At 47.0% G+C, this 288,358-nt stretch overlaps 4 protein-coding genes across 7 annotated transcripts in view; 2 read left to right on the forward strand and 2 right to left on the reverse strand.

Moving 5' to 3' along the window:
• Positions 1–25,678: 25,678 nt before the first annotated feature.
• Suds3 (SDS3 homolog, SIN3A corepressor complex component) lies at positions 25,679–52,699 on the reverse strand. 2 transcript variants are annotated; one of them, XM_041648531.1, is made up of 13 exons: positions 52,411–52,699; positions 50,281–50,350; positions 47,669–47,724; positions 45,837–45,908; positions 44,234–44,253; positions 42,822–42,978; positions 37,503–37,598; positions 36,324–36,385; positions 36,150–36,171; positions 35,323–35,428; positions 29,286–29,370; positions 27,157–27,242; positions 25,679–27,068 (listed from the first exon to the last, which is right to left on the reverse strand). In XM_041648531.1, the coding sequence occupies exons 1-13, from the start codon at positions 52,550–52,552 to the stop codon at positions 27,044–27,046; spliced, it is 999 nt and encodes a 332-aa protein (XP_041504465.1). In that variant the 5' UTR covers positions 52,553–52,699; the 3' UTR covers positions 25,679–27,043. The 2 variants fall into 2 exon arrangements, with proteins under 2 accessions (XP_041504465.1, XP_041504466.1); XM_041648532.1 differs by lacking the exon at positions 45,837–45,908.
• Positions 52,700–56,816: 4,117 nt separating this feature from the next.
• Taok3 (TAO kinase 3) lies at positions 56,817–241,279 on the forward strand. Of its 2 annotated transcripts, XM_041647302.1 has the most exons (22): positions 56,817–56,999; positions 66,349–66,448; positions 131,224–131,311; positions 146,890–147,103; positions 155,136–155,207; positions 156,480–156,581; positions 163,160–163,205; positions 164,263–164,359; positions 166,644–166,757; positions 169,481–169,572; positions 175,877–175,970; positions 177,521–177,602; positions 186,486–186,653; positions 193,002–193,208; positions 202,524–202,658; positions 213,182–213,418; positions 215,430–215,558; positions 218,593–218,796; positions 228,255–228,494; positions 231,089–231,301; positions 238,284–238,466; positions 239,868–241,279. In XM_041647302.1, exons 4-22 carry the CDS (start codon positions 146,984–146,986, stop codon positions 240,027–240,029), a joined length of 2,697 nt encoding a protein of 898 aa, XP_041503236.1. In that variant the 5' UTR covers positions 56,817–56,999; positions 66,349–66,448; positions 131,224–131,311; positions 146,890–146,983; the 3' UTR covers positions 240,030–241,279. The 2 variants fall into 2 exon arrangements, with proteins under 2 accessions (XP_041503236.1, XP_041503242.1); XM_041647308.1 differs by lacking the exon at positions 66,349–66,448.
• Positions 241,280–248,628: 7,349 nt separating this feature from the next.
• Positions 248,629–253,674, reverse strand: Pebp1 (phosphatidylethanolamine binding protein 1). The gene is made up of 4 exons (XM_041645737.1): positions 253,479–253,674; positions 252,098–252,207; positions 251,701–251,801; positions 248,629–249,455 (listed from the first exon to the last, which is right to left on the reverse strand). Exons 1-4 carry the CDS (start codon positions 253,611–253,613, stop codon positions 249,238–249,240), a joined length of 564 nt encoding a protein of 187 aa, XP_041501671.1. The 5' UTR covers positions 253,614–253,674; the 3' UTR covers positions 248,629–249,237.
• A 25,550-nt stretch (positions 253,675–279,224) lies between these two features.
• Vsig10 (V-set and immunoglobulin domain containing 10) overlaps positions 279,225–288,358 on the forward strand; it is a 30,357-nt gene continuing 21,223 nt past the window's right edge. Inside the window, exons 1-2 of one of the 2 annotated variants that reach the window (XR_005973785.1) lie at positions 279,225–279,542; positions 285,702–285,983. Coding sequence is in view for 1 of the 2 variants with exons in the window: in XM_041646258.1 (XP_041502192.1) it covers positions 279,482–279,542; positions 285,702–285,983 (343 nt within the window). In the remaining variant the exon portion in view is untranslated. The remainder of the gene's footprint in view (positions 279,543–285,701; positions 285,984–288,358) is intronic. The other variant, XM_041646258.1, reaches the window with a different exon arrangement.

Consider the following 288,358-nt stretch of genomic DNA (forward strand, 5'->3'; position numbering starts at 1 on the left):
GTTGGGGACAGCAGCAGGAGGAGTCTGGGGGCTTACTGGCCCGCCAGGCAAGCAACAGTAAGAGACCCTGTCTCAGAAACTAAGCTGGAGAGCCAATGTCAACCTCTGGCCTTCACATGTACACACGTGGGTGTGCACACACGTGCACATGGCATGCACAAACGTGAAAATAAGGAGGGGCTGTTAGGAAGAGGAGGGTGATCAGCCCGCATGGGAGGAGACAAGGAAAGAAAAGACGCCGAAAACACAGATGAAATGTCATCGCGGAGCCTCTATTATTTACGGTTAATAAGTGCTAATAAAAACTTTTTAAGGGCTGGAGAGATGGCTCAGTGGTTAAGAGCACTGACTGCTCTTCCAGAGGTCCTGAGTTCAATTCTCAGCAACCACATGGTGGCTCACAACCATCTGTAATGAGATCTGGTGCCCTCTTCTGGCTTGCAGGCACACATGGAAGGAATGCTGTACACATAATAAATAAATAAATAAATAAATATTTAAAAAAAAAACTTTTTAAAAACTGCATCCATTCATCTGTTTGTACGTTAATCTCCTGCCAGGCTCAGTGTATCAGAGATGTCCTAAGACAGAGCCGCTGCCCCCAGAGGATGCTGGGCCTCAGTTGCTACCCCTTCATATTACCTTGAATGAGCCCAGCAACCTCCCAGGTCCAGCTTGCCGTCTGCAACAGCAAACTGCTAGGATGCTTGATTGACGGTGACTCTTCCAGGCTGTAATTGATCCAGTGACTTCCTTCCTGCAGACTGCTACATATATATTTTTTGGAGGTTCTACCAATCAGAATGAGGAGACTCCATCTGCACGGCTTGTCACTCACTGAGGAAAACCTAATGAAAGATGAGAGAAATCAACTCTGAGCCCCTCCACCTTTGGGGGCTCAGGCACCCAACGATGCTGACTGCCACAGCCCAGACACCCTCTGTGTGGGGAGGGGAGCGGGATGAGTGCAGCGGGGAAGCCTGCGTGGAGGGAGTGTGGGCGGGGGGGGGGGGGGGGGGGGGGGGGGGGGGGGGGGGGGGGGGGGGAACGGCTCCTGCTTCCAGTTCGACAAGAGCCTCTCTGTAAGTCTGGTACAAAGACGCACGGATTGCTAGCTAAATCAGCAGTGGGTGGGAAAGCTGACTAACTCAGGGCTGGGGAGTGGGGGCACTGGCTACTGCTTACTCAGGACATGGGCTCTGGAAAACTTGTCAGGAGCTTAACATGTTTAGTGACCCTTACAAGACAATGTTGTAGCTCAGCCCAAGTGAATACGTCTTCTCTGACAACCCCTTCCCCTTTTCCCAAGTGATGAATGCAGTCAGGGCTAAGAGGTTGACAGCCCTTGCACAGGGCGTTGGGCAGGTTGGCTACTGAAGGAGTCGCCATGTACGCTGGGTCTCTGGAGAAAGACTAGGTGAGTGGCGCCCCCTAGAGTTACTCAGTGCTCGGCGCAGACAGCCATGCCTTGAAATCCATCATTTCCCAGAACAAAACCTAAAGTAAAAAGGCCTCCTATGTCACAAGCCACACAGCCAGCACAGGATTATTTCAGGTAACAGTGGAAATGACAGGTGCTATGTGTGTCCAAAAGGGTCACCTAGTCAGTTCCTGGTTTCCAATTGTCTGGCTTAGTTTTTTCTTTCTTTTTTTTTTTTTTTTTTTGTCAATTTGGCACAAGCTAAAGTTGTCAAGGAAGAAGAATCTCAATTGAGAAAATGCCTCAGTCAGATTGGTCTGTAGGCAGGCCCGTGGGTGTTTTCTTAATTAATTGATGTGGGAGGGGCCAGCCCATGGTGGGCGGTCCCACCTCTGACCAGGAAATCCTGGGATCTATAAGAATGCAGGCTAGCAAGCTAAGGAAAGCAAGCCAGCTAGCAGTGTTCCTCCATGGCCTCTGCTTTGACTCCTGTCTTCTTTCACTTTGGATTACCTCAGTGGACGGTGACCCAGGTTATGTAAGCCAAATAAACCCTTTCCTCCCCAGGTTGCTTTTGGTCATGGTGTTTTATCATAGCAACAGAAGCCCTAACTAAGACACAAATTCATGAGTCTCATAATCTGGAAGTATCCTCAAACAGTAGGATGGGCTAGAAGTACCCAGAAGGTCAGAGTCCTAAGAATGACTCTCTACCAGTTCTCAACAGGAGTTGGTCAATACACACACACACACACACACACACTACACAATGGAGACAAGAACCTAAAATATTCCAGTTGCTTTGAGAAAAGGAAAATAATAGATTGTTGTAAGAGGCTGCTTGTATGCTCCCGGCCGCTTAGACCCGAAATAACCATACAGAAACTGTATTAATTAAATCACTGCTTGACCTATTAGCTCTAGCTTCTTACATCTTAATTTAACCAATTTCAATTAATCTGTGTATCACCAAGTGACTGTGGCTTACCAACAAGGTTCCGTCTGGTGTCTGTCTCTGGTGGGGATACATGGCTTCTCCTAACTCCACCTTCTTTCTACCAGCATTCAGTTTAGTTTCCCCCCACCTAGTTCTACTCTGCCCTATCAATTCTTTATTAATCAATGGTTTTCACAGCATACAGAAGGAAATTCCACATCACCTCCCCTTTTCTGCTTAAATAAAAAGGAAGGTTTTATCTTTAACATAATAAAATTACATATAAAAAAACAGGTATCAAGCAAGAATTATAGTTACAATATTTGTATCTACTTTATCTTTTATCATAACTAAGGAAAATTGTAATTATAGTTATCCATTCTTCAACTCCATCAAAGACCCCAGAAGGATATAATATTACCTAAGTAAACAGGAAGTTCATTGTAAGCAACTTCCAAAACTCTAGAATTGACAGATATCTCACTGCCTAGACAGTCACCCAAGTTCTTCTGTATTGTTGGAGCACCCATTTTCAGCCTGCAGGCACATAGTATCTGGTGGACTTTTCCGTGAAGCATGAAATTTCAAAGACAGTTCTCCCTATATTGGCAGTTTGTCAGTCACTTTCTTCTGTGTCCTGCAGAATGTCTTGCAGACTCTTTCATGAAGTAGGAACTCTGAAGGACCATCTCACCTTTAGACGAGGCCAGCAGTCATCTCTCTGTGGATCCTGTTTGTCAAGTTCATATAGCATAACATCAAGCAATCCAGGCAAGAGCAGTTTCTTGTCCAAATGGCTAACAAACTCCATGAGGAGCCTTTTCAATGATCATTATCCTCTTGAAGTAATTAGTGCTGCCAGGAGCAGATGTGTTTCATTGTCATGAAAAGTCCTAAGTTTTAAAACATCTTAAATGCCTTATTCAGAAGGTCTTTGAAAGATTTGAAGAATTACTATCCATCTGAAATATATCTCTGTACATCTAGAAAACCTAACTAACATGACTACAAGCTTGACTATTATAGATGACTATCTATTAACCTATATTTCTTAATTATACATTACATTTTTAAATGAACCACACAAACACAATACCTTAATCAAGAGCAGAAATAAACATATAACAAAATTGACCTTAAATTTGTATCAGTAAACCAAGATCCATACCAATTCAAATTATTCATATCTATATCATATTCCCCTTTAAATGTAAGCAAACATTCATAAACAATACTTGGGAATTTGGGCATAGTTCTCTCCAAAATGCTTCCTGGTGTTAGTTGAGCAAAGTAATTTGGGGAGGGGGGAATTCATGGAGACTTTTCAGGTGGTCTGGGTCCATCAAACCACTTTAGTCTGGAAGGATTTCACAGGATCTCATCCTCTGGGGAAACAAAAGAAGAACCTCTTTTCCAAAGTAACAAATCCTTAGACACAAATTCTGAATACATGATACTTTTAAAATATCTATTCTGGTTTGACTTAGCAGACCATACAGTGAAATGTCTCTCTGTACTTAGCTCCTTCATAGTCAAAGAATTCAAAGAAAACACAATAATTTACATAATTCAAACTCTCTGTGTATGTTCCATCTTTATGTGCCTTATTTTTCTTACTCTATTACTTTTTCTACAAGTTTAATATTTATTTTATCTTTACTCCTTTAATCTATGACTGTCTGTACTTTTATATTACATTTACTGTCTCTTTACTCTTTTTCTCCTCTCTCCCAAGCCTACGTACACTTTTTAAACACACTGTATCTTATTTAGAGGTCTTTTATGTCTGAATCTGTTATATTGTGTATCTGTAATCCTTTTCTGTCCTGGAGAGTTTTTAAAATGGTAAGCAGCTTGGTCACTGTGGCCCTAGGTGCTGGCTCCTCCTCTCTCCTCCAAAATGATGGAGGTGCCATTACCACCAGCTCTGGGACCACCAGGTAGGAGCTGCCCTCACCATTTTAACTCTGAGAAGGAGCATGCAGCACATAAACCCTTTTAATCTGAGTAATAGCTAAATCTGCCATGCAAAGCACTGTGCGGCCTGGAAATATCTCTGTATATGGTGGTGGAAATCTACCATGCTCTCCTGCCTGTGCACTCCTAGCAGACCTGATTCCATTGCCTGCCCAGTGGTGCACAGGGGAGGGGGAGCAGGGGAAGGAGCTGAACTGCAGGCATGGTCTCAGCTACTTTCCTCCTAACCTCAAGCAGGCAAACAAGCACTGGGCCACAAACTCCATTCAAGTGCTCCTTAGCCAAACCTCCCAAAAAAAAATCCCAAAAAAAAAAAAAAAAAAAAAGAATCAGAGCCATTTGTGCTGGCAAACCAAGAAGCCACCGTTCTGAAACTGTGCAGTTTTTGTCTTGGTTTTTTGGTTTTCCGTTTGTTTTTTGTTGTTGTTGTTTTGTTTTGTTGTTTGTTTGTTGCTACTACTAATTCAGAAAAACCTCTCTTAAAGGAGTTGCAGCATGCTGAAGGCAAAGGCGTAAGTCAAAAACAATCCCACACCAGTTTAGAATTATGATTAATAGAATGGTTATTTATTTAAAGGGGGAAAAACTTACAGATCACCATCTCAGACAACAGCCCTCTGCACAACCAGGAAGGAAGTCTAGTCGCCGGAAGCAGAGCAGGAAGTAAGAGAGAGAGAGAGGAGGGAAGTGGTCGCTTTTTTAAAGGGAGAGAGACCACACCCCACTGGGCTGGTATCTCAGAGGCTATTGGCTGGAGGAGCAGAAGGACCTCCCGCAACAGCATGCCACCAGCAAGCAGAGGCCATCCAGAAAAAAAAAAATGCAGCTAAACTACAATAGACCTTATGCTTAATTTTTTCATTGATTATATTTCATTATTTGGGTTACATGCAATGCATTATTTAAGTTGATCTCACCTGGAAAGCATAAAGAAATGTGAAGTGTGTACATAATCCAATTTGCTTGGCTATAAAGAAAAATGCAACTGTACCATTTGCAGGAAACTTGATGAAACTGGACGTCACTGTGTTGAGCAAAATTAACTTAGGAAAGACAAATATCATGTTTTCTTTCATATGCAAAAACTAGACAGGTCTATGCACATGCGTGTGTGTGCATGTGTGTGCACGTGACATAAGAACAGAGGGGGAACAGTTTGCTAGACTAGCAAAGTGTAGTTGGGTGAGTGGGATCAGGAGACAGAAATTATATGTATGAAAATGGCATCATGGGTCACACTGCTTTAAAAAAGAACACAAGTAACTGGGTGGTGGTGGCGCACCCCTTTAATCCCAGCACTCTGGAGCCAGAGGCACGTGGATCTCTTTGAGTTTGAGGCCAGCTTGGTCTACAAGAGCTAGTTCCAGGACAGGCAAAGCTACAGAGAAACCCTGTCTCAAAAAACCAAACAAACAAAAAAAACCCACAAGTATTCAAGAAATGAAGAAAAGTATACCTCACCTGATTCTTTTATTGTTTTAATGTGGCTACTCTAAAGCCTGAATTGCACACAAGGCCTGCATCATCTCTCTTAGACAGAGCAATGTCAGAGGGTTCCTGGAGGGCTGGGCCCAGTGCCCAGGGTGGTCATTCACTATCATGCCTGTATTCCCCTCCTTCCATCATGGGTCTTTCTATGATTCCCGTATCATGTTACAGAGATCACCTCCAAGATCAGTTAGCTGGACCCCACCTTGAGCTAAAGCATGCTTTGGGGTAACCTAAACTAAGACAAAAACCTTCTATGTACAGGGTCATGTGTTGACACGTACCTGTCCTCAGACTCCATTTGCACAGGATTCAGGGGGAAGATAAATAAAAGCACTGGAGGTTAAAGGTCAGGCTTAAATCATAGAGCAGGCAGTGTGGATGATTACCTGCAGAGAACCTGGCACAGACAGATAGTATTAGCAGAAAGGTATGGGCCCAGAATGGGTTTCTGCTCAGTCTCATGATCCCTCAGTGTTGTCCACTTTGGTGCCAAGAGACAAGTGAGAAAAGTGTGCCTGGAGCAAGGGCCAAGACCCTGGCACTGACCCAGATGTGAAGCTCAGCCCTGTGTCTTAAGTTTGTTGTGAGTACTCTAGGAATAGCAGTGTGTGTGTGTGTGTGTGTGTGTGTGTGTGTGTGTACGTGCACATGTGCATGTGCAGAGTGAGTAGAGGCTAGACCCAATTCCCTCCTGCCACTCATCCTCCTGGTGAACCAAGCTGGCTGCAGGTAGCAGTTGGAGCCTGTTTCAGGGAACCCAAACAAAGCATGCTCCCCACAATGGGATCATATACCCTATGTGCTCCAGGTTGGCACTGTGCTTTCTGTGCAGTGGTGAGAGATTGTGCCATGAACACAGGACACATATGCATTCCAGGAACACAGCTAACTGTTTGTTAGGTCCCTAGAACTGCTGATGCTGTAGTGTGAGGGACCAATAAAAAATGATCAAGTGCTCTCAGGAAAAGCACACAAACACGGCCACCGGCCAGTCCAGGGGTCTCAGTTTGCCACCTGTCAGTTGAAGATTTATTGCTTGTAATATTTGCTTTTAGATTCTAGAATTTTTTCTCCTTTCCAGTCCCCCTCTATTCTAGTGAGATCTCTTTTTATTACTTTATATTTATTTTAATGAGATTTCATGAAAAAGAAACAAGAAAAACAGATATATGTATTTAACTAATGCCCTACCTCAACCTTTAATTCCTTAACTACCTGTCCTCCTCCAGACCTCTTGTGGCTCATTCAACCTCTTGCTCATCAAGATAGCCAAGAGGGACATTGGCTGTTCTCAGTCACATGGTCCTGAGGTCGTGGCCTATGAATTGCAGCAAACAAAACATGAGTAGCTCATTCCCAAGCATTCAATACACCAACTTATTTCAAAGCTGCTGATTTGGACCCAGAAGTCACGCCAGTGGCCTTCATCTGGTGACTTTGACCTCAGAGCTGAGAGTCAGGAGCTGAAGGAAGGCATTTACATGCATGTAACCTGAAGGTCTAGATGTGTGTATCTCACACAATTCCTGAGGGTTTGGATGAATATATATGTTCTCCACACATCTCAAAAATGAGCTTTGTACAATCAAAAACCACCTTTGGTCTGTGGGAAAATTGAGAATTGCGAAAAATGCTTAGCCTAAAGTCTATTTAAATATTCATGGCATCTTCAAAGCAAAGCTGTTGGGAAAGGTTGAGTCACCAGGAACACAGTGGGGACAGTGTAATGCCCTGGAAGTCAAGAGGAATGCAGGGATAAGAGGAACTCAGGAGTGGCCTAGTTCTGTCCCCACTGCGACCATAACCAAAGATATTTTAGATATGTGTCTATTTTTAAAGAGACTAAACTCCTATTGAAAATATGCACCTAATCTTCACATATGGAAGATAATGTTAGAATAATAATTATATTTTAGAATAGTATTTAAAATAATAAATATATTTTAGAAAATTATGCTATAGAACTTAGAGTAGTGAATTATTTCATTTGTTTTCTTCCTAACTTTCCTCATGTGATAAGGCTTTTAGGGATACTTACCATGAGGCTTGCTCATTACTTTCTCCTTGCTCCGCCCATGGCAGACATTACTAATCAATCATGTCACTCATTCTCGTTCTTTTTTTAAAAATTAAAATACTGCTTGGCCCACTAGTTAGCCACTTCTTATTGGCTAACTCTTATATGAATTTAACACATTTCTATTAATCTGTGTATTGCTGTGTAGCTGTGGCTTACCAGGTAAAATTCTCAGCATCTGTCTCTGGCAGCAGATCCAAGGTGTCTCCCTGACTCTGCCTTCTTCCTCCCAGCATTCAGTTCCATCTTCTCCACCTACCTAAATTTTGCCCTATCAACAGGCCAACACAGTTTCTCTATTCGCTAATGGAAATCACAGCACACAGAGGGGACTCCCACATCATCTCCTCCCCTTTTCTGCTTAAATAAAAAAGGCTTTAACTTTAACATAGTAAAATTACATATAACAAGAGTTATCAAGCAAGAATTATAGTTACAATATTTATTTATATCTACTTTATCTTTTATCATAACTAAGGCAAACTATATCTATTCTTTAACTCCATCAAAGACTCCAGATAGATATAATATTACCTAAGTAAACAGGAAGTGCATTATAAGCAACTTCCAAAACTGTAGAATTGATTGAGACTTCTCACTGCCTGGACAGTCACCAAAAGTTCTTCTGTACCATTGGGACATCCATCCTCAGCCTACAGGCCCATAGTATCCAGCAGACATTTCCATGAAGCAGGAAATTTCAAAGACAGTTCTACCTATATTGATAGTTTGTCGGTCACTTTCTTCTGTATCCTGCAGAATGTCTGGCAGACTCTTTCATGAAGCAGAAACCCCGAAGGATCATCTCACCTTTAGGCAAGTTCAGCAGTCATTTCTCTGCAGGTATTGCATGTCCAGTTAAGCAGTCCATGCAAGAGCAGTTTTTTGCCCAAATGGCTAACCAACTCCATAAGGAGCCTCTTCAATGCCCATTACCCTCTTGAAGTAGCTTAGTGCTGCCAGAAGCACATGTGTCTCACTATCATGAAAAATCTTAAGTCCTTAAACATTTTAAATGCCATATTCTGAAGATCTCTGAAAGATTTGAAGAATACCCATCTTACTGAAATATATCTCTATACATCTTGAAAATCTAACTAAAATGACTATAAGCTTGACTATTACAGATGATTATCTATTTACCTATATTTCTTAATTATACATTACATTTTTAAATGAACTACACAATCATAATATCTTAATCAAGAGAAGAAATATACATATAACAAGATTGACCTTAAATTTGTATCAATAAATCATCATCCATACCAATGCAAATCTCTATAGCATATTCCTGTTTAAATGTAAACGAACAATTATAAACAATATTTGGGAATATGGTCATAGTTATTTCTCTCCCAACTGCTTTCTGCTGTTTATTGGGTGAAGTACTTTCTTTGTAGGGTGTTCACAGCAATTTTTCAGGGGGTCTCGGTCCATTAAACCATATTAGTCTGGAAGCAATCCACAGGTTCTCATCTTCTATGAAAACAAAAGAAGAACCTCTTTTCCAAAGCAACATATACTTAGACTCAAATTTTGGAATCAAGATACCTTTATGTTGGTTTAACTTAGCAGTCCATACAATGAAATGTCTCTCTGTACTTAGCTCCTTCACAGTCAAAAAATTCAAAGAAAATACAATAATATACATAATGCAGACTCTCTGTGTAAAGTCCATCTTTACGTGGCGTATTTTTCTTTACTCCTTTTATTTTATGACTGTCTGTAATCTGTCTCTTTAAAGACTTTTTAAAAATGATTTACTTCTTTTTCAACTCTCTATACTCTTTTTCTTCTCTCTCCCAAGCCTGCATACATTTATGCAACACTGTGACTCATTTATAGGTCTTTTTAAATCTGGATTTGTCTTTATTGCATATCTGTAATTATTTACTGTCCAGGGGTGCTTTTTTAAAATGCTAAGTGCTTCTTAAAACTTAAGTTGTGCCATTATTATGATATATATGATACTTCCTGTTTGCCTGCCCAGACTCAAACTTAAGCAGCACCATTACTATGATATATACAGTACTGCCTGCCCCCTCAGCACAGTCTAGCATGGCAGAGCATCTCACCACCTCTGAGAGACATGCACAGTGCCCCATCTCTAGGCACACAGCCAGTCCATGCCACCATTAAGCAAGCTGCAGCAGTCTGTTTACAAACCCCTCTCAAATGCTCCATCTCCCGAAAGAGCCAGAGATCACATGGCAGCATAGCCCAGAAAGCCAGTATTTTAAAACAGCCGTGGCTTTCTTCCTGCTATGGCTGAATCAGGAAAATCTCTTTTAAAGGAGATGCGGCATGCCACCAGCAGAAACAAAAAAAAAATGCAGCTAAACTTTTGGGAAGTTTTTTGTATATAGAATTTCTTTTTAAGCATTCTCAGCTTTTACATGGATTTAGTCCCCACGTTGGTGCACCAATCTGTTGCAAGGGGCCACTTGTTTGTCCCAGCCACCCAGAACCAAAATAATCACACAGAAACTGTATTAATTAAAACACTGCTTGGCCCATTAGCGCTAGCTTCTTATTGGCTAACTCTTACATTATTTAACCCACTTCTATTAATCTGTGTATCACCACATAGCTGTGGCTTACCAGGTAAAATTCCCAGCATCTATCTCAGGCAGCGGACCCATGGCGTCTTCGCCACTCATTCTCTCTAAGTTCAGATGTGAGATCTCAGAATTATTTTCAGGCTGGCCTAGAATTCACTTTATGGTAAAGGTTGACCTTGAACTTTTGAGATTACAGCAATGTACTCAGCTCAGCTCATCCTTTCCCACAGCCACTAGCAACTGACTGTAACACAGAAACACAACTGTGACTTCTGGTTGGGTAATCCGTCACTAATCTCACATCCACGTTATAGCTAATGCTAGTTGCCTAGAACAGATAGAAAATGGACTTTTCAAAAGAAACTAAACTAGAATTGGGTGTTTTTCCCCCTCTTGTTTTGTGTGTTTGGAGCCTGCAACCTCCATAACAGCTGTGTTTTGTTTTGGCTTTTCATCTTTTGGCTCTTGACTGTTACCCAATATTTTCTTCATGTAGACTGAAGTCTCTGATTAACCCACTTAGTTAGACCTTCACCCCACCATTTCCTCCATTCGAGTGACATTCATAGCAGTGCTCTCTACTGTTTGCTGAGCAGAGGCTATCATCGTCCATTCAGTGCTGAGCCTGCTGCATACATCAAACAAGCAACAGTGTGAGTGCCTTGCAACAGTACCTGGCATATGGTGATGCTCAATTAGTATATTTAGTTTGTAAAACTGTTCATAAAGGCATAGGTATTATTGATCAAAGAGTTGAAATTGTCACTGGGTCGCTAGCTGCTAAGTGGCAGAACTAGATTCCAGTTCAATCTGGATAGCTACCTGAACTTGTGCCTCTTTGGTTCAACCTTGCCTGGTTCCCTTATAGTCTCCTGTCTTCCCAGTGTAATCATTGTCATGTAACGATAATAATGGACATTATATAAATGTGAGTGCAACTGTCTCTCAGCCTCTGCAGGTGACTGGTTCTAGGTGTCCCTCACCCAGGGGTACCTGAAGTAATAAGGGCGGCGGGGCCGCTTCCCCAGCACCCCAGCCGCCCGCTCACATCCCGATCAACCCATCTCTAATCATCTGTGTATGGCACCCCAAGGTGCGCTTACCTGGGAGATTGTAGCCTATGTCCATCCTGGGTCGGAGCTTCATCCCGGGAGCGGGGCATGGCATCTCTCTGAGGCATCTGCTCCCGAGAGGAGAGCTGTTGAGACTCTGCGCTCACTTCCTCTTCCTCCCAGCGTCCTGTTCTGTTTACTCCTCCCACCTATCCTCTAACCAATAAAATGGGCCAGGGCAGTGCCTTTATTAGCCAATGACCTTCCTCCATCAGGTACCCAACTCTACAGATGATCAGATCTCATCCTCAAAAGACATAGCACCTGCACACATCTTACTGTAGACTTTCACTCTTCCCTGGTTACTTAGGTACTCAACACAAGGTCAATGATGAGTAATGTCGTAGTGTGTTGTAATGTCTTGCTTAGGGAGCAGTGACAAGAAATAAGTCTGCTCATGAGTGTGTGTACACACTACAGATGTGACTAATATAGGCTTAATGATGAATCATGCAATTTGTGGTTACATGATCCACAGAAATAGATACAGAGGCTTGGCTGCATGTATTTATATCTTCTATATCGGCTGATGATATTGATACATATATTTATTAATGTGTGTGTGTGTGTGTGTATAGGAATTTGGTACAGTATGTTAGTTCAGATCCCCCTAGCAAGTGTTGTTACATTATTTTTGTTGTTATTTTTGTTTTTTCTTTTTACAGATAATTAAACTGTGGCTGAGAACACTGTATGACCAGCAAGCTGCTTGTTAGTACATTCAAAGGTGATTTGATTAAAGTCATTCTATCCCATTGCTTTCATAACGAGCCATGAAACACACTGACCCACGTCTACTCAACATCTGTTACGATGTATGCTTACAGAGTGCCCATGCCCATCAGGAACTTTTCTCAGTCCGTGAAACATTTCTTTTCTAGACTTGAGTTTCCTTTCCATGCATTCGCAAGACATCAGAATGCCAAACAGGTATCTACTTGGCGACAGATAATCAGAGCCCCATTGCAAACTCCTCCAGATAGTTTGAAATCTTTAAAACATTACATTCACTTCTTTATTGTGTGTGTATAATGTTTGTGTAGGGGCATGTATATGCCTCTGGTTACACATCAAGGCCAGAGGCCAACTTACGGGAATCAGTTCTCTCCTTCCACCATGTGGGTCCAGAGGACCCAACTCAGTTTACCTGCAAGCTCTTTTTATCTGCTGAGCCATCTCAATGGCCCAAGCATTAGAAATATTGTTTTGTACCCCAGTTTCCCCATCAGAAGTGGGAAGAATACCTACTTTACATTGTTCAGTTATCAGAGTATCTGAGATCCCAAGCGTGGGTCTTCATGCAGGTTGCCAAGTGGTGGGAAACTCACTTTAGCGTACACTGTGAGCTGTAAAAGCTTGAATTAACTTTTAAAAGTTTGACAATAAGATTTTTATTTTAGTTTCTATTGAGTTATTAAAATACTTTGTAGGAATCTGGCTGTCTTACTGGGCACCGGGGTGGGCACAGGGGCAGTTTCCCCTCTTGACTGAGCTCACTACGCTGTTAGTGTGTCCCCAAAATAGAATCTGTGTCCTCTTGCCACACCACAGCCACCCACTTTCCCGCGGGTCCTCCTAGACCTCTGACTCTGAACTTCCACACTGAAGCAGGAGAGTTTCCTGGAGTATCAGAAAGAACATCAGTGGGACCAAGTGTGTCTGACAGCTGTTTGAGCTGTGTTGATGGGGGATCTTTATTCTTCAATTCTAGATGTTTAAAAACGTATCTTTCAACCAGAACAGGGCAAGTGAAAGAACAAATGAAAGAAATGTTATTTTTAGCATACATATTTTCCCAGTATGTACTGTGACCATCGCCTGCCTATATAGGGCAAAACATTGGATCTGTGTAAAACGGCCAGACTGCCCTTGGTACCTCGGACAGCACCACAGAGGCTTTCTTGATCTTCTACAGGGGATCTTCGCCCATCACACAAGGTGTTTTATCTGCTGTTATGCACTGTACAGGATCCTGTGTTCTGAATGTTTCCGTAACACAGCTCTGACATGAACCATGAGTAACGCCATGTTACAATGCCCCTAGATGATAGGATTATGTTTATTTTAATTTCTAAAATTTATTCCTTGAGCCGGGAGGTAGTAGTGCGCGCCTTTAATCCCAGCACTTGGGAGGCAGAGGCAGGTGGATCTCTGTGAGTTCGAGGCCAACCTGCTCTACAAGAGCTAGTTCTAGGACAGGCTCCAAAGCTACAGAGAAACCCTGTCTCGAAAGAAACAAAACAAAATTTATTCCTTGAGAATTTCATGTCTATATACAATATATTCTGATCATATTCATCTCTACTCTCTCCTTCCAATTTCTCCCAGATCTCTTCAACATCTCCTTTCCAACTTCATGTTCTCTTATTTTTTTTATAGCCTACTGGGTTTAATTAGTGAGCTCATAGGCACACCAACGTAGGGCCATCCTCCCTGGTGTGGTCAGCTTAGCAGGGGCCACACTCCTAAAGAAAACTGACTCTCCTTCCCTTAGCATCCTGCCAACAGCTGCTCGGGTATGGCGGGGTTGTGTGCCCCCACAGACTGGGACGTTTTCTGTTACATTAGCACCCTAGGAGACCACGATTTTATTTATGGTCCATCACGGGGCCCATCATCACATGGCACATGACACACTGTTTCAAAGTCTAGCTGACCCTTCCTGGGTTTGAGCCTCCATCAGATCAGGAGAAGGTTCTCTGTAGCTCTTTGAACTTGAGTCCTGCACGCCACCTGACTGTGAACACTATTATAACTAAAGATCACCTCCAGAAGCAGCAAGGGATCCCTTCTAAAAGTCGCCTTCCCAGTTATGTGGACACGGTCCTAAAGAAAAGGATTTTAAATTTCCCCACAGAAAGAGGGCGGATATCCAGGGAGGCTCCCTGAGGCCAGGATGCTAAATCAGCTTGTGAGCCAAATGACCTGGGGGTCCCCCCTCAACATTGTTGCTCTTTTAAACAAATTGAATTCTTTTTTTTCAAGGCTTAAATTTTTTTCATAACCCTCTGGGAGAAGTAATAGTAGCAGTCTTAAATTGACTGGTGGAGAGAAAAGTGTGTCTTTCTTAGTCCTAAGGTAATCCTTTCAGAAGACGGCTTGCCTTTGTGTCCCTCTGAAGACGGTCCCCACCTTGTACTAGCTCCATTTATTTTCTGAGCCTTCCCCACTCTGGGTTCAGAAGCTGTTAAGCTGAGAAAGCCAAGCTGTGTGTTCCTGCCATCAGCTTTTCCCTGGTGACACAAACTTTACTCAGGTGGGCTGTTGTTGGCACCCCTTCCCTGAATCCACTGCTGCCCCCCAGCTGGTACCCCAAGCACAGCCCCGGGCACACCGCACTTACCGGGAGGCAGGCTGTGCACAGAACCCTCTGCGGTGGCGGCCAGAGATTGCCACCAGGCCCGCTCCCCACTGAGCCACTTAAGATGAGCCCCTCGTTTGCATGCGCACGGTGGCCACATGAGCTTCCACTTACCTGACAGCAGCTATTCTGGGCCCTCAACACCTTAGCTTATCTCAGCCCAACCTGGGCTGCCTGGGCAAGCTCTCTTAGCACATTCTTGTCCCTGTGCTTGGGAAAGCAGTCAGTGGGAGGGCCACATGATCAGGTGGGGCTGCCCTTTGCTGCTGTGAACCCCTATAGTACACCTGACTTGGAAGACCCTCTGAGTTCAAGGCTAAGCGTGCAGTGCTGAGTTGGGGCAGTAGCTGCTCAGGACTTCCACCATCATTGCAGAGTCCCTTTCACTAAATACGGGACATGCTCCCGTATGGCCTGGTCCCCCCAGTCAGGTAGAGCCAGGGGACCAGCTGGCAGGGGCCCTGGGGAGTACAGAGCATCCTGCCCTGGCACTTCTTTTGTTTGTGCTCTTGAAACAAACTCAGAAATGGCTCCTCCCATATCGACTGAAAAGCTTGTTTCTGGGGTCTCCTTCAAGGATTCATATGGTACCTTCCTTCTTAACTTGAGGAAGGCATTTGTCTTCCAGCTGCTCAGGGTTCTCACGCCCAGACCCTGCTTTAAGAGTCCTGGAGTTGACCACAGCCCTGCCCCTTCCCTGAGGTACAAGAGCCTGTTTACCTCATAGAGCGTTTGGGCTCGGAAGTGAAAGTGAAATTATTTTGAAGAAAAACAACTTGTTTCCCTGGACGGCTTGATGACATGCCTTTTCATTTTACATCCTCTGTCCCCTAGGGAAAGGTTTTCAGCATTAAAGAAAACATTTCAAATATACTGAAAAAAGAAATCTAGCTGACTCAGGACCTTTATCTGTTTGTTTGTTTTTGTTTGTTTGCTGAAACAGGGTCTCACTATACAGCTCTCACTGTCTTGGAACTTGTTCTTTAGATCAGCCTGGCCTAGAACTCACAGAGATCTGCCTTGTTTTGCCTCCTGAGTGTTGGAATCAAAGGCATGTGCCACCACACCTGTCCTAATTTCTACTGTTAAACTACTATTATTTCTAGAAAGGGGATTAAGAAATAAAGGGGGGGGGGGCTGAAAACCAGGCGGTGGTGGTGCACACCTTTAATCTCAGCACTCGGGTGTAGTAATAGGAGTGGCGGGGCTGCGTCCCCAGCACCCCGGCCGCCTGCTAGCTTATGCCCCAAAATAACAACACATAAATTGTATTCATTTAAACACTGCTTGGCCCATTATATCTAGCCTCTTCTTGGCTAACTCTCGCACCTGGACTAGCCCATTTCTAATAATGTGTGTAGCATCCCAAGGTGCGCTTACCGGGAAGATTCTAGCCTATGTCCATCCTGGGTCGGAGCTTCATCGTGTGTGCCCCAGAGAGCAGAGCTATCGCGTCTGCCCGGGAGAGGGGAGCATAGCGTCTCTGAGCTCACTTCCTCTTCCTCCCAGCATTCTGTTCTGTTTACTCCACCCACCTATGTTCTAACCTATCAGGGCAAGCAGTTTCTTTATTTAATTAACCAATGACCTTCCTCTATCACTTGGGAGGCAGAGGCAGGAGAATCTCTGTAAATGTGAGGCCAACATGGTCTACAGAGTGAGTTCCAGGACAGGGGCCCCAAAGCTATAGAGAAATCTTGTCTCAGAAAAAAAAAAAAGGAGAAAAGAAAAGAAAAGAAATGACTCAGCAGCTCAGCAGATCACTTGTTGCTCTTGCAGAGAAACCTGGTTTGATTCCCAGTATCCACATAGCTACAACTCTGGTTTCAGAGAAGATGGAAGACTTCTGACCTCCCTGGGCATCAGACACACATGTGGTACACACATATACATGAGAGCAAAACACTCAGGAATAAAATAATAAATAAAATAATCTTAAAAGGGGCTGGTGAGATGGCTCAGCGGTTAAGAGCATTGCCTGCTCTTCCAAAGGTCCTGAGTTCAATTCCCAGCAACCACATGGTGGCTCACAACCATCTGTAATGAGGTCTGGTGTCCTCTTCTGGCCTTCAGGCATACATGCAGAAAGAATATTGTATACATAAAAATAAATAAATATTTTAAATAAATAAATAAAATAAAATAATCTTAAAAGTGAAAGGGAGAAGGGGCCATTCTGCTAAAATGTTGCTTCTTCAGAACATATGCAGCTTTCCTTGGTGTCCCTGCCTGTCCTGCAACTCACTCTGTGGACAGATCTGGTCTCATACTCAGAGATCTGCCTGCTCTGCCCCCCCAGGTGCTGGAATTAAAGGCTGTGCCACCACTGCCTGACTGAAAATAAAGTAAATCTTTAAACAAAAGAAAGGGCTGGGCATGGTGGTGAAAAGCTTTGATTCCAGCTCTCGGGAGGCAGAGGCAGGCGGATCTCTGTGAGTCTGAGGTCAGTCTAGTCTACAGAGCGAGTTCCAGGACAACCAGACCCGATACATAGAGAAACCTTGTCTCAAAAAGAAGGAGAGAAGAGGAGGAAGAGTTTAAAACTTGGTTTCTAGAAACTGTTTCAATGAAAATAACCAACCCAGAAGAAGAGTTAGAAAATAAACTTGAGGAGCTCTCCCAGAACATAGGAAAAAAGTCAAAGGGATAGAAACGGTAAATGACATGAACTGTAGAGACCGACACAAGTGTTCCATCAGGGAAGAGAGTCTCACTGAGGGATTCCCTAGAGACCGACACAAGTGTTCCATCAGGGAAGAGAGTCTCACTGAGGGATTCCCTAGAGACCGACACAAGTGTTCCATCCGGGAAGAGAGTCTAGTGAGGGATTCCCTAGAGACCGACACAATTGTTCCATCTGGGAAGAGAGTCTCACTGAGGGATTCCCTAGAGACCGACACAAGTGTTCCATCCGGGAAGAGAGTCTCACTGAGGGATTCCCTAGAGACCGACACAAGTGTTCCATCTGGGAAGAGAGTCTAGTGAGGGATTCCCTAGAGACCGACACAAGTGTTCCATCCGGGAAGAGAGTCTCACTGAGGGATTCCCTAGAGACCGACACAAGTGTTCCATCTGGAAAGACAGTCTAGTGAGGGATTCCCTAGAGTAGGTTGGCCTGTAAGCGTGTCTGTGGGGATTGTCTTGATTACATCCATGGGTCTGGAAAGACTTGCCCACCACAGTAGCAGCACCATTCTCTGGGTTTGGGACCCAGACTGAGTAAGAATGGAGAAACTGAGCTGAGCAGTGAGCTTGTATTCATCTCTCTCTGCTCTTGACTGTGGATGTCATGTGAGTGGGTGTTTCACACTCCTATGGCCTTGATATCCCTGCAATGGTGAATTGTAAATGACCTAGAATTTTGGGCTAAAATAATTCTTTTCTTGTGTTGCTTTGTGTCAGGATATCTTACTTATCACAGCAACAGAAACAAAACTGGGACACTCATGCTGGCCTGGAACACACGATTCTCCATCCTTGGCTCTGGGGGACAGCACAGCAGCTGTAGCGCCACCACAAGAGGGTCCAGAGCATTTGAGACCAGTGTAGTTCTGTGACTACGTCTCAGGGTCACTCAGCTGGCAGGGGCCAGCTGCCATGCACATGAAGGAGTGACAGGAGCTGCAGGATTTATCTCCAAAGCAACTGACAGGGACCTGTGCTGTTAACAAGGAGCCTCAGCTGCAAGCTGAATACTGACAGGTGTTGGAGGAGGGGCCACTTGTTTGTCCGGCCGCCCAGAACTGAAATAATCACACAGAAACTGTATTAATTAAATCATTGCTTGGCCTATTAGCTCTAACTTCTTATTGCCTAACTCTTACATCTAAGTTTAACCCATTCCTAGTAATCTGTATCACCACAAGGTCGTGGCCTACCAGCAAAGATTCAGCACATCTATCTCTGGCAGCAGATCCACGGTGTCTCCCCTCCACCTTCCTTCTCCCAGCATTCAGTTCTGTCCTCCCCACCTACCTGAATTCTGCCCTATCAACAGGCCAAGGCAGTTTCTTTATTCATTAATGGTAATCACAGCACACAGAGGAGACTTCCACAGACAGGAGGCCTTGGTTCCTTAACACGTGTGCCTCAGAGGCCTACTTAACCTGGGGGCACTGACTCCCAGAGCAAGTGACCCAAGGAAAAAGGAGACTAGCCAAGACAGAGAGCCGTTATACCTCAACCTCAGAAATAAACACAATTCCATCATTTCCAGGCTACCAGGAGAGACAATGACACAAGGGTGTAGCTACCAGAGGCCATGTTGAAAGTTGGCCCCACATGCAGACACTGAGTTGCCCTTCAGTGTTATGGAAACACCAGCTCTACAACATCCCCCACCTCTACTAGATGCCAGAATCTGTGGTGACCCAAGACCCTGGTGTAATTAGTATAATTAGCACTGCATTTGTATATAACCTCCACACACCCTCCAGTATATTCTAAATCATTTCAGTTGCTTTGAATACTAGAAATAGGAACATGCTAGGTAAATACTTGTTATATTGTTTGAGGAACAGGAGAAAAAGATTGTACAAAGCCTAACTACCTTTTCCCATTGCAGTTCACAGTTGACTGACTGTACATTCCATGGACACATAGGCTACTGTATTCCCAGAACATAAAGGAAATACATAAAAACATGAGTTCCCAGAACTTGGAAATTTCTAATTGCTCAGTGTCATGGATACACATCAAAGTCCATTGTCATCAGGTTTTGTAGGCGGAGACTGCTCGTTCACTTCTTGGCTGCCCAGACCCAAATAATCACACAGAAACTATATTAATTACAATGCTGCTTGGTCAATAGCTTAGGTATATTCATACCTGGCTCTTATATCTTAAATTAACTTATTTCTATTAATCTGTGTATTGCCACAAGGTTGGGGCCTACTGGTAAGGGTCCGTCCAGTGTCTGTCTCCTTCAGCAGCTACATAGCACCTCTCGACCCTGCCTATTCTCTCTCATTCTATCTCTTCCAGTCTGGCTATATTCTGCCCTGCCATAGGTTGAAGTAGCTTTATTCATTAGCCAATAAAAGCAACACATATACAGAAGGACTTCCCACATCAAGGTTTCAAGATACCGGGTCTCTTAAGCTCCTGGAGATATCACAAAGTCAGACCAAAACAATTGATAATCAGGATGGATTCTGACTTCTTAAGGAAATGCTGGGAGCAATGAGCATTGCCTTAAAATCTTAAAGGTAAATGGTTCCCAGGCTCAAATTAAACCAGCCAGAATGGATGGCATTGGAGAGGGACGGGCCCAATTTTAAAAGCTGAAGATGGATTCAAAATACACCCGCCCCCCAATGAGCCAAAATCACAGAGGACTGCTAGAAACGGAAGAGGGGAACGGAGCGCAATGAAATACACTGGAGCATTGTTAAGCTTGTGAGTCTTCTCAGTTCTTGAAACATAAGAATGTCTTCCCACTAGCCAAACTTTCACTAAAGTAGAAACAGAATAGCGGTATCTGCAATCAAACTATGAAAGACACAAGAAAGTATGTCCTATAAAAATGGAGGCGTGCAGACACAGGGAGACAGACAAACAGGAAATGGAAGCTCCAGATGCAAGGAAGGCTGGAAGGGCTGCAGGCTGACGGCTGTGTGCCAGGTCAGGAGAACAGAGCCTGCAGGGAAGAGGGATTCCAAGGCTCAGAGGAGGCCTTGTGCGGCGCGTGTCTTCTGAAGGAATTTAGACAGCTGGTAACGAGTCTGAAGTCGAATTAACCCCACGTACATAGACAGCCAAGCAAATGACAAGATGAAAATGATGATAATACAAGGCAGCTATTAACTCCAGGGTGTGGGGGAGCTGTCAAGGAGAGAACAGTAATTCTAGTTTATAGTACGCACAAGCCATGACTAGAGTTTACAGTCACGGTAAACAGTGTTGACCTAAGTGACGGGTGACTATGAGAGTGGGGGCTTCCACAGTGGAAGAAGTAATCCCCAAAACCCCCGCTTTCATAGCAGACAACCAAGTGGAAGACGTGAAACACCACAGTGACCAGCTCAACAGTGCAGTGACCTCCAGCAGGGGAAGGGGGAAAACCCAGTCCCTAGATCCGGTGGCCAAGGGTCTGGAAGCTTCTGAGTGCACTTGCTTCATTTGTCTTGAAAGAGATGCAGGGCTTGGGATGTAGCTTATGATAGAGTGCTTGCGCAACACACATGAAGCCCTGAGTTCGAACCCTGGCACTGCATAAAACCAGGTGTGCTGGTGCACCCCTGTAACCGCAATACTCAGAAGTGGAGGCAGGAGGATCAGAAGTTCAAGGTTATTCTTGGCTGCATCGTGAGTTTGAGGCTAGCCTCAGCTACATGAGACCCCAATAGAGGGAGAGGGAGATGAGAGAAAGGGAAGGAGAGAGGAGGAGGGGAGAGGACAGGGAGAGAGAGAAAGAGTCGCCTTGATAAATGACAAGGCTGTGACTGAACACCTAGGTCATCTGCCAGCATCTGATGGGCACCTGCAGAATACTAGAGAAAGAAAAATGGTTCACTTTACAGGATGCTAGGGAAAAATAAGAAATGCCTGTGCCCTCCCTGGAACATGGTAAAGCAGTTTTCTCAACCACCCAGGGACACAGCAGTTAAAAATAAGATATGAGATTAACAGGAGCTTGCCTTGAGTAACTTGAGACTTGTGACTGGTGGCTCCCACTGGTCCTTCCTGGATAAACTGGCTAGGGCTTAGCCTCAAGGTATGATGGAACTTGAGCAGGTGACCTGAGTCTTCTGGGAGGGCTGCCCAGCTCAGGGTGGGCACTTGGGTGATCTACGTCTTGTCTTACGCTCAGTGGTCATGATGCTGTTTGGGGGCACAGTCTCCCTTCGTCCCCGAGAGAAACTTGATGTGGCATCTTTTACTGTTGACAAATACCTGACAGAGACAACTTAAGGGAGAGGGGTTTGCTTGGCTCACGGCTTCAGAAGGTTTAGTCCATCATCACTTGGCCCTAGTTGCTTGGGCAGAATATCGTGGTGGTAGTCACGTGGTAGGGGTGCGTATTACCTCATAGTGGATAGGAAGAACAGGAGAATACACGGAAGAGGCCAGAATGAGACCTGGGCCCAAAGTCACTACACCCAAGGGCCTGCTTCTTGCTACTGTCTTTGTCTCTACAAAACCAGCATCCAGTTGACTCCTGAGCAGACCCAGAGGTGGGTGCTGTGTGATACTCTTGCTAGACAAACACCCATTTACCCCAGATAGAGAGACGATGATACTTAAGTACAGATAGCTCCAAAGTTAAACTTGATGAGCCAGATGGTTTTATTGGGGTTACTTACAGAAGTACGGTGAAGGGGTACTTTATAGAAGCAGAAATGACAGCTGCATCACCAAAGCCCACCCCCAGCATGAGTGACAGCTCATGGAGCTGGGAACCTGCAGCTCACTGCACACTCTTGCTCGGAGGTCAGCCGACCTGACTACTTCTCGGCAGCCCTCACTGCTTATACATCTTTGGGAGGGGCCTTGTGGATCTGGTCCACCTCAAGAGTTTCCAGGAACCTCTAAGTTGTGATTTCCTGAGCTTAGCAAGTTTCCCTGCAGGATGGATGTCTCGCCTCCCTTTAGAATATCCCGAGTCTGAAGGAGTTTCTCGTCCTCCAAGGAAACAAATTGCTCCATAGCAATGGCTCCACTAATGACCTCATCATCTCCCCAGGCAAGGTGACAACCAAGCCTGGCTCTCACAGGTGTGCGTGTGTGTGTGTGTCCTGTAAGTCAGAGGACAACTTGTAAGATTCTTCCCTCCTTCCCACCATGTGGGCCCCGGGGATTGAACTCAGGTCATCAGGTTTGGCAGCCAGTGCCTCTACCTGCTGAGTCATCTCACGAGAGAATTTTATTGTTCACAATGCTTTTCAAGAAATACTTCGTTTAATCTCTGAGAATTTTATATACACATATAGAATGTAATTTGATCATATCCATCCCCCACTAACCTCTTCCACTCCCCTGGGTCCTCCCAATTCTAACCCATCCTTCCTTCCATCTTTTTGTTGTTGTTGGTTTGAAACAGGGTTTCTCTGTGCAGCTTTGGTGCCTGTCCTTGAACTCTCTGTTGACCAGGCTGGCCTCAAACTCACAGAGATCCGCTGGCCTCTGCCTGTGCCCCCGAGTGCTGGGATTAAAGGTGTGTGCCACCACCGCCCAGTGATGCGCCTGGATTAGGGCTCTCCACTGGAGCATTTGCAACCTACCAATGGCCACCCCCCCCAAAAAAATTCCCCTCCCCCAGCAGTCATCCAGGTAACTGTGGGTGCTGTGGGTTCAGGAATGAATTCACTGGTCTCCTCCCCTTCCTCAGAGACAGCCACTCCCTGAACCCTGGGTGGGGGCTGGGAGTGCTGGCCCTAGACGTCCCAGTAAGGGCTGATCACTCGCTCACTCCTATCTGATCTGTCTCTGTATTAACTGATTATGCCCACGATAGAAAGATGCTCCTGCCTGAGGCTGAGAGCTGCTCTGAGCCACGCAGCCCACTATCACTCTTTAGAGAGGTCCTGTGACTTTTCCAGAATCAACAGCTTCCAGGCTAAAATTCAAGCCCAGCTTTTAAGGCTCTTTGTAGACCAGGCTGGCCTCGAACTCACAGAGATCGCCTGCCTCTGCCTCCCAAGTGCTGGGATTAAAGGCATGCACCACCACCGCCCGGCCCCTCCCCTCTTCTTTTGTTCCCTTTCCCCTAATAAAAGCCCTCCACGTGAACTCTGCTGCAGGGTATTTCTCTAGTGCGCGGCCTTTTCTAAATTACAACAAAGGGTACTCAGGTAACAAACAGGGAGGTAAGTGATGGTGGACTGTCCTTTCCTGCCAGCTCTGGCATTTCTGCTGTCTTTGCCCCATACTGGGTATCTGGCTATAGCTATGGAAGGACGTATGTTAGTCAACTCATCACTATGGTAACAGAACATCTAAGATAAGCAACTTAACAAGAAGCAAGGTTTATTTGGGCTCACAGTTTGGGGGTTTCAGTCTATGGCCAAATGCCTGTGGTGATGGTGGGAAAGATACTAGCCTAGCATCCCACAATTTCTCTTTTTTTTTCTTTTTTAAAGATGTATTTATTTATTATGTACATAGTGCCTGCATGCCAAGAGACCGCACCAGACCTTATCACGGATGGTTGTGGACCCACCATGCGGTTGCTGGGAATTGAGCTCAGGACCTTTGGAAGAGCAGGCAATGCTTTTAACCTCTTTTCGAGACAGGGTTTCTCTGTGTAGCCCTGACCATCCTGGAAGTCACTCGGTAGACCAGGCCGGCCTTGAACTCAGAGATCCACCTGCCTCAGGCTCTTGAGTGCTGGGATTAAGGTGTGTGCTACCACCGCCCAGCTCCAAAAATCTTAAATAAGGAAATTATCTACTAAAATTCAAGAAAAAAAACCATAGAAATTAAAAGAGAAATAAGAAACAGAAAATACGATGAAAAGGATCCAACCCTCTCCAGTTCGCTTTCCAAATGAAGTCAACCTAACCTACGATCCCCAACCCCCATTTCACTTAGAGGCCACCCAGTCCTGCACAGGAGCTTCAGAATCAGCAGCTCAACCCAGAGATAAGGATCCAGGCTCTCCCGTAGCCCTAGTTCCAAGTTTAAAGAGAATGACCACAACGGTAGACAGACGACCATTAATCCTAGTGCTCAGTGGGAAACACACACCCTGGCTTTGACTGTGGCTGCGGAAATCTAGACAGACACCCCGCAGCAGAGGCTGGCACTGTCGACTCTGGCCAGCTAACAGTGGAATGAAACTGTCTGGGGACAGCTGCATATGAAGTCACCTGGGTGGGGTCTAAGGGTCGCCAGGCTGACAGCCAGCCTCCACTCCTCCAGCTCCATCTGCTTCCCCTTCAAGCTGCTGTTCCTACTGAAGGATCTCTGTTTACCAACAGAGCCCTTCGGGAACAACTGCTGGTCTTTCACCTCAAGGGTGCTCTGGGATGTGGAATACTAATTTTTCGAGGCTTCGTGGTGCCCAGTGACGGTCAAGATCATGTCCAAGAATGGCCCAGGTGACCTCTGAAGGCAAAGGTGCTTGCATCCTGGTCTTATCATTAATTCACAAAAGTACAACGTGGCCACTAGGCAAGGTGGAGGAAACATAGCTTGCTACTACCCCACCGAAGCCCTCCCCCTCTCTGCACCCACAGGCACAGCCCCTCCTGATGAAAACACACTTCCAAATCCAAAGGAGGCCACAGCTAAGAAAGTGTCCAGGTGGTGGCTCACGCCTTTAATCCCAGCACTTAGGAGATAGAGATGGGTGGATCCCCTGAGTTCAAGGCCAGCCTGGTCTACAGGGCAAGTTCCAGAACAGGCTCCAAAGCTACAGAGGAGGAAAAAACAAAACAAAAAGCGAAAACACCAAATACGTCTAAATGATTTCCATCATGGGACTGAGCTTCCCAGTAGGGTATTTCCCCAAAGCCATGAGAACTCAGACGACTGAGTACACCCACGGAAGCCTCTGCTTACCCTGGGCCTGGGTCACTGAGGTGAACTGTAACAAGGTGGGGTTTGTTGAATATGTAACACAAAGTGGGGTTCACTGCAGTGAGCAGGTAATAAAGTGGAGCTCACTGTGGTGAACGTGGCAGCAAAGTTTGGTTCACTCTGAAGAATCTTACAATGTGGGGATCACTGTAGTACCTGTGGTGATGGTGGGGCAGGCAGAAGGTAGAGAGCAGAGAAGAAACAGACCACATGGCAACTTTTAATTAATAAACATCATCATTTATCATGGTTTCTTAAAAATTCCAATGAGAGACAATGGATACAAATGAAAACAATACGTCTGTTTGTACAGTCTTTCCTCCGAGTCAGAGCCACCACTGTGGCCATCCACATCAAGAGGCAACATGAATGGAATCCAAGGGGCTAAGAACAAAACAAATTATTTGTAAAAATTTCTAAAAGCCAGGCAGTGGTGGCGCATGCCTTTAATCCCAGAATTCAAGAGGCAGAGGCAGGCAGATTTGAGGCCAGCCTGGTCTCCGGAGTTGTTCCCAGGACAGTCAAGGCTACACAGAGAAACCCCATCTCCGGGGTTGGGGGAGGGAGGGATTCTGAAATGTGGACAGCCGACTGGAGTCCACAGAGATGGGAACAGTTGCTCGAACCCACTTCTTTACATGGGAACGGTGGCAGTTAGAGCACAAAGAACCCACTGCCCTGCTAGTCATTTTTCCAACGGAAGGGCCAGGGAGGCCAGGGAGGAAAAGAGGCCATGACGGGAGCCTTCATTGGGAGTGCTCAAGAAAAAGCACACAGATTTGGTGGCTGCAGCACGACAGAGCTCTCCTTGTTACCAACATGGGCAAAATCTCAGGAGAGGTTGGGGTTTTGGGGCAGATCCAGCAAAAACAGACTGGGTACTGCAATACCCACCTTGTCACCCCAACTAGCAGAGAAGACCCAGACCACAGCAGGGCACATGATCTTCTAGCCACTGGGAGAGAGGAATTACAAATGGAAATTTCTGAAATGACCACTTCTTCCACCCTGAGCAAGGACAGGCATGTCTAAATAAATCATGTGCATTCAAGAACATCCAGACTCCAGCGTGCTAGGAACATGCAATGGCCCCTCTCCTAGCCCCGCCCACTGGATGCAGTCTCCAGCGTGAAGACGGAAGCTCCAGCCGCTAGGCCAGTGAGAAGCACAAGGCAAATGAGATGCTACACTCATTTATTTCTCGGAGACGGCAGAGCCGAGAGAACTCTCCTATCCCACACTTCCGGGCCTAACAAGGGAAGCAGGCACACAATCCACCAATCAGATCACACAGGAAAACACATTCGCTGCTCTTCATGGGAGAAAGACCTCAAGATACTTATTAAAAAGAGCTCCCCTTCAAACTCAAAAGAGGGTTAAAAAAAAAAAGGATCAAGTATAAACAAAAAAAATAAAATAAAAATAAAAGAAAGTGGGTGAAACCCCCATACTCCTGAGAGTAAGTCTCTGGTGACTGATCTGGAAGAAGCCGAGGCAGGAAAGAACGGTACAGAGATGGAAGTGGCCGGCCATGTGAGTGCCTTGAAGATCCCACAGCGCTCTCCATGTTCCAGGCCAAGCAGCTAGTCCCGGTAAGTTAAGAGTTTTCTATTAGAAGAAAACAAAACAAAAATAAAAACCACTCCAGAAAAAGGGTCAGGGGAGAGGAAGTGTGTAGAAAGGTCAAGCCGCTGACCGCCGGCGGATCACGAAGAGCCCACGCTGCAGCTGGCCCAGATAGATCCTCATCTTGGTACTGTCACTGGTCTTCCTCACCCAGATCTGTGGGGACACGAGAGGGAATGGGCGAGTGAGACAGGGACTTCTGAGGGCCTGGTGTGGGCAGGGAACATCTGCTGAAGGGCCCTCTAAGCAGCAGGGCTTCCGGGCAGCTCCTGGAGCCTGACCGCTGTGCAGGCACAGCCAGCACCCACACGGCTCTGACAGTTTGCTCCATGTCTGCCTTACTCACCAGGACTCGGACTTGGTGATCGTGGTTTTCAACATCCAAAAGACATGCACTCAGGAGTACAGCTTTTCAAACCAATTTAAAAATATTTCCCCTGGTCCAACAACACCCCCCCCACACACACACACACTTTGCTAGAGCTGAGAAAGGACCTCCTACCTCACCAGCTCCTTGGCCACCCTCGTAGGGTGTATTATGGGGTGCTTCACTCACAGCCCTGTGGGGTGTATTACGGGATGCCTCACTCACAGCCCTGTGGGGTGTATTATGGGGTGCTTTGCCTCCCAATACCTCTTTCCCCTCACTGGCTCTCCGTCACTTTGATAATTAAATGGCCTGAAGAAGGTCTGACCCAAAGTCCCCCCCGCCAGACTCTGCAGAGTTCTCTGCAAACCAGGCTCAGGCTGTAGGTTTCCTCTCAGTCCTGCTTCATGTCTAGTGTGATTACTGAGTGACAGAAAGATGTAAGATCATACAGCTTAAAACTGTATGTTGTAACACACCACAAAGACCCTGCACGAAGCTGAGCCTCCTGCACAACCATTGTAAACAGAAAACCAACCCCAAGCGTGCTGAGCCAGGCATCACCCACCCTCCGGCTTAGCAGCCTAACGTGCCTATGAAGGCCAAGCAGCTCTAGAGTTACAGGATGATGCATCGGAAAACCCAGCGGACTCCCAAGGACTGAGGGCTGCCCCTCCGTCACCAGGCAGAATTCTGATGCCCTGAGGCTTCAGCCCTTTGAGAGACACCTCATTTGCTCACCAGCCCTCACTGGCACATTCTGAGAGAATGTGATGGTCGTCACTAAGTCCTGGAGAGTCCTGTGTGCTCTGCAGAGCAGCCCACCATACAGTCACAGGGCCTTTTGGCTGGGGATCGCCATGTCTTTCCGGTTGACCCCCACTCTGGTTCTCCGCCTAGGGAAGAATGGGGCTGTCCCCAACTTCCAAGCAAACTATCATTTTGCAAACTGGTCACGTATGTGGGCATTTTCGATTCAGAGGGCTGAGAGAACCAGGGGCTGAAGTTATTTCCTAATCCAGTCTCAATAGATATCCCGGGCACTGGCACAAATCATTACAGAGGGAGACACAGAGAAATCGACTGCTCTGCAGACATTTGCGGGCTGAGAAAAGATCAGGCCAATGCAGTTACAAGTTCCGGACTTTTTAAAACTTCTAATGGCGTAAGTGAGACACTGCTGACACCTTCCTAATGAAGGGCCAGAGGGAGCCCCAGGGCAAGCCCAGCATCCTGGGGCAGCACACTGAGCAGACCTAATCCTGCAGGAAATGCTCCGAGAGGCAGGCCTGGCAGCTTGCGCTCCAGAGGCACAGCAGAGCATGTCAGACTGAAAACAGTCGGGAGATACAGCGGGCAATATGAGCACCCACTCACTGAGCGCTTCTTGGGTGCTGGGCCTGTGTCCAGTGCCGCACTAAGCCTCAGAGAAGAAACAAGTCTCTGGTATGCAGGAGAGGAAGTTCTAAATAAACAATGAAACACGCTTGAGTCCTCCCCAGAGACCACGCCTTGGTCAGCACACAGCCACGCCAGGGCACCAGGTGCCAGTGCCCCTGCCTTCTGCTCTCCCCTGGGGCTGTCAGCTCAATGGCTCCCAAACCATAGCTGCCCAGGAACACATCGTAGCCACCACAGCACGTGGAGCTGCAGGACTGGCTCAGGCAGGCACAAGGGATCGGGGCGACTCTGTGTGTGGGTAGTTTCCCCTGACACCACTGACCCAACCCACACGAGACAGGACTCCACAGGGCTTTCGGGTGGGGCTTTGTGTTGGGTCTTTCAAATTTTCCACACTTCCTCAGAGCAGGGGGAAGAAATCTGATCCCTACCTCATTGGCTCCCACTGAACTGATCACACAGCTCAGTTTCTGGTTGTCCTTTGACTCTAGGTAGATGGCTTGGCTCTTGTGGTACCTGTCAAAAACAGGACACAAAAAAGAAAAAAATCAGGAAGGGGTAGAAAAACCAAACAGCACAGTGACAGAAACCCTCGCTCCAGCAGGCAGACAAACTTCCTTTCCACCTTAGACTAGAAGCCTCCACTCTTGTGGAGCCAACACTTACCTTAGCCCCCTGTGAAGGGAAACAAAAGGTTTGGTCAGGGAAGGTTGGAGAGCCTTGTAATCTGCTTTCCCTCAGTGGAAGGCTGAATCCGGGACCTACTGAAACCTAGGCAAGTGCTCCACCACGAATCTGAATCCCAAGGCAAATCCTCCACCATGGAGCTGACTCCCTAGGCAAGTGCTCCACCATGGAGCTGACTCCCTAGGCAAATCCTCCACCATGGAGCTGACTTCCTAGGCAAGTGCTCCACCATGGAGCTGACTCCCTAGGCAAATCCTCCACCATGGAGCTGACTCCCTAGGCAAATCCTCCACCATGGAGCTGACTCCCTAGGCAAATCCTCCACCATGGAGCTGACTCCCTAGGCAAGTGCTCCACCATGGAGCTGACTCCCTAGGCAAGTGCTTCACTCAGGCTCCCATAGTAGCTGGATTACAGGCTTAAGTAAAGCCAGCATGCCCAGCTATAATTTCCTTCTTTATTAGGAGTATATGCCAATTTTGTTGCACTTTCTGGCCTCACACCCTAACTGGCTGCTCCAAACACACACAAGGGTCTGGTGACTGACTTTTGTCCAATTACGTCATCGGCAAGAAGAAACTTTGCATTCTGTCCTTATTTTAGCCATGCACTAAAAAAGGACTCATGAGACACCTGCAGTGTTTACCATTGACCACGCGTGGAGTTGGTGGACAAGTTACAAGGTCGCTGCTCTCTCAGTGCTACCCTATGGTGCAAACACTGAGCAGGCAGCGCTCACGGTCCCCACGCGAGCAGCAGCAAAGGGCTTCCGCCTTGGCCCACTCTGGCTGGAACGGCCAGGAAGGTTGTGAGGGGGAGCAGCAGGTGGCACTAGGATGAAGAGGGAGCCAGGCCAAAGCCCAAGTGGCACAGCAGGAAGAAAGTACAACTGGCTCACTCTGGCTACACAAATCTGGCAGAGAAGCCCTCAGGCTCCTATGAACTGCTGCAAAGCATGAGCCCCAGGCTGGGCACCACACCTTGCTGGTGTATCTTTGGGGAAAGAAGCAGACCATTTCATGGGAACAATGGCAGAATTACTGCCCAAATACAGGCTCCACCCGGAGCTGGCTCCAGCCACGCTCTAAGCACTCTCTGCCCTACTTGAGAGCTGAGCTCTGAGGCTTCCAAGTCAATGCACTCCCTGAGAAGAACACTGGAAGGGTGCAGATCAGAAGTGACCGCGGCAGGAGACCGGCTGAGAGCCAAGTGTTCATGCTGCTGTCACTGGCCAGAGATGCCTCATTATGCTACACGGGGCTGTCACCAGGTCCACAGCGTGCACCGCACAGCAGGAGGAGGGAGGCCAACTATCCATGGCAACACACATTTGCCTTGGTTTCTCTGCAGCCCCAGAGTCAGCATTCCCAGTCATTGACAGCCTTCAAAAGAGGGAAAGTGGGACTCAAGGAGCTTCTAAGGGGACCGAGTCACTATGGAGCTAGAGACACGAATGAACACCGCTGGCCAGTCATCAACAAAGATCTAAGGGAATGCACAGGTGACACCAGCCTGGAAGAGCACAGTATGGAGCTGAGCGGAAACATGATATCCACGATGGTACAGCATTGGTAATAAAACATGTCCTTACATGTGTATTAGACACACAAAGAAAAGCTGGGTAAACTTCCATTAAATAAAATCTATAAAATATAAATTATGTTATTATTTTTATTGCACAGCTTTTACTTCTCTACAATAAACAAGTGTGTGTGTGTGTGTGTGTGCGCGCGCGCGCACTTGCATGTCTGGCCAGAGGTCAACACTGGTGTCCTCAATCATTTTTTATTTGAGACAAGATGGAACTAACCCTGGAACTCTCTAATTCTGCTAGACTGGCCGTCACATGAACTCCATGGGTCCTTCTGTTGCTGCCTCCCCAGCACCACAATGACAGGGCCGCGCCACCATGCCCAGCCTTTACATGGGTGCTGGGATCCAGACGCAGGTCCTCGTGGTCACACTGCACTGACTATGATCTCCCCGCTGCAAGAAGCGCATGTCTTTATGCAAGAAAGTGGGTGACATGCCCTATGAGCCATGGTACCTGGGAAACAAGGACAGAGACAACAGACCACGGCGGTCTGTTAAAATGGCTGGCTCTGGAAGACATCCCAACAGTCCTCATGAACTTTGCTCCTCACATCAGGAAAAGCCAGCCACCTGACCAGCACCTGATCTCCTACCACATGGGAGGTCACAGTGTCCACCTCAACCCTTGGCTGTTCCACAGCACAGCTGGCCAGCTTGCTTCCCCAAGTGGCAGGTTCTTAAAACAACTGTCCCTCAATCTCACACACCCCATAGCAGCCTTAGGGAATGTGGATATCAAATTGATTAAATTCTTTGAATTCTATTAAAGTCTTCAAAAAGTCCTTAGAAATTAGTGTTCAAATAAGTTTTCTTTTTAAAGAAAAAAAGCAACAAATAAGGGCAACCTTAATACAAATTTATCTTTTAATTCTAAGAATTCAAAGTATATTCAGAAAAAAAAATGTTAAAGCTACACCAGTACAAGAAAATTAGTAAAAATGTGCTTCTCCTCTCATTAACCCATTGGGTAAGCTGCAGTTCAGCTGCCAGACAAAACACTTTAAGCCCTGAAACTGAGGCCTGCATGCCAGCCTGACTTATCACTAATGGGAATTCTGACATGGGACCCTAGGTAAGACCTTAGCTCTGGGTCTTTCAGTGCTGCCCCAGCAAACCTGGATGGTTACTTTTTGGTTGGTCCAAAGGAGGTATATGGAGTGGGGAGAAGCAACTGAATTCTATGTACTATAGGGACTCCTAATATCAACATAATAAAATTAACTTCATTTGATAAAACCTGACCCACATCACAGCTCCAGAGGCTCAAGGGGCTGGGAGCAGGCCCTGTAGGCCCTGGGGTCAGCTCACAGCCAGGGGGTCCAATCTCTCGGCAAGGAGTGAGGCCATCTCTGGTCACATTAGCGGCTCTACATGGCGGTGTAGAAGGGAGTAGAGGGCGAGGGGGAAAGGAGAGAGGGAAGGAGAGATGGGAGAGGGAGAGAGAAAAAGCGCACATACCCTGCAGCGCCTTCAGCTAGCTATTTTAAAATCTCGGCTCTTTTCAGAGTGTCTTCTGTGAGGGGCCATTAGTCTAAATCAAAACATAAGGCAAACTGATAGCACAAGCTAAATGACATAAAAGCAGGGGACCAAGGCGAAGTCAGGGATGCAGCCGGACCATGCCAAGATGGCGCCCTGCCCAACTCTATACTGCTGATGTCACTACAGCCCCCAGGAAACACCCCACCTCTGGAAGGGATGCCCAGCACTGAGAAACTCTCTTAGCCAAGGGCCGTGTCTGCAGGAGAAGGAAGAACAACAAAGGAAGCTTTCAGAGACAAAGGAACAGAACACCTGGGGCCTGGTGGAGTGACAGGCTGGTTCTGGGCAGGCGAGACCTCAGGTGGGACTCCCAAGACTTGTAATAAGGTCAGGGCAGGGCAGAACCAGTCACCAGTGCCTCAAAAGAAGCTCTGACTTCAGAAACTAAAGAGGAACAGCGCTAAACCCAGAAAGGAAATGCCATTTCTGAAATGTGTTTAACAGCACAATAAACAACTTCGAAATTCATCAAAAAGGTGAGTGTGTTCAGAAGACACTGTTTCTGGACTTGTTTCGCTGACATGAGGAAGATGGTGAGAAGTTCTGACACCTCAGACCCCTGTGCTAAGAGTACCAGACACCAGCCGCTATGGGCCCCTCTTTTTACTACATTTTCCTCCTCGAGACATGCCTCATAGTCACAGAACCAAATTCAGAAAGGTAGAGGAGGCCTCAGTTACCAAATGAGCACACTCTGAAATATCCCACTGCCTGGAAGACTCCAGATCCGGAGAATCATAAAGCCTGCCACTCCCAGGAGGCGCTCTTCTTGTGGCCTGAGCTTTAAAGGTTATTTTTTTTGTTTGTTTTTTTTTTTTCTTTGGTTTTTCGAGACAGGGTTTTTTGGTTGTCATTATTACAAACATTTTTTACCTCACTTTGCCCCTAGTGCTGAGCAGCTAGGGCCTGCCACATAGTGGCAGCACACTGTACTACACTGTCTGGAAGAAGGCCAGAGAAGAGCCGCCTGTGAGGGCAGCAGTCACTGCTACAGCTGACAGGCACTAAAGCAGGTGGAGACAACCTGCAGGCTGACTTGACTTTTTTGACAGAACAGTCTGCATGGAAGGCTCCACTGTCTGGATTTAGCAAACTGCACAAACAAAGTATTTGGGGGGCAAGCAGGGGGATATATCCGTATTAACATGAGCCTTGGTAAGTAAGTCCCACATGTCACAGTGACATTAACGCTGGGATCTGACGATTAAACAACACGGCACATCTATACAACATTTGTATTACAGTTGATACAGCCAAGGTTCATATGAGGAGGTCAGAGGACAACTTTAGAAGTTGATTCTCATCTTCCAGTGCGGGTGTCAGGGACGAAACTAGGCCACTCGGCTTGAATGGGCACTCTGACCTGCTTAGCCCATTGCCAGGCCCAGGATTAGTTTTTGTCTGCACACTACAGCTTTGTGCAGAGAACTGAGCATCACGATTTTGGCATCTGGGGTCCTAGGACCACTGCAGACAGTGAGGTAATGGCCTGAATGTGACCAACGCTAAATCACAAGAGCACACCAGCATTCTCATTTGCCAACTTTTGGCTAAATAAAAACACTGAACGAAACGAGTTATCACAAGGCCATTATAAATGGTAACGACAGAAGCCCTCTAGTGGCCCATGCCTCCTCCATACAGCCAATAGAAAGTCAGGGTATAGCCATGTCTACCTATGGTGCCTGTCTGCACAGAAACACTGAAGATCTTTGAAAAGATGGCAGAATTAATGGCAAGTTAATACCTAGGAGGTCTAAACAGTGTTTGTTGGATGAATAATGTATGAGCTTCCCCAGTTCACTTCAACTGTTTCCAATGAAAGTCACAGGCAATCTGAATGCTTCAAATAGCCTTCCATCTAAATGAGCTATGTTTTAGGATGTCATTTCCCAACTACACTTCCTGGAACACCCTGAAAGCTGGAATAATGTCCAAGAAAAGAGCACAGCTACCAAATAAAAAGCATCTAACTTGAGAAACCTGGAGCTTTGAGAAGGGAGCCTACTTAAATTAGATAGCAAGACCTTTCCCTGACCTGGTGAGACCACAAAATCCTTTCTCCTGCAACCTGGAGCACAGAGAAGAGGGGCAGAGCAGACACACACTGTCATAGCTAGACAGGGACAGTCAGCACACAGAAGAGCAGACACACACTGTCAGGGCTCTGCAGGGACAGTCAGCACACAGAAGAGGGCAGAGCAGACACACACTGTCAGGGCTCTGCAGGGACAGTCAGCACACAGAAGAGGAACAGAACAGACACACCCATCAGGGCTGGGCAGGGACACAGCCGGCAAACTCTAGCATGGAGACAATGTGGTTGTTTGTTTGGTTTTGGGGGAGGAGGCCAGAATCCACAGGACACACTTGGGGAAAATACTGCTCTCAGTGACCTCCCCTGGAGGGATCCACCAGCTGGTCACTCACAGTCCTCAAATGGAATCTCACTGAATACTCGGAATCTGGGCCAGAGTCCCAGCACGTTGGTTTGAGCCCCAACACCACCAAAGAATTAACCAAATACATGAAAACGTAAGTTGAGAAACTACTGGGACAATGTAGCAGCTAGCACAACCGACGCCTCTGAAGAGCTCTTCTGAGACTACTCTGAGTAGTCCACATTCCACGCTCCTCACAACTCACCATCTTTTATCATAGTACAGTTTGCCGTCTTCTATCCGAGCCTCAAATCTCTGGGCTGGAGACTCTGCAGGTGTGGCAGGCAAGTGTTCAGGAGAGGATGGGGAAGCTGCAGGAACCAGAGACACCAAGATGATGAGCCCAACAATGGCAGGCAGTAACTGACACCACCAGAGTGGGGCAAAGCGGGGCAACAATACTGACCAGCAAGCCCTAAAACTGTATTTAGAGGCAGTTGCTGTGCTGGGTTGGGTACAGTGGCCATTGAGGTCACTGACCATTCACAGGGACCCCTGGTGTTGATTGCATAAGCACCTGCAATCTGGTAGTCTCTCATTGCCAGAAGGTCACCACACTGATCTAGACTTAGTGTGGACAACAAATCAGCACAGCTCACTCAAAAACTCTTGAACGTCTCAAGGGCCTCTGCCCAGTCTACTAATGAGTGCTAGGAGCAGCCTGGGGGCCTCACCAGGACCAGATCATCGCTGGGCTGGTAATGCTGGAGACTGAGCTCCAGAAAGTGCGAGACACTGAATATTCCTATGGTTTCACGTTCAGAACTGAGCGTGGGCCTGAACTTAATGCCTGATGCTTACAAAGAGAACCTTCAACAGCCAATTAGATGCCTCCTTTATAATAAACACTAAGGAAAAGACGAACTAATACAGTGGGCTTTTAAAAGAAGAACATGGGAGAGGCATGTTTATGATTCCTGTTGCTTTTCATGATTTCTCGCAGGCAAACAATGAGCAATTTTCTCCTGAGAATCCCACATCCACTCTTCCAGCGACAGGACACAAAGACCGGCGATGTCATCAAGCACTCACCTGGTCTCTTGGGTGACTTAAGCTGTAGGAAGAACAACAAAAAAGTCTCAGAGGAAATCATTTTAGAAGCAACTTAAAGTGTCAGAGATGTCATGGTGACTTTAACAAGTGACAGGGGAACAAAGTGACACAGGAAGTGTGAGCTTTTCAATACATCAAATCAGCCAACTGTACCTTGTTCAATGTCCTTAGATCCTCCATGATCTGCTCATCTGTTAACAGATAGTTTAGCTGAGGTGCGAAGAGTTAAAGGAACATGATGGAAAGGCATGGCTTCCAAGGAGACAGAGGCACACATGCTCCTGACACTTTGGGACTATGCTGTTTTTAAGGTAAGAACTTGCCTTTAAAGAGTTAACTCTCATGCTAAATGTCATGGTCACTGGGCGTAGAACTCAATGCCCCCACCACATAAACTGCTCTGAAGGGAAGGGAAGTTGTCCATTAGAGAACCAGGGCAGTAAGGTGACAATTTCACCTCAGTTTAGAAAACACTTCTGCCCCAGATTTGAAGGCTTCCAGACATACAGGGAAAGTCTAGCCTCATAGTGATTTAAATCATGCTGTGAAGGTAAAGGGACCCAGAGGGTGCCCTCTGCTGGTGGCGCATGAATTACAGACCCACTCTGGACAAACAGCTACATTTAATTTCAACAGGGACAGAACAGCTGCCACTGGTTATATCTATGGCTATACAGTTTCTTTCCAAAAATATCTTACCTACTTTTGGTACAGCCCACAGCCCACTAGTGTGGAGGCAGGTGACTGGTAGACCACGGCATTCCACAGCCCACTAGTGTAGAGGAAGGTAACTGATAGATCACGGCAGCCCACAGCCCACTAGTGTGGAGGCAGGTGACTGGTAGACCACGGCAGCCCACAGCCCACTAGTGTGGAGGCAGGTGACTGGTAGACCACGGCAGCCCACAGCCCACTAGTGTGGAGGCAGGTGACTGGTAGACCACGGCAGCCCACAGCCCACTAGTGTGGAGGCAGGTGACTGGTGGACCACGGCAGTCTGCAATCCTCTAATGCAGAGGTAGTATCTAGGACCATGGCAGGCAGTCTGTCCTTAATTTACACATCTCATTGTAAGTTGCCCCTACCTGGAAAGGAATGCTAAAACCAAGTTATTTCCAACAGAGTATCTTTCCACATAACCATTTTCTGGAAATCTCTCCCACAAAAAGCAATAGTTGAAGACTCTTGTGCAAAATGGCTAACCCAACCTGTGGGTAAATATCTCACATGTGCTTTCCCATCCAGTATCACTACTTGTGGGATGACGGCCCTACAGACACTAGCAAACAAATAAAGGATCTGCTATGATTCAAGCTCGGCACGAATGGATATCGGGAGCCGGTTTTCTCCTCTTGTCTGGAATGGGGACAGGATCATTTGGTCGCCTCCGCAGTTTTCTGGTCATGATGGGTTTCACCTCCATAGAATCTGTGGCAAGAACGGAAATGGGTGAATCTATCCAACTGCCCCGAAGCCAGCTGGAGTCCCTGTAGGGCAAGAGTGTCAGTCCCCACGCCACCCCATCACAGCCATGTGACTGGGCCTGCTTTGTCTACACACAACCCAGCCAGCCAGACGCCAGCTCAGACTGCAGGCTCTATGCTTACGTGCTTAGGCTAGCTAAGTTAGGTACACCCTAGGCCAAGACCCCAACATTATGGCTGATGCAGCCTTCTTCCGGCTCCCTCAAAACCTAAGGGGCTCTTCCTCTTTTCCCTCAAGCTGAGAACCCAGTCATAGGCTACGAGACTGGCAGGACGCTCAGGATCCCAGAGGCTGGGTGCTGCTCGTGGGCACAGAAGGCCCTTTTAAAGGCCACTGACCCCACAAGGTCTCTTCCCAGCTTTCTTTCGTCTTAGCCTTTCTAGCCTGCTAAGGTCATGACCCACACAGTGAACCCACTCCACATGAGGCAATCTCTCCTCCCCCAGCGCAGTCACACTGATCTGCTCTCCCACAGGGATGGGCTAGCCTGGCCACCTAAGTCTAAGGCTGCCTCAGTTCTGTTTCTCGCGCCAGCAGGAGCTGCTACACACGCGCATCACAGATCAGCTCCTGCGAGTTTGGCCAACGAGCCCGAGAGCTCAATATGGGCACCAATAAATAAATAAACAAATAAATAAATAAATAATTCAAACTCCCAGGGCTGGAGAGATGGCTGAGCACTGGCTGTTCTTCCAAAGGACCAAAGTTCAATTCCCAGCACCCATATGGCAAATCACAACTGTCTATAACTCCAGTTCCAGGGCATCTGACACCCTTACACAGATATGCATGTAGGCAAGACACCAATATATGTAAAATAAAAATAAACAAATCATTAAAAATGTTTTAAAAATCTCAAACTCCCAGAGGTGAATATCTGGAGTGTGACAACACTGGAGAAGACACCTGAGCAGGTCAACATGTTTCAGTCATGTGTGGACCTCCAAATACCCAATCCAACTGCCTTGTGTTGGAAGGCTCCCTAGCTTCCATGGGGGAGAGGGACTACCTAGCATCCCACTGGACAAGCCACAGGCCTCTCCAAACCGTCTCCTACCTGCCTTCAACAGTCTAGTTCCTTCCCCATCCACTTGCTAGGAACCCTGCTGGACACGGGAAGCCCAGGCAGTGCTGGGCCTGCCTCAGAGGGAAGGCAGAAGACAGAGCGGGTGCTAGGAGGAGTCTAGAGCCCCTGAGGGACTCCTGACATAAGGATGACTACAACAGGCACTGCCTTTTGTTCTGCGCTCCCTAGGCTGCCTCACCTCCTGTCCCACCTCCATTAGCATACTTCACCTGTCTTCCTCCTAAGTGGAGTCTAAGGGAGCAAGCTGACCCCAAAGAAGCAGAAGCAGAAAGAGTGGGCTGACAGGGGAGGGGGGAGAGGAAGGAGGAGGGAGACAGGCATGTCACTATGAAGTCCAGCAGTGAGTTCTGGGTCCTACTGCACGGCATTGACTGGAATTAACTATAGAATACCGAGTGTTTCAAAACAGCCACTGGAACCTAAGATTGTTCTAACGTTTTCACCATAGGAAAATGGTAAATAAGGCCGGTGAGATGGCTCAGTTGGTGAGGGATGTAACCCAGTGGCAGAGCACTCGCCTCGCGTGAGTAAGGCCCTGGGTTTGACCCCAATTCTTGAGGTGAAAATAATTATAATTTGTTTAGCTATTGGAAAAAACTGAGCTGCAGTGATCTGAAACATACACTTCACTCGAGGCTTGCAGCAGCCAGGGAGGCCCCACTAAAGCACAGTCATTGCCATCTCCAGAGGTTGGCAGGCTTGCCCTTGCTGTCACAAGCCATTGCTGCAGAGGTGACCACAATGGAGGGAAGCAGGGAATGCGGATCAACATTAGGTGTTTGGAAGCCAAACCACGGTGGGAATGAAGAGGCCAATGTTGCCCATGATAGATGCAGCCCACCCACCAGGTCAGGTGCCCTCGTCGTCGTCCCCCCCGCCCCCTGCAGCTATCTTTCTGCACAGCTTTGCCCTGGCTTCCAAAGCCCCTTTCATGGCAACATTAGGTGCTGCCTCGCACAACCATTAAACGAGCCTGTTACATCTTTACCTCACCTTAAACCTGGGAGGTGTGGCAACTCAGTCACCTGGGAACTATCCAAATACAAACGCCACCAGGGCAGATCAGCCAGCAGTCTCTCTGCCCTGACTTGACGGTATGGAAAGAGCCAGGCTAATGAAATTAGGAGAACATGGCTTGAGTTTACCAGCTCCTCTGGGGAGTTGGGGCTGGTGAGGCACTTCTGAGTCAGTGCTGCCACTTACAAACAACATCTAAAGCAAGCAGGTGTCTGCCCTGGGCCAGTGAACCCTCCAGACAGTGCATCCTCCTCACCAGGCAAGACAGTCCCCACAGGAAGAGGCCTGTGACAGAGCAGGGCTCTCCTCAGCATGAGAGCCTGCAGAGAGACCATCCAGGCCTCACAGGAGGCAACAGATCTCTACCTTGACGTGATGATTACTCACAGCACCAACTACAAAGCCAGTATTCCTCATCAAATCCACAGCTTTTCCTGAGATCATGAATGAGTGGCTGCCAACAAGGGCTTGAGGGTTAGAAGGAACACGAGAAAGTGCCCAAGAACAAAAAGCCAAGCGGCAACAGGGTAGCTGACTAATGAGAAGAAAGGCAGATTAAAAATGTTTAAGCCTGGGCTAGAGGTGGCCCAGTGGTTAAGAGTGCCTGCTCCTGCAGAGGACCCGACTTCTAGCCCCATGTCCGACAATCACAACGGCCCACAGTTCCAGCTCCAAAGCATCTGGTGCCCTCCTCCAGGCTCTGGGGGCAACTGCAAACATGTGGCGTGAGCATGTGCACATACAAGTACACATACACACATGCACAAATAAGTCTTAAAAAAAGGAAAAAGAGGGGGCAGGAGAGATGGCTCAGAGGTTAAGAGCACTGACTGCTCTTCCAGAGATCCTGAGTTCACTTCCCAGCAACCACATGGTGGCTCACAACCATCTGTAATGAGGTCTGGTGCCCTCTTCTGGCTTGCAGGCATACACACAGACAGAATATTGTATACATAATAAATAAACACATATTTTAAAAAAAAGGAAAAAGATAAGGCACCTGATGCTCACGTACGGCCTGGCCTTAGCTCAAAGGGTCACATCCAGTGCGCTCTGCCTACAAGCTCCCTACCACCAAAGGGCCCAGCAGGGCATGGGCAGGCCCTGGGAGTGGGACCCCCAGCAGCCCTTTAGGTGACTGCACCTACAGCAGGCGGCTGGCCAGGTGCAGCTTCACCTCCACAGCACAGCACCGCAAGTCCACAGCACTGCAAATACAGTCAGAGCCTGGTGTCCCGGAAGGCTGAGGATGCGGAGTGCCTTCTGCACTCCCAGATCCCAGTCCCTAGGCGACCATGCTCAGACAGAGCAGTTGGCCTGAGACACCTGCTTCTTATGGTCTTTCTCAGCAACTTCTCATTTACTTTTTAAGAGAAATATCCAGGTTGAAGCAGAAAAGGCAATTTGCAGACACCTCCTCTCTGGACGGAGCTGGAGGCGGTGTATCTTGGCATCAATCCTCAGAGGCGAAGCAAGTCAGTCAGTTAGAAGGAAATCAGGCCTTCATCTAACACCAGGGCAGCACCATCTGGGGAAGGCCCATTATCCTTCTAGCTTGGGTGCCTTTCCTCCGCCCTCCATCATTACCTTGGCAACGCTCTCCACACCAAGGTCCTGAATGGCTTAAGGAAGGACGTCAGTACCTTTATGTCCACAGGCGGCTTTAAATGCTTCTGCTATCTGCTTTATTGCATTACAAATGATTTCCTAGCCTTTATTTGTCTTTTCTGCTTCTGTCTCAGTTCAGAGGCTGGCTATAAAACTACCTGAGCAGAGCCCACTGCTTGTCAGTAACTAGGACACCAAAGCATAGGTAAGGTGAGCACGCCCTTACCTGCCGGGAGCGGGAGCAGTTATACAGGGACAGGATGTCCCACTAGGCCAATGGAGCCTCGGGAACAGCGGGGCCTCCAGCAGAGAGCCATGAAGCATCAAAGCAGTCACAACCACCATCAAGAAAACGGCATGCGGGTCAAAAACAGGTGGGGAGGTTGGTACCCGAGAGGGTGGCACCATGTGCAGCCCAAGAGAAAGAGCACTGAACAGGGTAAGCAGCACAGCCCCAGGCACTACTCCAGCACCCACTTGGGGACCTGTGGAGGGGGTCACTGTGTGTGGACAGGGTGCTACTCCAGCACCCACTGGGGGACCTGTGGAGGAGTCACTGTGTGTGGACAGGGTGCTAAGCTGGTTCAGAGCACAGAACAGAGGGGCACACCAGCTCTAACTGCCTGCTTTCTGATCCAAAGTCGGCCAAGGATTTCCACAAAACTCGCAAGTCCTACAGAGCCCTGTTAAATCTGGCTCTCCCAGAGCCCCAGAACCTTCTGGACAGTGTGAAGATTAAGTTTCAGGGTATGCAGAAGAGCACGCCACCTATGTAGCCAGGTGACAAACTCAGCGCTGACTTGTAACAAAGTCCTTGCCAAGCTCTAAAGTGGCTGGCTCCTGTGATTCACCAGTCTGCAGACGGGAACGGGTGTTACCACAGTTCCCCCGAGACCTGTCTGTAACCTGCTAAATTCCCATCTGCAGACGGGAACGGGTGTCACCACAGTTCCCCCGAGACCTGTCTGTAACCTGCTAAATTCCCCGGTGACAACTAAACCCCAGGTGACTAAGAAGGAAACTAGTCTTGAAGTCTGCTCTAGACACTTAGGAGATTCCTGAAGGAATCACACGCAGGCTGAGCTCACAGGACAGACACACAAAGCCACCTTCCTGTAGTAACCAGGGCGATCTCCAGGTGGTTCTGGTGAGAAACTGGAAATGAGAGACACAAATGGCAGCTGACAAGGCACAGCCTGCAACTGCTACTCAACAGCCTGCACGTGGCCTGCCTGTCATGCGCAGACACCCAAAGGCAGTCGTGAGATGAGGTGGCACCTGACCCTCTACAGGGGGAAGCTAAGCAGCTTGACCGACCAAGTCCCCATCTGGTTCAGGGTGGAGGTGAAATGCTGACTGGGTCAGGAACCCTGCTCTCCAACAGTAGACCTGCCGTGGAGGCGGGGCCGTGAGGCGGGGAAGGACTGAGGCAGCCCAGGCCCAGGGCTCCTTACCTCCTGTCAGCTCCATCGTGAGCTTCTCGTTCTCGATCATCTTCTTCTTCTCCTCGAGCTCGGCGATCAGGTTCTCCTTCAGCTCCACCTTCTTGTCTTCAAACTCCTTCACAGCCGCCTTCTTCTCTTTGATATAATTCCTTTCCACCTGTTCGGTCTGACCAGAGGAAAATGGGGCTGGGGTGGCTGACCAAGCCTGAGACCTCAGTCACCCACACTGACCTGTGGAACCAGGGGTCTCGGGGACAATTCCAAAAGGTGCCCCAAACCCAGCCATGTAGCAGTGCTCACTCCAAGGTACTGCACTGCCACCCGGGTCCCCCTTCTCCCCGCTTTAGCATCAAAACAGAACTTGAGTCTCTACAAGCTAGCAAGGGGGTCCCTCTAGGAAGGACACAATTTCAAGTGAAAACAGCCCACTCCAGATGAAGTTTCTGCATTTAGAATTATATAATATTAAAGCCAGACAGCGTGCTATTATGTTTGATCCCTAAGAACAAAAGCAACTACAGACCATTCATTAGGCGCATGACCCTTCAAGTACTCAAGCATCAAAATTAAGCTATTAATAAAATAAAAAACAAAACTGCCTAAAAGCCTACTTGTGAAATCTCACCAGTGTCCTGGGTGATGACTGTAGGCTGGAGAACACGCTATGCCTGGCTGCAACTGTGTGCGCCGAACTAATTTTAGTGAAAATGTCTTCCAAGTAATGTGAACCTGACAAACCGAAAAGCACCCCTTACACCCTCTAGGCCCTTCTAACCCTCTAGGCCCTCGTCTCAGCACCACGGCACGCAGCTGCCTGTGACATGAAAGGAAACGTTAACTCCATCTTGCTCCAGGCCCAGTGAAGTCCCAGGCCCAGTGAAGTCCCAGCGTAGGACGGATCTGTGGGGCCAACTCAGCGACTGGGCTGGGGGCGGGGGTGCTAGCAAATCACCAGGCAACATGGCCCTGAGACACCTCAATGGTCACAGTGTGAGACAGAGGCCTGCAGACAGGCTGTGGGCTGGAGAGACGGTTGGAGAGAGGATGCTTGCTGCTCTTCCAAAGGACTTGAGTTTGGTTCTCAGCACCCATGTTGGGTGGCTCACAACTGCCTGTGACCCCAGCACCCCCTTCTGGCTCCAGAGGCACCCACATACATGGTATTCACTCACTGATGCGCACGTATACAAGTTAGATTTTAAATAAGAAAACAACAAACAGTGAGGGGTGACATCCCAACCCCGTGTGGTCAGGAGGGAGCGCACAATACTCATGAGCAGACCAGCATCCCTTCCTCAAGCAGACACTGGTGAGGTGTTCCAAACCCAATACTTGTTGACAGAAGGAGAGGCTGGCAGATCAAGAGTCAAACCATAGCCTCAGAAGGAGCCTGCAGACCCAAACGCTCCCGGGGTACTTACTTCCAGCTGGAGGAAGAGCTCTGCAAGAGAGGAAAGGGCAGTTAGAGTCGCCCAGCCACCATCCCTCTAGATAAGGCTATCAGGATTCACTGAGTCTCAAGCGCTTCTACCGACAAAATGCAAAGCTGTCCTCCTTCAGGCCCAACCAGCAGGACAGTCCAGTGAGATAAAACACGGCCACCTCAGAGACAGAGACCTTATGGAAGCTTTCAGGGTGGACAGCATGCCTCCAGAGGACAAGGGGCTGGGCTCAGTTGGGGCTTAATTTTGAGGCCTTCCCTGACAGACCCAAATTCATCAAGCCCTACTCTCTGCTTCCTTAGTCCTACTGTGCATCAGACAGTTATTAACTGTTTACCTATGGAATGGCTATTCTTGGTTGTCAGCTTGACTATATCCAGAATTAAATAAAACCTAAGTGACTGGGTATACCTGTGAGAAAATTTTCTTTTAAATCATTTGAAGTGAGAAGATCCACCTTTAATCTGGGCCACACCTTTTGGTGGCAGCCTGTACAAAGGACATGGAAGAAGGAAGCTTGCTCTCTTTGCCTGCCTGCCCTCCAGGTCTCTGGCAGTCCATGCCCTCACTGCATACACTGAACCGGCTGAGACAACCAGCTCCAACAGTGCCGGATTCTCAGACCTTCCACAGGGAGACAGGCACTGTTAGACTAGCTGGATCACAGCCCTAAGCCACTGTAATAAATCCCCCTCTGTGTAGAGACTCTGTTCCTCTAGAGACCCTCATACGGCCCGGCAGCCTCCACCAGGAGGTGGTATGCTTTGATAAAGCCAGCATCTGAAACAAAAGGTATCTGTGACTCCCATCTTTTCTGGGTCAGTATGGGCTATGAATAGACCATGGATAGACCAGAAACTTCTGGGTATCGCAAGTTCCGTGTTCTCCTTGGCAGGCCTCAAATCCTGAAGACCCATTTCCCTGTGGAAAGCACATTCACTCATACCCCCTGGAGCTTCAGACTTCCAGAACTCAGACGATGAGCCCAGGCATTGTGTCTGACAAAAAGCACTCAAGGCAAAGAAACCACTCATCCCGGAAGTCACTCCAGCCCAGGGAGCCGTGGGCACAGGAACTACCGTATGGTTCTTTAACTTCTACTGTTCACTGATTTTCTGTAGATGGGGCTCCTTGGCCAATGACATGGAGAGTTTCCTAAAGCCATGGACACTATGCTCCAAGTACCAGTGTGCACAGATGTCAAACACCCGAGCAAACACGATGTGGAGCGGACTGAGGGCATACATTCCATGCCAGCAAGTGCTTGAAACACATGGAGGCCATGACAAGATGGCAGTCCCCTTCTCAGGCACAGAAGAAACCACAGGCACAATGAACTACAACCTCTTCCACACCAGCAACTCAGGTTGCCCAATATGCCACCAAGTGCACCAAGCAAGGAGCAGCCCCGGCACCTAGATTCCTAGAGGATAGGTAGGTAAACAACTCTGGCACACTCGTCCATCCCCTCTCCTCTGCCCCAGTGAAGACTTGGGTGTGTTCTATCTAGAGAACAGCTCTGCGCTCTATGAGCATGAGCGAGCAGAAGGCAGGCGGTACTGTGTACACACTGGAGGCCTACCTGCGTTTCGGATCCTCTCTCTATACTGCTGATCCAGCTTCTTCATCCTCTTCTGATATTCCTGTAATGTACCTGATGGGGCAGTCACAAGGCACAGAGTGACTCAGAAAATCAGCCCGCTATGCCCACACCTAAGTCACTCTTTAGCATCCGGAGCAGGCCTAGAGAGCCGTACCAGAGAAGAGACGCACAGCAGACAAGACCAGAGACCACATGGAGCCCCATCAGACCAGCCGGGGTGGGGGAGTGAGGCCAGGAGAAGGGCACAGACACCCAGATGGCACTGATCACGGGGTTCTACAGTCTAAGACAATGGGCCTCCCTCTCCTGGAGAAGGGCCATTCCCTTACAGTGAAGTCTATGTCAAGGCTATCCTGCTATGGGACCCTGTAAAGACAGTCACTTGTATTGCTTTAATAAAATACTGATTGGCCAGAAGCCAGGTAGGAAGTATAGGCGGAGAAACCAGAACAGGAGAATTCTGGGAAGAGGAAAGGCTCAGTCTGCTGTCATCACCAGACACAGAGGAAGCAAGATGAGAAGGCCTCACTGATAAAAGGTACCAAGCCACATGGCTAACACAGGTAACACAGATTATGGTTAATGTAAGTTATAAGGGTTAATAAGAAGCCTGAGCTAATAGGCCAACCAGTTTATAATTAATGTAGACCTCTGTGTGTTTCTTTGGGACTGACCGGGGGCTGAACCAGGTGGGACAGAAATCTCTGGTCATCACTATCCGGGAAGCCTTTCTGTAATGGCGAAAAACCCTGCCTTTGCAATGTCCAATACAGTGGCCAGTAGCTATGTGGGGGCTACTTCAGCACTCAAACTCAATCAATACAACTGAGGAAGCAGATTGTTAATTTTAATCAGTTCTATGAGACTTAGTCATGTGGCCCGTGGCAGTCAGTCGGTGCAGGTACAAACCCTGAAACCTCTGCTTGTTCATTTCTCCCCAAGGCAGCTGTCATGAGCTCCCATCTGTAGGAAGCACTTGTTGGCATGGTACCCGGCACAGGAAGGAGCACGGCTCCTGGCAGGAAGAGCAGTTGCGCTGACAGGGACCCTACAGTGTGCTGCAGAGACGACAACTAACCTGTTTGGATTCACACTACGGCCAATGCTCTGTTCCGGGCCCTTCTTTCCTCACTTGGTAGATGAAACAAGAGATGGGACATGCCCCAAAGTCACATTCCTTTGAGAGCAGTGACACTGGGTTGCAAGCTTGTCATAGAACTTGAGGAGCCGGTTCTCAGTCTCAGGCTGCTAAGCCTTTCTTTAACCGTCACTGTACTTCCAAGACATGGCCACTTATAATTTACCAAGAGAAGAGAACAGCATGGTGAAGCGTGGATTGGCTTAGGAAGGAGGAAAACTTGGCTCCTTTCATAATGAGGTCCTTATTGCTTAAAAATGTTTTTCCGTGAACGTGCACGTCTGCGTGTGTACCTGGAGGTCAGGACACCTTCCGGCATTCTCTCCTCCCACCGTGTGAACTGTGGACACCATCATCATGCCATGAGGCTTGATGGCAGCTCCTTTGCTCACTGAACCATCCTGTTGGTCCACAACCTCCTCTTAAAAATACAAAGTCTATCTTAGACATGGTGCCGAGGACCCAAGGGAAACTTCAGCTCAAGAATTTGTTCCATACTAAAAATGGTGAAATATAAAAGTAAAAACTCACGTTTGTGACAAGAGACAGCAGAACACATACCAGAGGGCTAACACAAGCCAGACTCCACCATCACTCATGCTCCCAGACAGACATAAACTCCAAGGACTTGTGCCCAGGGCACTGTGGAGGAGCAGGGCAGCCCCACACCTACCTTCCTGTAGCTGCTGCAGCTGCCTCTTCAAAGACGCCAGTTTGTCCTGATACATCCTGGAAGAGAGGAAGAATTCAGCTCTGGCTCAGTACTGGCAGACCAGGCTGCCCTGGGTGTACCCCAAGTGCTCTTCAGGCAGAGAAGGGGAGTCACAAAGAGACACGCCCCTGGACACCTGCAGGGTGTACAATCCCAAGAAGCAGTTCGAACCATGCAAAAGTGAGAGTGCTGGCATTAACACGTGTCTACATGAAGGGTTAATCAAGAGAACAAAAAGATCGGAAGACATTCTACTCTCTGGAACTTAAGATGCAGAAAATGAGGTTAAACACAACTTCAGTATCAACCATACCTACACAACCCTACAATAAATTATAAATGAAAAAAAAAAGGGACTGAGGAGATGGCTCAGAGGCTAAGAGCACTTGCCACCAGACCTGAGTTCTAGTCCTGGGACCAACACAGTGGAAGGAGAGAACCAACTCCTGCAAGTTGTCCTCCGACTGCCACAGTACAGCGCGGCATAACCCTCTCAAGGCACAAAACACACACACATGAAAATGTAATTTTTGAAAGGCTCGTGGATGTTAGAACAAGGAGCCGCCCTCAGTGCACCTCCCCTGCAAACAGCACAATGTATAACCACCAACCCTTGGGTCGCCGTAAACCCACTGCATTTCCAGGATCAGAAACACAAAGCTAACTCAGGCTCAGTGCAGGAAGCTCTTCAGCCCTGGCTGGGCAAGAGCACAAGACACACTGAGCAATGGCCGTCTTCTCATTGCTCACGCCGAGGGACTATGGGTGACTATACACATGAGCTGTGAATTCCAGGTGTATCCACCTGGGGGCAATAATTTTGCTTCTACATGGAAAACACCCCCAGTTTCTCAGTGACAATAGCAATAACAAAGGCCTCAAAGAATGTCCTTCACCAAGACCTTTCCACTCCTCAAAAAGGCTGACGATGAAACACCTCTTTTCAGAACAGAGAGAGGCTCAGGAGCCCCCTCTCAGGCCCCTCTTTTCAGAACAGAGAGAGGCTCAGGAGCCCCCTCCCAGGCCCCTCTTTTCAGAACAGGGAGAGGCTCAGGAGCCCCCTCTCAGGCCCCTCTTTTCAGAACAGGGAGAGGCTCAGGAGCCCCCTCCCAGGCCCCTCTTTCTGACAACACTTCTGTGCAGCTCCTGTTCACCGTGACGGAAAGCACCCAGTTCTCATCACAATGGCTCAGAGGTTAAGAGAACTGGCTGCTCTGCCAGAGGACCCAGGTTCAGTTCTTGCCCCAACATGGCAGCTAACAATAGTCTGAAACTCCAGCTCCAGGGATCCAACACCCTCTTCTGAGGGTATTGCAAATGTGGTACACAGAACGTGCAGACAAAACACCAATACTAAATAAATAAATAAATAAATAAATAAATAAATGGATCTTTTTTTTGGGTGGGGGGAGCTGTTTCTGAAACCTGACCAGGACTAGAGAGGAGCAGACGCCCAGATGGGGTCTGAGAAGTCTGTGGGACCCAGGGCATCAAGTCCCGCCACATAGAGGTAGTAGCCAATTCCTGCCACTGAGTCCTCTAAACAGAAGGCTTGCAGAATGCAGAAAGGGGAAGGGAGGACACCAGATCCGTCGTGATCCCGTCCCAGGAAGAGTCTGAGACAATGCATTTCAAACAGGCAGACTCCCCATGAAAAGTGGGCACAAGAGAAAAGCCAGGGAGAGTTCCCGGGTGCAACTGAGAACACGCGTGTGAATCACTTATGTAACCTGTGTGCTGCCTCAGAAGCTGCAACCCAGCACTCAGGAGTGTGTAGCAGGAGGACTGTAAGGAGTTGCCGGCACCCTCGGTGACAATGATTCCCAGAGAATCCTGAACTGCCGAGTGAGACCCTACATCGTCTGACACGTCCTATCCTCCCGCCCACCTGACACAGACAAAGGCTGGAGCAGTACAGGGGACGCAGCTGCAGTCCCAGCTACACTGGAACCCAAGTTTGGGACCAGTATGGCAACATGGCAAGACTCTGGGTTTTGTTTCTTGTTGGTGGTTGGTGATATGTTTTCCTTGTCCAAAAAAAAAAAGTAAATAAATAAATAAATAAATAAAAAGCAAGGCCAGGCGTAGTGGTGCACAATGTTAGTCCCAGCACCCTGTGAGCCGGGGGCTAGGCTGGTCCTAAAATCATTCCCCCACTCCATCAAAAAACAAGCAGGACTTTGGTTTCTCTGGGTACATGTGACTGTGGCTGAAGACAAAGGAAGGCTTGGGTGAGGCTGTGAGAGCAAATAGCAGACAGCAGGAAGGGGTCAGCAGGCTGCTCCGATCCCAGCTTCCCTGAATCTCAGGACACTCAGAATACCTAGCATTTCCTACAGTGTGCAACGGGACTAGGGACCTGCAAGATGCCCATGTCTCTGGGCACCCGTTTCCACATCAGCCTGCAATGGCCTCACTGCCCTCACTCCACCCTCTCCAGCACAGCTCTTGCTGGCCTCACAACAGGAGACTCCCAGACGCGGTCAGAGGGGAAACTGCAGGAAAATGAGAGCTTTGCGAGCACTAGGGTCAGAATCGGAGACTCCAGAGAAAAGGCACAAAGCCAGACTCACTGTTCCTTCATCTCCACGTAGTCTTCCTCATCGTGCTTTGCCAGGTCTGTCTCACTAGCGTCCTCGGTGTCTGTACGAAATAAGGGAAGAAGCGACAGCTGAGATCACAAGTCACACAACTGGTATCACGACAGCGTAATTAGTGGGCACCTGGGAGAATAACAAACTTCTACCCAGCGTGGGTCTGCATGAACCTACTAGCAAAAACAAATATATTAAATATGCTTAAAGCAAAAAAGAAGAGGTCTTTTCTATCTTGGATTTATGCTGAGAATCTGCTTTTATATGCCATACAGTCAGTAAAGAGGAGAGGCGCACGGGATCGGCAGTCCTGATGAAGGCCACAGAGCGGCAGAGTGCGTAGTTCAGTGAGAGAGGATGGGGCATGCACGTGCTCACCCGCCACACATTAGAGACACACAATAAAAAGGAGGCCGTACCCACAACACATCCAGTTCTAAACCTGAAATGCTTTCAGAGTTAACAGATGAAAAAAAAAAAAACGGGAGAGGTGCAAGATAATTTTTAAAAAAATTGTTCCAAAACCTTGCATGGCCAAAAATAGATTTTTTAAAAACAGGGGCTGGAAGCTGTTCTTTGCAGAGGATATGGGATTGGTTCCCAACACCCACACCAGATGGTCTATAATGTCTGGTAACTTCAGGTTCAGGGGATCTGGTGCCCTCTTCTGGTTTCAAAGGGCACCTGTACATACGTGGTGCACATAAACTCAGGCACACAGACATACACATAAACAAAAATTAATGAAAAAACATTTTCAATTATATTCACTTCGTTTTATATGTCTGGGTGCTTTGTCTGCATGTGGGTACACTGCCTGCATGCCTGGAACCCACAAAGATCAGAGGTCAGGAGGGACTAGATCTCCTTCCTGGAGCTGGAGTTATAGACAGTTATGAACCATCAAAACCTGGATCCTCTGAAGAATCAGCAAGCGCTCTAAACGGCTGAGCCATTTCTCTTGGTCCATATATATAATATTATATATACTAATAAATAATAATAATTTAAACTGGTCTTAGGCAAATAGCTGAATCCAATAACTCCTACATCGAAGAAGGAAGTCAATTTTGTCTTCACTGCACCCCCTTGTGGTCATTAAAAGCAATGCAGCGTCTCACATTGCAAAATCCCCGGTTAAGCCTTGCCTTTTAACGGAGTTAAACCAAATGCAATCAGTTCCTTCAACATTCTGTTCTGTAAAAAGGGCGGTGGTGGCACACGCCTTTAATCCCAGCAGAGGCAGGCGGATCTCTGTGAGTTCGAGGCCAGCCTGGTCTACAAGAGCTAGTTCCAGGACAGGAACCAAAAGCTACGGAGAAACCCTGTCTCGAAAATAAAAAAAAAAAAAAAAAATCTGCTCTGTAAACGTTGCTTTTTTTTTTGAGAGGTACTTTCACAGAGGTCCTGTCAAGAGGTAGTCAGCTATATCCCTAGGCACTAGAGAGACTAGAATGAGTAGGACAATCCTCCTTGAGAACAGCTGAAGTAGCTTTTTTTCTTTTTACGGCCCGACTTTGTGCCGGAATACTATACTCCACTCATACAGAGGCCGCCCCGCCTCCCCCTCCGCACCTCTCCACCTATTAGCCTCTCCTCCACTTAGCCAGCTCCTTCCTCAATCTCTTTGGGTGTCCCTCACACTAGCCACTAGAGCACACAAAGTCCAGATTGAGAAGTGGAGCTCTGGGAAGCAAGAAGGCAAACGCAAAATACTCGGGACTGAAAACAACTCCCGACCTCCCCTGCGTCTGCTTCACAGCGGCAAAGCGGATTTAACCCTTACACCCACCCAGGAAGTGAGGACTCCATACGACTCCGCATCAGGTGGGCAAACAAGAGGCTGGGCACCTTGAGGTCACAAAGCTGGTGTAGTTGCCAGACAAATCAATACTTACACCTGGCTAGTTCCAGGTCCCCAAGTGGAGGCAGGGCGTTAAGCGTTTTGAGAAGAGAAGCTGGGCATCACTCCGACCCAAGTGCACTCCGAGGGATGACATCCCGAGAAGATCTGAGACACCGAGCAGGAAGCCCTGGCTCTGGAGAGCTCTGGCGACATCTGACCCCTACCCCATAGCCCCCGGGCCCCGATCGCAGCCCGGACCTCACCTTCGTCGGACTCGCGGCCCCGGCAGCTGCGCTCGTCGTCCTCGGCGCTCTCCAGCTCCTCGTCGTCCTCGGGGTAGTACTCCGGGGCGGGCGGCGCTGCAGCAGGGGCGGGCGCGGGAGCCAGCAGCCCCGCGGCACTCATGTCGCCGCCTCGGGCCGCGGCGGAACGTGTCCCGCGGAGATCGCGGCCGCCTGGCTGCGCCCCGGACTGCCCCCACCTCGCGGAGCCGGAGTCGCCGCCACCCGGTCTCCCTCGGTGCCGAGCTCCGCCCCCGGCGCCCGCGCTGGGCAACGGGGACCTAGCGCGGCCGGCCACTTCCGGGTCGGAGGCTGCCCGGTGACAGCCTGATGCCGCCATCCTCGAGGCGATGGGTGAGACGCAGGGCTCCACGTTCTCTCACACAGCAGCGCCTTCATCGCTTTCTTAAGAATGCTCGATCGAACGGCCACGGGGAGGGGCGAAGGCAGCTGTCGCTGGAGTCAGGCATATCCTTGGGCAGCGCTGGCTGCGGACAGGACCCCGAAGCTGGGAGGACACTTCCGGAAACGGCCGCCAGGCGGCGCCCGGAGTCAAAACTAAAGTGTGGACGGGCGCGACCTGGGCGGAGGCTTGGCAAAGCCCTGGAGAGGTGAATGACAAGAACCGATCCCGTGGTGGGTGTGGAAACCTGGACAGCTAGAGTGTGTGCGATACAGAAAATGGGGAGTCTGCTTCCGCCCCTGCCATAATGGGGGCTTAAGAATTAAAATAAAGGCAAGCTGCTGCCATTCCGTCCCCGAGTGAACGTATGTACCCAGGCCTTTCTAGTGCTTTCGTTTGAATAGGTTTACTGGGTGAGCTGTTTTTCCTGATTTGACAAATGATCAAAGAGCTATCATTCTCCATTCAAAAAAAGAAAGAAAAGAGAGAAGGAAGGGAGAGAGAGAGAGAGAGAGAGGTGGCATCAGTTTAGAAACCCAGATCCAGGCTGTTCATGGAACAGCTGCCTTGTGTTTCCTCAAATGTACTTTTAAGGTACTTTTGCCTAATCCAGTAACTAGTTAGCCTGCTAATTTTTAGGTGAGCAAATAATACGTTGGCTGAAATTGAAAAGCCAACGCCGGTGTAGTGGCACACTCCTGTAATCCCAGCACAGGGCAGGCGGATCTCAATGGGACCAGTCTGGTCTACAGAGCGAGTTCCAGCCGGGCGGTGGGGGCGCACGCCTTTAATCCCAGCGCTCGGGAGGCAGAGACAGGCGGATCTCTGTGAGTTCGAGACCAGCCTGGTCTACAAGAGCTAATTCCAGGACAGGCTCCAAAACCACAGAGAAACCCTGTCTTGAAAAACCAAATAAATAAATAAATAAATAAATAAGCGCGTTCAAATAAGTAAGTAAAAGAGCGAGTTCCAAGACCTGCTCCAAAGCTACACAAAGAAACATGTCTCTAAAAACCTAAGAAAGAAAGAAAGAAAGAAAGAAAGAAAGAAAGAAAAGTGAGCCCAGTGTGTCAAGACTATAATCCCAGTTACTCAGGAAGATAAAGTAGGAGGGAAGGTAAGATCGAGGTCATCCATCTTAATGAGACCCTGCCTGAAAACAAAAAGAGGGCTGTGGATGCAGCTGGGTGGAGCACTTGCCTGGCATGCTGGAGACCCTAGCTAACTTCAATTCCTAATGCTGGGAGGTGGGGACAAAGTGGCGACAGCAACATCCTTCAGTAGTCAAATCTGCACAGGAAAAGGAAGAAGTAACGAAAACGGGGCAGATGTGTGTCAAAGGCAGGGTGGAACCCAATACAGTGTTTGATTCTCACATCCTCTATGATCAAATGTATTTCCAAATTGGCCCAGAGATACTTCTAAAAAAGAGAACATTTGTGTTTGGTCCCATTCATTCTGACATTGCCTATTTTACTACCTTATTTTCATTAAACCTTGGCTCTCTTTGTAAGGGATAGGGCCTCTGTGTGAAATGCGAGAATTCCCAGAATGCAATGCTGAGATGAGCTTCTCAGAAGTCCTGGGATCTGAAATCCCTTCTCAACAAGTCTTTCTTCAAGCTCAGTCTCAGTAGAAATTTGCAGAGAGGTCTCTCCTGCAAAGGATGACGTCGGCTTCGTGTGTGTGTGTGTGTGTGTGTGTGTGTGTGTTCAGGCGCACACGCACCCACCCCCTGTTGGATCACATATAAACTGAAATCCACACTGTGGGACTAGCGTTCATTAATAATGCTATTCACAAAACAGAAAAAAAAATGAAGGGCAACATTTTTGAAATCAGAATTCATTGATACAATGAATCAAAAAGTAGTTGGTTTTGTTACTAAAAGTTACAAGAAACTGGGCCCTTCTTTGTAATCCTGCTTTCCTTTAACTTTTATTTCTGTCTCCCAGACTGCAGACAGCCTGTTAGTAGCCATGCCTTTTTTTTAATTATTTATTTATTTATTATGTATACAATATTCTGTCTACATGTATGCCTGCAGGCCAGAAGAGGGCACCAGACCTCATTACAGATGGTTGTGAGCCGCCATGTGGTAGCTGGGAATTGAACTCAGGACCTTTGGAAGAGTAGGCAATGCTCTTAACCGCTGAGCCATCTTTCCAGCCCTAGCCATGCCTTTTTGTTTTATGTGTTTGACAGCGACACAAACAGTTGGATGACCACAGTTTACCCCTTATCTTCCCTGGAGACTGCAGAGCTGGAAGACAGAAACGACTTTTTAAAAATCTCTTATTTTAGGCTTGGTCAACTTCTGTTCCATTTTTTTTTATTCTATTCCATTCTATAGCCAACTTTGCCTATAAAACCTAAGTTTCCTTTAGAATCATTTCATTCCTTAAAGTCCTCCACTGCTTCTTGCCCAAAGACGGTATTCAGACTACTCAGGAAAACACACACCTCCGAATCGAACCTAAAACTCAAACCCTGGAGCCCAGTGTTCACAACTTCAGGCCTTCCCAGCCAGCCTCTGGGTTCCCACCAAGAAGATTTTAAGGGGGCCCAGAGGTTGGGATGAACTTTGATTTGCAAACAGATGTTTAGGATGCAAATGTGGACTGGGGGAGGGACGGGCTAGAGCTCGAGTTAAAATGAGCAACTTTCCGACGTGTTTGAGTAGCTTGGTTAAACCTCCAGTAGAACAAAACACGAAAACGGGGCAGGTGTGGTGGCCACGCCTTGAGTTCCAGCTGAGGCGCTGGCAAGTTCAAGGCCAAGCTGTCTACTTGTCTACTAGAGCAGAGTTCTAGGCCAAGGCTGCGCCAGAGCCAATCGCAGATAAGATAAACAAATAAGAATTTAAAAACTTTACAGTAGAGCATTTACTAAGAGATAAGGTGTGTCCACGTCTGACGTGGCTCCGGGTGAAAATGGGCTCCTGCCGAAACCCGTTTTGAGCCTCTACCGTTAACTGGAACAACACAGCCCTTTCCGCAAAACCGTGAGACAGGTCCTGGTGCACTTTAATCCCTGGCAAGCACTGCGTTTCCACGTGGCTCGGGATGGATCCAGGTTATTGCAGGGTGCACTTGGGGTCAAAACTCAGTGTCCTTCCACCTTTGGTTCCTTAAAGTCCGTGGCCCTGGAAGAGGTTCAGTTGAATATGCTTGCTGAAACCTCTCCTATCCCAACTCCTTGTTCAGCCGTGATAATCAAAACTCACAAAACGAGTGTTTCCTTTTTCAGCTTTTTTCCCTTGTGTGACAGGGTCTAGCCATGTAGCCCAGGCTAGACTTAAACTTGAGGCGATCTTCCTGCCTCTGCCTGTGAAGTATTGGAGCATAGGCGGCCACAGCGAGTGGAAAGGCTTGACTTCTCAAAACCGTGTTAAGTACTTAGTGTTTATCTAGTCTACAGATTCTTTTTCCTCTCCAGCAGTAAACCGGCGTCCACTGAACGTAAGGCAAGAAAACGCAATTCCCCCGTCTGAGAGCTAGGAAATAATTGCAAGCCCCAGGAGGAAAGCTTGCCTTATGGGTGACTAGCAGCTGTAAACTGTCCAGCGAGCGACCTGAGAGACCGGGTCCGCCCAACATACTCTCCCACGGTGGTCTCCCGAGAAAAGTCAAGGCGTGGGGAAGAGAGCCACGAACTTTGACCCCTGCGCTGCACAAACAAGCCTGACCGCACCCGAAGAGGGCCACGGGTAACCCAAGTGGTGAGAACTTCCGCGTTTGAGAGAGCCCCGCCCACAGGGCCCGCCCACTCCCTATTCCGCCAATCCCGTGGACCCATCGACCGCTCGGGTTTCCCAGGGAAGGCCAATCGAACGCCTATGTGTGACATGGGGCCCGAGGCCGGCGATCAGGTAAGGTCAGTAGAGAGCCTATCAGAGAGCGGCAGGGGGCGGGGTCGAGGGCGGGGCCGAGTGGGGGCGGGGCGCGCTCCGCGCAATCGGGTGCGATTGGCCACCCCTGGCGGAGCCGCACCTCGGACAGCAGCAGCGGCGGCAGCGAGGGTCCTGCGTGGAGAGTGGAACGCGACGCGGACTCGCGGACGGGAGGCTGCGCGTGGGGACGCAGCACGCGAGGACTCGGCACAAGAGCGACTCGGGGCACGAGTGAGAGAAGGCGGTGGCGCCGGGGTCGCGGGTGACAGTGCTGAGGTGAGAGCGCGGGCGCCAGAGTGACAGCCGGAGTCCCGGCGCGGGGACTCGAGCAGCGGTCACGAGCATCCCGGGAACAGAGTTGTCAGTGCTTCTGGGGACCGGGAGGGAACCGGGACGGGGAGTGCGGAGGGGACCCCGAGAAGGACCGCGGGTGAGGGAGAGGACCAGGATGGGGACAGGGACGGCGAAGTAAAGAGTGGATTCCGAGTAGGACCGCTGGTGAGAGAGGGGATGCAGAGAGGGATGGGGAAAGCTAGATGAGGAGGGAACCGAGAAATACCGCAGGTGAGCAAGGGGACCCCAGAACGGGACTGGGCAGTGGGATTAACGAAGCGACTTGAATAGGGACCTGGAGAGGGATCAGGAGCAGTGGAATGAGCAAGAGGACTCCGGAGGGACTGGGACGGTGGGATGAACGAGAAGATCCGCCCCAGGTAGACCAGTGAGGAGAGCGGACCGGACTCAGAAAGGGACCGGACCCGTGGAGTGAGCGGAGGAGACACAGAGAAGGACCGGGACTGCAGACTGAGCAAATGGATTTGAGAGAATCGAGGCAGCGGAATGAAGGAAGGGCACCCAAGAGATAGGCAAAGAACCTCAAAGGAGGCCAGGGCAGTGGTTCTGGAAACTGCTCTCTCGATGGATGTAAAGAGGACTTGAAGAAAGTTTAGGACAATTGGGTGACAAGAGGGGTCCCCACGAAAGGACAAGACAGACAGGTGTCCCAGAGCAGGGCCAGCACTGGAGTCCAAGGAGAGCGGGTGAATGGGATACCAGAGAAAAGCGAGCATTCAGAGCGAGAGTGTGGCTTTCTGACTGGCAGTCAGATACCTGGGGGAAAAACACGGGCTGCCTGGGTCCTGGTGGCATCCAGCGGGGACGGGGACGGGAGCAAAGCTGACACCTGGACACCGATGTTCCGCTTCTACGAATCCTAGGTCTCCCCGAGTGTTGAGTTCCGGGACACTGGAAGGGGGATCATGTGATGGGCCCCGGAATGAAAGACACGGATCGCAAGGACTGGCCAAGGGCTAGCCAGACGATTTGTAGAGATTAGACTCGCGGGCCGCCTCGCCTCTTGTAAACAGCAGACTGGCTTTTTATCTCTTTACTAAAGTTCGGCCTGGGGAATTCCTTGATGAAAGATCTGGGGGAAAACTAGAGGGGCTTCCCTTTGACCCCATCCCAAGAAGTTGGAGGAAGATGTCTTTTGGAATATCCTCACTTTGGATTAATTAGGATGTTAATTTTGATACTGAAAATTGTGCTCCTGAAGCAGGTTTTGGCCTTTTATCGTTGTTTGTTTATTTAGTTGGTTGGTTTGATTTTAGTTTTTCATTTTCGCTCCAGGAGGAGTTAAGAAACTTTTTCCCATTTGGCAGCCTGACCCTATCAGTGTTTGCAATGCAGATTTAAGAGAACCGGAGCAGGTTTTGTAGTTAAGGCTGTTTAAACTTTGATGTGTTAGAAGGTCACAGTCAATTTTTCAAAGCAGTTGCTGGGGTCGATAAACGAATGGCACTTTCTAGGCATCTAAGCCAGGTATGCATATTCAAAGCAGACGCTATAGGTCTGTCTTAAGGCTGGGACAAAGAATTGAAGTGGTCCATGGTGGCAGGTTCTTCTCTGAGGGATGGGAAAATATCATAACCCCAGGGCTGTGTTAGGTTGACATGGCCACACCCACCTTCTGAATTCAACCCCAATGCACTTTATTTAGCCATCAACTTTATATTTGAAGATTTTTTAAAAATCATGATATTTTTCTTAAATTATTTTTTGGATTAACGTTCCAAAGCAATGAATTTTTATTGGGGCATTTTCATAGAACTCTTGTATTTTTTTTTAATTTTTCCTTTTCTCTGTTTCTAACACTGCTTTTGCTCTCTTCATCACTGTATTATTTCTTTCTGTCTTTCTGTTTGGTTTGGTTTTGGAAGCTTAGAAAAGGGTAGTTTTAGGGAAATAATGGAGAATTAAGTACGATTCCATTTCTGTTGTCTAGATATCTCCTCTGACTCAGGTTTTGAGTGTGCGGGGTTAGAAATCCCTTCTCTGGCCATGGCAGCAAGACTCAGGATGCTGAGACAGGATAATTTTGAGCTGGAGGCTAGCCTGGGCTACCTGCTCAAGGAGTACCAAGTCAGCCTGGACTTTAAGACAGCATCTCAAAAAGCCAAAGAAATATTTCACTTGTGTTTAGCATTAGGTAGCTCCACCAAGAGGTACACTGTGTTGTTTCCAGTAGACACAAGGGGTTGGGGATTTTCTACCTAAGGAGCCCAAAGCCCTGGGTTTGGGCCTCAGAATAACAACAAAAGTAGGCTTGCTTTTGTTGTTTGTTTGTTTAGGTACAGAGCGTCAAACCCAGGGCCTTTTGCATGCTAGGCGAGTGATTTTCCCACCGAACACCAAGCACACTGTCAGCCTCACTGTCATTTTGGCCCAAGACCAACATCTGACATGGTTTTCACCCAGGCGATAGTAAGGAAAAGGCTTGTTCCCTCCCAGCAGTTCTGATGCCATGAGATGGAGCCAGGGGTGATGATGGAAACCCACCCACTAAAAATCCTCCCTGAGGGACACCGGACCAGCTGCAGCAGGCACAGATTTTCCCAGAATTCAAAGAAGTGAAGTTAAGAGGGTGTTTTGGGGGGCGTTTAAGTCATCCTAAGGGTAGAGCATGGGGGGTGTACCTCTGAATGGGAAGCCCCCACCCCAGTTCTTCCAGGAACTCAGAGAAGTGTCCGACAGAGAAGTTTTTTTTTTTACCCTCTTGTTAGCTCACTTCTGAGTGGTGTAAATAGTCATTTCTGAAGTCAAAACAATAAATGTATTCCCTTGTATGTATTTCCTCTCCTGAGTCATCACCCAGCCAGTGATGGCAACTGCTTTCCCATATGGTGTTGATCCAGGGATGATGAAGACAGAGTGGAGTAGAATTCTTCCTGCTAAGAGGAGCCTGTGCCCTTCTTCCCTGGGGGAGGAGTGTGAGAAGATAGGAATTCCTGTGAGATCTTTGTTCACTTAAAAGGCTTGTTTCAACCAGACAGTGGTGGCACACACATTTAATCCCAGCACTTGAGGCAGAGGCAGGCAGATCTCTGTGAGTTCAAGGCCAGCCTGGTCTACAGAGCAAGTTCCAGGACAGCTAGGACTACAAAGAGAAACCCTGTCTCCAAAACAAAAAAAGAAAAAAGAAAGGCTTGTTTCCTGCTTTAATAAAATGCAACGACAGGAGAGACTCAGGTGAGCCCTTGCATGTTCTTCCCTGCTCTTAGCCGAGCCCAGGAGCCAAGCACCCGCCTGACACTTTCCTTACTGCATGACATCCTGCACAGTGTGTCCATTGTGCTCTCGGAGATTGCCTGCCTATCTAGCATGGCTTAACAGGCAAGCCAACCTGAACAAGTGTTTTCATTGCTTGCCAACATTCATAAACACATGGTCTTCGGTAGAGCAGGGGGTAGGAGTGGGGCCAGTGCTAGAGAGCTGGGGCAGAGGAATCACGAAGCCTCCCTCTGCACCCATGTTCTTTCTAGTGTTACATACAGATGCATCTTGCTTCATAATTTGATTCTGGTTTTAATTCCTTCCTCCTCTCCCCAAAAGAACAGACAGATACACACATGCACACACACAGAAAGACATACATACACATAGATGTGAGTGTATATATACATACATGTATATGTATACATATGTGTGTATACATATGTGTATACATACATGCATACATGCATGCATGCATACAAGGAAAGATCCTGCCTTAACATGTTTGGAGACTTTGGGGACTTACTGAGAAAACATCTTTAATTTATTTTCCTTTGGGGAGGAAATTTCTGTCACTCACAGCAGCTAGTTCTTGAGTTATTATTTTGGGGTGTGGTTTGGCCTGGGTGACTTAACTTGTGGTGGGCTAGCCTCGTCACCTGTTTAACTGGCCACTCTGCTGTTTGTGAGGATGTCTTTAGCTCCCAGCAGAGGAACAGCCTGTGCCTGAGTCCATCAGTAGCAGTCCCTTCATTTTACCTCCGGCCTCCATGAAGAAAGTGAAATCGAATCCACCTTCAATGCTTTATTTTAATAGTGTAATTAATGAATGAAATATTCATTAGAAGAGTTCAACTCCAGTTTCTTCTGCTATTTTAAGGGAAAACATTTATTCCCAGATTAAACTGGGATTCTGTAGTATATACTCATCTTTATTATATTCGTTTATCTGCTCTGTGTAGGTATAGGATCATATGTCCATGTGGAGGTCGGAGCACAGCCTGCAGGAGGTGGTTCTCTCCTTCCATCATGTGGGCCCCAGGGATCAGACTCAGTTCATCCATGTTGGTGGCACGTGCCTTTACCCACTGAGCCATCTCACCAACCCTGTGTTTGTTTATTTATTTTCTAAGCAAGGACTTTCTTTTCCTTTTCTTTTCTCTCATGTGTGTGGATGTTTACCTGAATGAATATCCGTGCACTGCATGTGTGCCTGTCGCCTGCTACGGCCAAAAGAGGACATCAAATCCCCTGGGACTAGAGTTACAGATGCTTGTGAGCCACCATGTAGGTGCTGGGAACTGAACCCCGGTCCTCTACGAGAACAACCAGTGCTCTTAACCACTGAGCCATCTCTCTGGCCCTGCCAGCCCTGTATTTATGGTCGTGTATTCCCCTTTCTGTCTGTATGTCCATGACAAACAAGGGCAATGGCAATTCAAATACATCTTGCTTCCCCCTACAATAGATTCCACTAATTAAGTCAGAAAGCTTTCTTAAATAAGCTAATGACTTAATTGGTCTTGGCAGTAAACACACTAACCTGAATCATAGTTCATGGCCAATTTTCTGTCCTATTGAGAACATAAGTTCTTTTAAATTTTCACTTAATGTTTAATGTTTAAAGTATCTTTTATTCATCCTTTGACCACTTCATACATGTATACAATGTATCTTAATCATATCCTCTCCAGGCCACTCCTCTCTGTCTCTCAGCATGCCTCCCTCCCACCTCATGTCTACCGCCCACCCCACACTCCTGCATACGTAATCCACTGAGTCCAGTTAGTTGTGCCTGCTGGCATGATGGCTAAGTGCTGGCTCATCTTTTGGCTTCATCGTGTGTGGGTAACCCCGCTTCAGAGTTCCTGAGTGCAGCGGGCATGCCATGCCCAGTAGACGTCACTCACAGCCCCCTCCCCATCCTCAAGCCTGTACATAGCCTTCCTTTGGAGGCCTGGCAGGCTCCTGGATGCAGATGTCCCATCTAGGGCAGAGCACTTGCCCGTCACTTCTCAGCACCCCACCCACTTCTGAGTCCGCTCATTCGTCACCTCCCACTGCAGGAAGACATCTTTCTGACCAGGGCTGAGAGCAGCACTAATCACAGGGATAAACAGAAGACTGTGTTTTTGGAATGTGCAAATACACGTTATTTTATTGTATTTATTTAGTTGATGCGACTCAAACTCGGGGCCTCAAATACACTAGGCAAGTGCCCTGCCTTCGAACTATAGCCCCTAACACAAATATTTTTAAAAAACCACTTTGACATGGTTTTTAAGTGACCTGGGTCAAGATCTAGTAGCAGAGAGAGGATGATAAAGGTGTTTCGGGAAACTTTATGCTTTTATTGTCGCTGCAAAACTGCTTTGTTTCTGTTTTGTTTGTGTTGTGACAGGGTCTTTGGCCATAGCCAAGCATGGCCTGCCCTCTTCTCCCCTCCCCTCCTGGCCTAGTCAACACAGGGCAGATTTAGCAACCTGTTCTTGGGTTTGAGCACCCCATTCTTGGCACACTTATTTTCTGTGTTTCGGTTATTGCCGGGGCATTCCTGTGGCGGTCAGAGGACAACCGGTGGGGGTCAGATTTTCCTACCACCTTCCCCCTGAGCCATCTTACCTACCTATTGGCCATGTACTTCCTGCCATGCCATCCATGGTCCCATCTTAGCCCTGCCCTTTCAGTGCCTTTGTCCCTCATCTTCAGGATTCTTTTCTCTTTCTAGAATATTTTTATAGACCCAGGGCCATGCCTGTGCTGGACAAAGACTGTTCTGCCTTGGTTCAGGAGACCTCAGACCACCCTCTTTTCTCTTGAGTTCTCTAAGTATATGCTTTCTTTGTTCTAGGATATTCTGTCTGATAGTCCATTCTAGGGTTTCCACTTCCCTTGTCCTTTGTAGAAGTTCATCGTCTTGGTTTTAAAAGGACAGTCTCTTCTATTTCTAACCTTGCAACCGATACCTTAATTATTGAATTGTGTTAAACTGTAACACTTTAGATCTAAACTAGTATTTAAGTGTAGTTACACAGATAATTATAAAATACAGTTGTTGCTGCAGACGAAGATAATAGGGACAGTTCCTAAGGGAAGATTACCTCTGAGCTTGACACTTGGAATGTCTGATCTGGAGACGTCAGAAACCCAGGACTTGGAAAGATTCCTGGTCGTTTTCTTTTCTTTTTTTTTTTTTTCTTTTCTTTTTTTCGAGACGGGGTTTCTCTGTGGTTTTGGAGCCTGTCCTGGAACTAGCTCTTGTAGACCAGGCTGGTCTCGAACTCATGGAGATCCGCCTGCCTCTGCCTCCCGAGTGCTGGGATTAAAGGCGTGTGCCACCACTGCCCGGCTCCTGGTCATTTTCAACATCTCGCTTTGACTCTTGGTTTTTCAAGGCAGGGTTTCTCTGGTTATCCCTGGCTGTCCTGGAGCTTGTTCTGTAGACCAGACTGGCCTTGAACTCAGAGATCTACTTGCCTCTGCCTCCTAAGTCTGCTGTGACTGTTAAGGTTGGGGTCTATTTGTTTGTTTCTTTGGATGGTATTTTTTATTAGTTGGGATCTTTAGAAGGTTGCACTTTCTCTGAGATTCAGAGCCAAAGAAGGTGGTGATGGCTTAAATCACCTCCACATGCTGTCCTTCCAAAGCATGCGCTCACCCTTCCTTTCTAGGATGAGTACTTAGTAGCTGAGCACAGATAAACTTGGGGGGGGGTCCCCCCACCTTCCAGACTGAATTTCTCACCAGCACTTACTAACTTCTGGCAGACATAGCAAATATTCTGTCTGTTTTGTTCACGCCGCTAGCATTTAGGGTCCACAAAGACAGGGGTTCTTGTTTTTACTCTTTGCTATCACCCTATCTAGTTGCTTAGTGAAGATTTGGTGGATGTCTTACAGAAATCTGGCGTGAGCGAGTTCTCCAATTGGTTGGCTAAAGAGTTTCGTTGTTCTGAACATAAGGAAGTAAAAATCCTGAGGAAGGAAAATACAGTTTGGAGATGTTTTCATGTCCTCTTTACTCTCTGGATGTTAGGTTTGTCTTTTGGGTTGGTCTTGCGTTCTCTCTATTTTTGACCATACAAGCCAAGAATGCATCTCAGGCTGGAGAAAAATCTATGAAAACTGTTCATGGCGAGGAGACCACTCTGATGCCTGTGGTGCCTCCTTAGGCGCCAGGTACTTAAACCCACAGTAGTAATGATCCCAGCCGCAGCACAGCGGCTCCGGGAGGCTTCTCACCTGCTCTCCATTGGTTGTGTGTTGATGCCGGAAGCTGGTCAGCTCAAGCTCATGTCATTTTGGGGGTGTCATCAGCTTTCTGCATGTACAAGTAATTTTGATTGAAATTCGTTCTAAGCCTGAATTAAAATAACTGAGCACTGGCGAGGTCTTCTTTGCCTGCTGGCAACCCTGAGTACTACCTTCAACACGCCCTCAAAATACCAAGGACACACAAGCCCTCACTTCCATGGAAAAGGTTCCTGTCTCATTCTCCAGTGTCTCCCCCGTGTGAACCAGGCTGGCCTTGAACTTGCCATCCTCGCACCTTAGCCTTCATAATGCAGGGGGTTGCTGGTGTGAGCTGCCAAGCTTGAAAAGTCTTTTTAGGCTTCAAGTGGCCTGATCATGACGCTTTTTATGGTAAACGTGACCCGCCATCAGCTTTACCAATCACCAACTGAGTGTCTTCAGTCTCTGCCATATGAAACTTTTCTTCCCCTTCTTATATATAAAATCTACCAAATCCCAGGCCATGTTCTGTCCATCACAGTATTCTAGCGCCAGGAACCACGTTTTTTTGTTTTGTTTTGTTTTTTTATTTGTTTATTTTTTTTGGTTTTTCGAGACAGGGTTTCTCTGTGGCTTTGGAGCCTGTCCTGGAACTAGCTCTGTAGACCAGGCTGGTCTCGAACCCACAGAGATCCGCCTGCCTCTGCCTCCCGAGTGCTGGGATTAAAGGCGTGTGCCACCATCGCCCGGCAGGAACCCCGTTTTGAACAGAGGGGTGGATACTGAGATTGGACCTCAGGCTTCACACGGGCTAGACGAGCATGCTGCCGACCACTCAACAGTCTTCCCAGGCCACCATTATTTTTAAAGATTTTTTTTTAATTTATATGTGTATTCCGGTGGTAGTGATGCACACCTTTAATCCCAGCACTCAGGAGGCAGAGGCAGACAGATCTCTGTGAGTTCGAGGCCAGCCTGGTCTACAGAGCAAGTTCCAGGACAGGCACCAAAGCTACACAGAGAAACCCTGTCTCAGGGGGAAAAATTATGTGTGTGACAGTGCATGCATGGGTGTGTGTGCCCAGGGAAGTCAGAAGTGGCCTTTGAATCCCTTGGAACTAGAATTGCAGGCATCTCATCTTGTGAGCCATTCTGGTAGAGACCTCTGGTAGAGAGAGCTGCAAGTCCCCTTAACCATGGAGCCCTCTCCTCAGCCTCTCCGTCCACTGCTCATTTCTGAAACAGCCTCTGACTAGGTTGCCCAGGCTGTCCTTGAACTCACCCTGAAGCCCACACAGGCTTCGAAATTCCTCTGTAGCCTAAACAAGACTCGAACTTGAAGCCGTCCTGCTTCATTGTCCCTGCTTGCCAGGACAGGCTCAGTAATGGTGAGTTTTAGAGAAATCGTAGCAACCTGTTAAAGTAAACTGCCCCAGCCCTTTCAGATCGGGCAGTCACCAGCCCATAATGAACCTTGCTGGATTGTTCTCAGTTTGAACCTAGGGTGGGAGTGTCCTAGATTCTAGATGTTCCCGGTGAGGGTAATCCCAACCTTAAAATCTCCTTCGAGGGATCTAGTTCTCACACACACACACACACACACACACACACACACACACACAGAGAGAGAGAGAGAGAGAGAGAGAGAGAGAGAGAGAGAGAGCACGCAAACCAAACGGCAGACTGACACCACCCAGAGGCACATGCACCTGCGAGGGCCAATGGGCGTCAGAACAGGAAATGCCGCGTGCAGGCCGTTGGGCCTGATAGCACCGTGGGGCACCCTGCTCATGCCTCTTCATCTGTAGTTCCTCATAAGGATTTTATGGGGTTTCTTGCAGACTTCTCATCCCTAAGCTTCGAAGAGAAGGCACTGTAGATTCAAAGAATAAAATGTGAAGGTGCTTTGACCGGTCTTCATTCTCCGGAAACCCGGACCTGGTGAGTGCCTCTTGTGATGTTTCCACTACCTCCTAACAGGGTGTGTCCCGTGCAAGCGCAGGGAGCACCCAGGCAGAGGGATGACGGGTGCATTCGTGGAGCACTAACTATGCCAATGGCTTTATGGATGCCTGGCTCGGCCTGGCCTGGTGTCACTGCAGCAGCAGGCATTAACCAAATGTAATAGATTTCGACATGGTATTTGTTTAGCAGGCTCCTGTTTGTTCTCTTTGGTGGGAACTGGGGGCACAGGGGGTGGAGGTACTGAGGGGGTGCGGACTGGAAACTTGTTTTAGAACATTCCTTCCCCAAATGTCAAAACACAGAGTGCTGTAAAGTGCTCTTGAGGCTCCTGGTCTGACCAGGAAGTGCTGCTTGAGTTTCCCTTGAGTGTCTGCTAAGTGCTTCCTTTCTCAGAGTGAAGGCGCTTGACAGCCCGGGGTATCCTTGGCACTGAAGTCGGTCTCAGGTTGATCTCTCCTGTGAGCCAGTCAGTCTTTTAAAGGCTTATTGACTGCTCAGGCCTCTCCTTCACGTGGGCTTGGACATCGAGGGGCCTGCATTTCGGACAGTCCATTGCGAGTAAGCATACCTGGTTTCTAATTTTATATGTACCGTCGCATTAAAAAGCGCCGTATGTTGACACAGTGTTCACACACGGGAGCCATTTAAACTTCCTGTTGAATTTTACATAAGGACTTAGGACCTTTTGCTCAAAGTCCAGCCAAGAACCTGAAGCTGAGACTCCACTGACCCACATGGTATGGTTAGTTAGAACCTGAAGCTGAGACTCTGCTGACCCACAGGGGATGGTTAGTTAGAACCTGAAGCTGAGACTCTGCTGACCCACATGGTGTGGTTAGTTAGAACCTGAAGCTGAGACTCTGCTGACCCACATGGTGTGGTTAGTTAGAACCTGAAGCTGAGACTCTGCTGACCCACAGGGGATGGTTAGTTAGAACCTGAAGCTGAGACTCTGCTGACCCACAGGGGATGGTTAGTTAGAACCTGAAGCTGAGACTCTGCTGACCCACAGGGGATGGTTAGTTAGAACCTGAAGCTGAGACTCTGCTGACCCACATGGTGTGGTTAGTTAGAACCTGAAGCTGAGACTCTGCTGACCCACAGGGGATGGTTAGTTAGAACCTGAAGCTGAGACTCTGCTGACCCACAGGGGATGGTTAGTTAGAACCTGGAGCTGAGACTCTGCTGACCCACATGGTATGGTTAGTTAGAACCTGAAGCTGAGACTCTGCTGACCCACAGGGGATGGTTAGTTAGAACCTGAAGCTGAGACTCTGCTGACCCACAGGGGATGGTTAGTTAGAACCTGAAGCTGAGACTCTGCTGACCCACAGGGGATGGTTAGTTAGAACCTGAAGCTGAGACTCTGCTGACCCACAGGGGATGGTTAGTTAGAACCTGAAGCTGAGACTCTGCTGACCCACAGGGATGGTTAGTTAGAACCTGAAGCTGAGACTCTGCTGACCCACAGGGGATGGTTAGTTAGAACCTGAAGCTGAGACTCTGCTGACCCACAGGGGATGGTTAGTTAGAACCTGAAGCTGAGACTCTGCTGACCCACAGGGGATGGTTAGTTAGAACCTGAAGCTGAGACTCTGCTGACCCACAGGGATGGTTAGTTAGAACCTGAAGCTGAGACTCTGCTGACCCACAGGGATGGTTAGTTAGAACCTGAAGCTGAGACTCTGCTGACCCACAGGGGATGGTTAGTTAGAACCTGAAGCTGAGACTCTGCTGACCCACATGGTGTGGTTAGTTAGAACCTGAAGCTGAGACTCTGCTGACCCACAGGGGATGGTTAGTTAGAACCTGAAGCTGAGACTCTGCTGACCCACAGGGGATGGTTAGTTAGAACCTGGAGCTGAGACTCTGCTGACCCACATGGTATGGTTAGTTAGAACCTGAAGCTGAGACTCTGCTGACCCACAGGGGATGGTTAGTTAGAACCTGAAGCTGAGACTCTGCTGACCCACAGGGGATGGTTAGTTAGAACCTGAAGCTGAGACTCTGCTGACCCACAGGGGATGGTTAGTTAGAACCTGAAGCTGAGACTCTGCTGACCCACAGGGGATGGTTAGTTAGAACCTGAAGCTGAGACTCTGCTGACCCACAGGGATGGTTAGTTAGAACCTGAAGCTGAGACTCTGCTGACCCACAGGGGATGGTTAGTTAGAACCTGAAGCTGAGACTCTGCTGACCCACAGGGGATGGTTAGTTAGAACCTGAAGCTGAGACTCTGCTGACCCACAGGGATGGTTAGTTAGAACCTGAAGCTGAGACTCTGCTGACCCACAGGGGATGGTTAGTTAGAACCTGAAGCTGAGACTCTGCTGACCCACAGGGGATGGTTAGTTAGAACCTGAAGCTGAGACTCTGCTGACCCACAGGGGATGGTTAGTTAGAACCTGAAGCTGAGACTCTGCTGACCCACAGGGATGGTTAGTTAGAACCTGAAGCTGAGACTCTGCTGACCCACAGGGGATGGTTAGTTAGAACCTGAAGCTGAGACTCTGCTGACCCACAGGGGATGGTTAGTTAGAACCTGAAGCTGAGACTCTGCTGACCCACAGGGATGGTTAGTTAGAACCTGAAGCTGAGACTCTGCTGACCCACAGGGGATGGTTAGTTAGAACCTGAAGCTGAGACTCTGCTGACCCACAGGGGATGGTTAGTTAGAACCTGAAGCTGAGACTCTGCTGACCCACGGGGATGGTTAGTAATTTGACATAGTTGAGCTTTTGTGTCAATTTGTAAAAACTTAGTATTTTAGTTTTCTCTCTTTCTTCTGGATTAGCAAGGCGAAGGCCAGGTTGCCAAGAGAATGTCATAATCTTGGCAAAAAAGCCCAGGAGGAAAACTTTAAAAGTATGCTAAAGGTCACCTTTTTAAAGGTGGATGCCACCTACCCTAAAGGGTGCCCCAACGTTAACGTAACGTTTCGAGAGTAAACTACTCTAACGGCATAGTGTCCATCCAGACCTTCAGAATATCACTTCCTGTTTTCCTTACTTCAGAGAAAGGTAAGATAGGGCAGAAAATGAAGCAGTTTCTCACATATAATTCCAAACGTAGACACACAAAGATCAAAAGAGTTTGGCCACATTTACATGGTTTTGCAATTTTTTTGAAATCATTTTAGTAACTGGGTTTGTTAGTTACTAAAGTAGAAAGGAAAATACCTTAGCGTTGAGGTCACTAATTTCTGGGGCAGCTCTAGTCCATAAAATGAAGTCAGATGACGCAAGCAAGGAGGTAACTTTTAATTGACAACCCGTTCCTTTTTGTGTTAAAGTTAGTCTAAAACAATCTGTGCTGGGAAACTGCCTCCTGCGCCTTCAATTCTTTTAGACAACTTTACTAGGCAATAGGAGCAAGGACTGGGCGAAAGGTGTGGGCTTGGACACAGCCATGGCCAAGCTCTAACATCGTGCGTGTCTCGAGTGTAAACTGATTCTTGCTGTTTTTGTGTAGGAGGCACTGTATGTTCAAGAATGTGTGTAGTGGCGGGGGGAAGGGCCTATCTAAAGAAAAGAGGAAATTAAAAATTTCAGATAATCTTTGAAATATAATGCCAGATCGTGTGTGTGTGTGTGTGTGTGTGTGTGTGTGTGATAAATTGAAGTCTCAGAACCTCCAGAATGGGCCGAGTGTGTAGTTTCACACAGTCCAGCTCCAGGTCAGAGCTGGGAGTGGGGAGAGGAAGTGGGCAGGGCCTCCCCCTGACAGATTGTTTCAGATCCTATGGAGTCAGGGAAGGTGGAAGTCACTGCTGGATCCCATCCGCCTGTGACTGTCGGTTTACCCAGCGCCTGCAGTATGCCTCGTCCATCCAGATGACAAGGCTCACTCTCCCAAGTAAGTTGACACGACAGTGCTGACCCTTCTTTCCAGTTTCCCCACGGTCATAGTCCTTATCTCTGGCCTGCAAAGATCACATGGACCCCTTTTGTACAAGGCCACATGTTAGCAGAAAGGGGGTGGGGTGGGCGGAATTTCATAGTGAGCGCGCTGTGTTTCCTGCTTCAAGTTATTGCAGTCGGTTTGTGAGAACATCTCGACACACTGGGACCATCGTATAAAATGATAAATAAGAATCCACAACTGTGAAGGAGCCCAAAGTTCTAGATTGTTCTGGTTCATTCCTGTCGGCAATGTAAAAAGGAAGCTTTTAGAGGAAATATGACATCTGGTCCCAGATGCTTAAGAATTGCAGAGGCAGGTTATTTTTAGAAATGTCTTAGGAGCGTGTGTGTGTGTGTGTGTGTGTGTGTCTGTATCTGTCTGTGTGTGTATAAACATGTATATATAATGTATATATAACTCATGCACACACACACACACAGTGCTGAGAAGTTTCTTTCACAGGTAAACTGCAGTTGCCCGCAGACTGTCTCAAGAAACACTGTTTAAAGCATTGTAATGCCGTGTGCCAGGCCTCATCAGTCCCTCATGGGCTGATCGCATCTTTTTCTTCACGTCCACCATCTGACCTTGATGTGATGTAAGTGTCCCGCCAAGAGGCAACAACAGTCAGACTCCAACTCCAGCAGGGTCCCACCTACCCTGTGGAACAGCTCAGGGGGTCAAAGAACATCTTATTGTGTCAGCAGCGCAGTTCTTCGAAGACGACCCCTGACCCCCCGCCCCCTGCACTGTGGCTCATGGTCAGCCTCATCGTATTACTGTGGTTTTAGTCACGTATACTTGGAGTTGGCACAGGAATGTGTCTGCCATCTGCTTATTCCATCGCCTCACATACTTGCTAACGTCCTGGGAAAGTGGGCATCAGCCAGAGTCCCCACTTCCCGTGATCCGTGTGGGATTAACTGAGATAGCGTCTGCAAAGCCCAAGGTTGATCATGCTTCAGGGGAAGAGCCCATGTCTGATGTCTGGTGGCTATGTCTGTGTTTGATGCTTTGAAGTAATACAGCCCCTATTCACAGCTTAACCAGAAAGTGATCATGGGAAGAAAAACAGTGTGCCAAGCTTTGTATGGTCACACAGTGTCATAAGAAGACCGGAGCATTGAACCCATGCTCTGGACATGGAGACAGGACCCAATGGTCTCCTTCCATGTCCTCACCTTGTTCCATGCTACCTAGGCCAAGGGGTGGGAGGATGTGGGGAGGACGCAGAGTTGGCTGTAGATTCAGTAATTATCTGTCAAAACGATTATTTGGTCTGATTAATTCAGCTTTTACACTTTTTCTCTTTGCCTCCCCTGTGAAAATTTCCTCTCCATTCAATAGAACTCAGAAAATTCAGGAAAGCAACATGGCAAATGAAGTAGGGGTTTATTATCAAATTATTTATTTGTGCATGTGTGCGTGCATGCACGTGTGCATGAGGGTGCACTCACCGTGCACACATGTGTTGGAGCCACGGCCAGCTCTCACATGGTGCCAGGGGGCCGAATCCTAGTCCATGGGCTGAGCTAGCGCCCCAGCCCAGAGGGTTGCCTTGATGTTTCGCTCATTTTCTCTGGATCTCTGGACAGTGTATGTTCTGGTGTTTTCTCCTGCATGGCCACAGCAGGTTGAGATCATATTTCAACACGTTAGGTCAGCGTAAAAAGAATTCTTGGATTATTCTTCAGCAGAACCAGAAGATAAAGATTTTTTTTTAGTTTTTGTTTGTTTTGTTTTGTTTTTGAGACAGGGTTTCTCTGAGTAACTGCCCTAGCTGTCCTGAAACTAGAACTTGCTCTGTAGACCAGATTGGCCTCAAACTCACAGAGATCCCCCTGCCTCTGCCTCCCCAGTGCTGGGATTAAAGGAGTGTGCCACTGCTGCCCTGCAGTTTTTAGTTGTTATTGTTTTGTTTTTACTGTCTATCTTTGGTAAGGAGTCAGTAAACCTTGGTGAATTGAAACCATGATAATTTTCATGGCATGGTCGCAAAGCAGTGAAATTTGGAGACACCAGCAATACATAATAAATTGACTAAATCAAGAAATTATACCCCTGTTTCAGGCTCTGTAGCCTCTATGGACATAATCCTGACACTCAGAAGTGTAGGTCTCCATCTGTAGCGTGGCCCTCTTGTGTCCTGCTTCTGGATTCTTCTGTGTCATCGTCCTTGTAGCTGCAAGCCCCTATTAGACATTCCTAACACTGCAGGAAAAATCCTTTTTTTCCTGCTTCCCTTTCTGATTCAGACCCTGGTCACCTCATTCACAAGTCACCAAAATTGCCTCTCCTCTTTCTGGTCTCACACCCACCCACCCCAGCTCATTCTGAACTACCTTTTCATCCTTTGTTTTCTGTTGTTATTTGAGACAGGATCTCTCTCTCTCTCTCTCTCTCTCTCTCTCTCTCTCTCTCTCTCTCTCTCTCTCTGTGTGTGTGTGTGTGTGTGTGTGTGTGTGTAGGCTCAGCTGTCCTTGAACCCTCATCTTCCGGCCCCAGTCTCTTCAGATTGGGGCCTGCACCACCCACCCTCCTGCACAGCCTTCTTCAAATGCCTTCTGAGGTTCCCACTTTCCACTGTGGTATTCTCCACACCCATTTGTCTCTGTCCCCGCCTTATTTCTCCAGCCTCACTTCCTCAGCTCTTGGGCGGTCCCTTCAGCTCCTCTGCAGTCAGAAGTTCCAGGCTCACGCTAGTCCTGCCTTTGGTTAGTTCATCAAAAGACTTCTCCACCCACTCAGACGTTACCTCTTTTCTTCAAGACCCAGTGTCTTGTTTGACTTTTCCCCTGCCTATCTCTGCCATCTTTTTGCTGAGCCAGGGTTTTGAGTAGCTCGGTCTGGCCTGGAACTCTACCAAAGCTGACCTTGAACTTCTGATTCTCTTGCCTCTATCTCCCAATACTAGGATTTCATCCATTGTTTTTTTCTTTTTTTCAGGGGAGAGGGGTTTGCTTGGTTTGGTTTTTGAATCAGGGCTTCACTGCATAGTCCTGGCCAGCCTGGAACTCATTCTGTAGATCAGGCTGTCCTTGGACTCCCAGAGATGCTCCTGCCTCTGCCTCTTGAGTACTGGGAGTTTAAGGGTACATGCCACCACCAGCGGATGGTTTCTAATTGATCAAAACAAAACCCAAAACTGTGTGTACCCCGTTATATCCTCACTAGTGTTCGCACTGAGTTTTAGAATCTGCACGTACTAATTATATATTCTAATCAATGGCTTCCCGTGACACTTGTCTGACAGACCTGTGTCATGCTACCACCATGCCAGTCCTCTGCCCACCCTCTCCCACCCCTTCAGTTCCCCATCCTTCCCACTTCCTGCCAGTCCCCTGCAACTTGCAGCTCATCTGTAGTTGTTTTTGGCTTTTTTTTTTTTGATTCTCATTTCCACAAAGCCCAGAACACGTGTGACACTTAGTGACACTTTATCTTTGCATGTCTGGCTTCTGGTAAGCCTGATTCCATCCACTTTCATGTAAATAATAAAATTTTATTCTTGGTTTTACGTTCATCTTCGCCACCCTTCTCACCCATGGGCTAGCACCTGCCCAATTCCATGAGGTGGGTGCTGTGAGCAGAGTAGCACTAAGCACGCTATGGGTGTCTACAGTGTCTGATGGCTGACTCCTCCAGGAGGACGCCCAGGGGAGGCGCAGCCGAACCACACTTCTCTTTTCTTTTCTTTTCTTCTTTTTTTTTTTTTTTTCGAGACAGGGTTTCTCTGTGGTTTTGGAGCCTGTCCTGGAACTAGCTCTTGTAGACCAGGCTGGTATCGAACTCACAGAGATCCGCCTGCCTCTGCCTCCCGAGTGCTGGGATTAAAGTCGTGCGCCACCACTGCCCGGCCCACACTTCTCTTTTCCAATGAGGTTTTTTTTGTTTTTGTTTTTGTTTTGAGACCAGACTGAGAGATCCTCCTGCCTCTGCACTCTGAGTGTTGGGATGGAAGGCGTGCACTACCCTACCTGCTCTGGTTTAGTGTTTTGAGAAGCCTCTGTCCGTTCCCCACAGTAAAGATGCTGACCTATCAATGTGCACATCTGTTTCCCACAGCAAGGATGCTGACCTATCAATGTGCACATCTGTTTCCCACAGCAAGGATGCTGACCTATCAATGTGCACATTTGAACACAAGGATTCAGCCTCCAGCTTCCATCATTCACTGTTCTCGCCCTGATGCTGTGGCTTCTGACTTTGATTCGAAGGGGAAGAAAGAGTAGACCTATGTCTGTGTAAATTCACCCAATGATCCTGTTCATCTCAAAAGAGCTGGAATATTTTTCTAATTTAGGGCAGGTCTACATTTTCCTTAACCAATAAGAAGAAAATTATGCTAAATTGAGCCTTGTGGCACAGGCCTGTAGTCCTGGCTACATGGGAGACAGAGGCAGGAGGATCATAAGTTGAGGATCTACGTGGGCTACAGAAGCCAGCCTAAGCAACTTGGGGAGATCCTAAAAGTTAAAAAAAAAAAAAAGAATATCTAGGGGTGCAGCTCATCAGTAAAGCGTTTGCCTGGTATGAGGCCCTAGGGTCAGTCCCCAGCCCCCAACACACACACATACACATATACAGACACACATGTGCGCGCGCGCACACACACACACACACACACACACACACACCTCCCCGCTCACACACACAATCTACTAGTGTGAAAGTCGGCATTTCAGAGCCCACAGGTTTTTTATGTAGCCATGATGCTACTTCAATCATCATCATGATCTTAACCCATTGGTTCTCAACCTTCCTAATGCTGTGACCCTTTAATTCACTTCCTCATGCTGTGGTGATCCCAACCATGTTATTTTTGCTACTACTTCATAATGGAAATTTTGCTGCTGTTATGGGTCATAATGTTAATATCTGTGTTTTTCATTAGTCTTACCTGACCCCTGAAAGGGGTCTTGACCTGCAGATCTTGACTCTTGGCAGTCCCATGTCCCCAGCAGCAGAGGTTTCTGCCAGCAGGCAGTTACAGTGGCTTCATCACCAGGCAACCGCTAACTCTCTGGCTTTGTGAACCAGCTGATTCTGGATATTTTTATGTGTGGACTCAGACCATATGTGGTTTTGTGTGTGTGTGTGTGTCTCCTCCACTTTGCATGTTCTCAAGTCTCACCCATGTTGTAACATGTGTGAATACTTCATTCCCTTTTCAGACCAACAGTGTCCCAATGTGTAGGTGACACTGTATTCTGTGTACTCATCAGTTGGTACCATTTGATTTGTTTCTTCTTGGTGATTGCAGATAATGTTGATGTGAGCATCCTCATATGCATTGGGGTGTGTGTGTGTGTGTGTGTGTGTGTGTGTGTGTGTGTAAGCGCACAGAGAGATCAGAGGAAGGTGTCAGACCCCAGTACTAGGGTTACAGGCATTGTGCACCTCCTCATGTGGGTGCTGGAATCCAGGAATGCATGAAGTACTCTATGGCTGACTATCTCTCTGAGCTCTATGGATACATTTTCATGAGCATATATATTTTAGTTCTTTGGGGAATGTACCTAGGAGAGGGATTGCTCCTAGTTATTTTTGTTATATAATAGAAATGAAAATTCCTTAACAACATCTCTGGAAGTCTTTCACACACCTACACAAATTATTGTTCATTTAGTTAACTGGCTCCTGGATCTTCAGAAACAAGACAGACATAAAATTTCAACTTGGGCCCTGGGCAGGTGATCTTTAATTCTGAATGAATGGTCCCAATTGTCTGCCACCGTGAGGGCGTCATGCAGAAGACGTGACTAAGCATCCTATTTCTAGTCGTAATTAATGAAATTAAGGAGTGTTGACATCATTTAAAGCAAAGACACAGGGTGCGGGTGCCATCAGGAAACTGTCAGGGGCAACTTCACATGGTAGAGGTGGAATCTGAACGAAGTCCCAAATGCTGGCCAGCTTTTCATCAGGTGTGGCAGGACATAATCAATGCGTGCTCAGCCAAGTTCAGAGGGTATGAACAAAGCCTGGGGTACGTAGGGACAGCGGGAAATCAAAGGCCTTTTGAATCACCTAGCAAGAGGTTTGAACTCTGAACCAGAGATAGTGGGGAGCCATTTAAGCCATTTGAATAGAAGAGAGCAATGCAATCAGAGCCTTTGAAGGGACACTCCGCAGCTAGTTTGTGGAGTGACTTCAAGGAAGAAAGAGATTGGGAATGAGAATTTGGACTGAGGGTCTGGACAGAAGACAGCCACAATAGAAGAGAAGAAAAGCAGCGGGGAGAGATTTGCCGAGGGCATTAGCAGCTCCGGAGAGAGCTGACAGCTCAGGAGTGAGGGAGAGTGAGAGAGAGAGTGGAGAGGGGGAGTTGTGAGCACAAACTCCTGTGTGGAAGGGTCGGGGGGACAGTCACCTAAGGTGTCACAGGGTCTCACAGGGCCCCTGTGAGGAGGGCCCAGAGGTTCCAAAAGATAGGACCTGGGAAGGATCCTTCTGGATGTGGACATGAGCAGGTTGGAGCTAGTGATAGTGACCTTCGCATCCTGGAAGCGTGTTTCTGTGCAGGAAGGTCCCTCCCTCTGCAGTGGTCCATCCCCCTCTGCAGTGATGTCTCAGCATGATGTAGGCCAAGTTGAGGGGTGGGTAGGCAGTGATGGAGGACAGTGAGGGGTGGACAATTCCATGATCAGGTCACAGGGTTAGGGACTATGGCTGAGAAGTGGTTAATCTGGAGGAAGAAGACAAAGGAGGAGCTGAGGAGGCTTATGGCCAGGGGTTTCTAGGAGTAATTCCTTCCAGGCTGGTTAAGGTGAGAGAGCCCCTCAGCTGACTTCAGGCACCTGGAGACTGAACTGTCATCCTGTCTGTAAATGTTCATCTTGTGGGTAGGTAGGAAACAGGCCTTCACTTATTCTTTTAAATGTGTTTACTTCCCCAAAGCATGCCCATGGGGTAGAATTGTATAAGCAACCAGGTAGGCCAGCCAGTCTGTGTTTCTCGTCATTGTTTGAGCTTTGTATTTTGGATGCATATAATAGTGGGAAGTCAGTATTCTGATTAAAAATTTACTGGGTGGCAGTAGTGCGGCAGACCTTTAATCAGGAGACAGAGGCAGACAGCTCTCAGTAGGTTCGAGGCCAGCCTGGCCTATAGAGCGAGTTCCAGGCCAGCCAGAGCTGTTACACAAAGAAACTCTATTTCAAAAAACAAAACAAAATGTAGTTCCTAAAGCCCCAGTTTAACTCTTTGTTATCCTTGATTTGCCTTCCCTAAAAGGTGACCCAGTAGTGTGAGTGTTAATCTCTCTACAGTGTAGCAGGCATCAAAATAACCTTTATTTTAGGGACCTGGGACTCAACTGTGGAAACATTTGAATCTGCCCCCAAAGTAATGATGACCAGATATCACTTGGAAGTCTCTAAATGTCAGATGTTAGAAAGGAGTTCCTTATCAGTCTTGAATTGGGGGTTCCCGACCCTAGGGCGGCTTGGAGAGTGGGCAAATGTGGAAGCTGAACCTCTTGTTTCATCAACTGTCCAGAAAAATGGTGGTCTTGTCCACTTTTAATTATTTTCTTTGTTTATTTATGACAGAGTCTCACTGTGTAGTCCTAGCTGGCCCAGATCTCACAATATAGACCAGGCTGCCCTTGAACTCAGAATCCGCCTACCTCTACCCTTTCCCCTGGATGGCTGGTGGCCAGGCATACAAACAGTCTTTCTTCTTGCTTTGGTCAGTGGGGTAGATTTGTTAGTAATTACAAGATACAAATCATACCCTATCACAGATGTATTTTTTTATATAACACTCCAGATTTCTGTATAGTTCTTAGTAACTTAGTTCTATAGTAACTGGGAGAGCCTGTGTCATGTAGCTTTTTTACCTTAAAATACCCACAAATACTCATCTCTTTGTCATGAAATGTGCCTCTACCCAAGCCTTCACTGTTGCACAAGTAATCAAATGAGTCTTTTTAAGTCTTTATTGTTATAAATGTTGAAAATAGCTCCTTAGGCTCTCTCTCTGTGTCCCTCCCCCTTTCCTCTCTGGCTCTTTCTTCCCCCACCCTACACGACCACTATCAGTAATAATAATAATTCTAGCTTCCTTTCCGGGCACAAGAAGATGGATGCCACAGCAGTTAGACCTCTAAGAGCTTGGTTTCCAGAAATATGGATTCCTTCTCTCTTTTCTTCAGAACAGGGTGAGGGGACAGCATTGTTACAGTGTGTCCTGAGAAGGACATTCACTCACTTCCTGGCTGTGTATCCGCTTTTTCCCACCTACCAAAAATGGAAGCCAGAGTCTGACAGTTCCCTCAAACTACGAGGGTCTGAAAGAGTGTGGCCTTCTTTTTACTTGGCCTTCATCTGGTTCAGGCCAACTCCTGCCACTTCTTCCCAAACTCTACCACTACCCTTCCTTCCTCATATTGTTGCCCATTCTACATTGTTTGTTATTATGCAAGTTTTACATTTTTGGGGGTTTTTTTTTTTTTGTTTTTCGAGACAGGGTTTCTCTGTAGCTTTTGGTTCCTGTCCTGGAACTAGCTCTTGTAGACCAGGCTGGCCTCGAATTCACAGAGATCCGCCTGCCTCTGCCTCCCGAGTGCTGGGATTAAGGGCGTGTGCCACCACCACCCAGCAAGTTTTACATTTTTTAACCACATTATTTAACAACTGTTTCTTATATGTTTTGGATATACTTCAGTCTCTTTAATCTATTTTATTTAAATATATATGTGTGTATATGTGTATGTGTGTGTGTACACGCATGTGTTTATGCACATGTGTATGCGTGTTTTTCCTGCATGCGTTCTGTGCCTACATGGTGTGCCTAGGGTCAGGGGAGTTCAGAAAGGGTATCTGATCCCTGGAACTGGAATTATGGGTCACAGTTGTGATCTACTGTGTGGGTGCTTGGAGCTGAACCTGGGTCCTCTAGAAGAGCAGCCAGTGCTCTAAACAACTGAGTCATCTCTCCAGCCCAGAGGTTCTCAACCTGTATGTAGGTCACCACCTCAGATCTTTCATTACAGTCCTTAACAGTAGCAAATTACAGTTATGAAGTAGCCACAAAATAACTTTATGATTGGGGGTCACCACAGTACAGGGAATTGTATTAAAGATCGCAATATCAGGCAGTCCGAGAACCACTGCTCTCCAGCCCTTAGTTATTCTTCTTTTATAAATATTTGTTTCTTTGAGGACAAACACACATTTGTAGGTCAGAGGACAACTTGTAGGGGTTGGTCCTCTCCTTCTACCAAATGGGTCCTGGAGACTGAACTCAGGTTCTGGGGCTTGGCAGCAGGTCCCTTTACCTGCCAAGCCATCTCGCTGACCTGTTTGATTTTCAAGTTTCAAGTTTTTATCCTGATCTGACCCTGCAATGTAAATGTTTTCATTAGGACGTTCAGTAGAAACTGCTTCTAAATAGTAGCTCTGGCTGCGTGGGATTTGGCTTTAGCATTTTGCTAACTGGCTAGGGAGCTTACTGGTGATCCTCAACTGGCCAATGCCTTGGAAAATCAGATTAACACTCCGCGTATCTTGGACAAGGTGAAGGGTGAAGTGGGCATTAGCACGAGGACCAGCTCTGGGGTGCACACTGTGTGACGTAATAAAAGACCCGACACGAGGAAGAACACAGCCAGGATGCTCCCCAGGGCAGTGTCAGTCCCTTAACTGCCCAGTGAATTCGGCAGTTAAGGGAAGCCTCTGAAAATTCCTTTCTTCCACTGGTTTCCCTCACGAATACGGGCGGGGAGAGCATGTGCAAATGGTTACTACAATACCGTCCATGAACAGGCATGATGGTGCATGTCTTTAATTCTAGTACTTGGAGGCAGAGGCAAGTGGGTCTCTGTGAGTTTGAAGCCGGTCTGGGCTATGTAGTGAAGCCCCATTCCCCACCCGAAAGGTTCTCATTGCCTCTTGCCTTTCACATCTTTAACCGTATGGTAACATGCTCGTGTCGGCAGGGGCCCATCTCCTTATGCTGTGCCCATCCCTGTCAGATGCCAGGAGGATTGCTGTGTGACAGCTGCTGCCCCTTCCCTCAGAGGCAGGTGAGGATGCTGGGTGGGTAGAACGTGGCACTCTGGTCACATCTGAACTACTCCATGAGAATATGCGAAACCAAGTCTGTTGCCGCTGCACAGAAATCCAGTGGGTCACAATTGCTGTGATACCCATTTTTAAAAAATATTTATTTATTTGTTTATTATATATACAGTATTCTTTCTGCAGTCCAGAAGAGGGCACCAAGCCTCACTACAGATGGTTGTGAGCCACCATGTGGTTGCTGGGAATTGAACTCAGGACCTTTGGAAGAGCAGGCAATGTTCTTAACCACTGAGCCATGTCTCCAGCCCCTGTGATACCCATTTTCACACCACTGCAAAAGATTCAAGAGTGTGGATCTGTGAGTTGAGATAATCAAGTAAAGAATTTGAACACCGGGACACGGGTCAATGAGCACGGGGTGCTGGGAGAAAATGGGGGATGTCACTACCCAGGAAAGATGACCTGGGGTCAGGTCGTGTGCATTGCTGTATGTCCTTTAAGTTGATTACGTCAGCAGTTTCTTGTGATGTCACCCTCGTACTTTATTCTGTCACATGGAATGGACTTGCGCGCATGTACCAAATACCCAATATTGTGTAATGCTTTTTTACATTTAATTATTTATTTATTGGGGGCATGGGGAGCGTGTTCGTGTTAAAGGACAGCTCTGGGGACTTAGTTCTCACCTTCTACCATGTGAGCTTTAGGGACTGAACTCAGGTCCTCTGGCTTGGCACCAGGCATCTTTACCCATTCGGGCAGCTAGCCAGCCCCTCAGCAAATATTTTGAATTGTTTCCCTGGGCATCCTAACCATTAGGTTGAATGTAGTGTTGTATATGGAGTGCACTGAGAATCCTGATGTCATAAGAGAACTTTTGCAGCCAGACTTAGCACAGGTCTTTGATCTTAACACTCAGGAGGCAGAGGCAGGCGGATCTTAGTGATTTGAGGCCAGTCTGATCTACAAAGCAAATGAGTCCAGGACCCTATCTCCAATTCCCCTCCCCACAGAAGAACAACTTTTGCTTCTGATTAACAGCTTTCTGTGTGATGCTTTTCCAGAAATTACCAACAGTATATACAGAAACTCTGATAAAGACACATGTTTGGCCTTGGTAGCTGTAGTCTGAGATTCAGAATGTCTCCCACCAGGTACAATCGGGTGTTTATTCGACATCCACATTTTACTGATTGACAGTCAGCAAACCTGTAATCCTTGGTCGTCTGTGAGTGGTCTGACGTCGCTGATGTCCTCATGCCGCTATGGGAGAGTTTCCCAGCCATTACCATCCCCATTCTTGACCTCCGTACAGTACTCTACCACTCGTGAACCAGGCTACTATCAGCACACCAACCTGTGTAAAAAGCCCGCCTCAAAGTCCCCCATGTGCCGCCAGTCAGAGGTGCCTAGTGCTGTCTTAGCAGACTCGAATGTGGCCTGTGCACATGTCCCACACAGATACATAACTTAAAATAAAAATAAATCTAAGAAAAAAAATCAGGTTGACTCATGTGGTGCGTGTGCCTGTGTGTGCGCGTTTGTGCATGTATGTATGTGTGAGTGAGGTGTGTGTGTGCTGGGGTTCTCTTTGTCCTGTCTCTCTCCACCAGTACCAACCTGCCTTCATCGCTGTAACTATATATGTTAGTGTGCAGTACAGTGACTCATGTTATTTCTCTTTTTTAAGGCTGGTTAACCTTTCTGGTACATTCTCCTTGCATAGAACCGTAGAACAAGTTTGCCTCTGTATATAAACGCCTTGCTGGGCTGTAGTGGGAATTCTGTTATTATCACAGGTCCATCTGCAGAAAACAGACAGCTTTCCATGTTGACGTTCTTGCTCTGTGAGGAAGCATAGCATCTCTTCCTTTCATGTGCATCTTGGAGTCATCAACATGCACATTCTTGACTTCTGTTCTGTTTGGGTGCTGGGGATCATCGTGCGCCCCCCCCCATCACTGGACCACACCTCAGCATCAGTTACAGACTCCTGTGTCTAAGTTCTTGAGAGTTTAGTCTGCTGTTTCCTTTCCATACACTGTCTTTGTCTGATTGAGTTTCATGGTGATCCTAGGTTCATAGAAGGAGGAAGGCAGTAGCCTGCTGTCCCATGCTTTCTGAAGGAGATTGTACAAAGTCAGTGTTAACTCCTCTTTAACTGGTAAAATTTTATAGTAAGGGGCCTAGATGTTTCTCTTTCAGGAGCCTTTAAAAACTCACTTTGATTCCTGGGTATAGGGTTATTCAAGGCATTAATATCTAATTCACATGGGTGAACTTTTAGGTGTAGTTGCAGTAGATTGGTCTGTATCTTCTAAATTGTCAAAGTTGCCTCGTTACTGGTCTCGTATTACTCCCCCCTTTTTTTCAGCCTTTTGATTTTTATTTTGTGTATATACGTGTTTGCCTGTGTAGATAGTTCTGTGTGCCTGGTACCTATAGGAGCCAGAAGAAGGAATCAGATCCCTCAGAACTGGAGTTATGGGTGGCTGAGAGCTACCATGTGAATGGGTGGTGGGAACAAAACCCAGGTCCTCTGGAAGAGCAGCCACAGCCAATACTCTTAACTGCTGAGCCATCTCTCCAGCTACTCCTCCTAGCCTTTCGGTGGCTGTGTGTCCTCTGACAGTGCTTCCTCTCCTACTTTTGATGAGTGATTTAATCTGTTTTATTTTACTTTATTGAAATAAGAAATCTTGATGCAGGGGGCTGGAGAGATGGCTCAGAGGTTAAGAGCACTGATTGCTCTTCCAGAGGTCCTGAGTTCAATTCCCAGCAACCACATGGTGGCTCACAACCATCTATAATGAGATCTGGTGCCCTCTTCTGGCATACAAACATACATTGCAGGAATGTTGTATACATAATAAATAAATCTTTAAAAAATAAAATCCCCCCCCCCAAAAAAAAAGAAATCTTGATGCAATCTGTCCGGTGGCAGCTCATGCCTTTAATCGCACCACTCAGGAGGCAGAGGCAGGCAGATATCTGTAAGTTCAAGGCCAGCCTGGTCTACAAGAGCTAGTTCCAGGGGCTGGAGAGATGGCTCAGTGGTTAAGAGCACTGACTGCTCTTCCAGAGGACCTGGGTTCAATTCCCAGCACCCACATGGCAGCTCACAACTGTCTGAAGATCAGTTCCAGGGGATCTGACACTTCACACCAATGCACATAAAATAAAGTTAAATAAACCATAAAAATATTTAAAAAAAAAAAAAAGAGCTAGTTCCAGGACAGGCAAAGATACCAGAGAAACCCTGTCTCCAAAAAAAGAAAGAAAAGAAAGAAAAAAAGAAAGAAAAAAAGAAATCTTGACACAAATCTATGGGCCAGCCAGGGATGCACAGTGCATCCCAGTCCCTGACCCACCAAACTAAATAATAAAATTCAAACAGTGTTGTAAAAAGACCTCTTGAAATCATTTGTCCTCCCTAACTATTGACGAGTAACTCCATGTTCTCTGCTTTCTTCTCATTTTGACAAAATTTACTGCTATCAGTTGGCCATGCTTTTACTTCTGGGCGTATGGTCTTTGTAGACTCTGCACATTTGACCTGCTCTGAGTAGCCTGTTTCATTTACTCCAGAGCAACAGTTCTCAGCCTGTGGATTGCAGCCCCTTTGGGGGTCACCTATCAGATATCCTACATGTTATCCTACATCATTATTCATAACAGTAGCAAAATCACAGTTATGAGTAGCAATGAAAGAAATGTTATAGTTTGGGGTCACCACAACATGAGGAACTGTATTAAAGAGTCGCAGCATCAGGAAGGTTGAGAACCTCTGACCTAGTGTCTTAATGCTCTCCCATCATGCCATGGTGCATTCTTCACTTCAGGCTGACCCACATTCCTGTGCGTGCATGTACATGCCTATTGCAGTCTGTCCGTCCGTTATTGTTGGATATTTAAGCCTTTTTATTCCTTAGACATTGTGATGAGTGATGTCATGGCCACGGGAATGCTAATGTCTCACTACCAGTGTTACCGTTTTCTCTGTGGGAACATTGGTCAAGACGTTGTCTTTCTGCTGCTCCGGCCCTTGGGCCAGAGAACAGACTTCCCCTGCTGCTTGAGATACAGGGAGAAAGTAGGTGGAATCTCTCTGTTCGGATTTCCCACCTGGCTTTACTCTACTAAGCCATTGGTTGAAACAGCTTCTTTAATAACCAATGGTAGTAAACCATATTCATAGCATACAGAAGGGAATCCCACATCAGGTAAGTGATGTTATCCACTGAGCCATCTCTTGGGCCCACCTTCTGAACTTTTCAGAATGAGCAACGTTGATTCACATTGAACAGTACTGAATATAATAAGGGTTCTGAAGGTGCATCTGTCCCTTCACGCCTTGCAGAATTCTAGTAATATCTCCTAACTATGATGCTTTCTTAAAATAAGCAAATGCGAAAGGAAAATTGAAGTGTGTGATTTGAGTTTGTCTTCTTTAAGCAGCACAGAAAGCGGTGAGCCTCCGAAACATTTTTCTCTGTATTTACCTGTGAGCAGGCAGTTGAGCTAAGTGAGCACTCTGCAGCTGGGCTCTGTCTGCCCTGGATCCTTTCTGAACTTTTGGAAACTTTTGAGACACTTTCAGTAAGCTGCCCAGACCAGCACTTGGACTTGCGATCCCTTCCTCAGTGTGTCGAGTAGCTGGGGTGACGGATCTGCACCACCAGGCTCAAGTCTTCTGTCTCATGGAAGCCCCTCCTGACAGGCGTGACCCCCCCATGAGGATTATTTTGCATATATATATAAACAACAGTGTAAACTTGGGTTGAATCGATCATTGAATTGAATTACATGGTATAATCTAAAGTCAGTAATATCAGTTTATTTAGTTTTTCAAAAGCAGAGTTCAAAAAGAATTTTTGTTTGAGACAGGGTCTCACTGTGTAACCCTGGTTGACCTGGGCTTGCGATGTGGACCCGGCTGAGCTCAGACTCACACCCACTTGCCTCTGGCTCCCTCCCTAGTGCTGACATTAAAAACCCCAGTGTGCCACAACCCACACAGGGTTTGATTTCTTTTTTAATTCTCTTTTGTTTGTATGGATTGCCCAAATGAGAATTCTGAGCCATTTCAAATGGTTAAGTAAATACAGGAACTGCCTTAAACCCATCCCATGCAGATCCTCCCACCTATCCCCACTGTTGTGTAAGAGTCTGTTTTTGGAATATTATATCATCCAGCAGCTGAAGATAGCTAACTGAGCAAAGACAGACGGCGCGGCAGTTCCTCTCTGTCCTGAGGAAGGAACACACCAAGAAAACTGCCCCGTCGTGGTTTACCTTGCTCTAGCTATATACACCCTCGTGCCAAAGAAAGGGGGCCAGACACAATGGCGGCAGGCTCCGGTGCTTTCTGTGATGCTGTGTGCTTTGACGGAGGAACTGGTTTTCAAATGGAAAAAGAGAGGCTTACAGGATGCGTGGATGAGTGGAAAACAGAAGATGAGATGAGAGCAAGAGTGTGTGAGCAAAGATGGCTGTGGAGCCACGCGTGAGGAAACAGAGCCCGAGGGTGGAAGGAGAAGGCTGGTCACGGGCTTCTGTAGACAGCAGGTAGAAGTGAAGACAGCCTGTGCTTCTGGAGGAGTAAACAATCAGAACAGGGCCGGAGGGGTGGCTCTTTGCTTAAAAGCACTGGCTGCTCTTGCAGAGACCCTGGTGCAATTCCCAGCACCTGCATGGCAGCTTCCATACCTTCTTTAACTCCAGTTGGGGGATCTGATGCCCTCTTCTGACCTCCATGGGCACTGCACACATGTGCTGCACAGACATACATGTAGGCAAAAATCTCATACACATAAAGTAAAATTAACACTAGCTCATCTATTTTTTAATGTAGTAACCATACTTTTCTTTTCTAAAAAAAATATTTATTTATTTATTATGTATACATATTCTGTCTGTGTGTCTGTCTGCAGGCCACAAGAGGGCACCAGACCTTATTACAGATGGTTGTGAGCCACCATGTGGTTGCCGGGAATTGAACTCAGGACCTTTGGAAGAGCAGGCAATGCTCTTAACCTCTGAGCCATCTCTCCAGCCCCATACTTTCCTTCAGAGATTTCAAAACCCCTTTACTTACTAATAACATTATATCTTCATTTTCTGATTCTAAGGCTCTAACACAGGCCTTGTGCATACTAAGCAAGTGCTCTGTCCTTCAGCTCTAGGCCAACCCCCAAACTGTAAAGCCGTTTATAAAGTGTTCTGTGCAGGCAAGAGGAGGGTTGACTCTGGAGGCTGAGGTAGGCCAATCTCCAAGTCTGAGTCCAACCAAGGCTACAAAGTGACACCTTTGTCTCAAAAAAGGGGGAGAGGGTGCTTAGAGATGACCCTAAAGTCCGGCTGTAGAATCTCCATTCTCTAGGAAATGGGAAGTTGCGAGTCACAGGGCTAGCACGCGTTACCACAGCCAGGGCAGAGTTCTGGGACGCCACACTGCCTGCCACTCCTCTTCAGGGGCTGTCTGCATTAAGGCTGCCACAGGAGGCCACTCACCACACTTTATTCCAGAGGAACCGGAAGAGAACTCCAGGCCACCTGTCTGTTCTATAGAAATCGCTCTGTAATTTACTCTGCATCAGAATCTTCTCCCCTGTGATCCGGAGGGAGGGCAGACTCTGTGCCCTGTTGGCACTCAAGCCCAGGTGGCACTTGTTCCATCTTTTTAGTTCTCAAGGAAACTGAGTCTCCCATTTTCACACGGTTTCAAACTTAGGAAGATAAACAGGTGCCGTCGATCAGGGGCTTTTTGCTTCTGGACCTCAGTAGCCCTTTCTGGCTCTTCACCCCCCCCCAAAAAAAAAACTTTTTTTTCTTTCTCTTTCCTTCCCTTTCTTTTTCCTCACCCTCTTTCTATTGACCCCTTCTTCTGTTTGGACTTTTTGGATCTAGGTTTCTATTTCTTTGCTTTTCTCCCCCTCTCAGTATAAATCAACCCGTCAAGCATTAATGAGTAACTGCCCCGCCGCACACTTCCCCTTCACGATGATTTCCTTTCTGCCCGGCTATCAGCTGGGCCCAGATAGAGCATATGCCCACACCACATCCTAACCATCAGGCCTGGGACCCGAGCTATAACAACACAGCTTGGGTCCACAGTCCTAACCCTGCCTAAAAAAAAGCATCAGGCTGCTTTGTCATGTGTTGTTTCTTGACAATCTCTTAAACAAATATGTAAGATCTAAAAACTGTATGTAAATAAGGTACCGTGCAAGAAAGCATGTCCTAAGCTTCATATGGAAATGGACCTTTTTCTATCACGAGTAAATATGATTACCTTGGGGTATCTGAAGAGGCAGGTGATGCCTTCTCAGACCCCAGTAGCCTCTTAGTAGGTAAACAAACCGTTTATCTGTGGACTTGAATGCAATTGTTACGCTAATTTTTCTCATCGGTCATTTTGGCTTTTCATGGATAGTTTCATTCTATTTTGTCTCTCATCCAGACATCCCTGCATAGAAATAAACTGTGGGGAGGAAAGAAAGAGGGGAGGGCAGGGGGACAGGAAATGGAAGGCAGATTTTACTTGATGACCTCTGTCACTATTTTGTGGAAGCATGCAGCCACTGAAATATAGATACATCTGTGTCAAAACATATACAAGATTGGCAAACATTCGTCCATATTGTTGATCCAGAACTGTAACCTAGTAGCAGTTACTGATACATGTTGTCGTCTTTCATCTTTATTTAGGGAGTTCAAAGGCAAATAGCCTATTGCTATGCCTTGTGTTTCAAATCAAATGCACTGAGAGTCAATTTTGCAGCAGAATTGGCTGAGCGCAAATATTTATGCAAATCTCCATTCTGATTCCCATCCCAACCCCAGCATCACCTCAGAGAACTCAGCATGACCCATAGAGGAAATATCACAATAAGGGAATATTGTTGCCTGGGTCCCTTGGTAGCTATGGGAGGCAACTTTCCATTTGAACAGGGCAGAGGGAAAGGCCCTCCTTGAGCAGGCTGAAGTCACAGCAGGCAGCAGGCTCTCCTTCCTCATGTAAACACCCCACTCCACCCTCTCTAAGTGCAGCACACAGAAAATGACTCATGGTATGGAATCCACTCCTGTGCTTCCTGGGCATTCTGGGCATAGTTTAGCATTAGCTTTAATAGTTAACTCGAGGTCTTGGCTGGCATGTACAAGGTCCTGGGTCCCATGCCTAGCTCCACCCCCCACAAAAAAAGCGTAAGTCAATTTCCTCTATTCTTTATTTCCTAGTTATACTCTAAAATCGTCATTTCTGGGAGTTTGCTAGATTAAAAAAGTTTGTTTGTATCGTATGCATATATGTGAGTGCCTGCATGTATGTATATGCACCTTGTGCTTACTTCGTGGCCTGGGAGGCAGGAAGAGGGTGTCCAAACCCCTGGAGCTGGGGTTACAGGTGGTATGAGAATCCTGATGTCAGTGCTGGACACTGAATCCAGCTCTCAGCAAGAGCAATGTGCTGGTTAGTTTTAGGAGTGTTCATCAACTGAACATGAGCTAGGATCATCTGGGAAGAAGGAACCTCAACAAAATGCCTCCATGAAATCTGCCTGTAGACAAGTCTATGGGGCATTTTCCTGACTAATGGTCGATGTGGGAGGGCCCAGATCACTGTGGGGGTGCCCTCCCTGGGCTAGTGGTCCTCGGTTCTACAAGAAAGTAGGCTGACTAGACCATGAGAAGCAAGCCAGTGAGCAGCACCTGCCATAACATAAGTTCCTGCCTTGACTTCTGTTTATGTTAAAACTGAGCTGAAAGAAGCCCTTTTCTCTCCAACTTGCTTTTGTTTTTTTTTGCTTTTTTTTTTCATTTTTATTTTGTGTGCAGTGGTGTTTTACCTGCATGTATGTTTGTGTGAGTGGAACTAGAACTGCAGTTACAGACAGGGGTGAGCCGCCATGTGGGTGCTGGGAACTGAACCCAGGTCCTCTGGAAGAGCAGCCCGTGCTCTTAACCACTGAGCCATCTCTCCAGCCCCTCCAATTTGCTTTTGGTTGTGATGTTTATCACAGCAATAGCAACCCTACCTGAGACCAGGAACCCATGCCCTCACTGCTGAGCCATCTCTCCAGGGCTCCTGCCTGAGACCAAAAACCTGTGCCCTCACTGCTGGGCCATCTCTCCAGGCCTTAGTTCCTTTCCCATCCAGGTCTCCAGACCCAGAATCTTGGTCTTCTCCACTTTAGTTTCTGAAACAAGAACCCACACCCCAGCCACCAAAGCAGCGCCACCCCAGCTCTTTACTAAGAAGCTTCATATGGGGTTTAAGCAAGTTGCAAGCCCCAAACACTGGCATTCCGTTGCTGCCCAGAATCATGACTCATGATGAACTCTGTCCCCGGGGCTTTTGTGAGTATCACCACAGCCTTCAGTACTCTTTGGTTTCTCTGGAACTTTCTCACTTCCTTAAGTGATTAAACAAATCTCCTTTGCCTGATGACCCTCCTCTGTCTGCCTGTGTCCCAGGTTGGCTCTCCCTTGAGGTAATCTCCTTGAGGACAAGACCTTAACATGTTCATGGTGGTTTCTTTGCTGCCTGGCAAATGAAGCCTGGCACCTAACAGATATTAAACAAGTATTTACAGAGGGAATGGCTAGCATAACAGGGCCAGGAGAAAGTCCTCACTTGCACGTTTCTGTTAGACTTAAAAAACCAGTATAAACCAGGTAGGCGAAAACAGTCACAGGTTACCTGACTGACACACACTGAGTGACGTTTCAATTATTTGATGGTTTTTAAAATCAGGAATTGGCAGAATGCATTCTTATGGAGAAACTAACATGGGGGGGGGGGAGCTGCAGCTTAACTACCTAGAGGGAATAATTAACATGCTACTAATTAATGAGAGTTTCTGGAATAGCTGGGCTTTTTGATCTGTGTTGTTGGTGGTGGTGGTTGTTTTGGTCTTTGAGCTAGGGTCTTGCTATGTCGCCGAAGCTGACTTTGAACTACTGTGTAGCCCAGGCTAGCCTAAACTTATACTACTCCTTCCCAAGCCTCCTATGTGGATGTCACATAGACCCATTTAGGTATTATTACTGTGGGAGGTGTATACACAGTACACACGTGGGGGTCAGAAGATCACTTCAGAGTTGATTCTCTCCTTCCACTGTGCTAAGGCGTTTCCGCCTCTCTGTGCTTTCCAGGCCCCTGGACAATTCCCGTCTCCACTTCCTGTCTCATCCTAGTAAAATTAGGGTTACAGATGTGCACTGAAAACTCCAACTTTTTTTTTTTTTTTAGTTTTTCGAGACAGGGTTTCTCTGTAGCTTTGGAGCCTGTCCTGGCACTAGCTCTTGTAGACCAGACTGGCCTAGAACTCACAGAGATCCACCTGCCTCTGCCTCCCGAGTGCTGGGATTAAAGGCGTGCGCCACCACTGTCCGGCAAAACTCCAACTATTTTGTAGGTTTCCAGGCTAAAACTCACTTAATCAGGCTCATGCATCAAGCAGTTTGCTGCCCCTAACAACTATTTTATATGTGTGTGTATGTTTGCTTGTTTGCATATATTTAATTAATTAACATGTGTGGGCATTTTATCTGAGTGTGTATCTGTATATACAGTACCCAGGGCGATCAGAAGAGGGATCTGGACCCCCTAAAACTGGGGTTACAGACAGTTGTCAGCTGCTTTAATGGGTGCTGGGAATTGAACCTGGGGCCTCTGGGGGAGCAGCCAGTGCTCTTAACCACTGAAACATCTCTCCAGCCCTGCCATTTGTTGGTTTTTGAAAGTAAAATACTCTAGTTGTAGAGCCAGTGGAGAATAGGGTCCTGTGCTGTACCCCTAAGTAACTGGAAGGTGGGATAGAACACTACAAAGAATAAGTGTGTGTCTTCAGTAGACGGATGCTCCCTGAAAGCAGGGCTCACATCTCCTGTGTCTCTTGTGACTTACAATCACAAAATTTGGGGATGTGGGGATTGTGTACTTCTGTACAGTGAGTACTGCGGTCAGCACCATCACTCAGAGTATGCACTAGGTGTGGTGGGGGGCACACACATCAAGGCAATAAGTGGGGGTTTCTGTCTAAGTAGACTCTTTTGAAAATAAACGGTGTGTGTGTGTGGGGGGGTCCCATTGGAAATAGGAAAGTCACAACGCTGGGATCAGTTTTGTGTGTCATCCCTCCAGTCTGAATGGGACCAGAAAATGAGGCCATCCAAAACAAAAGGACATGCAAACTGCTGAAAGAACGAGAGACCCAGTGGTTTGTGGACTCAGTGACTCGTAGGGAAGACATGCAGCAGAGATGCCAGGTCCCAGTGATCTGGGCTCATTTGTAAGCGTCATGTGTTGAGGATTTTTATAGATGTCCTTCTCCTCCCACAAGGGGAACGTGAGTTTGAGAACTGGCCTCCAAGGACATGATATTGAATGAACGTAACTCTGGCATGGATGGAGTTCAGATTTTTTTTTGGCGGGGGGCGGGGGACAATAAAAACAGCCTACACCAAGCATTTGCATGAATGTCTGAAGGAGCGTTTTCCCTCAGTGTTGTTCGTCCCCAACGCCGTGTTTCCCTCCCAGGCGACAAGTGCTTACACTGGATAAGCAGAAGATCCATCTTCAGCTTCCATGCCGTGATCAGAAAGTGAGGCCACAGACCTTCACTGGTCCCCCACCTCCCTCATCCGTCATCAAGGCTGGATGGCAGCGCCAGGTCTTGGGGCCTGGTGGGGAGGAGTTGGCCAGTGCACAGGAAAGCTGGAGACAAGTGAGCTCGCTGTGGACGATGTGACAGGGTGGGGTTAGCGAAGGCTTTTACAATTAAAGCCAGATGCGATGCAGGAGCCATTCGGCTGTTTGCCTTGCTTGCATTTACTAACTAATCCCAAATCAGCCCAACGTGTCTACTACATGAGAAACACTGATCCATTTTATTATTTGACTCTGCAGCGCTGGGGATCAAACCCAGGGCCTTCTGCATGCCAGACGAGCACTCTACTGCCAAGCCATATCCTAGGCCCTACCAGAAGAACTCTTCACATGACTGTAGGTTTAGACTTAGTTTTGATAGCCTCAGTCAACTAGTCATCGACCAATGACTCTAATTATAAAAACTAAGTTATGAGCCGGGCGGTGGTGGCGCACGCCTTTAATCCCGAACTTGGGAGGCAGAGGCAGGTGGATCTCTGTGAGTTTGAGGACAACCTGGTCTACAAGAGCTAGTTCCAGGACAGGCTCCAAAGCTACAGAGAAACCCTGTCTCAAAAAGCTAAAAAAATAAAAAAAAATAATTAAAAACTAAGTTATGATTACTTTATACATTTTGAAAGTTTCATTTTTAATTTCTATCCATGTGTATGTAAATGTGTCTGCATGTATGTATACAGTTTCCTTCAGAGGCCAAAAGAATATGTGGAATCCACTGAAGCTGAAGTTACTGATGGTGTGTGGTGGGCCTTCTGGATACTGGGAATTGAACTCAGGCTGTGGTAGTGTGAGCCTTTAATCCTAGCCCTGGGGAGGCAGAGGCCTGTGGATCTCTGTGAGTTCAAGGCCAACCTGGTCTGAGTAGCAAGTTCCTGGCAGCTAGGGCTACTACAGAGTGAGAACCTGTCTCTGGAAGAGGGGCCAGGGAGGGAGAAAAAGAGGGAGGAGTGGAAATGAGGAGGCCAAATGGAAACAGAAATGTCTGTACATTGTTATGGGACTAGAGTATGGCACATTTGCTTCCAGGATAAAACTGTTTCAGCAGCCATTGGAATAGTAGAGATTGTAAGCAAAGCCAATACGCTGCCTACACTGCTGGTGAAATCTAAGGATATGGGTTTTCTAACCCTCTCCTCGTACAGTAAGAACTCTCCATGATTATAAAGGTGAATAGAATAGAGCCATTGTTGTTGTTCATGTAAAGTAACTAATTTCAAATGTCTCAAATGGTTTGAGATCCGAGTACAGAAGCCTTCATCCATTCTGCTTGGGGGCCACATGTGAGGATCCATCCAAAGTGGCCACAGATCTTGGTACTTAAATGGTGGCGGTCTAGGAGCAAATTCCCCGTGGATCCCCAGGGACTGCTACAAGGCAGACAAGTAGCCAGTGACCTTCCTCTAGGGCCACCACCACCAAAGTTTGTTTATTTCTAGAAGCTTGATGTGTTTTCTGTGAGTTCTTCCTGTGGGAATTTGAGGCCACATGAAATCATCATCTCTATTATTCCATCCTTTATCCCCCCCCCCCCCACTCAGTGTCACGCTGGAGTCCTGGGTCCCTCTCACACTAAACTGGCACTCGTCCACCGAGCAAACTATACCCCTACACTCACAGCTTTTCTCAAAAATGGGCATCCCGTTTGCTCTACTCTGAAAACAGGCTCTAGTTTGTTTGTTTGTTTTTGTTTTGTTTTTCAAAACAAGGTTTTTCTCTGTAGCCCCGCCTGTCTTGGAACTCTCTCTGTGGACCAGACTGGCCTTGAACTCACAGAGATTCTGGCTCTGCCCCCCCCCCCCCCCAGTGCTGGGATTAAAGGTGTGTGCCACCACCACCCACTTCAGAAACATTCTTTTTATATGTAATACATTAGTGAGAAGGTCCTCACGCACATACCTTGTTTGTTGTGAGACAGAGTCTTCCACTAACCCAAGCTGACTCAGAACTCACTACATAGCTCAGGCTGGCCTCGTACTTGTGGCAATCCTCTTGTCTCTAAGAGTCATTCATTCATTCATTCATTTACTTTTGTTTTTTTCCAGACAAGGTTTCTCTGTGGAGCCCTGGCTGTCCTGGAACTCACTCTGTAGAGCAGGCTGGCCTCGAACTCAGAGATTCATCTGCCTCTGTCTCCGGAATCCTGGGATTAAACGCAGGTGCCACCGCAACTGACGTGATAATTGTTTTTTAACCTCTGAACTGTTGGACCAATATTTTTGAGATCAGTGCTATTTCATGTCTGCATTGTCTGCTTTCCCTTACTATGTGGCAGCTCCTCTACACTCATCTCTCCAGCTCACCTGCCGTAGCACAGGAACCCAGACGTAGGAACCTCTAGACAAAGAGGTTTTATTTTATTTTACTCTTACTAGTCTGTAGACTGAATGCAGGTTGTCACACATGCTGGGCAGTGTTCGGTCACTCACCTGTACCCCCAGCCTCTTCAGCTGTGCACTGCACAGTGAGGTCTCACTCACTAAGTCGCTCAGACTGGCTTTAAATCTCTGACCCCGCCCCCCCATCTTCCTGATTGGCAGGCCTCTATCCATTTTATAACAGACAGTGCCCACTAATGAGGTCCTGCATTCATGCCCACAGCCACACCCACCTCCTGGGTCTTCATTTCCTGGCCTGTTACTGTGGTTGACAGTCTCACGGGTCTTCTTCAGCTCTCTGTGTTCTGTATGCTGGGTTCATCGTTCCCTTGTCCTCTTATGCAACTTTCTGCACTTTTTGACTTAAATACTCCATCTTTCGAGGCCGCTTAGCTTGTAATATCAGGCAAACGTTAACTACCTATAGCGTTCTGTCTTTTGATTCTTTCTGCAAAAGTGACATTAATTTCTGTAATAAAAATTTTGAAAATTTTTTATCAAAAGTATCTATTTCTCTGTATCAGTAAGCAGTTGTCCCCCCCATACCCCCAGAGCTCTGGCGCGAAGGGGCTGTCTCCTGCCTTCTGTCCCACCCACTCCCCAGTTCCTACTTCCCATGGCAACTACTTACCAGGTTTTTATGTTTTCTCTATTTGTTCTTTCTTCCATATTTGTAATAGCATATTCATACTGTGACGTAGATATTTCAGTCTTAGATGACGGCAGATTTGACCCTCGTACATACATCACTTGTCTCCTCCCACCTCCCAGACCCGGAGGCAGGCAGCTCAACTTCCTGTTAGCTCAACAGACGGACTTCCGTGGTGATGCTGTGTGTGAATCAGAGCTGTGACTTCGGGAGACATCCCGTCTCCCCCAGAGTAAATAACGGCTTCATGTCTTCTATTAACTGTGTAATTCATTCTCACAGTCTCTCCCAGAACCGTAAATACCTCCTCAGTATGTTCAGATCTGCCAGCCAGCCTCTGTCTATGTAAGGCCTCCCTACCACCCACAGCGAGACGCCACTTCACACACAAACTCAAGTGGGACCCGGACTTACATGTGTCGGCTCTTCTGTAAACTGCTTCTAGAACCCAATAGACTTAAGATCAGTACATACATTATTCTCAAGCTCACAGCAGCCTCAAGCCATCCTCCTGCCTCAGCCTCCCAAGTAGCACACACTGAGGAATCTGAACAAACTGTCTTTTGAACCACAGTGTTGTTCTTTTTCCTCCGTGAGATCTATTATTCTGATTGTTTCTTCGCTGACATCATGCTGAAAATTTACATCTAATGCAGCAAAATTAATAAGTGTACAGGTGTCTAAATCCTGAGTCACATTCAGAATCTAAGATCATAAAAGCATCCAGTCATCTTTGTACTAGTTAACTGGTTTGAATTGCTCTCCATAAAACTCAGGTTTACTCTGGCAAAAGGAATGAGGCAAAGGTTCTTGCTCCATCTGACCTTGAGCTGCCAGTCATCTGCTGCCATGTCATTTTTAAGGTGGCCAGTTCTTCCTCTTAAGGTGATATGAAACGCAGCCTGCGTCTTATTTATTATTTATTTATTTATTTATGCTCAAGGCCTCACTGGCCTCAGAGACTCACCTGCCTCTGCTTCATGAGTTCTGGGAGTGAAGGTTTGTACCATTATGCTAATCTCTTTTTTTAAAAATCTTAAAAAATTGTCATTACATTTTACTCTTTGCACACGAGTGTGCACACCCATGTGAGGTGGGAGTTTGAGTGAGGGGACGGCTCGCAGGTGTCAGTTTTCTCTTTCTGTCACGTGGGTTCCAGGGGTGGAACTCAGGTCATCAGACTTACTGGTGAGTTCTTTGCCTGCTGAGCCATCTCACCGGGCCTACAGTTTCTTTTCAAATCTGCCCTCTGCCCTTGCAAGTCAAAATCAAATTTAAGAAACAAAACCAAAAGAGAAACAGAAACAGCGTCTTGTGGAAGCTGCAGTGTGGCCATCGCGTCACACGGTTCACCCTGCAGTCCATTCATCTTCACTTGTGCTCATTGCCACGAGTCACTGGCCTGGCTCGAGTCCTCTGGCTTCTGCTACACCATCCGTAATTTCTGTTAATACCCGAGAGGATGTATTCTTGTTTTTTCTCCTGAATATTCCTAGCTCTGTGTTTATGCCTCTTATGTTTGTACTTCCAGACTAAACTGGAAAACTGTAACCCACAAATCAAATCTATCTCTCCTGTCACCTCCTTTTAAGGAAGGTGGAGGCTAAAATTAATGTATGTATTTTAACTGTTAGGGTAAGTCAGAATAAGCATACTTTTATCTTGAAACGGGTGCTCTAATTCTCCTTGTAAGTAGCCGCGTTCATTTTCCATTCATCGGCTCCGACTCCAGCCCAGCAGCCCCCTTTCTTCCTGAGCTCTGCGCAGTGGGAAGGCCCTCTCTGTAGACTGTCTTTCACAGTTACAAAGCAGTACGCTAGCTAGAAGTTTTTTCCTGGGTTATCATTTCTTTAATACCAAGATGGATCTTTTCTCAATGAGCCTAGGGGAGGACGGGCTCGGCTAGCCTGTACTCATCAGTCATAACTATTGCCCAGCCTTCTGCTGATAAAGTATTAGTCATTTCCAAAGGAGATAAACTTATTTGCTCTGGGCTTCCAACAAATTGCAGGAAGATGAGTTGATAAAAAGATTTCGGGGATTGAGAATTGGTAGTGAACCGCTTCCTGCTGGGTGGGGGTGGGGACAAAGTAAGTGACTTATGGGCTAGACAGAAAGATAGATGTTAGCCAAAGGGTGGAAAATCTCATGGGTACCCTGGTGGCTACTGACTATTCGTGCACTGGTGCATCAGCTTTAAGAAATGTTGGTGAGTGTTAAAGTTATGTAAATATATTTTTAAAGCATGTAGTGGGACCAGCAAGATGGCTCAGTGGGTAAAGGGGCTTGCTGCCAAGCCCTAATGACCCTAGTTTGATCCCAGAAACACACATGGTAGAGAGACAGAAAATGGATTCTACAAAGTTGTCCTCTGAAATATTAAATGTATAAAATAAAAATAAATAATGAAAGCAATAGTAAATCATAAATCTCTGTAAAATCACTACATTTTCCTATACCTGTAATCCCATATTCTGAACAGTTAGGCTTGCTGTTGCTGTGATGAAACCCCACGGCCCAAAGCAACGTAATTCAGCTCACACTTCCACACTGCAGACCATCACTGAAGGAAGTCAGGGCAGGAACTCAAGCAGGGCAGGAACCTGGAGGAAGGTGCCTATGTAGAGACCATGGAGGGTGATGCTTACTGACCTGCTCCCATGGCTTGCTCAGCCTGCTTTCTTATACCATCGAGGACTACCTGCCAAGGGATGGTATTGCCCACAGTGGGCTAGGCCTCCCACACATCAATTGTCAGTCAAGGAAATTTACCACAGGCCAATCTGGTGGGGCATTTTCTCAACTGAGGTTCCCCAAATGACTAGCTTGTGGCAAGTTGACATAAAACTAGCCAGCACCACCATGGGGGATTTTATGAATATACAAATGAGAACATTCAGTATTTGACTTCCTATGTCTCAGTTGTGGAGATTTGTCATAAATCACTGCAGGCACCTCTCTGCTGTCCCCAGAAATGTGTCATCATGCCAGGCCCAGTAAACCTTGGACCCCTTTCCTCCTTCCTGCCCAGCACCCACAGTCCCAGATCCAACATCAGCGATGTCTCTCAGAACTGAATTTTGAAAAAAATGCAGTATTCGATGGTTGGCACCTCTCTTGGCTTCTGCTAGGTGTGTTCCTTTGTGCCCAGGCCACCCCCGCCCTTCAGGAGTCCCCTGCCCTTCAGGAGACCCCCCCCCCCCGCCCTCCAGGAGACCCCCACCCTCCAGGAGACCCCCTGCCCTTCAGGAGACCCCCGCCCTTCAGGAGACCCCTGCCCTTCAGGAGATCCCTACTTTTCAGGAGACCCCGGCCCCCCTCCTTTCAAGAGACCCCTGCCCTTCAGGAGTCCCCCGCCCTTCAGGAGTCCCCCGCCCTTCAGGCCACTCCCCCCCTTCAGGAGACCTCCGCCCTTCAGGCCACTCCCGCCCTTCAGGAGACCCCCACCCTCCAGGAGACCCCCTGCCCTTCAGGAGACCCCCTGCCCTTCAGGAGACCCCCGCCCTTCAGGAGACCCCCTGCCCTTCAGGAGACCCCCGCCCTTCAGGAGACCTCCGCCCCTCAGAAGTGGCTCCACTGCAGTCTGCGTCCCATTCCCGTGCTTGTTCATACACCCTTCACAAGAAACGTGAAGTTTCGCTAAATTCCACTCGAGTTCAGTTCATCCCGAAAGCAGATCTCCAACCTGCTTTCTCCTGTCTGTTTTTGATATGGATATTGATCAATTTAAATGAGTTTGTTTACATAAGCTGAAGCTTGGCTCTAGGTCCGATGACCACGCCCCCATCCTCCTCTCTGTGGAGGGGTGTCCACTATATCTTCTGTGTTTACTGTTGCAAACCCTCAGTCCACAGTCCACGTGCCAGTGCCCAAGTCATGCTGCATACACACCCTCAACCTCACTAACTCCTGCTGGCAGCTTGCTCGCACAGTCGCGTCAGGAGGGACCTTGTACTTATTTCTGAGTGAAACTCCAGTCTTGATAATGATAATGACAGTCTGGCTATCATTGCCTTGGTCTCCTGTGGTATGTATACTGTGGATGAAGTTTGTGCGAAAAAACATACCTTTAATTTTTTTTTTTTTTTTTTTTGAGGCAACATCTCACTGTGCACCCCTAACTAGTCTGAAGTTCTAAGATAACCAGGCTGGCCTCTAATTCAGCAATCTGCTTGCCCGGCTTCCAGGGTGCTGGGATGAAAGCCATGTGCCAGCACAATGGCTTGAGCCACCACCCCCCAACACACACACCAAAACGTTGTTTTTACGGGGTTTCTCAGTGTAGCCCTAGCTGTCCTAGAACTCTGTAGACCAGGCTGGCCTCAAACTCTCTGAGGTCACTTGCCTCTGCCTCCTGGGATTAAAGGCATGTGCCACCACCACCCAGCAGAGCCACACTTTTAAAAATGAAATAAGAGATAATAAATAATTAATGCCCCTAAATCTTAGATAATATGTAAGCTCAGTGCCACTCAGAGTCGTCTCAGTTACGCTAGTTTTTAAAGTGTCTTAGCTGCTTGTGTTTCTTTTTTTTTCTCTTTTTTTATTGATATTTATTGAGCTCTACATTTTTCTCTGCACCCCTCCCTGCCTCTTCCCTACCCCCTTTAGTCCTCCCCCAAGGTCCCCATGCTCCCAATTTTTCAGGAAATCTTGTCTTTTTCTACTTCCCATGTAGATTAGATCTATGTAAGTCTCTCTTAGTGTCTGCATTGTTGTCTAAGTTCTCTGGGATTGTGGTTTGTAGGCTGGCTTTCTTTGCTTTATGTTTAAAAATCACCTATGAGCCGGGCGGTGGTGGTGCACGCCTTTAATCCCAGCACTCGGGAGGCAGAGGCAGGCGGATCTTTGTGCGTTCGAGACCAGCCTGGTCTACAGAGCTAGTTCCAGGACAGGCTCCAAAGCCACAGAGAAACCCTGTCTCGAAAAAAAAAAAAATCACCTATGAGTGAGTACATGTGATAATTGTCTTTCTGTGACTGGGTTACCTCACTCAAAATAATGTTTTCTAGCTCCATCCATTTTCCTGCAAAATTCAAGATGTTGTTTTTTTTTTTTTTCTGCTGTGTAGCAGAAATGTACCACATTTTCCTTATCCATTCTTCAATCGAGGGACATTTAGGTTTTTTCCAGGTTCTGGCTATGACAAACAAAGCTTCTATGAACAGAGTTGAATACATGTCCTGTGTCACGATTGAGCATCCTTTGGATATATACCCAAAAGTGGTATTACTGGGTCTTGAGGAAGGTTGTTTCCTAATTTTCTGAGAAATGGCCACAGTGACATCCAAAGGGGTTGTACCAGCTTGCATTCCCACAAGCAATGCAGAAGTGTTCCCTTTTCCCCACAACCTCTCCAGCATAAGTTGTCATCAGTGTTTTTGATCTTGGCCATTTTAGATTCCTCTGTTGAGAGTTCGGTGTTTACGTCTGTATTCCATTTTTTTTATTGGATTATGTGTTCTTTTGGTGACCAATTTCTTGAGTTCTTTGTATATTTTGGAGATCAGACCTCTGTCTGATGTGGGGTTGGTGAAGATCTTTTCCCATTCTGTAGGCTGTCCTTTTGTCTTGTTGACCATGTCCTTTGCTTTATAGAGCTTCTGTGTTTCTATTGCAGGTTCTATCTGTACAGTACGTCTCAAGACTGATGTTTTGTTTTCGGCAGTGCTGGGGACCAAATCCAGAGTCTCATGTTGCTAGGAGTCCTAGTTTACTTCCTGTTACTGTGATTTAACACCATGACCAAAAGCAACTTAGGGGAGTAAAACACTGAGTTCAGCATAGGTCCCTGCTCAGCATCCAAGCAAGGCAAGGCAGGGAGCTTAGGAAGCATGCTTACTGGCCTGTCCCCTCTGGCTTGCTCAACTTTCGTGTATTGCCCAAGCCCACTTTGTAGGGATGGCTCCGCCTAGAGTGGGCTGTGTCTTCCTACACAGTTAGCAATCAAGAAATACAAACAAGCTCCTTGACTTCCCAGGAGACTCTAGGTTTAATCAAGTTGACAGAAGCTGCCTGTGCCCTGAGATGAGAGCTGCACCATTGGCCTGCAGGCTGAAAGGGTATTTTATTATTATTATTATCATTATTATTATTATTACTATTATTATTATTATTATTATTTTGGTTTTTCGAGGCAGGGTTTCTATGTGGTTTTGGAGCCTGTCCTGGAACTTGCTCTGTAGACCAGGCTGGCCTCGAACTCACAAAGATCCGCCTGCCTCTGCCTCCTGAGTGCTGGGATTAAAGGCATGCGCCACCATCGCCCGGCTGAAAGGGTATTTTAAAACGCAAAATAAGGAATTTAATTTGCATTTGAGTCAAGAACCCGTTGTACAACAACCTAGATTTCCTACAAGACATGGACTTAGGAATGAAGCTTGTTCAGAGTGACAGGTACAGAACGTGTGTGTGTGTGTGTGTGTGTGTGTATCTGTGTGTGTGTCTGTGTCTGTGTGCATGTGTGTGCATGCGTGTAAGCAGGTGTCTAGATGCTAGAAATTTAAATGTCACAGCTGGGAGATTTGCATAGTGTAGCCTTGGAAGAGCCTAGAACTTCCTCCTGAGCCTGGTTTTGGATTCAGCCCTAGCTGATTCATTGGAGGAGCCAGGCGCAGCAACAGGAAGGTCTGACAGACACTCTGAAAGGGCAGGGACAACTTTAGGGCAGCTGTGGTAATACCCCACAGCTGAGTCACCGAAGCAGAGCCACAGCTCTCCTAAGCGTGATCCTCTCCTGAGAAGCCCCTCTGGGACTCTTTCAGCTAAAAGTTTTGGTTTTCATTTCCCTAAATCTCAGCCCCAGGTGACAGTGACTAGACTGTGGAGTCATCCCTGTCCTGTAAACTCGGCTGGGGAAGCATTCACTTCAGCTCAATAAGGCCTGGCAGTGAGGCCCTGTGGAAGAGCCTCCCCTTAGTTTTTAGTTTTAATGAATGCAGACGCCTCTCCATTCCCTCTTAATTTACAGACAGGAGACTGCAGAGGTGGCTGAGAGGTTAAGAGCACAAGGCTACACGTGCAAAGGACCCAGTCCCATTCCCACCACCCCCATCTGTAGGTGTAGGCTCACCACCATCTGTAACTCTAGTCTCGGGAGAGCTGGCTCCCCCTTCTGGCCTCTATGGGCATCAGACGTGCCGCAGACATACAGGCAAAGCTGTCTACTTATTTCTCTGGTGAAAATGGGGTGGGGGGATGCCATGGCACACATGTGGAGGTTAGAGGACCACTTCAGGAGTTAGCCCTCCGCCTGGCTACAAGGGCCTTCACCAGCTGCACCAGCTCTCGAACCCTGTCTGAGTTTCAAAGCTCCTCTCTTCTGTAGGAGTCCTGGGCAGCCTAGGTAAGCAAAGATGACCTTGACCTCCCAGACCTCCTGCCTCCTCCTAAGGCTGGGGTCACAGGTGTGTGCCACCACAGCCAGTGTATGTGGTGCTGGGGAGAGAACCCAGGGCTTCCAGAATGTTACAGCAAGAACTCTACCAGCTAAGTCTCAGCCCCGACCCCTGAGGTCATTTTTTTAAAAAAAATAAGATTGTATTGTCTTCGCTCTTTTCAATTTAACTAGTTCCTCTCTTTTCAGTATTTCCCCTTCTTTCAGGACGGCGTCCCTCCCCATCCCTTCCCAGTTTCAGTTTCCCCGCAGATTTAATAGAGGGCTAGTAGGGCAGGGCCTCAGCAGGGTCGCCCTCTGTGGCTGGAATTCACCTCTCTGGGTCCGCAGCACGCGCTTTTCTCCCTGTAGCCTCAGCTTCCTCAGGCCGGGTTGTTGTGTGAGGCGGTGATGTTACTCCACAGCCAGAAATAATGTCAAGATGCAAGCCTGTGACACAAACTGTGAGAGACGAGCAAGAAACACTCGCAGGAGTGAGATTCTCCTGCCTGTGGACTCCGTGGCATCTGGGGCAATTAGCCCCTCAGCTTCCTTTCATTTCTGCATTCTCACGTCACGTCAGAATGAGAAATTATGCAAATCATAGGTTATAGCACTTGTTGAGTTGGGTTTGTGGATGGTCTGTGCTAGTTGTCAACAGAGGAGATGGGTCTCTGGGTATATCTGTGGAGGTCATGTTCATTGAGACAGGAAGTCCTGTGCACTGTGGGGGGCACCACTCTCTGGCTGGGGTCTTGGACCACGAGAATGGAGAAAGGGTGGGGGAGTGAGCAGCAGCCGCCCGCATCACTCACCTGACTGCCACCAGCTGCTCGAACCCCTGCTGCCTCAACTTCCCCAGCAAGATGAACAGTAACCTGGAGCTGTGAGCTAAGGTGACCCCTTCCTCCATAAAGCTGCTTCTGTAAAGGGTTTTTCTCACAGCACCAGGAAAAAGGACATCTAAGGCAGCTGTCAACCATAAGTTAGCATTTTTCTTGTGAGTCGGGGCCTCAGCCATGCTGAAGCTGCCCTTGACCTTCCGACTCTAATGCCTCTACCTCCCACGTGCTGGAACTACAGGCGTGAACCACGGTGCCCGAGTAACCGTAAGCCTTTAGCAGATACATTACTTTGAGAAGCTGTTCCCTTACTACCATCCACTCCACCAGCCCAAGAGTACAACACCTTACTTGGTTGGAGTTGTGTGAGGCAAGACTAGCCACAGGTCACTGAAACACTATATGTGACCTTTGCTCTCCAAAAAGTATGGTGCAGTTGTGTAGTTTCTCTCCCCTACCCCTTTCCTTTCTTCCCCGCCCCTTTGTCTGCAGTGTAAAGGGCCACAATTGTACTAGGCCCACGTTGCTGGGTCTGTCAAACCATGTTGCTATGGAATTGAACCATATTTCTCTCATAGGCTTAGTTTGAGAGCGGTGTTGCTGGGGTTGAGTCTAGAGCTTCAGGCAAGCTGGGCTCTACTACTGAGTTGACTCCCCAGACAGCTTCCATAGACTTCCGTGCTACAAATGTTGAATTAAAGTACCACATTTAAAAAACGTTTTCATATTGTTATTTTTATATGTTATATGTATGGGTGTTTTGCCTGTCTGTGCACCACTTGTGTGACTGCAGAGCCCAGAAGAGGACATCAGATCCCCTGGAACCAGAGTTACAGATGGTTGTGAGCTATCATGTGGATGCTGGGAACCAAGCCCAGGGCCTCTGGAAGAGCAGCCAGTGCTCTTAACTGCCAAGCCATCCCTCCAGCCCCTCTTTTCTCATTTTTAAACACTTAATAATGTGAGGACTGCCTGGTCTTATTCATTTCATCCGCTTTGATTTTTCCTTAGCAATAATTTTATCTAAAGCATCTTGAGAAAACAGTGAAGTAATAATACTCATGGAAATATTTTTATGATAAATAATTTTGTACCAGTAAATTCAAGTATTAATGCATAATATTGGCATTGGGGTAGTTTTAGGTTATAAATATTCCAAACTTGCCTTTGAGTCTTTTTTGTCTCGGTGCTGAAGAATTTGTTCTTAGTATGAATAACTCAGTAATTTAGAATATGTTTCGCTATTTAATTCTGTGGTAATTTTGCCTGGGATAGTGTGGTCTTTTCAAACTATAGCTTCAACTTTTTTCTTATTTCTAGAATTATTTTAGTTTTATATTTTTAATGTGTGTTCATTATCTTCTTCAAGAATACTGATGATTAATGTGTCCATCTCTCATGTCTATAATTTCTTTTTAGTGTTTTTTCTTTAAAACTTTGTTCAGCATCTTCTACTTCTGTTGTTTTCCTCAAAGGCCTGATAGTGTATTCAAGACACTGCTTTTTTCAACATTACCAGTTCTTTGTTCAGCTTCCTTGCAGACTTCATTTGTTTCAGTAGTGATTTTGTATTTTGTCTTTTCCTGCAGCACGCTTGACTTCCAAGCTATATTTCATTCCATGTTTTGGCTCCTGGCGTCATCTATCGACCTCTGTCCTTTCTGTGAGCTCCTGTAAATGGCAGTACACTCTGATACAACTGTCCTCTGCCATGTGGCACCTTTGTTTCTGGAAAGTCTTTTCCACCTGTCATTTTTTCCTATTTATAGATTTAACAAAATTCTCTCTGCACAGAGTTACCATTCTTCCCTTCCCAGAATTACTCACGTCTTCATGGAATTGGTTCTCCCCATCTTCCACAGTCCCCAAGGGGAAGGTTTGAAGCCACCACACTTCAGTTAGTACTTAAGGCTGGCAAGAGGTTTCCTCATTGTGTGGTAAAACTGGGAAACAATGATTTTTGAGTTACTTTAGCCTTTGCTTATATAGAAATCACATATTTTGCATTTTTATTGCATTAATTTTGAAAAAATTGTTAGAGTTCATTAATTATAGTGTGCAAGTTTCTGTGTGGCATTTATGAAACAAGTCTATGAAAAGCTGGCTCGGAAGATTCTGGATCTATACAGATTTTATAGATAATGTGCATTTGTGTTCCAGAAGAATCTAAGTCAAGACAGGACAAAAGTGAGAAAGTACTTACACCAGTAATTATAGTAAGAGGCAGAATTAAAGAAGCCAATTCCAAGATCCTTCCAATGGTTTTTACTCTGTGAAAAGCAAATGTTCCCATGAAAATCTTTTTTTAAGTGGCAGGGTGGGAATTGAGGGTTTCTCCATGTAGTCCTGGCTGTCCTGAAACTCACTCTGTAGAGCAGGCTGGCCTCGAACTCAAGATCTGCCTGACTCTGCCTCCCGAGTGCTGGAATCAAAGCCATGTGCTATCACCGCCCTGCTTTTGTAGCAAAATTCAACGCCCAGTAAAGAAAGCCTAACTCAGTAGTTCAAAACCTGTCGGTTGCAACCCCTTTTGGAGATTGAATGACCTTTTCACAGGGGTCACCTAAGACCTTCAGAAAACACAGATATTTTGATTCATAACAAGAGCAACATTGCAGTTATGAAGTAGCAGTAAAAGTATGTTGTAGTTGAGGGTCACTGCAACAGGAGGAACTGTATTAAAGGGTTGCAGCATTAGGAAGGCTGAGAACCACTGGCCTAACTCCATGCAGCAGCACGGAAGGAAACTGAAGGCAGTTTAGCCAACTCTGATGTGTTACACAGAAGAGGTCACAGGAGTGTTCCTTGTGCGCCATCTTTATGGTCCCGCACCGTCTCTCCATGTTAGTTGGCTTACTTGTAGGGACCAGTGAAGGTTGCTGAGGCTGCATCTGCCTGAGTCACACTGTGGAGCAGTTATGCAGAACTGCATCTTAGATGAATTTATGTCGTTGCACAGATGAGGACTCTGAGCCAAGCGAGCCTGAGACCTGTTCCTGGTCAAGATAGGGTGGACCTAGGGCTTGAACCCCATTCTGTTCTAGACAAGACCTGCTTCTCGCCTTCTCAGGCAGCAGCTATAAACAGTTCAGGCGAGTGAGGTTTGCAGCCCGTCTCAGATGCCATGTTCTTTTCCATTTACCTCCAGCCTTTCATCGCAACGAAAAGCAAAGAGAAACTGGTCATAATTTATAATATCTCCCCCACTTCACAAGGTGCTAGTAGCCTAGGCTGATCTCAAAGGATGACCTTGCCCTCCTGACCCTTTTGCTTCCCCTTCCCCGGGCTAGGATTACAGGCACACACCACCACGCCTAGTTTTGTGCAGGGCTGGATGTTTAACGCAGGCCTTTAAGGGTGCATGCTAGGCAAGCTCTCCACCAGCTGAGTCACGTCCCAATCTTCTGCAATTAAAAAAACTTTTAAAATGTCATTTTTATGTGTGTGCCATGACACTTGTTTGGAGGTCAGAGATCAGAGCAAGTTCTTTCCTTCTACCATATGAGACCTGGGGATCAAACTCAGGTATTCAGGCTTAACAGCAAGAAGCTTTATATGCTGGCCCACCTCCCTCAGCTACTATTGCAATCATATATATGGTCTCAGTATGGTATCCTTGACTGGCCTGGAACTCACAGAGATCCCTTTGTCTCTGCCTCCCAAGTCCTGAGATCAAAGTGTGTGTCACCACTCCCAGTCTTGAGCTGGCTTCTTAGCTTGTAGGACCACATGCAGAGGCTGGGGCACCTTTTAGAGATGTGGCCCAGTGCATGCCATAGCCTTGGATCTGAAGATTGTACCTGCCCAGGGTCTTGTTGGATCCCGCGCCCTTTTCCCTTCCTGGTTCGCTGTGATGAGAACCGCTTTACCGTGTGCTCTAGCCGCCTTGAACCCAACATCTGTGCCATGTCTTTGGGGCCACAAAACCCTCTGAAATTCTGTTCAGAAATTAATCTCCCCCCCTGAAGCTGGCTCTGTCAGGTGTGACCACAGCAACTCAGAAGTCACCAGAACACTTGGCTTTGGAATAGATAAGCAAGTGTCAGACCAAGGGGTGAGAAAGAGGCCATTGCTACAAGTGAAAGGGAAGGGTCTCCAGGTAGTTCCTCTGTTCTGTCCTCAGCCTGGTTTGTGAAGCCCACATCTCATCTCTGGCCCCTGAGACCTTCAAAGGTTCTAGCATTCCATGTGCAAGACTCAGTAGTGCTCCCCTTTCCACGAATGAACCAGTCAGCCCTGTTCAGTCACAAAGCAGTTTGCTTGAGCAGGACGGTTTTGTCTCTGAAAAACCCTATTCGTCATTTCTACAACTTAAAACTGTAGCCTAGGGCCCAGTGTGACAGCATGTGACAATAATCCCAGTGTGTGTGAGGCACTGCCTGTCCCGGAGCTCACTGTGTCCATCTGCCTCCTGGGTGCTGGGGTTAAAGGTGTGCATCACCATGCCTGGCCACAGTTTACTCTTTGCTGTTCCACATCTCTCAGCCCCCTCCCTCTCCATCAGTGCCAACACCTCCCATCACTGTTGGCCTCTTTCCCAAATCCGTGGCTTTTTGTTTTGTGTGCACCATCTCTGTGCCCTTCTTATATTCTCTCTGCTTCATCTCCCACAATGCTCCCTGAGCCTCAGAAGGATGGTAAAATCGTCTTAATTAGGGCTGAGTACTCATCCATCCCTTAAACATCCTAAAGCTGTGAGTCTGTGTTTGCCACTGAACACTGGAAAGGGAGGCTTCTCTGATTAGGGCTGAGAGTGGTCTGTGGGCATAAATGTAAGTGTTAAGAAGGTTGCTTGACACCGCATCGGTGCGCTAGACAACAATTCTCAACACCGCGTCAGTGTGCTAGACAACAGTTCTTGGCACCCTGTCAGTGCGCTAGACAACAGTTCTCGACACTGTCAGTGTGCTAGACAACAGTCCTCGGGGGTCTTATCCAATCAGAGAGCAGTTGGTTACCCCGTAACAGTAGCACCATCTTGCCTGACAGGTTGGTCTCATAGCTCGTAGGGTTCACAGCCAGGAATGACCAGTGATGCCTTCTCCCCTACCCCTGAACCTTCATGGCACCTCATGACAGTCTCGAGGACACCTTTTCCTTCACAGCTGTAGGTATACCTTGGCTCACAACAGCCAGGATACGGTTCCCTTCAGAGCTGTAATACTTACAGTGTCCAGCTGAATTCACACTTAATTTTTTTATTTTGTTTTTGTTTTTCAAGATAGAAATTCTGAACGTAGCCCTGGCTGTCCTGGAACTCTCTCTGTAGACCAGGCTGGCCTCAAACTCCCAGAGATCTGCCTGCCTCTTCACACTTAATTTCTAAGAGAAGCTTTATAATGTTGTTTTATTGTATTCAAATTAATTAATTAATTATTTTTCCCAAATACTGGCTGGGGACGGAGTCATGAGCACGAGACTGCCCTGATGGAGTTTGCCTTCTAGAAACAGGAGACAGAAAATGTGCAATTAAGGAAATACTGCAGTTTAGAAGGTGATGATGGTGTATTTCTAAAGTAAAAAGGCAGAGGAGAGAAGGGTGGAAGTAAGAAGGCATTGAGTTTAGCACAGTGTTGAAGGTTTATCCTTACAAAGTCACAACATTCATCTATTGGAGCCAAAGCCGGAAGCTTCAAACCCTCTGCCACTGTGAGGATAGGACCAGGTGGAAGACTAGGTGGAGGACCAGGTGGAGGACCAGGTGAAGGATCAGGTGGTGTTAGTGCTGGTCCTGAGGAGTCCTGTTTTTGGGTGGGTGTTTGTATATGGGAGGGGTTAGGGAGTTGGAGGGTTGATAGCTGTAAGATTTAAAAAAAAAAAATTCCTGATTATGGATCAGAGCCACACTCATCCTTCCCCTGAGATCCCTGCGTGCGCAATATGCTGTCATGAACAACCCTTGTACAGATGCTATTTTGTCATGTTGGGATTTTTTTTTAAAGATTGATTTATTTTTGGTTTTGTGTGTATGATTGTTATGCCCGTATATATGTATGGGTGTCCCATGTGTGCAGAGACCAGAAGAGGGTGACACTCTCCCAGAACTAGAGTTATGTACCGTTACAAGCTGCCATGCGGGTGCTGGGAACCAAATCCACCCAGTGCTCTCAACCACGGAGCCGTCTCTCCAGCCCTCAATGTTGGGATTTTGTTTGTAAGAGATACACTGCTCAAACCTTGGAACCTTCAGAGTTAGAACAATCCTGCCTGTGCCCACATCTCTTTGTAGTGCTGGGTCTGGAGAGGCTGGGTGAGGATTGCTCCAGGGCTTATTTATACTCATTAATAGTCATTCGCCGAGGGACTCTGTGTGCCGATGCCGTTTTCTTTGGGGAGCTACCTAAGTAGCTCTTGCATCGCCCGCTTTGAAATGCGTTAGCTTTCCTTGTCTCTCCCTTCCTCCTGGCCTTTGGGCAGTCAATGGGCACCCAAGCCCAGATCTCCTGTTTACGTAAACTTACGCATGACCCTGCTGCTCACTTGTTTCTGGCACACCCCTTCCCCTGTCTTCATTTCCTTCTCTTTTTATCCCCCCATTCTAACCCAAACTTTTCCCCGCTAAATGAGATAGTGTTCTCTACACTGACCAATGACCTGCATTTCCTTATAAATTGTATGGACTCAGCTGACTTTGGTGTATTTTGTGAATGAATGAATGAATCCTTCATCTCTTCTCTGTCTGCTTTCACAGTTCTTCCCCTTTGAGGTAGGAGAGGATGTCCAGCCGGCCCCAAGTTCGTGACCCTCCTGCCTCAGCCTCCCAAGTTGTGGAATTACAGGCATGTACCACCCAACCCAGTTTTTCCTCCCCCATTCTGTCCTCAGATATGATGATCTCTCACCGGAGCTCCTGGAAGGCAGGTGAGGGGCGGGAGAGGGAAGAAAGATCTCACAGCCGTTCCCTGATAATTAAAGGCTGTGTATTAATTCCCTCGTTTGTCTCACAGCCAGATGCAGTGGCTGTTTATCTGAGGGCTTGTCTTCCACGGATGGCAAAAATAAGACTTGGAGCTCTTGCTTTAAACCATGTTTGTATGCTGTGTGTAGATATGCATATGCCGTGTGTGTGCTTGGTGCCTGCAGGGGCTGGTAAATAGCATTGGATCCCCTAATGTGGATCCATTGGAGCTGTGAGCCACTGTGTGTGTCCCGGGAACCAAACCTGGGTCCCCATGTAATAGCAAGAAGTGCTTTTAAGCTCTGAGTCATCTCTCCAGTTCCCCAAGACTTAGACTCTTAAATAACTAGAATAAAAACCCATCGAGGGAGGGCACATATAGAATCCCAGCGCTCTGGATGTGAGGGCAGAGGCTCAATACTTCAAGGTTATCATTGATGACATTGCAAATTCAAGGCCAACATAAAGTCCAGGAGACCCCATCTAAAAAAAATTAATAAAAAAAACCCCCACTTAACAGGGTCACTCAACTAGCTAGTACTTAGTAGCACCACCTGTATAACTAAATTTGTTCTAGAACACCCAGGTGTTAGCTCGCTGTTCCCATGGGGTCCATCCATTCTCCCAACACCATCTAGTAATTTTATATTTGTGTATGAATAACACTGAAGTGTATGCCGTTAAATTCTGCAGTTCTTGGGTTAGAGAGAGAGCTTAGCAATCAAGAGTGCTTACAACTCTTGTAGATGACGCGGCTTCTACTTCCAACGCCCATACGGCAGCTTAACAGCTGTTTCCAGTTCCAGGCAATGAAGCGCCCTCTTCTGACCTTCTTGGGCACCTGTGTACATATGGTGCATATACACACACGCAGACAAAATACTGTGGTGCTGCCTTTAATCTCAGCACTCAGGAGGCAGAGGCAGGTGACTCTCAGTTTGGGACCAGCCTGGTCTACAGAAGTGAATTCCAGGACAGCCATGACTACACAGAGAAACCCTGTCTTGAAAAACAAAAAACAAAACAAAAACAAAAAAAGAAAGAAAATAAAGAAAAAGAAGTAAAATTTGACAGGCTTCAGCATAGCATCCCTCAGGAGACTGTGGCAGAGATTTGCTTGACCCCAGCGGTTTCCAGGAGAGCCTACATAACATAACAGATCCCTTCTCCGAGGTATGACATGCTACATAAATGACCCACATGTCTCATTTACAATTTTACCTACAAATGGGGTAGGGGAGTTTGTTTGGTTGATGGGTGTTTTGTATTTGTTTTTGTGACAGGATCGTATACACTTCAGGCTGTCCTCAGAAGTGTATGCTACACAGGCAGGATGACCTTATCCGCTGGCCTTCCTGTCTGCAGCACCAAAAGAGTGCTGGTGTTCCAAGTATGCATGTGGTTTGTGCATGCAGTGCTGAGGCAGCCTGGAGTATCACCCACACAGGGCAAACATGCTATCCATTAAATGGCATCCCCAGTCCAAAGAGGTGTTTGTTTTGCCAACTTCCAGTGTCCAGAAGCCCCTGGCAGATATCTCCTCAGGTTATGTTGGAAAGGACTGGGTCCTATGCCACCGTGGTAATTAACAGGTTGCCATGACTATCAAGCCTCACCCTGCCTGGTGGGACAGGAAATGTCTGTCAGCAGGATGCAGGGAGGAACTGGCATCAGGTAGGCAGCCAGCAGACAGAGTCTGCCAGGGCATTCCTCTGCACTGGGACTTGTCCCAAGCTTCCAAACCATGGCAAACCATCTTGCCACAAATAATAACCATCCTCTTCAAGCACGAGCCGCAACCTGGAGGACATGTGCTGCGAGAGATAAGTTGACAAGTTAGGAGAATATTGTTCAAACAGGGTATAATGGCACACGCTTGTAGTTCCAGTGTAACAGGGTAGGTGTAAGCTCTAGGCTAGCCTGGGCTACATAGGGGACCAGAAAGGGAAGGTAGAGAAGGAGGAGAAGGGGGGAAGAAGAGAAAGAGAAAAGAAGGGAAGGGAAGGAAGGAACACAGAAAGGAATTTTTTTCTGTTTGGTTATTTTGCTTTGTTTTATTTTTTGTTTGGTTTGTTTTTGTGGCTGTCCTGGAACACACTCTGTTGACCAGGCTGTCCTTTAATTCACAGAGATCCCCCTGCCTCTGGCTTCTGAGTGCTGGGAGTAAAGGTGTGCTCCACCATCAGCCCCGAATTTTGTTTGTTTGTTATATGCATATCATTGACGACAGACAGCAGGCTCTACTTTCTACTACCCATAATCCCACAGCCAAGACTTCATGGGTGGGGTGTGGTTTGACATGCGACAGTCAGCCTTCTGCTGGAAATAGCTCATGTAATCCCCAACACCTCTAAGGGGGTATCCCTGTTGTATCAGTGAGAAAATAGGCTGGGAGAGGTTAAAGTTTAAATTGCCGGATCAGCACTGCATGCCAGAGGTAGAAGCCGGAATTCAAGCTCGGGTCCACTTAATTCTGAGCCAGCATTCTTGCCTTGCATGCTAGGCTGGCTTCGGGAGTAGCCAGAGTGGTGTAGCTGTGCCAAAAATCTTCTGGGTCACTCTGTCATTTGTCCCCAGATCTGGGGCCTGTGACCTAATTCTCCCTCTTGCCAACATCTTCACACCGCCTTCTGTCCCTTTCACCAGAGAGTAACCGTAGCCAGTCACAGTGCGAGCAGGTGCCAGCCTTCTCCTTCCCTGACCAGCACACAACGCCACATGTGCTTCACCCACTTAGGGGAGGATGCAGAGGTTTTATGCATGTGGTGCTGAGAATGCAGCCCGGGATATCATCCTTACAGGGCTACACCTGCTAGAAAAACAAAGCGTATGAGAAGGCATTCCATGCTCACAAAAACTGGAACTCCAGTTCTAGGGGATCCGACACCCTCTTCTGGCCTCTGTGGGCACCAGGCGTGCACACGACACAGAGACATACATGTAGGCAAAATACCCATGCAGGGTTTTTTTGTTTTGTTTTGTTTTTTGTAGACAGGGTTTCTCTGTAGATTTGGTACCTATCCTGGAAGTCGCTCTGTAGACCAGTCTGTCCTCAAACTCACAGAGATCTGCCTGTCTCTGCCTCTCGAGTGCTGGTATTAAAGTTGCGCACCACTACCACCTGGCTAAAATAAAATAATTTTAAAATTCATTCATAAATAATGCCATCCAGTAAACATTAAAGGGGATGAGAAGAAGCAAGCGCCACAAGGTGCTGTGACCTTTGGTCTTGCTCCAACTTTGACTATTCTGACTACTACTTGTTGCTTTTTTTTTTTTTTTTTTTTTGGTTTTTCCGAGACAAGGTTTCTCTGTGGTTTTGGAGCCTGTCCTGGAACTAGCTCTTGTAGACCAGGCTGGTCTCGAACTCACAGAGATCCGCCTGCCTCTGCCTCCCGAGTGCTGGGATTACAGGCGTGCGCCACCACCGCCCGGCTTTTGCTTTTTTTTTTTAACATCTACTTATGTTCTGTGTATTCATGGGCATGAGCTTCCTGCATATGGGGGTTGGGTTCCAAGGATAACTTTTGGGAGTTGGTTCTGCCCTGGGGATCCAACTCATCAGGCTTGGAGCAAGTGTCTTTACCTACAAACTACCTCTCCGGTCCCTTCTAGTTTAATACCTACAGGTTTACATAACATGAAGTACCTTGCTGAATTCTCATTCATGAACTCTCCTTTGAGATAAAGCTTTGAGGAGGGATTTAGCTTATGCTGAGAAAGGCCCTAAACATTTTGACAAACACCCAAATAAACTTTGATTATTAAATTCTCTCCACAGCGGCGCTACTCTATTCTAGGGTTTCTCATTTACATTTCTCGCGTGCTGGCTTGATTCAAGCTGTCATTGAGTGGTTTTGCTTTGGCGTTTCCCGCTCCTTGCAGCTTTAATGTTGTCCGAGGTGATGGTGACATTGGCAGCCGCCTGTGGTATTGTGTACTGATCTCGAATTTATCAAGCACCGTGGTAACACAGGCTGGCTCACAACGGAAAACCTTTGTATTTAACTCCATCTGATGACTTGTGCCCACAGGGCCACTGACACAAGGAAGTGCTGAAGAACAGACTAGAACAGCAGAATCCTGGGTGGGAGGGAACTTGGAAAACACCCTTCAGCACCCTCGCTGCACCGAGGTTATCCAGATAGCGAGTTTGTGGACATCAGCCCTTGCAGTGGTTTTAGGCCCATGAGTATCCTCCCCTGGGCCAATTCTTCCGTCTTTGAATCTCAGTTCCCAAACTTTCTTTTTTTTTTTTTTTTTTTTTCTTAATTTAATTTTATTTAGAATTAAAAGTATTTAAGTCACTTTAATAATTTATAATATTTTCAACACTTTTCAATTCAATTTACTGGGTTCAAACTCATTCTCTTTGAGCCATGCCACAAACAAATACAACTTCTTGTGATTTTTAGAAATATTTTCCAAAAGGATAAAGTAATGGTTCGAGCATCTTTCTCTTCTGAGGATTGCCTTTGTCAAGATTGAGTTGTGTGTTTCCAAACTTTCTATATAGACAGTCTCAGAATTCTTTCTCTTCTCACTTGAATCCCAGCTCAGACTTCCGGAAGTTACTCCTCAGGCAGGCGCAGACCCAACGCCTCACCTGCCAGAGCGTGACCGGATTTACTTTTGTGTTCCTTCCATGGTTTGAGCCTCAAGCCCCAGTGCGGCTCCTTATTCAGATGAGCATTTCTTCTGTGTCTCTGAGTTCCAAAGGATCTGTTACCATTTCCTAATCAGCAAAGCAATCGCCTTGATTTCCTTTGACGAAGGTTTCCTGGCCGACATTCTAGATCAAGCACAAAAGCAATTCATACCCTGCCCGGAAAGGCCCTGGCCCAGTAAACTTGCCCCGCTCGTACACACGAAGCTTTAATTGTAGGTTAGGGGACAGAACTAACTGCAAAGCCACCCACTGCCCCTGATTGCTATGCAAGATAAGCTTGCCCCTCTTCCCAAGGCACGCCGGGCTACACCATCAGAACCCTTTCCCCATCGCTCACAAAGGTACACACTTGTAATTCTCTCCAAATAAGTTCAGTTTCAGCCAAATGAAATAGAACTCTGCCAAGAGCTGAGAAAACTTCAATAAACCTTAAGTATCTCAGGCTTGGAAAAGGCATTTCTAAATTAATTTTGTGCCCTCTTTGGTAGACTGCTGAAAACTGATATTTATTGTTGTTGTTTTTTTTAAAGACAGCCATTGTATTCCAAAGTCAAGATAGTGCTACAGAAAGGGAGGAGATGGGGCTGCAGACATCTGAGCTTGCCCTGTGTTAAACTGGGAGAAGTCTGTGTGAAGTGCTTGCCCTTCACGGACGTTGGGAGAGGATAGCATCTTATGCACGAAAACGATCCCTTTTAAAATCATTATTGTTTTGTTTTATGTGTGTAGGTGTTTTGCCTGCACATTTATCCATGCACCACGTGTACATGGAAGCTGGAAGAAGACAGCAGATCCTCTGAAACTGGAGTTATAGATGGTTACACAACGCCGTGTGGGTGCTGGGAACCAAACCTGAAGTGTAGAAGAGCAACAAGTGCTCTTAACTGCTGAGCCACCCTCCAGCCCCGGGGCCCGATTTTTAGATTGAATGCTTTTGTTGTAGCTACCCTCTCAGTCTAATCTCTTATTGTTTATTTTACCTTTGTTTTTCCATTTTCATGTATGTATGCAGGTTTGCATATCAGGGGTACATGTGTTTGGGGATTCACAGGCTTGTGCATGTGTGCTTGAGCATGTGGAAACCCAGGTTGACATCAGGAATCTTCATCAATCATTCTTTGATTTATTCAATGAGTCAGGGTCTCTCAATCAAATTCAGAGCTCACTGATATATGGTTAGTTTTCTTTGCCGCCTTGCTCTGGGGATCACCTGCATCTGCCTTCCTAGGATGGAGGTCCAGATAAGCAACCTGAGTTCTGAGGCCTCCAACCCCAGTCCTCACACTCCTGTGGCAAGGGCTTTGACCATTAAGCCCTAAAGTCAATCCGTTTATTTATCTCACTCCCTCCCCCCTTTCTCTCTCTCTCTCTGTCTTTCTCTCCTTCCCTCCCTCCTCATTTTTTCCCTTTGAGATGGGGGTCTTGCTGTGTAGCCATGGCTGGCCTGGAACTCACTGTGTCTGCTATCTGTGTATCCTATCTGGATAGGCCTCAAACTCACAGGGCTCCATCTGCCTTGGTCTCCAGAATACTAGAATTAGAAGAGTGCTCTGCCTTGTCCGGCTCCTAATCTCATTTCTGAAGCTAGGCACATGTTGCTCCTCAGAGGGTTAGTTCTGAGAAGCACATCAGAGCGGGTGGGCTCGCATAAACCTGGCTGCTGCAGACCAGGGCACGCTGGGCTCCATGATTAGCTACGGCTCCTAGGCTGTTAACTGGGGCAGCACAGTCTAGTGCTCCACACAGGAGATTGCTGTAACACAGCAGCAAGTGCCCGAGTCTCTCAATATGCCAAAATACCCTTGTCAGCATCAGTACCTCCGCTGCCATGCGTTGCACCGTGTTGTTAATGCAGCTGCGTCAATCGGCAACAGGAAGCTGTTAGAACCATTATAGTCTTTGTGTGCACGTGTGTGTGTGCGCAAATATTCATGTAGACATGTTGGGGGTATATGTGCACATATCTGTGCATGTGTGTGTGTGTGCATGTACATGTTGAAGCCAGAGGTCAGTGTTGGGTGTCTTTCCTAGTCTCTCTCTACCTTGATTTTTGAGACAGGGTCTCTCACTGAACCAACTGGGCTGGGCTGGCTGACCAGCAAGTGCTGGGGTTGCGGGCATGAACCATGCCTGGCTTTTTTACATGGGTGCTGGAGATCAAACCCAAATGCTCACACCTGCTCAATTGTTTTCCCTGCTGAACCACCTCCCCAGCCTGTCGCCATTAGAATCTTATGGAATTGACACATGATTGGCTGTGTCACCATAATGTGACATATGACCATGTTGTATACATTTATGTGCATACAGTGAGCTCTTCCCCCTGTTACTAGCTCCTCTACTAGGCCACCGGCACGTCCTAGCAGAGGAGCTATTAACAGTGGGAAGAGGAGCTAGTAACAGGTAACTGGGTTCTAGGCTTTGGTCAGCTCTCAACATAGACCCTTTAAAAGGAAGTCATAAAGATAGACCTCTCTCCTGAGTTTGCTGTAGCCTCCTTGCCCTCAAACCTGCAATGATTCCTCCAGGCCCTACGAGCTCTGCCCCTTCCTTCTCTCTCTCTAACCCCGACTTCCAGCTCACACTCTTACCTTGCTCTACTCAGTTATCCACTGCTCCTGCCCGGCCTTTGCAGGTTCTTTGTACCGGCTGCTCCCCAGCTTCCAACAGTAGCAGAGACAGTGTGCTCCCCCCAGGTTTGAGAAGGGTCAGATTTCAGTTCCTCACAGAACTATGGCCCACTGCCATAGTTTCTAATGTCATCTTATTTTACACTTCTATTTTCCCTTTTCATTCATATGTTTATTTTGTATGCATGTATATGTGGAGTTCTGAAGACAACTTGCTGGACTTGGTTCTCCAACCACGTGGGTCCTGGGAACTGAACTCAGGGCCTTGGGCTTGGCAGCAGGCTCCTTTACCCGCTGAGCCTTCACACCTACCCCTCATTATTCTTTTGAGATCATAATTATTTGTCATTTCATTAGTAATTGCCCATTTATTTCTCTCCACTAGAATTTAGCTTCTCAAGAATGGGTTCTGTTTCTGTAAGGGCCCAGAACGGTGTTCATCAGGCCATAAATAAACAGCTATAAATGAATTGTGGATAAATCAAGGCTGCAGCTCAGTTTATCCTGTCTAAATTTACTTTTCATTTTGTCAGGGTCTCATTGTGTAGTCCTGGCTGCCTAGAGCTCGCTATATAGACCAGGCTGGACTCACAGAGATCCGCCCACCTCTGTCTCCTGAGTACTGGGATTAAAGGTGTGCGCCACTACTCTGGGCTTCAAACTTAGATTGCTTTTAAAAAAAAAAATACACACTTTGCTTTAAGAGCAGCAGAAGAAAAGAAGCCTTTTTTGTTGTTGTTGTTGTTTTGTTTTTGGTGGTGGTTTGGTTTGGTTTTGGTGGCACTGAGATCAAATCCAGGGCCTTGGGCATATATGTTCTCTTTTTGGGGGAACCATTATGTCTGCAATAAACTATTAATATAGTGTCAGGAAAGGTGACATATGTCAGGATAGAAGACAAATAAGGCTTCCTGGTACCCAGACTCACACTGGGGGGAGGGGCACCAGAGACTAGTGGGGGCTTTTATTTACAGTTCACAGAGACTAGTGGGGGCTTTTATTTACAGTTTATACACTCAACACATTTTGTCACTCACACCCTCATTCCCTTCTCTCCTTCATTCCTCCTGCACTAAACCCCTTCTCAGCAAGCTTCCCTCCTATTTTAATGTGTGTATGTGTTTATGTGTGTATGTGTATGTGTGTCTGCATCTGTGTGTCCTACTGAGTTAAGAAGGGTTGCTTACAAGTGTGGTTTATCAGTAGCTATACCACTAAAGAAAGTGACACCCAACAACCATTAACTGCCAATAGGAGGGATGGAAGTCTCGTGAGTGTGTCGTGTCCCATCCCGTACCCCCCATCCCCCTCACATCCATGAGGAAGCATGGCAGAGCCTATCCTGTGCAGGTGACTACAGGCACCGTGAGGTCATGAGTGCCATAAGCCATGTCATGTGCAGAAGACAGCATTCTACTGCAGCTCTCTCCATCCTGACTCCTGCGAGCCCCTCCCCTTCCTCTACATTCCCTGAGCTTCACAGTGCATCCCCTTGAGAGCTGGGCAGTCCACTACCACTTCTGCTCACACTTGGCTCTTAACTGTATCTTAAAAGAACAATTGAATTTCGACTTTTAAATAAGTGGAAAAATAATTAAAAGCTAAACAAAAGATATAAGCACAGGCCAGGGAACACAGAAAGAAGGGCACATTCGAGGTGTGCTCAGGGAAGACCCACACATCCAAGGTGTGCTCAGGGAAGATCCGCACATCCAAGAGGTGCTCAGGAAGGATCCGCACATCCGAGGTGTACTTAGGAAGGACCTGCACATCCGAGTTGTGCTCAGGGAGGACTCGCATATCCGAGGGGTACTCAGGGAGGACCCACACATTTGAGGGGTACTCAGGGAGGACCCGCACATCCGAGGGGTACTCAGGGAGGACCCGCACATCCGAGGGGTACTCAGGGAGGACCCACACATCTGAGGTGCGCTCAGGAAGCAGTGAACTTGAATGTTCACATGGCTTAGTAGTATCCAGTGTTCATTGTGGGTTTTGGAGGATCTCCGTGGTTTCTGAGTAGTAGGGTGATGTCCTCAGACCCCTCTGTGTTGGGAGAACTGGGGAGCCAGTGGGTGATGCATGAAGCTAGAAGATTCAGTGTGCTCGAGTTCACTTCAGGCGTCATTTTGAGCTTCTGTGTCTCCTGTCTCCAGGGTAAAGGCTGACATCCAGCTCTTTACTGTGCATTGTTGTCTCTCTGCTGTGTATTAGCTGTGCTTAGTTCCTTAGTCTCTCTCACCCCTCCAAGTTCATGTAAGAACTTGGAAGCAGCCCAGGTCCATTGCAACAGGACCACTGACTTTAGAAAAAGAATGTTTTTAACTTATCTGTTAAAAATATTTTTATTGTATGTATATGGGTATTTTGCTTGCATGTATGTCTATGGACACATACATGCCTGCCACCTGTTGGGGCCAGAAGAAGACATTGGGTCCTCTGGAACTGGAGTTACAGGTGATTGTGAACTACCATGTGAGTGCTGGGAATCGAACTCAGGCCCTTTAGAAGAACAACCAGTATTCTTTTTTTTTTTTTTTGGTTTTTCGAGACAGGGTTTCTCTGTGGTTTTGGAGCCTGTCCTGGAACTAGCTCTTGTAGACCAGGCTGGTCTCGAACTCACAGAGATCTGCCTGCCTCTGCCTCCCGAGTGCTGGGATTAAAGGCGTGTGCCACCACCGCCCGGCAACAACCAGTATTCTTAATGACTGAGCTGTCTCTCCATCCCCCTAATTTTTAAAAAACACTTTTTTGTTAACTTTCTATGTCTTAACTGCTTATCGAAAAGGCATTTCCAGGAGCTGGAGAGATGGCTCGGTGGTAAAGGATGCTTGCTGCTCTTTCAGAGAACACAAGTTCGGTTCCCACTCCTCCGATCAACTGGCTCACAACTGCTGGCAGTTCCAGCTCCAGGAGAGCAAACCCTCTGGTCTCCACAGCCACATGCCCACACACCCCAGATCCCCACATACTCATAATTTAAAATAAAATATTTTAAAATTTTTTTTTAAAGACATTTCCTCCATCTCCTGAGAACCAAGCTTGCCTGAGCAAGGCAGGGAGCAAGTGGCCTGCTTCAACATGCAGCTGTCTGTCTTTGTGGGCCCCTGCTACATCAGCCCGGGCAAAGCCAAATTAACCACGGCTAAAGATACAAACGTGCCCTTTCAACATTAGAAACTAGACAAGAGTTTCCAGGGTCTTAATGTTTTTTTTAATTTTTATTAGATTTATTCATTTTGTGTGTCAGTGTTTTGCCTGCATGTATATCTGTGCACCACATGTGTGCCTGGTACCCTTGAAGGTCAGAAGAGGGCACCAGATCCCCTGGAACTGGAGTTAGCAATGGGTGTGAGTCACCAGGTGGTGCTGGGAACTGAACCTGGATCCTCTGGCAGAGCGACAAGTACTCTTAACCATTAAGCTGTCTCTCCGGCCCCTTATTTTTATTTTTAAAAATACTTTACACTTTTGTTGAATATTTTTTTCACGTTTATTTAGAATTACATTGAGTGGAGGAGGGAGGGAGAGATAGATGAGCTCATCTCATACCGTGTGTGAAAGTCAGAGGACAACTTGTGGGGTTGGGTCTCCCCCATGTGGACTCAGGAGCTACACTTGGGTCCTCAGGCTTAGATGTAAGCACTTTTACCTACCAATCCATCTTGACAGCCATAGAAACACTTTCTTCATGTGTGTACATGTCCGTGTATGTGCCCACACATGTGGAGAAGTCAACAATGGGTGTCGTTCCCAACTGCTCTCCACATTGTTTTTTGAAATTGCCTTTCACGGAAGGTGGAACTTACTGATTCAGCTAAGCTGGTTGGCCAGCGAGCCCCAGGGACCTCAGCTTCCCCAACAGTGGGATTCCAGAACACTCTGGTATGCTTGACTTGTTATGTAGGAGCTGAGGATTGAACTCAGTCTTAATGCTTGCAGGGCAATTATAAAGGGCCGTCCTGTTAGTCTCTGGAGTTTTGGGTTTTAATTGTAAGTTTCCAATATAAAGCCATCTCCATACAAATTCTCAGTGATAACATAGCCTTTGGGGATAAATACGTACTATGATCCCTAGCCTGTTATAGAACTCCCAGATTCTAGGAATCCCCCTGCCTCAGCTTTCCACCTTACTTTTTTCTCCTTTCTCCCAGTAATGGGGCTGAAACTCAGGCTTCACCCATGCTAGAGAAATGTTCCATCACTGGGCTTCAGCACAGCCCTACAATGACTTTTTTTTTTTTTTTTGATTTTCGAGACGGGGTTTCTCTGTAGCTTTTGGTTCCTCTCCTGGAACTAGCTCTTGTAGACCAGGCTGGCCTCAGACTCACAGAGATCTGCCTGCCTCTGCCTCCCGAGTGCTGGGATTAAAGGCATGCGCCACCACTGCCCGGCTCCTACAATGCCTTTTAAAAGAGTTGTTTGTTTTTATTTTATCTGTATGAGTGTCTGTGCACCACATGCGTGCAGTGCCCACAGAGGCTAGAAGAGGTCATCAGATGCCTGTAGCTGGAGTTGCAGGTGGTTGGGAGCTGCTGGTGTCACACAGGTGCTAGGAACCACTGACCTACCTCCCTTGTCACTCAATACCTTTTAAAAAAAAAAAACACAAACTGAAAAGAAAGCTACAGGTGGAAAAGATTAAACCTATCAGTGTGGCTTTGTGTAAAACCAATCAAAATCAAAATAGCCTGGTCTATCTAGTTAGTTCCAGGCCAGCCAGGACTCCATAGTGGGAACCTGTTTCCAAAGTTAAGTATATATTGATAACATTCCCCAAATTGCATATATGTATGGATGCACCTGAGACTGGAGAGACGGCTCAGCAATTAAGAATACATGTTGCAGAGGACCTGGGTTCCATCCCCAGCACCCACATGGTGCCTTACAACTATCTGTAACCCCAGTCCCAGGGAATTCAGTGCCTCTTTTGGCCTCTGCAAGCACCTGGTATACATATGATATACATCCATGCATTCAGACAAAACACTCATACATGTAAAATAATAATCTTTAAAATTAAAAAATAACAAGGACCTAAATTTTGCTACTAGTACTCATTCATTTATTCATCTCACTTGTTTGGCATAAGGAAGTCATTTTGACATTTTGACTGTATATTGAATACGAAGAATACACTTAGCCACCTTTTTTTGTTTGACATACCTCGCCCTCCCTCCCTGCACCCATCCCCGACTATTCCGACCTAGTCCTTACAGTAAACATTTGAACAGGGTCCCCTGCAGAAGTGACAAGTGGTCGGTAAGGAAACATAAATGATACAAAACGATAAAAAAGAACAGAAATGCCCATGTTCCAACACCAGTGATAATCTCTATTGAAACTTGATCCGTGGTCTTATAGTTCTTTTTCTGCAGTATCACAGCTTCCTAGAACCCCAGTCATCTGTGTCTTAGTACCTACCCATAACCTCTGTCCATTCCTCCCTCCCCCTTACACACCTCAGCCTGTGAGCACACTATGGTAAGACATCTCTGCCAAAGAAGCTTACAGAAAAAAGAGTTTGGGGCTTACAATTTCAGGGGTTAGAGCCACGGCCATCGTGTGGGGAGCATGGCAGGCAGGTATGGTGCTGGAGCAATAGCTGAGACTTACATTTTGATCAACAACCATGAGGCAGAAAGGCAGACACATAGCATGAGTCCTTTGAATCCTCAACGCCTGCCCCTGGTGGCACATCTCTTCCAACAAGGCCACACCTCCTAACCATTCCCAAACAGTTTCACCAACTGGGACCAAGCATTCAAATATGGGGAGCGTTCTTGTTCAAACCACAATAGTGACATCATGTAGTGATAATGTCACTATCCGCCTGACTTATTTAACTTACCACAATGACCTCCATTTCCATCCATGTCATTGTCAATTATGGGATGTCATCCTTTTACATGGCTGAAAAATCGTCCTGTGTATAAGCTTCACATGCGTGAGTGTTCATCAGCGGCCGCACACTTAGACCGCCCCCATTGTTGGCTGTGAACAGTACTGCAACAAACAGGGATAGAATTTTCAGAGGAATGCCCATACCTTCTGGCAGAATAGGTGCATTCATGTGTTCCCACCCAACATTGTGCCAGGAAGGGTTCTCTTTCCTGTGCGTCCTTCCCAGCTCTTGTCGTCTTTGTCTCTTTGATAATAGCCATTCTTACTGGAGTGAAGTGCCATCTCCTCGTGGTTTTGATTTGCATTTCCCCCATGGCTCCCGATCCTGTGCATTTTTTAAAATGTGCTTTCTGTCCATTTGCGTGTCTTCTTTTGAGACTCGTCTACTTAATCTGCTGGATGATTTGGCTATTTTTTGCTACCAGAGTTTTTGAGTTTTACATTCTAGGAATTATGGTAGGAAAATATCAAAAGTCTTCGTTTTGTGTATTCAGCAATAATGCTTCTATAAGAATAGAAAACTTCATATGCCCACTGCAGTTTGTAATGCATCAGTTGAGTCTGAGCCTAGGTATCTCCGGAAGTGTCTGTCAGTGTGCACAGTACAACAGCATGCACAGTGCAAAGTGCACATGCTCTGTGTTCAAAACCATGGCTGCAGTGGCAGCGTGCTCTACCGCAAGGGCCGCCAGACACCTGTATTCATTAGCATTTGAGTTTGACTTAACCTCTGGTCACAGAACACACAGAAGCCTATCTTTACTGTTGACAGTTTTCTGTGAGCCCTGCATTCAGTTACACAGTTCCATCCTGGCACCATAGCCCATAGGTCAAGAACTCAGGCACCAGGGCCAGGAAGACAACTCAGTGGACAAAAGCACTTGCTCCTCAAGCATGGAGACCTGAGTTCAAATCCCCAACAGCCACTTAAAATGTTGGCTGTCACTATGTGTGGCTGTCACCCCACCATTGTGGGGCAGAGACAGAAGCATCCCGAGTGCTTGCTGGTCAGTGAGAGACCGTCTGGAGCACCCTGCCGAGGGTGACAGAGGCTGCCTGACGTCCTGTTCTGCCCCCTGCATGCATGCTGCCCGCGAGCACACACACCTGCACACACTCACACACGCAGGTAAAGGACCAAGTGCTAGAATACAGCCTGCCTCAGGCAGAAAGAACCTAAACCTTGCTCAGTGCTGGATCACAACCGACATTTAATATACTTGCTGAGTGAATGAATATATATGTGGTAAATGAATTAACCAAATAACCAAACACAAGTGTTTTAAAGAATTCGGGATCTGTAAATATTGTTGACAATGGGTATGGATAAATGTTAATCAAATTTGAGAAATGTTGGCTATATTATTATTGTATTTTGTGATCATTGAAAGTTTTCATATTATATATTTGATAGCTATATATCATTAAATTTGTAGTATATAATGAAGACTACAGTTTGGACAAATCTATTAGAACATTTTGGAATTATAAGACCAGATGAATACCATATTTGTGCTGTTCTTGATTTTCTTTTATTTGTGCATATATGCCTGCTCGTCTGTATGTCTATCATCACATGTGCCTGCTCATCTGTATGTGTATCACATGAGTGCAGTGCCAGAGAAGCCAGAAGAGGGCGCCAGATAGAACTGGAGTTACAGGTTGTGAACCACCTGAGAGGGGCACTGGAAACCAAGCCTAGGTCCTTTTAAACCCAGGTCCTTCCTTTGCAAGAGAAGCAAGTGCTCTTAACTTCTGGCCCATATCTCCAACCCCTTCACCTTGCTTTAAGACCTACATAGAGCTAGATGTAGCATCCATCTCAAGTTTTTGGCCTCCTCTCAAATAGCAGACAGTACAGAGTTACTCTGTGTTCATGATGATCCAGGCAGGAGAAATGGCTCAGTGGTTTAGAGCATTTGCTGCTCTTCCAGAGGACCCAGGTTCAATTCCTAGCACCTGTATTGCTGCTCACAACTGACTGTAGCTCCAACTTCAGGGGATCTGATACACTCTTCTGATCTCCATGGGCACCAACCAACCACACATGTGATACACAGACATATCCATAGGCAAAACACTCATATACTCAAAATAAAAATACTGAAGTTAAGGAATCTAAGGAGCCTGGCTTCTCCCCTCTGTTTACCAGCCCAGTCAATCAGAACAATCAACTGTTTTGTTTTATTGTATTTTGTTTTTAACACAGAGATATAGATGTTAGTCTTAAAAAGGAAGGGGAAGAATCTTGGTTATTTAATTTAATGTCAGTTCTCCCAGAAGTAGGCTAAAGGTTATCCTTATCATGATGAATCAATAAACGTGGGCACCTCTGCCACACTTTTGAGGTGGCTCTCAGGTGCTTTGACACACAGGCACCCTGCACTATATGATCTTGGTGGTATAAAAGTTAACTATTGTCTGGTTTCATTGCCAAAATATAAGAGCCATAAAAAGCAATTTTCTTACCTCAGAGTAACAGTTAGTGGTGGTGGACAGGCGCAGCAGCTAGTAGAACAAGTTTTCTGTGATTTTCTTGATGGGTGACTCTCTCCAAGTCTGCACCTAAGCTGAGGGGCCGGCATAGGGGCTCAGTGACCCACACCACCAATTCCAACTCTGAAAAAACCCTGACTCCTCTGATGCCCATCCCATCCTCTGATGCCCATCTACCTTCTGTTGCCCTATCCCACTCTTTGATGCCTCAGCCCTCTCTCTTAACGCCCCAGCCGCCCTCTGACATCTGACTCTATGCCCCAGTCCTCCAGCCCTCCAATGCCTTGGCCCACCCTCTGAAAGCAAGAGATGAATAACAGTTATTTTAAGAGACTGGCTTCATTGTGAACCCAAAGTTGCTGGTCCCCTCCAAGACCCTCTGTTCATACCCCATTCGTTGTGTTGTGCTAAGAGATGACCCCAGGACCTTGTACGCACTTGACAAGTGTTTGGCTATCCAATCACATCCCAAGCCCTCTGAGCATATATGTGAGATATTTATATTCCTTTTTAAAGATTTCTTTTAAATTATTTATATTCATATGTGTGTGTGTACTCACAAACACACATGTGAGTATGTGTATATGAGAGTCATAAGATCCCCTGGAGCTTGAGTTAGAGGAAGTTGTGAGCCACCTGATGTGGGTGCTGAGAACCAAACCCAGTATCTGCTCTTAACCACTGAGTCCACCTCTCCAGCCCTGTTCTTTAGTTACTGATGTCCCCGAATTTCTCCACTCTGTGGGCTGAAGTACTGAATACATATGTATTGTGCACCTCAGGGGCGCACACGACCCCGGAACCCCATCTGCCGTGACACTGAAGTGTTCTGGATTGTCTTCCAAAGCATGATGACTTGGGCGTGCGGTTCAGGGAAAGCGTTCTGGGTTGGGAAATAAGAAATTCTGGGTTTTAGTTGGAGGAAAGCCACTGTGCAGGTGTGGGGTAACGGTTAAGTTCCTGAGATTCAGCATATTCAAGGAATGAAGGAAGGGAGAAGAGAGAAGGGAAGGAGAAGAGAGGGAGAGGAAGGAGGGAAAGAGGGAGGGAGGGAGGGAGGGAGGGAGGGAGGGAGGGAGGTGGCTGATATTCCAGTGTGAAGACTGACTCTTCTTCCCTTCCTTGATGTTGAAATACCATGGGGTTTCAGCTTCGCTGGCTCCTGGTTTGTCTCAGAAGTGATATGATTAAAACATGTCAAGGTAGGGGCTGGAGAGATGACTCAGAGGTTTAGAGCATGGCTGCTCTTCCAGAGGACCTGGGTTCAGTTCCCAGCACCCACATGGCGGCTCACAACTGTCTGTAGCTTCAGTTCCAGGGGATCTGGCTCCCTTGCACAGACATATATGCAGGCAAAACACCAGTGCACAGAAAAGTAAAAATAAGTAAATCTTTTTTAAAAATGGCAAAGCAATAGAGAGCCCCAGTGAATCAGCCTCCAGGTTTCTGGGAAGGGAAGTCCTGGACATGCTGTTTCTCTTCTCGATTTCTCTGTTTCTTCTTTTTTCCACAAGGCCTGTGAACAAGCTACTTGCTGACTTCCCGTCATTGGACGGCTTCCATATCCGAGGAACAAGAGTAAACCATGTTATTTCAGTTGTTGTCTCTCTGATGAGAGCTTTGCTAAGCTAGCCAGATTGTTTAGTTGACCCAAGGGCTCGAGACTTGAAAGGCAACATTCTTGGCACTGTTCTCAGCCATCACTGACCATGTGACATTTAAGGTTGCAAGAGGTTGAGGAAGGAAGATGATTTTGCGCATGTCACTTCAGCTAAGTGCTCAAAGTGAAGTCCTCCCTGGGGAAAATATATCTAATCGTGTTTGGAGAGGAGGGTGGGTTTGGATTCTCATTTTTGGTTCTGGTTGAATTGGGCAAGAGGAGATTGGTGGAGGTTTTCATGGATATTCACTGAGGCCACAGAACCCAGCTAGTCCAGCCCTGAATGTGTACTCAGGAGAAATGAAAACAGAAAGCACTCAAAAGTGTGGGCGCCAATGACTAAACTGCCATCATCCACAACAGCCAACAGGTGCATACGGCCCAGTGTCCATCAGCCGATCTGTGGACAGGCAACTGTGGTATGCTCACATATAGAACGCTGTGTGACCAGACAGGAAATACGGATTCATGCTACATGCTGGCCTATATTACATGGAAGAAGCCGGTTCTAAAAGAGCACACGTTGTATGAGCCTGTTCTCGTGAACTATCAGGAATCAGGAAGTGGAAGGAGATGAGTGCTGCCTAGTGTTTGCCTAGCATAGAGGGCGGGAAAGTGAAGGCTGTGGGTTTCTAAAAATATTGTAATAACCCGGGGAAACACCAAATACCAGTGAGCTTCTCAGTTGAAATGAGCAGATTAGATGCGGGGGCTCTGTTTCAGTCAGGCAGGTTTTTGAGTGAGAATGTGAAGACACAGCTCAACCAGGAAGTGAACTCGAAGGTGTACCTTGCTCTGAGCATGCTCCAGACACTGGAGAGTGGGTTTGTCTGTTTGTTTAGCACTGCAGCAAAGAGTTAAAGTTAGAGGCCAGACCGGGGTGGTGGTGGCTCAGTCAGTAAAGTGCTCACTCTACCCACAGCAAAGGCCAGCAGCCGGGGTGGGGGTCTGCCTGTAACCCTAGTGCTGGGGAGGAACACAGGCGCTCCCTGGAGCTCACTGAGCAGCCAGCCACACCATCAGTGAGCTCCTGACCTTGTCTCAGACAGACGATAGATAGATAGATAGATAGATAGATAGATAGATAGATCAGAAGTGATTAAGACACCTGACATCGAACTCAGCTGTCCACATGCATATAAACACACATACACACTCACATACACACACACACACACACACACACACACACACTCATAGAGGCTACAGTCAGACTAGAATAGTGGGGGAGATTAGCGATGGAGTTACTGATGTCTTGGTAGTTAGGTGAAATCTCATGCTGAACGCAAGCAGGCTCTGGCTAATATAAAACAAGGCACAGAAAGAATCAGAGGGAATGACAGAAATTACCAAACCAACAAACAAAAACTGTGGGTCCTAAATGGAGGCACCAGAGGAGACTTGGTGTATCTGCAGCAAGAGGGGACAAAACCAGAGATGGAGGCTGAGATATCTCTTCTAGCTGTTTGTGTGGTTTTTTTTTTTTAGATTTATTTATTCTGTATACAACTTTATGCCTCCGTGTATACCCACACGCCAGAGGAGGGCGCCAGATCTCATTACAGATGGTTTAGAACCACCATGTGGTTGCTGGGAATTGAACTCAGGGCCTCTAGAAGAGCAGACAGTGCTCTTAACCACTGAGCCATCTCTCCAGCCCTGTTTGTGTTTCTTCCTGCGAGGTCTCCAGGTTTAAAAACCTACTCCCAGGCCAGGGGTGGTGTGCAGACCTTTAATCCCAACCCTCAGGAGGCAAAGACAGGCAGATCTCAATGAGTTTGAGGCCAGCCTGGTCTACATGGGGAGCTCCAGGCCAGACAAGGCTGCCTAGTGAGATCTCCCTCTGAAGAAAACAAAGACTTGCTCTGGGCCTGGAGAGATGACCGAGGGGCTAAAGCCTCTCTCACACGAGCCTGACGCCTGACATAGGTCTGCATACCCAGAACCAATCTGAAGCTTACCGTCTCCAGTGGTGGAATAAAGACTGCAAGGGAATGGAGACCTTTTTAATGAACCGTCCTTAGGCAACCTTTGAGAACAGTGTTCAGTGAGATGGCAAAGCCAAGAGTCTGTAGCTGATGTTAGCTACGTATCAAAAATGCAGGCATGAAAAAATAAATATGAACATGGAGAAAGGAAAGCCCGTTGTTAGTAAGGGTGGTGGATGCTGTGTGTATGCTGTGTGTGTGGTGGGGGTACATGTGGAGACCAGAGAACCCCCTGGCTAGCATTCCACAGTATTTTTTTTTTTTTATGTTTTTCGAGACAGGGTTTCTCTGTGGCTTTTGGAGCCTGTCCTGGAACTAGCTCTTGTAGACCAGGCTGGTCTCAAACTCACAGAGATCCGCCTGCCTCTGCCTCCCGAGTGCTGGGATTAAAGGCGTGCGCCACCATAGTATTGATTGCCTTGTTTTGAGTCTCTCACTGGCTGACAGTGCACCAGTTCAGCCAGGCTGGCTGGTCAGCCTGCCTCTGCCTCCTCAGCTCGAGCATTTAAAAACTACCACACCCAAGTCTGTTTGTTTGTTTTTGTTTTGTTTTTATGCACATCCTTGGGCTAGGCAGAGAACTCACCCTTGCTCGTAAGCACTTTACCAGCTGAGCCATCTCCCAGGCTCTGGATTAGGAATTTTTTTAAAAAACTTCTAGCCGGGAGGTGGTGGCGCACGCCTTTAATCCCAGCACTCGGGAGGCAGAGGCAGGCGGATCTCTGTGAGTTCGAGACTAGCCTGGTCTACAGAGCTAGTTCCAAAAACAACAACAAAAAAAAAACTTCTAAAATTGTTTCTACATTGGTCATGTATTTCTTTAATAGATCATTTAAAACTAATAGTTAATGTGGAAATGTGGGCAGTTGGTTCCAGACGAGTCTGGAAAGGGACATAGATGGAACTGCAGAAGCCACTGAAATCCCCAGCCCTGCCCAGAGCCAGGGACATCACCAGTGCTGCCAGATTAGTGCCACACACTGCCAGTTAGGGGTCATCATTATTCCCGTGCACATTCAGTTGTTTTTAGTCAGATTTTGTTCTTTTTCTTTTTTTGAAATTGGTTTCTTTTTGTTTTATGTGTATGAGTGTTTAGTCTGCATGTGTGTCTGTGCACTGTGTGTGTCCAGTGCCCAACGAGACTAGAAGGTATCAGATCTCCTGGAACTGGAATCACAGATGTTTGTGAGCTGCCACGTGGGTGCTGGGAACCCTACTTCAGCAGAAGTGTTCTTAACTGCTAAGCCATCTCTTGCACCAGGTGGGTAGAATGCTTACAGATCTGAGGATCCTCCTCCATGTACACCAAGCCTAGTGTCACAAGTGTTCATCTTGTGGGAATCTAAGTCGCCCATGGTGAAGATTGATCTTCTCCATTTGTTGTCCATGCAGGACAATAAATGTTTTATATTATTTTTGTAAACATTTAGAACTACCACCTCATTTGTTTTTAACAAGTGACATAGGTCTCATTAGGTCGAACAGATAAGCGTCAAGCTCCTGTACTCCAGCCATCCGCGGTCCCCACCCTCCGGAGTTGCGGGGACCCCAAATGTCTGCCACCACATTCAGCTTTAATTACTTCCTCCGTCGCTTTTCTCCTAGAATTATATATTTTATATATATATTTATATATTTATATATTTTACCCTTCTGTCCACAGGTGCGGGAGACTCAGATTGCGAGCAAGAAGAGATTGCTGCCACGATGACCCTGAGCAACACTGTGGGTTCCGTGCCACACAGCAAGAGGTACTGTGCACATCTCTGTAACCTAAGGTTCTATGCATACCTTCCACCTAAAAAAAACAGGAACAAGTGATGTTTTCTATGGTGAAATTTTACTATCTTTGTAAGAACACAAAAGGAAGAAAACACGCAAGGAAGAAAATGGTACATGATATGGCTAAAGAGATGGCTTAGTGGTTAGGAACATGTACTGCTCTTGCAGAAGTCCTGAGTTTTGTTCCTACACCCCATAGGACAGCTTCCATCCACCTGTGATTCCAGCTCCAGGAGGTTGGGTGCCCTCTTCTGGCCTCCACTGGCACTGCACACATGTGTACAAAACCCACACACAGACACATGCACGTATACAATTTACAAAATGAAATAAATGTTTTTTAAATGTTATATTATTAAAAGTGGTCTTTTTAGGGCTGAGGAGATGACTCAGTCAGCGTATTGTTTGTTGTACAAGCTTGAAGACCTCCCTTTGATCCCCCTAGAACCTACATAACCAACCAGGCATGGTGGCATGGATTTGTAATCCCAGCTGTGGGATTACAAGGTGGAGACAGAGACAAGAGGCACACTGGAGCTCACTAGCCAGCCAGCCTGACTGAACTGCTGAGCTCTGGGTTCAGTGTAAGACTGTGTCTCCAAAGTTAGATGGAGAAGCAGTTGAGGAGCAGACCTTTACTGGTCTCCTGCCTCTACTTGTACAGACATGGCCGAGCACATCTACACCCACTTGAACATGTACACACACACACACACACACACACACGCACGCACGCACGCACGCACACACACACACACACACACACACGGTTTCTTTTCAGATTCTCCATATTGTCTGTCAGAGATAACCATGGAGAATCATGCGGTAATAAGAAACAGCTTGCTGATGCCCTTCTCCAGGAAAATGCACATACACACATGTACACACACACACACACACACACACACACACACACTTACATATACCAAGAGATAGCACCATTTTTATTGCAGTTAGCTTTTAGATTATGAATTTCATAGTGGTTTCCATGTTAGATTTCTGCCCCTGTAATATCTGAAATGATAAACATATATGGAGAAAATGTCTGGCTCACAGCTTGGGGGTTTTCAGTCCATAGTCAGTTGGCCCTTTTGATGAGGTAACAGTTCATAACAGCAGTGTGTGGTGGAGACAGACTTCTCCCTTCATCCCCAAGGAGCAAGAGAGAAAATCAGAGGGAGGTGAAGTTCCACGACACCCTTTGGAGCATGAACCCATGACCCAAGGCCTCCTGCTGGCTCTGCTTCCCCAGGCACCACTCCTAGTAGCAACAGCCCATGGGTCTCTGCCACAGGGGCTTTGGGGTGGGGAGGGGTGTTCAGGATTCAAACCACAGTGAGTTCCTATCACTTGCACAGATGTGATAGCATTTTCAAAACATGTTTTTCTTAATGCAGATAAGCAAAAAGCAGGACATTAAACATTACCTGGAATCCTAGTTCCTCCTTCAGATACAACTCAGGCTGCCCAGAAACCTGTGTCTGTCCGTGAAGGACTCGCCATTTCCCATCTCCGCAGCACCTCTGTTAAAATAACCAAAATAATCTTTTTTTTTTTAATTTAAATAAGTGCTTTGGGTTGAGGAGCTGGCTCAGTGGCTCAGAGCACTGGCTGCTCTTCCAGAGGATCTGGGTTCAATTCCCAGCACCCACATGGAGGCTCACAACTGTCTGTAACTCCAGTTCCAGGGGATCCAGTGCCCTCTTCTGGCCCCCATGGGCACCAGGCATGCATGTAACTATAACATGAAGGTAAAACATCCATATACATAAAATAATAATAATTTTTAAAATTTCCAAAGAAAGACATGGCCTTATGTGAGCCCTCAGAGTGCACTGCCAGGAAAAGGCAATAAACTTGCAGAAATAAGAGTTTCTCGGTTATTTGGCCAATATGGTGAGCAAAGAAGTGTCTTCGTGTTGTTGTTGTTTTGAGACAAGGTCTCACTCTGTAGTGCTGGCCATCCTGGAACCGACTCTGTAGACCAGGCTGGCCTCAAACTTAATGCTCCATCTGCCTCTGCCTCCCGAGCGCCAGGTTTAAAAGCATGTGCCACCACTGCCCGGCTTAAAGTGTCTTGTCTTTTTAATTACTAGTTCTCTGATTATTTGTGATGCCACATACATTTCCTGTCCTCCATGACCACTGGTGTCTCTCTTCTGAATTTCCTGTTTATGTCCTCAGAGTGTGTAGGTGCATGTACGTGTCTGGTATGTTCCCACCTCTGACACTGAGAAGAAGTTTGAGTTAATCTACATATGTCTGTAAAACTATCATCCCAGTGATAATAAACAGATCCTCTGCTGACCAAAGCTCCATTGTGCCCCTTCAGCCCTCCTCCCTGGCTTTTGTCACAAGCAACCTGGCCCAATAAATGTGTGTGTGTGTGCAGTTCCCACGGAGGCCAGGAGAGGATATCAGAACCCCGGGAACTGGAGTTACTGGCAGTTATGAGCCACCTGCTATGGGTGCTGCGAACTGAACTTGGGTCTTCTACAAACACAGAAAGTGTTCTGAATCACTGCAGCATCTGTCCAGCCCTAGTTAGTATTTTCTAGGATGTGACATAAATGATCCTTTCTGCGTGAATTCTTCCACTCAGCTTCCTTCTTTTGAGATTCACCCATGTCGGAGCATATGTCCACAGCGTGTTTTATTACTGTGCTACATTACTTGGACTCCATGTGCCACAGATTGTACATGCATCCTCACTGTGCCTGGTCTGAGGTTTTCCGTGTTAGCCATCTCAGTAAGTGTGCCTTGGTATCCTGTGACTTAGGTTTGTGTCTCTGGGGATTTACTGCTAAGCATCTCTCACTGGCCATCTAGAAATATTTCTTGGTAAAGGGCTTACTTAAATCTTTTGCCCATTTAAAAAAAAAATGAGTTGTAGGAGCTGGAGAGATGCTTCAGCATTAAGAGCACTGGCTGCCCTTGCAGAGGCCCTGGGTTTAGTTCCCAGCATACACATGCTGGCTCACAGCCTTCTGTAACTCCAGGTCCAGAAGCTCTAACTCCCCCTTCTGGCCTCTGCCAGCACCAGCCATGCAAGTGGTACACAGACATAACATATAGGCAAAGCACCCACACACAAAACAAAGTAAACAATAAAAAGTGAATTGCTAAGTGGGTTTTGCGAGTTCTTTATACTCTCTGTTTACAAGTCCATTGTGAGGCACATTTTTGTGCAGGTTTTTACATGGTGTGGATGTTACCGCCCTTACATGCTGTAGCACGTCTTTGGAAGAGCAGATGTGTCTAACTCTGAGGAAGTCTGATGTGGACTCGACCTTCCGTGGATGACTTGAAGGCAGGATAGCCTTCGTTTCTGTTTTGAATGACTTCCCTTTTGCTCCCTTCTGGAGTACTTGTGTAGACTGGCTTTATTTTTCCCCCGTATGTGAGATGGAATTACTGCTAAAGCCTGGATGTTTATTTGCAGGAAAATCTTATATTTCAGTTTAAAATAAATTGTATGCTTATTTATTCTGTGTATATTTCTGCCCAGCATGCCACAGTGCGTGTGTGGAGGTCAGAGGGTACCAGCATCGGTGTGTGTGTGGAGGTCAGAGGGCACCAGCATGCCACAGTGCATGTGTGGAGGTCAGAGGGTACCAGCATCGGTGTGTGTGTGGAGGTCAGAGGGCACCAGCATGCCACAGTGTGCGTGTGGAGGTCAGAGGTCAGCTCCACGAGTTGGTTCTCTCCTTGCACCATGTAGCCTCCAGGGACTGAACTTAAGCCACAGGCTTATGCTGAGCCTCTCACCAGCTCAGGTTTCAAGTGTTTTAATGTAATGGTCTTGAGCCAACTATGATGATTTGTGTCTTCTGAAGTATCTGACCATTTCTTCCAAGTTCTTGAATTTGTTTATACAACAGTGTTCAGAAAAGTTCCTAACTCCCCCGGTACCTGTGAAACAATACCAATGTCTCCTCTCTCTTTTCCCATTAGTCATTTGTTTCACCTGTCTCTTTTTTATTAACAAATAAATTTGATATGAGATTAATAATTCTTTTCCTAAAAGAGTAAGCTTCGCTTTCATTGCATTATTTTATTTATTTATTTATTTATTTATTTTTGATTTTTCGAGACAGGGTTTCTCCGTAGCTTTTGGTTCCTGTCCTGGAACTAGCTCTTGTAGACCAGGCTGGCCTCAAACTCACAGAGATCCGCCTGCCTCTGCCTCCCGAGTGCTGGGATTAAAGGCGTGCACCATCACCGCCATCCTCATTGCATTTTTTATTTCAATAATTTCCTCTTAATCTTCATTATTCCCTCTGCTCACTTTAGTTTCAGGTGACTCTTCTCGGTTGGGTTGGTTTGGTTTTTGGTTTTTCGAAACTGGGTTTCTTGGGCGCCCTGTCCTAGAACTCACTCTGTAGACCAGGCTGGCCTCGAACTCACAGAGATCCGCCTGCCTCTGCCTCCCGAGTGCTGGGATTAAAAGTGTGCACCACCACCGCCTGGCTTGTTTTGATTGTTAATACACAGTGCAAGTTGAGGTCACTGATTTAAAACTTGCCCTGTGTCCCGTGCTTTGCATTGCCCTGGAAAGTTAGCAACATGATGTGGTTTGGATACAATGTGCCTGCCTCTGCTTTTCTTTTTACATTTACTCAATTGTTTTTATTTTTGAGACAAAGTCTCACTCTGTAGCCCAGGCTGTTGTTAAACTCACAATGATCCCCTTTCAGACCCTCAAGCACTAAGGTTGCAGGCTATACACCCCCCATCCCCCACCCCCGTGTGCTTGCATTTTTCAATCCAGTCAAAATGGGTTCTTATTTCTCTCTTCATTTGCTCTTCAACCCACCGATTATTTCTTCAAGATTTATTTATTTTTATTTTATTTTATGCATGGGTGTTTTGTCCGCATGTATACCTGCACACCGTGTGCATCCTGGTGCCCACAGAGGCCAGGAGAGGGCATCAGATCCCCTGGAACTGGAGTTACAAATTGGCATGAGCTATCATGTGGTTGCTGGGAATTCTAGGTCCTCTGGAAGAGCAGCCAGGGCTCTTCACTGCTGAGTCATCTCTCCAATCCTCAATTGTCTTTTTGAAAGTATTTTAATAGAATGTCTTGACCTGTTCTCTGACAGTTTCACACACGTGAACAGTGCATCCTAACCCATGGACCCCCATCAAGTTAAGTGTTTTTGTTGTTGTTTGTTTGTTTGGGTTTTGGTTTGGTTTTTGGTTTTTCGAGACAGGATTTCTTGTGTAGCTTTGGAGTCTATCCTAGAACTCACTCTGTAGACCAGGCTGACCTTGAACTCAGAGAGATCCGCCTGTTTCTGCCTCTTCAGTGCTGAAATTAAAGGTGTGCGCCACCCCGGCCTGGCTCAAGTCAGTTTTTAACCACATATTTTAATGTCCTATTCTGAGGGACATAAACACTCGGATCCATATTCTCTACTGGATTCATGTCCTTAGCATGATCAGCATCATGTGCCCTTCAGTATCAGCAGTAACCTGTGCTGAAATCTACTCATGGTACCAGCAAACTTGTCTCTCTTTACAGCAGGTGTATGTCCTCTGTCCCCTGATGGTCAGCTTATTTGTGTCTTGCTAATTTGAGTACATCTGTAGGAATATATGATGTGTGTACACATGGTCCGTGCAGAAATGGGGGGAAGTGTTGGCACACCCCCTCAGCCAGTTGCAGTGGCTTTGTGACCACATACTCCAGTTTCTCTCCCCTCAACCCAGTGGATTATCTCTATTTTTTCTAAATAATTTTTTATTCTTTTTATTGAGCTTTACATTTTTCTCCACTCTGCTCCCTTTCTCCCTCTCCTCTCCCCACCTCTTCTGTAACCTGCATGCTCCCAATTGACTTAAGAGATCTTGTTTCTTTCACCTTCCTATGTAGATCCATGTATGTCTCTCTCAGGGTCCTCTTTGTTGTCTAGTTCCTCTGGAATTTTAAATAGTACATTGGTTTTTCTTTGCTTTATGTCTAAAAGCTACTTATGAGTGAATACATATTATATTTGTCTTTCTGGGTCTGGGTTACCTCACTCAATATGGTTTTGTCTAGCTCCATCCATTTGCCTGCAAATTTCAAGATGTCATTATTTTTACCGCTGTGTAGTACTCCATTGTGTAAATCTGCCACATTTTCTTTATCCATTCTTTGGTTGAGGGGTGTCTAGGTTGTTTCCAGGTTCTGGCTATTTCAAATAATGCTGCTGTGAACATAGTTGAGCACATGCCCTTGTGGTTTGATTGAGTGTCTTTTGGGTATGTACCCAACAGCAGTTCTGCTGGGTCCTGAGTTTGATTGCTTCCTAATTTTCTGAGAAATTGCCACACTGATTTACAAAGCAGCTCTACAAATTTGCACTCCTACCAACATAAGCTGTCATCAGTGTTGTTTTTTTTTCATCTTGGGCATTCTGACAGGTGTAAGATGGAATCTCAGAGTTGTTTTGATTTTCATTTCTCTGATTACTAAGGATGTTGAGCATTTCCTTAAGTGTCTTTCAGCCACTTTAGATTCCTCTGTTGAGAGTTCTCAGTTTAGGTCTGTACCCCTTTTTTTATTGAATTATTTATTCTTTTGATGTTAAGTGTCTTGAGTTCTTTGTATATTTTGGAGATCAGTCCTCTGTCCTATGTGGGGTTGGTGAAGATCTTTTCCCATTCTGTAGGCTGTCGTTTTCTTATTGACCATGTGTTTGCTTTACAGAAGTTTCTCAGTTTCAGGAGGTCCCATTTATTAATTGTTTCTCTCAGTGTCTGCACTACTGGGGTTGTATTGAGGAAGTGGTCTCCTGTGCCAATGTGTTCAAGTGTACTTCCCACTTTCTCTGAAGTTCAGTGTGGTTGATTTTATGTTGAGGTCCTTGATCCATTTGGACTTGAATTTTGTGCATGGCGATAGATATGAATCTATTTTCATTCTTCTGCATGTTGATATCCAGTTATACCAGCACCATTTGTTGAATATGCTTTCTTTTTTCCATTTTATATTTTTAGCTTCTGTGTTAAAAATCAGGTGTTTGTAGGTGTGTGAATTGATATCTGGTTCTTCAATTTGGTTCCATTGGTCCTCCTGTCTTTTCTTATGCCAATACCAGGCTGTTTTCAGTGCTGTAGCTCTGTAGTAGAGTTTGAAGTTCAGGATTGTGATGCCACCAGAAGCTCTTTTGTTGTACAGAATTATTTTGGCTATCCTGGGGTTTTTTGTGTGTGTTTTCTGTATGAAGATGAGTTCTTCTTTTGAGGTCTGTGAAGAATTTTGCTGGGATTTTGATGGGCATTGCATTGAATCTGTAGACTGATTTTGGTAAGGCTGCCGTTTTTACTGTGTTAATTCTGCCTACCTAAGAGCATGGGAGATTTTTCCATTTTCTGGTGTCTTCTTCAATTTCTTTTTTCAAAGTTTGGAAGTTCTTGTCATACAGGTCTTTCACTTGTTTGGTTAGAATTATCCCAAGGTGTTTTATGTTATTTGCGGCTATTGTGAAGAGTAGTGTTTCTCTAATTTCTTTTTCAGCCTGTTTTTCATCTGTGTCAAGGAGGGCTACTGATTTTTTTTGACTTAATCTTGAATTACTAAAGGTGTTTATGAGTTGTAGGAGCTCCCTGGTAGAATTTTTGGGGTCACATATGTATATTATTATATCATCTGCAAATAGTGAGAGTTTGACTTCTTCTTTTCCGATTTGTATCCTCTTGGTCTCCTTTTGTTGTCTTATTGCTCTAACTAGAACCTCAAGCACTATATTGAATAGATATGGAGAGAGTGGACAGCCTTGTCTTGTTCCTGATTTTAATGAGATAGCTTTGAGTTTCTCTCCATTTAGTTTGATTTTGGCTGTTGACTTCCTGTATTTTGCCTTTTTTATGTTTAGGTATGTTCCTTGTATAAAAGACTTTTATCACGAAGGGATGTTGAATTTTGTCAAAGGCTTTTTCAGCATCTAATGAGATGATCATGTGGTTTGTTTCTTTCAGTTTTTTATATGGTAGATTACATTGGCAGATTTTCACATGTTGAACCATCCCCACATCTCTGGGATGAAGCCTACTTGCTCATGGTGGATGATCTTTTTTTTTTTTTTTGGATGTGTTCTTAGATTTGGTTAGCCAGTATTTTATTGAGCATTTTTGCGTCAATGTTCATGAGTGAGACTGGTCTGTAATTCTCTTAGTAGTATCATGGTGTGGTTTGGGTATCAGGGTAACTGTGGCCTCATAAAAAGAATTTGGCAATGTTCCTTCTGTTTCAATTGCGTGGAACAATTTGAGGAGTATTGGTATTAGTTCTTCTTTGAAAATCTTGTAGAATTCTACAATGAAACCATCTGATTCTGGGCTTTTTTTGGGGGAGGGGGGAAGACATTTGATGACTGCTTCTATTTCCTTAGTGGTTAAAGGTCTATTTAATTTGCTTTTCTGGTCTTTATTTAATTTTGGTAAGTGATATTTATTCAGAAAGTTGTCCATTTCCTTTAAGTTTTCCAATTTTGTGGAGTGCAGGTTTTTGAAGTGTGAGCTAATGATTCTCTGGATTTCCTCAGTGTCTGTTGTTATGTCCCCCTTTTCATTTCTGATTTTTTTTAAATTTAGATGTTCTCTTTCTGCCTTTTGGCTATTCTGAATAAAGGTTTGTATATTTTGTTGATTTTTTTTTTTTGAAGAACTAACTTTTTGTCTCATTGATTCTTTATATGGTTTTCTTTGATTCTATTTTGTGAATTCAGCTCTCAATTTGATTGTTTCCTGTTGTTTGGTCCTCCTGGGTGAGTCTGCTTCTTTTTGTTTTAGAGCTTTCAGGTGTGTTGTCAAGTCACTTGTGTGAGATTTCTCCACTTTCTTTATGTAGGCATTTAGTCCTATGAACTCTCCTCTTAACCCCGCTTTCATTGTGTCCTCTAAGTTTGGATATGTTGTGTGGTCATTTTCATTGAATCTTAGGACATCTTTAATTTCTTTATTTCTTCCTTGACCCATTGGTGATTCAGGTGAGCATTACTCAATTTCCATGTATTTGTGGGCTTTTTGAAATTAGTGTTGGTATTGAACTCTAACTTTGAGCCATATGGTTATTCCAATTCCTTTTTTTTTTTTTTGTATCTGTTGAGGTTTGCTATGTTACCTAAGTATGTGGTCAATTTTAGAGAAGGTTCCATGAGAAGAAGGTATATTCTTTTATGTTTGGATAGAATGTTTATAGATGTTCTATATATATTCTGTATGTTTAGTGTTTTGGTTATTATGTGACGAAAGCACTCTTTTTAATTCAGTCCATTTGGTGTTCTGTAAGCTTCTTCTATCTTCATAGGCATATCCTTCTTTAGGTTGGGAAAGTTTTCTTCTATGCATTTGTTAAATATATTTTCTGTGCTTTTGAGTTGGACTTCTTCTATCCCTATTGTTCTTAGGTTTTGGTCTTTTCATGGTGTCTCATATTTCCTGGATATTTTGTGTTAAGCTTTTGTTAGATTTAGCATTTTTTTGACCAATGAATCTATTTGCTCTACTGTATCTTCAACACTTGAGATTCGTTCTTCCATCTCATGTATTCTGCTGTTTTAGGCTTGCAGTTGTAGTTCCTGACCATTTACCCATAATTTTCATTTCCGGAATTTGCTTGGTTTGTGTTTCCTTTATTGTCTCTATTTCAGTTTTCAAGTCTTGAGACATCTCTTTAATATGTTTGATTGCTTTTTCTTGGTTTTCTTTAAGGAATTTGTTGATTTCTTCCAATTTTTTGTTTGTTTTTTCCTCAACGTTGAAGGAATTTTTCATTTCCTCTTTAGCCGCCTCAAAAATTCTCCTAAAGTTATTTTTTAGGTCGTCTTCTTCTGCTTCGTCTGTGTTGGGGTGTTCAGGTCTTGCTGCTGTAGAGCCACTGGTGGTGACATGTTGTTCTTTATGTTGTTCAGTGTGTTCTTACCTTGATGTCTACCCATCTTTTCCTCCAATTGGTGTAGCTGGGTTGTGAATCCAGTAATCAGTTCTTTTTTTAAAAAAATTATTTTATTTTTATTACTTTATGTTTATTGGTGTGAGGGTCAGATGCCCTGGAACTGGAGTACAGACAGTTGTGAGCTGCCATGTTTGTGCTGGGAATTGAACTCAGGTTGTCTGGAAGAGCAGCCAGTGCTCTTTACCGCTGAGCCATTGCTCCAGCCCCAGTGATGAGCTCTTCGGGTGCCAGTAGATCCTAGGCTCAGATGGTCCCTTCTCATGGTGGAGTCAGGACCACAGTTCCGGTCACAACAGATGTCACGAGGTGGCAGTGCAGGTTGGCAAGCTTTCTTCACCTGCTGGCTCCGATGGAGGTTGTCTGTAGTATCTTTATAACAACACACTCCAGTTTCTCTCTCCAACTCCAATCTTGGAGCTGTCACCTTTTTTATGCTCCACTCCTCACGTAGCATTGTAATTTTAGTTGAAAGGATTGACTGTGCGTTAAAGAATTTGCATAATGGAGAAGCTCACACACCTCACCCAGTAGTTCCCTTCACACAGGCCTGTGTCGTGGCAGGGACATCACAGGAATGTGTGGCAGCTGATCACAGTCTCCACAGTCAAGGACCAGAGAGGGATGGATACTGATGTTTAACTCACTTCCACCCTTTTATCCAGCCCAGGTTCCCAGCACAGGGAATGGAGCCACCCACAGTGGGCGGGCCTTCCTTCCCACTTCAGTTAACAGTCAAGGTAATTCCATCTTCTAGGCTATTTTGGAGCGCATCAGTTTGGCAATTGAGATGCGCCATCACACTATTTTTACGACTTTATCACAATTTGTTTTCAATTTTTATTTCCATATGTATGGGTGTTTTACCTGTATTTATATTATATCTGTGTACTGTATGAGTTCCCACTGCCCAGGGTTCCCATGGAGGCCAAGAGAGACTTTGGATGCCCCAGAACTGGAGTTACAGGTGGTTGTAAGCTACCACATAAATGTTAGAAATTGAGCCTTGCTCCCCTGGAAGTACAACCAGTGCTCTTAGCCCAAGTCGCTCCTCCAGCCCTTACCACAAATTTGCATGGTTTTCCTGTAATACGCCTTAGTGTGTTTTGTCCCTGACTCTTCATAGACATCTTCAGGTCCTAGAGTTTCTGATTCTCTCCAGATTTGTAAATGTTCCCAACATTATTTCTCCAAAGAAAGATTTACTGATTTTGATTTTTATCTTATCTTTTAACTTACCTGTTCATTTCATGCATATGAGTGTTTTGCCTGTCTGTAAGTCTATGTACCATATACCTGCCTGGCACCTACAGAGTCCAGAAGAGGGCATCAGACCCCCTGAAACTGGAGTTGCAGACAGTGGTGAGCTGCCATGTGGGTACTGAGGATCAAACCCAGGTCCTCTGGAAGAGCAGTCAGTGCTCTTAACCACGGAGCTGACTCTTCAGCTCTTTTTTTTTTATCATCTTAACATATCTTCCTCTCCTTCAGGGTGCCAGCTGGACATATATATACACACACAAGGCTTCATGAATATGAAGGTGTCCCCGGCTGAGTGACACTTGGCTATGTTTCCTTCCATCCAGCTTTCCTTTTTTATTTTATTCATCTTTCTTTTATGCTTTACTAATATTTTTTCCATTTTGCAGACCTTGTATCGTCCCTTCCCCAATGCGAGTTGTTTGAGTCTCTTCCATCCTATACATCTCTACTTTAAGTGTTCCTTATTCTGACTTTAAACATGTGGGCTCCAGTTATATGTTTACTGTCCTTGCATTACCTCAAGTTCAAGGCTAACTTGTGCTGCAGAGTGAGTCCCAGGTACCATTTTCTCTGTGAGTTTCAGGTGACTCTGCCCTAGGCTGGCATAGCTTCTTCCTATCAGCACATACTGCAGACCATCAGGGAGTCTGTATGGCTCCTCTCACCCTCTCTGATGCTGTTCCTCTATTTGAGCTGTGCCCTGTGAACACTAGCCATCAGGGTCACCTCAGCCTCTCACAGTTCCCTTTTCCTACCGTGGGTCCCTCAACCTCTACCTGTACCACCCGGAAACCATCCCGGGGCGCACACTGGAGGTCTTGTGGCTTGCATCTGCTTCTCATATGTCAGAAATCTTTGTCAATGGCCTGGCAGCCCCTGTCTTCAAATACCATCCCATGTGTGTTTCCTCTAATGCTTTGATTGTTTCAGGTGACAGAAAATAAATAAATCAAGTGCCCGTTCCTCCATCTTGGCTAGAACCAGAAAGCTCTTCTTTCTATTTCTGAACTTATTAACCGTGGGGAGTCAAGCTTATTGATTTAGTGTGCGGCTGCTGCCTCTGCTGCGGTGCTTACTAATTAAATGTTCACTCATCATTATTCTGAGAGGTTTTTTAAGGCCTCATTTTTGTACAATTAAAGATCTAGTTCTTAAAAAAAAAACTCCTTTTGGTCTATAGTATAAAAGCATAATCTCTTGTCTTCTCAAGACTGACTGCTAGTAACTTAGTTTAATCCTAACTGAAGTCAAAGTATTCAGAAATTCAAAACCCACTTCAGCAACTAAATTTCAGTTACTAGTTCTCTCCGGTTTTCTCAAGGGGATGTCATACACTTCCTGCTGGGTGTGGTCTCCAGGAGGAACAAGGGAGGCAAGCCCACTGTGAGCCGCCCCGTGCCTTCCCACAGTACTGACGTGTTGGGGCTACACCTGACTGCCAGTGTCTGAAGATGAGGACAGTGGCCCGAGACGAAAGGTGTAGTTCTGGCAAGGTGGACCCTTCTTTCTATTCAAAGCCTTACGTGGCACCCTGTTTCGCATGGCTTAAAGTCCATATTTCTTAGCGTGGCTTTATAGGCCTTTTGTTGTTTTTCTTGGCTTGACACCAGCTTTGTATTTTCTGCTCCCAACTCTCGCACTCTGGAGTAAATGAACTACATTTCTTTCCCCTAAGAAGGCTTGGATTTTTGATTTGTAAGTAAAAAACTCGACCAGCTCAGCCTTCTAAACTATATTGAGAGATACTCCCCTTTGGTTTGTAAGAGTCAACCACTTTGCCCTTGGGTGTCTGTTGATTTACTTGACCCAAGGCCATTATGAAATACGGGATGACACTGATTCCGACGCTGACAATCTGCCTGATACAATGTTGTGAAAGCACTGGTGCAGTAAGAATGGACCGGCTGATGGGTTAGGTTGGGGTGATTAGGTTGGGGTGCTCACCTACATACACCAATGATTCAGGTAAACTGAGGCATGCAGCCATGTGCACTGCCACCCAGCCTGTCACATCACAAGAGGGAATGTGTCTGCTGGCACCGCCACCTTTACTTCTTTTAAGTGACCTTTTAAATTTTGAAACTATCATATTTTGAAGAAAATTGATTTATTGGCTAATAACTAAATGTGTGGCCTGGTTAGCCAGGGTTCAAAGATGAAACAGTCTATCCTATAACTAGTTCAAACAGAAATGAGTGGTTGTTTGTGTGTAGGAGGGGTTATTTATAATAAAACAAGAGAGGAAAAGTAACATCCCAATATTTTTCAAAAATCAAAGAAAAGAATAGAATTGACCCAGAATGAACTAGTGTTCATTTATTGGTATGAGAACATGCAGACAAGTCAAATGGCATTCTGCTACTCATGGAAGCTTCAAGTTGTTCAAAGGCCGCTCAGAGTGGGCATGGCCACGGTCTCTAGTTGATAGCAATTTCTCTCCTTGGTTAATAAAGAACTGTCAAGTCACCTGAGCTCCTTGCTGCAAGAAAACATCACTTGCCTGTCGCCAGACTTTTCTGTTCCGCCAGCCACTTCCCAAATAACCACACAGAGACTTCTTATTAATATAAATGCTTGGGCAATAGCTAGACTTGTCTCCAGCCAGCTCTTAGAACTTACATTGACCCATTTCTATTCATCTGTGTGCTGCCCCGAGGCTCGCTAATCCTCATCAATGAACTTTACATGTTGCTCCTTCCGTACCTGGCTCTCAACTTCTCTAGCTCTGACCTTCTTTTTCCCAGCATTCTCTCTACCCCCAACACCTGCCTAGCTGTTGACCAATCAGCTTTTATTAGCAGTGAGAATAACACATTTTTCCAGTATACAGAGGGATTATTCCACAGCACATGCTGCCATCCAGAACATGAACCCATCCAGAGCTGGATTCAACTGGCTCTGCCCATCATACCCTCAGTCAACTTATGACATTTTCAGCATCCTAATAGGCTGGCTGCCCTCTAGATTTGTCCCTGACCACATCCACTGAGTAGCCAGTAATCTCTCCATGTCTTTATCTCTTCTAGAAATCTTATGTAGATGATATCATACATATGTGGTCTCTTATGCTGGCTTTGTTCACTTAACATAACTCTCACAAGACCCATTCACGTAGGAGCAGAGAGCACGATAATCCTTCTTGTGGGTTTTTTTTTTTTTTGAGACAGTCTCATGAAGCCCACGCTGCCATCAGACTCACTATATAAAACTAGGGAGAGTGACCTCACAGTTCACCTGCTTCTACTTCCCTATTACAGGCATACTCCACCACACCTGACCCTTATTCCTTTTTATGACTGGATATTATAGTCCATTTCATTTATTCTATTATATACTACATTTTATTTATTCACCAGTTACTGGGCATTGGGTTATTTCTACTTTTTAGTGATTAGGAATAACGCCACTCTGAAACGTCTGAGTATTTTGTAAGAATATCTTTTCCTTTCTCTTGGGTATGTACCTAACAATATTATTCTCTTCTTTTTTTAATTTTTAGTTGTGTATGTTTGTGTGTGTCCTTGAAAAGGCAAGATGGATGTAGGATCCCCTTGAGCTAGAATTACAGGTGGTTGTCAGCCCCCTGACATGGGTGCTGGGAATTGAATTCAGGTCCTCAGCAAGAACAACATGTGCTCTTAACCTCTGAGCCACCACTCCAGTTCAGTGGAGTGCTTTCCTAAGGCAAACACTAACTTCAGGTACTAGGCTTCATTGGTTGTTTGGTTGATTGGTTTCTTGTTTGTTGACAGGTTGGTTGGTTGGCTGGTTGGTTGTTTTTTTTTTTTTTTTCATGAATTTTGGTTCCCAAGATGTCTGTGCTGTTCTGTATCCCTGCCTGCTGGTATATAGAGCCCTGTCCCTGCCTTCCCCAGTTCCCAGTACTTGTCTGCTTTTATAGATGTCTTAGTCAGCACAAAATGATTTTTGTTTCTGATGATGATGTCAAGTTTTGTAACATAGTCTATGTCTTTTTTTTTTTAAAGAAAAGTCTATTAAAGTCCTGTGCCAATTTTTAAATTTGGGCTTCTTGTCCTTTTACTGTTGAGTTGTAAGATGAAGATACTTTTGAATTTATTAGATATTATTCTATCTGTTTGAGGTAGGTGGGCGCATACATGCCATGGTGTACATGTGGGGGCAGATGACTGGCAGGAGTCAGTTCTCTCTTTCTGCCTGGTTCTGGCGATGGAACTCATGTCATCAGCCTTGGTAGCGAGCACCTTTACCTGCTGAGCCATCTCGTTGGCCCAGATAAGTTCTCAATGTTAATTTGTGTTTGTATTATCATCAAAAAAGTATGTGAGAAAGAACTGAAAGGCAACTCTCATTCTTCTGCAGGGACTGAAGGTTCATAAGAACAAAAATAGCAGTCAATGAGAGAAACAAAAGGACTGGGCCATCAAAGAGCAGCGTGCTTGCCCCGCTGGCCACCATGCGGAAAGGAGTACTGAAGGACCCAGAGATTGCTGACCTCTTCTACAAAGATGACCCTGAAGAGCTTTTTATCGATTTGCATGAAATCGGACATGGGAGCTTTGGAGCTGTGTACTTTGTAAGTAATTGGCCTATGGGGTAGAGTAGGCTCAGGAAGAATAAGCCCTGCTGTCTACTGGAAAACACACTTGTGTTCCCTGTAGCGATGCACGGTCATTGCTGGAGGCAGTTCTGGATGGAGCGCTAGGCTCTATTCCAACCATGGTAAGGCAAAGTGATAAACTTGAAGTCGATCCCTGTGTGTTTCCTCGAGATGCCAAGCTACTTCAGCCTCTTCTCTCCATCCCTTCACCCCAAAGCTTCCAAACCCCCCATCCCAACTGTGGAGCCCTTATCAGTCTGGCAGATTTCAGCCTAAACATTACTTCCACAAGACAATTTTTACTATTCAACCCTCTACCTCTTAACAGCCTGTGTTTATGTTTAGGGATATGCTAGCACAGGGACTAGTCATGTGTGTCCCTTACCCTAAATAATATGCACCATGATAACAGTGCTATGTCCATATCATTCATTACTGTGTTCCTAGCAACTAGTATAATGTCTGCCAATGGTAGGAATTACATAAATGTAAGGAAATAGATGGGTGGGTGGATGGATGGATGGATAGGTGGGTAGGAGGATGGATGGATGGATAAATGGGTAGATATAAGGATGGATGGATGGATGGATGGATGGATGGATAGACAAGTGGATAGATGCATAGATGGATGGATGAGCAGATAAATGGATGGGTAGGTGAATAGATGGACAGAGAAATAGCTATTTAGAGAGATATGTAAAGACATTTATTGACGATCACAGGAAGTCACTGGTTTCTGATAAATGGTGCAAGGCTATCCCTAATCCCTAATCTTTCAGGAGGTGTATTTTTTATGCGAAGGTAAGAAATGGCAGTGGTGGGAGCACAGCCCATTCACCTGGAGTCGGTCATGTGAAACAGAGTCCTTCCACTTGAAATTGTAGGAGTCTGCTTCATCAGAGCAAATAGCTTAGTAAAACAACTAGGAGCAGAGTGAACTGTAACTTCTCCTTCCCAGTCCTGTTTCTAATCACTCTTCTCGAGTGGGCCTCAGCTTCAACCCTCCGGGTACAGCTCTCCTTCAGTTGTCCTTCCCAATAAGGTTTCCTGTGTCCAGCTCGTCCTCCTGCAACTCACTTCACCACGAGTCTCCTCAGAGCCCTCCTGCAGCTCTTGCTATCTGTGCTCCCATAGTCCCCCTTTCTTCAGTCACATCCCATACTCATCTTGGTATTGTATCACTGACTCAGCTTCCTATGGCTGAAAGGGAGGACCATTTTCTGTTTAGTCTTAATTTTTTACTATAACATTAAATACCCAAGCAAAATCCTGTTTCCTTTTTCTTTTCTAAATATTTTTATTTATTTTTCCCATTTTCTTTTTCACAAAGATTCTATTTTTAAAATATATTAAATTCTATTTATTTATGTATTTTTTTTAGCGTATGAGTGCTCTTTTTGAATATGCCTCTATGCCAGAAGAGGGCATCAGATCCCATTATATATGGTTGTGAGCCACTATGTGGTTGTTGGGGATTGAACTCAGGACCTCTGGAAGAACAACCAGTGCTCTTAACTGCTAAGCCATCATCTCTCCAGCCCCTTTAAAGTATTTTTAATATATCATACATAAAGAAGTACACACAAAAAAAAATTGGCCTGAGCATAACTCAGAGGTAGAGCATTGTCTAGCATGACCAAGGCTGAAAACTCAAACCAACAGAAAAACAAAAGCAAGCACCTACCCTTACGAATATATATTTTAAGCAATAATTAAAAGGCAGTCTCTGGGGAATTACCAGCACAAGAAGAATACTGCTAGATCCAAGAAGCCCCTCATATGCCCTTCCTGTTCCCAGGGCAACCACTCCCTTCTCCCCTGAGCAGTGTCCACTGTCTGTATTTCATGGCACATGTCCTCTTGCTTTTCTTTATATGTAACTGTTACTTTGACACCCTAAGGCAGAGTAACTTTGTTTTACCTAGTTTTTAAGTTCTTTAAAATGGAAACATTTGGGGCCAAGAAAGATGGCTCAGTTGTTAGAGCCAGTACTGCTCTTGCAGAGGACCCAAGTTTGGCTCCCAGCACCCGTGTCAGGTGGATCACAGTCGCTGTAACTTGAGATTTCATGTATCCAAAGCCCCCTCTGGCTTCCACAAGGACCTGCTTACTTACACGTGGTGCACATACTCAAGCAGGCACACATATATACTTACAAATAAAAATAAATTGCTAAAATTTTTAAAAATAAAATGGAAACATTTTGCATTCCTTCATTCTTTTCTTTTTGTTTGTTTGTTTGCTTCTGTTTTGTTTTTCCAGACAGGGTTTCTCAGTGTACAGCCCTGGCTGTCCTGGAACTCACTCTGTAGACCAGGCTGGCCATGAACTCTCCGAGATCTGCCTGCCTTGCCTCTGAGTGCTGGGATTACAGGTGTGTGCCACCACTGCCCAGCTGCATGCCTTCATTCTAACGTGTTTGCCTTGCTCAGACATATTCACCAGTGGTCGCTCCATTCACTCCTGTTGCTCTGTGATCAGTTCGTCCTCTCTGAATCTCTCTTGCCTCATTCTCTACCTGACTCTTCTATTTTAAAAAGCAGACAGCATTTCCAAAGTCCCAGTGCCTCATAGCAAATACAGGAGACCAAGTATACAATGACACTTAGAAACAAGCCCATGTCGCAGGGTGGTGAGGCCACCCCACAGAATGCCTAATGTTTGCTTTGGGACTGGCATTTTAACTCATGTCTGTCCCTTTGAAGAACACTCTGATGGGAAGGCTAACACCCCTGTGTGCAGTGGGTGCTAGGTCTGTCACGTGTTGCTAATACTTAACCAGAGAAATGATAGAGGGACTTTGGAGGTTTTAATGCCTACAGGTGACCACTAGTCTATACTGTTCACATTCAGAAGTGTGTTCACTGAAGACAGGTAAAAAGGATGCCAATGCTTTAATATGAAACTTATAAAAAAATAAAACAGTTTTACCCTTTTGTCTACTGTGGACATGTAGACAGAGCCTCAAAGATCGATTTCTCATTGGTCATCGTAGGTGTTGTTAATTCATCGTGAGTGGCACACCTTCCTTCTGGCCAAGGAGGGATCCTTCCTCTTGTTACACCAGGGCCACTGTTCTCAAGAAGACCTTACCATCCCTTTGGTCTCTGTCTGCTTGTTTGGTCCCTGTCTCCTCAGTTGCTGAAAAAAAAATATGTGTGTGTGTGTGTGTGTGTGTGTATGTGTGTGTGTATGTGTGTGTGTGTGTGTGTGTGTGCGGGCACATGTGTATAGCTCACTGTAGCTCACTCTTTTTTGCTTAAGAGGCTTTGTAGCCTCACTTCTATTCTTAGTCTAAGCTCATGTCCTTGCTGTTGCCACCAACAAGACCCATCCCAGTGTGGTCCCTGTGCATCTGAGCTCCCCTCTCAGGACCATGCGTGACCCTTTCTGCTGGAACATTCCCCACTGCCCATCTCTGCTGACTCTTGTTCATCTTTAGACATTGTGTAAAAGGAGACTGTTCATCCATTTCCCTGCTGCCCAAACCCAAATAATTACAGAAACTATGTTAAACACAACACTGTTTGGCCAATAGCTTATGCGTATTCATCTTAAATTATGCTCTTACATCTTAAATTATGCTCTTACATCTTAAATTAACCCATTTCTATTCATCTATGTATCGCCATGAGGATGTATGTGGCTTACTGGTAAGGTTCCGGTGTCTATCTCCTTCAGCAGCTACATGGCATCTCCCTGACTCTGCCTACTCTCTATCTCTGTTTGAATTTCCACTTGACTGTACTCTGCTAAGCCACTGGCTGAAACAGCTTTATTCATCAACCATCCCACATCAGCACTGATATAGACCTCATTCCTTCCAGAAATGTACCCCCTAAGCCACACTGAGGCACGCTAACCACATACCCAGCTCTGCTTTGAGTCTTCTGTCTCTCCTGTTAGTGGAGAGATGTGTACCAGGCATATTTACCCACGATTCTGCCGCTACCATTTAGCACAATACCTAACAAAGATGAACACATAGTAAGTGTTTGTCCTGGATCTAGGGAGATGGCTCAGTGGGCAACCTGAATTCAGTCCCCAGATCCTGTGGTCAAAGGATCAAACCAACTCATGCAAGTTACCGTCTGACTTCCACACTCACATGATGGCACCACCAATGACAAAAATATATAGATAAATCTTAAAAAATTAATAAGATTTGCTGGTTGGATGAATGGATGTTGGAAAACTCATAGTTATTGATATGGCCAATTAGTATTTTTGATAAATCATAGCTATTCTAGCTAGTCTTAAAGATCAAGAGTTTGTTCTACAACCATACTACTCTGAGCAGACCTCATCCCTTCTGCTCTCAGAAGCAAAGCAGGGCTGAACCCGGTTAGTACTTGGGTGGGAGACCAACATGTTATGTTGTAATTCCTGCTGACTCTTTGGGGTTAGCAACTGTATGTGGAGTGGTACCAGGAAATGAGTTAAAAGTGACTCATAAGTTCTCACAGCTCTTGTGAAATTAATTGGCTGAGGGTATGTGTTCCACTCAGAACATAAGAAGTGTTAGCCTGATGACATACTAGAGACAGACATTTTCTGTCCCGCCAGCCAGCTCCCAAATAACCACATGGAGACTTCTTACTAATTATAAAAGCTTGGCCAATATCTTAGGCCTGTTTCTAACTAGCTCTTATAATTTAAATTAACCCAGGTCCTCTGGAAGAGCAAGGAGTGCTTTTAACCACTGCGCCATCTCTCCAGCCCAGTAGTTTTTACCTCTGTCCCCTTTTATGTGTCTGGCTTGTTCCATGTGTGTTTACTCTTTATATCTCCACCTTTCTTCCCAGCGTCCTCTCTGCCCTAAAAAGCCTGCCTAGCTATTGGCCATTCAGCTTTTATTAAAACAATCCAAGTGACAAATCTTCACAATGTACAAAAAGATTATTCTACAACATCATGCATTTATGGTTTGGATTTACATCATTCTGTTTATTTGTGTTGCGAGCTGCAGACAGACCTCTGTGAGTTCGATGCCAGCCCGGTTCATGTTGGTCACTCAAGCCACTGTGAGCTTTGCAGTCTCTAGTGCTTTCTTAGAGCCAGCTGGTCCTCTGCAGGTTGCCTCCATCAGTCCATCTCGGCAGAACTGTTTTTGACCTTCATCGTAAATGCAATAGAACAAAATAAAAACTTGTGCTTGCTTTTATACTTTTATCAGGAGCTAGAGAAATGGCTCAGGGGTTAAGAGCACTTACTGCTCTTGCAGAGGACCTGAGCTGGTTCCTAGAACCTTCATCAGGTGGCTCACAACTCTCTGCAACCCCATCTCCAAGGGTTCCATCACCCTCTTCTAACCCCCACAGGCACTGCATTCATATTCGCAAACCCACACCCAGACAGACTTAAACACTTCTCTTAAATAAAAGTAAAATCTTAAAAATAAATAAGTGCCAGGCGGTGGTGGCGCGCACCTTAATCCCAGCACTTGGGAGGCAGAGGCAGGCGGATCTCTGTGAGTTTGAGGCCAGCCTGGTCTACAAGAGCTAGTTCTAGGACAGACTCCAAAGCCACAGAGAACACAGAGAAACCCTGGCTTGAAAGACCAAAATAAATAAATAAATAAATAAATGTATCTTTATAAACTAGCAGCAGTCTGGAGAATGGAAACAATAAGAAGACACAAAGTTCCCAGAAAGCATGTCTGCAGCCTGTGATCTTGTCCAGAACTCCCAAGATTGTTCATTCTATTGGAAATTTATAGTGTGAGTCTATGTTCCCAGGATAACTGTAATCACACAGAGTACAGTGCAGGGTACCGTAAAGGAGAGATTACGCAGTCTCCTCTTCTGTTGGAAAATCTTCTTTTCATTTGTTTGGTTTTTGGGTTTGTTTCTATTTCTGTTTTGATGTTGTTGTTGTTTTCTCTGTATAGCCCTGGCTGTCCTGGAACTCACTCTGTAGACCAGGCTGGCCTTGAACTCACAGAGATCTGCTTGTCCTCCCAAGTGCTGGGATTAAAGGCATGTTCCACAGCCACACGGCCTGTTGTAAATCTTTATCAAGTGTCTTGTTCTGATTTGTAACCAATATAAAGCTGTACTAAAAATTTCCCATACCTAGGCTGGAGAGATGGTTCAGTGGGTAAGAGCACTTGTTGTCCAAGCACGAGGACCTGAGTTTGAATCCCTGGCACCAGTGAAAAGCAGGATGTGGCCACACAACCCTCACACACCTGTGACCCCAGCGCTGTCAGTGGCAGAGGCAGGAGGATCACTGGGTCTCACTGGCCGCCAGTTCAGCTCCAGGTCCAGTGAGTGACCTGGTCTCAAGAGAATAAGGTGTAAAGCGATAGAGCAGGGCCTTCCATCCTCCTCTGGCAGCAATATGCACATGTACACATACACAGTGAACACACATACATGTACAAAGCACCTTCACATGTCTATAGGAAATCAACATGGAAATTGTTTTCAGCTTTGAGTCCCAGAGTAAGTGCACACTGCTAGTCCAACTAGGATGGCCCTGTAGGCGTAAGGAAGCAACAGCAAACAGCATCGACTGTAATTTTTTTAATGAGCAATTACTTTCTTTTTAGATTTAGATTTATTTATTTATTATATATACAGTGTTCTGCCTGTGTGTATGACTGTATTCCAGAAAAGGGCACCAGATCTCATTACAGATAGCTGTCAGCCACCATATCGTTGCTGGGAATTGAACTCAGGACCTTTGGAGGAACAAGCAGTGCTCTTAACTGCTGAGCCATCTCTCCAACCCATGAGAAATTACTTAATGGCTCTGTCTAATTCTATTCGACTCTTCTTTCTCCTCCCCTCCCTTTTCCTCCCCTCCCCTCCCCTTCCCTTCCCTCTTGCCCTCTCCCCTGCTCCCCGTCCCTGTGATAGTGGCTCCCAGGCCTCACACATGCTGGGCAAGTACTCTCCGATACCTCTATCGTGTTTTCTTTTAGTAAACGTGAAGAATTTGATTTTTTTACAGACTAAAATATGACTTCATGACCAAGCATGTACTATGCGTAATTGTTTGTTTATTTCTGGTTCTGGGCTGGAACTTAGGGCCTTACTCATGCTAAGCTATGGCCAACTCCCAGACCAAGGTTTTGTTTTTAATGAAAGTATATATATATATATATATATATATATATATATATATATTATAAACCAATAATTACCTTATCCATGCCTGTCTAGAGACCTTCAGAATTGAAAGCGTTTAACTAGTAGGTACCTTTTATAATAGATCCTGTCACCTTAGTGAGTATATAAAATTCTTTAATATGCATTCATTTTCCCTGCACTTTAGCATTGGGAAAGTGTCTTGGCTACCTGCTGAATAGTACAGCAATAGACGTGTGTGTGTGTGTGTGTGTGTGTGTGTGTGTGTGTGTGTGTGTCTGGGGGTTGTCTGGTTCTTTTTTAAAAGATTTATTTTTACTCATCTGCATGTATGTGTCATGAGCCACTATCACAGGGACGGGGAGCAGGGGAGAGGGCAAGAGGGAAGGGAAGGGGAGGGGAGGGGAGGAAAAGGGAGGGGAGGAGAAAGAAGAGTCGAATAGAATTAGACAGAGCCATTAAGTGCCCACAGAGGCCAGAAGAGGGAGCCCAATCCCCTGGAACTGGAGTAATGGACGCTTTGAGCCTCCATGTGGTGCTGGGAACCAACCCCAGGTCTCCATAAGAGCAGCCAGAGCTCTTAACTCTGAGCTCTCTCTCCATCCTGATTGTCTGGTTCTTTCTCTTCATGGTTGATCTCGTGTGTTTAGCTGGCACTCCATTGTTGGGCCTCTATGAAGGTGAATCCCAACCTTTGAAACTTTTTTTTGACCATGTATTTTCTTGATGTCCTGTAATAACTCTCATGTTATTACAGCAAGCATTTGAGAAACTGTTTCCATGAGGTCAGTGGGGGTGTCCTCAAGAATGACGTTGCCGAGGTGTGGGAGCAAATGTTGCTAGGCTCTAGCCCACTGCTTAAGGTGCCTGAATAGCTTAACCTTTTCTATTTTTCTTCCTCTATCTTGTAATAGGCAACAAATGCTCACACCAACGAGGTGGTTGCAGTTAAGAAAATGTCCTACAGTGGGAAGCAGACCCACGAGGTAAGACAGTCACGTGCCTAAACAGAAGTGTGACATTTGGGTGAGCTCTGGCGTCCACACAGGGGTGGGCTGCTCGTCCCTAGGGTTGTCATGTGTATTTCAAAAGTCACTAGAAGGGCTGAGCCCACTGTTCTCACCACAGAGACATGGTCATTGTCTGAGATGACCAATGGGCTGGAGATATGTAGAGTACCCTATAACACATAGGATTAGTGTGTGTCTATGAAACATAGAAAAAGCTTTCCATAATGTAATCCATGAAAGATATTTAAGTATTTATTACAGTGTTGTTCTTTTGTGTTCCCTTTTCAAATCAAGGACAGTTTCGTAAGAGTTTTAAAGAAAATCCTTCCCAGGAAGGCAAACTGCAAACCTCAGTAGCTGCCCATAGAGCAGGGAGACAAGGGGAAACCGTGCCATTTAAGCCGCCATGACACATGGCAGACAGGGAGGGAGGCCCTAAAGCAATGTTTCTCAACCTGTGAGTTGGCCCATTGGGGTCAAATGGCTTTTCACAGGGGTCACATATCAGCTATCCTGCATATCAGATATTTACGTTACAATTCAGTAATGTAATTTCGCTAACAAGAGAGAAATCACAGCTCTGAAGTAGTAACGAAAACAATTTCATGGTTGGGGGTCACCCCAACATGAGGGTCTGTATTAAAGGATCATAGGATCAGGAAGGTTGAGAACCACTGCTCTAGAGAAACAGCAAGAAGGCCCAAAGAGTTAGGGAAAGATGCAGGCCAGGCAGTGGTGGCACACACCTTTAATCCAGCGCTTGGGAGGCAGAAGCAGGTGGATCTCTGTGAGTTTGAGGCCAGGACAACCAGGACTGTTACACAGAGAAGCTCTGTCTCAAAAAGAAAAGAAAACACCCAGAAAGATGGAAAGGGGAGTTAGGCTTTTCTAGGTTACTCAGTAAGTGAGCTGCCTTTGGACGCACAGGAAACCACTGGCCATATGTGGTCTCTTGTGGGGGCCTCTAGCAAAACTTCCTGATATTGGATCTAAGCAACAGCCTTCCAGCATAGAACATGGATGTGAGTAGTGCTTTAATTTCGATATATTTGATGAGAGATTTGGACCTTACATTGTAGTAAGACAATATGGCACAAGGTATCTAGCTGGTTCATTTATTAAACATTTACCTTATAGCCATCTAACACAGAAGAAGAAAACTATAAAATATATTTATATATGTATATACACACTTGATAGATGCTGTTTTCATCCTGATTAATAAAACAGTTTTTCTGATTTCCATAGAAATGGCAAGATATTCTTAAGGAAGTTAAGTTTTTACAGAAGTTGAAGCATCCGAACACCATTGAGTACAAAGGTTGCTATTTAAAGGAACATACTGCTTGGGTAAGTCAGAGCATCTCTAGTCTCTTTTTCTATTAATTTTTAAAATTATTTATTTGAACTATAAAATTTTAAGTCCTGTTTCTGTCCCATTAGACTTTTGTAATTGATAATAACACTTGTCAGTGCTGGCCAGTTTGTCATATGGTGTGCGTTCCATAAGACTAGACATGCCTGCCCACTGTATCGGAAGCATCATTCTGAGAGCAGTCAGCCAAGGCATGGTAAAGTTACTGTCATCTTGTGAAACCTAAAGTTAAATCCTGTTAGTCTCCTAGAATTTCTAAAGATTTCTGTCCCATGTATTTTGTGTGTGCATTTTTGCAGTGCGCACATGCTTGTGGAAAGAACAAAATGTGGTCCAGGGACTGGACTCAAGTCAACAGCAGCAAGTGCCCTTGCACACTGAGCCGTCTAGCCGGCCTTCATCCTAGAATTTTCTTTTAAGATTTATTTATTTTTATTTTGTATGTATGAGTGTTCTGCCCTCATATGTGTGAGTGCACCACGTATGTGCAGTGCCCAGAGTTCTGAAGAGGGTACCAGATGCCCTAGAACTGGACTTGCAGACAGTTGTGAGCGACCATGTGTTTACTGGGAATTGAACCCAGGTCCTCTGCAAGAGCAGCCAGTGCTCTTAACTGCTGAGCCATCTCCCCAGTCCTCATTCTAGAGTTTTTATTTTTGCCACTTCCACCCTCCTCCCCATTCCATTTGACTGAAAGCCTGGCACTTTGCTAGACACTGTCCCTGTACAGCTCTCACAGAGTGACACCACCCCTGTGATCCTGGAATGGGGCACACTTTTCTTCCACGCAGTTTGTTTTTGTTTTGTTTGTTTGCTTTTATTTTTTATGTGAGTGTCACTAAGTCTGGCATGTCACACACTATTAGAATATGAAGGTGTTAAGCTTCGCAGTTAACCACAATGAGCATTTTTGCTTTAAGTCCAATTTAGCTGTCTATGAAAGGTTGCTTGTGACAAGCCAAGGTCTCTTGCTTACAGGAAATGGACGTTTTGTTCCTAAACATTGTGTGTAAACACTTCTGTTTAAGGAGTTAATTTGGTGTGTGTACATGCATTTCTGTGTGTGTGTGCATGTGTGCCTGTATGTTTTCTGTGTACGTATGCATACAAGCATTTCTCTATGTGAGCAGTGAAGGCCACAAGTTGAAAGTCAAGTGTCTTCCTCCGTCACTTTCCACCTGCAGACAGTGTTTCTCACTGAACCTAGAATTGGCCCATTTGACTGGACTGGCAAGCTAAGGAGCCCTCAAGGGCCCACTGTATCCACCTCCCAGCACTGGGATTGCAGGCACACACCCCTATATCCCACTTTTACATGGAGACCGAGCTCTGCTCCTCATTCATGCAAGGCAAGCTTTACCCTCTGAACCATTTCTCCAGCCCTTAAGAGCCCTTCAGCCATCTAGACCACTGCTTCCTGTCTGAACAGATGTTAATCAAAGGAGCATCTTATCTGGAAATCAGTTGCCCTGGGTAAGCTCAGCGGTCTTAGAGGAGTCTAGAGAGATCTCACTCAGTACTGCAAGTTCAAGGAACCAGAAGTCTGGGCAAAGCCTCAGGAACTCTTCCTCCTGGCCTGCTTATTCTTCAGTTACACAGAGTTCTAGCCAGCTCCCTCTTGGTTTCCATCTACAACTAGTTTGACTACTGGTTAGAAGACACTCTCGTAGGCACTGAGCTGCTAGAGGCGGGCAGACAAACAGCACCAGCAGTGGCGTGGCCATGCGGAGGAAGTAGAGAGAGCAGGAGACAGCAGCGAGGCTGTGAAGGACTGAGCAGAGCTGTGACAGCAATGCTCAGGACCTTTTAACAGGCACAGCACACCTCCTTCCTGTCCTGGGGTTTTGTTGTTGTTGTTTGGTTAGTTATTTTGGTTTTTTAAGATAGGGTTTAGAGCCTGTCTTGGAATTCTTTCTGTAGACCAGGCTGGCCTCAAACTCAGAGATCCACCTGTCTCTACCTCCTGAGTGCTGGGATCAAAGGCGTGCACCACCACTGCCTGGCCCTTCCTGTCCAGTTTTAAAGATGTGTGAGAACACAGTGACTCAACATAGTGATTCTGCATAATAGTACACAACCATACATGTAGGCAGAGACTGCTTGTTCGTTTCCAGCTGCCCAGACCCAAATAATGACACAGAAACTATATTAATTACAACACTGTTTGGTCAATGGCTCAGGCTTATTCCTAGCTAACTCTTATGTCTTAAATTAACCATTTCTATTCATCTGTATATTGCCACAAGGTTATGGCTTACTGGTAAAGTTCTGGCAGGGGGATGTCTTTCTCCTTTGGCAGCTACATGGTATCTTTCTGACTCTGTCTACTCTCTCCTTATCTCTTCCAGCCTGGCTCTATTCTGCCTTGCTATAGGCCGAAGCAGCTTCTTTATTAACCAGTGGTAATAAAACATTCACAGCATACAGAGGGGAATCCACATCAAATGCACAAAGTGGAAAGTGCAATCTGAGTTTGGATTTTAATCCTGTCTTGGGCTGCCATGCACCCCCACGTTCCTCCCTGATAATGCTGGGCTGGGCCTTATGACCACAGGGCCCACCAGTTCTCCACAGAGCATAATGGTCCCCTGTCACCTGTGGGTCATGTTTCCAGACCCCAGTCGGTCTTTAAAGCCATAACTAGTACTGAGCTCTGTACATGTTATGATTTTTTTCTTGGTTATACATGCCTATGATAAGGTACAAAAAAAAATTTTTTTTTGAGGCATAGGCCCAAAAGGAATAATCCTGAATGGTCCAGGACTCACTGTGTAGACCAGGCAGGCCTCTAAATCAGAACTTCTTGCCTCTGCCTCCAGAGTGAAGGAGTTAAAGACATATGCCACCACACTATCTTGATAGAAATTTCTAAATTAGACATAGATTAACAACAGTAGGAACTGAAGTAAAGCCGACAGGTGTCTGCTGCAGTGGAATTGCCAGCATCACTACTCTTGTGCTTTTGTCCATTATTGACTAAGATAAGGATTACTTGGATACAGCTACTGTGGTGCTGTGACCATGGTACTATTGGGTGGGTGGTGTATACAGCGGACACTCTACCAAGGGCTGATTCTCATGCAGAGCAGGAAAGAAAGATGTACATCTTAAAGCTTGTGACTTGTTTTTTCTGGAGTCTTTCATCTACTGTATTTGGATCACACCTGACCATGAACAATTTAGCCAGGATAGGAAAAATCACAGCTGTGATCATATCAGGGTACTGTGTGGCTAATCTACACTGTATCACAGATGTGGGGTCTCTGCACTGTGTGGCTAAGCTACACTGTATCACAGATGTTACAGATGTGGGGTCTCTGCACTGTGTGGCTAAGCTACACTGTATCACAGATGTTACAGATGTGTGGTCTCTTACTGTGTGGCTAAGCTATACTGTATCACAGATGTTACAGATGTGGGGTCTCTGCACTGTGTGGCTAAGCTACCCTGTATCACAGATGTTACAGATGTGTGGTCTCTCCACTGTGTGGCTAAGCTACACTGTATCACAGATGTGTGGTCTCTTACTGTGTGGCTAAGCTACACTATATCACAGATGTTACAGATGTGGGGTCTCTGCACTGTGTGGCTAAGCTACCCTGTATCACAGATGTTACAGATGCGTGGTCTCTTACTGTGTGGCTAAGCTACACTGCATCACAGATGTGTGGTCTCTTACTGTGTGGCTAAGCTACCCTGTATCACAGATGTTACAGATGTGGGGTCTCTGCACTGTGTGGCTAAGCTACACTGTATCACAGATGTGTGGTCTCTTACTGTGTGGCTAAGCTACACTGTATCACAGATGTTACAGATGTGGGGTCTCTGCACTGTGTGGCTAAGCTACACTGTATCACAGATGTGTGGTCTCTTACTGTGTGGCTAAGCTACACTGTATCACAGATGTTACAGATGTGGGGTCTCTGCACTGTGTGGCTAAGCTACACTGTATCACAGATGTTACAGATGTGTGGTCTCTTACTGTGTGGCTAAGCTACACTGCATCACAGATGTGTGGTCTCTTACTGTGTGGCTAAGCTACACTATATCACAGATGTTACAGATGTGGGGTCTCTGCACTGTGTGGCTAAGCTACACTGTATCACAGATGTTACAGATGTGTGGTCTCTTACTGTGTGGCTAAGCTACACTGCATCACAGATGTGTGGTCTCTTACTGTGTGGCTAAGCTAAACTGTATCATAGATGTTACAGATGTGTGGTCTCTTACTGTGTGGCTAAGCTACACTGTATCACAGATGTTACAGATGTGGGGTCTCTTACTGTTTGGCTGCTCTGTGATGATCAGTTATTTGCTGAGGTTAAATTCCTTCTCTTTGTTCTTTCCTTTGTGGTATCTTTTTCCTTTGTGATAGAGCTGGGAACTGAACCCAGGGTGTCGGATGTACAGGGCAAGCACTCTGCCACTGAGCTATAGCCTACGTCCTGTAGCTGGATTTCTAAGTTATCCTCAACTTATATTGGGCTTACAGGGCAGAGGACCAGCTGTCCTCACCACTCACATTTTCAGTGTAAGGAAGTTTAGTCTGCATATTTAGCTGCTTACTCAAAAACTAGAAAAGCAAGTGATACAGTTTAGTAAGTTTTCCATCCAAATTACCTTAAAAAGAAGTAGGGTACATATAAAATTAACATTCATGAAAATATTTACTTCAGTGGGATCTTTCATGTCTCAATAAGAAAGAAAATATAGTTGTTAAATGTTTAAAGTCTGTTTATTGTTGTATGTGCGCACTCACATGCTGAACACATGGAGGTCAGAGGACAACTTTCGTGAGTCGGTTCTCTCCTTCTGCCTTGTGGGTTCTGAGGATCAACTCAGTGTTCCAGGTGTGGCAACAAACTCTTTACCCACTGAGCCATCTTGCCAGCCACACAATAAAGGACTTATAAATATATATCTGTGCTGTTTTTCTGTTCTTCATTTGGGTTTTCAATTTGGGTTGTTTTTTGTTTGTTTTGTTTTGTTTTGTTTTGTTTTATGTGGCACAGACCAACTTGTCACAACCTTACTGCCTCAGCCCCCTGTGTGCCAGAATTAGAAGTGTGAGCTACCACACCCTGCTTGAATTTGTCTTTTTATGCCAAGAAGGATGTTATAAAGTGTCTCAACCTGTAAAAGTCTATATTGTTTGAGTATTGTGAGGTATATAGTATATGAATGTTCATAATGAAAGGAACCACTGAGGTGACACTGGTTATGTCTGGGTGGTCACACATAGCCATTGGGATTCACGCTTCCTTTTAGAATAGCTGACAGCATGTGGTCATACGTGTGGCAGAAAACACTCGTGGCTTTGGCTCTGGCCATAAACCAGCAGTCTGGGACACAGGGTCTGGGATGGCAGCCTCGGAAGTGTCTCCTCATTTTTGCTTTGAGAAAGCCTCTAAAACTGCCTCGCTGAGAATGTTCAGCAACATGATCAAATAAACTCTTACTGTTGAGGATATGCGTGTATGTGGAGAATGTCCTCAGATGGCATTCCTTGGGTGTTCACCGCTTTGTTTTTTGAGACAGGGTCTCTTGTTAGCCTAGACTTCTTCTGGTAGTCTAATCTGGCCGGATTGCAAATGAACATTGCTATGCCTGAATATTTTCATGTGGGTTCTGGGGTTAAATAATGAATAAATATTTTTAAGATACAAATTAAAATCTCCGGATGGCACTGTTCAAAGTAGTGGCATTGGACTGATTCAGGTTAACAGCACATGGCAGGCCACCTCTTTAACTGAGCCCTACAAAGACATGTTTCTTGTTTCAAGCTTTAGAGTGTGGACAAGGAGGACTGCTAACTGGGGGTTTTCTGTTTAACTGGTACTGAAGATTGAATCCTATATAAGTGCGTAGTCCTGAGCCCAAACAGATTTTTCTGGCTTGTGTATTCCTCAACACTTTCTAAGTTACAAATTTTATCTTGTAATAAATAATAATCAATAGCATCTAGGCACTCAAAACCTATTATGAAACAAGACTGTAGGGTATTAGGTCGGAATTGGCAACCTCAGCTTGACTATCTACAGCGAATATTTCTTTATCAATCCTCATATGGTCTGAGGCCAAGTCCAAGTGAAAGATGACAAGAACTGAAATGTCAAAAATTATGAAAATTAATTCATTATCGAGTGACCAGATAAGGCAGATTTAGTTCAGGCCAAATGGTTTTTCTTCCTGATGTTCTTAGTGCTATGGTTGGTTGGTTGGTTGGTTGGTTGGTTGGTTGTGTACTTGGTTGATTAGTTATTCAGTTGTTTGTTTGGGTACTTAGCTAGTTGTGTGGTTAGTTGGGTAGTTGTATGGTTAGTTCATTGGTTGGTTGATTGTTGGTTGTGTGCTTGGTTGATTGGTTATTTGCTTGGTTGTTTGGGTACTTAGTTGTGCAGTTGGTTGGTTTTGTGGTTAGTTGAGTGACTGTTGGTTGGGTTGTGGTTGATTTGTTGATTGTTTAGTTGACTGGCTAGTTGGTTGGTTGGCTGATTGACTAACTTGAGGGACTTCTTATTAACTTTTCTTATTATCTTTTAATCTGTTTCAGTTGGTGATGGAGTACTGCTTAGGTTCAGCCTCTGACCTGTTAGAAGGTAAGGATAACATCACTGTGCTTCGCCTGTTTGTCCTCCATCATGTTCTCTGTGGGGCTAAAGAGGCAGCTCAGCGGTAAGAACACTCTGCTGTTGGGGAGGACATGAGTTTGGCTCCCAAGTGGCTCACAACTGCCTAAAACTCCAGCCTGGGGACCTGACACCCTCTTCTGGCCTCCACAGGCACCCACATTCATTTGTGCCCGCACACACACACACACACACACACACACACACACTGAAATAAAATCTTATTTTTAAAAGGAGGTTATCTACTTCTAGAAAAATAGACAAAGTGCAATTTGGGCCTCTGGTCGAAAGATGGTTAAGGGCCACATGGGTAACCTGTGCAGACATAATCTCTGCCATGTAGTTGACATGTCTGGATGACATCAGCTATACTACTGTTGAGGCCATGGCTATCCAGGGTAGGCATTGCTGAAATTTTTGGTTAATGTGGTATGGTACCCGTAGCCAAAAACCATCAAAGCCATGTATAAATATTGCTATCTACCCTTTGCCAGTGTTGCAATGGACCATGTGTATGAGACTCTGTGTGTGGGGGAGTGTCTTGTCACCTCATGTTGATATCTATCCATGTAAGGTGTCGTGATGGACCCCGTCCCCCTCTTACCAGTGCTACTACGACCCCCAGCTATGTTTAAAATTCCATTTAAAAATGCCTGAAGCCACCCACGATTTCTCAGTAGAAGCTGCTTCATAGCCTCTTTACCTGTAGGTCAGGGGTAATTATGAAAGCTTTGCAGTAGAGATCATAGTGGCTCAGATCACTGTTTAGGGGACTGATAAAGCCAGGCCCAACTGACTTGGAATCGGTATAACTTTGTCTCGCCGTTGACCAGTAAATTAATGCCAAAAGCCTATGGGTTTTGTCGTGTTGGTCTCGTTTCTATGCACTTGGTTTTCCTCATCTACTGCTATGTGGAGGGTACGTGGTTAGGTGAATATGCTCTCAAGTCGTCCTTTGATCAAGCGTATTAACTGTGTGATGTAGAAGGCTGATTCTTCATCCTGATTATCTCTCCTGTCTCCTCAGTTCATAAGAAACCACTTCAGGAAGTGGAGATTGCTGCTATCACCCATGGTGCCTTGCAGGGGCTGGCCTACCTCCACTTTCACTCCCTGATCCATAGGTAAGTCCAGACCCCAGCTTCCTTTCCATCTCCCTTGCCCAGCTCCGTAGTCCAGGGACCGTGGGAATCAGCATGTGTTCCAGTTTTCTGCATCTGAGGAATTACAGGAAGTAAACAGATATCCCCCAGGCCCCTCCCACAGCTCAGCAAAGACAGCATCCCTCTGATGTTTGGGGGGGGGGGAGCTGTTTATTTGTTTGTGGGTGGTGGTTGTTATTTTTAGTTTAGGTGAGTTTTTTTTTTCCTGAAACAGGGTCTTACAATGTAGCCTAGGCTAACCCCAAATCACAATGTAGCCCAGGTGGATCTTGAACTCCATTTTCCAGCCTCAGCTTCCAAAGGGTTGACATTTTTGGTGTGCACTGCTGTGCCTGGCTTCACATGTAGGTAGCTGGCTCCTGATGTCAGAGAAATCTGAAGAAAGGTCCATCCATTTTTCCCCTCTGGGTCAGGAACTGAAGCCGGCTGGCTTCCCTGTGCAGAATAGCAGCCCAGCTGAGCCACTGCCTTCTCTTCTCCCATTCTGAGACTTCCTGTTTCTGAAGACTGTGTCAGGAAGGTTCTCAGCACATACATGGTAGCTCACAACTGCCTGTAACTAATGCCCTCTTCTGGACTCTATGGGCAACGCATGCACATGGTACACAACATGTAGGCAAAATGCTCATACACAAATAAATAAAGAAATAAATTTTTTAGAAAGGCTAGACTGGGGTATGTGTGGATTGGTACTAGAACATTTGCATAGCACATGTCCATCTCCAGCACCACAAAAAATAAATAAAACAGACAAAAAATGAACCAGTTATACCTGGTAAATAATGACTAAACCCATTTACCATGTAATCAATGATTTAGCAAATTTTTTGGGTATGTTTCCTTGAAGTCAAGGTATGATTACTAAATGCTGACTTGCTTGGAAGTTTGCTGTGTTTTATCTGAAACCACAGTTTAGTTTTATGTGTGTCTTTCTTACCTTAATCAGCATGGTACTTATGAACGAAACTGAGCCGACAAAAAAAATGTAATGGCCTCTAAATTTCAAAATGAAAGACAAGCATGGTGACATACACTTTTAATCCCAGCACTCAGGAGGCAGAGGCAGGAGGATTCCTGTGAGTTCAAGGCCAGCCTGGTCTATAGAGTGAACTCCAGGACATAGAGAAAACCTTTCTTAAAAGAGTACAGTGGTATATGCATATAATCTCAGCACTTGTGAAGTAGAGGCAGAGGAGCAGACATTCAAGGCCAACCTTGGCTACGTAAAGAGTTCAAGAGCAGCCTGGGCTATGTGGGATCCAGTCTTCAAATAAAACATGAACACCAATCATCTCATCTTTTTATTGCTGAGAGGGACTTTCCTCCCCACGCCCTTTTGTTGTGAGAGAATAAACAGCACGTTTGTTTTCATTTCTGACCTGTGTCATCTCGAGCAGGGAAACCTTGGAAGCATCTAAGCCTAATCGCTTTCTCTCCGTTTCCCAGGGGTTTCTTTCCACGGCCCATTTTCAGCTTGCTGTTGGTGGTTCCCGGTCCTCATTGTACGTCATTCATACCTTAGGAGAAAGAAGGGATCCGCCTCACCCTCTCATTCTAATCTCAAATGGTGTCTTTCCCCCTAACCTTTCACCACGCCTCAAATACCAAGCATCCTTAGTACAAACCAGCCACAACCCACCATTGCAATATCGAAATGCAAGTTCCTAACCCCTAATCCTTGTCTGTTTTGATCTTTCAGGGTCTTCTTTTTACTGTACAGTGTTATTTCTTAAATAACACCTTTTCTATAACCTGTACCTCCCATGCCTTAGAGTGGCAGTTACACTTACAGACAGAGAGAAAGGGTCACGGGCAAGACAGAACAGGTATGTGTCCAGCTGAGGAGCCCTGCGCAGGGCGGCGATGCAGGCATGGCAGGCAGATCTGGAAGGGAAACAGGCAGTTACAAATGGCACCAGTTTGCCCAGCACGAGGAATGGTGGTGGTGGTTGGCTAAAATGCTGAAGAACACGCTTTGTAAGGGTCGCCATCTGGGAGCTCTCCTTGCCTGGCATGGCTCCCTTTTCCCCTCGCTCTACCCCTCCCTCTGAAGACAGCGCTTCCTGGAAGCCCTTCCAGTGACCACCCAGGAATGCGGGCTCCCTTACAACATGCAGTGACAGCTGAGAAAAGTATGCTTTGTGTTCGTTTAAGAAACTTCGTATCGTGCTAATGCATGCTCTAGCCTCCTGCATAGTAAGAATGGAGAAGTTAACTCTCGAATGCTCCTCTTTTTCTCCTGTAGGGACGTTAAAGCTGGAAATATCCTCCTCACAGAACCAGGGCAGGTGAAACTGGCTGACTTTGGATCCGCCTCCATGAGTTCTCCTGCCAATTCCTTCGTGGGGACGCCATACTGGTACGTAGACATAGAAGATTTGATGTAGGCTGATGCACAGGTGTGAGTAGGGGGGCCACTTGGCATCCCCAGTGTGGTTTCTGCAGTGTTGGGGATTGAACCCAGGTCCTGGAGGATGCTGGGTTCCTGGGATCCTGGGAGGATGTTCAGCCCTTGAGCTGCTTCCCATCTCCTTTGTCTGGAAACAGTCTCACTACTTTGTTAGGATCCCAAGCTGATCTTGAGTATGCAATCCTCCTGCCTCAGACTGCCTTGGAGCTAAGCACGCAATCCTGCACTACCAGGCCTAGCCTTGTTTTGTCAACACAGTGTGTTACCAGCAAGGAATAGTGGTGCACACCTTTAATCCCTGCACTCAGGAGGCAAAAGTAGGTGGGTCTCTTCGAGTTTAACCAGTCTGGTCTACACAGTGAGTTCCAGGAAAGCCAGGGTTATAAAGAGAGAGACTATATTTAGAAGGGAGGGAGAGAGGGAGGGAGGAAGGGAGGGAGGGAGGGAGGAAGGAAGGAAGGAAGGAAGGAAGGAGGAAAAAGCTGTGTTCCTGATGTGCCCAGCCAGATTTCCTTTGAGAAGGTTGGAAACTGCACAGAGTGACCTTAAATTGCTCGAATGAGGCAGCTGGGTCTCCTTTGTGTGCTATCAATTTGCTGGGCTAGCTCTGTCTAAGGTTTCACTTGAGATCTCTTTTGAACTACTCCCTTGAGGCAGTGTGTTCGGGACAAGGGATCTTCTTTACAGCTTGCTGGCTACCTACCAAGCCAGGATGGAAGAAATCCAAGCTCCTGACTCTGCTGAGCTCTCTGACACTTCATCCACTTTGACGTCATTCTGACTCGGAGCTGTCCCCACCTTCCGTTCCAGATCACCTTTCCAAACGTTCACAGATGCATCGCCTTGTTATTGTAGCTTTGAAAAAGACACGCTCAGGAAAACCCGCTAAGAATAGCTGCTGTCTGACTGCCCCCTGACTGCCCCCTGTCGTAAGATAATGTTTACAAAGCCACTGCCGACACGGAATAGACCGGAGCACCATCCGAGACTAACTGAAGGCAGAGGGACCCCTCCCATCTAGGGCTCACCAGGGCGCCGTACAGGACCTGTTTTGTTCTGTCAGTTACAGTGTCGTTGGAGTAGCGGACCACGCTCCCTTATGCCGTCCTCCGAGATATTTTTCATGTCTCTTAGAGTGATTCATTTGTCTGTGTTCACAACAGACTAACCCTTTTTTTGCTTTTGTTTTTGTTTTCTGAGTCAGTCAGGGTTTCTCTATAGCTTTGGAGCCTGTCCTGGAACTAGCTCTGTAGACCAGGCTGGCCTTGAACTCACAGAGATCTGCCTGTCTCTGCCTCTGAGTGCTGAGATTAGAGGGGTGCACTACCATCACCTGGCCAAACTAACCCTTTACAGATCTCTGTGAGGTCCCTGTGACAGGTCTCTCCATTTCTTAGATGAAGAAGCAGATAGAACATAGTTAGTAACAGACTCAAGAGCAAACTGAGAGCAAAAGGCAGAGCCATGCTGTGTTGAAAATCGCGCAGCAGTCCCTAGAAGTCACCAGTGATGGCTGTGTTTTTAACAGTGTTCTTCCGAGTGGTTTGTGTAAGGAAAATTTGTCGGGAAAAAAAAATCTTCAACTTCTTAAATCAATTTTATAGCTGCTATACTAAATAGTAGGTTAAACTGGGCGGTGGTGGTGCACACCTTTAATTCCAGCACTCGGGAGGCAGAGGCAGGTGGATTCTCTGTGAGTTGAAGGGCAGCCTGGTCTACAGAGGAAAGGAAGGAAGAGAGAGAGAGAGAGAGAGTAAGTCATCATATTCTCTCATACCCCATGTCATGTTTTGTACTTTGTTCATCTCTATGTCCTCCATCCTGCCAGCCCACTGGTTCCCTCCCCCCACAGTTCCCTTTCTGCTTTCCTCACCTCCCTTCTTCTCTCCTGTATTTGTCTTTCTAGGTCTGGCTCATCTCCTTTAACATGATGACCCCCCAGTTCTATCCCACATCTTAATTGCTTTTCTATTGCTGTAATAAAACACCATGACCAAGGTGACTTATTTAAAAGTGTGTTTAATTTGGGGCTTTAATTTCAGAGGGTTAGAGCCTGTGACTGTCAGGGCAAGGAGCATGGCAGGAGGCAGGCAATTCATGGCAGCAGGAACATTTGAGAGCTTACATCTTAAGGCATAACCACAAGACAGAGAGAGAGAGAGAGAGAGAGAGAGAGAGAGAGAGAGAGAGAGACTAGGAAGGGCAAACTCCTTTGAAACCTCAAAGCCCACCCCCATTGACACTCCTCCTCTAACAAGACCACACCTTCTAATCCTTCCCAAATAGTTTCACCTGCTAAGGACCAAGTATAGGAGCCTACAGGGACCATTCTCATTCAAACCAGCACATCCCAGATGCCTCCATTGTGTACCTGAACCACGTTTTCCTTACTTATTTATCTGCTGATTGTCTAGGCTGGTTTCATTCTGTGACTCCTACAAATAACACCACAACAAACACTAAACCTTGAAACAGGGACTGGAGAAATGGGTCAGCTGCCAAAAGTACTTGTTCTTACAGAGGACCAAGGTTTGGTTCCCAGGGGGGGGAAAAAACTTTTAAATACCCTTAAAAATATTTTTGAATACCCTTAAATCTACTGTACCTAGTAGTTTTAAAATGGAAACTTTGTTTCTTCTGACAACTTGAGTTCTGCACATTGTGTTTGGCAGGATGGCCCCAGAGGTGATCTTGGCTATGGATGAAGGACAGTACGATGGGAAAGTTGACATCTGGTCACTCGGCATCACCTGTATAGAACTGGGTGAGTGGAAAGTAGTTTTCATTGGATCTTTGCAAATCGGTCCTCTTTACGCCCATCAGGTAACTTGTCTAGAACTCCCTCAGTGATTGATAGCTGTACAAAGGCCAGGCAAAGTGAATTTGTTGTAGATATTTCCCATGCTCTTATTGACCACGAAAGATTGCTCCTTCTCCGCTGTGTCTCCATGAAAAACAAGCCAGTAAGTGCTAGTGTTTGAGAAACACCCCTACTCTGTGTGACGTTGCACACCACAGTATGCCAATAAACTTAACAAACCAGGCTGTTGCTGGAGGGAAGGACCCAGGCAGGGTAGCCTTTGCATATTTCCCTAGTGTAAGCTACCATCGCTGTTCGCTAGATACGGGCCTGAGGATAAGGGGGGGCCATTAGGCTTCCTATACACCACAGGAAGATGGCCCAGGTTTAATCTGCCTTATCTAGAAACTTAAAACTAAATTTTTGAAAACTCTTCATCTAGTTTTTAAGATTTATATCTCTTTTAACTTAAATTCTTTTTTCCTGGTCTCCACATTGACCCTGTCAGAATTCCTGAGATGTCCTGTGGAGGAGACCTGGGACACTCAGCTGTTCCAGCACAACCTCTGCCTCTTCCAAAGGAAAAGATTAGGTGCATGATCTGTCTATCACTTTTCATCCAAGAGAGACTAGCAAAAAGGAAATGACTCAAGAGGGAAGACTAGAGTAGTTACTTATTTTTTTTCAATGAGGTCATATGTCCACGTAGTTTATAAATCAAAAAATTTAAGCCATGGGGTTGGAGAGATGGCTCAGGGAGGGGTTAAGGCCACTTGCTCTCTTCCAGAGGACCCATAATTCTGTTCCCAACACCCACTTTGGGACCCAGGGAATCCCATGCCCTCTTCTGGCCTCAGCAGGCACCTGCACTCACTTGGCATTTATGTGTATACCCAGACACTCACTCACACATCAGGCAAGGTGGTGTGCACATGTCCCAGCAGTTAGGAGACTCACGGGATCAGGAGTGACCGCCACTCTGTCACCCACTTCAGCACTGAGCCTAGCTGTACCTCAGTTTCTTCCCTTAGGAAACTGGAGAGTACACTTAGCTGCCAAGCTCCAGCGGGCATGATGTATGGCATCCGTGCCACACCTGAGGCAGTGAGTACCAGACATAGGACAGGAACTAAGCAACTCACAGCAGCTAGTGTTCCCTTTCAGCTCGGGCTGCCAACCATGTTTGTTCATAAGAAAACTTTGATTTTTTCAAGAAGCACTTATCCAAGAGTGGGGTGCCTTTGGGTCACCTCTCTTTTTCAAACAGAGTACAGCCCACGAGCTCTAATTTGGCACATCTAGGCAGAGCTGTTTGCGCAGTGACTCACTAAACTGACCTACCTCCCTAAACCCTGACCTTGGTTGGCACAGGGGGCACATCCACAAACATGGCACCATTTCTTTCAGTTAAACAGGAAATACACACACACACACATACATACATACACACACAGAGGATATATATAATTCTGGGCTGGGGACTCAGTCTGGTAGATACAGTGATTCCTACCCTGCAGAGAAACCAGGTTCAGATCCCCAGCATCGATGTGAATGTGGCTACCCACTTGTCATCCCAGAACTCCGGAGGAGCAAGGCGGCCGCTTAGACTAGCTGAAGCAGCAAGCTCTGGGCTCAAATGAGAGCCCCTGTAGAGTGCGATCAAGGCCTCCACACACGTACGATACACACGTCTACTCACACTCACACTATACACGAAAATACATGCACACCATACATATGCAGACACACATGCAAGTACTTCTGCACACATGTGAACACCATACATACACAGAGACCCACACATGCAAAAGAAAAAAATAAGGGCTCACAGATCCATGTCACAGGTACCACCAGTCCTTCCTGTGTGCTGTCTACAGCCGCATGCCACCCGCTGTGCCCCTCCAGTGCAGTGATGAGCTCCCTGGAAAGGACCAGATGATAAATATTCTAGACTCTGCAGGCCCTGCTGGGTATGTCTGCGCTGCTTGTACCTTCCCCACTGGAACAGGAAACACCCGTGGAAAACACGTCATTATACAGAAGTGGGCTGCCGGCTGACTCTGGCCTTGGCTCTGTGGTGTTCTGTCTCAGTGACAAGCCCTGTCACTGTGGCTATGAGGCTGGTTTGCTTGCTTGCTTGCTTGCTTGCTTGTTTGCTTGCTCGCTCTGTGCGGCCCAGACTGTTCTAGAACCTGAGATCTTCTTGTTTTAGCCTGTCTCGTGCTGACATTACAGCCTTCAGCACCAGGCTTGGGCATAGTAATTTCATCTGGTAAAGAATTCATACATGGACCAGACCCTTCAAATCCAGTGTTTGAGGATGGCCCCAGGCTCTGGCTTCTCTACTACGGCCATTTCCCCACCAGTTGAGGATTGGCTGTCATGGCTTGTCCCCAGGCACATTGCTTGCTCCTCCTGGGCCCCCATTTAGGCTTCAAGTCTGAGCTGCTGCTGTCTACACTAATGCTGAGTTTTGGTTTCTGTTTTCTCTTCTGAGACAGGGTCTCATATAGCCCAGGCTGGACTGGAAATCACCATGTAACATAGGATGACCACGAACCTCTAATCCCTCCTGTGTCCACCTCTCAAGTGCTAGGATTACAAACATGATGACCACACCTGGTTTGCGCAGTGTGGGGATTGAATCCAATGCTTCACATGTGGTAGACAAGCCCTCTGTCAATTGATCTACAACCCCACTTCCAACATCCTTTCTTAATGTCTGTTTTCTTTGTCCAGCCCCCTTTTCACTGCTTCTCCTATTCAAGCTCCTCTGGGCAACCTGGGTTGTTTTGCATTTTGCTGGGAAGGAGAGTTACCTCGTTCTCTTATGGTGAGCCTATCACATGGTATCTGACTTCAGCCCCAAGAGACTTTGGTCTCTCTTCATTATTTTTCTATGCCTGTTTGCCACACAGAGATTCGTTTTTCATATTTTTAACAATTTTAATATAGATAAATAAAGAATTATCTATTTGTGGGGGGTGGAGAAAGTGCTTTAAGGGCCACGGCACATAGTGGAGGTTAGAAGGAAGCTGTCAGAGTCATTTCTCTTCTTCCACCATCTGGACCCAGGGACTGAACCCAGGTCTTCAGGTTTAGCAGCAATTAGGGTAGATGCTGAACCATCTCAGCAGCTCACACAAAGATTCCCTGTGGATACAGTTCTTTGCATTAGGTTGCCCCTTATTAATTTATTTAGCAGGTTTTGTGGGGACTATGTCCCAAAGTGAGTCCTCAACCCTGGAAAGAGTAAAGAACAAAATGACTATCATGAACATCGCCACTGCCCCTGCTGTGAGGGACACAAAATAGTGAGAGTTGTAATGTGTGGCCAAAAACGCAGCAAATATATAGTCTGCGGTGACAAAAGTCACAGAAGGCTTCACTGAGGACGTGGCCATTCGCATAGCCCTTGATAAATATGCTTTAGATTCCTGCAGAAACAAGATGAGGTCTCATTAGTTCCTCTTCTCACTGACATGACCAAATTGCTGATAGGAAACAACCTAGGGAAGAGTTAGCACTCACAGATTGAGGGGACATATTCCATGGGGAGGTGTGGCCAAGGGCGCTTAAATCAGCTCCTTACAGTGTTTCCACTGTCAGGAAGCAAGAGCTGACTGACAGGAAGTGGGGCGGAGCTATAAAAATCCCAAGACCTTCTCTCAGTGACTCCCTCCCTCCAGCGAGGACCACCTCCAGGAGGTTCCACAGCCCTCAAGAACAGCACCACTGCCTGAGGGACCCTGTCTTCAAGCATGCCACTAACACATCAGTGGGCCTGGCCTCCAGGTTCTCCCAGCATCCCTCAGTCCCTGCCTGTTGCAGGGTGTGACTGGTATACCTATCCTCTACTCTGAACTCTTGAGCCTAACGGCTGGGCTGCCCTTCCTCCAGAGGCTCTTCCCTATAGAATTCAGACATTTTGGTTACTTGTTCTTAGTACTTTTGGCCTCCTGGCTGCTGCACCTGGTTCCCCGCTCTCCCCACACAGCCCAGCTCAGCCCAGACATGTCCTCTCTGGATTCTCCCACGTGTCCCTGCCTCTGACTGTGTTCTCCCTTTTAACTACAATCAACTTTCTCCTCCCCCATACCTAGGAGCAACCATGACATTTGCTTTCTTCTTTCTTTCTTTCTTTCTTTCTTTCACTCATCCATGAGCCCATGGAGGCGTTTTATATTCAAGCCACAGCAGGATTGATAAGAATTAGCCAGAGCTGAGACAGGGACACGCATGTTCTCAGCTGCACAGGAGACAGGCAGGGACACGCATGTTCTCAGCTGCACAGGAGACAGACAGGGACACGCATGTTCTCAGCTGCACAGGAGACAGGCAGGGACACACATGTTCTCAGCTGCACAGGAGACAGACAAGAGAACCATTGAGCCCTGGAGTTTCAGATCAACTTGAGCAACATAGCAAGACTTCATCATTTTTTTTTAAACTAAAACATAGGGTAGTGGTAGTACACGCCTTTGATCCCAGTACTAGGGAGTCAGAGGCAGGTCTCTGAGTTTGAGGCCAGCCTGGTCTATAGAGTGAGTTCCAGGACAACTGAAAGCTTACACAGAGAAACCCTATCTCAAAAACAAAACAAAACAAAAAAACAAAAACAAAAACAAAAAAAAAACCACAAAGGGGGCGGGAAGAATTAACTTGATAAGGTTAAAATCTAGACTAAAAACATCCATGTGCTTGATTGCTTCAGTGAAGCCAGAGATGGTTTGAGAGAGGGGAACGAGCCCATGATATTCTCGGAAGGCAGGCTAGTGGAGGTCTGTAGGCTCTGCTGAGTGATCCAAACTTAGTGTAGGAAGGAATGGGAAGCCGCTTGTGTCTACAGGTTCCTAGTTCCATGTGTCTTAAAACCTTGATGTCCCCAAAAGACTGTGCTCTACAAATTCCTTGAGTCCACTTCCTGAAACACAGCTCAAACCACTTCTGTCTGTCCTCTGAGCTTAAAACCTCTATCCACACTGCTTCTGCTCGGACCAGTTCACCCACCAGCTACCAGTTTCAACCAGTTTCTACTTGATGTATGTAAACAGTCTGCTCCAGCACGGTGATACATGTGTGATCTCTGTGACTAGGGAGGCCAACCAGCTAGGACTGTGCCAGAGACCCTCGAGAGAGAAGGGTAGGAGAGAAGGAAGGGGCAGGAAAGGGAGGAAGGAAGCTGTGCAGGACCCTGAAGGACCCTCCAGAGGCGTCTGCAGCCATCATCCAGCAAAGACTCACAGAGGACCGTAATCAAAGTGCATTCTGAGACCAAGAAGGAATAAATGTTTTTTAAAAGACAAAGAAGTCACTCCAAATCATCACCTTCTTTTCTTTTTTTTTTTAATTTATTTATTTATTAAGGATTTCTGCCTCGTCCCCACAACCGCTTCCCATTTCCCTCCCCCTCCCCCGATCAAGTCCCCCTCCCTCATCTGCTCGAAGAGCAATCAGGGTTCCCTGACCTGTGGGAAGCCCAAGGACTGCCCACCTCTATCCAGGTCTCGTAAAAGTGGTTTTTTTTTTTTATTTGTCTTTCTATTTATTTTGGAGACAAGGTTTTACTATGTATCCCTGGCTATGCTTGAACTCACTATTTAAAACAGCCTGGCCTCTGGGCTAAGAAAGACCCTAGCTCTAAATAAGAACATAATAAATGTTTGTTACACTCTACAATAAGTTTTTTTCTTTGTAAAAGAGATTTATTTTATATGTATAAATATTTTTGCCTGTGCCGTATTTATTTTGCTATGTCCATGCAATGCCCAGAAGAGGGCATCAGATCCCCTGGAGCTAGAGTTAATGTATAGTTGTGAAGAAACATCTTATAGGTGCTGAGAACCGAACCCGGGTCCTCTGGAAGAGCAGCCAGTGCTCTTAACCACTGAGCTGTCTCTCCAGCCCCTCCATTCCATAATAATGTATTTTTGTGCTACTTTTCTTTGCTTTCTGATTTCATTTAATGAATATGTATTTTTAATTAAAATATACACACACGTATTCATACCTTGTCATTGGAAAACAGGCCAACACCAATCTATGCAGAACCCATGAAAAATAAGGACATTTTATCCCATTATTCTGAAACGGGTTCTGCTGGGAACTTTCCGATGGACAGTGAGTGACCGGCAGCCAGCAAGTGGCTCAATTGAGCTGACCCTAAGAGTACAAAGAGCAAATGGTGTCTCATTGGTTAATAGTCCTGATTTTACTACCTACCTTAGTTCTTTCGTGAATATCTTACCTTGGTTCCTCCCTCTTCCAGCCGAGCGGAAGCCCCCCCTCTTCAACATGAACGCCATGAGCGCCCTCTACCACATCGCCCAAAATGACTCCCCCACGCTACAGTCCAGAGAATGGTAAGACGTTGCCAAGAAATCACTGTGGATATCTGACATGCTTATTAAACTACATGTTACAGGTCTGCCCTAAAACACTATTGCATCCTTCCTTCCATCACAGCAATAGTAAGACTGATGTCCCACGAACAGTGTACCTTTGTATATGTATGCATGCACACACACACACACACACACACACACGTACACATTCACACACAGGCACGCGCACACACATGCACACACATGCACACACACGCACACACACGCACACACACGCACACACATGTACACATGCGCGCGCACAGGCGCGCACACACATGCACACATACACACACACATGCACACACACACACACACTGGGAACATATGCCCTGCTACCTCCCTTCCACACCTCATCCCTTAGGTCCTGCTATCTCATCCGTAGTTCTTAGCAGCTGAGAGGCCCTGGCTGATATCATTGTCTCTGTGTTATCAGAATGGGCTGGGACAGAACATGTTACTCTCTGTCCAGAAGATGTGTCATTCACGGCCCAAAACCATGGCACGTTTGTAATTCTTGGGGCCACAAGAGTCACAGAGAATGAGCCATCTGACAAGAGTGGACACAAATGAAGCCTCCAAGAGAGGACTTAGTTTTATTCAGAAAGTGCATTTCCAGGTTCTCTGCCCCCGTGCGCTTTTATGTTTACTCTTTAGAGATCGCGCATTCTTTATTCCCACTTTGCTACTCCATGCAGAATGCGCATCAGGGGTGTGATATCTCTGATCACATACAAGTATGGTGTTTTTGTTTTCTGATCTAGTTTGTGATTTGGCCTATCCTCACTTATGGGTATGACTGCATCGAATAGCTGGGACAGTGTCCACCTCATTATCCAGAAGAATTCATTTTTACTGCCATAACTTGAAAATGGTCTCGGTCCCCTGATATTTCAAAATGTCATATGAAAAGGAATCTCCTGGCTGGGGAGATGGCCCAGTCATCAAAGTCTTGTTGTGTATACAAAAAGATGTGAATCCAGAGCCGGGTGGTGGCGCACGCCTTTAATCCCAGCACTCGGGAGGCAGAGGCAGGCAGATCTCTGGGAGTTCGAGGCCAGCCTGGTCTACAAGAGCTAGTTCCAGGACAGGAACCAAAAGCTACGGAGAAACCCTGTCTTGAAAAATCAAAAAAAAAAAAAAAAGATGTGAATCCTATCCCCAGAACCAATGCAGAAGCTGGGCCCCAAAATTCCAGGGTGGGGAGATGAAGGAATCTCTGGGGCATACTGGCCAGCTGGTCTAACCAAATCAGTGAGCTCCAGGTTCAGTGAGAGACCCTGCCTCAAAAATAAGGTGGAGGGTGGCTGTGAGAGACACTTGATATCAACCTCTGGCCTTTCACACATGCACAGACGCGAATGCACACACTCACGCACACACACACGCATATGTGCACACACTTACACACAGCATGCACCTACACAGTCTCCCAAGTTGCACAGAGCTCCCTCCCGTTCACTTTGCCTTCCGTATGCTGCGTGTCCCACGGTCCCTCACAACTCTCCTTGCTGTGTCCCCTCACACAGGACCGACTCCTTCAGGAGATTCGTTGATTACTGCTTGCAAAAAATACCTCAGGAGAGACCAGCTGCGGTGGAACTGTTACGGGTAATTTTTCTAGTTTCCATCTGTGCAGGGGCCACAAAGCGTGGCCATGGGGCAGTTGGTCAGTTACTCCATGGCCGAGCTCTGATGCGCTGGCTTATGGCAAGTTACTAACTCAAAGATGAAAACAGGCATAAAAATGGGACGGTTCTCAGGATCCACGTCCTTCCTGCCGTTCCCCGCCACTCCCGTGGGTAGTGTTTGTCTCCCACCTTCCTGCTTTGTCTTAGTACGGTTTCTCCTCCCTGCACTGCTTGCTGTCTCAGGGATTTGCTGACCGAACTTGAATTGAGCTCTCAGGATAATCTGACCAAAACACCAGTGCCAGCTCTGAAAATCTCAGTTAGGTCAGCGTCAGCTCCAGGCAGTGAAGGTGTAGGGTGACAATCTAAAAACAGATGCTCGGGGGCTGGAGAGATGGCTCAGTGGTTAAGAGCATTGCCTGCTCTTCCAAAGGTTCTGAGTTCAACTCCCAGCAACCACATGGTGGCTCACAACCATCTGTAATGAGGTCTGGTGCTTTCTTCTGGCCTGCAGACATACACACAGACAGAATAATGTATACATAATAAATAAATATTTTTAAAAAAATAATAAATAAAATAAAAACAGATGCTCGGGTGGTACAGTTGAGCTCCAAGAGGCCATGGTGGCATGCCTGTGAACCTACCACATGCGCAGTCTGATCTTCTGATCCTCCTGTCTCCACCTCCCGGCACTGGTGTTGTAGAAATATACTATAACCACACCCAGCTCCGGAGGTAGAGGCAAGAGCATCAGTAGTTCAAGGCCAGCCTTGGCTACCTGAGAGCCTATCTCAAACAACAACAAAAAGTTTCCATTCTGTAATGTTTTTCTTTTACTTTTCTTTGACTTCTTTTTTTATGAATATGCACTGGTTTGATTTGAACCTCACAGTCCTGAGCCTATCTTTGGATGTTGCATGTTGATTTCATGTGATGTTGCTGTGGTTCATCAACATTTGTGTAGTAGATGGGAATCTGTCATAGTGTGAACATTTCCTGCTTGGCGTAGAATAATCCCGATCTCTACCCTTTTATGTGTGCATGCTTATTCAGTTCTGTTGCGTGTTTCACCTTCAGAATGGATTCTTTTATGAGCAGTTTTGTTTGTTGGTTTGTTTATGAAAAAACCCAGAAGGGTTGTATGACTCAAATGTATCAGGCCTAAAACAGTGGCAGCTGCGGGCCTGGAGAGACAGCTCAGTGGTTCAGAGTGCTGGCTGCTCTTGTGAGGATGGGGTTCAGTTCCCAGTACCCACCCAGCAGCTCACACCTGTGACTCCAGTTCCAGGGCATCCAGCACCCCCTTTTGGCCTCTGCAGGCACTGCACATACATGTAGTGCACAGACATACGTATGTGCAGGCAAAACACCCCACACACAAAGTAAGTTGTAAACATTCACACATACAAAATAAAAATAAATGCATTTTTGACTGGGGAGATGACCCTATAGTAAGAGCACTTGCTGTACAAGTGTGACGTCCCGAGTTCTGATCTCAGCACCCACATGAAAAGCAGGGCAGGGCTACATGCGCCTATAACCTCGGTGTTGTTGGGGGCAGAGACAGGAGGGACACTAAGGCTTTCTGACCAACCACCATCCTAGCTCCATATTTAATAAGAGACACTGCTTCAAAGGAATAATACAGGAAGTGGTAGAGCAAGACACCCGACATCCTCCCTAACCTCCTCCTGTGCACACATATCACACACACACGGACACACAGAATGGTTCTTGTGTGATGCTACTGTGACAACATGAACAGTGGGCTACTCACTGCAGTCAGGATCTGAGGACAGATCAAAGTCCAACCTGGTGAGCCATGAGTTTTCCCTGGGTACTTACAGCAGCAGAAATGACTCAAAGACCGCGGCAACACCAAAGCCCACCCCAGCGCAGGTGACAGGTCACCAAAGCTCGATACCTGGAGCATGCGGTACAGCCTACAGGCAACTCAATAGACCAGAGAGTGTCCTCTCCAGGTACCTCAACTGGTCTGAGAGTAACCCTCAGCAGTCCGTACTGTGGACATATGCTTGGGGAGGGAAGGCTAATGAATCTGGTCAGCTTCAGGGACTTCCTGAGGCCTTTGAGTTGTTTCCTCCCTGAGTTTAAGGAGCTTCCCTGTAGAATGGAGTGTTTCACCTCTGCTTAGAACATGCTGCTGTTCTTGGAAGACTTTAACCTAAGAGGAAGCAGCTATGCAGAGGGCTGATCCCAGGGCCTGGTGAGTGCTGGGAAAGTGGGCAGCTGTGCATGCTGGAAGTGGGAGCTATGCAGCCGCTCCCAGCCTCTACCCCCTTACATAGATCTTAGGTGGGAATGCACACCACCAGACTGCCCTGGAGTCCACGGCCTCCCTGGCCAAGTGTGAGCATTTGAATTGCACTGCTTAGATTGATGAAAAAAAAAATGTTTCTGGTTGTGGCTTTAGTGGTTTTTGGTCTTTTTGTTCTGGATTTTTTTTTAGGATTTTTTTCAACTTTGGGTTGTTTTCATTTGGTTTGGAGGTCTTGGGTAATGTTAAAGGTCAAAGCCAGGGCCTCACCCCATAAGGCCAGCACTGTGTCTACAGAGCTGCACACACAGGCAAACACACACGCACACATGCAAGCCCCTCTGGATATAGTTTTTTTTTTAAGATTTATTTATTTATTTATTATGTATACAGTATTCTTGGTATTCTGTCTGCAGGCCAGAAGAGGGTACCAGATCTCATTACAGATGGTTGTGAGCCACCATGTGGTTGCTGGGAATTGAACTCAGGACCTCTGAAAGAGCAGTCAGTGCTCTTAACCACTGAGCCATCTCTCCAGCCCTTGAGCCATCTCTCCAGCTCCTGGATATAGTTTTAAGTTTTATTTCTCATCACTTAGACAAGTCTCTTCCCTAAGCTGCAGCACCATTTCTGTCTCCTGCTCTATGTCCTCTCTGATCATGGCCACTTGTCTATTAGGTGTTGATTTTTTCCTTCACTAATGCATAATGAATCTTGGAAACATCTTTTTTTCTTTCTTTCCTTCTTTCACTCTAGCGTTCTTTTTTAAATTAAAACGTCTTTAATTGAAATAAAAGTGATTACATCACGTTCACCACATCCTGTCCTCCCACAAGCTTCCTCCCTCAAACCCCTCATATTCCCCAACCTCAAGTTGACAGGCTTTTTTATTATTCTTATTACAGATGTATGTTGTAGATAGATGATAGATAGATAGATAGATAGATAGATAGATAGATAGATAGATAGATATGTGTGTGCACGCACGCACAAATATATAAAAATATAACCTGCTGAGTCTATTTTTGTTTGTGGTGTATAGTTTGCAGGCTGATCACTCTGCCTTAGACAACCACTGATGGACTCGTCCCCGGGAGAGGCTAATTCTCCTTCTCCCAGTAGTCAGCTGTTGCCTGCAGTTCTTTGTCCAGGGATAAGACCTCACGAGAGATTTCTCTCTTCCATGGTAGCATGTCCCTTCATATTGCCATTGTTCTGGTCTTGTCCGTGCAGCCTTTTCTAGGAGAGACTGTCTCACAAGAGACTTCCTGGTTGGTGTTCTGCCTCTTCCAGTCTTCCCCCCTCTCTTCCATGGTGTTCCCTGAGCCATAGATGCAGGAGCTATGATGTGGATATAGAAGTTGGGACTTAGGTGCCCGTTTCTATGGATGTCTGCATTCTGTACAGTTGTAGTTTCCTGTGATGAGGGATGGCACTCACCGTTATCTGTGGGTACAAGGAGAAGATTTAGACTATGGTAAAGAGTTACACTGGCCTGGCGAAGTGTCGCTAGGACTTCATTACCCCCAGGCTAGGTTTCTAGCCCCAGGCATGGTTGCCCCCTGCCGAGTGGGCCTTAGGGCAAATTGGACAGCTGTTGGTTGCCACCAATGCGTGAGTGCCACTTCTTAGGCCATAAAGGTGTAATATCCTGCCACTCTGGTGATTGTCATGGTTCCTATGTGCTAAGTCATAGGTGCAGCTGGCTAGGCCTGTTTAATTGCTTCCTTCTGTTGGCACTTACATAATAATTTCTGGAATCACAGAAGCTAGGTCACAGGAAAGAGACACTCAGTTCAGTTTCAGCTCAAATGACATGATTCTGGAGTCCTGAGTGTGTGGTGTCTTCAGCAATAGAGGTCTACCCTCAACCCTTGAGAGGCAACCTAGGGCTATGTATATAATCTATATTGTTTTGGGAGTCACTAAGACTACCCTGCTCGACTGTTATAAAGAAGGTTTCTTGTGCCTAGAACTGGGACTTTTGTTAACCCCAGAATCAACTATAAAAATCAGTAGGCCTTTATGTCTACCAAGAACAAGCAGACTGAGGAAGAGATCATGGACACACTTCAAAAAATAACATCAAAAAAAGAGTTTCTGAGTAAACCTAACCAAGGATGTGAAAGACCTCTGCAATAAGAGCTTCGGGTCTCAGGACTAGAGAGGTGGCTGGACACATAGTTGAGAATACAAGGTTCAGGAGCCTGGTGTGGTGGCACACGCCTTAAGCCCGGCACTCAGGAGGCAGGCACAGGCGGATCTCTGAGTTCGAGGCCAGCCTGGTCTACAAAGCAAGTCCTAGGACAGTCAATGATACACAGAGAAGCCCCTTCTTGAAAAATCAAAACAAAACAAAAAACCAAAAAAGATCATAAGCTGCTTTTCTAGAGGACCTGGGTTTGCTCCCCAGCATCCACATGGTGGTTCACAGCTGTCCCACTTAGTCCCCGACACATAAAATAAAGAAAAAAAAAAACTTCAAATCTCTGAAAAAAGAAATTAAGAAAGACACTAGAAAATGCAGATATTTTTTGATAAGCCATCTTTTCCTCATATTTTCTTCCTGGTATTAAAATGTCACATTTACATTGAATAATTTAAATATAGAACTAAGGTAAAAATTATCAAAATGTTTGAAAAGCACAATGTGATATGATAAATAGTGGCAAAATTAAAAGAAGAAATAAATAAAAAGAAGTGGAGAAAACTAGGACCAGGAAGCATCAATCAGTGTATTAATGTTCCTATTTTTCAGATAAAATATAGTGTTTTGATACAGGTAACCCCACTCTCTTAAGCCTTGTGTGATTTTCCTCTTTGTTTTTTTTTAAATATTTATTTATTTATTATGTATACAATATTCTGTCTGTATGCCTGAAGGCCAGAAGAGGGCGCCAGACCTCTTTACAGATGGTTGTGAGCCACCATGTGGTTGCTGGGAATTGAACTCAGGACCTTTGGGAGAGCAGGCAATGCTCTTAACGGCTGAGCCATCTCTCCAGCCCCCCTCTTTATTTTTTGACATGTTTCATTACACTGACATGTTTAGACATATTTACCTTGAGAGAGAATTGTGCACATGAGCACGCGTGCCCCAGCACATATCGCCTGCTCTCCGCTCTTCCACTGTGTGAGTCCCAGCTGTCACACCTAGGTCATCATCAGTCCTGATGGCAGTCATCTTTACCCATTGACCCATCTTGCTAATCCTCTCCTTAATTTAACTACACTCATTTACTTACTGATTTGTTTATTTATTAAAGATCACATTTGTACCCAGGTTGTTTCATTTTTTTAATTTTTAAAATTAAAATATAATTACATAATTTCCCCTCTTCCCTTCCCTCCTTCCAGTCCTTGCCCTCACAGGGTTTTCTCTCAAATTCATGAATCTCCTTAATTTTAAAGGAAGATTTAGGAACAGATAATGCTGGTAGTGAAAAAAATTATAACTCAAATGAAGCAATTTCTTTATTGCACTCTCTTCTAATTCTGTTCAGTTCATGTACATCTTCGGCTTTATAGATAATACTTAAATTAGAATCTATGATATGGTTCCCATTTGAATTTTTTTTAAAAAAAAGTTTTTGTTCTGGGGTGGGGAGGAATTGATAAGACCTAAATTGACCTCCTAAATTTTACAATATTTTCTTCTAGATGATGGAATTTGGAATTCTCTTGTTTACTTTCCTTTAGCCATTTTTCTATATTATTTGAATCTTTAAACATTGTAAAGAACAATAAGGTTGTTTTATTATTTTGTTGTTGTTTGAGACAGGGTCTCAATATGTAGCTTTGCTTGGCCAGGTACTCACTGTGTAGACTAGATTGGCCTTAAACTCACAGAGACCTTCCTGCCTCTGCCTCCCAAATGCTGGGATTACAAACATGAGCCAGCCTGTCTTTCAAATTACTCTCTTAAAGGACCTTTTGACTGCAGGGGTATGGAGAGCAATGAGGGTGTGAGCGTGCAGACAGAATATGAGCAAAACACAGGCATGGCAGCTGCAGGACCAGGGCCAGCCATCCTCTAGATTGCGCTGTGCACAGGAAGGACCAGTCTGGAATTAAAGCAGGAGTCCAGTGAGACCGTCCTTACGCAGTAGACAGAGAGATGCACCTAAGGCATTGAGGGCCTCTGTGTTTCAGATGCATACTCAGGTGAGGGCTGACTCATCTCATACTGTGAGGTCTGGGATGTTGAGACAGAGGTACCCCTCACATCCGACGTGTGACTCAGCATCATCACTCTCAACCCCAGACACTCTTCCTGCCTTCTCCACAGCTTGTGTCCCTTGTCTTCTCTGGTGCAAAATGACCGCCACAACTCCAGGACTCAGGTCTTTATTCCAGACCAGGAAGGAGATCGTCAGGCAAAAGACAAAACACTTTTCTTTCCTTACACATCTTGCCTTTTGATCTCAAAAAGAAACCTCAGAAGCTTCTGCCTGTGTGTGCTCGGCTGCTGTTCACTACCAATAGTGAGAGAGGATGGGGCAGGGTGCAGCCTCTCAGAGACCCTGATCCCTTGCTTTTGTCTGTCCAGTTCTTTAGTGGGTGAGAGCCCACAGGAGCCCTGGCCGCTGATAGACTGAAGAGCTGCCATGTTTCTTGTCTCAATCGTATGACCAGTAAGCAGTCCATGCAGCATTCCTCACTGTGTGTCTGACAGAAAGAGAAAACAAGGCTGGTGAGAGGCAGAGGCTGAATGAAATGTGGCAGGGATAGTTCGTCCCCTCTCAGCTTTGGAAGGGACAGATCCGTCTATCGTTACTTACGGTTCTTGAGATTAGTGGTTTTTTGCGGATTTTGTTTGTTTTGTTTTAGGTGTATGAGTGGTCGCCTTCATGTATATATGTGCACTATGTGCACCCTGTGACCACAAAGACCAGAAAAGGGCATCAGATCCCCTAGAACCCGAGTACAGATGGTTGTGAGCCATCGTGCGGATGCTGGGAACTGAACTCAGGTCCACTAGAACAGTAGCCGGTGCTCCCAACCACTAAGACATCTCTACAGTCCTAAGTTCTAGTGATTTTTTATTACATTGTTTATGATAAAATAAATCTTAGGGGATAATATTATTCAAGAGCAAAGGGAATATTTTGTTAATTGATGTGACGATTGTGGAAATCAGTGTGGAGTTTCCTAAGAAAACTACAAACACCACCAATAACAAAAGGCTGTTTTTGACCCAACATACCCTCCTCCAAGTTCATATCTATAAGAAATGGAATTCATTATTTTGTGAAGCTATCTGCATCCCATAAGTACTATAGCACTACCCCTAGAAACCAAGGTATGGAAACAATCCCACATGTCCATCAATGGGATAAAAGATGAGGGAACTGTGATACGCGCACACACACACACACACACACACACACACACACACACACACATACACAATACAGTTGCTTTTTTAGCCTGGGAATAGGAGTTCCAGCCAGACATGGTGCTACACAACTGTAAGCTCAACACTTGGGAGTGGAGGCAGGAAATCAGAGGGCTACATAATGAGTTCAAGGCCAGCCTGGACCACAGGAGACCCTATCTCAGAGGAGAAGAGAAGAGGAGAGAGAGAGAGAGAGAGAGAGATTCTATGATATGTGACAACATGGATGATTCTGTACGGCGTTCTACAAGTAAGAGAAACCAGATATACAGAGAAAGGCACCAAACAACATTGTGTACCTGCAGAATTTGCATGGCTTTTTAAAATCAAAGATACAGATTAAAAAGGAGAAAGATAGTTTCAGAGATGGAAATGAGATTTGGGCCTGATGGTGCAGTACGGGCTTGCCACCAAGACTGAAGATCTGAGTTTAACCCTCAGGGCCCACATGGTAGAAGGAGAGAACTGGCTCCAGCAGGTTGTCCTCTGGCCTGGACACTTGTGTGTACACATACAAATAAATATGTAAAAGAAAATTGGGAGGCTGAGGTTTCAGCCCAGTGTTTTACTTATACAATACCCTCAGTATTGAGACCTAAGGTCAGACCTGAAAAAAACGTAGATGTCATGCAAATTTTGAAGACAGTGAGGTTTAGGCACCTTTGCTACATACAGGAGAATGGGAAATGATGGTGTAGTAACTGCCTTCTATTACTTCACCAAAGTAATCACCAAAGCATCACGTTGTATACCATAAATATATATAATTAAAAAGAGAAACTGTCTTAGACAGAGTCTCATGGTGTAGCTCTGGCTGGCCTAGAACTCACTATGTAAATCAGGTTGGCCTCCAACTCACAGAGACAGAGAGAGACCCCTTGCTTATGCTTCCCAAGTGTTGGGATTAAAATTGTTTACTACCCTGCTTAACAAAACAAAAACTAACAAACAAAAAGTTTCTTGTGGAGTCCTTAGAGCCGAGTCTGCAAAGGGGAGCCTGGGACAGAATGTAGAAGCATTGTTATCTTTTTAAGAGAGAGTCCCCATGAGGGACACCAGCCTCAAGATCACATTTAATTCTAAGGTCTGTGAACCTGTTCCCTCTTCCCTGCCTACTTATATGGATACATTGCTCATGAAGATAAGGCTTGCTCACCATCTATGTTTCCTCCCCTGTCAATCAGCACGACTTCATTCGGAGGGAGCGGCCACCACGGGTCCTCATTGACCTCATACAGAGGACAAAAGATGCTGTTCGAGAGTTGGACAACCTGCAATACAGAAAAATGAAGAAGATTCTCTTCCAGGAGACTCGAAATGGACCCTTGAATGAGTCACAAGAGGAAGAAGAGGTAGGTCCCCCCAGTTTCAGCTAGGACACTTTGGAGAATGAGGGCAGAATAGGTGTTCTCTCCCCTGAGGAAGACTCAAAGAGGGACAGAGACACAAAGGCAGCAATTCTTACTAAGGCAGATGTGAAAAGAGCTTGGCGTCCAGCAGGGGTCAGGGGTATCATGGGGTGGAGTAGGCATTCATGAATGGGCACAGCATGAATTTTTAAATGTATTTTTATTTGAGAATTCCACACATGCATACAAAGCCTTTTGGTCGCATTCAGCCCCTGTTCCCCCTCCAGCTCTTTCAAGACCATCCTACCTACTCTTAGTTAGGGTTTCTGTTGCCATAAAGAGACACCATGACCACGGCAACTCTTATAAAGGAAAGTATTTAATTGGGTATCTCACTTACAGTTCAGAAGTTTAGTTCATAATCTTCATGGGGAAAGTATGGCAGTGTACAGGCAGACAAGGTGCTAGAGCTGAGAGTCATCACATCTTGATCCAAAGGCAACAGGAAGTGAACCTACTCACTGGATGTGGCTTGAGCATAGGAGACCTCAAAGCTCACCTCCACAGTAGCACACTTCCTCCAACAAGGCTACACCTACTCCATCAAGGCACACCTCCTAATAGTGCCACCCCCTTTGGGAGCCATTTTCTTTCAAAACACCACATTCCACTCCCTGGTCCCCAAAAACTTGTATCCATATAATAATGCAAAAATGCATTTGGTCCAGCTTCAAAAGTCCCCATGGTCTATAACATTCTCAAACTTATTTAAAAATCTAAAGTTTAAAATCTCTTTTGAGACTTATGGAGATCTCTTAACTGTAATCCCCTGTAAAAATCAAAATCAAAAAGCAGATAACATACTTCCTACATATTAATGACACCGGATATACATTATCACTTCAAAACGTAGGGAAGAGAACATAGTGAGAAAATACAGGATCAAAGCAAGACCAAAACCAGCTGGGCAAACTCCAAACTCTGCATCTCTATGTCTGATATCAAAACACTCCTCAGATCTCCAACTCCTTCCAGGTCTGTGGACTGTAACATACTTCTGTCTCTTGGGCTGGTTCCACTCCATTAGCTACTCTCCTCAGCAGGTATCCCATGGCTCTGGCATCTCCAACATCTTGGGTTCTCCAAGGCAATCCAGGCTTCACCTTCACTCAATGGCCTCTCTAGGCCTCTGTTCAGGGACATGCTGACACATGCCTGGTCTCATCAGTGTTCCTTAGTTATGGAGGAAGATTTTATAACCCCTTTCTTCTATCCTTGAAGCCAGAACCATGTGGCCAAAGCTGCTTACAGGGGCTGGAAAATGGTCCCCTTGATCAAGTAGATCTTTACCAGCTTCTGGTTTTCCATGATTTCCTGCACTGCCTAAACTTGGCTGTTTAGGAACTTGCTCTGTAGACCAAGGTGACCTCAAACTCAGCTGCCAGCCTCAGCCTTGCCTTCCCAGTGATGAGATTAGAGACTGTACCACCACACCTGGCTCCAAGCTTTTCTTTAATTCCTTTTCACAAGTTGGAAATTTAGCTGGGTGGGATCTTGCCCTGAGGTCACCACTCCCTCTATTCCATTTCTTAATCCATTTATCTCCTTGAACACAGGATTTTAGCTCTAATTCTAATTCCTGGTGCCCGTTTTCTCATTTTATATTTTTATTTGCTCAGCTTGCTCCTTTTCATTATGAATCTTCATTAGGGTTAATACTAATAACCAAATGACAAAGTCTACACTAGGCTGTTTTGAGATTTCCTCTGCCAGTGGAATTATTTCAGAACTCTTCACTTTAGCCTCAGGTAGACTCTTCATACAAGGACAAAAAGCAGCCATATTCTTAAGAAAATATCATAAGACCAGTCTCTAGGTCATACTAACATTCTTCTCTGAAACCTCTTGATCGTCACAGTTCAAATCATTCTCAGCACCATTATCTTTCATGTTCCTACTAGTATGGCCCATTAACCACTGCTTTCCTAGCCTAAAATACCAAAATCCAAATTCCTCCAAACAAACACATGGTTAGGCCTATCATAGCAGTACCCCAGTCTCTGGTACCAACTTCTGTCTTAGAATTTCTATTGCTGTAAAGAGATACCATGACCACAGCAACTCTTATAAAGGAAAATATTAAATTGAGGAGGTGATATACAGTTTCGGAGGTTTAGTCTACTAACATCATGGTGGGGAGCATGGAGGCATGCATGCAGACATGGTGCTGGAGAAGGAACTGCTGCATCTTGATATGCAGGCAACAGGAAGTAGACTAAGACACTGGGCTGTATCTTGAGCATATATAAGACTCAAAGCCCACCCCCTAGTGACACACTTCCTCCAGGGAGACCACACCTACTCCAACAAGGCCACACTTCCTAAGAGTGCCACTCCCTTGGGGGGCCATTTTCTTTCAAACCACCACACACCCCTAAATTCCCAATTTCACATCTCTCTTTTTTCCTTTTGATCTACTCCATCTAATTAATGCTGCCTATGTATACATCAGTATAAGGTGATCCACTGGAGCTCATCAACCTTCCAGGGGTCACATCATAAAACTGACTCTTTCCCCCAGCAGCCTTCCGCTGTCAGTAACTCTCAGCTGGTGGTGAGGCTGTGCCCCTCCTCCATCCAGGGCTTGGTCCATTTTAGACTCAGGTAAGCTCTGTGCTTGGGAGGACCATCCTGGTTGCAGCCACCAGTCCACTCGTGAGTTAAGAGGTGAGGGTTGGGTCCCTAGGAATAGGAAAAGGTAGACTTGCTAACATGTGGCTCTCAATGAAAGAGAAAGTGATGGAAGTGGGGTTTAAGGATAACAAGGAGGCCACTTGTTCGTTTCCCTGCCGCCCAACAGCTCAGACCAGAAAGAACCACACAGAAACGGTATTAATTAAATCACTGCTTGGCCTATTTGCTCTAGCTTCTTATTGGCTAGCTCTTACATATTATGTTAACCCATCTCCGTTAATCTGTATGTCGCCACAAGGCTGTGGCTTACCAGGTAAACTTCTGGTGTCTGACTCCTGAGGGGCTACATGTCTTCTCACTGACTCTGCCTTCTTTTTCCCAGCATTCAGTTTAGTTTTCCCCGCCTAGCTCTACTCTACCCCATCAGGCCAAGACAGTTTCTTTATTAACCAATGGTATTCACCGCATACAGAGGGGAATCCCACACCATAAGGGGACTAAACAACTTGAACATGTGTGGCCTGAAAGTGTGTGAGCTTCAGGGAATGGCTGGGCATGGCAGTACATGCCTACCATCCCAGCACTTAAAGGCAGAGGCAGGAGGATTGTGGATTTGGGGCCTGCTTGAGAGAATAAGGGTGGGTTGAGGTTATTCAGGGGTCTCTTGACACCATGTACATATGAGTTTTCAAAGGAAAGATGACTTTCTGGCCTTTCACCAGCTAAAAGAATTGGATGAGAGCCAGTTAGATGGTTCAGCTGACAAAGGTCTGTGCTGTCAGCCTGAGTTAGACCTCTCAGGCCCACATGGTGGAAGGAGAGAACAACTCCTGAAATTATCCTCTGACCCCCACAAGGCCACCATAGCGCATGTGCTGTGGCATACGCATACACACGTGTACACATACGTACATACACACACACGATAAACTTAGAAAAATAACCAAATAGTGAGGAAGTCAGTGTTATTTTTTAACTTTCAATGAAACAATTATTTTATCAATAAAAAATTCAAAAAATAAAAATTGAACTATAAAAATCTCTTAATCAGTATAGACAATTAATATCCCACTAATTGAGAAAATGAATGCATTAAAATGTGACATATTAATAGTAGGGTGTGGAAGCATGAGTCTTTAATCCCAACACTAGGGAGGCAGAAGCAGGCTGATTTCTGTGCATTCAAGGCTAACTTGGTCTAAAGATCGATTTCCAGGCCAGCCCTGACTACATACTGAGGCCCTGTCTTAGTGACAGTGTCCTTTGCTTTACAGAAGCTTCTCAGTCTCAGGAGGTCCCATTTATTCAATGATGCCCTTAGTGTCTGTGCTGCTGGGGTTATACGTAGGAAGTGGTCTCCTGTGCCCATGTGCTGTAGAGTACTTCCAACTTTCTCTTCTATCAGGTTCAGTGTGTTCGGACTGATATTGAGGTCTTTAATCCATTTGGACTTGAGTTTTGTGCATGGTGATAGATAGGGATCTATTTTCATTCTTCTACAGATTGACATCCAGTTTTGCCAGCACAATTTGTTGAAGATGCTCTCTTTTTTCCATTGTATACTTTTAGTTCCTTTATCGAAAATCAGGTGTTCATAGGTTTGTGGGTTAAAGTCAGGGTCTTCTATTCGATTCCATTGGTCGACTTCTCTGTTTTTATGCCAATACCAAGCTGTTTTCAATACTGTAGCTCTGTAATAGAGTTTGAAGTCAGGGATGGTAATGCCTCCAGACAATCCTTTATTGTATAAGATTGTTTTGGCTATCCTGGGTTTTTTGTTTTTCCATATAAAGTTGATTATTGTCTTCTCCAGATCTGTGAAGAATTTTAATGGGATTTTGATGGGGATTACATTGAATCTATAGATTGCTTTTGGTAGAATTGCCATTTTTACTATGTTGATCCTCCCAATCTAAGAGCAGGGGAGGTCCTTCCATTTTCTGGTGTCCTCTTCAATTTCTTTCTTCAAAGACTTAAAGTTCTTGTCAAATAGATCTTTCACTTCCTTGGTCAGAGTTACCCCAAGATATTTTATGCTATTTGTGGCTATCGTGAAAGGTGATGCTTCTCTGATTTCCCTCTCTGCTTCCTTATCCTTAGTGTATAGGAAGGCAACTGATTTTTTTGAGTTGATCTTGTATCCTGCCACATTACTAAAGGTGTTTATCAGTTGTAGGAGATCTTTGGTAGAGTTTTTGGGGTCGCTTATGTATACTATCATATCATCTGCAAATAACGAAAGCTTAACTTCTTCCTTTCCAATACGAATCCCCTTGATCCCTTTATGTTGTCTTATTGCTATTGCTAGAACTTCAAGCACTATATTGAGGTATGGAGAGAGTGGACATCCTTATTGTGTTCCTGATTTTAGTGGGATGGCTTTATGTTTTTCTCCGTTTAATTTAATGTTAGCTGTCGGCTTGCTGTAAATAGCTTTTATTGTTTTTTGTTTTTTGATACAGGGTTTCTCTGTGGCTTTGGAGCCTGTCCTGGAACTAGCTCTGTAGACCAGGCTGATCTCGAACTCACAGAGATCCGCCTGCCTCTGCCTCCCGAGTGCTGGGATTAAAGGCGTGCGCCACCATCGCCCAGCTGTCTACATTTTGTATCACTGAGTGATCACTTGTATCCTCATGTCTCCGTAGCAATTTACTGTCTGTTTGTGTACAGTAGGGTTTGAAAATAGGGCTTCTTTGTAACTAAATTGACTTAGTGAATTTAATCCTGTTGGGGAGGAGCCTCTTGTATGATCATAACTGCTGACTTCACACTTTCACCCCGTCCACTGTTAGTCTCTGTCCTGACAGGAGTAGGTACCAATATTATTTCACAGAGATTCTTAATGAGATCACCGAGGAAATCATGACAGAGTTGCTTAAGGGAGACAGGATTTAATTACCTAGCTCGGACAGTAGAGTTTATCCCCCACCTCATGCAGTTATGCACTAAGGTCCTGCAGGGGAGCACGCACACCACTGTCCCCTCTAAAGAGCTTCTCCACTGCACGCCAGTTCAGGATCATCAGTTTGGTGTCCTCAGTGTCGCCACTTGGCATTCCCAGAGAACCCGCCTGGACTCATGACACATACTGGGAGCAATCCCACAGTGTCGTGGTCATGTGTGTTGGGGGAAGCCCTGGGATGGTAGCATTTGGAGACTTGAGACCCATAAGCAGAGTGGCCCCGGGGAGGCAGGAAGTGAGTGTGAGATGTCTGGTCATGGTAGAGTGTCCCCAAAGATCCTCCATTTAAAAGATGACAAGCGAGGCATAGGGACCTCAGTTCCATCCCCAGAACCCATAGTTTTTTTTAAAGCCAGGAATCTTAGCGCCTGTTTACAAATAGCTCTAGGGAGGCAGAAAACAGGAAGATCCTGGAGCTCATTGGCCAGCCAGTCTAACCTACTTAGTGAGCTCCAACCAGAAAGACCCTGTCACAAAATTCAAGGTGAATGGCTCTTTGTGATCAACACTCAGGGTTGACCTGTGTCTACTATTCATGTGTACACACACACACACACACACACACACACTTGATCTTTGCACACCAACAAAAGAGCAGTTTGCTGCTGCAGATTTAATGCTCAGTGGCCCAGCCAGTAGGTCAGCACTTGATCTCCAGGTATTTTGGTTTTGAATCCCAGTGCCCATTTTTACAGGACAGTGAACACGGAAGCAACCTGAACAGGGAGGTGGACAGCTTGGGCAGCATCCACTCTATCCCCAGCGTGTCAGTGAGCACAGGCAGCCGGAGCAGCAGTGTGAACAGCATGCAGGAGGTCATGGACGAGAGCAGCTCTGAGCTCGTCATGATGCAGGAAGATGATGGCACTATCAACTCCAGCTCCTCCATGGTACACAAGAAGGTAGGTATCACAGGGCCCTCACAAGCCAGGGTCGGGTGGCCCCAGCAAAGCCAGGTCAGGACATGCTGCTTTCAGGAGGGTGGGTTTCCTCTTTGCAACCAAAGCAGGGAATGAAAAGAACAGGAAGAAGACTTCTGATGGATTGGCAGAAGACCCTGTTGGCTGCACCTCTCGGTTTCACCATCTCTCGTTGTTCTGATAGCTGGCACCATCCAGCAGAATGGTAAAGAAATTACTAATATTAATATACTGAGCATATTAGCACAGTGTCTAGAATCCTAGCCTCTGAAAGGCTGAGGCGGGGGATTGCCAGAAGTTCAAGACTGCCCTGTGGTACATTGAAAATAGTAGGCCAACCTGGACTACAGAGTGAAATTCTGTCTCAAGGAAGAAGGAAGGAAGGAAGGAAGGAAGGAAGGAAAGAAAAGAAAAGAAAAACAAACAAAAAATGGACTGGAGAGATTGCTCAGAGGTTAAAAGTACTGGTTACTCTTCCATAGGACCTGGGTTCGATTCCCGGCACCAACATAGTGGCTCACAACCATCTGTAACTTTAATCAGGTGGTTCTGACACCTTCTTCTGGCCGCAGACACCAGACATGCACAATACATATGCAAGTAAAACACCTATACCCATAAATAAATAAATTTTTGAAAAAGAAAAAAGAAAGAAAGTTGAGTGTGGTGGCGCACGCCTTTAATCCCAGCACTCAGGAGGCAGAGGCAGGTGGATCTCTGTGAGTTCGAGGCCAGCCTGGTCTACATAGTGAGTTCCAGGACAGCTAGAGCTACACAGAGAAACCCTGCCTTGAAAGAAAAAAAAAAACAAACGGAAGAAGAGGAGGGGGGCTGGAGAGATGGCTCAGAGGTTAAGAGCACTGACTGCTCTTCCAGAGGTCCTGAGTTCAATTCCCAGCAACCACATGGTGGCTCACAACCATCTGTAATGAGATCTGGTGCCCTCTTCTGGCATACAAGCATACATAGAAGGAATGCTGTATATATAATAAATAAATAAATCTTTAAAAAAAAAAAGAAGAGGAGGAGGAGGAGGAGGAGGAGGAGGAGGAGGAAGAAGAAGAAGAAGAAGAAGAAGAAGAAGAAGAAGAAGAAGAAGAAGAAGAGGAAGGGAGGAAAACAGGAAGGTCAAAGCTGTCCCTGGCACCTCACAGAGGAAAGCAGCTCATCCTTACAGAGGAAAAGATCCCCTGTAAAGCAGTGACCTCCACACCTCAGGCATTAGACTCAAGAGGCTAAGACTGGAGGATGGCAAGTCCAAGGCTTTTCAGGGCTACGGAGTGAGTGCCAAGATCAACAGCTTGCCTTGTCTCAAAATGAAAAGCCGAAGACAAAACAGCAACAGAATTTATTGTTTTTTCTCTTCTCCTAAGGCTCTCTACCAGCTAACTACAGTTACAGAGTTTGTTTGTTTGTTTGTTTGTTTGTTTTGTGGGTAGGGCACACATGTGCATGATCAGAGCACATGGGGATCAGAGGAAAGCATGCAGAAGCTGATTCTGTCTTTCCCCCATGGGGCGTGGTGGCAGGCAAGCTAGCTTATCCTGTTGACTATTTTGACCTCTGAATGAATGGTTCTGATTAAGGATGTCTGTCCTAGTTTCTTTCTGTTGCTGTGATAAACTCCAAGACCCACAGCAACCTGGGGAGCTCTCAGATCACACCCCATCTCTGATGCAAGTCAGGGGAGGAACTCAAGAGCTGAACCTGGAGGCAAGAGCTGATGCGGGAACCACAGAAGGATGCTGCTTACTGGCTCGCTCCCCATAACTTGCTCAGCCTGCTTTCTTATAGCATCCAGGACTACCAGCCCAGGACTAGCACTGCCCACGATGGGCGGAGCCCTAACGCACAGACTTGTCTGTGGGCCAGTCTGATGGGGGCGGTTTGTCAATTGTTGTGGTGACAAAAACCTAGCCAGCAGGATGCTCATTTTATACAAACCTACCATAAAGTTAAAACTTTTAATGAGAACCGTTGAAGGTTTGCTTACTTCAGAGTCATTGTTCTGACTTGAGGTCAGCCTTCCACAGTAGAAAATTAGAGAGAAAGGTCACTTGTCACTTAAGATTTTATTTATTTTATTTCATGTATATGAAGTGCCGCATGTATTGTCTGCATGCATGTATATATGTAACATGTGCATGCAGTACACATGGAAACCAGATGCTTGACCCTCCTGGAACTGGAGTCGTAGGTCATTATGGATAATGGGAACAGAATAAGGGTCCTCTGCAAAAGCAGCGAGTGTTCTTAACCTTTTGTGCCCACGCATGCTCACGCACACACGGTTATTTTTTTTTTTAAAGTATCTAAGCCATTTGTGTGTAGTGTTCTTGCAAAATTTGTTCTGGGTAACAGGAAGATTTACTCAACTAGGGAAACAATGGCTGTGTCCCCTCAGAGCTATCCAAGCTGGGCAAATTAGCCAGGGCTAGATGCTTGCTCCTGCCTGAGCCATCGAATGTGGACAGGGAGGGGCGCGCACCAGCTGCACTCACTCACAGTGGGCTCCGCTCCCACTGACACAAGAAAGAGGAAGACAATCCAGATTGTGATTTCCTGTAACAGTCCCATTTGCCCGGGTTGTGTCCACAGTCTCAGGAAAGCCTGTTCTAGTCCTTGTCCCGTTGTCCTAATTGTTTTCTTTATAGTATCTGCCAGTGTATAAAATTACATTATGCACCAGGTTTAGTGGAAGCCTTTCATCCCTCTGCCATCCCCGCATCCGAGAGGCTGCCATGGCACAGTCACGGGATCAAGTCCTGCCTGGCTGCACAGGAAGACCCCGTCTCAAAACCAAACAGAGCGCTCACTGGCTAAGAGCACTGATCCCAGCACCCACATGACAACTCACAACCATCTATAATTCCAGCTTCAGGGGATCCAACCACCTCTTCTGGACTTTAAGAGCGCCTTCACATACATAGTGCACATAAACTCATACAAGCAAACACACATGAACAAAATCTAAAAAGAATAAGACAGAGCGCTTAGGATATAGCTCAGTAGTGTACGCTTGCCTTGCATGTGCAAGGTCCTGGGTACAATACCCAACATCAGAAAAAAACATATTTATGTATTATAACATATATGTATATATGTATCAATCCAGCTCCAAGGAAAGTGGAGATCTTCTTCTGGCTTCTGAGGGCCGCAGCACACATGTGGCATGTGCAGGCACACACCCACACACACACATAAATAAAACTGTCAATCCTTAGAACATGCACACATGTGTAATAGATTAACTTATCTACCATCTATGAATGGAACGTAAATTTTCCCACTTGTCTGGGACAAGGTAGACTGTCCGTAAATGCATACCACGTGAGGGAGTAAGTGACAAGTTCAGAGCCAGACACACAACAGCATTACGGTCAGGGGTGTGAAACACAAATTCAAGGAGTAGACATCTCCAGTATCGCCTTTAAGACTTGAAGAAGCTACCTGAGTAGAGTTTGTCTGCTAACACCTAAGAAGCAGTAACATGCTTGACACCAAATACAAGAAAATCCTTACAACCAAGCAGAACGTGCGGTGCTCTGACCATAGGCGGAGGACAGATTCCTGTTCTGTGCAGAACGTGAGGTGCTCTGACCATAGGCAGAGGACAGATTCCCGATCTGTGCAGATCGTGCAGTGCTCTGACCATAGGCAGAGGACAGATTCCCATTCTGTGCTGCACTTGATCTTGGCCAGAGGTCGAAAAGTGACCTACCTGTCATCTTGGAAGATGACCATTCTATCAAACTCACGTTTTAAAAATTCCTAAATATGCATTGATTATAGTTGCGTTATTTACATATGCACATGTATTTAAATACATGCAAATGAATCTCAAGAATGGGATGTTAAAATAATGAATTCCAATTCATTTTAATTGTTGGTAAAACAATTGAAAAACTCAAAATTTAAAAGGTTGTTTACTGACCACAAGAATATTTGTGTCACTTCTAGTAATTGATCACTTCTTTAGTATACCCTGCTTTAGTATATATTCTCTGGACTCCTTTTCCTGTGCAAAGTAATGGATTTGGTTATGGCATTTTTACTCATATGTGTCACTAATATGTTCTGGTCTTTTGTGTCCCATGTAGAACCTATGTACAGGCCATGGGTGTGAACTCATTCCTGTGAAATTTACTATATATGTCTGTGTCTGTGTGTGCATGTGCACACGTGCGCTGCACACCAGAACGCATATGTGGAGGTCAAAGGACAGGTTTCCATCAGTTCTTCCCTTCCACCATGTGGGTCATCAGGCTCAGCAGCAAGTGCCTTTACCTGCAGAGCCATCCCACCAACCCTGTTGCCCTCTTTGAAAACCAGAGAACAGCTTTCCCCAATGTTTTGAGAGGGTAGGGTGTCCTCAGTGCCCTTTGCTCCTTAGCCCGGCCGTTCTGCAGTGCAGAGGGCCCGCGTCGCCGCTGCTGCTTCCTCTCACATGCAGCAGAGAGGAAAGGAAGGAATGACGCTGCAGGAGTGTCCTGCAGTCATGGCTTTGTCCTCAGCCTGCTCCTCGCCATCTTCCCTCCCTAGCTTTCTGGTTCAGATCCACCTTTCCCTTCCAGCTCCATCTAGCAGCCTCAGAAACCAGGTCTGATGGCGGGCGCACCTTTAATCCCAGCACTGGGGAGGCTGAGGCCTGGGGATCTCTGTGAGTCTGAAGCCAGCTTGCTTTACATACTGAGTTCCAGGCAAGTGCGGGCTACACAGAGAGACCCGTGTCTCAACAGAGCAAGCGTGGTATTTTGAAGTGAGCAGATGAGGCACGGTGAGCTTGCTGGCCCCTCATCCACAGACAGGTCAGGGAGGGTACCTGTAGAGACCCGGTCAGAGAAAAGCTGCTTCGGGTCACACCCATGGGTTGTGTCACCTGGGTCACCATGTAGAGCTTCTGGCACAACAGAGTAACAGACTTCAATGAATTACAAATATGAATTCTGTTAAATAACCCAAGAGAAAACGTCATTTTCTCATAATCTCCTCAGACATATCCTAGACATGTGGCCATAAGGTAGTTCTGTCCTGGGTAAAGCTTCCGTCTAAATAAAAGCAGTGTCTTAGGGGTGCAAATGTAGTTCCATTGATGGAGTGCTTACCAGCAAGCACAGATCCCCAGGATCCATTGCCAGCTCATACGTGTCATCTTGGAAGGGGTAATGGCAGAGACAGGAGAACCCCAGGGTTTGCTGGCTGGCCCATCTGAATGCCTAGGTCAGCGAGAGACCCTGCCTCAAAAACCACGGTTGGAAACAATAGAGGAAGACACCACTGTTGACCTCTGGCTTCCATGCGTGCTGGCATGCAACACGCACACACACACACATGCATGCACATGCATACACACATGCACACACACACATGTGCACACACATGGTAATTCCAGGACATAAGTGTTCCTCTTGTGTGATATATTTCACTCTTTTATATAAAAATGTAATTCTTTTTTTTTAAAAAAAGGCAATGGTGTAATTTTTACCTGCCTGTAATTTTAATACTCAGGATGCTGAGGCAGGAAGATTGCAGATTCAAGCCAGTCCGAGCTACAAAGCAAAAAATTTAATAAACCATACAATTTAAGGAAAAGCAAATTTGTCACATAGACTGTAAGAGGGCACTGAGCAGGCAGTAGCTGGAATTCTGCCCACAGGTCAACGTCAGTTTTTTTTAATCTAAGGAAATATTTCTGTTGTGTTTTCCAATGAGCACACGTGTAGATTTGCCAGATTAAAATACATGGACTTAAAATGGGTCCCTAATCCCAAAGAAATTTCAAGGCACTATTTCATGTGTTGCTGAATAATAATAGCCCATTATTTTTTATTTATTTAGTGTACTTGCACATGTGTGTATGTGTGTGTGCCACAGTGTTTGTTAAGCACAAGTTTTGACACTTGGGAGGCAAGTACCACTCCCCACTGAGCCTGCCTCTCCAGCCCCAACAATGACATTTTAAAGGTAAATCCCCACCAAGACACATATTTGGTCTTGGTAGAGCACAGCGTGGTGTTTGCCCTTCGTCTCACAGAAACATTCCTCAGAGACGGCAGCCCTCAGCCACTCATGGGCGCTAGCCGGCTCTCACTGCTACTGCGTTAACTGACCCTTCAGTGGCTACTCCGAAATCGTGCCCAACTCAGAAACTGTGAGCACCACATACAGCAGGTAAACCCTGCGGGCCTGAGACTTGAAGGGACAGCGAAGGTGACGCACCACTGTGTTTGGGTTTCAGGTCCCAAGACACATTCTCCTTATTTTTAAATAGCTCATTAATTGGATTGGGGAACTTCACCCTTTTTTAATCCAGTGAGATCGAATGTTTGAACATTTTTTCCTTGGGCCTGGGAATGTCATTCAGTGTTAAAGCGAATGGTTGCCCAAAAAGACAAAATACAAGAAAGCCAGATATATATGGCCACCCCTTTAATCCCAGGACTCATCAGAGGCGGATGGATCTCTGAGTTCCAGGCCAGTCATAGCAAGACCTTGTCTCAAAATAAGTAAATAAATAAAATATAAACAAACAGACTTCCTTCCCTGCTGCGCAGAAAGTGGGCGTGGCCTGTGTTAGGATGGCTCACGGCCCTGACATGTGGCCGCTCTCATACTAGATCAGAGATGGTGACCTAGTGCCAAGCCGCCCAGCAAATCTAAGACTTCTCTTCCAAACAGTGGGGCCAGTGTGCTGGCTCAGTGGGTAAGAGCACTGGCTGCCAAGCCTGACGACCTGAGTTCAATCCCCGGGGCCCACAGTGTGGAAGGTGAGAACTGACTCCTGAAGTTGCCCTCTGACCTTACACACGTGCCATAGCATGTACACACACACACACACACACACACACGTAAATAAATAAATGTAATTCTTAAAAGGAGGTAAGGATAAAGCAAAGGTTCACATATGTTTTAGATAAAGGAATTTGTATTTAAAGTAAATTAAAATTCTGGACCTTGTCTTTGAACTAAAGTGACATCCTAGCTTTTTTTTCTCTTTCTCTAAGACAGGTTTCACACTGTGTGCAGCACTTCTAGCACATACATTGGTGGGTTATTTAACGTGTCAATAACAATAAAAAGTGATGTCAGATTTTAGCTTTCAGAATGTATTCCAATTTCCATACATTTAGCACACACATAAAAAAATCTGTGACTTTTAATTTGATAATCAGGGTCCTAAACCTAAAATATTTTGCTTGTTTGGTTGCAGATTTTTTATTTATAATTTTTTGTTTGCTTGTTTTGTTTTGTTGAGTTAGAGGCTTACTAATGTAGCTCAGGCTGGCCCCAAACTACCCTGTCTCCTTAACCTCCTGAATGCTGGGATTATAGGCACATACATCACCACACCCTGGGATCTAGTTTTATTACATATGGATATTTGTGAATGGTTTTTGTTTTGTTTTGTGATGTGAGCACTGTGGCTTCTGGTGCCACTGGCTGTCTTTGCGCGTGAAGTCACCACCACTTGGATGTCACTGCTTCCACCACTCACCCCAGGTTCTCTCTCAGTGGAACTTCTTAATTGTCACCAAAACCAGGTGGCATCAGAAAGTTCCATGCTTCTCTGAAGCTGTTGTGTTAAGTAAGTTCAATTTTTGATATGGTGTGGTTTCATTAGTACATACATGAAGATAAGGAGCCTGAGGCCCACTGCAGGGTCCCAGTCACATGTCTTTGTGCCATACGAAGTTCAGACTTCCCAGGAAGTAATGCGAAATAATTTAAAATGATCCTTCAAGCATTTTTACATAAGTTTTAAAATATCCATGTTAAAAGGTTTTTTTTTAATTATTTCAGGAGAGGTCGGGGCTCTCACTACACTACCCACAGTGACCTCAAACTTGCAATTTCTCCCACTTCCCTAGTGTGTTGGAGTGCGGGTGTGTGTGTGTGTGTGTTGGGTGGCAATTGTAGGTGTACACAAGTTACCCCGCTTAAGAAACACATTGTTTTTTCATTTATTTATTATTGTTGTGGCTTTTTACATCAAAACCTGGTTATAACATTTCATGTCCCTCAAAAAAAAACCTACACATTTTGATTTTTTTGAAAATTTCAGAGATAAAGGTTTGTATTTTCTGAGTCTCTTTGGATCTTGCTTTGTAATGAAGGGAAGGGCAATTACATGGTTTTTAAATTTTTGAGGTACTCCTGGAGAAAATGCAAACCAGTTATTTCTCCTAAAACGCTGGGGAATAAGAAATTGATTTCTCCTCCCCCATCTGAGCATGAGCTATTTAAAAGCCCCCCACCATTGAACATGATTTTGAACTACAGATTGCCAGAGTACTATGTGGGGGGGTAAATTTTCTAAAGGTTGCTGACTGACTGACCAGCTCATCTTGTACAGAGGGCGGGCCACGGTCCTCTGAAAACATTTTCCCTTTCCAAATCATTTCAGTTGCATTTAAGGAACATCCATTATTATCCATCCAGGGCATGTTATTTTTTTTCCACGGGGCGTTAAAATGAGATTAATCATCTTTGGCCATCAAGAAAGCACAGAACTCGATTAAATCAGTCAAGGACATTAAATCCCAGCCTCGCTCAGTCTGCTGGCATGCCAGTTGAGGGACCATTTGTGAAAGTATCATTTGGTTTGGAATTGTATGCCTGTCTCTTTAAATCTAAAAAAAAAAAAAAAGAAAGAAAAAAATCCTTTCAGAAGCTGTAGAGAGAAGGTGCTAGAACTGTGTACGATCATGACTGGAAAGCAGGATCCCTCAGTGACTGCCGAATCTTCCCAGCACAAGACAGAGAGGCGGCTCGCCACAAGCCTCCCCTGATCGCCCCCACCCCCAGAAGAAGGATGACCCCACCGACCAGCTCACAGATCCAATTCAATTGACAACGCAGCTCTTTCAGGGGAATGAGGCGGAGGCTCGCTTTTATGTTAAAAGCCACCAGCATCCTCCCCGCCAGACATGGACATGACATTTTTAAAGGAATTATCTGGTCACCGCGTTTTAAGCAGACTGTGCTGAAGCGTCCGTCCGCGCCATTCTCTCTCCTCTTCCTTTTCGCTTTTGCATATATGTAATTCCGGAGGTAAAGGGGGGAAAAAGCCTGCCAGGGAGTCAGAAGGCATCCCACGAGCGATCAGCTGACATTCCTAACCGAAGGCTGCAATGTGTTGCTTATTCATTTTATACCGTGGGAGCTGCGGGGACTAGCAGAGAGCTGAACTATGCATTTCAAACAGCGGTGCTTGTTCAGAAAGAGGGGTGAGAGAGAGGCAGCCGGCGAGGAAAGAGCGCAGCTGGACTTTCTCCTTCTCTTCATCCATTTCTGCAGGATCATGTATTCGTAAGGGATGAGGCGGGCCACGGCGATCCCAGGCCTGAGCCGCGGCCTACCCAGTCAGTTCAGAGCCGGGCCCTCCACTATCGGAACCGAGAGCGCTTTGCCACGATCAAATCCGCGTCTTTGGTAAGCCGATACTGCTCTCCCCACCTTCCCTGTCTTCCCCTCCTCCCTGTCTGGCAGCCTCTGGCCCTCCCTGAGCCTCCCTCAGCTTCATGGATGGGAGGAAAAGCAGCCAGAGATGTTGTCTCCCTCCAAATAATTTTATTCATTTTAGGGGGAAAAAAATCTGTTGGCATAGCAACCTGATCTCAGATGTTTAGCATTGTCTATTGCATAAAAAAAAACCTTTGTGTGTGTGTGTGTGTGTGTGTGTGTGTGTCTGTGTGTGTCTGTGTGTATGCTGTATATGCAAAATATAAGGCTTTGGAATGAGTTGCTGGCATGAACAATTTTTTTAAGCGATCTCTGTTTTAATCAAAATAAATAATGCTAAAAATATTTTTTTCAAGGTATGGATGTGTGCAGGGCACTATGCTTCTTTTTATATAGGTGCATGTGTGTCTATGATACACACACACGTCAAAAGGTAAAACACGATTTAAAATTTATATATATATATATATATATATATATATATATATATTTGCCGGCCACCATCTGTAATTGTAGAAAAATCAAACACTTGCTTCCCAAGGATAGTCCACTGGTTCGTTCTGATTCATTCATTTAGTTATTGCAATGGTGGTAGTGGCCGAGCTTCCCCCATTTAACCCCTGAAGAATTTCCTGAGAGCCATAAAGCAAGGAGGCCTTTGTAGCGGGGGCTGGCAGCAGCTGTGGGAGCTGAGGGGCTGTCTGATTCCTCAGCTTTTCTACTACCGCGAATGTGATTGCCGGGTGCCCTTGTAGTAGCAAAAGGGGTGTGCGCAGGAAGACTTAGTTTTCATGCCTCCTCCCCTTGGCCCCCCACGCGTGCGCGTGCGCGCTGTCACATACACACACACACACACACACACACACACACGCACATCCCCCCTCCATTTCATCCTTAGCATTTGGACCTCTCTGCTTTTCCACCTGAATCTCACTTCTCAGGCAGGAAAATTATTGAAATATTAGTTGTTTTGCCCAAATGGATGTTAGAGGTCACATGAGCGGGAAGAGTTACTGTACACTGCTTGGCCGTTACATCCAGAACCCATGATGACATCATCCAAGGCCGACCCAGAAATAATCATTTTTTCTTGTCCTATTTTTCAAACCTGATTTCTACTTTTATCCCCCACCCCATCAAGTCTGTTTTTAAAGGCTCCAGCGATGTTTGAAATTGAGAAGAATTATAGTCTTTGAGAGAGCAAATAGAAGGAAAATGGTGGTGAAAGCAGCAGTCTATTGCTTATGCCTATTCCGTGTCAGAAAAAAAAATCACAGTTTAACATAGTCTGTTCATAAAGAATTCCACTCCCGAGTTCTTTTATGTTGAAGTTTCTTGTAACCTCTTTAATGGGCAATTTTTCATCTGATAGGAGATCTCAAAATGTCCACTCTGTGGCTGCTGATGCTTGGTAAGCATCTCAGAAACCTGCCTGTGAATTCGATAGAACATGGTGGGGCTGTCAGTAGTGGCCTCCGTGCCACAGTGTCTGACAAGAAACCTGTGACTGCTCACCACAGGCTGCTGTGGGCTCGTCCCTTCAGCCCCCACCTGCTCCGGAGGAGCCCTAGCAGCAGGGGCAGGCGCTGCAGGGAGGCGTACCCTCGCCCCAGCGGTTCCCCCATTGTGGGACAGATATCTGCTTTCTCTCAAACCACGCCCTCCTTCCCACATCATATATTCATGACTCTCTCCTCCCGCCCTTCATTACTACAGCCATGCCGGTAGAGTCTCATGCCAGGCTCTGAAAACTCTCTCCAGGGCCGCTCAGCATGGGCTTCAGCCATCACAGCCGCCTTCTCAGTGGCTAATAGAAGCGGCTTCCCTGCCAGGCCACTTCAGGCTGTGGGCAGAGCCCTCGGAAGCCTCCCTGAAGCCTACAGGCTTCAGAGTAACCCAACCCACATCCCGTGCAGGGAACCGCTGGAGTCCATCCTTCTGGTGGACTTCTGATTCGTCAAGAGGTCTCTACTCCAATACCTACTGAGAGACCCAGAGGCCTGGGTTTGGGTGGGGCGGCTGGTCTTCTAGGACACAGAGACCGGTGCACAGGCTCTCCAGATGGGGCACTCTCAGAGTCATGATGGTATCCTTGGAAGTTCTTCTGAGGATCTGGTAAATTTTGAGGAAGAAAAATAAATGAATGAAGGGCAGATGGGGTCTAGCATTGGATGGTTGCGTCCGTGCCCCATTTGCGGCCATCTAACTATTGGCTGTTTTCTATCATCAAATTCTTCAATCCTGCTCCCCACCAAATGGTCTCAGACACTCAACCCAAGGACTGCCCAAGCCATGCCACTAGAATATTGGGAAGAAGTGTGTAATTTTGAAAAAGGATGACACGTCCTGTTTAATTTTGTTCTGTTCTGTTTTTTATGGATCCCATTCAATTGAAAAGGCCTAGGGTGGTGTAAACAGCCTTTAATGAAGGGCAGGGTAATGGGACGGTGGAGATCCTGTCACCAGTCAAGTCCCCGGCCAGACTGACAGCTGATGGCAATCCTAGATTGATGGTTGATGTGCTAACTGTTTGTTCATTGACTGGTTTGGGTTGTGCCCTTTCTCCATGATTTCCCTCCCGGTAGAGATGCTGACGAGTCACAGAGATATCTGGAGGTCATCAGCAAAGAGCACAGGAATGCACAGACTCACTTTTCCATTACGAACTCAATAAATGACAAGAACATTTTTCACCTGACTCGCAAACTATCGCCAACACTTGCCACTTCTCAGATGGGTTTCCCACAGAAACCCAAAGGAGGCCCTTGCTGGACACCGCATCCTCTCAGTATAGCTCTCTCTGTTGAGTCTCTGAATGAGGCCTTTGATGGCCACGAGCTGTGGGCTCTTGCTACTGGGGGCGTGGTTCTCTGGACACCTTAAAGCAGAATGTTCCGGGTTCCACATGCTGCTGCTCTATTGCATGTGGAACAAAGGAAAAGCAAGCCCTTGGTGGAGCTTTAGAACACAGCTTCTTCATTAGAGCCCCCATGGGTAGCCTTTACTGGCTTCATGTAGACCTAGGAAAAGGAAGAGAACATCATAGCGTCTGCCTTTCTCTTACCTTCTGTGAGGAAGTGTGGCTTGAGCTGGTCTGTCGCCTAGAGGAAGACAGTTTATATCATCCTTCAGGATTATCTCGCTGAGTCCTTGGCCCTTTGAGATGGACTTTTCTTGAGTCTCACTGCCAGTGGGCGGAAGGCCCAGTGTTTTTGCATTCTGACCCATGAGAGCCATTCTGGCTCGTTTCAATATTTGATGTCACTTCTTCTTCAGATGTTGTGGTGTTCCGGTTCACTGGCAGCTTCCATAGTAGACGGTGGTACAGAGAGCATCAAGGTCATGGGTGTCTACCAGATGGCTCATTCGTGCCTATGAAAGGAAGTCTTGCTGGCAAGAAATGGTCTGGCTGCACAAGCAAGTTTGTAACAGACCACACACTAGGGAGAGAGCGTAAGAAGAAAATTTAGTTTGAGGTCACCAGAAAAGCATGGAAGAGAAACGATTGTTCCATCCCTGTAGTACAGGTTCTCTCACTTGGCCTTATCAGATGGAGAAGAAAAAGAGGTGAGGGGGCGGGGGCGGGGGGAATCTGTGTTTGGAATTTTTGAAGCGCCGTCTAACTGTTGAACTCACCATGTGACATCTGAATGAGTGTGGTCATAAGAAGAAAGATGTTACTGCCTCGGCAGGGAACACTTCTGTGGCTTCTCTCGGGAGCCCAATGCTAAGTCTTTGAAAATGTCTCCTTCAGGACAGTGCAGCAGAGGATGCATTATCAATACACTGCAGATCCTGAGGCTGGGGAGATGGCTCAGTCAATGAGGTTCCGATTCCCAGCACCCATGTGAATAGCCACCTGTAACTGTGGGGTGGGGCAAGGCAGGCACAAAAGTAGGGGGTGGGGGGGGCAGATCCCTGGAGCTCATTGGCCGGTCAGCCTAGCTGAATTAATGAGTTCATCCTCCCAAAATAAGGTGGAATAACATTGAGAATGACACCTAAATGTTGACCTCTGACCTCCATACACATGTGCACACTCACATGTACATATCACACACACATGTGCACACATAAATATTGCATACTTCTTTCCATTACCTGCCGTCTTACTAAGATATTTGCTGACCCCAGTTTCTTTCACCTGTGCTCTCTGTCAACCAATATGCCCAGCCCACGTGACCACGCACTCAGTCAACACAGTTGAATGAGTGAATGAATGGCGTCTCCACAGCCACTGCCACATGAGGATTTGGATTGAGAAGTGGGTGTTTTAGCTAGGTGTGGTAGTATACACCTATGACTCCCTGACATTGAAAACAGCCAGAAAGAGGTCAAGTTCAAGGCCAGTTTGGGCTACTTAATGAGACCCTAGCTCCCTCTTTTAAAAAACAATGAGAAAAGTATGTGTCACTTATTCTGTGTGTGTGTGTGTGTGTGTGTGTGTGTGAGAGAGAGAGAGAGAGAGAGAGAGAGAGAGAGAGAGAGAGAGAGCAGAAATCTGGTATCGCTCAACTGTTAGTGGAGAACTTAAAACACCTTTCCCTTTCCCTTGGGTGCTCTGAAGTGTGCCATGTCAGGTCTCTGCAGCCAACATGAGGCGCTCGCCATATTCTCTCTGAGAACAGAGGTGACCACTCGCTCTTCTCCTAAGGGAGAATGAATCCTGTTCATGGGCTTTGGTGATTCAAGCGCCTGCTGTTCAGTAGGTTACTGTGCCTTCATGCCTGTCCACGGTAGGCGTGTTCAGTAGGTTACCATGCCGTCATGCCTGTCCACGGTAGGCATGTTCAGTAGGTTACCATGCCGTCATGCCTGTCCACGGTAGGCATGTTCAGTAGGTTACCATGCCGTCATGCCTGTCCACGGTAGGCATGTTCAGTAGGTTACTGTGCCTTCATGCTTGTCCACGGTAGGCATGTTCAGTAGGTTACCATGCCGTCATGCCTGTCCACGGTAGGCATGTTCAGTAGGTTACTGTGCCTTCATGCTTGTCCACGGTAGGCATGTTCAGTAGGTTACCATGCCGTCATGCCTGTCCACGGTAGGCATGTTCAGTAGGTTACCATGCCGTCATGCTTGTCCATGGTAGGTGTGTTCAGTAGGTTACCATGCCGTCATGCTTGTCCACGGTAGGCATGTTCAGTAGGTTACTGTGCCTTCATGCCTGTCCACGGTAGGCATGTTCAGTAGGTTACTGTGCCTTCATGCTTGTCCACGGTAGGCATGTTCAGTAGGTTACCATGCCGTCATGCCTGTCCATGGTAGGTGTGTTCAGTAGGTTACCATGCTGTCATGCTTGTCCACGGTAGGCGTGTTCAGTAGGTTACTGTGCCTTCATGCTTGTCCACGGTAGGTGTGTTCAGTAGGTTACCATGCCGTCATGCTTGTCCACGGTAGGCATGTTCAGTAGGTTACTGTGCCTTCATGCTTGTCCACGGTAGGCATGTTCAGTAGGTTACCATGCCGTCATGCTTGTCCACGGTAGGCATGTTCAGTAGGTTACCATGCCGTCATGCTTGTCCACGGTAGGCATGTTCAGTAGGTTACCATGCCGTCATGCTTGTCCACGGTAGGCATGTTCAGTAGGTTACCATGCCGTCATGCTTGTCCACGGTAGGCATGTTCAGTAGGTTACTGTGCCTTCATGCTTGTCCACGGTAGGTGTGTTCTGGCCTGAAGATTAAGTGGTTTGCTTCAGAGCCAGGTCTAGTGTTAAACAGGGTCACGTTGAGCAACTGAACTCCCTTTAGAAGGTGTTGCAGGCCTCCTGTGTGTCGTCCGTAGCTGCTGTTTATTTATTATGTTGTATATACGCCAGGTCTGTGAGATGAGCAGTGATTGTGACTCAGAAATTATGTGTGGTCTGGGAGTGTAGCTCAGTGGGAGAGCACGTGCTGGAGGAGAGTGGGAGATAGACAGACTTAATCATGGCGGGGTACTGACTTAGAAGCCAGGGCTCATTCATGCTAAGCACACATGTGTTCTCTCATATTTCCCCCTTAAAGCTCACAAGCTCGCTATGGGCAATTGCATTGTTAAACGTCCTTTCTCACCAGGCTTGGTGGTATATGCACATCTTTAATCCCAGCACTCAGGGGACAGAACTCTGTGAGTTCTAGGCCAGCATGGTCTACAGAGTGAGGCCCTATCTGAGAATGAAAATGAAATGAAGCCCTTTCTCTCCTCTCCACTTGTTAAAAGCTAGACCTGTCCCACCAGAAGCAGAGGCAAGGAGAGAGATTCCCCTAGGGCTGGCAGGAGAAGGAAGGAGAGCAACAGGGTCATTCATGTTCCCTTGAGTCGGAGACCCCGAGTCCTTTGACACATGCCACCTTACCTAGTCGGCCACACTGAAGACAACTGGACTCACCCCTCTTTCCCTAAGGAAGCATCCAAAGACTTGAAGAGGTCAAGTCTTTGTCCAAGGTCAGAGGTGTAGTTGGAACAGAGTGGGTGCTTTCCCCGGGCAGCCCAAGGCGTGGCACCATGGAACTTCCGACTTGTACTTGGTCCCTTGTGAAGCTATAGTCGCCACATCTCCACAGCTTCTCTGCACATTCACACTTGCTCAGTGTGTGACTCAGACTTACCATTCTCCCCAGCTTTGAATTTGGGGAGCTGTGTTGACTCCTTTGGTATCTTTCTAACAGAAAATGACCACTATTTCTCTGCCTTGATGATGGGGCCCTTCAGGCAGTTCAAGAACCATGAGCCCTTGAGTCTGATCCCCACAATGTATAAGAATTAAAAAGGTAGCCGTGTGTGTTGGTGCAAGCCTTTAATTCCAGTCTACATAGTGAATTCCAGGCCAATCAGAGCTATGTGGTGAGACCCCATCTCAAAAGAAAAACTAGAGAGAGAGAATGAATATCAGGGTGTAGCCTGTAGCCTCAGAACTGAGAGGCTGAGGAGAGAATGTAACAAGTCTGAGGCCTGATGAGGCTACACAGTGAGGCCCTATCTGGAGGCTGAAGAGTTGGCTCCATCACCAGAACCCATGTAAAAGGCCAGGTCCAATGGCATGTGCCTGTAACCTCAGCCCAGGAGGGTAACAACAGGGAGGGCCATGACGTTCTTTGGCCAGCCAGTCTAGCAGAGTTGATGAGCTTCAGGCTCACTGAGAGACCCTGTCTGAGATTTAGGAGAGATATCCAGTGTCCACCTCCCCCCCAGCCTCCACACACTTGAGCAGGCAGGTGTACTCACAAGCCTGTGTTCACACCGTACTAACAGGTACACCCATCACACCACACACACACACACACACACACACACAAATCTGAAAGATAAATTATAAAGTATACAAAATTATCAGCTTTTTAATATGTAAGTTATTTTTCTTTCATGTTCATTGGTGTTTGGCCTGCATGTATGCCTGTATGAAAGTGTCAGATGCCCTGGAGCTGGAGTTACAGACAGGTGTGAGCTGCCGTGTGGGTGATGGGAATTGAACTCAGGTCCTCTGCAAGAGCAGCCAGTGTCCTCAACCGCTGAGTCATCTCTCCAGTCTCAAATTACCAGCTTTTTAAATTCTGTTGACCAAACAGCATATTTGTCGAGACACCTAGTGTAAACAGTGAAGTGAGAACGGATAATATAATTAACAAGTGTTTAATGTATTCCATATTAAATTTCACAAATGACCACTGCTCATGCTTTGATTTAAGCTTGTCTGTCTACCTTGAGCATGGAAGGATGAAACTTAGTATCTGTTGGTGGCTTACACCTGCTAACCTCCTACTAGGGAGTTAGAGGTCACCCTGAGCTCTAGAGAGAGACCTCACTGCAAACACCATCTTCATGTGGGCCCAGAAAGACCATCCGAAAGGCAGGAAGTTTGCTGGTGACAAATGGAAGGTTGTGTTTGGAGTCTGCGGAAGGCGATTATCCTAGCCATGGGGAGCGCTGGAAAGCAAAAGCTGCCCTCCTGGAAGACAGCCAGGTACAAGGAGGGCATGCTGGGCTCTCAGTTGTCTTTGTCACACATTTGAGCCAGGTGTGAGAAGACAGGCAGTGGGGCCACCCTATTTGCAGGGACCCAGGCCCTGGTAAGACGGGAAATGTCCCTCGCCTCCTTCCCAGTCCGTCATGAGGCCCAGGACTTTCTCAGCTGTGGGCAGTTCATGTGCAGGGTTTAGATGCACCATGAGGGTGTTAGAGGAGGCCCTGCCACCCCTCTGGGAATCTCATTAGAGAGGGAATTCCAGAGGACTGAGGATGACTCAGTGGGTAGAGTGCCTGCTGCTAAGCTCAGATCCTGGCACCCATCTGAAAGCCAGGCACTGAGGTGTGTGCCTGTGATCTCAGCACACTGGGGAGGTAGAGACCAAAGGATTCCCAGGCCTCCCTGCTGAGCCAACCTAGCCAAAATAGTGAGCTCCAGGCTGAGTGAGGGACCCTCTCTCAAAAAATACGGTGGAAAATGATAGAGGAAGCCCTCCCCCCCCCCCCCCGTCAGCCTCTGGCCTCCACACCCACACTCATGGGTGAGCGTGCCTCCACACACACGAGGGAATACCAGAAACAAGTGAATATCTGGGTAAAATGTGCCTACCTGGAAATGGCCACCATACTGTCATATTTGTGTGTGGAAGAAAATTTTGATTTCAAAAGAGGCTGTTCTTGTTTTGTTTTTCCCTAAAGTTGTCCTCGTATATGATATGAGCATATGGGATCAAAACTTATACACATATCTCAGACTACTTCTGTGTTTCCCTCTACCCAGATATAAATACATTAAAGGAAATAATAATGGGACTAGGTATAGACAGGCTTGTAATCCTAGTGCTTGGGAAACGGAGGCAGAAGGCTCGCCATGAAGGTCAGGGTCCCTGGAATATACAGGGATACCCTGTCTCATATATATATATATATATATATATATATATATATATAAAATCTGTGGATTTAGTTCAATGGTAGAGAACAGGCTAGTGTCTCAGTCCCAGAACTGGGGTGGGGGAGGGGAGCAAACACACAGTCCATGTGGAACCAGGCATTGTGGCACATACCTGTTGTCCCACCACGTGGGAGGCTGACACAGGAGGATGCATAAAGGGCAGGCTAGCATTGAAAACCCCTAAGTTTCTTTTCCAGTACCCAAAATATAAATAATTAAATAATAAAGAAACAACAAATAAATAAATGCTCACTTAGTGCTGTAGTGACAAAACACGTCACTCGTGTCTTTTGGAGTCCCAGAGGGCTTTGGGGTGGTGCTGTCCTGCTCTCAGTCCTGGAGAGGAATGTCCTTCCAAGTGAGGCGTGCATGAAACCACGTGTTCCCTCAGCTCGGAAGGTTTCTAGTCCGGTCTCAGCACAGTCCTCCCTCTACAACAGTGGTCCCCAGCCTTCCATTATAACACTGCAGCCCTTTAATACAGTTCCACATGTCGTGGTGACCCCAACCACAACATTACCTTCTTTGCTTCTTCATAACTGTAACTTTGCTACTGTTATGAATCATAGCATAAATATCTGATTGCAGGAGAGCTGATATGTGACCCCTGTGGGGTCGCCATCCACAGGTTGAGAACTGCTGCTCTGTGGTGGGGACCCAGTGGAGAGTGCAGGGACACCCTTCTGACAAGAGCAGAGGCGCCCCACACCATCCAGGAAACACAGTTTGAGCTACAGACTGCAGGATATTAATAGCTGTGTGGGATTTCCCAGGGAAACTTGTTTTGGGGGTGAAGTGGGGAGTGGGCTCATTCCCCAGGGGAGTAGCCAGGTGAAAAGCAAAGCTAAGATGCTGAAATCCAAGGGCTTTTCTAAAACAGGGAAGAGGAGAAGGGAGCGCTTGGCGGCTCCATGGGGGGAGGGAGGTGAAGGCTGGAAAATCCCAGAAAGGTCAAAGGAGGAGACAAGAGATGCCCAGGCTGCTGCAGGCTCCTCTGGCAGCCTTAGGCCTGCTGGACATTGGATTGGAATGAAATACGGAAATGTAATCCTGCGAAGCTCACAGAAACACTTTCTCCTTTTCAGGAGGAAATTGTGCCTTGTGGGCAACTCTTTTAGGGATGGGGCGAAGGGAGACACAGGGTTTAAAAACTTCGTCTGTGTCTGTCTGTCTCCCTATTAGGATGATCCTTTGAAAAAGCACAGCCTCTCAACCTCTCACCTGGAAGGGTCCCACCATCCTGGGGGAATTCACAAAGTCTGAAGACGTGTGTGTGTGTGTGTGTGTGTGTGTGTGTGTGTGTGTGTCTGTTTATATGAATGACTGTTAAAAATATATGAATGACCTCCGTCAAGTCTCAATTTCTTTATTAAATGAAAACCATAACACCTTCCTTGTGAGTGTGTAAAAGAGTGTGCAAACAAGATGTTTTGAGGATGACAGTGTCCAGCAGAGCCCCAACTCCAGGTCAGCATCAGAGGCTTGGAAGCCACAGGCTGATGAAGATGCCAGTGTCACAGGGCACTCTGTACTTGAAAGTCCACCTTTGGTCCGCTGGGTGACCCAAGCTCTGTCCCTGTTCGCCTGCCAGGTTACACGGCAGATCCACGAGCATGAGCAGGAGAACGAGTTGCGGGAACAGATGTCAGGTTATAAGCGGATGCGGCGCCAGCACCAGAAGCAGCTGATCGCCCTGGAGAACAAGCTGAAGGCTGAGATGGATGAGCACCGCCTCAAACTCCAGAAGGAGGTGGAGACGCATGCCAACAACTCGTCCATCGAGCTGGAGAAGCTGGCCAAGAAGCAAGTGGCTACCATTGAAAAGGAGGTCAGTGTGCAGGGTATGGGGTGCAGGCACCCTCAGGTGCTGCAGGGTGTAGGGGGCGGGGTGGGGAGGGCAGGAGTGGGGGGGAGCACCCTCAGGTGCTGCAGGGTGTAGGAGGCAGGGTGGAGAGGACAGGGGAGGGGGAAGCACCCTCAGGTGCTGCCAACCCTAGTCAGTCCCAACCAATGGCAGAGTCAGCAGGGGGAGGGAATAGCAGGGGGGCACTGTTGCTAGGTTGGGGTCCTACCAGAAATTACCATGGAAGGTGAAATTGGCAGGTGATTTCACTCTTATGTGTTGGGAGCAGGGCTCCCTCCACAGTGGCCAGGGAACCAGTCAAGGGAAGCAAAAGTGCCACCACTGTCTTTGAGGACCATACATAGCTCAGGTCTGTCTGTGCCTGTGATGCCCTAGTGCTCCTCAAGCAGCCCCACTAGTGGGGAACAGCCCTGCTTGTAGCTGCTACTGTACCAGCCACCGGCCACAGGGAAGTAATCTGGCTGTGATTTGGGTTTCCTGAGGAAAGATCTCTCTTCTTCATCCAGGTCCTTAACCAATGCAATTATTTTAGTGAATTTTTTGGTTGTGCTGGCGATGTGTGCTCACCTGAGATTCACTCTCGGGCTCTCTAAACTAATTTGAAAAACATTCTCTCTAGATGTGTATGAATGCCCAAAGATTTGGGTGCCAGGGCAGGAGGAGTCCAAGTTCAAGCCCTTCCTAACTTATATCATTGTACCCTGTCACATAAAAAAGAAGAAAAAGGATAAAGTGATAGACAAAGAAGCAAGAAAATGTTTTTATTACTATTATATATATGTTTCATATTAGGAGGGAGTGATAGTCACACATGCCTGTAATCCTACCGAAAAGGTAGAGGAAGGGTGGAAAGAGGCAGATACTTGGGACCTACTGGCCAGTCAGTTTAGCCTAATCGACGCCAAACCTCAGGCCAATGAGAAACCTTGTCTCAGAAACCAAAGTGATGGGTGGGGCTGAGCGGTGGTGGAGCACACCTTTAATCCCAGCACTCAGGAGGCAGAGGCAGGCAGATCTCTGTGAGTTAGAGGCCTGCTGGTCTACAAGAGCTACTTCCAGGACAGGCTCCAAAGCTACCCTGTCTCAAAAACAAACAAACAAACAAACAAAAAGTGATGGGTGAGGTGAGGAGTTGGGTGGGGAGAGGGATAGCTCAATGAATAAGAGCACCTACCATGCAAGCATGGAGACCTGAATTCGCATCCCAGTGCCCTCCATGGGCATGGTTGTGTGCACGCCTGTAACTCCACTGTGTTAGGGATGGAGACAAGAAGACTGGAGTTCGCTGGGCACTAGCCTAGTTTCAGATTCAGCAAGAGAGCATGTCTCAAACCAGTAAGACGGAGAGTGGGGCATCCCTGAGTGTGTGCACACACCACATTCACACAATGCATAAATAAAAATAGAAGGAAATACATGGATGGGTGGTGGGTGGGTGGATGGATGGATGGATGGATGTGTGGATGGATGGATGGATGGATGGATGGATGGGTGGATGGATGGACGGACAGATAGTAAGGTGTGTGGCCCTCGAGGAACAACACCTGAGATTGGCCGCTAGTGTCTACGTACATCCACACACATACATACACACACATACACACAGAGGTACATTTCTGGTCCACCTGCATATTTTCCCTATCATTGGGAATGTATTTTTAAGATGCAGAAAAGCTACAGAGGCATATCTTTTTGTTTGTTTGTTTGTTGTTTGTAGAAAGCGTTTCACTGTGTAACATCCCTGGCTGTCTTGGAACTTGCTGTGTAGACCAGGCTGGTCTTGAACTCAGAGATCTACCTGCCTGCCTCTGCCTCCCGAGTGATGGGATTAAAAGCATGCACCACCACCCGGCTTGGAAGGCATAACTTTAGATAGTCTTTCAGTCTCTGCCCAGGGGAGCCATTACTTGGTACTCGTGGACAGCTGAGTCTCTGAAGCTCAGACTGACCTTGCCCACCTCTGTTATCTTCTTAGGCGAAGGTAGCCGCAGCGGATGAGAAGAAGTTCCAGCAGCAGATCCTGGCCCAGCAGAAGAAGGACTTGACAACTTTCTTAGAGAGTCAAAAGAAGCAGTACAAGATTTGTAAGGAAAAAATTAAGGAGGTAAGGTGTCCGTGCCCGCGGTCACCCGCTGCACTGTGAACTGAGAGCTTGGGGTGGCCTGTCTTGCACTAAGATCAGCATTTGACTGAATCCAGCAGTTCTGACTTCTGGTTAGAGTTGTTGGAAGAATGATTAAAGCCAAGGGTGGCACACCCCTCCATCCTCCTGTCTCCACCAGGCCTGAAGTGGAGTTTGAAAATTCACCTTTCCTACGAATCCCACGGGGCATCAATGTCGCTGAGCCTGGGGCTGCATTCCAACCTGTTCTCTACACATTGGCCAAAGGAAGAGTTTTAAACCATTTGAAACCCATCTCATCCTTTGAGAAAGTCCACCATCTTCCCATGGTTCTCAGAGAATGTTGAAGTTCTAAAGACCCCACATGGTTGACCACCAACCTCCCCGATGCCTCTGTGCCTTCCACACCCCAGCCTACTCAAGGCTACTGCATCTCCATTGCTGCCCGTCAGTTCCTCAGATGGAGAGTGCTCTCCCTGCTGAGACGTCTCTTTACCCCATCTGCAGTTCTACACAGTTCATTCCTTCTCCTTGTAAGAGTTAGGATTAATTATTGAAATCCTAACTCCAATATTATTTTCCCGGGCAAGCTTTTCCTAACTGCCTTGGCCAAGATACACTTCTCCCGTCCCACGAAACTAGAATTTTTAGTAATTTTTCAAGGTCCTTACTTAGCTGTTAACACCACAAAAGCAGAGAGCATGTCTGTTGTTGCCCAAGACTATCTGCTACGTGAGTAGATGATCCTAGAACGTTTGGTTGAAGAGCATAGATGGACATGAGAGAATCCCCAGAGGAGCTCCACTTTCATCTGAGAGCTTAGTCTGCCTTATTCTCCTTTCCCAGTGTTGGCCGGAGGGTTTCCCATGCTTCTGTGCTCTTCCTCTCTCTTACGGTGGAGGACTCCTTCTCTGCGGGCTTCCTGGCCGTAGTAAGGTTTAATAGAGTGCAGTCCGGGCCACTGTCCCAGTGAAGTCATGCCCGGGTGAAGGGCGCAGGGTCTAGTGAGGGATCTGGGAGGGCAGGGTATCCGGGGGATCTCAGGCCTTGCCCAAGTAAGGCTCTGCTGCAGCTGATCCACTCTGGCTGAAGGCCAGGGGTCTCTGGCTCTCTGAGTTCTAGAAACTAAAGGGTTGATAGAAATAGCCCAGTCAAGAAGAGGCTCCTTTCATTTATATTTTTCTTCTGTGATCAACAGGATAGCGCTAGGTCTTGCAGGTTGCTTTGTTTTCAGTAGGAAACTTTGCTATTTCCCTCAACTCCAAACGCCCTGTCTTTATAAACTCCACATGTTCATCCCTGCTCCAGAGGTTGTCATTTAGGAGCGTGACTACCATCTTGGGCCTTTGTAACACCAGGATGTCGGGGATCAACTGACAGACCTTTAAAAGATTCTCCACAAAACACACACTTCTGACCCACGCCCAACCCAGTCTTCAGGTTAGCTTTGGGTCACCATACTTAGATAACATAGAAGGTTTCGGCCTTTTGCTGGAGAAAAGCAGGCCCCAAGTCAATCTGAGGTGGCCTCAGCCACTTATGAGTAGAGCATGCTCGTCATGTGTGTTTAGATACCTCGGGATTTCACCTGCGGACCAATCACAGGGAGATGGGAAGGACATTAGTTAGTAATCCAGTCTTGACACTGGAGTGACTTTTTATGGTCACATTTTAGGCGTGCAAACTTGGGGCCCATGCTGGACCTAGAGGTGAGATCATGGCATAGAGAGACAGACGCACCATCTAGCTCTCTCTCACCGGTTCCCTGATTACAAGGACTTACTGGCTAAGGGCAAACTAATCTAAATACTGGTGGCTCATGACAAACACTAAGAAAAACAAATGGTTTCAGAAGTATGAGGGTTCACCAAACATAGGTCGGGCTCCTTGGGGTGAATGAAGGTGGGTGAATACGCTGTGCTCTTCCCAGAAGTATCCTCTTGCCCCCCACAGACACACACACTAGCATCCCGGCTCTTCAGCTGAGACTTCCTATGCACACACTGGCATCCCGGCTCTTCAGCTGAGATTCCCTATGTGTGGCTTCCTCACCCTCTGATCCCAAATGGAGCACAGTTCTCTCTCTCCTGGAACTCGAATTAGCGACATCGGCAGTGTCCCTTCCTAACTCAAAACCAATGACTGCTCTTGTAGTCTTCTGCCTCCTCCTTGTTCCCCCAATTCGACTTTACAGGAGATTCCTAGCTGCCTACACAGACATGGTCCCGGTCCTGCCTCTGCCCTGCTCCCCAGATGGCAGCCAGCATCCACTTTCTCACTATGGCACGCCACACACAGAACAGCTATTTTTCCTAGGCTGTGGGTCATTGGCGGACTTGGGATCTAGCATGTCTGAGTCCCTGGGCTCAACCTAGGACTAAATAAAACCCTGATCTGAACTTGGTCTACGTGTCCATTGGCCTGGCCAGCCTCATGGCCTGTGAGACCCCATGGACCATTGCCCCCTCTTACCTCTTGACCGAATTATTTCCAACCCATGCTAGAGTTTTTCACAGGCTGTTCCTCCATCAGAAATATTCTCCTTTCTTCTCCTGCTTAACTCCCACCAATTCTTTCCAATGTCAGCGTAGTTGTTACTGAGGTCAAACGCTTCCCACCAAACACTCTGAGGACCCTGCCCCTCCCTTGAAGGCAGTGTCTGACGGTCGGTCACTTCAGTTCCTCTCCACAGCTCTTAAATCTGGTGTTGTCGGGGTGTCCAGCCCTTGAGTGTCGAGCCACCATGACCTCTTGCTCACCTGCCCCCTACTAATCCTGTGGTCAGGGCTTAGAGCTGTTGGTTGATGACTGAATAAATGATCTCCGAAAGTGAGACACCACACCGAGGCAAATTCAAGTACTCCTCTCACTTAACACTCAAGTAATTGGGGAGAAGACAAATGGGGGTGTGTACCACAGAGCCTTTCTGTGCTGAGGTCCACACTCACCGTCTACAAGAGTTAACCAGTGCCGTCCAGTTTGATGGACCTGGATATGTTTATGTTGTTGTTTTCAGGAAATGAACGAGGACCATAGCACCCCCAAGAAGGAGAAGCAGGAACGGATATCGAAGCATAAAGAAAACCTGCAGCATACGCAGGCTGAGGAGGAAGCCCACCTGCTCACCCAGCAGAGACTGTACTACGACAGAAACTGCCGCTTCTTCAAGCGGAAGATAATGATCAAGCGCCATGAGGTGGAACAGCAGAACATTCGGGAGGTATCTGTCCCACCGAGGCGTCTGAGGGGCAGCGGGGGTCCGTCTCCTCCATTCCAGTGTTTTTAGCCATTAGCACAAACAAGCGTGTCAGGGAATGAAGGTACCTGCAGTAGGGGAGAGCCATTTCCGCATTTCTGCATTTCTGATTGGCCTTAAACAGGTGCAAAGCTGGGCTAGAATAAAGGTGCGCGAGCATTCTGCCGCACGGAGCAGGCGTGAGAGAGAGGAAAGTTTCCACTTCTGGCCTGCTTCTGCAAGAAATACTTACCTGGCCTGTGAGGCTCGGCATCATCACATTCACGCTGTCATCGAATGCCTACAGAAGGCCTCCTTCATGCCAGGCTCTGTGGCAGACACCAGGGCTACCAAGCAACACCTGACTGCCAAAGTCAATCTCCAGCCTGAGTGGCAGTGGCAGGCTGAGAAGGGGGCTTGGAGGAGACCTCAAGGGCAGCCAGAGGTGGTCCAGGTGTGCGGAAGGCGGCCTGGGAACAAGGGGAGCTGGCTGGAGCAGGCTACATGCCTGGTTTAAAGTGAGGCCTTCAGACTACCCTGAAGGCAGTGCGAGCCATCAGAGGGGTTGTGTGAGGCAGGGGAGCAACCCAGCAAGCACTAGCTTTGCTCTGAAGACCCAGAGCATCAGTGTCTTACCAGACTATGCGGGTAAGAGGAAGAGAGCAGGGAGGGAAGCAGCCATCTTCCCCATGAGCCGAGGTGGCAGCACAGAAAGGGAGGTCATAGCAGAGTGGCATTCCTCACGCCGGCTGCTGCTAATTCCTAACAGTGTCCCATGGGGATTTCAAACAGAGGAGTCTGGAAGCAGTCTCTTGGTTTCTACTCAAGACACTGAGGCAGGATCACAAGTTTGAGGCTAGCCTGAGCTACATCTCAGAAATAATGAGGATGGGGTTAGGGAGGAGGCTTAGTCAGTGAAGTGCTTGCCACACAAATGTCAGAACCTGGGTTCTCAGCACCAAAGCAAAACTCCAGGTGCTGCAGTGTGCATCTGTAATCCCTGCACTGGAGAGGTGGAGACAGAAGGATACTTGGGGCTTGCTGTCCCTTCAGCCTAGCCTAATCAGGGAGCTCTAGGTTCAGTGAGGAACCCTGCCTGAAAATATAAAGTGGATAGAGATTGAGGAAAACACGCAAAGTCACCTTCTGGACTCCACACACATGCAAATGCTCACACACACATACACACAATCATAACAATAATGGCAATAATAATTATTATAGTAAAAACTGTCAGTCTTTCAGTTAGGGACATTAGATAAGCGTGATGGGCCTCACTGAGACAGAGGATATAGAAGAAGACATGTCAATCTGTCAGAAAAGTATTAATAATCTGAGAAGACACAACACTGAGCCATTGGTAAAAATACTGATGGTCGCAGGGCATTGGTGGCGCACACCTTTAATCCCAGTACTTGGAAGGCAGAGGTAGGCAGATCTCAGTGAGTTCAAGGCCAGCCTGGTCTACATTCCAGGACAGCCAGGACTGTTACACAGAGAAATCCTGTCTCAAAAAACAAAAACAAAACTACTGATGGTTCATAAAAACCCAGTGTTAACATGGAAGAGGGAAGCAATCTGTTCAAATACCATCAACATAAGAGCAACTAGGGAAAGTGTTTCAGAAAACCTCTTTTGTTCTGTGTTCTGAGACAAGCTCTCCTTCTGTGGGCCAGCTGAGCTGAACTGTCCATCCTCCTGCCTCCTGAGTGCTGGGCTCCCAGGCAGGCTGTGTGTGTGTTCTGACATCTGGGAAGAAGGAACTAGTGAGCCCTTCTGACCAGGGCAGGGGTTTCATAAACAGTAGACCAGAGGTGAGCATCGTTTGGAGCGATCCACAGGTTGATGAGAATGAGGTCCACCACAGCAATGGAAGTGGGTTCAAAGATGAAAAGAGGGGTCTTGATACCGTGACAGTGTGGGGCGCTCTGCTGGACCAGAGCCCCTACACAGAGACACACAGTGGAGCTGTAGTATTGGTGTGTCAGGGGTACGAGCAAATAAAGGAGAAATGAGACAGGCTTATTACGGAGGTAATAACAACACAAATATTTGAGAAACGCTGCTTAGAGGGAAGAGACTAGAAGCAAAGAAATCAAGTGTAGGAAATTGGTGTGGACAACATGGTGGTGGGTACAACCGGCAGCTGGGTCTGAACCATGACTTCAGACAGAGTAAATGGGACTTGAACTGCTCAATTTGAGTCTGCTTAGAATGGCAGAACCCTAAATCCCACCTCCAGCACCACGCAAACTGGGTATGATGGTTCACATCTGCAAGCCCAGTACTCGGACATATGAGGCCAGCAGAGCTACAGGAAACCCTGACTTCAAAAGAAAAGAGGCACCAGAGCAGTGGTGGGCACACCTTTCATCCCAGCACTCGGGAGGCAGAGGCAGGTGGAGCTCCGTGAGTTCAAGGTGTCAGCCTGGTCTACAGAGCGAGTTCCAGGACAGCCAGGGCTGTTAAACAGAGAACCCCTGTCTCAGAAACCTAAATAAAGAAAAGAAATAAGAACCAACAGGTCTTGGCAGTCGATGAGAGGAGAGATGGAGGCAGAGTCAAAATTGCTTTCCGATCTGAGACTTGAGACACTAAGGTCTAGCTAGAGACAGAAGCTTTAAGAGAAGGTTTTGGTAAGCAATTATCTTAGCAGTGAATATCCCAGACCTGTCAGAACTGAAAATGAAATGCGGGAGAAGCTCAGGGGGTAAAGCCCTTGCTGTGCAAGCCTGGACCCCAGTGCAGATCCCCAGTGCCCACAGGGAGCAGAGCTCACAGCACACACGCATCTGGAATTCACATGCTCCTCAGCAGTGGTTTTATAGCAAGGGAGACAGACAGGAGAACCCCGGACCGCCACATACGTGCATGGCATGACATGCCCCTACATTCAATACACCACGCATACATACACATATACACACAGACATGCATACACATCAGACACATATACACATGCCATGTACACACACATGGTTTTGTAAAATAATAAAAATAAAAAGCCCTATAGCTGGTTAGAAGTAAGATACTTTTTTATCTGACAATTACTGTTATTCCAATAGCAGATATTTAGGAAAATTTCAAGGCCACGGGGTCAGTTATCATTAATAAAAGTTATAGAAAGTAGCTACTCCCCAACATGATTTTTTTTCCTCAGGACAGGATTTCTCTGTATAACAGCCATAGCTGTCCTGGAACTAGCTTTGTAGATCAGGCTGACCTCAAACTCACAGAGATCCACCTGCCTCTGCCTCCCGACTGCTACCTGGCTCCCAACATGATTTTAAAAAACTATTTTCATGAAGTTATGGCTCAGTGATTAAGAGCATTCATGGTTCTTGCAATAGACCTGGGTTCAGTTCCCAGCACTCATATGGTTGTTCACAACTGCCTGTAACTCCAGTTCCATGGAATCCTATGCCCTCTGCTGGCCTCCAAGGACACTGCACAGAACAACACACACACACTCGCACACACACACGCGCACACACACACACACACAAACATACACAACCAGCTGAACAAAGAGTAGCCCTCGAGAGTATTTTTCTTAAGGGTTCATAGTCTCCTGCTTTGGCCTTATCCTAGAACCACTTTCATGAAAGCATTCAGTGCTTTCCTGTTTACAAAAGCAGCAAGAACATGAAAAACAGAAGCAGGAAGTGTGATATGAAATGTTATTTTTAATTATGGGATAGAAGTTGTCTACATTTAAGGTATATAGCTTGATGCCTTGACATAGTATTCATTGTGAAATTATCATATTTGAATTTATTGTCATATCCATCAGCCCCACATAGTTTCTGCTTGTATGTGTATGTTGTATGCAATGTGTACATACATTATTTGCATGTATGTATGCATATGTCTTTGTGCATGCGTGTTCATTCACTATGTGTGTATCATGTATATGCGTATATTATATGCAAGTGTATTTGTGTATATGCATGCATTATGTGTAAGTGTATAAGCATGCATTATACACGTGTGTATGCATGTATTATGTGCAAGTATATATGTGTATATGCATACATTATGTGCAAGGGTATATTCCTGCTTGAGTGAGGAGATTTCTCTCCCAAATATAAGATTGCCATGCAAGCTATTGTCATCATGCTGTCCTTTTAGATTTCCAGAAATTACTCATCTTACATAATGAAAATTGGCTGCTCTTTTGATCAATATCACACTTTCTTCGTGATCTCATATCACCCAGTTTCTACCCCCAAAAGCCAACCTTTCATTTAGCATATATTATTCTAGAGCCCCCCACCCCTGTTTCTCATGTATGATTTTAACTCTGTGGCATTATCTACAAGCAATAGATGCAAACTCTGCCTGGGTTGGGCATGGTAATGAAATTTTTCAAGATTTTTTTATTTTTAGTGTATGCATATGGATGTGTTTTATCTGCATGTGAAAGAGGCGAGAACGTGGTGGTAGATCCCTCTAGAACTGGAATGATAGGCGATTATGAGCCACCTCATGGGTGCTGGAAACCCAACCCAGGCAAGAGCTCTGCTCCTCTAGGCACTGCCATGGCTGTATCTCTTCAACCCTGTTAATGTATATTTCTGTATCAAACCCAGTTGCTAGGAGAGAGAGAACTTGAGCGGTAATGTGCCTGTCCTTAACGGAACAGCCTGATTCCAGCAAACCTTCTCAAAGCAGAAGAGGAAGGCCAGAGTGGGGAGAGTGCAGAAATATCAGATGTCCCCCATACTTGTTTGCCTTTCTCCATTTACCATGAAACATGTAGAGTACTGCCTGCTCTGCACAGCATCACGGGAGTCACCCATAGTCACAGATCCGTACCTAGGGCATCTGTGGAAATGTGACTGTCAACGCCACCAACCTCAGACAGCATGTTTGTCTGTAAGTGTTTTTAGTGTCTGCAGGTGTGGTAGACAGTTCACCTAGCATGCATGGGGCCATGAGCTCAATCTGCAGCACTGCAGAAATGTCATTCAGTAGGGTTGGGGATTATCTCCCTGCCTGGCGAAAGAAAGCCAGTGTCTCTGGCTCCCCTCCCCCAGGGCATGTGAACCTCGTGGGCACATGCGGGCGGGGTCACCAATGCCATCAGCTCATTTTGTTGATTTTATACATGCCACAGACATGCATGACTCTAACATACAGTATGTCATTAGTGTCTAGAGCATTCTAACCCATACTGGAAAAGTAGAGTATAGGAAAATTCACTTCCTTGGGATATTTTCTCACAGAAAATGTTGCAAACCAGAAAAACAGAATTCTAGCCTTTATTCAACTTCACAGAAGTTGTCTGTGATCTTAGACCTTTGGCTCCCCAGAGCCTCACGGTTACATAGGAAAGTCTTTATAAGGAGCCCTTAGGGTGGTGGTCCACGCCTTTGTCCCAACATTCATAAGGCAGAAGCAGGCAGAACTCTGAGTTTGAGCCCAGCCTGGTCTACATAGAGAGTTCCAGACCATCTATACTGCCAAAAATAAATAAATAAACAAAAATCTTTGCAAGGTTTTCACCTTACAGAAGTGCACTTAGAGTTGGGTGAGCTGTATGAGATGATTTTTTTTGGGGGGGGGGGGGGTAAATGATCTCTCTGTGTAGCTTTTGAAGCCTATCCTGAAACTCACTTTGTAGACCAGGCTGGCCTTGAACTCACAGAGATCTGCTTGCCTCTGCCTCCCACGTGCTGGGATTAAATTGAGAAGTGGTATGGTGTTGCATACCTGAAGTCCTCACTACCTAGAAGGCTGAGGCAGGAGGATCACTGGGTGGAGGAGTTGGAAACCAGCCTGGGCATTATAGCAAGACTCTCACAAAAAAGGAAAAATCTGAAAGCACATTGCATGCTGTCAAGTAGGCATGCCCTGGACTCAGGGTAAGATCGATATGGAACAAGACAGACACAAAAGGGCTTCCTGTGGCTTGGACTATTATAAGCAGTTGACCATCTTACACCTCAATAGCTCAGATATGGGATTTATGATAAAGGGAGCAGCCTAGAAATCGCTTTTGGTATCATAGTTAAATTTTCTAAATAATTTGTAAAACTAAATCTAAACTACTCTATGCCAGTTATTCATTTCTTTCTTTGTTTTTTTCTTTTTCTTTTTCTTTCTTTCTTTCTTTTTTATTTATTTATTTTTTTTTTATTTTCGAGACAGGGTTTCTCCATAGCTTTTGGTTCCTGTCCTGGAACTTGCTCTTGTAGACCAGGCTGGCCTCGAACTCACAGAGACCCGCCTGCCTCTGCCTGCCCAGTTATTCATTTCAAGTATAGAAAAACAATGAGACATGGTTACATTCTGAAACGTTTTTTAGGGTCTGTCATATCATCTTCACAAGCCTTATTTGTGCTGGGTGGGAAGACCCTGAGTTTATGCCTGAAGAAACCGACGTGTGCGTTAAGGGGCTTCCCTGTGTAGGAAGCTTGCCAAAGCCACAGACAGCGAATCACCAAAAGGACCAAGGCTAACTCTCACCTGAGCTTTGCTCGGATGACTCCCAAACTGTTAGCATTGGTCAGCAGCCACTGTGTAGCTCAGTGTAAATAACTCAACCTAGCGCACCCCATGCAGGTGTCACTCGGCACCCGCAAGGCCCCGTGCAGGTGTCCTTCAGTACCCAAAGTGCCCCGTGCAGGTGTTTTTCAGTACCCAGAGCGCCACTTGCAAGTGTCCCTCGGCACCCGCAGTGTCCCGTGTAGGTGTCCCTTAGTACCCAGAGCCAATTTACTCAAGAAGTGAAACCACTGAAAGTACTTGCTTGGTGTCTTGTATTTCCAGTCTGTGAGCAACTTGAGCTCAACTTGGGCTTCTGGAGTTAATGTGGAATTGTAAGCTCAGCGCTGTGACTCAGGTAACTGAGGGACAGGGACCTTCACCCTCTTATGGAGCTTTCCTTGACCTGACAGTCTGACATGTGGGAGCAGCCACTTTCCTGTGGTACCACCCGAGTACCTCTCACTAGTCTTTGAAAGAAGACACTTAGTCAGGGCTGGAGGTGTCACTCAGTGGTTAAGAGCACACACTGCTCTACCAGAGAACCCGGGTTCAATTCCCAGCATCCACGTGTTGGCTCAAACCATCTGTAACTCCAGTTCCTTCTGGCCCCTTACATCACTCATGTGGTGCATTTTACATACAATGTAGGCAGAGCACTCTTAGACATAAAAATAATTCTTTTCAGAAGAAGAGTTCGGTGGTTCTTGTAAAGAGGCAGAAACAAAACAGTAGAAAGAAAAGTGTGGAAGCTGGCAGAGTTTGCTTTCATGAATTGAAACATTTAAACCATGTTTACACTGTATCTACTCCTGCATTAAACACCGAGCCCCAGGGATGCCCTTGTTCCAGTTCCACGGGTTGTGGGATGTCAGTATCTGACACATAGCACGTGTATAATGATGCTTGCTGGCTGAGTCACTGAGAGCTCTGTGGTGATGCTCTGGTGCTCGGGGCTACGGGGGGTGGGGGGGGGGTGCAGGGTGCTTGCAAGAGCCTATCCACACCTGCTTCTGGCACCCTGGCAACACAAATGCCTCAGATCTCACCCTCCCTGGCCCTGAGAGAGGCTGGGCACCCAGCTGTTCCCCTGCCAAGTCCAGCGGCAAGCTTTCTTCCCCAAAACTTCATAAAGCATTCTTTCTGGAACGCCACTTCCCAGCCCTGACTGTCCCTTTGAAATCTGTACAGCACCTGATTCTCGGCGCTGGTTAACAATCTCCTGCTTGCCTGTTACCTGGAATTTATTTGGGTTGGCTTCAGTTCAGACCAGGCGAGCTACTGTCAAAATACCAGGAAAAGTACCAGTCAGACGCAATAGCAGCTGCCACAGCCACCCACGCCTTTAATCCCAGCACTCAGGCAGCAGAAGCAGGCAGATCTCTGGGAGTTTGAGGCCGGTCTGGTCTAAGTGGCAAGTTCTAGGTCAGCCTAGGCTACCTAGTGAAACTCTGTCTCACAAATTAAAAAAGAAAAAAAGAAATGAAATGAACAAACAGACTTCAGTAGCAGTTACTACAGCTGGACATAGAGATGGGCTGAAATGCAGCCAGCACTTGGGCACTAAACACTCGCTGCATCCATTCTCTCTCCCTCTCTCCCCCGTCCTTCTCTCCCTCCTTCCCTCCCCCTCCCCCTGTCGCCCTCTTCCCTCGCTTCTGAAGTCTAGCTTTATCTAAGTGTCGCAGAAGATGGCATCCCATAGTTGCATGTGTGCCAACACTGCAGCCACCACAGAGACAACTGGCCCTGAGTCACAGCCCCACGTTCCTAGGAGAGAAAATAGACTGGCCTGAATTAGGCCTTCCATCTCCCTTGGATGCAGTCAGCTGTGAGACCGGCACCTGAGTCACTATTAGTGTGGCTCCAAGTCGAGGGCAGCAGCCACCACTTAGTAGTGAACACTGGCATAAATCCAGGGCTTGACTAGTGCATTGAGGAGCTAGCCTCAAAGGGCTGGGGATGTAGCTCAGTGGTAGCCTAGCATGTGCAAGGATCTGGGTTCAAAACCCAGTTCGGAGTAAGAGATGAAAATCGTCTCGAGTTAGTGGGTAAAAACTTTTTACTTGATCTTTTTTTCCCCTAGTGGGTCCTTCCCCACTATCCCAGGAAGGGAGGAAAAGGGAATCAGATGGACGTGGATAGAACTAAGGAGCAGTCTGAGGATGTGGCTCAGTGAAAGAGCATTTACCTACCATGTGCAAGGTTCTGGGTTCAGTCTCCAATGCCTCAGGAGAAGGAAGGGAGGATAAGAGGGTAGGCAGGAAGGCATAGAACTGAAAACCCCAAGTGTTAGCTCTGGAAATGGTCGGCCTGCCTGCTGTGGGAAGGACAAGAGGGAAGGGGTGTCCTCCGGTTCCTCCCAGCATGTCTAAATGCCGCTTTTAAAAATTAGATAATTTGGCCTACTTCTGTTATGTGCGAAAATAGGGTATTTCCCCAGAAGTTGAGGGCAATGCAGACATTCCCAGTTTAGTTCTCAACACTGTCCGCACAGCAGAGTTCCCTGGAGATCTTGACACTGGTCGCATAACAAGAGTCACCTGGAGAAAGCTTTATAAAGGAAATGAAATGGGGGGTAGAGGGGTGGTCCCAAACAATTGTCAGAATTTGAGGGTGTGTTTCCTTATGATTCCAATGAGTAGCCAGCATGGGAACCCCTAGCTTGACCACACCAAAGCCTCACACAATCGAAGACCCACACCTCTGTGAGACAGGAGCAACCAGGGGAATTAGTCCCATTTTGCAGACAGTGCTTTCTGAAGCTGGCAAGTTTCCATTTGTGAGCTGGCCTCACCACAGGACGCAGAGCTCTAGGGACTGCCCCTCTGATCTCAGTAAGTCATGCTACAAACACTCATGGACTTAATTAAGAGCCGTCCCTCACCATGTTTGTGTCCCTCCCTGTCCCCTCCACTCATCTCTCTCCGTTCATCTTCTGCTCCTGGATGCAGGAACTAAATAAGAAGCGGACGCAGAAGGAAATGGAGCACGCCATGCTGATCCGGCACGACGAGTCCACCCGAGAGCTGGAGTACAGACAGCTGCACACACTGCAGAAGCTCCGCATGGATCTGATCCGGCTACAGCACCAGACGGAGCTGGAGAACCAGCTGGAGTACAATAAGAGGCGGGAGCGGGAGCTGCACCGGAAGCATGTCATGGAGCTTCGGCAACAGCCGAAAAACTTAAAGGTAAGAGGACATCAGCACACTCCAAACCCACCATGCATTCTCACACAGGTGGGCCCGTCTGTGTCACACCCCAGAATCAGAATCTCTAAGCGTGGTGTCCAGGGCTCCTTCTGCAAGCTGGGAAGCTGCTTTGGAACCCTCTAAGCTGCAGGGTCCTTGCTCCAAGGAGTGCTGGCCTCCAGAACACTGGGCTGCTCTACTTGCAGCCTGTCCACAAAACTTCTGACTGCTTGACTCCACAAGGATGCAGCCCTAAGTCTAAAGACACCTCTCAGCCTATGAAGCGGAGGGGGGGGGGGGGAGCAAAAGCCAGTAGGAGTGTGCTGCTCCAGCTTCCTAGCGAATCCTTAAGGGTCCCAGCAGAGTGCCATTTGGGGTCTTGGTCCTCCCTGTAGTTCAGGATGTCGCTTACCTGAGCCATTGGTCACCCACCACCTTTGAAAGGCAGTGAGAAGGGGCTGGAGAGATGGCTCAGTGGTTAAGAGCACTGGCTGCTCTTCTAGAGGACCTGGGTTTGATTCCCAGTGCCCACACAGCAGCTCACAACCATCTGCAACTCTAGTTCCAGGGAATCAAGACCTCTTCTGGCCTCCAAGGCCACTAGATACCCATGTAGTACACAGACACATTCAGATAAAATACTCCTAACATATAAAATAAAACTAAAAACTGTAAAGTGAACAAGGACAGCTCAGAAAATGGTCCTGTCAATGAAGAGTTTGCTTTGCAAGTACAAAGACCTGAGTTCTGTCCCCTAGAACAGTGGTTCTCAACCTGTGGATCATGACCCCCATGAAGGTCAAATGTCCCTTTCCCAGGGGTCGCCTAAGACCATCAGAAAGCATGGATATTTACAGTACAATTCATAACAGTAGCAAAAATAATTTTATGGTTGGGGTCACCACACCATGAGGAACCGTGTTAAAGAGTGGCAGCGTTAGGAAGGTTGAGAAGCACTGCCCATGAACCTATGTTTTTAAAGAATAAAAGGTTGGGAGCTGAAGAGATGGCTCAGAGGTCAAGAGCATTGCCTGCTCTTCCAAAGGTCCTGAGTTCAATTCCCAGCAACCACATGGTGGCTCACAACCATCTGTAATGGGGTCTGGTGCCTTCTTTTGGCCTGCAGGCATACACACAGATAGAATATTGTATACATAATAAATAAATTTTAAAAAAAAAAAGAATAAAAGGTTGGGCTGGGCATAGTAGTGCACACAGAGAGGTAGACAGGGGCACTTAAGACCAGCCTGAGCTTCATAGTGAGTTCCAGGCTGGTCAGAGCTATACAGTAAGACCCTGTGACACCAAAAAAAAAAGGAAGAGGAGAAAAAAAAATCAACAAAAAACAATGTGTGTGACCCCAGCCTTTCTGGGAAGCTTCCTGGTGCTGGTTGGCCACTCACCTAGCCTGCTTAGTCCCAGGCTTTTTTTTACCAGACACCATCTCAAAGATAGATAGATAGAAGCCGGGCGGTGGTGGCGCACACCTTTAATCCCAGCACTCGGGAGGCAGAGGCAGGCAGATCTCTGTGAGTTCGAGACCAGCTTGGTCTACAGAGCTAGTTCCAGGACAGGCTCCGAAACCACAGAGAAACCCTGTCTCAAAAAACCAAAAAAAAAAAAAAAAGATAGATAGATAGATAGATAGATAGATAGATAGATAGATAGATAGATAAAAAGAATATGGATGGGACGGTTGTCCTCTGACCTCCATGAACACAGGTGCTCCTAGGGAAAGTGGATAGAGAACTGTCCATGGTCCTAGCCCCAGTCGGTGATGAAGCCGTAATGGTAACAAGGTTGCTGCACAGATAAAGGCTACAAAGCCAGGATGCGAGCTGCCCTTGGTCACATTGGCACATGTCCCTTCGAGGCAAACCCTAGCCACACCCACGACCCCTGCCACCAGAAGTCCAAGTGACCTATGACTGCAGAGTGGCCTGCGCATGCTCCTCTTCCTGCTCCCCAGAGTACACATTTGGCATCCACCCCTGAAAGCACCCTCTAATGGAGTCAGAGCTCCAGGGCCACTCTTCTCCTTCAGCTTCTGCTGAAGTCACGTAGGGATGGGTTAGGGTATGAGGCACTGTTCGGGTGTGCAGAAGACGTTCTGAGCCAGGGCAATGGGAGCTGACTGTAGAGCCTCGTCCCCTTTCTCACCTGGAAATGAAGGGATATTGTGCACACATGGAGGTGTACGCACTCACCTTGAGGAAGGAAAACACAGCAAACAATAGGAGGCGCTGCAGACCAGGAAGAGACTGGGGAAATAACTGCCAACCCGCTAACAAGTCTCATCATACTCCACAGTCTACTGTGAATCTAGTTCCCCGTTATAATCTGTTTCCCTAGAGCCATTCTTCAAATCAGAATCATTTCCATCCATGTCCTGTTAAAAAAAAAAGAAAGAAAGAAAGAAAGAAAAAAGAAAAGAAAAGGGGACGAGGGCTGGTAGTGTTCCCTCACATCATGCGTTGTCCTGTCGGTCTCTGGACTGATGGCTGTCATGGGGCGTCCATGCGTGGTCTGTGTCATGTGTCCAAGCATGTGGACTGACCTGTTTCTCTTTCTCTCTATTGCGTGTTCCCGGGCAGGCCATGGAAATGCAGATTAAGAAGCAGTTTCAGGACACTTGCAAGGTACAGACCAAGCAGTACAAAGCACTCAAGAACCACCAGTTGGAAGTCACTCCAAAGAATGAGCACAAAACAATCCTAAAGACGCTGAAAGATGAGCAGACGAGAAAACTGGCCATCTTGGCAGAGCAGTATGAACAGAGCATTAATGAGATGATGGCCTCGCAGGCGGTAAGTGGGGAGGGTTGTTGCCACAGCGTCAAGAGCTTTCGGGATTTCAAGAAAATGCAAGATCCGGCTTTCATTCCCAAGCACCTTCTGGGATATATTGGTTTAGGATATATTGGTGGCTTCTTTTCCTGCCCGAGGAACGGAGGAAAAAGACAACGCCGAGTAGAGCCAAGGCCATGCGGATACTCGCTGGAATACGTCTTCTCAGATGGAGCTGAAGGAGCAGTGGCAGTCCAGCCGGGGGGCACACAGGGAGGGCGAGATGGGATGGATGCCGCGCACGTGTATACGCTTCTTCACCAGAAGTTTACCAGTCACCACCCCAACCAATGTCAGGCATGGCCCTGCTGCCTCAGTGCCCACAGTCAAGTGAGGGGAGACACACACACACACACAGACATATTTGCTAAACAAACTCTGGCCAGGCCTCTGCAGGCACGCTGCACTGAGCCCAGAGACAGGGGAACCAGCTAGATGGGTCTCATGCTGTGTCAGGAAGGCTGGGAAGTCAGATCACTGAGTGGTAATAGCCAAGCACACTGAGTACTTAGTTATCAGGGTACCCAGGGACTTGGAAGGACAAGGAGGAACAGGGAAGCTGGCCTAGAGATCCCTAGGGAAGAAAAAGGAAGCTGTCGAAATACATGGTTCTGTATAGGCCAAGTCCAGACAAGGAGAGTGTGCACCTGGGGCTCAGAGCTAGAGGGCAAGCCTGGGTGGGGTTCAAGAAGGAGGACTGGGTTGGGAGCCGTGGTGCACACCTGTGATGCCAGCATCCGGAAGACTAAGGCAGCAGGAGTGGGACAGCCTGGTCTACCAGCAAGACCCAGTCTGGCAAAACAAAGGCAGGGGATGTAGTTCATCAGGAGGCCACTTGCAACAGGGCCCCCAGCCCTGAAAAGAAGGGAAGGAGGAGGGTAGGGAAAGAAGAAGGGAGGAAGGGGTAAAAGGAAAGAGGAAGAGAAGAGGGAAGAAAGAAATAGGGAGGGGAGGGGCCCCCATGTACCCCTCCTGTCTTATTCCCAGGCTAGTCTCTCCTGGTTCTCCACTGGATCTCCTGGTTCTCCACTGGATCCCAGGATCCCAAGGATGTTGGTAGATTAGGAAATGGGTCTGTCAGGGAATTGAATGACATCATCCCACCATGACCAGCACTGATGGCCACTGGTTTACTAAACAGAAACATTAGTTCTACCTGAGGTTGCACTCTGCAAAGATTCAGAAGCTCCACAGGCCTGAGAATGAATGGCCAGCCTGACCACCTGCCACAGCTGGAGAGTCACACATGGGGATAGAGGTAAGGGTCAGAACCTCAAGGCAGGAGGTGAGCTGTCGCTCTACGAGAGGCCTCGGGTGACCAGTGTGCAGTTGCTGTGAGTCCTGGGGTCCACACAGTACAAGAGGGTTGTGGAGAGCAGGCACATGGATGTGGTGAAGGCTGGGCAGGGTTTGGGGAACACTTGGGGGGGCAGCAGAGAGAATTGAGTTTCAAAGGGGAGTTCCCAGGAGACTGGGAGAGTTGAGGAAAGAGGGTGCACTCTCGGATGCCGGGCACAGTGATTGAGTAAGGTGGCCCTGAGCCCTGTATCCATGTGGAGAGATGCAGACCCTAAAATCTGCAGGTCTGAAGGGATGCCAGGATTAAAGACAAAGGGTCCCATGCCTTTGCCTTGTGGGGGCAGCTATAACAGTCAGGAGTTAGTAAATCTACCAGGGCCATGTGCAGGGTAGTTTGAGAAGCAGGCTGGGGACAGGATCTGGTAGCCATCCGTGTTTGAAGGCTGTGTGAAGGGTAGACATAGATCAAAGAGGATGAGAATCCAAAGATCAGGAGAGTCCGGGAGAGAGCAAGTCACAGATGGCAGAGCAAAGCTTCCCACCATTGGGTTCAAATGTGCAGGAGCCATGAGAGCAGCAAACCTCAGCGACCTCCCCGCTTTGGATAGCGGCTTTAGCCATGAGGCACAACAGTGAGACTTGGAGGTGTCCTTCCACTTCAAAGGGATGTGGCTGCAGCTTGGTGGGCAGAGTGCTTGCCTAGCACGTGTGAGGCCCTGGGTCTGATCCTCCACAGTGCATAAACCAGCATGGTATCACCTACCTAGGATCCTGGCACCTGGGAGATGGAGCAGGAGGATCAGAAGTTCAAAGCCATCCTCAACCACATAGCAAGTTCGAGGCCAGCCTGGGCTACATGAGACCCTGTCTCAAAAATAAAGAGTGCCCATAAAAAGAAATCCTCTCCCATCCTCGTCAGTAGAGGCAGATAGACGTGCAGCAAGCCGAGGGGACAATGAGGCTCCCAGCAGTAGGAAGAGGCTCGGGCATGTTCTTAGCTGGTGCTGCCACGCTCTTCACACCTCATTCACTCGTCTGTCCGTCCGTCCGACGAGTGATTGTGATGTCCGCAGCATGCTCCAGGCATCCCTGGAGGGGATGACCCTCATTCCCTGACCAGTTCTCCAGGGGCAGCGGAGGAAGCAGAATCAAAAGGGGGCTGCCAGACGTGGAGTCGGGCAGAGAAGCAAGGAGGCAGCAGTGGAACCAGAAGCTAGCCTGGTCTGGAGGCGGCAGGAGTGGGAGAACCATAGCCCATCTGAAGAATTCAGAGACCTCAGTTCTGCTGGAGTGTGGAGAGCTGGGGATCGTGCCTGAGAATAAGACAGGAGGGTTGCACAGGGGCCAGGTCATAGTCGGGCCTACAGACCTCAGCACAGTGTCACTAAAGCGTAGGGATCTGGTGGCCTTTTATTGCTGTTTGGGAGCCATCCCTCAGAGACACGTAGAGAATGCCCTGAGAGATGGCAAGAGCGATGGGAGACCACTGTGGTGCTTTTGCTCTTGCTTGGCCACAGGGATTGATGGCTACACTGGAGATGTAATACTGGGGTGAGGGGAGACGGGGCCATGTTTGAGAGGCAGGTTAGAGGTTCAGGGAGTGTACTTGGTGGCAGGACCAAGATGCTGAGTAAGGATTTAAAAAGGATTTAAGTCTCTGGGTTGAGCTTTATGGTAGGTGACAGTGGCAGTTTGTTAAAAAGACAGTGGGGCAGGTTGAGGAAGGGAAGCAGGAAGGGAGAGTTTGTAGTGGTCACATGAAACTCGGGCTCTGGGAAACCGCCCAGGCCAATCTGTCCAGCAGATAAACAGAGAGAGAAAACTGGAGAACTTACCTCCCCAGGGAAGTCTGGTGTGCCAGCATGTGCCCAAGAGAGACTTGGAGTAGACAGGAGCCCTTGGGAGGAGCAGTTAGAGGGGGCGTGGGCTAAGGCTCTGGAACACCCACATTTCCTGAGGTCCTGCTTGTCAGGGTCGAGCTGGGAAGGCAGAGCGGGGAGAAAAACATAGAATTCAGGGACAATGGCCAGGCTAGAGTAAGGAATTGCAAGAAAGGCCGCACGGCTTGCTGGGAGGTGAGGTCACATAGGGATCTCACAAAGATGATCAGAAACCAAGCATGAGGGGTGTAAGTGGGGGACGATGCTCCAAAGGAGAGAGTCAAGGAGAAAGAAAGGCAGTGGGGAAAGTACCAGGTAGGAAGCCTGTCCTGGTTTTTGTTTGTTTTGTTTTGAGGCAGGGTCTCTTGCAGCCCAGGCTAGCCTCAACCTCACTATGTGACCAGGGTTGACTTTGAATCCTCCTGCCTCCCCAGGTCCCACGGACTGGGGTTACAGACATTCATGGCCACAGCCTGTTCATTCAGGACTGGAGATGGAACCAGGGCTTCAGGCCGCCCCATAATCACTCTAGCTACCCAGCCACAGCCGAGCCCGGCTCTTGCCCGTTAGCTCTTGTCACACACAGCACCTGCAGCACGGCCTGGCTCTGCAGCAAGGGCTAGTGAACATGTTGTGTGAGTCGGTAGGCATGGAGGAAGGAAAGTGGGCTAAGGCAGAGCAGTGTCCTCTCTCTTGGAACAGGGAGGAGGGGACTCTGAGTATGGCCGCCACAGCTGTCCACCCCACCTGGCCTTGGGCCACAAGTAAGGCTAATCCCTCCTTTACCTGGGCGAACCAGAGGCTCGCTGAAGGGAGCCATTCACATTAGCTGCTGCTTAGGACAAGAGCTGGCCTTGTAAATTTTTCTGTAAAGGGACAAGTCATAAATGTGAGAAGCTGCGTGGACCATGAGGTGTCCGTCCCAGTAGCCAGCTCACCTCTGCAGACCCAGGCAGAAATGACGTGTGTACATGTGCGTGCATGTGTGCGTGTGTATGAGAGAGAGAGAGCTTGCACGCCCTAGTAAAGGTTTATTTATAAAGAGCCACAGCCTAGGGGCTGTAGCCTTCCAGTCTCCAGCGTTGCAGGGAGGGGCCACAGCTTGGGTGCAGGTTGTACACTAGTTCACCACTAAGTTACACTGCACACTCCCTTGCCTCCTCTTCTCTGTGAGCCACTATAGGAAGCAAGCGTGATATTCACCACATTATTATAAACCTCAGAGTGCATTTGCATGTGTGATTGCAGGTGATAAACTCCAACATCTGCAACTCCTGTGGTTTCTAGCACTTGGACTTGGATGGTCAGAGCTGGCACAAGACATGGTTTGAGGATAGCTAAATGCCAGAGACAAAAGAAACTGTAGGCTGGGGCTGTAGCTCAGGAGGTAGAGGGCTGGTCTAGCATCCAGAAAGTCTTGGGTTTTGTTACCAGCACTGCTAAAATTCCAACATGGTGGTATGCACCCATAATCCCAGCATGTCAGTATACACCTTAATCCCTTCGTGGTAGTGCACACCTGTAATCCCTGCATGGTGGTGCACACCTGTAATCCCTGCATGGCAGTGCACACCTGTTATCTCTGCATGGCAGTGCACACCTGTAATCTCTGCATGGTAGTGCATGCATGTAATCTCTGCATGGCAGTACACACCTGTAATCCCTGCATGGCAGTGCATGCATGTAATCCCTGCATGGCAGTACACACCTGTAATCCCTGCATGGCAGTACACACCTGTAATCCCTGCATGGCGGTGCACACCTGTAATCCCTGCATGGCAGTGCACACCTGTAATCCCTGCATGGCGGTGCACACACCTGTAATCCCTGCATGGCGGTTCACACACCTGTAATCTCTGCATGGCGGTGCACACCTGTAATCTCTGCATGGCAGTACACACCTGTAATCCCTTCATGGCGGTGCACACACCTGTAATCCCTGCATGGCGGTGCACACACCTGTAATCCCTGCATGGCGGTGCACACACCTGTAATCCCTGCATGGCGGTGCACACACCTGTAATCCCTGCATGGCGGTGCACACCTGTAATCCCTGCATGGCGGTACACACCTGTAATCTCTGCGTGGCAGTGCACACATGTAATCTCTGCATGGCAGTGCACACCTGTAATCCCTGCGTGACAGGGCACACCTGTAATCCCTGCGTGGCAGTGCACACTAGCCCTTGGGAGGTAGAGGCAGGAGGATCAGACATTCAAGGTCATCCTTGGCTGCGTGGCAGGTTCCGGCTCCAGTGTGGTCTGCGTGAGACCCTGTGTCAGAGGGAGACACTTCAAGGGTCTAAACTGCCCACTGGCGGTCTGAAGTCTCGGCCGCTCATTCGGGGCTCATGGCAGCTAATGTGTGAACATAGGAGATGAGTGGGCTGTCATTTTCTTTTATGGCCAGGAACCTCTCAGATCAGGAGAACATCCATAGCAGTCCTCACGGGGAGCCACGGGACATTTCAACACCACCTGTAAACTATTCTGACTGTGGGCTGACGATGTGTGTGCACAGCCCTGCCTATGTCCCCAGTGGAAATGGGAAGAAAGCGGCCCGTCCTCGCTAGCAGAGTTTAACATTGACTGCTTAGGGTGTGACTCAGAAAGCACACTTTCCCTTAACTCCATGGCGTGTTTCCCACAGAAGGACTAAGGATGGCAGTCCGCAAGTAGTTTGAACATTTCTAAAGTCACTTCCTGCTGCAGATAGGGGTACACTGTCAGTTGTCACAGGCACAGATCAGGTGGAGATGCTGCTGGGGAAATCGCCTGTATGGAGAGGGGCGGAGAGACTCAGGGGTGGGGACATACCCAGGCCTAGGACAGAGGACTGGCCTGTGCCATGCTCATAGTCTGACACAGGAGCCGTTTGGCCTCAGGCCCTTGTTCTTCTAGAAGCAGGTGGACTTGGCCCATCTGTACATAAGATCTAGCTGTCTGGGTACAAACAGTAAAGTTGAGGCACACAGCTGGGAGCAGAGGGAACTGGGCCAGGATGCAGAGTCTACATCTCATTGCTGTGAAGCAAAATCCATCTCCAGAGATTATGAGCTGCTCTCAAGGAGTGAGATTTTTGAACCCATGGGGTTCTGGGTTGGCAGTGACAAAGATGCCATGTGTAGCCACAGCCTGGCCAGCATGGTTTGTTTGCTATAACAGCTACAATGGCATGGTCTTCGCGCTGTATGAATTATTGTTGAATTCACTTCTATAGCACTAAATGGGTCATGATTTTATAGTTAAAGGTGTTTAAATATGAACACAGTCTTGTCAAAACCAAAAAATTGTAATAGTTGCTGTTTATCGGACATTGTAGTATTGTGGGGTCTTAGGATTGGGATCCTATATGAATTCTTTCATTTGAAGTTTATGCCAATCTTAATGGGAATTATCGTTTCCTTGAAAAAAAGAAAAAGAAATGAGACCAAAGGAGGCTGAATAATTATTGACAAAATGCCACCCTGGAGTGAAAGAGCCAGGCTTCAGGGTCAGCAGTTTACCTCCAGAGTGCACAGACTTAGCCTCTAGAGTAGGCAGCCTTCCTGGGCTCTGGGGCCTGCACTGAAGAAAGGGTGTCCTTAGGATCCTGTGGCCACCCGGGTAGACTCCACTGGCTGTGCTCCAAATTGCAGTATCCATCGAGTTTCTGTCCTTCCACCTAAGTCAGAGCAAGGAAACCCTTTTCAATTGTCCCGAGTGGTGCGCGCGGACTGCTGTGTGCATATAGACATATTCAGTGTGTGTCTTCTGTATCCATAGTTACGGCTAGATGAGGCGCAAGAGGCAGAGTGCCAGGCCCTGAGACTACAGCTCCAGCAGGAGATGGAGCTGCTCAATGCCTACCAGAGCAAAATCAAGATGCAGACGGAGGCCCAGCACGAGCGGGAGCTGCAGAAGTTAGAGCAGAGGGTGTCTCTGCGCAGAGCGCATCTTGAGCAGAAGGTAGGGAGTTTCTGGGGAACCACGGGTGGGGCTGCAGTGGGGAAGGGTCACAGTTTTGTGTGGATCCCTCCTAGTGACCCGGGATCAGACTGTCAGTTTACCCCTGGTACCCAAGAGAGGCAGATATTACCTCCAGGCCTGGGACATGATGGCTTGGGAAGGTTATCCAACCATCTGAGGTTCTGCTTAGGAAGCCCGCCATCTTAACCAGCTAGGTGACATCACTTACTTAAGAACTATGGGATGCTAACACGGCTGCCCAGGGGCCTAAAAAAATCACATAAGATTGGAATTTTTTTCAGTAAAAGGAATTACCCACAGGATTCTTTAAGAAATAAAGTGAGGTGCTGGAGAGATGGCTCAGAAGAGCACTTGCTGCTCTTCCAAAGGACCAGGGTTCAGGTCCCAGAACCCACATGGCAGCTCACAACGTTCTGTGACTCCAGCTTCAGAGTATTTAACACCCTCTTCTGGCCTCCACAGATACTACATTCATATGTATATACCTAACACAAGCCGGTCAGTGGTGGCTCACGCCCTTAATCCCAGCACTTGGGAGGCAGAGGCAGGCAGATCTCTGTGAGTTCGAGGCCAACCTGGTCTACAAGAGCTAGTTCCAGGACAGACTCCAAAGCTACAGAGAAACCCTGTCTCAAACAAACAAACAAAAAATACTTAAACACAGACTCACATAGACATAAATAATTAAGTAAAAGTAATTTTTTAAAAAAGAGGGGAAACAAAGATAGGTTGCTATTGCCACATATAGTAAATGTTACCCCCTTGAATTACGGCGTGCTGTAGACAGTGTTATAGGGAGAGTCACACGGAGACTGTGTCATGAAGCATCTCAAGCCTGGGGCTGAGAGGAGTGACACCAGACGTTGTCTCCTGGCTTCCACAGAACATGTACATGGATGCACATGTGCACATGCATGCAAAGCATCTCAGGGTCTGAGGAGATGACTCAGCAGGAAGGAGCTTGCTGTGAGAGCATGGGGACACAGCATCTCAAGCTGGTGACCTCTCTCTGCTCAACCTGTTACCCCTGCTTTCTCTGTCCCCCCAGCAACACTGTAGCCTGCTCTCCTGGCCACTGTTCCACAATCAAATTCCTAGGATGCAGGAGGCCCTGTCCGGCCACTACAAAGTCACAGGGAGGATGCCCAGGCTCAGATAGCAGCACCACCTCTATCCCCAGCCCCACCCATCCACACCCATCCGTACCCCAACTCCCAGCCCTAGCAAGTGTGAGACACTGGGCTCCTGGCTCTCAGGTCTAGGCTGTTCCGTGTGTGTGTGTGTGTGTGTGTGTGTGTGTGTGTGTGTGCACCTGGTGGGGGTCCCTCGTGGCTATGGAGCGAGTGTTGGCATTGAGCCCCTCTTCTGTGCTGGGTGCAGATTGAAGAGGAGCTGGCCGCCCTGCAGAAGGAACGCAGTGAGAGGATCAAGATTCTCCTGGAAAGACAAGAGCGAGAGACGGAGACTTTTGACATGGAGAGCCTCAGAATGGGATTTGGGAATTTGGTGACATTAGATTTTCCTAAGGAGGACTATAGATGAGATTAAATTTTTTTGCCATTTACAAAAAAAAAATGAAAAAAAGAAAACAAAAAAATTCAGACCTTACAAAACTACATTCCCCATTTTAACGGGCGTTGCTCTCACTTCACACTCTCTCTCTCTCTCTCCCTCTCTCTCTTTCTCTCTCTCTTCCTGACATCGTGTCGGACTAGTGCCTGTTTACTCTTACTCCATCAGGGGCCCTTTCCTCCCCCATATCAACTGTCAGTGCTGGCCGGCCCGGCCGCCCCTACTGTCCACCCCCCACACCCAGTACCGGTGTGGCCCACAGAGGTTCTGGTGAAAACCTTGAAAGTGGCTTTAGGGTCAATCAACAAACGGCGATGGAACACAGATGTATATTGCTCTAAGCAATCTCTCATTGTCACCAACCAGTGAAAGTAAAGCAAAAAAAGAAAAACTAAAGAAAACTAAATAAATACTACATGCCAAGGGGGAGAGAGACACAAAATCCGCAGCCTTACACCTTAACCAGCTGCTGCATAATTTTATTTTATTTTATTTTTTTGGTATTTATTCATCAGGAATTAAAAAAAACAAAGTTTTATTAAAGATTGAAAATTTGATACATTTTACAGGAACTAATTGTGATGTACATATGAAGTGGTAACATATTATTACTATTTTGGGGCCGGGGTGGGTGGGCGGGGTGAAGAGAGCTTGTGATTTTTAAGAACCTGCCGGCGAGCGTTTGCCTTGCCGTCAGCCTGGTCTACTGTATCCCGGCATCCTCTGCTGTTGCAGACGGTGCGAATACATGTCCGGAACTCACAGAATCCCAGTAGCACAAAATTGGGCTTTGGCAAATCATGTATTTTGTGTATAGAGGGAATCTAAGGAGAGGAATTGCTTATTTTCATATTGTATTTTAACTGTTTCTCTGATCAAAATTTTTTTACTTCCTCCTCCTGTTCCTCCCCCACCCACGCCCACCTCCCCGCGGTTTCCAGTTCCGTCTCTGGAGTTCAATGTCTTTTCAGTCGGATCATCTCCGTTTATTTCTCCTTCCCCTCCCCGCGCCCCCTATCTTTGGTCATAAATATTGCATTATCCATCCTTTCAAACTGTGTATTTTCTTACAATAAAAAATGATGAAGAAAAAAAGGCTTTACTCCTTTTGCATGCACCTTAAAAAAAAAACAAAACCACTTAAACATTTTTCAGGTTCCAAGGGAGAGCATGGTTAACTGTCAGGGCTTTTACTTATATTTGTAAATAAAAGTGTTCGTCACATTGCCTGGCTGTGTTCTTGTAGCAGGATTTCCATTCTAGGTGCCTCTGGGGATGACTCAAGGGCTGAGTCCTGGAACGGTGCTCCAGGGCTTCCAGAAGGATGCTGAGGGGAAGCCGAAATTTCAGTTTCTTCTGGACCGAGATGGAGGTACGGTGTTTGACATCCTCCCTGGGTCCCTAGCCATAGGAGTACAAGCCACATGGGATCACAGGCAAGAGGACTGGACCCCACAAAGAAGAGCAAGCAGAGGAGGAGGCATGGGAGCACTCTCCCTGGACACTGTCCTACTGTAGCGCAGACTTCATCCCTTCCGGTCTCCTTTGACTAAAGGAACTGTGTAGTGAAGAGGGAACTTCCAGTAGTCTCCCCCTGTCGCCTTAGCCCTGCAAGCCTTGCATGTTGAAATGGGATTTTGCCTTTCCTGTTATTATTGTTTCTGTTTTTTGTTGTTGTTTGTTTTTGGTTTTTCCATTTTGGTGTTTTTCTGGAACTCACCACGTAAACTGGATTGGCCTCGAACTCACAGAGATCCTTCTGCCTCTGCCCCACGACCTCCCAGAGTGCTGAGATTATAGGCCTGTGTTGTCACACCCAGCCCTGTTTTGTATTTTCCTAATGAGCTGAAAGCTGGGCTGCTTAGCCAAGCTGAGGTCACAAGCGGTTTTCAATCCTTCAGGGCTGGGGACTAAGTTCAGCCTCCTAATGCACTAGGTCAGCACTAGAGCACTAAGCCTGCCCCAGCCCCTGTCCCAGCCCCTGCCCCAGCCCCTGTCCCAGCCCCTGCCCCAGCCCCTGTCCCAGCCCCTGCTCCTGCCCCAGCCCCTGCCTCAGCTCCTGTCCCAGCTCCTGCCCCAGCCCCTGTCCCAGCCCCTGCTCCTGCCCCAGCTCCTGCCCCAGCTCCTGTCCCAGCTCCATCTCCTGCCCCAGCTCCTGCCTCAGCTCCTGCCTCAGCACCTGCCCCTGCCCCAGCCCCAGCTCCTGCCAACACTGCTCTTTTGAATGAGGACCTGAGGAGCATTCTTGGATCCTAAAAGAGAATGAGTAATGAAGAACATCTATAACCTGTCGGTCTCACTGTGACAAGTGTAAAATTACAAAGTTACTAATTATCTCCTCCATGAAGCCATAATAACAGCCGCCAAGTTGACCATAGTGTTTATGTTTTAGGAGCCTGGCACGGTGGTGCACGTTTTTAATCCCAGCATTCAGGAGGCAGAGGAGGGCAGATCTCTGAGTTCCAGGACAGCCAAGGTTTAACAGGTTACACAGAGAAACCCTGCCTCAGAAAAACCAAAATCAACAATCCAGGTATATAAGAAACATAAGGATGGGGCAAAGAGCCAGTGTCCTACTTTCCAGTGTGTAGTAAACTCCCCTGGGTTTTAAAAGGTTTATGGGCTGGCAAGATGGCTGAGTGGGTAAAAGGTGCTTGTTGCCAAACCTGATAACAGGGCTTCGAACCCTGGAGCCCACCTGATGAAAGACAACCCCACTCCTGCAAGCTGCCCTCTGGGCTGGCAAGATGGCTGAGTGGGTAAAAGGTGCTTGTTGCCAAACCTGATAACAGGGCTTCGAACCCTGGAGCCCACCTGATGAAAGACAACCCCACTCCTGCAAGCTGCCCTCTGGCCTCTACATGTGCATCATGGCATGCGCACGCACATGTGCACACCCAAAGCAAGTTTTTAAAAACTGAGATGTCATACATATAGCTAAGGCATACCTGGTAAAAGCCTTGCCCTGTGATTATTGTGGCTGTTTACCGATTGCCTATCCCAGACACCTGAGATGTGTCAACGTGCCCCACAGGTAACACTCAGATTAGTGCTGAGGATACGTGACTGGTCATGAAGCCTATGGACACAGAAGTCCATGTAAAAGAGGCAGGAGCAGATCGGACCGAAGCCAGCCTGGGCTATCAGAAGCCAATCTGGCCAGAGCCAACCTGGGCTATGCTCTTAGACTCCATCTCAAAACAGAGAGAAAATAATAAGCAAGGTCCCTAAACCTAAGAACCCCTTCTCAGTCATCCAGGAGAGTTCAGGACACATGAACTATCCTCCGCTGCTGGGCATCTCGGTTTCCTAGTGTTGTTCGGTAGGCGTTTTGTTTTGTTTTCCTCTCGTGCTGGGGGAAAAACCGAGGGCCTTGCATACCTTCTGGAAGCACTCTACCACTGAGCCATGCCTCCACAGGGCACATTCGCAGTCCTTGACTTTCTGAAGGGTACTACCTCCTAAACATGAAATTTAAATACATACATACATACATACATACATATAACACACACACACACAGCTCCAGAGAACCCTCTCCATAGGCACATATACCAGCACACAGAAACACACCCATACCTAGACATATTTTTAAATAACCTTTTTAAAAACCAATTTAAAAAATACTCTGCATACAGAGGCTAAAGATGTCAGTCAGCTGACAGGGCACCTGCTGACCACGCACAGACCCTGGATTCCACTCCCAGCACTGCATGAACCCATGCTGTGCATTCACCTGCAGTCCCAGCAGCAGAGGAGCTGGAGGATAGGAAGTTTGAGTGTGAGGCCATCTTGAGAGATGTAACACCCTACCTTAGAAAGGAAGGGAGGAAGGGAGAGGGAGGGAAGAAAAAAGAAGGAAAGAAAAGAGGAAGGAAAGAAAAAGGAAGGAAGAAGAAAGGAAGGGGGGAAGGGAGGGGGAGGGAAGAAAAAAGAAGGAAGGAAAGAAAGAAAAGAGGAAAGAAAAAGGAAGAAGAAAGGAAGGAATGAGAAAGGAAGGAAAGAGAAAACAGAAAAAAGGAAGAAAAGAAAGAAAGAAAGAAAGAAAAGAAAAAAGGAAGGAAGGCAGGCTATAAGTGCACACATCTTTAACTGGCAATGGAAAGATAGAAACACAGCCACAGCGCCATGGGAATACCTAGCCCACTCAGTTACTGTAAGCGTCATCAGTGTCAGCAGAGAGAGCAGAAAAATGAGTGTGTGAAGGGCCAGATCTGGAAGTGCCCGGCAAGTTCAAGGGACTAAGAGACACTCTCTCAAAGTAGGAGCTGAATGAGTGAGAGCAGGAGCCAAGAGGCTTGCGGGAATCCGCTTACAAAAGGCTCCCAGACCCTGTGGGCTCTATCTGTAAGTCACGCAGGAATTTCCAATCAACAGCAAGGCTGCCTGACTTTGCACCGGTATCAAGACGGGCTTCAACCACATGCAGCTGGGCATAAACACTGACGAGATATTAGCCCGGCTTTTGATAGATGACCTCTGTTTACTAGAGATGAATTAAGAAATTCCACGTTGGTTGACGTGGCATGTGTTCCCTTCTACTTAAGGTCAGAGTGCTACGCACGTCCCAGATTCCACCCTTAGAAATACTACTGGGCCGGCTGTGGGCGGGCCGGCTGTGGGCGGGCCGGCTGTGGGCGGGCCGGCTATGGGCAAGCAAGACGGTTGGCTCAGCAACAAAGAGCTTGCTCTGCAAACCTGCTGATGAGTTCAATACCTGAACAGGTAGGAGAGAACCAACTCCGCCAAGTCGTCCACTGACCACACCCACACGTTATGCATGCATGTGCAAACTCACACAGACACACACAATAACTGGATAAAATTTCAAGTAATCCTGGACTGCGAGCCTGGCCGCACGCTGAGGCACCTGTTGTGATGGCTGATATTACCACAGGACCTGGAATCATCCAGCGAAGAGACCAGCCTCTAGGCACGCCTGTGACAGATCACCTAGATTAACTAAGATCCACACCAATTGTGAGTGTCACCCTGCCACGGGCTGGGGTCCTGAAGTGAGCAGAAAGGAGGAAGTGAGCCGAGCACCAGCATTCATCTTTCTCAGCTTCCTGCCAGCAGATGTCACGAAACAACTGCTTCAAGCTCCTGCTGCCATACACCCCCCTCCCCCGCCACGGTGGACTGCACCCCAAACTGCTGTCACTAGTACTCCTGTGTCACTCCAAGCCCTTATATTACACTCTTTGGGATGGCTGTAATCAGGGAACTGCCCTGAACCTCTGGACTTTGTTCGTGCATGTCCATCAGGTCCAGTTTAATCATTTATTACATTTTTTTAAAGATTTTTTTTTTTAATGTATACAGGTGCTTGCCTGCATGTATACCTGCAGACCAGAGGAGGGCATCGGATTGTGAGCTGCCCTGTGGTTGCTGGGAACTGAACCCAGGACCTCTGGAAGAGCAGCCAGTGCTCTTACGCTGAGCCATCTCTGCAGCCCCCGTTGCTCTTGCGCTGAGCCATCTCTGCAGCCCCGTTTGTTGCATCTTATTTTGTGTATGTTGCATGCTCACGTGTGCCACAGAGGTCACACACGATCCGGAGGACAACCATGGAGAGTCTGTTCTTTCCTCCCACAGTGTGGGTGCCCTCCAAGTCAGATTTGGTGGCAGTGACTTTACCTACTAAGCCATACTGCTGGCCCACGTCCACACGTTTAGACAAGGAAGCAGAGGACGACCTCGCCCTGATTACCACTCTTTAAAGAACAAAGCATCTTGCAATTGGTGATAGAAAATCACATGAAAAATCATGTAAGAGGAAAAACTAGTACATGATTTTAAATATACATAAATACCAAGTCAAAACATTTGAAGTTCAGTAAAACTGTCTGGATTTGTGGAGAAGGAACTCACACACCACTACTGTCTTCCTGGAGGGTATTCTGCATATATCAGAACTGAAAAGATGCAGGCCTGTGGAAACAATTGTTGCAATATTAGGAATTCTCCCCTAACTTGCCAAAGCACTTCCTACACGTATGAAGGGCGTTTGCAAAAGCGCTATTTACAACAGCAAATGAACAGAAATAAATGAAACCACACAAACAAAATCATACAGTGGTGTGAACATCTGTAATATGAAGTATCTGGTCACAATGTGAGCTACACACCTGGAGAACCACTGCATAAACTAGTGTGTTTGGAAAAATATGTGTCTGGGGTCGGTGAGATGGCTTAGCGGATAAAGGTACTTGCCACCAACCCTGACGGTCTGAGTTTGATCCCAGGACCCACAGAGTAGGAAGAATCACCTCCCACAAATTGTACTCTAATCTTCACGTGCTGTAGTACATGCGTGTGTGCATCTACCCAGTAGATGATAGATGGTCAAATGGATGAATAAAATAATTTATTATTTTAAAGAAAAGGCTGGAGAGAAGGCTCACTGGTTAGGAGTGCACCCTGCTCTTGCAGAGGACCTGAGTCCAGTTCCCAACACCAAGATTAGGTGGGGCACAACCACCTGCAACTCCAGCTCTAGGACCTGACGCGCTCTTCTGGACTCCACAGGCACCTGCATACACACACACACACACACACACAGACTTAAAATATTTTTTAAAAAAATTTTGAGCAGGGTCTGGTGGCACATACCGTCTATCCCAGCACTCGGGAAGCACAGGCAGGCAGATCTCTGAGATCAAGGCCATCATGGTCTATAGAGCGAGTTTCAGGACAGCCAGGGCTGTTAGAGAAAGCCTGTCTCAAAAACAGAACAACAAAACATTTTGTTACATAAGTACCTAACAGTGTTTACCAGTGTACATGCCAAGACTTTTAAGGCTAGAAAGATAAGGTATGTTTTGTTTCTTCTGGAAGAGAGCCTAGGCCAGGGATTACCATCAAGACACCCTGCTGAGATGGAAGGCACTTTGTTTCCACACTCTGTTGGGAGCACACTTGTGTGTGTAGTGTGTTTTTCAGTGCTGGGATCAAACCAGGGGGTGTACACATGTACATTCAAAGTGCATGTCTACTCTACCACTGAGCTCCGCCCCAACCCTATCATTCATTTTTTTAAGATTTATTAATTATGTATACAGCATTCTGTCTGTATGTGTGCTGCAGGCCAGAAGAAACCAGATCTCATTACAGATGGTTATGAGCCACCATGAGGTTACTGGGAATTGAACTCAGGACCTCTAGAAGAAGCAGTTGGTGTTCTTAACCTCTGAGCCATCTCTCGAGCCCCCCCCCCCATCATCCATTTTTATAACTTTTATCAACTTTAAATATATATTTTCCAAAAAATCTACCTATCTTATCCACCCAGAAGCTATCAGGACATGTTGTCAACATTTGTCAAAGGAAGAACTAGGAGGTGGGCTAGGCCTGTAATTCCAGACAGAGGGAGGATTGTGAGTTCAAGGCCCGCCTGAGGTATGCTGTAAGGCTTTCTCACCGTACAATAAAACCTCAGACCCTTCCCCATGAGCCCAATTCACAGTGACAGGAACCTCTGACACTGGGAGTCTCCTCCGCCTGGCCCTGACCCCTCTGTGGATGACCCATGGGGAAGGGGTAAGTTCCCACAACACTGACAGCCTTTTACCACAGCAAAGAGGAAGGCTCGTGGACAATGTGGGCAGTGCAGAGGAGCCATAGGGCACATCCCTGGCACCTAAGGAAGCAATGGGCTGTTCAGAATTTGACCAGGGTCTTCCATGATTCTTTGCCCAGATAGGAGTGCTGTTTTGGAAGGGCTGTGAACTTTTCAGAGTTGGCTTCTGGCTGGAGGAAGTGAGAGTTCCAGCCCAGCTGGTTCCACCTCATGCTCTTGGCTCTGCTAGAATGTGAATCCCTTTACCAGACAGTGCCATCACCTCAGCCCAAGCCACCTGGCTACGCATCTCCTGCTGTGACAGACCCAAGTAAAAGCCAAAACAAACCTCTTGCTGATCAAGTCTGTCACAAGGGTACAAAAGCAGTAAGGGTATTCGACCTTGAAGAACTGGTCCAGAGCAAAGGTGCTTCTAGGCCTGAAGCAAGCCAGCTGATTTCTCTTTCAGTACGTTTTAAAATTATACATATTTGTGTTTGGGTGTCCGCGGTGCCAAGGTGCATGTATTGAAGTCAGATTGCAACTGGCTGCGGTCAGTTTTCTCCTTCCGCCTCTGGGTCCTGGGGTCAGCCTTTACCTGCTAGGTTACCTCTGTGACCTTTTTTTATGTGGCCCAAGCTGTCTCCAAACTCACACAGTCCTCCTGCCTCAGCCTCTCAAATACTGGGGATACAGGTCTGATCCACCATTCCCAGGCCTGCCTGAAGCCTGGGAGTTTGGTTTTTTTGTTAAGACAAGATCTCATTATGGAGACCAGGCCAGCCTAGAACTCAGAGCTCTCCCTACCTCTGCCTCCTAAGGGCTGGGACAAAAGGTGTGCGCCACCACTCCTGACTCTCCCTCCTCCATAAGCATTGCTCCCACTGCCCATTATAAGGGAGGAGGTGGCAGAAACTCCCTGTGGCCAGATGGCACCGCTGCTTGCCTCAGAGGGCTCCTCCACCCATGCACGAAACCCAGACACAGTGAAGAAAATACCCGGATGCCTGAATTCAATGCCTTTATTTTTATTTGATGATGTACAGACAAGATTAACACACCTAGCAACTCCAGGAACTTTTGCTCATACTACCGAGAAGCAAGGTTTAGCCCTCTCTCTGGGGCCTTGCCCCAACACAGTAGCCCTGTTCTTTAGAGCTACAGGACACCAACACCTGTGCAGCCGCCTGCCCCAGCTGAGATGGAAGCCTTGTGTTATCCCAGTTGGAGACAGAACTTCAAAAACACATCTCAGAAGATGCTACCATGCCTGGTTCTGGGCGAGTCCTTGTCAAACCACATACAGACAACACTAGCCCTCACCCTCACATGGGGCAGAGTGTCTTTACTTTCCAGAGTTGCAAATCTTTAACAACACAAGCACTCCATCAGAACACCAAACACCCCCTAGATGGAGACTAAATTCGAGCAAACATAAACCTGGATACGATTATTAGAATCCTAAGGATGGGCAGCGGGAAGTCACCCTACACCTCTATCCTAGCACAGCTCAGGACTGCCTGCGAGGGAGTAGAAAGGAAGGAGGAGAAACAGCATGCTTTGCACAACTTGACAATACTGTGGGGGTCCCCAGGACCTCTGGCCTCCACGGCTCCTCTATTTCCCAGAGAGCTGCTCATACAGCTTGGGCACGTAGTCGTCCCACTCTGCCTGGTAACATGTGCCTGCCACCGGGGCTCCCAGGTGATACTTCTTGCGGAAGGCCGCCACCTTGAACTTGCCGCGATGATCTCCTGACCTGTTGCTGAGGATGGGTTCGTCACAGTTTAGTGGCTTGTCCTGTTCATACACCAGCCAGACGTAGCGGTGGAGGCCTGTAGGAGAGGCAAGCATCACCGAAACAGTAAGTTTGGGGTGGGGATGCACCGCAGTTGGGAATGCTCTTGCCTAACATACACACATCCCCAGCTTGGTTCTCTACACAGCACAACATAAAAAGAGTGGAACAGTGGCCACTTGATCAGGATTTGTGTTCAGGGCCATCCCCAAGTACTCCTAAAGTTCAAGGCTGGCATGGGCTGCAGGAAACTGTGTCAAAATCCTATGGTTTTAATCACTTTTTGAAAAGCTATTTATGTGTATGAGGATGATAACAACAGAAGTGGCCATCATCCAGATTACTGGACAAAGAAGCCACAGTATGCCACCTGTCACAAAAGCATCAATGACCTGCCAGGGTCTGTCTGCAAGGACTTCACAGACTAACAAGAACTTCACATGAGCTGATCAGAATGTAGAACATCCACTTTGGAGAACTCCAGGCAACTCGTAGACCTATGATGTCGACCTAAGAGTGATGGAGCCCGGCCAAGAACAGCCAGAAGGCACACAGAGGCTCTGCTCACAGCACCCACATCCTGGCCACAGCCCAAGTGCCCAGCAAGAGGAAGGCTGAGCCACGAGGCACGCGGGCACAGGGAATACTAATTAACGAAAGGAAATGAACTGGAAACCAGAAACAGAATGACTCTCACATCAAGGCCACTTGTCCCGCATGCTCTGCCCATGAGAAGTGTGGTGACCAAAACAACTCATGGAGGCAGACGGCAGAAAATCTTGGGAGCCACAGGAACAAGGCCACCTCTAAGAACACTGGGGTGACAGGAAGAGATCCCATCTTCCTGGAGTGTCCAGATGTGTGTGCCTCAATTCCACTGCCCGAAACTTCACGATCCATCAGTTTATTCTGCAAGCTAAACTTCAAACCTCCCCCGTCTCCCAGAGCTGCTGGGGTTTCTAGTCTTTAAAACAGAGCACAGCTCCTACCCGAGAGACTCGCTTTACTCCCAGCGTCTCCCGTCTATAATTAAATCACCTGCTTTTGTTGGTGCCCTGGAGAACCTTAAGAGTCCCCAGGAAATCCGCTTCTTTACTCTCTGTTAGGAACAAGCGGGAGGCCTTTAAGCCACCTGGAGGCTGCTGGGCCAGCGGCCACACTGTGAGCCATGAGCAGTGGTCCTTGTCCTTACTGGGTACTCATTATTCCAGTCAGTGCTGAGGGCAGAACAATGCACAAACGTTCGCACTCTGCCACACATCAGCCATCATCACCGTGGCCTCGTTCCAGAGAATGGGAACACCGTGTAACAGGCAACAGGCAGTAACCATGTCTCCCACCAGCTCCAGGGGTGTTTGTGCGAGTTAGGGAACTTCAATGTCAGAGATGAATCTCACTGACTCACACTGTCCGTGTAAACACACAAGTGTGTGTCCAATGTGGGTGTGCATGGGTGTCATCAATGTGGGTCACTACAGTGTGCGTGCATGTGTTTGCATGAGTGTCATCAATGTGGGTCACTACAGTGTGTGTGCATGTGTGTCCAATGTGGGTCACTACAGTGTGTGTGCATGGGTGTCATCAATGTGGGTCACTACAGTGTGTGTGCATGGGTGTCATCAATGTGGGTCACTACAGTGTGTGTGCATGGGTGTCATCAATGTGGGTCACTACAGTGTGTGTGCATGGGTGTCATCAGTGTGGCTCACTAGTCTTCCAAGCCTTTTCAAGGTACCCAACCACATTTGCGGAAGAAAGGGAGAGTTATAAAGAAGTCTTTGGGCATTTATGTGAAAACAGTGATCACTTCCTGTTTATAGAATCAGAAACTCCCAAGATCAGACAAAGCAGAGCTTAGACAGAGACCAGAGGGGCTCAACTTTGCCCACATCCGGCCCGCCGAACCCCACTCCAAGCTTCCACAGCACTTCCTGCTCTCTGTGCCCCTGCCTGTTGGAGGCATTTGACAACCCAGTGACAGAGAGCTTGTCTAAAGTGTCGGAGGGCCCTGGCTTCGGTTTTTCAGGACCACCAAAAATCACATTCTGATGCAGCTCTCTAAAGTCCAACAGTAGCTCCACAGAGGGCACACCCAGTCAGAACCCCACAAGCCTACAGACTGGAGACAGCACTGGAAAGGACTGGCCCAAAGGGGAAAGCGAGCAGACTTGTGTCTCCCTCAGGGAGAGGCTTGGAAATAAACTGGGCCAGCGGCAACCTGACAGAGTCCCCCCATCCCCTGCCTCCTCTCACACCCTTCCCCTGAAGCAGCCTTGACTGACCTGTGCCACTGGGAGGGCCAGAGCCCACGTAATCGGAGAGGACCTTGCCGCTGCTGATGTCATTGCCCTTCATGTTGACCACCAGAAAATGGTGCCACTCCCTGGAGAGAGAGAACGAGGGACTCTGAGCACCTGGAGACAGGTATGCACCAAGCACCTGCTCCACGCTGAACCGCGAAGGCAGGTGATACAGTCGGAAAGCATATACGAGCGAGAGAGCTGGACGCCAAGAGAAGCCATCTAAGAAGCTGGCGATCTGGCTCAGGCGGGCTTCCTAACCAGCACTACAAACCATGCTGTAATCCCAGCCGGTCTATGTGTTCCCGCCTAACAAGGGACTTCTGCCAAACACATCACACCTGGATGACTGCCTCTCACCATCTTTTCCTCAACTTGCCTGAATTTGGGGTCCTTCCGGCTGGGAGCATCTGGGTCGGTGAGGACCAGGGTGTAGAGTTTCCCTGGGTCAAGGCCATCCCACGAAATGCTGCTGGGCCTATTCTGAACCTGTAGGAAGGAACCAGTTTGAGGTTAAAAACTCAAAAATGCTCTCAAGCTCAGTATTTACAGCCTTATACCCCTAAAAGGTAAACCATGAGGACTAGTTTTTACTGACTTCTTTTACTAAAGATACATATTAAAATAGATGTATTTTAATCTATTGAAAGTTCCCAAGTATAGCCCTACTAAAAGCCCGAATCTTGGGGCTGGAGAGACATCAAGAACTCTTGCAAAGGACAGACATTCCCAGCACCCACGTGGGGGTGGGGGTGCAACAACAGATTAATGGAAATTCCTGAGTATGACCTCGACTAAAAGCCTGGACCTTGGGGCTGGAAGAGACAGTTCAGTCATTAAGAACTCTTGCAAAGGACCACACTCCCAACACCCGTGGGGGGTGGGAAGGATGGTCCTTAACAGCCAGCAACTCCAGCTTCAGGGGACCTGATGCTTCTTCGGGCCTCCACAACTCCCTGCTCTCACTCACATATAAATAAAAATAAAACAAATCTTAAAAAGCCAGAAAAAAAAACTGATGTGGCGCATGCCTTTAATGCTCAGCACTTGGGAGGCAGAATCAGGCGGATCTCCTGTGAGTTAGAGGACAGCTTGGTCACGTAGTGAGTTCCATTCCAGGCCAGCCAGAGCTACACCAGTGAGATCCCCCCCCCCTCTCTCTTTCTCGACACGCACGCACGAACACACACCAGCCTTAGCAACACTATCTCCACGTTATTAACCGTGCCACTAGGTACTCCTCCACGTTATTGGGGTCCTGAGCCACCATGTCTTTGAATACAGTAGCCAGCTGATGTGTAATCTGCCTTCACTGAACAAGTTCAAGAGCTCAGAAAACAGCAGCTCCCAAGGACACGTACAAAGTTTGGGACAATGGAGACCGGCCAGGCCTCCCAATGGAAACTTCCAAGTCACCATCCCGAACCCTGGGCTCTAAATACACAAAGAGAAGGGTTAAAGCTACTTTCTCTGAGCTTGGAGCCGCTGCTGGGCTTCAGCATCCCACCTCCACCCCCAACAGCAAAACAGGCAATGGGAAGGCGCTGGCCCTGGAGCCCTGCACAGTGCAGGCCGCTCTCTGGGGTGGGGTGGCTCCAAGTTCTGGACCGTTAACAGAGGTTACATAAGGCGCGTCCGGCTACCGGGTGGGACTCCTGTCGCATAGTTGGGGATATAGAGGTTGAGCCCGGAGGCCCCGGGTGCGAGGCCTGCTCCGTCCCGCTGCTCCCGGGCCTCCCCCTCCCCAGGCCTGCGCGTACCTGGGTGGGCGTCAGCACTTTGCCCAGCTCGTCCACCTCCACCCCGGCGTAGGCGACCCGCAGCGCGTGCTGGGGACGCTCGTCCACCTCCTGCAGGCTCAGCGGCCCGGACCACTGGCTGATGTCGGCGGGCATGGCGACAATGAGGACGAGGACTCACGCGCTGTCCCGAGTGCCGCGAACCCAGGGCGCTTGCGCAATTAGCCTGCGCCACTCGACCAATCGCAAGCCAGGCCGCGCCTCTTGCCCTCTGATTGGCTGATCCGAAACTGGGCGGTCCAAGGACCCAGGTAATTGCGAATCCTCCCCCTCCGGCTGTGCGTTCAACACCGCGGTTTAAATTGTTTTTGCGGCTTCTCCTTTCACTTGAAGGACTTTTAGCCCCATTTCGCAATTTCCAGTGATAAGGCCTTGCTTTTTTTTCTTGAATTTCTTAAAACGAACGCGATTTCTACCCTGCATTATCTTTTGTTGTTGTTTTAAAAGCTTTTTAAATGCCACCAAAGTTCAGCCCCGGGTAAATCAATGAATGTGTTGGACTTATCTGCAGAATGTGGATGACCCCCAAAGGAGCCAGACTCAAAGTTCTGCACGCAGCACAGATGATGACCTCCCCATCCCCCCATAAATGTCCACATTGGAACCTCCCTTCAATAAACCTTCCAGCCTGAGTGCCCGCAAGTAAGTCCAGAATTGCATACAAATGACTGGAAGAAGTGGCTGGATCTTGGTTGAGAGGCTTAAAAGACAACCCTCGCCCCTATGAGAAACTATCAACAGTCTGCAAGCCTCTTGCCAAGTAGCAACAACTGAGCTCCTGAAAAATGGCGGCTGCTTTTCTCAGACCGGAACAAGTCCTCCTACGGACAGTGTGGCTTCACAAGACAAAATGGAATTCAGGTTGCTAATCAGAGAGAGAGCCTCAGAATGTGGCTATTTCCTGGGTGGCTTCCAGGTCATCCCATGAGCCTTGAAAGAGAGAAATGGAAAGCGGGATCAAGAAGACCAGACTGAGAAGAGTAAGCAAAGGTGGACCAGTCAGTCATCGCCGGCTTTGCAATTAGGGCAGCCTCCAAAGCACGGAAGCTGTCAGAAAATGCATGGGCCTCCAGAAGGATGCAGATGTGAGGAGGATTTGATTGCAACCCACCTTTCCTAGGGGAATTTCTATATTGTGTATCTAATAGGCTGTAGGGGGGCGCTCTGTCCTCCATGGAGGACATGATCACTGGTTTTTTTCCCCCCTACTTATTTATTAATTATGTGTGTATGCAGGGGTGGGGAGTGGGTATTGAACATTCTTACCCCAAGTCCAAGTATAGAGGTCAGAAGAAAATTGTGGAAGTCCGTAGTTTGTTCTCTCATGTTCCACCATGTGGTGTCAGGGATGGAGCTTCGTTCATCAGGATTGACTGGCAGCAAGCACCTTTACCACTAAGACACACACACACACACACACCCTTGATATTTTGAACAGAGAAGCTATGGTGACCCACAAGAGAACCTCTGATATAAGATCCTATTAACATTGCCTCCTGGAAAGGATGGGAGAATCTGTGGGCTCTCAAGGCTCCTACATAAGAAGGATTAAAAAATAAATTAAAAACTTTTTAATGGAAATTCATGCAACATATACTACTCACTTAAGAATGCGTATATGTGTCTGCATGCTTTTTCTCTTAGCTTTCTCTCACACTGCTATGGCAAATTGCCGCATCCCTAAGTACAGGCCATCGTGGTGGGAATACATAGTGACAAGAGACATCCAGTCACATTGCACCTGCAGTTGAGAAGCAGAGAGTGGGAAATGCTGGCATTCAACTCGCTTTCTTCTTTTTATGCAGTCCAGGATGACAATCCATGGAATGGTGCACCCATAGTTAGTGTGGGCAGGTCTTCCCACCTCAGCTTACCCAGTCTGGAAGCAACTTCACAGTAATACCCAGAGGTTTGTTTGACTCCAGCATCGTTCTAAACCCCATCCCCTTGACAGTCAACCCTACCCACCACATCCTCTTGGGTCCTCTCTGAACACTTGTGGTGGTTTGAATGTAATTGGTCCCCATAATCTCATAGGGAGTGGCACTATTGTGTGGCTCTGTTGGAGTGGGTCTGGCCTGGTTGGAGGAAGTGTGTCACTGTTGGGGCGGGCTTTGAGGTTTCCTATGCTCAAGAGACCACCCAGTGTCTCAGTCGACTTCCTGTTGTCTTCTGATCAAGATGTAGCCAGCACCACATCTGCCTACATATGGCCATGCTCCCTGTCGTGATGATAATGGACTGAACCTCTGAAACTGTAAGCAAGCCATCGCAATTAAATGTTTTCCTTCATAAGAGTTGCTGTGGTCGTGGTGTCTTTTCACAGCAATAGAAACTCTAAGACAACATCCCAGGGTATATGTGTTGCCCGAGGAAGCCAGAATAGGGTGTCAGATTCCCTGGAACCTGAGTGACAGGCAGTTGTCAGCCTCTGAAATGAGTGCTAGGAACTGACCCTCTGTAAGTGCAGCTACTGCCCTGACTTAACTGCTAAGCCATCATTTGGGCCCCTAAAATGTGTAGGACCTTGGGATTGTTTTGATTACTGAGTGAGCGGGAAGTTCGCTGATGTGGTTGGCAGCAGAGCGGCTTCCTTCCAGAGTACTGCTTCTGTGAGCAAAGTGCTTAGAGGAAACCAAAGCTCTGTGTCCTGCGGCTGTGGTCTGCAATCAGAAGCTGCCACTGTGAGGCACAGAGGGCTTGAGGAAGTGACCTCAGGGGCACACAGGAGCTGACTGCTGACCAAGGACCCAGCTGAGGTGTGGTTTGGAAACTGTCTGGTCTCCGAGATTCCCGTTTCTTGCGATTACTTTGTGTGTGTGTGTGTCCTTAATAATCTCAAAACTGCTGAAACATACCTCATACTCTCATTAGCACCTTAAAAAAGAAAATTCCTCAAGGCCAGAAGAAGAAAATTCCTTCTTCTGGCCTATATCATACAAGGAAACAGAACACTGTATATATAATTAATAAATAAATTTTTTAAACAAATTCTTTTTTTAGAATTTTTTTAAGATTTATTTATTATGTATACAGTGTTCTGTCTGCATGTATGGCTGCATGTCAGAAGAGGGCACCAGATCTCATTACAGATGGTTGTGAGCCACCATGTGGTTTCTGGGAATTGAACTCAGGACCTCTGGGGATAACAGCCTGTCTTCTTAACTGCTGAGCCATCTCTCCAGCCCCAAAACAAATTCTTAAAAAGAGTCAGGAAATATATGTTTCTCTTTGAGACAAGATCTCATGTAGCCCAGGCTGGCCTTAAACTCGCTACATAACACAGTCAGGATTTCTTTTTTCCTTTGTTTCTTTTGTTTGTTTTTGTTTTGTTTTTTCAAGACAGTGTTTCTCTGTGAAAGAGTCCTGGCTGTCCTGGAACTCACTCTGTAGACCAGGTTGGCCTCAAACTCACAGAGATCTGCTTGCCTCTGCCTCCTGAGTGCTGGGATTAAAGGTGTGCACCACCACTGCCCAGTCATGGCCTCTCTCTCTCTCTCTCTCTCTCTCTCTCTCCCTCTCTGGTTTTGGTTGGGTTTTTGTTGTTGTTGTTGTTGTTGTTTGGTTGGTTGGTTAGTTTTTTTCGAGACAGGGTTTCTCTGTAGCTTTGGAGCCTATCCTGGAACTAGCTCTTGTAGACCAGGCTGGCCTCAAACTCATAGAGATCCACCTGCCTCTGCCTCCTGAGTGCTAGGATTAAAGGTTTGCGCCACCACTGCCCAGCATGTTAACTCTCATAAAGAAAAGATATGTGACTTACAGTTCAGAGGCTCAGTCCATTACATCATGGTGCCACATGGTGTCATGCAGGCAGACATGATGTTGAAGAAGGAACTGGGAATCCCACATCTTTACCTGCAGGTAACAGGAAGTGCTCTGAAACACTCAGCATGGCTTGAGCATATATGAGACTTCAAAGTCCACCCCACAGTGACACATTCTGAAGGGCTGTCCCTCCTTGTCTTGACAATGTTTGGCAGGCACTTTCTTTTGTGTTCTGCTTGTTCAATTAGGACAAGAGACTGTCAGCAGATGAGGCAAGAGCATGTTCTTATCCAGTGGCTTACTTTTGCCACAAAGAAAGTAAACTCTATGTGGAGTTTCTTTGATGCCCATCATCTTCTCTGAAGTAGATTGGTGCTGCCAGGAACAGACATGTCTCATTGTCATAAAAAAAGAACCTAGGTTATTAAAACATTTAAAATGCCACATTCTGTAGATCTCTGAAGTGTTTGAAGATGACCTGTCTTACTAAAATATCTTTCTTTGACTTTGAAAACATACCTAATGCGAACTACACGTTTGACTATAATAGATGACTAATTTCCTGTATTTCCTTATTATCCTAAACACTTTGTAATAATAATTTTCAAGGACTAGAAATTTGCATTACTTTGTTAAATGAGTTGTATAGATACAATACCTTGAAAAAGAGTAGAAATATATGTTCAGTATATTCTACAAAATTAATCTCAAATTTGTATCCAATATACAAAAGCCCAATCCAATGTAAAACATTTAAAAATAGTAGTTGATTTTAAAAAGTAGATTCCATAATCTACTATTTTATCTTATCATATAAATATATCCCCCCTTTTTTCCTTTCAGAGTAGATTCAATAATCTACCCCTTTATCCTATCATATCTTTTCAGGATCCAATAAAGATACTGTCACCCCCAGACAGCAGGAAGTAAAATTAAGAATATGATGCCCACATTCCCAAGAGGTAGGGTGTGTGGTTTTTGCTCGTTCAATGGATTATGGATATTTTACATTGTTTAGGGGGTTAGTTACAAGTTATTATTGGTAATGGTCAGGAAAAAAAAGCCAAACAAAGGAAATTAGATTCAAAGTTCTTGTTTTGAAAAGAAAACAGAGATAGCTATATCGATTTTTTTTTTTTTGTCCAGTCTATATATAATGGGAAAGTGCAGGGCTTGTTTCAAATCCTGGCTGGAGTGAGTAGTCTGCTAGGCTGGATCATCTCATTTAGTCACCTCAAAATTATTTTGGTTTTTTTCGAGACAGGGTTTCTCTGTAGCTTTGGAGCCTATCCTGGAACTAACTCTTGTAGACCAGGCTGGCCTCGAACTCACAGAGATCCACCTGCCTCTGCCTCCTGAGTGCTGGAATTAGAGGTATGTGCCTCCACTGCCCGGAATGTTAACTCTCATAATGGGAAAACCTGTAACTGGGGAGACTTACAGTTCAGAGGCTCAGTCCACTATCACCATGGTGCCACATTTGTAGTTCAAAGCCGATTCTTAAGTGGTATTTTATAGCTTAGTGTTGTTATCAGACTCCTGGTGGAACCATCGTTGTGGGGCCTCATCCTCCTTATGGAGACTTCCAAGGTTGCTGTTAGGCGTGCTCATGGCTCACTGCAGAAAACTGATAGAAATTCAATTCCTAGCTCAGTTGGTAGTGCATGACACTCTTAATCTCAGGGTTGAGGTTTCGAGCCCCATGTTGAACGCCAAATGTATCAATGATTAATAAAAACCCAGAGACAGAAATTGGGGTTCAACCTGAAGGTCAAAAAAGCAAAACAGCCAGCCACTAGCTCTTACCTCTACCTTAGTCCAAAATGGTGATCCTGCCTCCAGGAATCTCAGAGTGAGACTGTGTTTGAAAGCTGTCTCCCCCTGTTTTATATTTCACCCTAGTGCCGGGATTAAAGGCGTGCACCACTACCACTTGGTTTCTATGGCAAACTAGGGTGGCTACTAGGATTAAAGGTGTGTGTCACCACTGCCTGGTCTATAAGGCTGATCAGTGCGAGTGTTTTACTCTCTGAACTTCAGGCAAGATTTTATTTATTAAAACACAAATGAAATATCACTACCGACACACTTCCTCCAACAAGGCCATAACTACTCCAACGAAACCACACCTAATAATGCTACTCCCTTTGATCATATGGGAGTCAATTACATTCAAACTACCACAGTAGCCTAGGCGGCCTCTTGATCCTTCTCCTGTTCAGTTGGTTGTTCAGATACCAGACAGCTCAGCTCTTTCCTGAGCTCAGTCCCAAGCCTCAGTGGGCCCCTTAGAGCAGTGGTTCTCAGCCTTCCTAATACTGCGACCCTTTAATACATCATATTGTGGTGACCCCCAACCATAAAATTATTTTTATTGCTACTTCATAATTACTGTAAATATCTGTGTTTTCCAATGGTCTCAAGCGACTCCTGTGAAAAGGTCAGACCCCAAAGCGTCTCAACCCATAAATTAGGAACGTTTCCCACTCTTTTGGGAGGCCCTGGGTCAGCAGAAGACCCAGAGCTGCCGTGGCCAAACTACTGAGCCACAGACACGGAGAGAGGCAAATCTGTGTTGTCTCAAACTCAAAGTTCCCAGCACCACCCCCACAATGATGTGGACAAGGTCTCACTATGTAGTCTTGGCCAGCTAGTAACTCACTTTATAGACCACGCTGGCCTTGAACTCACAGAGCTCCATCTACTTCATCTCCCAAGTACATGAATTAAAGATATGTGCCACCATTCCTGGCTTCTTTGGGTTTTTTTTTAAAGATACATTTGTTTATCTATTTATGTGTATGGGAGCAGCAGGTGGGGAGTGGTCAGGGGACAACCCGCACGAGTTGATTCTGTTCTTTTTCCCTATGGGTCCGGGAATCAGACACAGGTTGTCAGGCTTAGCAGTCTTTACCCACTGAGCCATCTTGCTGGTCCCTCTTTTGGAAGCTTTTTTTTTTTTAATGTATAGTCTTGCTGTCTAGCCCAGGCTAACCTAGAACTCACAATCCCCCTGCCTCAGCCTCCAGCACCAGGCCAGACCACTGTAACACTGACCATGCCTGGCTATTTGCCTGTCCTGACAGCGTCATGGAGCATGGACAAGGCCCGCACTGTTGCAGACGTCCAACTCAACTGAAGGGGCAAAAATTTACGCCGTGTCGGTGAACACCATGCCCAGATGCATGGTTAATAAAAATTGCATACAGTATTGGTCACTTAATTAAAACAAACTCCATCTGTACATATCAAAACCTTACAAGTTTGCTAGAACATTCTGTGTTCCCTCCGGAAATTAAACACCTGGATTTATCAAAACCCAGCCACCTTTGGATTTACTATGACCTCCCAGACCGGTTTGAAGGGGTGAGGGGACACTGTAATTAAAATCTGTCCAGAAGTTCAAAGTTGAGTAAACAGAGACATCTGGAAACACACGGGAGAGCCCAGTCGGTTCCTCAGAGCAGTGACAAAGTCCTCAGAGGACACGTGGGATTGTGCAGGGATAGTCTGCTCTTGTTAGCCTGGTCTGCGGTCACGTGAGCTCGTCCACGGTTAGGAGTTGCGGCAGAGGCCGGTGGTTCTCAGGCTCCCAAGTGCTGTGACCCTTTAATACCGTTCCCCGTGCTGTGGTGACCCCCAAGCATAATGTTATTTTCATTGTGTTGGACTAGATGTCCAACTATCAGGGAGGAGTTGCTCCAGACACCACTCACACATGCGCATTGATGCAAAAGCAAGAGGATTTTTATTCTGTCATGACAAGGCCCTTCAGGTTCGGGATATGAAGGGCAATGATAGCTGTTACAGTCCATCTTTTAAAGCAAAAAGCCACAGACACAACTTATTGGATTGGCTTATTCAAAGGGTTACTAGCAGTGATTGGTCTATTCCAGGGCAGGAGAATAGCTGCGTGATCGGGTAGATAAGGGAGAGCATCTCTGTGGTCTTCCTGACCTTGTTCTAGTGACTAAATCAATACATCAGGAACCGAGTCAACATCTGTGGGTTGTCTTTGCCTCAATTCCCAGAATGGAGTTATGTTTGAAGATTATTCACAAGGACACAGGAGGATAAGCAGTCCAGCATGGGGGGTGGGGGTGGGGGGGGCGACTGTCCCTTTTTCAAGATAGAGTGAGTGTAAGGTTTTAGAAAAATGTCTTAGGGTTGAGGGGGCTTAGAAATGCATTAGAGTCTTTCATTTGCTACTTCATAACTGTAATTTTGCTGCTGTTGTGGATCATAAGGTAAAGATCTGGTATGCAGGTTATCTACTCTGAGACCCATGAAAGGGTCAGTTGCCCCCACAGGTTGAGAACCACCGCTTTAGACGCAAGTAATTGGTGACTCAATGTGCGGGGGGGGGGGGGGGGGGATGTCATTTCTGTGTTTCACGGTGGGAGGAGGGTCGTGATGGTGATGGAGAGATTGAAGATTTCCACTTAGAGCCGGGCGATGGTGGCACACGCCTTTAATCCCAGCACTCGGGAGGCAGAGGCAGGCAGATCTCTGTGAGTTCGAGACCAGCCTGGTCTACAGAGCTAGTTCCAGGACAGGCTCCAAAGCCACAGAGAAACCCTGTCTCGAAAAACCAAAAAAAAAAAAATTTCCACTTAGTCGTCTTTGGCGGGCTGTGGGAGGTGACACTGATTTTCTAGAAGGCCCAGCACCCATATCAGGTGGCTAATAGCAGCCGGTAACCCGGCTCCAGAGCGCCTGACACTTTGCTTTGTTCCGGCCCTTCCTGGGCACCCGCATTCATGCAGACACAGGCAAATTAAAAGTAAACTCTTTCCTGCTCTTGAGAGTCAATTAGGCAAACCACGATGCAGTCAGGAGGTCTCGGAGAACAAGGCATCGTTTTGTGTAAAACTTTGGGTCTAATGTCAGTGTTAATGGCGGATGAAGTGCAGTCTCTCAAACCACTTAAATCGTTTATCCTTTTCTTTTGCTGCCTCCCCTCTGCATTCAAAAACAAGATACCTCCCAGAGCTAGGAGGTGGTGGCGCACACCTTTAATCCCAGCACTTGGGAGGCAGAGGCAGGCGGATCTCTGTGAGTTCAGTTCAAGGCCAGCCTGGTCTACAGAGTGAGTTCCAGGACAGCCAGAGCTATGTAGGGAAACCGTGTCCTAAATAACAGGAAAAAATAGAAAAAGGGGAGGAGAAGAAAGAGAGAGAAAAAGAAACTCAGACATTAGAATCTCAGTCAAGTACTGGGGGTAGCTCAATGGTGTAGGACTTGCCCAGCATCTGTGATGGCCTAGATTCTGTCTCTGGCACTGCGCTTACTTAGGTAATTTAAAACTCTAGTAGCTATATGTCAAAGGCTAAAAAGAAACAGGTACGATTAATTTCAATAATATATTTAAACCAATATTCCAATTATCATTTTCTTACATATAATTACTTTTCAAGCTGAGAAAAGTAGACTTTAATTAGATAATTTATTTATTTGTGTATTTAGACTTTTTTCTATTTTTTCCTTTTTTTTTTAATATTTATTTATTTATTATGTATACAACATTCCTTACATGCCTGCCTGCATACCAGAAGAGGGCACCAGATCTCATTATAGATGGTTGTTAGCCACCATGTGGTTGCTGGGAATTGAACTCAGGACCTTTGGAAGAGCAGTCAATGCTCTTAACCTCTGAGCCATCTCTCCAGCCCCCTATTTTTTCCTTTTTATTTGGGATGGGGTAGGGATCTATTTGAGACAGAGTCTCACTATATATCTCTAGCTGACTTGGAACTCACACAAATCCACCTGCCTCTATCTCCAGAGTGCTGGGATTAAAGGTATGTGTCACCACACCTGGCCTTCATTTGAATTTTTTGTTTTTGACTTTTTTTTTTAAATTGTTACCGGGCAGTGGTGGCATATCAGACAGCGGTGGTGGGTGCCTTTAACCAGCACTCTGAAGGCAGAGGCAGGTGGATCTCTGTGAGTTCGAGGCCAGCCTGGTTTACAGAGTAAGTGAGTTCCAGGACAGGCTCCAAAGCTACAGAGAAACCCTGTCTCGAGAAATCAAAGACAACAACAACAACAAAAATCGCTACATTTATTCACTTATCTATGTGCGTGCACGCGCGCACAATTGTACCTGTACATAAGTTAGATGACAACTTTCAGGAATAAGTTGTCTCCTACCAGGAGAGTCTCAACTCAGGTTGTCAGACTTGAGAGTCAACATCTTTACCAGATCACCAGCCCTTTTCGTTGTTGTTTTGAGATGGAGTCTCTTTATCCCAGGCTGGACTTGAACTTGGGATGCAGCCAAGATGACCCTGACCTTCAGATCCTCCTATCCACCTCCCTGAAAAGTGCAGAGTCATATCTATGCAAGTGATAAGTGCCCATTACACCCCGATTATACAGTTCTGAGGTCATAGGTGCCTGTTACATCCTGGTTATGCAGTGCACGGGGTCAGAGGTGCCCATTACACCCCACTCCACCAGGCTTACGCAGTGCTGGGAGTGGAAGCCAGGATGTGGTTGCCAGCTAAAAGCAAGTACTCTGCCTGCTGAGCTATATCCCTGGGCTTTTAAGGTCTTCTCTGAAACATGCAGCAATTCCTGGGATGGGGAGGGGGGAGCTTGGCTTGCACACAACTGCTGGAGAGAAAACTTAGGGGCCGACTTGGCAGGATCTATGGAAACTCCCAACATGGTTGCTTGTACCGGGTGACATCTCATCTGAGAATCTGCCGGTGTCCACATCGTGAAATATACATTGTTCTTTGTCCCATAATTCCTGAGATCATTGGGCTTTCAGAGTGACAAGTGTCTTTTTTTTTTTTTTTTTTTTTTTGAGTTGGTTGGCTGGTAATTCCTGGTGCAAGCCAGAGACCAAAGGAATGTTAGAAGGCGGGGACTTCCACCCTTAGCTCCCTGTGGAGGGGAAATAGGTGGAAGGTAATCAATTGTGTGTTCAGGGAAGCGTCCAAAAGAAAAAGGAACGCGCTGAGGCTTAGCTCAGAGGTACTGACCTTCGGTGGCATCTAGGGAGGACATGGGAGTGCTGCAATGGTTCTCACGTGCCAGTAGAGGTCTGGGCCACACTGTAGTGAATGAAAGAAGAGGGGGCTGTAGGGCGGTCCGAAGCACTAGGAAGAGAGCCTCCACTTTGGTGGGTGCTGAAGTTGGGGGGCGGGGCGGGGTTCTCCCCGCCTGTAGGTAATGCCAGAATTGTAAAGTTGGAGTCGGGCGCCTGCTGCAGGAATGACTGATTGATCGATCCTGTATGGGGAAAGACACTGCACGTTCAGCCACAGATGAGAATCTAGGAGAGACTAAGATGGGCCTTCTTTCCTCTCCACACTTGGTGTGGCTCCAGAAGCCGTACCATAAACACTAGAGTTGAAATGTCCACTGCGTGCGAGGCGAACTAGAGGACCGTGAAGCTCCGCAACGGAAAAACAACGTAGCCGGCACAGAGCACTGGCTGGACCACGCAAGTCGTGCTAGGGCGGTGGTGCACGCCTTTAATCCCAGCATTCAAGAGGCAGAGGAAGGTGGATCTCTCTGAGTTCGAGGCCAGCCTGACCTACATACAGATCGAGTTCCAGGACAACCAGGACTACACAGAAAAACCCTGTCTCAAAAACCTAAATAATTAACTGAAGAAAGACTACACAGAAAAACCCTGTCTCAAAAACCTAAATAATTCCCTGGGCAGTGGTGGCACACACCTTTAATCTCAGCAGCTGGGAGGCAGAGGCAGGCAGATCTCAGTGAGTTCAAGGACAGCCTGGTCTACCAAGTGAGTTCCAGGACAGCCAGGACTGTTGCACAGAGAAACCCTGTCTCAAAACATCAAGATAAATAAATAAATAAAAATAAAGAAAGAAAAAAGGGAAAATAGAAAAAAAAAACCTGTTTCTTTCAAGTATTTGATCCTAGCAATGAAAACAAACAGACAAAAAACCAGAATTTCTCACCCTTTGGAAGGAATCAATTAAAATATGAGTGGGAGTTTTAAGAAGGTAAGTTGGGGGCAAACAGATCACATTTGGGGGTGAATGTCTTTATTCCCACAGCTAACACTGCACAGAACACTGTCTCCGGTGCTCACAGACAGGACGGCCTTCCTTAGATTACCCAGAGGAATTGCTTCATGGTGTCCCAGCTCCACACAATACATCAGGGACTATGTGATACATTTTATACAATCAGGGCCAGGACTGCCAGGGCTGTGGGTGAGTCTTAGCTTTGCCCCTGAGCTGTGACCCTGGGCTTGTCCTGGCTCCTCTGGACGGCAGTGGCTTTTGGCTGAACTGAAATCTCTAAAATTCTTTTGAGTTCCAAGGGACTTTTGTGATTACTATTATCTAGAGATGGCCTTGGCTGGGGGTGGCGGTTGGGGGGGTAGAGGATCCAAAGTCCAGTTAGGGCTAAGGGCGCCACCTGGTGACCAAGTTTGTAAGTACGATTGTCCATTATTTCTTGTTTAATCTCTGTTCCTCTCCTCCCCTCCTCTGATGGTTAGTCTTGGTTGTCAGCTTCGCATGGCCTCAAACCTGAGAAGAAGGGACTTTCAAATGAGGCCCATCTGCCGGGCATTTTCTCAGTTGGTAATTGATGTAGGAGGACTCAGCCCACTGTGGTCTGTGCCGTCCCTAGGCACTCGGCCCAGGCAAAGCTACACAGAATCTGCACTAAACTGCCGATTCCTGCCTTGGTTTCTCTCTGTGATGAACTTCAAAGTGTAAACTGAAAGAAATCCTTTCTCCCTATTTTGTCTTTTGTCATAACGCTTATCAGAGCAAACAAAGAACACCAGAACACTTCCTTTTTTTTTAATTATCATTGAAACTGATTAAGTAGCTTGTGTTGGCCTCAAATTACTGATTTTAGTGCCTCAGCCTCCCAAGCGCTGGACAGTGTGTTCATCAGGTTTAGCTGAAACAACGTGTCTATAATTCCAGGTTAGACCTACGGACTGGTTTTTGTTATTTTGTTGTTTCCTGTGTGTTTTTTAAGCTTCTTAAAATATATATGTTTTAAGTGTATCTTTACTTGTTTTCTTAAAGGCTTATCTGTGTGTGTATGTGTGTGCCAGAAGCGGGTGTGGTCTGATCCTCTGGAGCTGAGTTGGGGCGGGGGTGGGGGGATAGGGGGTGAGGGGTGGGGGGGTGGGGGGTTGTAAAGAGCAGCCTGGTCTGAGTGCTGGGAGCCAATCTTGGGTCCTCTGGAAAAGCGGCAGTGTCTGCTCTAAACCACTGAGCCCTGTCCCTACCCAATTATTTTATTGTAGTGGAGAATGAACCCAAAACCTTACAGATGTTACTAAATTGCAACCCCAACCCTTTTAAAATTGTTGATATTTTTTTTGGTTGTTTTTGTTCTTTTTTTTCCAAGACAGGGTTTCTCTGTTGTATTCTTGCTGTCCTGAAACTCCCTCTTGGCCTTGAACTTTAGAGATCCCTCTGCCTCTGTCTCCTGAGTGCTGGGATTAAAGGCCTATGACATCACTCTGGCCTTTACATTGCTATTTTGAAACAGGGCCTTGCAATGTAGCCCCTGGCTGGCCTCAAACTTGGAATCCTCCTGCTTCAGCCACCATCTGGAGTTGCAGGGGTGCACCGCCACTCCAGCCCTGAGAGTGTGGAGAGCGATGCAACAATGCACGTTCTCCTGGAACTAGGGGATGTAGCTTTCATCCCCAAACCCTTCCATACTGGGGTTTATCAACTACTTCTTGAGGCCAGATATAGCAACCGACAGCTACAGTCTCAGGTAGTACTTGAGAGTCTGAGGCAGGAGGATTATTTGAGCCCATGAGTTTGAGGCCAACTTGGTCAACATAGTAAGACCCTCAGTCAAATTAAAACAAAACAAAAAACAGGCCTGGAGAGATGGCTCAGCAGTTAAGTACTTGGCTCCCAGCATTCACAACGGCCTGGTATTCCAGCTCAGGGGGATCAGACCACACCTCTGTAGAAACTTGTACACACTTTAAGTATTTTTCAGAAAAGAAAAAAAATATTTAAACCCAGGTAGTGATGGCTCATATCTTTACTTCCAGCAGTTGGAAGGCAGAGACAGGCAGATCTCTTGAGTTCAAGGCCAACCTGGTCTATAGAGCGAGTTCTACAGCTAGGGCTACACAGAGAAACCCTGTCTTGGAAAAAAAAAAAAAAACAAGAACAAAAATCCATTTCTTCATAAAGAAAACTATCAGAACCCTTTATAAACTTGGATATGAGGTTCTGATGATTTGGGGTTTATTTCTACTCCCCGTGCCTCCATTTCTTTATCTGTAGAATGGGGACACAAACCCGGAGGGGAGTTAAAAGCTGGAACAGCTCGTGCCGCTGTGCCCGGTGACAGCAAATTCTACCTTCTTGCTCCTGCCAGTTCTTCTACTGCGGTAGCGGAATCCCTGACGATCTGTCAGTTATTATGCGAAAGAAGCAGGTTTGGCTCACAGTTCTGATGCTTGACAAATCCAAGAGCACGGCCAGCATCCAGAGGCTTCTGTCCCCTCTCAGAACGCTGGAGGAGTGACTGTGGAAGCCACAGCAGGGCTGTGGGCGGGACTGAGGGCTGTGGGCGGGACTTGAGGGCTGTGGGCGGGGCTGAGGCTTGGTCACTAGGGGGCTTACTGCCCCCCACCACCCCTGTAGCTACTGGGTGCAGAGGTGTAGCTTTCCAGCAGGGAAGAGGTAGGGTTCAGAGAAGTTCAAGTAGACAGGGAGAGGAAGGAAGAGATGGGGGGTAGGGAGGAGGTAGAGAAAGTGTACCCAAGAATAGACTCATTGTATAGCAACCTCGAGCTAACTATCCCTGCCTAGTCTGTGACTTATCTACTCTAGTTACCTCAGTTCCTCCCATTAAAACAACACTAGGAATTAAGGTTTCTAGATACAAACTTTGGGGGACGTATTGTTGGTATGAGCGATGTGGGCGCATGAAGGCTAAGGTTAGCGTCAGGAGACTTCCTCCTGAGCAGGGTCTCTCACTTGAACTTAGAGCTTGCTGTTACAGGCTGGTCTAGCTAGCCAGCTCGCTTCCGGAGTTCCTTGTCTCAAATAAAATAAAAAATCTTAAAGAAGAATGAGCGACCAGGCAGTGGTGGTACACGCCTTTAATCCCAGCACTCGGGAGACAGAGGCAGGAGGATCTCCAAGTTCTCAGCCAGCCTGGTCTGCGGAGTGAGTTCCAGGACAGCTAAAGCTTCTCAGGGAAACTCTGTCTCAAATTTTTTTTATTCTATTATGTGTATGACTGTCTGTCTGCTTTATGTGTGTGTGTCCATGCACGTATGTGCCTGGTGTACTTGGAGGCCAGAAGAGGACATCAGATTCGTTATTATAGGAGCTACGGGTGGTTGTGAGTCACCAAGTAGATTCTGGCTGACAACCAAACCACAAGCACCCTTAACCTCTGAGCCAGCCTTGGTCTTGGGATTCTTAAGGCAGGGCTTTTTGTAGACAAGCTGGTCTTGAACTTGTTATGTAGCCCAGGATGAGTTTTCCCACCTGATCCTCTTGCCTCCACTTGCCAAACGCTGGGGTGAGAGGAGAGAGCTACCACAGCAAGCTCTGTGTGCTAGGGTTTTAGTTAAGCAGAGTTGGGTGTGGTAACACAGGCCTTTAGTCCCAGCTCTCTGAACTCTGAGTGTGCAGTCAGCTTGGCCTACATAGTAAGTTCCATGTCACCAAGGGTTGCATAGCGAGATGCTGTTCCAAAAGCAAAAACATAATTTAAAGGGGGGGGGACAGCAAATGTCCCTCAAGAAATAAGGGCGTCTTGGAATGTGTGCACAGTAAGCATTGCACTTTATAAGCACTGTGTCCTAAGTGGAAAATGCAATGTCTATAATAAAACAGGTGGAAATGGAATGTCTAATAAAAATATTTAAATTGGCAAAAAAAAAAAGAAAGAAGGGCATCAACCGTAGAAAAACACTTCTCTCCCAATGTTCTCAAGATAGCCCTGATTTTTTTTTTCATTTTTATGGTTTATTTAACTTTATTTTATGTGCATTGGTGTGAAGTGTCAGATCCCCTGGAACTGATCTTCAGACAGTTGTGAGCTGCCATGTGGGTGCTGGGAATTGAACCCGGGTCCTCTGGAAGAGCAGTCTGTGCTCTTAACCACTGAGCCATCTCTCCAGCCCCGACTGAGCCATCTCTCCAGCCCCGACAGCCCTGATTTTATTGTTAGAAATCTCTCATTTTCATTTGTGTGTGTGTGTGTGTGTGTGTGTTTGCATTTCTTGCAGCTGCCCTGGGGCCAGAGCTAGTGGAGCCCCTGGAGCTGGGGTTCCAGACTGCTGTGCAACACCCAGCCAGGGCCCTGGGATCCTCTGAAAGAGCAACATGTTTTGATCTTAGCCGCTGAGCCATCTCTGTGTAGCCATGAATCTTACCGTGTTCTTTCCTCCTCTTTTCTAGGTGCTGGGACTACCTCCCTCCCCACCCACTCCCACCCCTGACACATGTTAGATATAAGAAAAATGAGGCAGACAGACGATCTCATCACTACTGGAACAGCGAGGGGCCCACCGTTTCAGAGGGATGAAGGTTGCTAGGCACTTGGAGGAGTTGGAGAACATGTGTGCATACATAGGTAGCTCCCAGGGAGTTCCAGCAGCTGGCTGTTCTGCATCATGGCTGGGAGCAGGGTGGGTTGTTTCCCACACAGCATGTTGTTTCTGCAGTTGGGGCTGAATGGCCGGGCTGAGGCTAAGCCCCTGTATCTGGATTGGGACCACTGCCCAGTATAACCTGACTCCATCCTTCATGACCCGAGGCTATTACCTAGCGTACCCCAACTCTGGAAGGGTAGAAAGAAGGGAGAGGGGCCAGAGTTTCAGGGCAGGGGACTTCTTCCATCTGGAGGGGACAAGGGGACAATGGTGAAAGGGACATGTGAGGTGGGATAGGGGTTGGTAGTTTTCAGTCGGGGGGAATTCAGGGACCCCCACCCCCCCGGGGCAGTGAAGGCTTGTAGTTTTTTTGCTGGAGGAACATGGTGTGACAGTTTGAGAAGGCAGGGACCAAAGATAAAGTTGATAAATTCATACTGACTGGGCCGGCCAGTGCGGTGTTCCACAATCCCCCAAACAGTCCAGACAGCCTTCCAGAAAGTACTGTCTGTTTTGTTTTGGACTCTTTCTAATACTCATTTGGCAATCACCGGGACTAGGCCAGATTGGTTTGCAGTAAAAATAACATTCTTCCCCTAGGAAGACATAGAAGCCTCCCTGTTGGCAGACATTACGTCTGAGGTTTGGGAGGACCACTACAGCCAGGGATTCCTTTTGATTTTAGGGTAACTAGGCTTTCTTGTACCAAGGTTGGGTCTTCCATAACCTGGTGGAATTGACTGTGTCTTTCTTGTTGGAGTCCTATTGCTGTTGTGGGCCCAGGAGGCTACTGTAGGGTGAGATCCATCGGGAGGGCTTAATGGGACCTTTCGTTTGGATATGAGGGGAAGTTCAGTAATTAAAACACGTGAATCTGAGAACAGTCGGGGGGAAACGAACAATCCAAGGGAGGAGGAGCCAGAGTGGGTAGAACTAAAAGCCCCTACATAGGAGGAAGCTTGACGCTTAATTTTCCTCTGGTCCTGTGTCTTTGGGTCCCGTCTCACACCAGTTAGGACATGGACGCAGCACGGCTGGAGGAGAAGGGCACGGATGGCGTCCCCAGGGGTACTCAGGTCTAGCATGCAGTACTGCGGCAGTCAGAGAATGGAGCTGGTCCTGAGAGACATGAGCTGGCCTGAGATTTCTCTACGGTGTCTGAGAGATGGTGAGACGGCTTCAACTGATGGAGAGAAAAGGCTTTAGTTCTGCTAAAGACCTGGAACTCGCACAATAGACCAGGCTGGCCTCAACTTCACAGAAATCCACCTGCCTCTGCCTCCTGAGTGCTGGGATTAAAGGCATGTGTGTGCCACCACCAACCAGCGGCTCCAGCTATATGTTTTAGTTCTGAGTCCTGAACCAAGGTCCAGAGTGGCAAAAATAGGAACAAGTTGGATGAAGTTGGGTCCCCACTTCAGAGGTCACCTGCACTGCGTTAAACAGTTTAGGGTACAGATTTCCTTCCGAACTGCCGAAAGGGACGTTATGAAAAGGACACAGTTAAGAGTGCCTCAGAGGCCGGGCGATGGTGGCGCACGCCTTTAATCCCAGCACTTGGGAGGCAGAGGCAGGCGGATCTCTGTGAGTTCGAGACCAGCCTGGTCTACAAGAGCTAGTTCCAGGACAGGTTCCAAAACCACAGAGAAACCTTGTCTCGAAAAACCAAAAAAAAAAAAAAAAAAAAAAAGAGTGCCTCAGAGGAGGGTCCTGGTATCCACGGGGTCGCAAGAAGACCCAACAGATGGCAGGAATCCAGAGCCAGAGTCAGGAGGTGAGTGACGGCAAACCTGTGAGAAACGGGAAGAAGATAGCACTCACGTGGGTTTTGTTTAATAAGGTTAGAAACAATTGTACAACTGGCTAGACCATGCACCGGAGTCCTGGAGGAGACTGTGATGAGCAGTTTGCAACATCAGACTCCTGCCTGAGGAACAAGCACCTGGAAGCTTCGTAAAAGAAGTCAGGTAAAGTCAGCATCTCGTTGACAACTTAAAAAAGACCTAAAATCCTAGTTTTTTTTTTTAAAAAAAATATTTATTTATTTATTTATTATGTATACAATATTCTGTCTGTGTGTATGTCTGCAGGCCAGAAGAGGGCACCAGACCTCTTTACAGATGGTTGTGAGCCACCATGTGGTTGCCAGGAATTGAACTCAGGACCTCTGGAAGAGCAGTCAGTGCTCATAACCTCTGAGCCATCTCTCCAACCCCCAGTAAGTAACTCTTATAAGATTAGGATTTTATAATTTTATCCCCGTTAAAGATTTTGAACCTTAAAAGTTATCATTTTGAGCCAGGCAATTAGACACGCACCATTAATCCCAGCATTTGGGAGCCAGAAGCAGGCAGATCTCTGAGTTCCAGGCCAATTTGGTCTACAGAGCGAGTTCCAGGACAGACACATTACAGAGAAAAAGCCTGTCTTGAAAAACAAACAAACAAACAAAAGTTATAATTTTGAATTGAAGCTCTTTTAGTACTAAAATAAACTTTAAACCATTCATTCTATGGAAAGAATGGGAACCTCATTTCCCAAGCCTTTTATAGTGAGTGTACTTTTATAAAAGATAAAAATTTTGTATATGATTCAGTTTTTCCAAATAGCTAAAGTTTAACTAAGTTAGAAAAGACATAAGCGATTGGATATACATAAGACAGAAATGATTGGACATACATCTTTAAGTGGGATTTTGTTAGCATGAGTGGACCATTATAATCTTGGGAATTTAGATACATCATGTTGTTCCAAATTACGATTGTCTGTATATGGACTTTCAACTATTAACTTTTTTGGTTGTTGCAGATTTTAAATTAAAAAAAAAAAAAACAAGGGGCTGGAGAGATGGCTCAGCGGTTAAGAGCATTGCCTGCTCTTCCAAAGGTCCTGAGTTCAATTCCCAGCAACCACATGGTGGCTCACAACCATCTGTAATGAGGCCTGCAGGAAGAATACTGTACACATAATAAACAAATAAATAAATATTTAAAAAAAAACAAGAAAGTGGGAGTGGGGTGGTGGTATTCAGAGAGCTAAACGTTTGTTATTACATACGTATGCACACACACACATACACACACACACACAAACACACATCAACCGGACGCTGGTGGCACAGGCACCAACACTTGAGAGGCAGAGGAAGAATTCAGAGTTTGGTGCCAGCTTGGTCTACAGAGTAACTTCCAGGACAGCCAGGGTTATGCAGAGAAACCCTGTCTTGAAAAAAACAAAAACAAACAAACAAAAAACCAAAGCTATGATGTTGGAGTTATTATTGCGAGATTTTAGAAAAAGGGTCCCTTTTCACTTCTTCAAATATGAGCATCCTGTTAGCTGGCTTTATTATGTGCCTGTCACAGACTCAGGGAGCCGCCTAACCCAGGACTGCGACCTTGGAGGAAACTATAAAATAACACGCTTGGGTCTGGAGCCGGCAGGCCAAATCCATCTGCAGAAACAGCTCTGCAGTGAAGTGTTATTATCCACATCCAAAAGCTACAGATTGAACCCAGGAAACTACATCTCCATAGGTGGTTTGTATTTGTCTGTAGATGAGGCAGGCAACCTGAAAAGCCCAACAAGTAGACGTAAGAGCAATAGCAAGTGGGGCAGAAACAAAGGAAGACCAAAGGCACGTGCTAAAGATGCCCTAAGAACAAAAATACCATCGTATCTCAGGGAAAACAGGCTGGGAGGGGCAGTAGAAACAGCGGGCACCAGGACACACTCGTGAGTGGGAGCTGAGTGGCAGGGGTGAGATGAGTTAAAGGAGCTTGGTGCGGGCAGCGGCGGGGGCTACATGAGGCAGGGGCCTCAATCCATTGGCCGGTATATTTGCACAAACTGTCTAGGTCTGTAGGTCTGTGAAATCATCAAAATTTACCCGGGCACCGGTGGTGCCGCAGGGCTTTAATCCCGACCTGGGAGCCAGAGGCAGGTGGATCCCTGAGTGTGAGGCCAGCCTGATCTACAGAGCACACTCCAGGACAGCTAAATCTGTCTCAACAAAAACTAAAAACAACAACAAAAAAAAAAGGAGGAGGAGGAAGAAGAACCTTTAGCATTTGTTTAAATGATTTGGTTTAAGCTTGAAATGACAGGCAGAACTGGTGGAGAATCCCACACACACACACCATGGGGAAAGATGAAAAAAAAAAAAGTGCCCAGGCTCATAACACTCCCAAAGTCAGTTGAACCCGAGAAGTTCCCCGACTCTCCAAGACTTCCTGATTTGGAGAAGGAGTGAGAAGCTTCCAGGATTTCTGGGGTTTGGGTGGGCGCCTCTGAGTTAAACCCTGAGGAAGGGTTACCTTGTTCTGTAGAATTTGGGTGCGTGATGGCAGTGATCAAACTGTGAAAGGGAGAGGAAGGGACAGAGGAAGATGGTTGGGGAGGACTTGGAAGAGTCGAGCTGGGTGTACACAGGGCATCAATAAAGCCCTGGGAACCAAAGTTCCGTCCGTGGGACTTGCTTGCACTACTTACTCTCGGAGGCAGAGGCCGCAAAAGACCAGAGGTCTCGGTCAGACTGGCGGCTCTTTGGCCTGTATAGCAAGCTTAAGGGTGTCCATTGTAGGAGCCAGCCATGATGAGTTAAATAGAAACAGACAACCCAAAGGAAGTTCTTTACTTCCAACCATTATCACCGGCCCGTGCAGGATTTAGCCATTGATGAGTTTAATGGAGGCCTGAGTCTCAGTAGTTTACCCTGAAGCAATACTTGGTTGCTGGAAGGACCATAACCAGAGACTGCCCAGGTACCAACCAGGAACACACCATCCAAAGGAAATGGCTAAGGTTTCAACTGTTGTAGATAAGCTCACTGCCAGTACACATTCACCAGGACACCCCTAGACAAATGTCAGCCAATCAGAGGTCCTGAACCTTAGAAACCCCTCACCCCCACCTTTACTCTAACTCAACTCTAACAGAGCTCGGGGCTCTGCATTTATTCAAATATGATGGACATGCGGAGAGACTGAGTTTGCAAACTTGTATAAAATAAAGACTCTTTACTTTTACGTACGGGACTCGGTCTCCTTGTTGGTTTTTGGGGGACTTCGCGGATCTGGGCATAACATCCATGTCCCCAGAGGAATGTCCCCAAGGAAGAAGGACCCTAAAAAGATCTCAGGTTTCTGCAACAGATGTAAGAAAATGAGGCAGAGAGGCAGACAGATTGGAATTCAGCAAGCAAAGAAGGCGTTACTGGGACTACTGGGGGCCTCAACCTCTCCCAGGGATGAAGGCTGAGTGCATTTAGAGGGACTGGGGGCAGGCTACTATGTATACATAAGGAGCTATCAGGAGTTACAGCTCTTTTTTCTGTGGTTTGACGGGGAACAGAGTGGGTCATTTTCCATACAGGGTATATGGCTTCTGCAGATGGAGCCAAACAATCTGACTGGAGCCAAGGAACCCCTGATGGTTAGGGGCTATTTCTCAGTTCAGCCTGACTCAGTTCCTCATGACCAGAGGCTATTAGCCAATGCTAGCCAAGTGCTCCAACACTGACTCCAGCCCATGGAGCTCTAACTCCACAGATTAAGACACAGGTCAAGCTACATGTCCCAGTTCTTAGCAAAAATAACACTGTCTTGGCCACAAATATATGCAAATACTTGAGTATCTATTTAAGTACAGGAGACAGGAACCAAGGTTACCCCTTGATCCTCTGACCCGCAGGTCCCTTTTTTGAGGGCTACTTGGAGTTACCTCATCCAGACGAAAAGGAACCTTCTCAGCCGCGGGGCTCAGGAGAGTGAATGTATGTGGTTTATTATCTCCCAGAACCTGCTTGGCTGCTCTCACCTGCTGGTGTAGCTGGCTCACCCACTTCTGAGCAGCTTCCCGGGTCTGCTTCTCTGGGAACCTGGACAGCCATCTTCCTGTTCCTCTGAGAGTAGCAATTTCACTGTCTAAGGGGTAGATCTTCCTTCCAAGTCCCGTGGGTTTCAGAGCCACAGAAATTCACCATCCCGGTCTCTGGTCCTGAGAGGCTGAGTTCAGGTTGTGAACGGCAAGCTCATTTGAAAACTCCCGTTTCCCCTCCTACCCTACCAGCCTTTCTTCTTGGATGCTTTCCTGCTTATCTGCCTTTTAGTTTCTCCAGGTTCCAGGCAACTGCAGCAACAGGCTTCTCCCTAGGCTGGTCCTCACGGGCTTCTCCCCGCCCCGCCCCCAGAGAGCCCCAGGGCATACCTCTAGGTTGTTGCTAGGACCCAACTCTCAGTCACCTCTAGGGACAGGAGGAGTAGGGCAGAAATAACTGGCACAACACCGGCTCGCCTGAGTTTTCAACGACCCAGACGGCTGACGCAATCTCCACGAAGCAGCCAGAACCTGGTCAGTTCCTACCCCCCTCTCCCGCCACGGTATCAAGGACTAGGGGTGTGGCTCAGTGGTAGAGCACCTGCCCAGCATGCTGGAGTCCCTGGTACCCTTTCCCAAGCACCTCAAGAAACAAGCAAAAACGAGGCAGCAGCCTGAGACCTGGGTTCAAATTTACTTCTGTAATGAGGTCTCTTGGAATCACCTGGAAAGTGGGGGTGGCAATGTCCACCTCTCTGGGGAGCCAAATGCCAGCGAGTGACTAGGAGCTAGACAGGCAGGCGGACAGACAGGGAAATTCTGCCTAACAGACAGTGGAGATCCGAAGCTTTCTCACCCTCATGGCCGAGATAACAGCCTGGAAGTCTTTTCCTCCTGCTAGCAGGGCCTGCAATGGCTGTTTGTGTCATGTGACAAAGTTCCTGCGGAGCTGCCACCCAAGATCTACTCACTCCAGATAGGGAACCCAGGGAACCCACAACAGACCAAAGTCCAATCTGGTGAACCAAAGAATTTTATTGGGGTTACTCACAGGAGTGTGGGTGAGAGGTTACTTACAAGAATAGAAATGAGTCAAAGGCACCTGTATCATCGAAGCCTGTCCCAGCGTGGGTGACACCTGGACACATCCTGGATCACACTGTACATCCGGCCCAAGGGGTTGGACTTCGGTATCCCTGAGCCCTCTCTCCGCTTTGTGGGGACGCTCCCCACACCTTGCCGCCCTGTGGGGACACACTCTCTACGCCTTGCTGTGTGCTTCTTCACCCTGTGAGATTGTTGTGATCCAGCTGCCCTCACTCCCCCTGACTGCCAGCAAAACGTCCTTGTGGTCTGTAATTGACAAGGATGTTTGTGTTCTTTCTGGCCGGTGGGTCTCCACAGAAGGAATAGAGGTATAAAAGGTTGCTGGGCAAAATAAAGGTTGCTGTTCTTCCACCTGAAAAGAAGCCTCCCTATCTCAATCCAGGCAAACACCTCCCCCCCCACACACACACCCCAGTCTTGGCTCTCCAGGCTGCGCTGGCTGCAGCGAGATTTTTCCTGCCTTTTAATTCGTTGATTGGTGGTGGTGAGGAGGACCCAAAGCAGACAAGACCAGTCATGTGTAGCAACCTAGACAGGTGTACCTCCTCATTTTTAGTTTTTTTATCTTATTCTTTTTTACTAGTGTATACGAGTTACTATACACTTAGACACGAAGGTGCCCTGGGAGACCAGAAGAGGGGATCCGAGTCCCCAGAGCTGGAGTTACTGGCAGTCGTGAGCTGCCTAATGTGGTGCTGAAACTAAATGCAGGTTCTCTGCAAAAGCAGTAAGCACTCTTGGCTGCTGGATCATCTTTCCAGGTCCCCACCGTCCATATTTGATTGTGAGATTTAGGGTCTTGGCTCAGATGAGATTCCTATGACAATGCTCAATTTTGTCTATCAAAATGTTGCTTGATTACTTTGGGGTAAGTCAAGGCACTTTGTCCTTATATAGCCCCTTGAGGGTCTCTTACTGTTGCCTCTGTCCTGCCCGAGTCCCCATGGGAAACCTTAGCTGTCCAGTGAGTCTTCTTGGCTGGGCATGTCAGGCCAAGGTGTTTCCCAACACTATCCCTGACCCTAATCTGAAGGGGTGGCTGTTTCCTCTCCATGATGCCCAAGTATCCAGACCTCTATCCCCATGGCCTTAGGTGTCATGGAAGAAGTGACAGCATTGGAACTTGGTTGAACAGGATCTGGAGGCAGATAAGTGAAATCTAGCCCTGGTTTTACCAACAATCAACTTGTCTTGGAGAGCAGTGCGAGGGAGTAATATAATGGACTGCCCTCAGTAGAAAGGGGCCACAAGGTATTTCAGATCCAAGGGTTGTGTAGGAACTTTGTGGTTGAATCAGCAAGTTCTGAAATTCCCCTTCTGGGCACCATCATGGTTCCAGAACATTCCAGACTCTTAGCCAAAACATTGCTGGGCAATGCTTCTACCCACAGACAGCTTGTTGACTCCAGGCCAGAAAGTTTGCCTGTAGAGCCCAAGAAACATCAAAACCAATTAACATAGCCAGGCACGGAGTGGCATGGTGGACCCTTGTAATCTCAGCACTTGGAAAGCTGAGGCAGGAGGATCGCCTCAAAATAGAAGGCTGAGTGACATGGTGTGCCCAACAATAATACACATCCATTTAATACATAAGGGGTGGGGACGAGGTGTGTGGTCCTGGGGATAACAACAGGAAGTTGGGGTCAACAGGATAAACACCTTCTGTTTACAGATTCCAAGGCATTTCTCTCTAGGACGCCCCATGGGGGTGGGGGTGGGGAGTCTTTCAGAACAGAACCAGCGATTTTTTATTTCAAATTTAGCTTTTCCCCATATTTTACTTCGGTTTTGGGGTGCTGGGATGGAAGGTGCTGGCGCTATACGACTGAGCATCATCCTCAGCCCTCCCAATATTTTTTTTATAAGGGCTGGGAGAGCGGAAGCTGAGGGACGCCCACCTCCCGGAGCCCACAACGAAGATTCCACGGCGCCTACTACATCCTTGTTTTGAACGCGGAGTTTCTTCTCCCAGAACTGTATCAAGGGCAGATATCCTCCCGAGGGCCCAGCAGTGGCGGTGTCCACCAGATCACATAAATGGGACGCCAGAAAGCTGATCCCGGAAATGTGCTTCGGGGATCTGCCAGGATGGGAGGGTGGGGAAAGTAAAAGAAACGTGGGTGGGAGCACCTGAAAACAAAACTCTCACTTCCCTTGTGGTCGCGACCCAAGTTCATTCGAGAACCAGAGTCTCGTGGTTGCTTTTGGCCGGACGGTTGAGGGATCGTCTTTCCCTGGGCTCTGAGCGATGGCGGCGCTGTGGTCCGCCCCTGCACCCGAGAACCCAGATGACAAGCGCGATAAAGCTGCAGGGCTGCGACGGCGCCCGGTGCCCCGCAGCCCGCGCGCAGTTCACAGGCCGGGAGCGCGTCCCGCACTGGCGGGTCGGAGCTCGGGGCCGCCTCCTTCCAGGCCCCGAGGGACTGGGATCGTCGCACAAGGCCCTCCTCCCGGCCAAGGTGGAGGAAGTTGCCGGAGAGGCGGGAGGGGGCCCGCGCCTGTTGTTTTCCGCCAGCCGGGCGGGCTGGGCGCAGGGGCGGGGCGCCTGCCCCAGAGGCGATCGCCCGGGCTCGGCCGCAGCATCCTAGTTGGGGAGCCCCTTGCAGCGGGCCCGGGAGCCCCAAGAGCCCCGCACACCCAGAGCCCTGCGCTTCCCGGGCCGTAGATCTCTGGCGCGATGGCCGGGCTATGCGTCCTGCTGTGCCTCGGGGCGCTTCTGGCCCGCCAGGGCTCCGCAGGTAAGGGACCCGCCACCCCCAGCATGGGGACTCGAAAGCTCCGCGATCACGTGCGGCAGGGCCCACCGAGGGGCACGTGGAGGGGAAAGTGGTGGTTTTATTTATTTATTTTTCCCTTTCCCTTTCGTTCCTAACTCTGCGTTCTGGTTTTGCCCGCGGCGCCGGCGCACCCCAGTGTAAGCTTCCTTTGGTGTCCGGCTCCCCGCCTCTCCCAGGTTGACCTGGGCTTACACCTGTAACGTGTGGAGTTGTTTCCCCACACCCTCCTCATTGAGTGAATCTACCTGTGTAGACCCGTGCGTTCCAAGCCGCGCCGTCCTCTTCTCCTCTTCTACTCTTTTTTCTGTTTTCTTTTTGCTTTTTCTTTGAAATCATTTCAGGCTTCACCAAAAATTCCTAATATACCTCATTTACCCCGTGCTGTTGCCAAAAAAAAAAAAAAAAAAAAAAGCTCGCGGGGAGGATTGTTTAGTAAAATATGTAGACGGTTGGGAAAGGATGTTTGAGTTTTAGCTCGCCAGCGAATTCGTGTCAACTGTGTGCAGAAATGTTTGGCGGGAAATGGGGGGGCAGGCAAACGAAGCCAAGGGGTGAGTAATTCCCCAAGATGCTTGGGAAATGCTATTTTTTTGTGCATGTCCCGGGTCCACCCCATCCTCCTGCTATCCTTGTAGTAAGAGGTAAGCTATTATACCTGAGCTCCCTAGCAGCAAGCAGCAGAAGTTCCTAATTATGATGCCCTTTCTATCTACTTATTTACATTTGCTTTTAATTGTCATATAAAATCAGCAACATTGTCTGGAACCTATGTTTCTGGTATGTATGGAAAACTCAAAAGGTTTCACAGCACAGGGTTGGCTCTCCCACCTGGGACTGGGCAGTAAGGCATCTTCTGCGAAATTTAGCACATACGACCCCAGATTGGTTACACTTTCTCTTGCTGTGTTATCCCCTTATGGTCATGGATTTCGTTTTCTTTTTCTTTATTTCTTTTGTCATTTTCTATGGGTGATGCATATGTTCTAGGTAGCCACACCACCAGCTCCAATTACAGTCAGTTCCTGATGGCTTTTCTGGACATTAGGGGTCACTGTCAATCTTCTGTCCTGGAGCTGGAAGGAGCCTGAATGTTCATTCATACTGGCATGAAGTTGCTTTCAGAGTGACGGGTTGCTTCTTCCCACTTGGAGACCTCCCTCTGCGGCTACGTCCTCTTAACGTGCTTGAGTCAGTGGTCTCACTGGATAGTTCTGGTCGGTTTCAGATTTGTCTTCCGCTCACTCCAGAGTCCCCAGTGCCAGGTTCTAGGCATGTGCCACCACCCCCGACTTTCTGCTCAATAATTGCTATGCCCAGACACTCAGGCTGGCTCTACCTGTGTGTGTCTGGGCCGCCCAGGGGTTGTGCCTACTTCAGTTGTTTCTTTTTCAAGTTGAGAGGTAGGACAGGTGTCTTCCTTCCGACTCTCCCCTACACATGACATTGGTGCTTCAGTGTCACCTAGAGGGTTCCTGGGAAAAGTGTTTGGGTATGCCTCTGGCTGTGTAAATGAGGATAGCATCAAGATGAGCATGGGGCTGGAGGAATAGCCTGGTAGTGGAGTCTTGCTTATCTTTCTCCCTTCTTTGTTACATAATGTGAATTTAAGGTCATCCTCCCCCCCCCTTCCCCCCCCCCCCCCGCGCCAACAAAGCGTCTGCAGCGATGGATGTTGCTGAGCAGCGCAAGCATTCATTACTCTGATTTTTAGGTTTTTTTTATTTCATTTTATTTTTCTGTGTGTGGGGGTATGTGTGTTCCATGGCATGTGTGGAGGTCAGAGGACAACTTTGGGAGGCAGTTCTCACCTTCTACTGTGTGTGGGTTCCTGGAATAAGGTTTGATGTTGAGTACCTTTACCCACTGAGTCCCCTCATCTTACTCTGTCCAAAGTGTGAGACTCAAGTAAATCCTTCTGACCTGGAGCACTCCCAGCTGTGACTGTCCTGCATCTCTGGACACGTGTGGAGCCCGGAGCGTCAACAGGGTAATGAGGATGTGTGTGACCAGCACGTGTGTGGAACTGATGTGTCTTCAGGGGCCTCCCTCTCCTTGTCCGTGACAGACATCACCAGTCGATGACTCTGCAGCCGCATCACTGATTAGATGATTTCTAAGGCCATATTTAGCTTCAGGTGTTACAGGCAGTGGAGTGGGCAGAGCCAGGGGAAAAGCAGCCAGGCTGCCGTCTTTCTTGGAGAAGACAGGAGCTCCGGTGTCGAGGTTAAAATTGCATGAAGGCTGTTCCAGGCTAACAGTCCCTTATTCCTTGGCTGAGGACTGAGAAGGGGCAGCTGTTGGTCTGATAGAACTCTACAGTGCATCTTTCCATGATGGAAGTCACCATGTGAGAGCCTGGGTTGGTAGCCTAGTCATTTGAAAATGATGTGCTTTCTCTCTGTGTGTGTCTCTCTCTGTCTCTCTGTCTCTCTCTCTCTCACACACACACACCCTCCCTTTTAAGTCAGGGTCTTTTCATAGCTCAGGCTGGCTTTGAACTTGATCTTCCTACCTCAGTAGGATTGTAGGCGTGTGACACCAGGCTCAGCTGTAACAGAGTGTTGACTTCGTAAATTATCACTTTCAAGTGTTTCTTGCTGTTTGAGGGTGTCTAGCACCAGCTGATTCTCTGCCTCACAGACACTGGCCTATTCCCCCCCCCCCCCCCCCCCCCGCAGTCTTTTTCTGGTTTGAAAGCCTTTCGGGAGTGCTGCAACCAGGATGGACAGACTCGGGGACTTCTTCTTTTTTAATATTCATTTAACTTTATGTGCATTTGGTGTGAAGGTGTCAGATTTCTCTAGAACCGGAGTTACAGACAGTTGTGAACTGCCATGTGGGTGTTGGGAATTGAACCGGCAACCTCTGGGAGAGCAGCCAGTGCTCTTAACCACTGAGCCATCTCTCCATCTCTCAGGACTTCTTGTGGCCTGGTCCAACTTCAGTCTTTTGAAAGGAGCCTTTTCTTACCCCAGGAGGGACAGCAGCTCAGACACCCATGGCGAGGTTGCCAAGAAGGAGGTGGCAGTTCTTTTTTTAATAACAGTTTTATTGAGATATAATCGAATACCATAAAATCTACCCTTGGGCTGGGGACTTAGTTCAGTTGGTAGAGTGCTTGTCTGATGTGGGAGAAACCCTGGATCCCAGCTCCCCATGAAACCCAGCATGGTAGCGGCCCGTGTCTGGGGAAGCGGATGTAGGAGGGTCCTGATTTTGTGGTTATCCTAAGCTATGCAGGAGGTCAAGGCAGCTTGGACTGCTTGAGGCCCTGTCATAATAAAGTATAATACAGAACAAAATAAAAACCACTCTGTTGGGCCAGCGACGTGACTCACTGGGCAGAGAGCTTGCTGAGGAGGTGACATAAGTTCCCTCCTGGGCACCCTCCCCGCTGTGGTAGAAGGAGAGACCACACTCCTGAAAGTTGCCCTCTGACCCCCCTACCCCCGTGTACTGGATGATATGGGGCACAGCAACTGCCCCGGCCCCTCATTAGTTACCTCCAGGACATTTTTAATCAGCCCAGCAGGTTCTGCCCAAATTCCTGTCCCCGTGGCCTCTCTAGAATGGGGTATTGATTGTGGAAAGTGCTGGAATAGTCTCAGTAAAAATATACTGCATTTGCTGGACGGTGGTGGCACACACCTTCAATCCCAGCATTTGGGAGGCAGAGGCAGGTGGATCTCTGAGTTCGAGGCCAGCCTGGTCTACAGAGAAAGCTCCAGGACAGCCAGGGCTACATAGAGAAACCCTGTCTCGAGAAAAACACCAAAAATACATAATTAATTAATTAATTAACTAATTAATTAATTGGACTGCATTTGTTCCTTGTTCCGCACTGTCTTAACTCCCTGATCAGCTGTCGCTTGCCCTTCAGCCTTGAATATGCGTTGGAATCCTCCACAGAGGGCTGGCCTCTCCTGGTTCTGATTGAGATGGTTTCGGGGTGCTGACAATTTGTCTTTCTGACAAAGCTGTCACTTAGGGTCCAAGCATTTTCTCACCCCCCCCCCACCGTGTTTCCTTGAGTCAGGGTCTCACTATGTAGCCCGCACTAACACCTAACGTTTGACCTTCCTACCTCTGCCTCTGAGTGTTGAGACCCCATATGGCTGTCGTCACGTCTGGTTTTGGTCTTTCTGGGCATTTGAATTTGCTGTTCCCTCTGCCTGGGACTCTGGCTCCTTCTGCATCCATCCCGTGCCTACTTGTCCATCAGGTCCCGCTCTGCTTCCTGAAGGAAGTCTTACCTGGCACATCCCTAGCTGCCTTGGGAGACCTTCCTGTCTCCCTGCCCCTCACCTCTACCCGCCTTGCCAGTTGTGTGTGTGTTTTCCCACTAGCCTATGAACTGAGTGGTTCTCCTCTGTCACCGGCAGATCCACAGAGCCCAGCACAGGACTGGCCTCCCAGTGCCTGCACAGTATGTGCTACCAGCCCATTCATTCCTGCATGGTGCTGCCCGAAGTGATTAACTCCACGGGGAGGGAGACCAGCAGGTCTCATCCCCACCCCTACCCCATCTGGGTGTCTAGGCAACAAGATGGCTGCCTGAGGCCGTGTGATTGAGGACTAACAGATGGCCACGTGGAGAGGGCAATGCTTACTGCTCAGTACCGCTGGTGTGATTGGATAGGCAGTTCTGCTGATCTGGCCTGGGTCCTCACATGTGAGGATGGTATGCCCAAAGGCTGATCTAGACACTTGCAGCTGGAACCTCTGAGCCCCTCGACTCTGCCCCATGTAGGGGTCATGCTCACATTGCAGCTGGAGCTACAGCTGTCCTCGTGGACAGCAGAGCATGAGAAAGGATCCCTCTGAGGTCATGGTGTCCCCCACGCCCATGGGTTTCATTTCTGTTACTGGGTAAAGTACCTGATATAATCAACTGAAAGGGTGGGAAGAGTTTGTTTTGTCTCACAGTTCCCGAGGGATGCAGTCCATCATGACAGAGAAGGCTTGGCAGCAGGAGCTTCAGGCCATCCCCTTTCAGGGGCCTCCATCCAGAAGCAGAGAGAAAACAGAAACCTTGATGTGGCCAGGCTCAGTAACCCTCAGAGCCCACCGCCAGGGACTTATTCCTCCAGCGCAGCTCCATCCCCTGAAGGGTGCAAACAGTGCCACCAGCTGGGGCCATGAGACTGTGGGGGACATTTTACATTCAAACCACAACACCGCTGCTGAACACGTTTAATAAAATAGCTGCAGATTTGGCTCTGGGTTTGTTATGCCCAAGTTCTGTCCCCAGATGAATTTAGGGAGCCGGATTTCCAATACAAATTACATGAGGGTTTTTAATATTCAAACTCAGGTTTGGACCAACACCTTTCCAGCGTCCCAGTATGGGGGGGTGGGTGCAGAAAGTGTGGCAGGGAGCCCTGGGAGGGTAGAACTTTTAAAGGGGAAATGTATCAGGGGGGTTCATGTCCTGTCGTCTTGGGACTGGGTAAGGAGGGCATAGGGTAAGGTAGTTTCTGAAACCATTGGTCAGTTTTTGGACGTGAAAACCTAACAAAGTGCCATACATTACCGACAAGGTATCTTTAAGGACAGGATGCCTCTTGGGAGCATCTGAACCTCCTTACATTTTATGGCCCTGCTCCTTAGCTCCTTAATTGGCTATTTTTAAAGGTGTCTTTTCAGATTTCTGCTACTGCTGCATAGTTCTGGAGCTGAGATCTGTGTACTGCCCCCCCCCCCCCCCCCCGCAGCACTGTATGACATGTGGGACAGCGTGTAATCCCAGCATTTGGGAGGTGTGGACAGAAGTTCAGGGTCTGTGCTTGAGTAGTGTTCTGCAGAGCTCAGGGCCAGTCTGGGCTGCGTGAGACCCCACCTCACACACGCGCTCACGCGTGTGAGCTCAAGGCCAGTCTGGGCTGCGTGAGACCCCACATCACACACGTGTGAGCAAAGGCCAGTCTGGGCTGCGTGAGACCCCACATCACACACGTGTGAGCAAAGGCCAGTCTGGGCTGCGTGAGACCCCACCTCACACGTGTGTGAGCAAAGGCCAGTCTGATCGCCACATGCTATTAAAGAAGAAAATCCTACTGTTTTCAAAGGGTTGTTGCCCATCAGCCAGAAAAGGTGTTAACACTTAACCTTCCCTTACAGACCTAGGTGCTGTGGCCATCGTCGAGGTTCATGAGAACGTCACTCTACACTGTGGCAATGTGACAGGACCCAGGGGCCCCGTGACCTGGTACCGGAACGACTCAGAGCCCATTTTCCTGCTGTCCTCCAATTCTAGCCTCCCTCCAGCCTCGCTGCGCTTCTCTCTAGAGGATGCAGGTGCCCTGCACGTGGAGGCACTGAGCCTGGAGGATGACGGCAACTACACCTGCCAGGAGTTTCTGAATGAGACCCGCTGGTTCCCTGTGTGGCTGCGGGTGGCCAGTAAGTGGGACTGGAAGGGACGGGCTTGGGGAACAGTGAGAGCCTGGGGAAGAGGTCACCGTCAGCGTGGGCTTGAGTGATAGATGATTTTAATCTGGGTAAATTGGAGGCCAGCCTGAACTCCATAGAGAAACCCTGTCTCAGAATAAAACAAAAGGAGGAACTGCAGCCAGGGTTGTCCTCTGTCCATCACACGCATGCGCACACACCTGCAAACAAATGCACAAACGTCCCTGAAATCAAGTGAGACTTTGTACTCCCTGAACACATCTGATGCAGCTTGGACTGTGAGAAGTCCTTCGCTGGGAAATGTAGGCCCGTGGGTAACACAGTTGTCCACAAGAAGTGGGGGCGATGCCCTGAGACTCATCTACAGCAGAGCCTTCTGGGAAAGAGTCCTGAACCATAGACCCTTCCAGACCCTCCTTGCTTGCTCCTCATTGGCCACTGAGGAAGACCCTGGCATTGAAGGGGACTTGGCTTCCTTTTGCCCAGGGCGTTTGGGGGTGTTGAGTGTGTCCCGTTCTGCATCCCTGGAAGGGCCTGGTGCCGCCTGTCCTCGGCAGTCCACACGCCTGAGCTGAGATCTAGGCCCTGCTGGCTCCTGGCCCCTCATAGTTCAGGGCCAAGGTGGATTTCTGCTGCACCCGATGCACTGATAAGGTAAACTGGCTGCAGTTGACTCGACCTTGGCCATGCGCCTGGGGTCTGCTGCTTACAAAGGTGACCGGTTTCCCGTGGGAAGAAAATGCATCCCAAGGTCCTAGCAATCGGCGCATCCAGGCCTTTTCTTCCTGCCTCCCTCTGATCTTGCATCCTCCCTCCCCATATTTCTTTTTGGAGGCGGAGGGTTGTGGAGATAGACAGGTTCTCACTGTGAAGATTAGGCTGACCTTGTATTCACAGAGATCTGCCTGCCTCTTTCCTTTATGAGAGTCTTGTTAAGTAGCCCCAGCTGGCTTAGGAGTAGAATGCTTACTTAGCAAGAGTAAGAACATGGGTTTTGATCTTTTATCCAAAAAAGGGGAAGGAAGGAGAAGTGGGAGAGAGGGATAGAGAAATGAATTTACTTATGGGTGATCCTAGCACTCTGGAGGGAGAGGTGGGACTATCGTGAATTCTAGGTTATCCTTGGCTACATAGCGAAGTGAGGGCCAGCCTGTGCTACTTGAGACTCCAGTCTTGGAAAACAACAAAACAACAACAACAAAAACAAAAACCCCACAAAACACAACAGCAACAATAAAATCCCTTGTAGCAATCCTCCTGCCTGTCTTCCCAGCGCTTGGGTCACAATTTCTGTCTGGGTGTTTGAATGGGACTCGGCGAGAGTCAGGCCCTGGGTTTTCTTTATCATTTCACTTTGGTAACTTGGTCATGTTTGTGTGTTTGTGTGTGTACGCCATCTTAAGGAGAAACATTTGCAAATATTCTAACATGGCCTTGGGGACCAGGGAGGAAAAATCCCAAGCTGTTCCTGGCTGAACAGGTTCTTATCTGTAGGTGACCTTGGTTATCCAGGACGCCTGCCACAGGGGCACACGTGCCTCTGTCCAGCTGTGTCTAGGTTGGGAGGTTTCTGTCACCAGTGTCCCCTGTTCCCCAGTGGGAGTCAGTTTTCCGTAGGCTATGGTGGGAGGGATTTAGCCCACCTGGTGTGGGCACCACAGGAGGCTGTCACCCATCACTCCCACCCGAAGAGTATGTAGTGTTATGTTCTGCTGAGGGTGAGGCTAAGACTGAGCACGTGGTTCAGTGTGTGGAGTTCTTAACCCTGGGTTCTCCCCAAAAGCACAGAAAAACTAGGTGTGGTGATCGCTGCACTCAGGAGGGAGAAGGTCAGATTAGACATTCAAGGGTTTCCTTGGCTAGGGAGTTCATAGCTAGCCCTGCCTTTGAAAAATAAAAATGAATGGGCCTGGAGACATAAATCAGCCACTAAGAGCACTGGTTGCTCTTGGAGGAGACTCGGGTTTGGCTCCCAGCACCTGCATGGTGGCTAAGAACCGTTTGTAACTCCAGTTCCAGGTGACCTGATAACTGAATTAGGCATGCACGAGGCACACCTACACACATGCAGAAAAACCACCATACACGTAAAGTAAAAGCAAACAAATAGTGAAGTAAATAAGGTCAGATGAAGAGTGGAGCCATAGTCGTCTTAGGACTCTGTTACTCTGATCCGAAGGGTCCAGAAGTCCTCTAGCAATATTCCAGGACTGTTGAAGCCGTTAACTTAATGTCCCCATTCGCTCCTGGCTCCACATGGACGCGGGACGGGGTGGGCCAGCTGAGTGCTTGCTCTCTGTAAGGCTGGAGGGGTGGTGAAGGTGGCTCAGATCTCAACTAGTCCTGCAGCCTTGGTGCTTCTTGCA

Source organism: Microtus oregoni, unplaced genomic scaffold (assembly GCF_018167655.1).
Source record: "Microtus oregoni isolate MIOR12 unplaced genomic scaffold, Mior012 000003F_ref0000135, whole genome shotgun sequence".
Lineage (NCBI taxonomy): Eukaryota > Metazoa > Chordata > Mammalia > Rodentia > Cricetidae > Microtus > Microtus oregoni.

Coding starts and splice junctions, on each gene's coding strand:
- Suds3 (XM_041648531.1), bottom strand. CDS start 52,552: ATGAGTGCCGCGGGGCTGCTGGCTCCCGCGCCCGCCCCTGCTGCAGCG. Junction 50,351..52,410: donor GGGCCGCGAGTCCGACGAAG/GTGAGGTCCGGG, acceptor TATTTCGTACAG/ACACCGAGGACGCTAGTGAG. Junction 36,386..37,502: donor GAGGAGAAAACCGGCTCCCG/ATATCCATTCGT, acceptor AACTCTTCGCAC/CTCAGCTAAACTATCTGTTA.
- Pebp1 (XM_041645737.1), bottom strand. CDS start 253,613: ATGCCCGCCGACATCAGCCAGTGGTCCGGGCCGCTGAGCCTGCAGGAG. Junction 252,208..253,478: donor AAGTGCTGACGCCCACCCAG/GTACGCGCAGGC, acceptor TCCTTCCTACAG/GTTCAGAATAGGCCCAGCAG. Junction 249,456..251,700: donor TGGCCCTCCCAGTGGCACAG/GTCAGTCAAGGC, acceptor CCTCTCCTACAG/GCCTCCACCGCTACGTCTGG.
- Taok3 (XM_041647302.1), top strand. CDS start 146,984: ATGCGGAAAGGAGTACTGAAGGACCCAGAGATTGCTGACCTCTTCTAC. Junction 166,758..169,480: donor TTCGTGGGGACGCCATACTG/GTACGTAGACAT, acceptor TGTGTTTGGCAG/GATGGCCCCAGAGGTGATCT. Junction 215,559..218,592: donor GTAAGGAAAAAATTAAGGAG/GTAAGGTGTCCG, acceptor TGTTGTTTTCAG/GAAATGAACGAGGACCATAG.